At 39.6% G+C, this 282,370-nt stretch overlaps 25 protein-coding genes and 1 long non-coding RNA gene across 45 annotated transcripts in view; 14 read left to right on the plus strand and 12 right to left on the minus strand.

Annotated features, from left to right (window-relative positions):
* The first annotated feature begins 7,621 nt into the window (after positions 1–7,621).
* atp2a1 (ATPase sarcoplasmic/endoplasmic reticulum Ca2+ transporting 1) lies at positions 7,622–34,369 on the plus strand. 2 transcript variants are annotated; one of them, XM_042392661.1, is made up of 27 exons: positions 7,622–7,638; positions 11,945–12,072; positions 12,153–12,279; positions 12,388–12,524; positions 13,946–13,963; positions 14,591–14,673; positions 17,937–18,041; positions 19,767–19,905; positions 21,404–21,484; positions 21,569–21,654; positions 22,705–22,860; positions 22,998–23,139; positions 24,857–25,023; positions 25,125–25,213; positions 25,293–25,395; positions 25,522–25,653; positions 25,861–25,986; positions 26,127–26,345; positions 26,483–26,594; positions 26,682–26,905; positions 27,065–27,285; positions 28,063–28,265; positions 28,790–28,875; positions 29,039–29,172; positions 30,496–30,613; positions 31,180–31,297; positions 33,371–34,369. In XM_042392661.1, the coding sequence occupies exons 4-27, from the start codon at positions 12,407–12,409 to the stop codon at positions 33,379–33,381; spliced, it is 2,991 nt and encodes a 996-aa protein (XP_042248595.1). In that variant the 5' UTR covers positions 7,622–7,638; positions 11,945–12,072; positions 12,153–12,279; positions 12,388–12,406; the 3' UTR covers positions 33,382–34,369. The 2 variants fall into 2 exon arrangements, with proteins under 2 accessions (XP_042248595.1, XP_042248596.1); XM_042392662.1 differs by lacking the exons at positions 7,622–7,638; positions 11,945–12,072; positions 30,496–30,613; positions 33,371–34,369 and having other exon boundaries at positions 12,114–12,279; positions 31,180–31,231.
* A 205-nt stretch (positions 34,370–34,574) lies between these two features.
* On the minus strand, positions 34,575–42,569 carry rabep2 (rabaptin, RAB GTPase binding effector protein 2). The gene is made up of 12 exons (XM_042392663.1): positions 42,223–42,569; positions 40,008–40,163; positions 39,246–39,328; positions 38,775–39,152; positions 38,513–38,608; positions 38,289–38,387; positions 37,868–37,981; positions 37,363–37,441; positions 37,226–37,237; positions 36,458–36,612; positions 35,496–35,612; positions 34,575–35,328 (listed from the first exon to the last, which is right to left on the minus strand). Exons 1-12 carry the CDS (start codon positions 42,266–42,268, stop codon positions 35,224–35,226), a joined length of 1,440 nt encoding a protein of 479 aa, XP_042248597.1. The 5' UTR covers positions 42,269–42,569; the 3' UTR covers positions 34,575–35,223.
* A 2,541-nt stretch (positions 42,570–45,110) lies between these two features.
* Positions 45,111–52,127, minus strand: si:ch211-11k18.4. The gene is made up of 12 exons (XM_042391934.1): positions 51,831–52,127; positions 50,068–50,179; positions 49,553–49,646; positions 49,383–49,437; positions 48,765–48,905; positions 48,032–48,192; positions 47,509–47,607; positions 47,215–47,360; positions 46,681–46,852; positions 46,448–46,560; positions 45,941–46,025; positions 45,111–45,842 (listed from the first exon to the last, which is right to left on the minus strand). Exons 1-12 carry the CDS (start codon positions 51,946–51,948, stop codon positions 45,783–45,785), a joined length of 1,356 nt encoding a protein of 451 aa, XP_042247868.1. The 5' UTR covers positions 51,949–52,127; the 3' UTR covers positions 45,111–45,782.
* Positions 52,128–53,449: 1,322 nt separating this feature from the next.
* Positions 53,450–58,382, minus strand: nudt9 (nudix (nucleoside diphosphate linked moiety X)-type motif 9). Its single transcript, XM_042391936.1, has 8 exons — positions 58,160–58,382; positions 57,268–57,555; positions 56,961–57,050; positions 56,372–56,458; positions 56,078–56,189; positions 55,758–55,904; positions 55,554–55,638; positions 53,450–55,346 (listed from the first exon to the last, which is right to left on the minus strand). The coding sequence occupies exons 1-8, from the start codon at positions 58,255–58,257 to the stop codon at positions 55,201–55,203; spliced, it is 1,053 nt and encodes a 350-aa protein (XP_042247870.1). The 5' UTR covers positions 58,258–58,382; the 3' UTR covers positions 53,450–55,200.
* A 384-nt stretch (positions 58,383–58,766) lies between these two features.
* mapk3 (mitogen-activated protein kinase 3) lies at positions 58,767–73,389 on the plus strand. Its single transcript, XM_042391935.1, has 9 exons — positions 58,767–59,669; positions 61,106–61,288; positions 62,791–62,980; positions 65,086–65,202; positions 65,294–65,408; positions 65,498–65,629; positions 67,273–67,382; positions 68,387–68,515; positions 70,320–73,389. The coding sequence occupies exons 1-8, from the start codon at positions 59,458–59,460 to the stop codon at positions 68,504–68,506; spliced, it is 1,179 nt and encodes a 392-aa protein (XP_042247869.1). The 5' UTR covers positions 58,767–59,457; the 3' UTR covers positions 68,507–68,515; positions 70,320–73,389.
* A 2,315-nt stretch (positions 73,390–75,704) lies between these two features.
* gdpd3a (glycerophosphodiester phosphodiesterase domain containing 3a) lies at positions 75,705–82,465 on the plus strand. The gene is made up of 10 exons (XM_042393180.1): positions 75,705–75,843; positions 76,540–76,582; positions 76,894–77,029; positions 77,735–77,780; positions 77,934–78,052; positions 79,032–79,121; positions 79,359–79,492; positions 79,672–79,731; positions 80,576–80,627; positions 81,780–82,465. The coding sequence occupies exons 1-10, from the start codon at positions 75,705–75,707 to the stop codon at positions 81,906–81,908; spliced, it is 948 nt and encodes a 315-aa protein (XP_042249114.1). The 3' UTR covers positions 81,909–82,465.
* A 1,292-nt stretch (positions 82,466–83,757) lies between these two features.
* ypel3 (yippee-like 3) lies at positions 83,758–91,240 on the plus strand. The gene is made up of 5 exons (XM_042392788.1): positions 83,758–84,113; positions 85,448–85,566; positions 87,517–87,560; positions 88,267–88,375; positions 90,082–91,240. Exons 2-5 carry the CDS (start codon positions 85,450–85,452, stop codon positions 90,169–90,171), a joined length of 360 nt encoding a protein of 119 aa, XP_042248722.1. The 5' UTR covers positions 83,758–84,113; positions 85,448–85,449; the 3' UTR covers positions 90,172–91,240.
* A 2,978-nt stretch (positions 91,241–94,218) lies between these two features.
* atp6v0ca (ATPase H+ transporting V0 subunit ca) lies at positions 94,219–100,204 on the plus strand. The gene is made up of 3 exons (XM_042394122.1): positions 94,219–94,505; positions 97,831–98,014; positions 98,976–100,204. The coding sequence occupies exons 1-3, from the start codon at positions 94,427–94,429 to the stop codon at positions 99,178–99,180; spliced, it is 468 nt and encodes a 155-aa protein (XP_042250056.1). The 5' UTR covers positions 94,219–94,426; the 3' UTR covers positions 99,181–100,204.
* A 4,523-nt stretch (positions 100,205–104,727) lies between these two features.
* spsb3a (splA/ryanodine receptor domain and SOCS box containing 3a) lies at positions 104,728–111,315 on the plus strand. Of its 4 annotated transcripts, none has more exons than XM_042394115.1 (7): positions 104,728–105,054; positions 105,872–106,085; positions 106,534–106,711; positions 106,950–107,137; positions 107,302–107,404; positions 107,815–107,940; positions 108,579–111,315. In XM_042394115.1, the coding sequence occupies exons 2-7, from the start codon at positions 105,966–105,968 to the stop codon at positions 108,968–108,970; spliced, it is 1,107 nt and encodes a 368-aa protein (XP_042250049.1). In that variant the 5' UTR covers positions 104,728–105,054; positions 105,872–105,965; the 3' UTR covers positions 108,971–111,315. The 4 variants fall into 4 exon arrangements, with proteins under 4 accessions (XP_042250049.1, XP_042250050.1, XP_042250051.1 ...); XM_042394116.1 differs by having other exon boundaries at positions 105,875–106,085; XM_042394117.1 differs by lacking the exon at positions 104,728–105,054 and adding an exon at positions 105,081–105,311.
* Positions 111,316–112,279: 964 nt separating this feature from the next.
* On the plus strand, positions 112,280–116,010 carry mrps34 (mitochondrial ribosomal protein S34). The gene is made up of 4 exons (XM_042392889.1): positions 112,280–112,382; positions 113,243–113,611; positions 114,508–114,550; positions 115,491–116,010. Exons 2-4 carry the CDS (start codon positions 113,294–113,296, stop codon positions 115,787–115,789), a joined length of 660 nt encoding a protein of 219 aa, XP_042248823.1. The 5' UTR covers positions 112,280–112,382; positions 113,243–113,293; the 3' UTR covers positions 115,790–116,010.
* A 3,126-nt stretch (positions 116,011–119,136) lies between these two features.
* Positions 119,137–124,104, plus strand: nme3 (NME/NM23 nucleoside diphosphate kinase 3). Of its 3 annotated transcripts, none has more exons than XM_042394169.1 (5): positions 119,137–119,251; positions 121,317–121,447; positions 121,612–121,713; positions 122,121–122,233; positions 123,064–124,104. In XM_042394169.1, exons 1-5 carry the CDS (start codon positions 119,206–119,208, stop codon positions 123,176–123,178), a joined length of 507 nt encoding a protein of 168 aa, XP_042250103.1. In that variant the 5' UTR covers positions 119,137–119,205; the 3' UTR covers positions 123,179–124,104. The 3 variants fall into 3 exon arrangements, with proteins under 3 accessions (XP_042250103.1, XP_042250104.1, XP_042250102.1); XM_042394170.1 differs by lacking the exon at positions 119,137–119,251 and adding an exon at positions 119,276–119,423; XM_042394168.1 differs by lacking the exon at positions 119,137–119,251 and adding an exon at positions 119,492–119,788.
* Positions 124,105–124,173: 69 nt separating this feature from the next.
* On the minus strand, positions 124,174–156,479 carry mapk8ip3 (mitogen-activated protein kinase 8 interacting protein 3). 7 transcript variants are annotated; one of them, XM_042393034.1, is made up of 33 exons: positions 155,878–156,479; positions 155,360–155,743; positions 150,808–150,928; positions 149,847–149,917; positions 148,951–149,042; positions 145,479–145,629; positions 144,249–144,480; positions 143,706–143,808; positions 142,070–142,188; positions 141,180–141,191; positions 139,084–139,141; positions 138,766–138,918; positions 137,314–137,371; positions 136,845–136,996; positions 136,512–136,568; positions 136,210–136,380; positions 135,269–135,428; positions 133,458–133,508; positions 132,215–132,253; positions 131,462–131,551; positions 131,214–131,369; positions 130,861–131,026; positions 130,486–130,683; positions 130,196–130,379; positions 129,934–130,053; positions 129,587–129,667; positions 129,372–129,439; positions 128,984–129,132; positions 128,701–128,872; positions 128,462–128,575; positions 126,558–126,722; positions 126,108–126,254; positions 124,174–125,412 (listed from the first exon to the last, which is right to left on the minus strand). In XM_042393034.1, the coding sequence occupies exons 1-33, from the start codon at positions 155,896–155,898 to the stop codon at positions 125,288–125,290; spliced, it is 4,140 nt and encodes a 1,379-aa protein (XP_042248968.1). In that variant the 5' UTR covers positions 155,899–156,479; the 3' UTR covers positions 124,174–125,287. The 7 variants fall into 7 exon arrangements, with proteins under 7 accessions (XP_042248968.1, XP_042248974.1, XP_042248971.1 ...); XM_042393040.1 differs by lacking the exons at positions 155,360–155,743; positions 155,878–156,479 and adding an exon at positions 151,131–151,210; XM_042393037.1 differs by lacking the exons at positions 132,215–132,253; positions 155,878–156,479 and having other exon boundaries at positions 135,269–135,395.
* A 5,527-nt stretch (positions 156,480–162,006) lies between these two features.
* Positions 162,007–167,778, minus strand: jpt2 (Jupiter microtubule associated homolog 2). The gene is made up of 5 exons (XM_042394195.1): positions 167,555–167,778; positions 166,445–166,593; positions 165,793–165,944; positions 164,759–164,795; positions 162,007–163,692 (listed from the first exon to the last, which is right to left on the minus strand). Exons 1-5 carry the CDS (start codon positions 167,608–167,610, stop codon positions 163,370–163,372), a joined length of 717 nt encoding a protein of 238 aa, XP_042250129.1. The 5' UTR covers positions 167,611–167,778; the 3' UTR covers positions 162,007–163,369.
* Positions 167,244–186,422, plus strand: cramp1 (cramped chromatin regulator homolog 1). 3 transcript variants are annotated; one of them, XM_042394193.1, is made up of 21 exons: positions 167,244–167,471; positions 168,632–168,782; positions 170,584–170,960; positions 172,861–173,063; positions 173,232–173,385; positions 173,790–173,873; positions 174,070–174,118; positions 175,175–175,260; positions 175,765–175,888; positions 176,458–176,539; positions 176,826–177,773; positions 178,213–178,390; positions 178,804–178,976; positions 179,080–179,154; positions 179,291–179,369; positions 179,571–179,681; positions 180,449–180,606; positions 181,443–181,629; positions 182,919–183,086; positions 183,654–183,799; positions 184,048–186,422. In XM_042394193.1, the coding sequence occupies exons 3-21, from the start codon at positions 170,585–170,587 to the stop codon at positions 184,159–184,161; spliced, it is 3,495 nt and encodes a 1,164-aa protein (XP_042250127.1). In that variant the 5' UTR covers positions 167,244–167,471; positions 168,632–168,782; position 170,584; the 3' UTR covers positions 184,162–186,422. The 3 variants fall into 3 exon arrangements, with proteins under 3 accessions (XP_042250127.1, XP_042250128.1, XP_042250126.1); XM_042394194.1 differs by lacking the exon at positions 167,244–167,471 and having other exon boundaries at positions 168,378–168,782; XM_042394192.1 differs by lacking the exons at positions 167,244–167,471; positions 168,632–168,782 and adding an exon at positions 170,030–170,200.
* Positions 186,423–188,215: 1,793 nt separating this feature from the next.
* Positions 188,216–193,571, minus strand: dhrs7b (dehydrogenase/reductase (SDR family) member 7B). Of its 4 annotated transcripts, none has more exons than XM_042394198.1 (8): positions 192,283–192,429; positions 191,834–191,896; positions 190,692–190,881; positions 190,480–190,598; positions 189,485–189,695; positions 189,206–189,298; positions 188,969–189,121; positions 188,216–188,614 (listed from the first exon to the last, which is right to left on the minus strand). In XM_042394198.1, exons 3-8 carry the CDS (start codon positions 190,843–190,845, stop codon positions 188,409–188,411), a joined length of 936 nt encoding a protein of 311 aa, XP_042250132.1. In that variant the 5' UTR covers positions 190,846–190,881; positions 191,834–191,896; positions 192,283–192,429; the 3' UTR covers positions 188,216–188,408. The 4 variants fall into 4 exon arrangements, with proteins under 4 accessions (XP_042250132.1, XP_042250133.1, XP_042250134.1 ...); XM_042394199.1 differs by having other exon boundaries at positions 191,834–191,918; XM_042394200.1 differs by lacking the exons at positions 191,834–191,896; positions 192,283–192,429 and adding an exon at positions 193,167–193,571.
* A 1,028-nt stretch (positions 193,572–194,599) lies between these two features.
* On the minus strand, positions 194,600–198,265 carry tmem11 (transmembrane protein 11). Of its 2 annotated transcripts, none has more exons than XM_042394202.1 (2): positions 198,158–198,265; positions 194,600–195,604 (listed from the first exon to the last, which is right to left on the minus strand). In XM_042394202.1, exon 2 carries the CDS (start codon positions 195,595–195,597, stop codon positions 195,088–195,090), a length of 510 nt encoding a protein of 169 aa, XP_042250136.1. In that variant the 5' UTR covers positions 195,598–195,604; positions 198,158–198,265; the 3' UTR covers positions 194,600–195,087. The 2 variants fall into 2 exon arrangements, with proteins under 2 accessions (XP_042250136.1, XP_042250135.1); XM_042394201.1 differs by lacking the exon at positions 198,158–198,265 and adding an exon at positions 197,696–197,844.
* Positions 198,266–199,993: 1,728 nt separating this feature from the next.
* Positions 199,994–205,016, minus strand: natd1. The gene is made up of 3 exons (XM_042392608.1): positions 204,827–205,016; positions 202,707–202,825; positions 199,994–201,856 (listed from the first exon to the last, which is right to left on the minus strand). The coding sequence occupies exons 1-3, from the start codon at positions 204,915–204,917 to the stop codon at positions 201,740–201,742; spliced, it is 327 nt and encodes a 108-aa protein (XP_042248542.1). The 5' UTR covers positions 204,918–205,016; the 3' UTR covers positions 199,994–201,739.
* A 1,987-nt stretch (positions 205,017–207,003) lies between these two features.
* Positions 207,004–226,117, plus strand: LOC121884614 (trichohyalin). Its single transcript, XM_042393506.1, has 21 exons — positions 207,004–207,035; positions 208,376–208,436; positions 209,895–210,225; positions 210,420–210,522; positions 210,709–210,829; positions 213,250–213,306; positions 213,423–213,491; positions 213,697–213,786; positions 215,412–215,521; positions 215,671–215,939; positions 216,347–216,591; positions 216,714–216,824; positions 217,836–220,730; positions 221,113–221,260; positions 221,709–221,814; positions 223,241–223,397; positions 223,716–223,808; positions 224,268–224,354; positions 224,813–224,915; positions 225,110–225,201; positions 225,639–226,117. The coding sequence occupies exons 1-21, from the start codon at positions 207,019–207,021 to the stop codon at positions 225,693–225,695; spliced, it is 5,322 nt and encodes a 1,773-aa protein (XP_042249440.1). The 5' UTR covers positions 207,004–207,018; the 3' UTR covers positions 225,696–226,117.
* On the minus strand, positions 215,882–240,158 carry LOC121884616. The gene is made up of 5 exons (XR_006092387.1): positions 240,076–240,158; positions 236,505–236,579; positions 227,502–227,640; positions 227,164–227,267; positions 215,882–215,956 (listed from the first exon to the last, which is right to left on the minus strand). It is a non-coding gene; the product is annotated as an uncharacterized LOC121884616 (long non-coding RNA).
* A 22-nt stretch (positions 240,159–240,180) lies between these two features.
* kcnj12b (potassium inwardly rectifying channel subfamily J member 12b) lies at positions 240,181–244,041 on the plus strand. Its single transcript, XM_042393507.1, has one exon. It carries the CDS (start codon positions 240,197–240,199, stop codon positions 241,463–241,465), a length of 1,269 nt encoding a protein of 422 aa, XP_042249441.1. The 5' UTR covers positions 240,181–240,196; the 3' UTR covers positions 241,466–244,041.
* Positions 244,042–252,080: 8,039 nt separating this feature from the next.
* On the minus strand, positions 252,081–256,699 carry tufm (Tu translation elongation factor, mitochondrial). The gene is made up of 10 exons (XM_042393590.1): positions 256,602–256,699; positions 255,083–255,129; positions 254,856–254,994; positions 254,495–254,661; positions 254,105–254,374; positions 253,817–253,949; positions 253,583–253,687; positions 253,026–253,177; positions 252,667–252,786; positions 252,081–252,285 (listed from the first exon to the last, which is right to left on the minus strand). The coding sequence occupies exons 1-10, from the start codon at positions 256,636–256,638 to the stop codon at positions 252,115–252,117; spliced, it is 1,341 nt and encodes a 446-aa protein (XP_042249524.1). The 5' UTR covers positions 256,639–256,699; the 3' UTR covers positions 252,081–252,114.
* Positions 256,700–257,426: 727 nt separating this feature from the next.
* On the plus strand, positions 257,427–261,375 carry hspbp1 (HSPA (heat shock 70kDa) binding protein, cytoplasmic cochaperone 1). Of its 2 annotated transcripts, none has more exons than XM_042393592.1 (8): positions 257,427–257,529; positions 258,002–258,150; positions 259,121–259,337; positions 259,519–259,743; positions 259,856–260,011; positions 260,533–260,629; positions 260,737–260,848; positions 261,125–261,375. In XM_042393592.1, exons 2-8 carry the CDS (start codon positions 258,019–258,021, stop codon positions 261,203–261,205), a joined length of 1,020 nt encoding a protein of 339 aa, XP_042249526.1. In that variant the 5' UTR covers positions 257,427–257,529; positions 258,002–258,018; the 3' UTR covers positions 261,206–261,375. The 2 variants fall into 2 exon arrangements, with proteins under 2 accessions (XP_042249526.1, XP_042249525.1); XM_042393591.1 differs by lacking the exon at positions 257,427–257,529 and adding an exon at positions 257,595–257,749.
* Positions 261,376–262,024: 649 nt separating this feature from the next.
* On the minus strand, positions 262,025–263,229 carry tmem86b (transmembrane protein 86B). Its single transcript, XM_042394047.1, has 3 exons — positions 263,179–263,229; positions 262,760–263,003; positions 262,025–262,476 (listed from the first exon to the last, which is right to left on the minus strand). The coding sequence occupies exons 1-3, from the start codon at positions 263,227–263,229 to the stop codon at positions 262,025–262,027; spliced, it is 747 nt and encodes a 248-aa protein (XP_042249981.1).
* A 1,099-nt stretch (positions 263,230–264,328) lies between these two features.
* On the plus strand, positions 264,329–268,211 carry aspdh (aspartate dehydrogenase domain containing). Its single transcript, XM_042393675.1, has 8 exons — positions 264,329–264,414; positions 264,612–264,669; positions 264,837–264,981; positions 265,116–265,200; positions 265,849–265,998; positions 266,525–266,748; positions 266,835–266,974; positions 268,034–268,211. Exons 2-8 carry the CDS (start codon positions 264,615–264,617, stop codon positions 268,069–268,071), a joined length of 837 nt encoding a protein of 278 aa, XP_042249609.1. The 5' UTR covers positions 264,329–264,414; positions 264,612–264,614; the 3' UTR covers positions 268,072–268,211.
* A 52-nt stretch (positions 268,212–268,263) lies between these two features.
* Positions 268,264–277,372, minus strand: gys1 (glycogen synthase 1 (muscle)). Its single transcript, XM_042393895.1, has 16 exons — positions 277,213–277,372; positions 274,905–275,023; positions 274,473–274,654; positions 273,491–273,682; positions 273,050–273,235; positions 272,704–272,848; positions 272,306–272,423; positions 271,778–271,898; positions 271,571–271,677; positions 271,352–271,411; positions 270,890–271,082; positions 270,484–270,610; positions 270,293–270,388; positions 270,036–270,199; positions 269,868–269,948; positions 268,264–269,737 (listed from the first exon to the last, which is right to left on the minus strand). Exons 2-16 carry the CDS (start codon positions 275,020–275,022, stop codon positions 269,489–269,491), a joined length of 2,139 nt encoding a protein of 712 aa, XP_042249829.1. The 5' UTR covers position 275,023; positions 277,213–277,372; the 3' UTR covers positions 268,264–269,488.
* Positions 277,373–279,636: 2,264 nt separating this feature from the next.
* Positions 279,637–282,370, plus strand: part of pold1 (polymerase (DNA directed), delta 1, catalytic subunit) — a 12,160-nt gene continuing 9,426 nt past the window's right edge. The window contains exons 1-5 of the mRNA XM_042391923.1: positions 279,637–279,794; positions 280,796–280,984; positions 281,591–281,704; positions 281,898–282,038; positions 282,267–282,370. The exon at positions 282,267–282,370 is cut by the window's right edge and continues 22 nt beyond it. Of these exons, the coding sequence (XP_042247857.1) occupies positions 280,798–280,984; positions 281,591–281,704; positions 281,898–282,038; positions 282,267–282,370 (546 nt within the window). The 5' untranslated portion in view covers positions 279,637–279,794; positions 280,796–280,797. The remainder of the gene's footprint in view (positions 279,795–280,795; positions 280,985–281,590; positions 281,705–281,897; positions 282,039–282,266) is intronic.

Genomic DNA, 282,370 nt, shown 5'->3' on the forward strand with positions numbered 1-282,370 from the left:
ACTGTTTACCCTCAGTCTGTGTTGATATTTGTTTCGATGCAGGAGGACTTTGCTTGCAGTCGAGTGGTGCGCTGCGCTCCTCTCATGTCCTCCAACATGTCACTCTGTCTCCAGCAGCTGCCTCATACTAATGGCCTCGACCTTTCTGCCCCTCCACTCTCCTTCAAGCCCTGCCGTCATTATCACAGCTCGCTGTCACACTGCTGTCATACTGCTCATAATTGACATAATTGGACTTTATGACATTGACGGACATCGGGGTGAAATGAGGTGAATGGTGACTCGGCAAAGAAAGATAATAATAATAACAACACTGATGATGGTTATTGTGAGAGGGCAGGTAAGGATGCTTCAGCAGTGTGATTATGATAATAACTGATGATTGTAGAGATAATAATGATGAAACCTTTGAGTACATTACACACTATTATGAAATAAAGACTGATTCTGATATTTGGATTAAAGGTAATGATAAAGACTTTATGCAGATTGTCTGATGTTAATGTTCATCACAGTTTGAGTTTTCAATTTTATTTTACTTAATATAAACATCTTAATATTGTGTTACTGTAATACACAATGACAACTCACTACACTGAAGGCATTGAAGCCATAGTGGCACTGCATTTCAACTTATAATTATCATTATTAACATTGCCTTAAAGGACAGGTTCACAGTTTTTAAAGTCTGTCTTAAAACAACAGTCAGGTGTCCAGATGAATACTGAAACAGGTTTTTCTTGCTGTAATCATTCCTCCTGTTCATACTGGACATTAAAAGATTCCCTACAAATGTGATGGGGGACAAAATCCACAGTCCTCGTTTTGTGCAAGAATGTATTAAAATTATGAACCTGTCCTTTAATTGTAATATCCAAATGAAATGTTGTTATGTACCTTCTGTAATACATTAAAGGGGAACTTATTCCTGCACTTCTATAAAGTTGGGGAACAGAATCAGTTCTGTAGATGCTTTGATAAACTTTAGTTTCATCTTTCCACAGCTTGTAAATGTTGACACTGCGGTACCTTTTGCTATTTGGATTCAGCTTGTATTGTTTTCATGCTGACGGTACACGTGGTGTTTTGTTTGACAGTTTGATATGTCGCAGTGAGAAAATCACAGGTGTAAACGATCAACTGAGTCCTCGTTAGTGTGATTACCAACACCTGTGCTTTTCACACTATGACAAGACTAAATGTCTGCTGTGAAAAAGTCTTTTTCTAATTAGCAAATGAACTCATTACACACCTTACACATTGTATAATTTGAGTTCACATTACATTTTTAATTTTGCAGCTGGCATGTCAATTTTTTTGTCATCTCACCTAAAGCAGCAGTGGTGGGATGTAACTAAGTACATTTAGTCAAGTACTGTACTTAAGTACAATTGTGAGGTACTTGCACTTTACGTGAGTGTTTCCATTTAATGCAACCTTATACTTCTAGTCCACTTTTCACTTTTACATATATGGGTATTTTTTCTGTTGATCAATGTAAAAAAAGCCACAGTAAATGTCCTTCGATTGCATGTTGAGAGATAATTATTTTTTTATAAAAACATGAAAAATTCCAAGAGGAGTGAATTCTTTTCACAGATATTGTATATGTGTATATGTATAATCAATATACCAATGAGTGAGGACATTTTGCATTATGAGTTACTTTTGATACTTCATGTAAATTTTGCAACTAATACTTCTGTACTTTTATTTAAGTAAGATTGTGATTGCAAGACTTTTTACTTGTAAAGGAGTATTTTTATACTGCAGTATTGCTACTTTTACTTCAGTAAAAAAAAAACAACTCAGTACTTCTTTCACCACATCTTTCTTCTTTGCTACATTAAACCCACGATGATGATGATGATATGAAGAAGGATGAAGCGGGGGAGGGATGGTGACGTTGATAATTAAGATGATGAAGGGCAGGTGTGGGTCGAGCGCTGGACCTTCACAGCTTTAGGTGCAAACACGGCTGGTTGCCTGGCAACCGTGCCCACCGGGGGGTCCTTGTAAGGGCTGGAGCTGGGGTGAGACGAGGGGTCACCCGAACTCTACCTTCAAACCCCACAGCACACTAAAAATAGACCAGCGCTCTGTGTGTGTGTGTGTGTGTGTGTGTGTGTGTATGTGTGTGGAGATACATGGAATAAGTGACATCGAGTGTACGCAGAAGGATGGAGGATGAGATTTGGGGGAAAGTGATACAGGCCAATGAGTGGTGAAGGCAAAGTGTGACGCACTAGCCAAGCTGCTGTAAGGCTGCTGTAATATGAGCTTTTTTTTTTCTATCTGTCTTCTCTGAGAAAGCTTCATCCCCTTCTGCCTTACAGTACTTTCCTCGTGCACACACACTCTCACACACGCACACACACACCCATCTCCTTTTGTAAAAATACCCAAGGACAATCCTCACTATTAATAGGAAGTGTTGTCAACTGGCTCAGGAGAAATGGGACCTTCCTTTCAGCTAACTATTTTTGCAGCCCTTTGTAGCCGTGACCCTTTCCACTGTCAATTACAGTCATTTTCCACACTATCACAGCCAATAAAAACAGATTTTACATGCAAAAAACTCTTTTCAATAAAGTTATAACTAAATGTTGAGTAAAGAAACTAATCTCCACACATGTAGTCTGTTTTATTTTCCTGAAAGGCCATGGCCATTGTTTTCTGTCCATCATAAGCTCCCACAGAGAATTGTTCCCGAGCAGCAGTGATGGACTCAGTGTTATATTATTTACTTGGCTCCTCTTTCAGCACCGGGCTCTTTTGGCTCCAGCTCTGGAGCGGTAATCGAGCTCCACGCATACTGCAGGTGATTTATAGCCCCGGGCTCACCCCGACCACTACGGTCTGACTGCGTGTACAATAAAATAAACAGCAATCCACTGATTTTTGACTGAATGCATGTGCACTATGACACAAGTGAGAAACTTTTGGTTTGATGTTGGCTGATAGCTACTTATGTATCCATCTTGAGCCGTTCATCAGTGTTCGTAAGATCTATGGAATCTGCTTTTCCATGGCAGACTTTTTATATTTTAATCTACAAATATGTACAATCAGATTTGCAGTGTTAGTATCATAATATGAAGACAAACCAAGACTACAAGACTCATTTCAGAAACCAGGATATAATAAAAAAAGATTGTTTTTAACTTGTTTGTGCATGCAAATAAAATTGTAATCAGATGGCATATATAGTACCTGTCAAAGTTTGTTCCCTTGAATGAGAAGATGTGTCCAAACTTTTGGCTGGTAGTGTAGTATGAGGAACAAAATCATAAATCAGATGAAAGATTATACTTGCATTTAAACTCATATAATTGTTTATTTGTATTTAACAGCACATGATGCCTTCTTTAACACTGTATTTAGTTAATTAGTTAGTTAGTTGGACTTAAAGGACACCAGAAACAGCTGCAGTGGTGAAACATCTGTCAAACAAGAACAAAACGTCTTACATTACATTACAAACAATGAACGTTGTCTTCTGTAACTTCTGTACAAAGTTTTATAAATAAAATCAGCCACACAAAAGGTTTCCTTCCCGAAACACAGCTCAAGTTATTTTTATAATCGGTCATCCAGAAAAATTCATCAGACATTAAGGACATTTTATAGTAGTGTCACCCTTAAATCATCATATAATGATCAATAAAACATAAATGGACTTACATACTAGCTTATTGCTTACATTGTACACACTATCATTACTCTACATCCATCCTAATACTGTAAATATACAGTTCCAGTCAAAAGTTTGGACACACTTTCTCATTCAAGTGAATGGGAAGATGTGTCCGAACTGTTGACTGGAGCTGTAGATAAATTCCTTTCTTTATGTATATTGGGCTGTTCATAACTTATAGACTCCTCACTAGTTTATTGCTAATTTGTACATTTATTCATCTTCATAATTTATCTATATGGACTTTGCTACTGTTTGCACCTCCAGGTTAGATGTTTAACTGCATTTCGTTGATTAAGATTAATCTAAATATGGCTTTTTTTCCAGAAATGTTTCACGACAGCTTGCAGTAAAATGATGATTAAATTAATTCAGTATCAATTAATATCAAATGGCCCTCGGGGAAACAAATCTAAAAGTGTTTACTCCTCTCTGTGTGTGTGTGTGTGTATATGTGTGTGTGTATGTGTGTGTGTGTGTGTGTGTGTATGTGTGTGTGTGTGTGTGTACCCCAGGAATAGGGCTTGGGTTGGGACAGCACTTAAAGCTTAGCACCATTCCAGCTAAACACCTGTCACGCACACACACACACACACACAAAGACACACACACACACACACACACACACACACACACACACACACTTGCATACCATACACTCTGTCTGTCTGTTTGTCTGTCTCGCTGTCTGTCCGTCTGTCTGTCTCTCACTCACACTTGAACATACTGTGACAAGCTCAGAAATGTTGACGCTTGTGTCTGCAAGGTCACATTTCTATATTCTCTCACATGGCTGCTGGTCTCCACTACTTGTTTTTCTCATTACAGCCCGCAGGACTTGTGCATGTGTCTCAAAGCTTTTGTCTGCACTACTAACAGCTTCTGTCAGACATTTTCGGGGTGTGTGTATGTGTGTGTGTGTATTTCTTTTGTTATAGTAGATTGCCTGCCTGCCTGTGTGTGACAATGTGCGCTTTTGATTGATTGCAGTCAATTAGACCTGCAGCGAGAGCATCTTTCAGTATTCGTCATCACTTTTGAGTCTGTGTTGTCATCCTATAAACTGCTTAAAGACGTGAGGAGGCCAAACAAAGAGTCTGCCACAGCCAGTCGATGAAAAAAAAGCGAGAAGGTGATAAACACTGTTAGTTACTGAGCTCTTTTGTCCTCCACAGCCTCCATGTTTCTCTCTCTCTCACTAACTTCTTCATAGTGGACTCCCTCTCCCATCTTGCTCAACACTCATCCATCATCCTGTCATCGCTGCTGCTTCTCCAACCCTGTGCATCCAGTCATTCCCAGCCTGCCCGCGCTCAGGCCCGTATATGGCGGGGCCATCCGGCAGGGGAGCCACAGGGTTAAATATACTCTGAAGCTCCAAGAATGCCAAACTCTTCCAACTAACCTGCCTGGCGGAGCAGAGGGGGTCCAACACACACAGTGTCCTCATTGTCTAATTAGCATAAGTATTTTCCGCAGTAATTCTAATGAACTGGAGTCACATCTATGAGGTGCAGTTAGAAATATTTAAAATCTTCTTCATCCACTGTGGCAGAGAAATGTTGATGTGTTTTGTAGCTTCAAGTTAGACAACATTTTTCTACACTTTTTGATTCTGTATCTGCTTGTCCCAGCAGTTTTTTCACACTTATACTAAGTGAAATAGTCCATATGTCTAATACACTATGCAACACATAGTAGTCTAATAGTCTAATGCAACTCATGTATATGCATCAATGCATCAAAAAGAAAAATTCTGGAGGTTTTGTGCATTTTATGTACATTTCCTTGTAATTCACCACAACATATTTGCTTTCATTGCATGACTGTAGCTAGGATTTTAGAAACACTTCATCATCATGAGACGCCCTTAACATCTTTTTATATATTTTATTTATTCAGTTTTCTGTTCAGTTATTTTCTTAAAATGTTATTTTCTAACATTAAGCTCTAAATGCTGTTTTAAAGCCCTGTCTGGGGGAGAAATATCTGTAATTTTGATCTTGTTGATCTAAAAATTGTGAAATTTAAACATACCGAGTCTTAAAAGAACAAAGAACTTTGTTCTATTATTGTCAGCCGATGGACTTTTCCGAGGCACCTGTCGATTTGCAAGTGTGCAGAGGTTCTGCTCCCCAACATACTGAGTCTTAAAATACTGGAATAAGCTCATTATCATTATCCAAGATGTGTAAGTTCTTAAATGTAGAATGTAAACTCCCTCTGAAACCTTCAAATCTCCAAAACAACACAACCTCACTGTCCTGAATAGTAGCTACAGCCCTGTTTCTTTGGAAATATTGTCTTTTTGAAAATATGATGCAATCTGTAAGTGTGAACAGCGCTGTCTGTACACCAACAGTTCAAATTGAAGGTCCCCAAAGAATCTGTGGGACTGACGAGGTTAAGGACTGTTTTATATGATATACTACTTTATTACTACTTTCTACTTTATATGATATAATGTATTTATCTGAGAGGATTATTGGCTGATTGTGTCCGTAGGTAGATCTAATTTGTATTGGCTATAATTTAAAATTAAAGCCAACACAGACTATAGTCCACATTTCTTAAGGAGATAAAAACAAAATATAAATCAAATAGATTTAAATACAAGCTGACTGGAAGCAGGCTTCAGTAAACAAAACCACAACACAAATCTTGGAGACAAGGTGCTGAGTGTGTGTTTATGTGTGTGCGTGTGTGTGTGTGTGTGTGTGATTTCTTGGATCTTGTTGGCTCTGCTTCACTGTAAAGCCCAAATAGATCTTCTAAGGAGGAAGTAGCTCTTTATCAGTCTCCGATCTCTTCTTGGACGACAGAGTAGAAAGGAGGGAGGAGGGGGAGTGCCGTCGGAGATTTGGTGACATAACACAGCAACACGAGAGCCTTGAGTGTATCCTTGCTTCATGTTCTCAGGGACGCACTCACTTAAGAGAGCACCCAGCCCTGGTTAACTTCCAGGGACAATTTTCTTGGGGCACGTGGCGGCCAAGTGATGAAGGGGGTGCAGGAGAGGACAGGAATCATGGGCTGGTGAAACAGAGAACAGGGAGATTTCAGGCGAGACATTACTGGGATGGCAGGAGACGGGAGAATATTCACACATACGTATGAACTAAGATTCAGAAGTCACTGTCATAAAAGCTACTGTCACTGCAATTGCTGCAGCACTAGTGTTTTGCCTAAAATAATATTTTTCAAAGAATTCCTCATCTTGTATTTAATAAATAATATCAGCATCAGTAGGTTATGCCGGACTATAAAAAATACCACTGACTGTATTTATATGCACCTAAAAACTAACGACTGCTTGTCATCAAGTTAGAGACAAAAGATGTTTACATGTGTTGCATTTAATTACTCTAAAATGCCAGAGTGCAGATGTTTTGGTCAGTAATTCTATATATAATAACTGTCATAACAAAGGTAGACTTTGCAGAACACATATTGAAGTTGTTCTTCCTGTGATTGTTTCACTTGCTAATTCCAAACTTTTGCTAGCAACAGACCATCACTTTCTGACATGTTGTTACTTCCCCCCTTCGTTGTCTCTTCCATATCTGAACAAATGTACACTCAAATCTTTAAAGCAGCTAGCTAGCAAGGGCTTAGATGACTAAGTTACTGGGTAGTGGTAATAGCTGTGTTAAATGAGTAGCTCAACATTTTTGCTGAGAGTTAGATTAGATGAGTGAGATAAATATGAAGCTGGAGCCAGCAGCTGGTTAGCTTAGCTTAGCATAAAGACTTGAAACAGGGGGAAACAGCTAGCCTGGCTCTGTCCAAAGATAACAAAATCCTCCTACCAACACCTGCAGAACTCACTTATTTACATACTATGCCTCCAAAAAGACGGAGGGGGTTTTAGGAGGGATTTATTTGCCTGACTGATTCTTACCTGGGAGCAGTTGCCAGGCAACCAGCGGAGACTCCAAGAGGTAACTGCTTCCACCCAAAAAATAGTTCGACTCATACCAACTCTCATGAAATGGTGAACTGTCTTTTTTCACTTTGATTTTTGTTGAAACAAACGTGATATATTGTGTACCTTTATCAAGAAAAAATAAAGTTTTCTGTTTACTTTCTCAAATTTAGATTAATAGTGAAATGTGAGAATAATTACTACAGTGCATGTTAACGCACTGTGCACACATTCCAACCTTGATGTAACCTTCAAGCCTCAGTGTAGCATCTAGGGGGGTCCTCGCCTGCATGGTGTCACATTCTCAAACCTCCCTGAAAGAACACCGAAATTCTGCCATTGTGTCATAGCTGCCTGCCCACATGCCCGCTGCACTATTTATACCAGAGGAGCACAACTGCTGCTATAGGTACAGTTACAGTGGGGCACTTCAAACCCCAGCTGCCCTGCCTCAGCTAATAATACAATGCAGAATACACATTGCCCACACACCCACACACACACACACACACACACACACACACACACACACACACACACACTACTGCTTGCTCTGCTGCTACTTTTGGCCTTCACCATCCTCCCTCAAAGTGCTTCCTGTATCTATCACAGTGATGAGCAGCCACAGACAGCCAGCCATGACGTGCCCACCTCCCACACCGAACCGCCTGCCAACAAGCCCTCACACACACACACACACACACACACACACGCTGGTTACGTCACGACTGAACCTGTCTCCATCCCAGCTCCAAATCATTACGCACATAATCGTTTTATGGGGAAGTACAATGTGGAATATAACTGCAGTGTGTTTGTGAATGCATTTAAAAAAGTCCAAGAGTACAAAAAAAGAGAAAACAATTCACAAAGAAGAAGTGTCTGGAGTTTTTATTTGACTTTTTACACTTTAATGAGCCTCCCAAGACACAATTTTGAAAACATATTTTATATCTTGAAATGGTAATGCAATGTGTGTATAGTCAGACACAATTTTTTTGTATTTGTATTTGTTGTCTGTTAGTATTTTCTGTCTGTTTAAAACATTTTTCATCTGTAGGTACATGTGTCTGTCAGGTGCATTTTAAAGTCAATATATGATATGTTTATGTTGACATTAATACTGTTAAGGAGACCATGAAATGTTTCTAAAATGTAAAGGAGCATTTCATTTCTTTGTAAATGGGCACACCGTAGTCCACTGAAAATAAATGTACGTTTATATTCCATATTTTATAGTGTAGTGAATATATATATATGTTTATATATACGGATCATACTGTATATAAGAACTAAAAGTTATAGTTTTTCCAAGTTTTTGAGAAGACAAAACAATTCAGTCACAATGTTTATTCAGAAAACATATTTGCATTTTACATCTGATTTGTGAACTAAATGCTGTAATAATCATTTCATTTTGGGGCTGATTGTAAACAGAACAGTGAGGGGTCAACAGTCAAGGACGTCCTGTTGTAAGAATACACTATCCTCTCTCTTGTCCATCTTATCCCTGGACACTAATATGTGCTTAAGACAACAACCACAACAGAAAACCTGACATGTCAACCCTCTTATTAACAACAGACAGCACCTTCAAAACATAAACCTCTGACTCTTGCCAGCTGGTGTGACACAAGCAGTTAATCAAAGTCACAATAAGGTTTGCTGAGTGAATCATTCACTGATGGAGGGATAATGTCAGTCTAATAAAACACTTGGAAAATCTATGATACAGTTATGGAAATTTTACTTCTTTGTCCTTTAAGCAGATTAATCATGTTATTATGTGACAGATTTGACAAGTATCAGATCATTGACTAGAATTGCCTTTACAATTGCTTTTATTTCAGGAAATTGTTCATTTTGCAATCAAATCCTGTAAATCTATTAAAAGTTTAAACATTTATTTCCTGCAAAATTAGAAAACTGTATTTAAAACATTGAGGAAGTGTCCTTTTGAATTAAAATCTCACCTCAAACACTTCCACCTCAAATCAAAATGACTTTACAAGCATAACACACACCTAATCATTCTTTCCAAGTAATGATTCCAAACGAGTGTTTCAAGAATCGCCTTCTCATTGTGTGTGTGTGTGTGTGTGTGTGTGTGTGTGTGTGTGTGTGTGTGTGTGTGTGTGTGCCTCTGCTCGGGCGGTGCAGCATTATCACTGCTGTGTTTTATTAGCATTAGAGCACAGTGCTTAGAATGAGCCGCAGTAACCTGATCCCAAAGGGAGATTGAGCTAAATGTCAGTGAGCCACCTTGAGCTTTGCACCACTACGGCCGGCCCACAACGGCACCGCAGGTCAGAGGGGAGACACACACGGCGGAGCAGCTTAAACACAAACTGTAGCCTGGAGGGAGAGAGGAAGACAGATAGAGAGAAGTAAAAACAGAGAGAGAGATATAGTGAGACTGCAGAGAGATGAAATGAGGAATGACGGATGTCACTTGTTTTACTTTATGGTTCTGACAAATTTTACCAGTTGGTTCAGAGAAAAGCAATATGTGCAAGAAGATGGATATCAATATACACATATCAGCTGTGATTTTCTCTTCATTTATTGAAGAAAAAGTATTATACATTGGTTGTTTAAAAAGTATTACATATTTGCAATACATCTGCTAAAATATGAAGCATTAAAGGCCCAATTGGTCATTGCTTGACCATATAAATCAATTCTCTACTTTGAGAATGCACCGAGAGGTGCGGACCAGTGTGAGCTTCAATGTAAGTCTATCAAAATGAAAAGACATTGCACTGCTCTGTCTGTTTCCCGTATATGAAATCAATTGATTCATCATGTGACTGATAAATCGCTTTAAGTAACATGTATACAAAACATTAGAATCAAGCACTTCTTCAGAAAGATCGTGTATCACATCAGATATCACATATCAGATGGATATTCAACTTTTTCACTCACTGGTGGCTTGAGATGTTGTGAAAAGATGACTGTAAGATTACATGTTCTGGATTCATGGTCATCAATATTTCTCTTTTGATTATTGTATCGATTAAGAGTAGTGATATTTTGTATAGTCATTTGGAATTATGATGTTTTGTGTGTGTTTTATACTAAAGTGTCGGTCACATTATGAATCATTTAAATGTGTATAATTATTATAAGTTCAGCACATTACACTTATAACTAAAACTTACAGATAAAAACTTTCATTTTGTGTTTTGCTTTGCCAATTTTAATTGAAGATATAAGAAGTTACTGATGTAAACAAACCTTTAGCATCACAAAAACATTCATAACTTAGATTTATGTGTTGCTTTAAAGACTTGCCAGTCAGTTTGGTGATAAAACACCTTTGCACCTTTTCTTTATACCTTTAACAAAAACACAAACATGCATTATAATAACTTCTGGTCCTGTCATATGATGTAAAACAATGGGACAAAACGTGACGTGACAGGAGAGTACAGGATGTTAGAGTACATGCTAGAATATCACATCAGATTTAGTGGTGTAAGGCCTTGACACGACTTACTGAAGTACAATATCACATCACACGTCAAGTCGTATAAAAAAACCATAAAACTAAATGGTGTTGCACGTCATGTCATCCAACAATATCAGCATCACGGTCACAGTCTGCGTGTTTACACAAGAACAGCTGTTTAAAGTTTCTAAACCGATAATTAGCAGCTACTAATAGTTGCTTCTTTTTTCATACATTATCAACAGCCTGCCTCTCCCAAACTATGGAGCTAACATGCTTTCCGCAGCAATAAATGGGGCTTAAGTGAACTGAACTCACATGCTGTTCATAGATCCTAAAAGCCTCCCTCTCCCTCTCCCTCCCTATGGTTCTCTCCTTCACCCAAGCTCCTCTCTCCTCTTCTCTTTCCTCCTGCTTCGTGTCTGCACGCGTGTGATTATGACGACATAACTCTAACCATATCACCATCAGGGCACTGGAGAGGAGAAAGAGTAGAGTTGGAGAGTTCCTTCTGTCCCATCACTACTTCATCTTAACATCACTGCTTTTGTTTTTCCTCTGATAGCACACATGGACATTTATGGCATTAAAAGAGTTACAAACTGCACCAGAAAAACCAGAAGTGAAGGGTTTTATTCCCAAAAGACATCTTCTTTTGCTCTTAACACCCCAACACATGGACACCTTTCAAAACCTTGCATGTTTTTTTGTTTTATGTCCCCAAACATGTGCACACACATGCACAAAATAATACTCTGTCATGTGTCCATCAATGTCCCCTACCTCTCATTCAGAAAGTGTCACTGTTACGTTGCCCCAGCTCACTGTCCTGACCATGCATGTTCTCTTATGCACATCTTATTTCCAGCTTGCCAGGCAGTGGACCTCCTCTGCAGTTGTTGCCCTCTCCCACCTCCCCTCAGCCTATTCTTTACCACAGGGCCATCCCTGCCCACCTATTTGTGAGGCTCTCGGCCAATGAGGAGCGAGTGCATGGTGAGCAAGCACCAATGAGGCCGCTTTTTCATCTGTATAAAACTTTTCAGGAAAGTTTGCCGGGTTGCACTTTCTGTCAGTCCAGGGCTCCGAGAGGAGAGCAACAGCCCAGAGAGAGAGAGAGAGAGAGAGAGGGGCTAGAGAGAGAGCAAGTGTGAACGCAGGGGGTTGCCAGTTCTTAATCCCGGTCCACACTTCAAGAAAGTGGTGGGTGATAATTCAGCTTTCAGTTGTCCAATTGTTTTAACTTTCAGTGTGAGGCCAGCTCAGACTAATGTGTTTCTGTGTTTTTGCTTTATCCCCTTTGTCCTGAAGCCTCTCCGTTTCAGCGAGGATGGAGAACGCACACATCAAAGAGTCAGAGGAGGTTCTGTCCTACTTCGGCGTCACTGAAGAGACGGGCCTCTCACCTGAGCAGGTCAAGAAGAACCTGGACAAGTACGGCTACAACGGTGAGGAGAGATAGAGAGAGAGAGAGACAGAGAGAGAGAGAGAGAAAGAGGTGGATGGATGGATGATCACAAAGGAGCATTTTGGATGGAGCATTAAAGAGTGGAAGTAAAGAGTGATGATGGTGAAAGTGGCTGAGGGATTGCAGGATGGGAAGGTCCTGGAGGAGGAAGACACGTGGATGAGTTAAATTGATTTAGGTTGGAGGAGAAATGGGATACAGAGAGACAGAGACACAGAGCACCTGAGAGGTTTAGTGAGATAGAATGACACAAACAGACTCTGAGGGAAGAAGGATGAGAAGGTGAAGGAGGAGGCGTAGTGGGAGTTGCTGGCTGACAGATGAACTGGCACTGAGTGTGACTTTGTGATGGTCTAATTAAGGGAAGCTATCTGAATGACACAATGGGGGAGTGATGTTTCTGCAGCAGGTGCATCAGAGTTTCAGGTTTCTGAGGATAGCTACAGTAAAGATTATTTATTTTAATTGTGAGTGATTTAAAGAGTGAAAGTTCATTCTTTATTTTAAGGCTGTGATATGTGGTTGAAAGCTCTTGAAAAAGCCAGGAAGTGGACTTTGATCCTGGTACTTGTGCTAATTACAGTAATACAGACAACACATTAAATCCCTGCATCCTTTACTGTAGGCCCTTTTTCCAACAGCAGAGAGTTGAACCTGTCATGGCAGGAAAAGCACAGGTGTAACTAACAACATTAATGATACCTCTGTTTCATTGAAGTGAGTAAGTCGCGACCCTGGAGCCGGGACACCTAGATGGAACAGAGCCATGGTTAATGTTATTAATGACACCTGTGCTTTTCCCTCTGTGACACGACTAAACGTCTACTGTGAAAAGGTCAATATGGGGAAACAAAAGCTTGCTTGACATGAGCATCTTACACAGTGAACATTAAAAATGGCCTTTATGAGCTTTTTTTTTCTTTTAAGCTGCAGTATTGATTCAGTAATTCATGCTCAACCAGGGCACAGTGACTCTGTATTTGGTGTATCACAGCTGACAAATGGATGGTGACAGAGAAACAACAAACAAGAGTAACAGAGTAATTAAGGTCACTGTAAAGGTCAGTTACTAAAGCCACTATATTTATGTCAAACCAGGACGAGAAGGCCCTGAAACTAAGTGTTTATTCACTTGACATGAATTAATCACTTATTCTAGGATGGATGTTGCAGGATAGATAAGATTTAAAAAATTAAAATTCATATATAGAAAGTATTGTCAACAGGTTGTTATAGCCTTGGGAGCTGAATAGATTATTGTTCTGTAATGCAAAATTCAGTTAACTGTGTGTTTTGATTCATAAAAAGTGTAAAAACTGTGTTAGCCTTACTGAACACAATGCATTAAATGTGGCGTGTAGTTAAGCTGTGCTAATAACTTCTGTCTCTCCTCACCCACAGAGCTGCCAGCGGAGGAGGGTGAGTCCACTTTAAATACCTGCTTTTCAATCATTCATGTTTAAATCACACATCCCGTTGATCAAAGTGCATCTTTTAACTTTGCACCGCACGGACGCACCTGTTCCTCTCACTTCCTGTGATGACAAGTCACACAGTCGTTTGTTTTCCACCAGTGTACCACTGGCTCGGAGATAGATAGTGACCCAAACAACTGATGATATGTTCACACCACACACCCAAGTCCATTCATATTCTGTGGGATGTGATGGAGATAATATGATAATATCTCGATTAAATCTCCTTCCTGCCTTGATTCATACATTTGTTCTTTTAAAACCTTCAGCAGCAGCCATCCAAAGGCTACCAGCAGCTAAACCAAAACTAGCATTTGTTTTTGATCTGCTTATATACAGAATAATGCACCAATGCTTTTACAGCTGGCAGTCAATATGACAACTAGTGGTAAGAGAGCTTGAACATCATATTATATCATTTAGTGGAGCGATATATAAATAAACTCTAAGTGATGTTGTGGAAACACTCATGCTCAGCTTTATCACAATCAATGCTTAACTCATATGATCACACGTTCTTCAATACTGTATGTGATTTAGTTTGGTTTTTTGTTGTTGTTCTTTTTATCAGGAAAGACTATCTGGGAGCTGGTTGTAGAGCAGTTTGAGGACCTGTTGGTCAGAATCTTACTGCTGGCCGCCTGCATCTCTTTTGTGAGTTTTACTTTCCCTTCACATAATACGGTGCATTTGTGTTTGTAATACTCAGTGAGTACTGTTTTTTCACATAGTATCATAAAGATAAGAGTTTGTAAAGTGATGGAGATTTTAGAGATTTTAAGGAGCATAATGATGGAGAGACAGATCAAGTGTTTGCTCCACTTTGGATAAAGGTGTTGCATCTTTGATATTTGGTCCATTTTCAACTACAACTTACACATGTAAATACATGTACTCATGTACATGTATGACAACAATCTGACATCTTTATCTCGAGGAGTGCAAGAGTCCAAGTCACTGACAAACATCTTTCAGTTGGTGTGACGTGCTTGGCAACGGTGAAAAAAAAGCCAAGAGAAGAAGTAGAGAAGACATTTTCTGAAATCTCTTAAGTTAATGTTCATATATATCTCATTATTTTCTCCTCCAGATTGTTGTCTAATTTCCTAATCTGCAACAAATAAATGAGAGATAACTGACAGAGATTCAAGCCCTCAATCGGAGCCATAAACATTACTTTTGCCAGGGTTATAGATTTGATCACTTCATCAGAGAAATTCATACCCAGCAAACTTTGCATATAGCAAGAAACTGACCAATGAGAGGGTGGCATCAAGAATTACTCCCACGTGCTACAAGTTTCACCAAATAGTTATGTTTAGATGTAAGGGAATGTTTGACTCAGGACAGAAGAAAAAAAGTCATATATCAAAGTCATCACAAATAAGGACATTTCTTGTCCCTGCAAATAAAACTGAGACAAATTAATAGGAATAAAAAGTACAAAATTGGCGATTACAGAAATGCACATTTGTAAATAAAATATATGACAATAAATAAACTGGCAGTGAAGTAAGAATGTGCTGCAGTCCTCAGCGATGAGCTCTGAGCTGCATCTTTTCTAACCCCTTGCTTGTTTGCTTTGTGATCACACTTGAACAAACACAGCATGTACATCACTGAGTTATTAAATTACATTTGGACCCATGTCCTCACTCTCATTTACACAAGGAATCCCTCTCTTGCCCTCCTCCCCTCCCTGGTGCTCTCTCCAAAACTGTTTTGTGGAGAGTAGGCTGGACACATTGTCTTAATCCTCCATCTCTGCCCTCTGGCCTCCCTGTACAGCTGTCACTATGGCCTTAGAAGGCCTGACGGCTCTGTGAGAGAGAGTGTGTGTGTGTTTGTGTGAAATAGAGAGAGAGCAAGAAAAAAGGGAAAGGCAGAAAGAGAATGGCTTTGTGTGTGTGCGGTTGTGTGTGCACATATGCATGGCAGGAGATTTATTTTAAGAAAGTCTCAAGCCAGGACAAGAAACTGTATCCTTGGACAAAGGTCAGGGATGGAAGGAACGAGGGATGGCTTGCGGCAGCAGGGGAGAATGAGAGACAGAGGGACGGGTGGGGGGCTGCGGGGGGAGTTGGGGATTGGGTTGCACAATGGCATTGTTTGTTACAATGACAAACGAGAGCAATAGATTCAGAGACGTATATGGTTTCTAAAAGAGAGAACACTAAATACTGCAAATACACGGCCATCCTATTCATACACACAGGAATGTCCTGCCACTGCAACGTGCTGACAGGCTCTGACTCTCATTTAGGAGATCGATTGTGTCTTTGAAGAGAGGCAGGGTGAAGACAGATCGGAGAGAGTGAGCAATAGAGCCTATTTTTGGAAAAGCGTGAGAAAAGATGCGAGCTGAAGAGCAGGCAAATGAAAAACAACAGATTACAATGATGAGTAAAAAGATGTGAGGAGCGACTCTTTTCTTCTCTCTCTCTCTTTGGTTGGCTCTTTGCTTTGCTGGCCTGTAACTAATCTGTGTCAATGTCAACACGAAGCCTTTCCGAAACAGACCTGTGTGTAGTAACATGGGACTCACACCTCACAGGGGCACACACGTGTTAGACTATATAGGTTCTGGAAAAGAGTCACATGTAGAGACGTGGAGGAGAGAATTCAAACACAGGATGGCATGAGGTACAACAATGGCAAAGTTTGATCCAGTGATGTTTCATAGCAGGCATACCGTGATTTTTATGTTTGATGCTGTCCAGCAGTAAAAGGTAATACTGTCAGTCTGAGCAACAGGTGCACATCAAACATAAAGACACTTATAGCAGCAAGCAGAACATCAACAAGTAATAATGCTTTATTTTAACTCAAAATGAAAAAAGTCTGAATCATCTACTAATTAACCTCTTCAACCCTGCATGATCCACTAATGGATCCATCATTATAAATGAAGCAGTGTTGAAACCTACAGTACTTTAAAGATAACAAATACTGTACATGTATATCAAAGGATGCATAAAGCACGTATAATATTTCAGTGTTATAAAATGGTGCCACTATTTTAAAAAAACATGGGATTCTTAGGACTGAATATTTTACCAAGTGTAAACATATTACAGCTGCAACTAATGATTATTTCCTTTACAGTATATTCATTTTTTGAATAAGAGGATAATTGTTGAGTCTATAAAATGTCAGAAAACAGTGAAAAATGCTCATCACAAGTTCCTTGAGGCCTAAATTGCTTGTTTTATAACAGTGCAAAACATTATTCAACTTACAATTATAAAAAAAAAAACTAGAAAAGCTGCAAATCCTCACATTGAGAAACTGTGTAATCTAATCTATTAATTGGCTAAATAATTAATTGACTAATCATTTCAGGAGTACATCATAAAGCATCAAAGAAGTGTTGGGACTTACAGGTAAACATGTGATGTTGTCCCAGAGTGTGTAAAAGTTGTTTTTTTTTTCTAACTTAATTGGTAATTAAGGGGAAAATCAGAGTTTAAGGGGTTTAAGTGGCTCTCTGTCATCATACCTCAGCATAATACATTACATAAAGTGAAGCTAGGCAAACAACTAATTTAGTGCTAAATCAATTAACTGATTAACAGAAATTCAACCACCAACAGTTTTAATAATTGATTATTAATTGTAGTATATATTGTTTATCAAGATCAAATATTGTCTAGTTCCAGCTTCTCAGATGTGAAGTTTTGCTGTTTTTCTCTGTTTTATATCATTGTAAATTAATTATCTTTGAGTTTTGAACTGCTGATTGAACAAAACCAAGGCGTCACTTTTGGGAAAATTGTAACTTTTTCACTTTTTTTTGATATTTTATAGACCTAACAGTATAATGAGTAACATAATGATTCATCGATCAGTTGGGAACAAATAATTAACACTTTAAGCTCCAAACTAATACTGTCTCTAACTCTCTCTCTCTCTCTCAGGTGCTGGCTTGGTTCGAGGAAGGCGAGGAAACTGTCACCGCCTTTGTAGAGCCCTTCGTCATCCTCCTCATCCTCATTGCAAATGCTATCGTTGGAGTGTGGCAGGTCAGTGAGTACGCACATACACACATACACACACACACACACACACACACACGCACAGGAACAATTGCAATCACAAGGACACATACCTGCCACTGAATGCAGTCTTTTACACACACCCAAATAGACTCTTATACTTAGTAACAGTCACACACAATAAATCACAGACAGCAGGGGCCTGTTCAGGTCGCAATCCTTTGTCCTTTACGGCGAGCACACGCTCCTTCCAGAGCCGTGGCTGAGAGCTGAAAGTTCAAGGGAAGCCAGAATGAGTGGCATGACGTCAGCAGGAGGTGAAAAGGTGAAAGGTTAAGCCAACAGAGCGAGCAGAGGGGAGAGGAGGGGAGAGGCGGACTGGGAGCCGTGCTGCCTTGAAAGCTCAGAATGCACTCTGCTTCGTTACAGTCCACACTGTGCAATCCACAGTAAAAATACAGTGGGACGATCACGTTACCGCAGGCCTGTGTCTGTGTGTGTGCATGCATGGTAGAAGGGTTCATATCAACCCCGTGGCAGTCATTTGGAAACTATGCACAAGGATTCACACATGGGGGGTATGAGGGAGAACGGAGAGAGCGAGGGCGGCTGGCTAGGCTTTACACTTTGAGGCGGTCGGGGGGTAGCCTTAGAAGAAACCACAGACCGAGCTGAACGTCAGCTTGTTTTACTTCTCTGATCAACCTGTTGTTCAGCTGCAAACACACACATGGTGGCCACTAAAGATTTGTTAAATGTTAAACAAATATAACTTTAACATCCTATTACATGAGTGATGAATAGCTCTTGTATTCTTTGAGATGTTTGAACATCTGATCGAGTCTTTATTTGAATAACACTCATACAGTGTAAAAAACATTTGGTGTATAAATGGTTATGGTAACCATTTTTAAACATTTTGACCTGCACAGATTCATCTGGCATTTAGTTTTTTAATGTAATTTGTGTTTTTGAGCAAGTGTGCAGGCATCAATCTTTCTATGAATATCTTTAATGCTAAATATTAGATAGATTATAGTAAAATAAAAGTTGCAATGATCGCGCTCTCTCTCCGAAAATACAGTGCAATCAAATGCAACAATATAATAAAAATGGCATCAAATTTTACCAACTGAGGTCATTTCTGATACCAGTTGATTCAACACTGTTGGTAGTCTTGAGAAAAATGAAAATGAAAGCTTTATCAAGTTTTCTTTGTCTTCGTTTTCTTCTGTTTTTTTAAATGTGTGAACAATCTTGCCTCAGCTGTACTTTGACAAAATCAAACACAATAGAATTGCCATCGTCAACAAATGGCAACTGCAGGGTGGCACAGAGCAGAACTACTTTCGGGCAGTCAACCTTTTCAGTAAAAGGGAAACATTTTTGGAATGCCCTACAAACAGAAATAAAAACTCAAACTGATCTGAAAATGTTTAAAAGGGTGAAACACTGGCTGAAACAAACACACAGATAGAGGAACAGACATACATAGACAAACATACATATTCATAAAGACTACATGTTGAAGAGTTTTTCCAAATCAAGGGTCTAAAGATAGACGGTGTCAAATCCTCTGAGACAAACTTGTCATTTTGGGACTCACAAATAAACTGACTCGACATGGTTGAATGTGTCATAACGGTGACATGTGAAATAGTGTCATATTTATATTGAACAAGTGAACACTGACACAGTTTATCTAGAGGTGGCATGACCGTATGTTTTGTTTTGTGTGTGTTTTTGCAATAGGAGCGCAACGCAGAGAGCGCCATTGAGGCTCTGAAGGAGTACGAGCCTGAGATGGGAAAGGTTTACCGGTCGGACAGGAAGAGTGTGCAGAGAATCAAGGCCAGGGAGATTGTTCCTGGTGATGTGGTGGAGGTTTCCGGTACGATTCCCTATCATGGAGAGCTTCCTTTAACAGCTTTACTTGCTGCATTTACTCAAAGTCCATTTAACCATTGAAAACCCTTAAAAACAGTTATGAAAAACCATTATATGATTTAGCTGCAACAGTTATAGAGTATATTTTGGCATCTGATTGGTTTACCCAATAAAGCAAATACAGATACTTGGAGACTCCTGAAGAACGTAATAGTCTCAGCTCACAATTAAGAACATTATAGCAAATAAGAATATATTGAAATAAGGAAGGCACTCAGGAAATCTTATAACTTTAGCGTAAGACTGCTGATGTCTGATTATTTCCACATCTGTGTAGACTGGACTCATGTTGTGTCTTCACATGAGCGGTGTAATATGGGACAGGAAAAAGTATTTGTCTAGTTCTTCAAACTACACAATATGACCGTATGAATCCTAGTGCATGTGCAACTTTAAAATGCATGTAATACGATTTTGCATGCAACACAGCTGAACAGAAACATTAAAAATGGAGCCACCAGTCTGCGTCAACTGTTGCCTCCAGTCAGGCAAAGAGACGAGTAAGCAAAAGAAGCAGCTGTCATTGGGATATTTTAATTCAAATATATATATTTGTAACAACTGTGATACTCATGTGTGTGAATGCCAAATCATGAGCCGTATGCGCTGCACAATGGATACTACATGCTGAATAGTACAGTATGCACTAAGAATATAAAAATATTCATGACATACATTAAGGAGGTTAGCTGTGGCTCATCCAAGATTACTCAACCTTTCTGAACAGCAAGTGTTAAAGAATTCAAATCAGTTAAAAATACAGTAAAAAAGTCTGAGGGATAGTTTCAATTGAAAAAAACATCCTCTAGTAAACTAAAAAATTGTTACAGTTTGCTTGTTCACGTGTGTGAGTGACCAGCAGCCTGATATCTTTGTTTGACTCCTGATTTAACATAAATAAGATGTCTTATAGTGACTGGATCAGTGTCCGTTCATATGCTTCAAAAGACTCGCATGCATGTGTGTGTGCATGTACAGGGATACTGATGTCCTTGAGAATGAACATGAGCCCTTTTAAGGCAGTCACAGAAAAAGGGGGTGGAGGGAAACTGAAGGAACTTGCTGTGGGAAGAAAAAAAAACCAAGCTTGAGTATAAATACACTTAATATCGAAGGCCGGGCTCGCTCCTCGCTCTCTCCCTCTCCCTCTCTTTGCTGTACACCTGTTCTTTTCATTTCATGATCTCCCCAAGGTCTTCTCTCTCCCTCTGACTGTGGTATCAGTTTTCAATAACAACACTATCCATCCAGAGTGTTAAAACCAGTCAATCAACCCTGTTCCCCTCCCCACCCTCCATCCTGTTTTAATGCTGCAGTCAGATTGATATGAACCCGTTTGTCATGTAAAACCTTAAAGAATATATAAGGACAAAAGACTCTGAAAGTTAATAAAGTATCTCTTTTTGTGCATTTCATTCTTTGTGTGTTTGTGTGGACACTAGTTGGTGACAAAGTGCCATCTGACATCAGGCTCATCTCCATCAAGTCAACAACCCTGCGTGTAGACCAGTCCATTCTTACTGGTAGGTCTTTAAAAAATTATGTCTTTTTTTATGTCTGCTTTCTACCCTGACCACCCCACCTGACACATCACTTGTGTCTCCTAGGTGAGTCCGTCAGTGTGATCAAACACACTGATCCCGTCCCAGACCCCCGAGCTGTCAACCAGGACAAGAAGAACATGCTGTTCTCTGTGAGTCTCTCCGTCACTCCCTGCTTCTTTTTCAGAGGATGTTAAGTGCTGGCAAATCTATGTGACCCTCTCTGTTTCCTGAATCCTGCGCTTTATCGTTGCCCGACTCTTTTTTTTCCACCTGGTTGTCTTCATCAAACCTGATAAACTCAAACTTTTTCTTCTCAACCCTACAACTGCTGCCCCTTTCCCTTTCCTCCATCGAATAAACCTTTTTCATAGCAGACATTTTTTACTCATCATAGTAGAAAAAGCACAGGTGTATATTCAATTTAGGTGAGCCAGTAAGCCATGACAGTAAGGCATACACAATACCAGGGCCACGCTGACACACAGAAATGAAATGATGTTATTAATTAAACCTGTGCTCTCCCCATAGACATTTCTCAATTTTTTATTCTAATATAATTCATTTTAACCATTAACCATCAGTCCAGATGGCACTTCTTCATCCTCATCATGTTGCTAGTTCTGTGCTGCCCAAAGATATTGAAAATCTGCCGTTAATTGCACACCTGTAACTAATTAACTGAAACCACTCGAACTACTAAAACAGCTAAGTTGATAAATGTCACATTATGAAAAGCACAGCTGTAAATAATAACATTAATGATGGCTGAATTTTGTTTAGCTGCTTCAGTTTCAAGGTCCTGGTATACTGTCATGACTTACTGGGACAATTGAATATAAGTCAATGTTTTTAATGTTGTTAGTAACATCTGTGCTTTTCCTCCTACAACAAGTCTAAATATGAAAAAATCCTAGTTAGAATAATGACAGTAAGTGAACAATGACAGTATTTCACTGTTAAATACTGAAGATACACTTTTTTTGTTGCATTGGTGTGTTACTGTCATTTCATCCATGTAAATGACATCATCATTTATAGTGATTTTTGAAGAAGTACAGAGTTTCTACATAATAAATACCTGCAAATCTTTTGTTCTATAATATCCACTTTTTGTGTCTCTAAGATTTTTCCACCTGAGTTTTATGCATCATGCTAAAACAAACCTGTAACTTCTTCCTCTCTTAAAAATTTCTGCTCAGGGCACCAATATCGCTGCTGGAAAAGCCGTTGGTATTGTTGTTGCAACCGGCGTCTCCACTGAGATTGGAAAGATTCGTGACCAGATGGCTGCCACAGAGCAGGAGAAGACCCCTCTGCAGCAGAAACTGGATGAGTTTGGAGAGCAGCTCTCCAAGGTGGGAGAGGCAGATAGACAAAAAGGCTTTCTGAAACATTGCCAGTTTTTATTCATTTAATCATGTTGTAAAAATTTCAAGACCTCGAACTGTTTTAAATGACGTCTCACACATCCCTCTGACTGCCCGGCCTCCAGGTCATCTCCCTTATTTGTGTGGCTGTGTGGATAATCAACATTGGCCATTTCAATGACCCCGTCCACGGAGGCTCCTGGTTCCGCGGTGCTATCTACTATTTCAAGATTGCTGTGGCTCTGGCTGTGGCTGCCATCCCTGAAGGTAAGCCCCTGGGATTAACTTCCATTTGGTTGCCCAAGAAGATTATCATATCTAAGATTCATCTCGTGTAGCTCGCCCATGTGACGCTGCAGCTAGCAGTCCATTGAAAATGAAATGAGGGCCATTGTCTCATGATTGATCTTTACAGTATTACACAGTATTATACTGTTTAAAAACATCATTGTGGATTTCCTAAAGGTCTGATCTGTCCAGTTTTGTTGGATCTTGTTGGATCTTGTAGGCTTAGATTTTCAAGGCAAAATTACAACAAGGACAAATAAATAAAGACACCTTCTTTGCACCACTTATCCTGGAGAGAGATTTAATGGTTTTATTGGCAGGTAAGAGAAAGCTGAACAGCCCAGACATGTATTCTTGAGGATTTCCTTCCAGCTCCTCCAGAGTGTTCTCAGGCCAGCTGGCATGTATTCTCCCTCACTGGGTCTGATCTAGCCTGGGATCTCTGCCCAGTCTGCTTTTTCTGACGTACCCCTAAGGAGGAGCATCCTCAGCAGGTGCCTGAAGCACCATATCACTCTGATCTCAACTTGTAGAAGCAGCTGCTTGTCACAGACAGGACGCTTAACAATCTTTTTTTTACTGATCTGTTTTTCTTGGTCACTACCCAACTCCAAGAATAGATAAGAGTTGGAAAGACGTTCGGCCAATAAATCAAGAGCTTGCATAGTCACTTGGCTCTGTTTTCATACTTTAATAGGAGCCTAAAATTGTCAAACTCTTCCACTTGGAAAAGCAAATCTGAACCAGGGGGACCGATTACATTTTCTGGGACAGAGCTGGAGGTGCTCAAACTCATCCCATTACACCATAGTCAGCTGCAAGCTGTGCCAATTCGCATCAGAGACCACAGTTTGATGATGCCAAAAGGACAACATCATCTGCAAACACAAATGCCACCATAATGTCACTAAACTGGACTGTCTCCAGACCTCCTACACACCTTCGTCACAGTCCAATGGCCACATCGATTGCACTTGATATTTGCCAAGAATCTGAACATAGATCTCAGAAGGACTGACTGGCTTGCAGCAGCCTCTCCCACAGGAATACCATGGACAACACAGTAGTTTGGGTGTGCTCCAATTGGCAACACTACTGGGTATCGTTTAAAAAATTACAATACCAGTACCAATACCAGTACCCTTAAAGTGATACCAATACCAATAGAGTACTTCATTCGATACCTTTTTTTTTCTACTTCATTTGATACCCATCATGTGAATGGAAGCATTCAGTTGCGTAAAATGCCACCACTTCCCCCCATCCAAATGATTTTTACACGAATACATTTTGAAAGTGATTGAATTATTAAATTATTTATTTTTGTGGCATCTCAGCACGCTGAACTGCCAACTCTGTCAAATACACCACACTTGACACTTGACACACTTGCTGCAAGCAAAACCATACAAATGTTCATTTTTTTCTAGATCTGGGTACAAAAAGGATTAAATGCAGGTATCTTTTGACTGGAGAAGTTTCGATACTACTTGGTACTGGGTTATTTCAGTACCGATACCCAGCCCTAGCTCCAACTGATGTGTTAAAGGCCCTAAAATCCAGGTGGTGTCGAACAGACATGTCATTCTTGTCACCTGGTCCATTGCCTTTAGAGGGTCCTCTTAATGTTTTGTCCACATTCCAATCTGTCCTTTCTGTAATCAGCATGATTATGTTTTTCCTCTGTGAATCATAGGCCTGCCCGCTGTCATCACCACCTGCCTGGCTCTGGGAACACGTCGTATGGCCAAGAAGAACGCCATTGTCAGAAGCCTACCCTCTGTGGAGACCCTGGGCTGCACCTCAGTCATCTGCTCTGACAAGACCGGTACCCTGACCACCAACCAGATGTGTGTAACCAAGGTGGGTTCATACACTCAGAACAACATTCATTTTTTAGTTAAGATAGTCTGCTGGCGAATGGAAACAGAACTGATGTGTTTTTTCATCATGTTTCCACACAGATGTTCATCATCGATAAAGTGGATGGTGACAGTGTTTCCCTTGGTCAGTTTGAAATCTCTGGCTCAAAGTATACCCCTGAAGGAGACGTGTAAGTGTCAAAAAAGTTCACACATAAACACAGTTACCCATTCCTGAACAACAATACTGACTAAATATTTTTCTACCAGAACAAGGAACGGCTCGCTTGTGAAGTGTGGCCAGTATGACGGACTGGTTGAGCTGGCTACCATCTGTGCTCTGTGCAATGACTCCTCACTGGACTACAATGAGGTCTGCAGATCATTAAAGATATTTTATGTTATTAATAATTATGTCTACATGTAACACACTGCTATGTTAACCCAAAATGTACTCACTTTCTTTTGTCCTTTCTTTCTTTCTCTCTCTATGATGCAGTCAAAGGGTATTTATGAGAAAGTGGGTGAGGCCACTGAAACAGCTCTGAGCTGTTTGGTGGAGAAGATGAACGTGTTCAATACTGAAGTGCGTGGCCTGTCCAGGGTGGAGAGGGCAAACGCTTGCTGTGTTGTAAGTTCACAAAAGATCCCTCACAGTCTGTAGTGAGACATCTCACTGAAACATGGAGGACAGATCCATTTGCCTTTAAATTAAAGTGTAATCTAAGCTTTTACACTTTTAAATTCATATTTAGAGGCTTTGTTCATCTTGGCCCAATAGTGGTGCAAGACTCCAGGCTTTTCTGTCTAGTTAACCTTTTCCTGCATCTTCTGACAGGTGATTAAGCAGCTGATGAAGAAAGACTTCACACTGGAGTTCTCCAGAGACAGGAAGTCCATGTCAGTCTACTGCTCTCCTGCCAAGTCCGCCAAAGCCCCAGTTGGAAACAAGATGTTTGTCAAAGTGAGCTTGTAACACACGAAATATACAAAAAGATCTATGACAAGTCAGATTGCAGTTTGCACCCCCTCTTTAGACAATATGGAATCAATTATTTGTTATGTACAAAAGCAAATGATAATATGTCTTAAATATGTCACCAGGGTGCTCCAGAAGGTGTGATTGACCGCTGTGCATACGTCCGTGTGGGCACCACCCGTATACCCCTGACTGGCCCAGTCAAAGACCACATAATGTCAGTCATCAAGGAGTGGGGCACTGGGCGCGACACCCTCCGTTGTTTGGCGCTGGCCACCCGCGACTCACCTCTGAGGAAGGAGGAGATGAACCTGGAGGACTCTACCAAGTTCGCAGACTATGAGGTGGGTGACTGAGGACGGATAAAGACACATTGAGTCAGAAATTAGGGACACTACTATGATGACATTACACACATTTTTAAATTCTTGCATGCAAGTAGCTCCAAAGAACGCTAAACTTTTCTTCTTTTTGTCTCCAGACTGACTTGACCTTTGTGGGCTGCGTTGGCATGCTTGACCCTCCTCGTAAGGAAGTTATGAGCTCCATCGAGCTGTGCAGGGCTGCTGGCATCCGTGTCATCATGATCACTGGTCAGTATTCCTCTATTGCACTCTCTTTGTACAAGAACTCAGTCAAAGACTTATCAGAAGAAAAAAAATCTTCCTTTCTTTCTCCAGGTGACAACAAGGGCACAGCAGTGGCCATCTGCCGTCGTATCGGCATCTTCAGTGAAGATGAGGATGTCACTAACAAAGCCTTCACTGGTCGTGAGTTTGATGACCTCGCTCCATATGAGCAGAAGAATGCCGTCCGAAGGGCTTGCTGCTTTGCCAGAGTGGAGCCATCCCACAAGTCAAAGATCGTTGAGTTCCTGCAAGGTTTTGATGAGATTACTGCCATGGTAAGAAGAGGAAGAGAAGAGTTTAAGATTTTGTTGAGTTTATTGTGCTCAAAATGGAATGACATAGTTTTACTTGAAAGATAGATAGCATTTGGAGAACTTTTCTGACACTTATCTCAGGCTAATACATTATTCCTCTCTATTTTACCATTTAAAAAGACTGGTGACGGAGTGAACGATGCCCCTGCCTTGAAGAAGGCGGAGATTGGCATCGCCATGGGCTCTGGCACTGCCGTTGCCAAGTCTGCCTCTGAGATGGTCCTGGCTGACGACAACTTCTCTTCCATTGTGTCTGCTGTTGAGGAGGGCAGAGCCATTTACAACAACATGAAGCAGTTCATCCGCTACCTCATCTCCTCCAACGTAGGCGAGGTCGTCTGGTGAGTAATTGATAATTGTGTTGAAGGGGATGAGGTGTGACAACAAGTGCTTCTTATGTGAGATTTAAAGACAACATAAGACAATGTGGCAAGAAGAGGAGTCTCAAAAATGATGATAAATCATTATCAAAGAATAACGGTGGTCACAAGTGGATCCTTAAGTTGAATTAATATTTGCTTAACAACACTTTCAACAGCCTTGAAGATCAAAAATGACCAGTGAGTTTATCAGTACCTCTGACCACCACAAGGGGTCACAAGACAAAACTACAGGGTCATGAGATGATAATGGGACAGGAAAGCAGAAAAAAAAACATATTTCAGATGCACCAAATTATGTTTATTTTTTTTCCATCTTTTACTATCTTACTTTGCTTATATCTATCCTTTCTATTCAGGTGTCCCAGTAAACCATGACAGAGAACACCTGGACCCTGAAACTGAAGCAGCTAAATGGAATTCAGCCATTGTTAATTTTATTATTTACACCTGTGCTTTTACTACTGTGACATGAGAAACATCTTCTGTGAAAAGGGGCCTAATGCTATAGGTATAATTTTGCCCTCCCCCTTTCAACAAGACCAGTGCCAATTGATCTTTACTAAATTTGAAAACTAATAGATAAAAGGAAAATGAGACGTGAACACTGTAATCACCAATAATCTCATGTGATCATATTTGAACAGAAATACAAGCTCAAGACAAGAAGGACAAGACGAGGGATTGTGCCAAGACTAAGCAAATAATTAAATAATTATCTTTCTCATACATCTTCAGTATCTTCCTGACTGCTGCTCTGGGTCTGCCTGAGGCTCTCATCCCCGTCCAGCTGCTGTGGGTCAACCTTGTAACTGATGGGCTTCCTGCCACTGCGCTGGGCTTCAACCCCCCTGACCTGGACATCATGGGCAAAGCCCCACGATCCCCCAAAGAGCCCCTCATCTCTGGCTGGCTCTTCTTTAGATACCTGGCCATTGGAGGTACAACATATTTTGTTCTTTTCATCTGTTTTTATACGCTGAGTGCACATGAAGTCAGCATTGTGCTATCATTGGCATTGCTCTATTGGTAATCTTTCTTCATACAGAACATGAAATTTATTAACCTTTATCAACATATGGAGTACTTTCTTAAGTACTTTGATACTTTGACACTGCAGACAAATCCCTCAGGTATTTCAACATTTTCCTTTGGCATTTCTAAAATTTGATAATGTCTGCATTTAAAAGACAAGCCACATGAGACTCTGAGTTTTCATCACAACAGCATCTGTAATTTTCATCTAAATTATGTTGTTACCATGGTAACACACCAGCCTCATGCACCAAATCAACACTGACAACAATATTATCAAAACTTCTTGGGCAGCCATTGGAGGTTTAACAGCCACATGTACATTTAAGTGGATTTGAACTTTGTCAAATGGACAAATATAAGCACTGGTGGTTTTTTTTAGATGAAAGCCTCCAGACTTCCTTATTTAGTGTGATAATATCTCTTCCAGGTTATGTTGGTGCTGCAACTGTTGCAGCAGCTGCCTGGTGGTTCCTGTACTGTGACGAAGGCCCAAGTGTCTCTTTCCACCAGCTGGTTAGTATTTAATACTCTGTTATTTGTGAACCTTTTCTGTATCCATCTATAGCACCATATCACACAATGGACTCCTTCCAACTGCTGTAACTTGAAACCTTTCAGCTTCTAAAAGACTAAGCCAGACTTGAGTTAATAAGGATCTATGTATCTTCCCTGTCAGACCCACTTCATGCAGTGCAGCGAGGACAACGAGGACTTTGATGGGGTCCACTGTGAGGTGTTTGAGTCCTCTCCTCCAATGACCATGGCTTTGTCTGTGTTGGTCACCATTGAGATGTGCAACGCTCTGAACAGGTTTGACTACTGTGTGAACTCACTGGGCACTGTGGACACTAAACCTCAAGACTGTGAATGAAAAACAAGTACAGTACTTAAAAGCCCCCCTCCAGTCAAAAATGTGTTTTTCTTCTTCTTCCTTCAGTTGGATGTTTGTGCTTCACTGTGCACAATGATGCACACACATGACATAGAGTTTGGCACTAGAAGACTGATTTCACATTCATCTGCTGAAGGGGGAAAGATTCTCTGTGTTTACTGAAAAATCTCAAGCATGATTTGTGACATCACAAGTTTGGAGCCAATTGAGGGCCAGTAAACAACAACTTACACAAATGTAATGTGGAAACTTGAAGTCTCCAGTGCACATGTATAATGAAGTAGGAGACATCTTGTATCCAGCAATTAAACTTTTGAAATGAGCAATGCTTGCATATTCATAGATTCTGGACTTTTGAGGGAGAGGGAGTAGATGTAATATTGATGTTTTAAGGATTTTTAACATGGTAACTGAACATTATTTATGGAAAAAAACATGTCAGACACAATTTATTATTCCAAGCTGAGGATTTTTACATGTCTGGAGGGGATCTTTAAGTACTTGTATGGCCACTTTATACTTCTAGACCAACAATTAAACAGGAAATATTTCTGCGTACTAAATGTGTTGCATTGTTATAGCATAAACACAGCAGTATATTAAAATTAGCTCCACTTTGAACAACTACAACAGTAAAATTCTGCTTACACATTAATTAATCAGTAATAATAACTCAGTAATAGAATATATAATACTATAACACGAACAGGGGTCATTTGTCTGCATAGAGTACTTTTTCGTATTTTAAGTACATCTAGCTAATAATACTTAGGTACTGTTACTTATTTAACATTTTTAATGCTGGACTTGTAATGGAGTATTTTTACACTGGTATTGCTACTTTTAGTCATCTTCAGTGATTCTACCTCAACAATATGCATTCAAAACAACAGGAGTTTGGTATTTCGATTAGCATGATTATACACAATTCATAACATGTGAGAAGCACATTGCTATGCAGATGAGTGCACATTATGTTGACATGAAGCAGAAGCTGAACACTTTCATGATATATTAATGTGTATGTTATAAAGTTCCCTCAGTGCTGAACTGTTTTAGGAAACCGAGTCCTTCAGTATTCAGCATCTAGTTGTCATGCTTATTCTTCACACCCTTTTGTACACATTTATTTACATGCATTCACCTCAACATACAGACACTCTTTCATGTACACTCACACATTTTCAGTCTGCATTAACATAACCCTCCGCCTCCCCATCCAACCCCAACCCTCCCCCCAGCTTGTCTGAGAACCAGTCCCTGGTGCGCATGCCCCCCTGGAGCAACGGCTGGCTGGTGGCTGCCATGACCCTCTCCATGTCCCTTCACTTCATGATCATCTACGTCGACCCCCTGCCCGTGAGTCTGGCCTCCCGCACTACAGCCCTCTTCTCCAAATCAAACATCCATCCACTCCTCCCCGCACCGGCACACTCACACACCGCCTCACCAGCCTCCATGTTCTCGCTCACATTGTTGCCCAAATTACTAACAGAGGTGGCACACAATCAAACCAGCCGCTCGGCTCTGTGAGGCCTTTATGAACTCATCAAATGGTGTGAAATAATAGCTTTTCTTCATTCTTTCAGATATATTTTTTAATGTCTTGACACAATTCAAGGTGAACACGTACGGAGAATACTTTCAATGAATATTTAAAGTGACCAAACTGAAGCAATCAGATACAAATTCACAGAAGGGATTATTAATTGATCTGATTGGTCACTGTTAAAACACATTCTTCCATGGAAGAAACAGACATTTATACTGATTATAATTCTTTAGAGGTATCAAATAAGGTATTCACAGCCATGTTACCATTCATGATAGTAGTGTCTATATAATTAATACGCAGCTGTTTCTTACTGGAGGTTGTACATCCAATTTGACAGTTGTAAGACAGTGCTGTTCTCTCTTCTCCACAGATGATCTTCAAGCTCACTCACTTGACTGTGGAGCAGTGGGTTGTGGTGGCGAAGCTCTCCTTCCCCGTCATCCTGATTGATGAGCTTCTCAAGTTTGTGGCTCGCACATATCTGGAGGGTAAGCTAAACATCTGAACATTATAACATGTATTATTAACATGTATTTCCTTTATTCTACATAATTTGAGGATAATAGTTTAAACAGTAAATACAATATAGGTCAACTTGTAAGGTAAACAGATGATAATTTTGTAATATGACATATGAACTGCACACATATGCAATTATATTTCATTTAAAAAGCTTGTTCTAGTCCTCCTACTGCATAAAGAGCACCTTTAATTTAATAATGGAAACATTTTACAAAACTGTTGAAAGTGGGAGAAACTGGGAGAGTGTGGTCCTTACAGTACATGTTGGTGTGTAATGATGAGTGATGAAGGCTCTGCTAATATCAAAGGACAAAGTTTCAGGATTTGATAATGATGTGCATCAAAACCTTGTTCTTATTGTACTTGAAATTAATATTATAAAAAATCTCCCACCATTTATAATCACATGAAATAGCAATTTCTAAGTTTCTTCTATACAGCACTAAAATATTCAATATTATGCAGCAGTATTTTGTAGTAACAGTAGTTAGGGACAGCTGCTTGTGCTATAAACAAAAAAAAATGTAAAAGTGTGTAAATATCCTTCTATTCATCTTCCATCTTTGACATTTCAACCTGAACTTGTGCAATCCTGGTCTCCTTTTCATTTATTTTTAAGTAAAATGTGCTCAATTAATAATTTACCTCCCACTTAAATGCCTTTTAATGTATTCTTTAACTGTTAACCTCTCTTCCCTCTTTTCTTATTCCTCACAAAAGTTTTAACTGTCTTCCACCCTCCTTTCTCTAATCTGTGTTGACTCTGATGACATTTATCTAATTTTCCTCTCCTTCCTCCCTCTGACAATCCAGTCTAAACCTGTTTCCCCCTCCTCCGTATCCCTGTAACAAAACAAGGTATTCCCCAGATTCAAGCTAAAGGTTGAAGCTCTCTGCATTGTGCATGTCTTAAAAGTTTCATGTTTGGTTTTATACAGTGTGTGTATACTGTATGTTTTTCCCGTCATTCTGTCTTGCTAATCTTTCTGGACTAATGAACTTGGATCCTGGTCAGTTTTACTGACTGTCAGGAAATGCCAGTGGAAATCTAATAATTAATGTCAGCATCATGCATAGTATTACGTAGTTGGTATTTATTGTTTGTTATTGGAATCTTGAAAAGTCACTTTGGGTTATTGCTTGAAGTAGCTTGTTGCTCCTCTTAAAGTAGAAATGGTAAATTGCTTGTTGGCACATTCGGTGTGTGCTTGCTGTTTGACTGCAATCAAACTAATATTTTGAATTCTGTTAACGAAGTTATCCAGCAATCAAAATGTTGCTGGATTGTGTTGGATTATTTCTCTCAAAGAAAATGTGATTATGAAAGATCTACCAAGTTCTAGAAATATGTTAGCCAGGTCTGTTTGTTAGGTTTTTCCACAACTTCGATCCAGACTGAATTATCTCAACAACTATTGGATGGATTGATAGATATTAAAATTTTGTACAGATATTCACGGTCCTTTGATGACAAATCCTTATGACTTTGGTGAGCCCCAGACTTTTCCTCTAGTGCTACCATGAAGTTCACATTTATGATTTTGAGTAAAGTTTCTGGACAACTATTGGATGGATTGCCATGAAATTTCAGTTGATGTCCCTTCGCTTTTCATGTAGCGCCACCATCAGATCAAAATTTTAATCTGTCCAATACTTTGGTTTATGACCAAATACCTGCAAAACTAATAACATTCCCATCAGTCTCAGCTGTACTTTGTGTTTTGTGCTAATTAAGTAAATATTAGCATGCTAAACTAAGATGAGAACATAGTAAACATTATCTGCCTAGCATAAGCATGTTAGCATAGTCAACAGCATTTAGCTTTGCACAGAGCTGCTAACATAACCGTAGACTTCTTTGACATTCTCACACAGAAAACCTTTTAAAAATGCTTCAAACAATTTGAAGTTTCTCACTTGGCTCAGTCACAAAGTGAGAAAAAAGTTTCTATTGGGTTTGATTGGAACGTATGCAGCAAATGGTTCCCCCGTTAGCTTAATGACGTACAACTGACAAGCTTCTGTTTTTGTCCATCCAGGGAAAGTCTAGAGGCGAAGTGCAACAGAGAGTGGCCGAGGCAGAGAGAGCGCTCAGACACAGAGGATGGAGAGAAAAGGCTGAGCGCTCCAACTGAGAGTGTGCCAACAGTCACTTGATATGATTAAAGCATCAAGTGGCATAAATACAAAAGCAAACGCATACGCCATCTGAAAACACACCAAAAAAAAAGCTGCAAAATATTTTTTTTCTGTGTATGTACTGAAATTAATATACAGTATAGGTAAGAGTTATTAAAGCTATTCTATGTTGATTCTATTCTTAAAGAATAAAGATATGTAATAAAGAAATTGTCAAACTTGGATGTCAGTGTTCAGTTTTTGTGTGTATAATTTGCTGTTAATGTTAAGCACCTCTCATGACCTTAATGCGGTCATGCAGCAGAGCATAACAGGATTATCATGTAGTGAATAACAGTCAGTAAATACCTGGTTTTTAACTGAGACCAAAGTCAATATAGGTTCAATAGTGTTTATAATAAAACCTCTACAGCTGTTATATTAACATTCAATCCATTATGAGTATTAATTTATGATCAGTTTTCTGCTTTTTTAAATTGGTTTCTGACTATTGTTGTTAATGAGAAGGCTACAGCCATGGTAAAAATTCAGTAGCTATAACAGGTTATGTATAAATCTCAACAACATTAGACTAAATTTTATTGCTCTAAAGTTGTTATATTGAAACTTTGTTACAGTAATCAGGGGTTTTCAACCTTTTATAGTAATGCTTTTATATATCTTGTGTCATATTTCAAGTTGTAAAGTTCAACTTGTTGCATCTGCACTTTTTAAAAACGGTTCAAAAGCATCCAAGTAAATTCAAATAGGTTAAATGGAAAGTATTACAATATTTATCCTATTTTATTATTTAATTATATTATGCTGTCTATTAAATACATTATTACACAAATAAGTCAGAGGTTTCTGGTGACCCTTCTGCATATTAAGAGTCCAGGATTAATAAACTATCATATCTGTATTTGATTATAAACTCAAAAGTTGAAGGAACCTACCAGTGTGTAATTTTTCAGTGTGTATTAAGACAAAACAAATTGGCGAGATGTTATTCACACATTCACATTTCTTGATTTTTACTTAGCTTCCTTTTCCACAATCATATATTTTCTGGAAATCTAAAAGCTAGTATGGTTGGAATAAGAACGGAAAGAGTTAATACTAGGCTAAAACAAAAAGACAACAAATTAATATATTTAATAAAATCACATCTGAATTGCAGTTAATTTAGGAGAGTCTCTCTGTTTTGTATCACTTCGTTATTCATTATTGCACTGTGATCCGTTGCTTCCAGAGGTCCTCATAACTCTTCACAAAGAAGATGCATAAAAGTCTGCATGGAAAAATCATCATGTAGTTTGCATATTAATTACTAAGAGTGCAAAAAAGTGTTGGACTGTTGAGTGTTTTTGCTGGAGTTGTGTCAGTATTATAAACAGAATACATTTACATGTGTATTACTACAGGAATAGATGCGTTACTGAATGTATGAAAAACGGAGTGTGAGACAATTTTAAGTGTCACCAAAGTATTCACGGTTCATCAAAAATCACTTTGGTCACTAAGCAACCGTTTCAGTCATTAACACCAAACCATCATCTCTGAAACAAACAAATAATGTCTCCATTTAGGAGTATGTACACCTTCTTCAGTGTCACTATGCAAGTGTTAGCAGCACCAGCTGTGATGATTCCAGTGGTCACTCTACCACAGCATCAATATTTCATGCGGCTGTGGTCGCTTGAGCTTTCTCGGTCACTCTTGGGAGGTTTCATCTTGGTCTGTGCTCTTTGGTTCCAATGTGACTCTCTGAAACTCATGAGGCGTCTGCAGGCGGGGCACCGGCTTCACTGACTCCCTCCTCCAGGATTTCTCTGACTTGTTCAAGACTCTCAGCCTGGCGAACTAACTCCAGCTTCACCTGAAGGGGGGAGAGAGGAGGTGAGTCAAATACTGTACGTCTATTGATATAATCCTTGTGGATGAGTTTTAATCATTTGGGATTATTTTGGGATTCGTGTTTCTGCAAGTCATAATAATTTTACTCATTTTCTCAAGCTAACTTCTACCATCCAGACCACTTCTTACCTGCAGCGACTGGGAGAGCTGCACAAAGTCCCTTTGAACAGTCTGGCTGGTGTCGACCTGGGAGCGCAGGCTGATCACTTGGCTGCGCAGCTCCAGACACTGCTGCTGCAGGCCCGCCTGACAGCCAGAGAGAAGAGTAAGAATAAAGCCCCTGTGTGTCAGTAACCTGACGCACCAGATGGTTTGTTACTCAGAACCATCTGAGAAGTCGTCCCTGGAAACTGTTTGGAAAAGGGCAGGCATTTCCAAAAAATACTTGGCAGGTGATTGGATGAACCACCTGTCTATCATCATCTTACCTTGCAAGGCAGTTGGTTCGTGACATCACGAAATCGTGCGAGAATCCTTATAGGATGCCAATTGGACCGAACCACCGGTGGTTCGGACACAAGCACATAACTTGAAGCCTGACAAGATGGATTATCATGTGATCTTGTGAATCCAGCTGCCTTGCTAGGTAAGTGTGTTATACCCCTAATGGTTATATCAAAAACATATATAGTGTAGCACACATGCTACTGTTTAAAGTATTCACAGTGTAAAGATAAATAAAATTCTACACATCAAGTCTCATTTCAGTCAATCAATTATCAATATATAGCCCACCGCCAATACTCACAAGTATTCACTTTTCTCATTATATAATGATAATAATAATAATAATAATAACAATAATATGACACATAATGTTATAAATCAAGCTCACAGTCAGAGACTTAAAACAATATTTTCTCACTGCAGTAACTGCGAGAGATTGGGGAAAAGTCAGATGTAAGGTGTGTACGTACAATTAATTACTTTTTACATTAATTTCCTGAAACTAAGATGAATAATCATGATAAATAATTGTTACAAATGATCAGAATTAATATTTCTGCTCAGCAATGCCACCAGAGTGACAGCCCACCACACACAGGATATTCCACCAGTGCAAATAGCAACAAAAAACAGGTTGGATTTACTTTATCATTACTGAGGGTCTTGTTGTTGCTCTGCACATGAGAGAGCGCCACCCGCAGGGCTTCGAGTTCAGTGCGGCAGGCCAGCAGCTCAGCCTGCAACTGGTCCTTCTGGGCCTGGATCCTCTCCGTCTCTGTCTTCAGACTGGAAAGCTGCACTGCAGACACAATCACAAACAAAGGTCCATCACCTTAACTTCATTCTATATAATGTCTATTTATTATCTGAATTTGTATCAACATATAATATCTGGAGAGATTTCATGGATTCACAAGTCTAGTAGACATTTTTTTTAAGGGTGAACTAATTTAAACCACCTTCCTTATTCCAATGCTGATTGGATGGTATGTAAATGCATGATTGCCTTGCTAGGTGCAATGCTATTTACCTAGAGGGGAATCACCTGTGTTTTCGCTATTTCAGAGGCATCTGTACTGCATAGTTGTGACAATGATGAAGGCTGGATGGCCAAATAAATTTTGTCTTCTAGTCTTCTTTAAATTATTATGATTTCTCTGTCATTATTAATAAGGAAAATAACAATTTATTTCAAGTTGGGTTTAATTTTCCTAGTTTTGGCCATCAATTCTATCAGTAATAATAATAATAATAATAATAATAATAATAATAATAATAATAATAAGATTATACTCACAAAAGGGGATAAAATGTTAACGGTGAAATAAATCTGAATATAAATGTAACCCTACGCCAGTCACTAGATTTACTAATTGGCTTACCAGACTAATAAGAATGATTTGTTCACTCACCTTCTAAAACTTCTGATGATCGTGGTTGCAAGTGAGAGCAGGCAGGGAGAGAGAGAGTGCAAAATTAAAAATGTGTCACAGTCAAGACAGTGTACAAAAAAAGCCTTAATAATAATAAAAAAATATAAAGCACAGACCATTCTCCTCTGCCCGGGTGTCCAGCTGCTCCCTCAAGTTGACTATCTCGATGCGAAGACGCTCCTCACAGTGCGCCCCCTGCAGGTTAGAGCTCAACAGTGAACACACACTGATACCTCCTATAAAGCTGTCATCAGCTTTTCATTTACCAATTAAAAAGGTTGAAACACAAATCAAAGCACAAACACTATCTGACCAGCTGCACTGCAGGACTTATTAAATTAAAGAAACCAAATAACATCTTAAAACTAGCACGTTACTAAGAGGAACTCTCCTCTCAGACAGACAGGCGTCAAACTGGTTTCTGTTCCCTTTTCATTTACAATGCTATGTAAAACTATTCTTCTAAAAATACTGGATGTGACTCATTTATGTGAAAATATCTGACTAATTATGATACAATGTTTATATGACTTGTTACTAAATGGATTCTAAGTGGCTTTTCATCACCAGCACTTACAGGGCAGATAAACTATTAACAAAAACCTGAAACAGTAATCATACCTGCAGTGTTGCTGGGAATGATGAGCTTGACTCTGGTCCCTCATCCTCAACCTCCTCTCCTTTCAGTCTGGACAGCTCACTGCACATCTTCCTCTGGGAGAGGGACAGCTCTGCCTGGACTCACACAAAAGCCATCACACATGCAGGTTTGAACACCTACTGAATAAATATCTTTTTGGCTGACACACAAATACCTAGTGTGCATAGTATTTACAGACTCGCCTCAGGAATCAATTCACTACTGTTGACTTGTTCAGTGTGTGATGGATGAGTGAGTCATCATGCACACGAGTTACAAATTTGCGGCAAGAAAACAATTAAAGAGATGTCACTTCATTTATATTCTTGGCAAGTTTACATGTTAAACAGGCTAGTTTAAATTAAACTTGACACAGTAACGTTTGACATTATTATCACTCACCAGCCGACCCTGGACTGCGTTCTGTGATAGGCTAAAAGATTTCTGTAAATCCTGGAGGAGGGCCTCTGAAGTCTGAACCTGAGACTGGAGCACGGACACCTGAACACACACAAATTAACATGCGTATAAGTCTGCACATCAGGTTCACTGTGCGTGTGTGTGTCACTGACTCACACTCTACACACTCACAGGTGTAAACTCATATTCAGAGGAGCGTCGCCCACCTGTTTGTGTGTGTGGTTGGTCTGTGTATCCAGTTCTTTCTCCAGCTCCTCCTTCTCAGCCTGCAGTCGACTCACCTCCCCACGCAGCTCTGACACCTGCCCGACACAGCACACATGACATTTTCTATTGTCAAATGTAAACAATACATTAATCCTCCCAGAAAAAAAAGATCAATGTTGCTTTTTCAAAGACAAATCTATCTTAAAATCAAATTCCTGCAACCAGACTTTTGAAGCAGATATTACAGCGTCAAATCCGAACCTGAGCATTAAGTGTATCCCAGTCACTGTGCGTGACCAGCCGATGTCCAGCGGGCGGCAGGTAGATAGCTTCAGGCACCAAAGTTCCTGTGGAGACCAGTGAGTCGGTATCTTCCTGAGCGTGGGGTTTTCTGGGTAGAGAGGGCGTGTCTAAGGAGAAGGAGGACAAGGAGGCCGAGTCGCAGTGCCGCAGTGAAAAATACCCCTCTGTCGTAAGCGCGGCCCCTTCTCCTTCTGCCGCCGCCTCGAGCTCTGCTGGTTGGCTGTGCGTCCTGTCCGTCGGAGCCGTGGCCTCGGCGTGTGTCAGGCTGTTTGCGATCGATGGCGGTGATTCATTACTGGCGGCTTCTGCTTCCATCCTGCCTTTCCTTCCGCCGATCTAACAGGTGGAGAGAAACAAAAAGGTGGGCATGAGTCCAAAACATTTGTAAACAATTTTGGGAAAAAGACACACACACTGTTGCACACTGACCAGGCTCTGTCCGCTGGCTCTCCTCCACTCCACTGGCTGAGACTGCAGAACAGCGATCCTGGCCTCATACTGCGCTGCTGTCTCTGAAAACACAACAGGATAATGAAATAATGATGAAACCATTTTATCGTTGCATTTGTGCAGCTTAAAAAGGAGCATAACTTGGTAAAACACTTAGTAATACCTTGATTGTCTGCTGTCTGAAAGACTGAAAGTTTGCCTTAATTTGAAACTACATAATAAGGAACTGAAAACAAGGCGTATGGCTGTTTAGTTCTCATTAAACATTAGTACAACTTTTTTTTAAATCCCCAACACTGCAATAAATGAGAGGTTTCCAAGTCATAGTTAGAAAACTTCTGCATTCATTTACTGTAAGTTTAGGTTCAATCATACTTTCTTTTCCACTCTTCCAAAAATCAATAACATGCTGTAAGCGCTAAGAGTTGAGATGCAGATTCTAGTTCTTGGTTAGCTCTTTCAAAGGCCAGGCATCTCTGTACATACCTGACATGATTAAAAAGATAAAAGCCAAGGTCTGTCCAGTGTTCTGAGGAGAGGCTCTTAAGTTGTTGAATGAAAACAAAACTGTCAAAGTTTGCATTTTCCTTGGGGACATTTACTGAACAATGCTCCAAACACAACTTATGTTTGTCTTTGTAATGCTGTCTTATTATGTGACATTATCATACCATGTGCACACAAGGACTGTCACAAACACACCGTAAACACACACTTTGAGCCAAACACACACACACTGACCTCTGAGAGCCTCCTGCAGAGACTGAATCTCTTGATCACATTGTTTTTGCAGCTCTGCCAGTTCCTCCTGTTTGCTCAGCTCACAGATCGTCGCCACACCCTGCCAGTGTTCGACCTGAGCTCTGCAATCGGCTAGTTGGGCCTGCAGGCTCACCTCTGTAAAATGACAAACAGGTTGAGGTGCGTTACCCTTCACTATGCTGTTTTGAGGGCGTTTGCATCAGTCGCACAAATATGGGATACAGGGAGGTGACAGGAATCTACATTACAAAAATATCAGACAAGACTTGGAAATACTTAACGATACGAGAAAAGCTTATCTAATGTCTTTGATTTATATGCTGAGAAATTCCTTGCTTCCTTCATTCAGTTTTATGAAGCTATGAAACATGTTTGTGGCATCCGACTTGTTGCTCTCATAGTGAAACTGCCTGACAGTTGCATAAATACTATGCATGAGTCAGCCATGTAGTAATCTGTGTATTCACAACATTTTGTGATGGGGGACAAAATTTATGGTCCGTGTTCTATGCAAAAATATATTTCTAAGTTTATCTGAAGTTATAATGAGGCTCTCAGCCATCTGCATTAATCAAATCAAGTATAAATCTTCCAAAGTTATGTCTTTTTAATACCAAATTCCCTTTTTTTTGTTTCTCTGGACAGTGTTTCCTTGCTGAGCTGTGGCAGAGGAACAGTACAGAAAGTGTGAGTTTGGTACTAAAGTGAACATAACTTATGAAGATACCAAGCTGACTGTTAAAGCCTCATATTAGCTTTAGATAAACATTGGACTGTGGATTTTGTCCCCCATCACTTACATTGTCATCACTCAAGAAACTGATCTCTTAATGGTCAGTACGAACAGGAGGAATGATTACAGCAAGAAAAAACTGTTTCAAAGTACAGTTGAACACCTGGTTATTGTTTAAAGACAGACTTGAAAAAATAAGTCATCTCCTTAAATTTACTGTACTTTGACATGTCAAATACACATGAGGGGTACAACTATCATGGAAATAAAGTACTTTGAAGCTTCAGAGTTGCTACCATTATTTTGTACAGTATCAAGTAAGCAAACACACACCTCTTTATCTTTCTTTTACTGCTACTGTTTGTAAGTATTCTCATGTCAAGGGCAGTAGTGCAAGAAGTACTCAGATCCTTTACTTAAGTAAAAGTACAACTAACCCTCCAAAGGCTCCCCAGATAAATGAGTGAATGGGTGAAAAAAGAAGAAAAAACTAAGTTCTGATACACAAAGCTGCTTTGGTGAAATATTGGATCATTTGAACATTTAATGAAATGAAATCAGAGAAGTTTAGAGGGAAAAATCACTATTTGGTGGAGCTGTTAACAATTCATAGACATCTGAAATGTGACCCCAGCTACACACTGCTTTTTGTAAGACTCAAAAGCCAAATAGGTTGGAAACCACTGGTTTCATCTTTAACAATGTGTTGTATTTAAAAAGCTTGTTATATTATCCATTGTGTCAAATCGTCATCTGACAAGTTACTAAAGCTGTCAAATAAACATAGTGGAGCAGAAATTACAATATTTCCCTCTGAAATGTAGTGGAGTGAAGTATAAAGTATCATCAAATGGAAATACTCAAGTAAAGTAGAAGTACCTCGAAATTGTACTGAAGTGCAGCACTTGAGTAAATGTACTTAGTTACTTTCCAACACTGGCTAAAGGACCTAAATTTGCTACACTAGGTTACTAGTAACTACGATTTTGTCAAAGGGATATCTAAATATGTACTGCTAGCTAGCTAATTTGTTATTATGACTAACTTTAGTAAAGTATAGGCTAGGATAATAGCTATGAACGAAGTTAAACAGCTCTCAAGTTATGTTAATGTCTTCAGAGTGAAATGACAACTGAACTGGATTTAAACTCACTTTAGTCAGGACCAGTGGACCCCCCTCGGTGGTTTATAAAGGTCACTATACCCCAGTTTGACCACAAATAAAGTGTTAGCTCGCGGCTAGCTGCGCCCGTTCGTTTCTATGGTCGGCGATGCTAACTGCTAACACACAGGCCGTTTATTGGCTACCTGACTCACCATCAACAGGTTTCACTGAAGATCAGCAACAAGTTAAGAGTTAATATTTACTGAAATTCAAGGTGTGCAGCAGTCAGCGTCAACTCACAGCCAATCCCGTCACATATGAAGCAGATTAATATTTAACGCTGTGGTTTTTATTACCTGAGTCTTCACTCTTTGAGGTCATCGTCTCGTCAGACAGCTCCATCACCAGCGGGGCGTCCGACGAGAGAAAAGACAAATACAAACGTCTATGAAAAGTGCGAGAAACCCGCCGCAGTCATTTTGAACAAGCACCAGGGCTTTTGGTGTCAACTTCAGGAAACAACTTTCCCCGGTCTAAGCCTGCGGAAACACGTCAACCTCCTTCCTGTTCACAAATGCCTTTCTTTCTTCACTGGAATTTAGTTCTGCGTTTAATTTGAGTGTTTCTCTGTTTGTTCAGTGCCAAGAGAAGTGGTCACACTTCTGTTTTTTTATCATTGTTACACCCAGATAGCCTCTCTGGAGAGTCATGGCCAGTGATTGGTGACCCCTGGAGGTCACTGAGCCAAAATTACACTAAAAACTGACATTTTTATCTTTTGCTATATTTTTTCTTTTTTTGTTTTGTTTCGTTTATTTGTTTTGTGTCTTTACAGATGGGGTATTGACATAACACAAATTACTAATTTAAATATGTACTTTTTTCCACTTCTTATAATCCTGTCATGACCAACAACACTCAAATTTCCCATTTGATGTCATAAATTAAGAAAAACAATATTCTAATGATACACATAATTAAATGCTTTCAATTATCTTTAGCATATCATAATGAGAGTAATATTGAGGTGTCAAAGACATTTTTTCCCTAAATAAGGATACCCTCTGGTGGATGAATATTGCTACTGGGGAGGTTTATATGTTTATTTTAACAGTTAAGAGTAACCAGGGGCAAGACAAGGGGTTTTCAAAGTCTGAGACTGCGGGCTTCCCCTCAGACAAAGCCTGGAAAAAGGGCATCCCCTCACCCCCCCTTAGTTTACTTGCTTAGTTTCGCTCAATTCCTGGATGCCTATGGGATCATAATTATGTTATTTGATCCCATACACACTCAACAATTGAGCCAACATAGCCTAACATTGCTGTTTGACATAACTTCAGACTACACTAAATACATTAAAAAAATGTCCTAAAGCACTTATTAGTTTCTAACTCTGGGAAAGTGGGAAAAACAGTAAAATTCCCCAAAACTACTGTATCTCTGAACTATCTCTTTTTATTCTATGTGATCTCCTTTTCATAACTAATGTAATAAATGATGTAATATTTTTTCACTTCCATTCGCTGAGCGTCCCCTGAAACTGTTTGGAGGCCCCCCTGTTGAGGTCCGCTTCCTACTTTGAAAACCTCTGACTTAGACACAATATGAAGTTGTGTTGTCCCTGAATCTGTCTTTTCATTTTAATGCACCGTGTGTCATGATTGCTCACAACATTGGCAATATTACTCTTCATCACTCTTCCCAATCTGAAGTATAAATACAGCCTGAAAACTCCTTAGGGGACATTTATCACCCCCCACTCAAAAAATCATAAAAAAATACTGCAAATCACATCTGCTTTAATCAGATCCACCTACATTTCATTTATTGCCTTCTTTGCCTATTTGGCCAGTTTGTCTCTAAAAGTGAAAAGGATGTTAGAAATGGTGTTACTGTGTCATGCTGATTTGTGCTACAGAGTTGCTCTGTCATGGCTTCATTCACGCCCTGCCATTAACTTAAGGAACTGGCCAATCCTATCTTATCAACAACAATGACAAAGAAAAATGTGTACAGACATCTGTTTGCTTTAAAGTTTGTCCTTTAACAAAGGACAGAATGAGCTTTGTCTGTATTGGCCCTCATGTTCTGCAGTATAATGTCCTCTGTGTGGTAAGTAGGTTATTTTCATACTGCATGCTGATATGATATGAGGTCCTCTGTTGTCCCTCACAGAGAAAAGGTCATGTAATTATGCAGTGTCATGTGCATGATACACATCAAAGTAAACGGTAAAAAAATGGTAAAAAAAAACGGTAACTCGAGAGAGACTTGATCATACCCTACATATTATGCTTAATTACCCTTCTGAGTAAAATAGCAAGGCTCTATTCTAAGTAACCAACAAAATTAAATTGTTTTACATTGTGACACAAGTGGAATAATTCACACAGATGTTTAAAACCAAGCTTAATATTTACCTTGAAACTAGGAAACTGTATTTTGTCAGCAGCAGCTTGGGTGTTTAAGTCTTTTTGCACCTGCTTCCTTTGCTTGACAAAGGCATTTATATACAGGCTTTGATAGTTTCCTGTGTTTGCTTTTCAATAAAAACTACACAGAACCTGAAATAACTGTGTTCTCCCTCAAGTGGCAGCCACTGATTTATGATTTATGGATTTCAGCTTTCAAACGGTTAAAAATCTGTGACTACAGCAGAATCCTTATGTCCAGATACTGTGGCCAAAAGAGTGGGTGTATTCACTGAGCTGATTAGACTCAACTTTCCAGTCCTCATCTCTCCTACACGCCTCTTTGATTTTCATTTGCTTATCTTGAAATCTGATATTTATGAGGGCATGCATCCTGCCTCTACATCATCCAGGTGTGGCAGAGCAACTGTGGAGCAGAGAACACATGTAGAAGAGGAATATGGGTACACATGTCTATGCTTGTTATACATTTTGTTTTACACATGAAAACTTGAGAATTATATTGTTCCCAATCTACACACGCTTCTATAGTTGCAATTAATTCTGTAGTTGCAGTAGAGGCAGAGCAATATTTGATAACTTAGTCTAAAATGTGGCCCTCCTTTTGTCAACCCACCAATCCAACAGATGACATTTTTGAGATCTTGAGGCCTGTGACTGAGCAAAGTTAATCCAACTTCAGAGTCAAAGAATTTAAAAGTACAAAGAAATGACTAACTGCACAATTTGAAATGTGAAAATCAGTGTTCTGAAGATTTGTTTGAAATTTATGCTCCAAAAAGCAGAATCTCAATAAAAAGCCTCATCCCTCATTATATTGAACAATGCTTTTTATTTAAATCAGTTGTCATTAAAACATGGTCACAATGTAGGAAAGAGAAATACAAAACGTTGATCTGGTAACCGATAAAATGTTTGATTGCTGGCTTAAAATCTTCATTTCCAACAATAGCAAAAGTTATGTCAATATTGATGGATTGATACCAAAACCGCAAATTCATGATACAAAGCAGCCAAAGTACTGTATAAAATGCTGGTCAAAGTCTCAAAAAACGATAACTCATACAAAGTGACTCACGTAAACCAGTGCTATTTGTTGTTTAACCAAAATACAATTTCTCTGATAAAGCAATATCATAAATAGTTTGAACATTTTTAAATATCTTAAGTGGTATAAGCCTGGATTAATGGTTGAGTGGAGCAGAGGCACAGAATACATGTATAAATGTTCACAACAAATAAGCGATCAGTAACAAAAGCTCATATTGCCTTGAGGCCAAACCTGCAGGTAGTGTGGTTTAACAGTTTGTACCGAGGTAACATTATCTAATCGTTAAATGGTATTACAGTATGAACAGCACCAGAGCTCTTAATGGGTTTTTATGAGTGTACAAAGATACAGCATCGGGTGGTCGAGTGAAATTTCATTTGGTCCCGTGTCACTGTGGAGATGCTGAGTCTTTAGTGTACATCTCAGTCTTTCTTTACAAGTCCATGTCATGATCGCTGACACTCTGGCGTAGATAGTCTTCATACAGCTTCTTCTGCAGGGAGAGAAAATAGACAGTTAAACATACTTCAATACTGCCTTTTTTTTTATTGCCAGTACCATTTCAGTACAAGTTACACACACACACTCTACCTTTTTGGTCTTGACCACCTCCTGAACGTACTCCAGCTTCTCCTGCAGTTGCCTTTTCTGTTTGCCTGACAAAGTTGGTCGAGTCCTGCGTAGAATTAAAAAAGGGAAAACACGTCAAAGTCCGAGAATCTGATCAGATTTATTATTAAGTAAATGTCATGAGTAGTGTTGCAAATCCACAGAGTCCTAATCACATTCAGCTGCCTAACAGGAATCTACTACCAGTGTCTGAAAAACTATAGTTGAAGAACACAGACTTTTTATGCTTCCTTTTCAAAACTAAGGTGAGATCACCTACTTAATCTTACAAGAAGAAATAAAAGTGAAATAAAAAAGTGTCACAGCTGGAGGAGAGTGTAAAAAAGTTTTTTAAAAAGTTGCATTTCCACTGGAGATAAATAAAAAGAAAAAAAAAGTATTAAAGTGTAAAATAAATTAAAAAAGGATAAAAATAAAACAGGATTAAGTACGACATTAACGTTACATTACAATAAATTAGAGCCCTACTTGAAGGAGAAGCGTGCGATGATGAGTAGGAGGAAGGAGAGGAGGACCAGTCCACCACAGCTGTAAAGCTGCTGCTCCACAGAGAGTGACTCAAACATTCTCACGATGGGAGTCTGTGAATTACAAGAGGAGCTATAATTAGATTTGACTGCTTTGAACATTAACTGTGTGTGCAGCTGCTGATTGTTTGTCTCACACACACAGTGTCACACACCACCCCAGTGAGCTCTCACCAGATAGAGCCCAAGTGCTTCTTTGCCTTCGCGGCCCAAAGCCATCTCCAGCAGCTCCTTGGACAGAGCGCCCAGCACCAGTAAGGCCATCAGAGCCAGTGGGAAACTGAAGCCCAGCAGAGTCAGGAAGCAGCTCTTGCAGCGCGCGCGTCGGTTCTCAACACTGGTCTGCCTGTGAGAGCAGAGGGTCGAGATTATTCTGTGAAGGCATCACTGACTGACGCTGCTGTGTGTATCCCGATAATCTTTTGTTTTTGATAAAATAATTCTCTGCATGGGATCACACTCACAGCTGGATTATTCACAATTCCTATGAAAGACTTCATATGATTTCTAAATATAACAGGATAATAATCTCTTTAAGATTATTAGCAGAATAAAAGGCCCCATGTCAAATCAGCTACTGTCAACCTGCATGCCCCTAATGGCATTACAGGGAATAACATCTAGAACTACCAGGATCTCCTGGAAGGGAGTGTCATACAAATAAAACGTGTGTGTGTGTGTGTGTGTGTGTGTGTGTGTGTGTGTTACCTGTCATTAATGAGCGTATCAGTTATGGCCTCGCTGATGACCTCACAGTCCTTCTCAAGGGAGTTGAGTGTATTCTGGACTGTTTGGTTAATAGTTTTCTCGACGGTGCGACACACCTCCTCAATTTGGTTGACGCAGCGACTCGGCTAGGAACAGGAACACAGACAAAAGTAAATGTATACCTATCAGGTAGTTTATATTAAAAGGACTTTATTTGGAATGACATGCAAAGAGCGAGTTAAGGGAGCGGAGGTACGAGCCTAAAAAGTTAACGGATCACCTCGTTACCCTTACCTTGTTTGGACTAGGAATGTAGATGGTGGGCATGTCAAAACCACATTTGTTGAGTCCCGGTCGCTTGCAGAGCTCCTGGACAATCTGCATCATTACTCTCTGTGTCAGCCAGGCAAAAGAAATAATCAAGTCATTCAGAGGAAGACAGAGTCAAGACATCATTTCCTGTTTTTTTAGTATCATTGTGGCAATATCTAGTAATTCTCTTAGAAAGGACTATATTTGATGAGGTGAGTGTCCATTTACTGGTGTGTTCTGTTCTCCTAGATACTTGAAACAGACCAGAACTGATAAAAACACTTGGCAGCAGCTTTAAGCTACCCACACACTTGCACATGAAGAGGGCATATTCTATTCTTGGTTATCAGTCCTCTTAGAGGGGCCGAGGTCTAACCATATAAAGCAGTGCATGTGATTTTTTTTCTTGTAGATGTAAATGGAAACTCCTTCTTTAACTTCTACAAAGGTGTCTGAATATTGTGTTTTTGTTCAGATGAACGTAGAAGGGCGTTGCTGTATATACCTGTCTGTCAGACTCTCCCCCGGCCTCGTCAGCCTTGCTCAGGTAAAAATGCAGCCGATCCCCGTGTTTCTCATTCAGGCTTTCCACAATGTTGAGGGTGCGCTTGCACAAAGCCTGACCCATTGGGTCGAAAAAGACCAAAATCAGGTCACAGAGATCACCTGAGTGTGACAGTGAGAAGGACAATTATTTAACTATGTTATTAAACTGCATGGTAATTCAAGCATGATGTTTAAACTGAAGTTTCTGAGTGATATTCATTAAACTGTTGTCTTTATGATTTTTTGCGGTTGTTAAAATGGTTTATTTTTTAAAAATTTAAACAGAGGATTTAGCATCATGTCATCACATTTTCATTGTGTTGTGACAATATGGTTCTACTAAAAGATGATCTCAAAATCTTAGCTGTCAACATTGACATTATCTCTCGGTTTCTTTTAGAGACCTATTTCAGTTTAGACATAAAAAGCACTAATAAACAGAACACTGCATTTAAGATTTGAATCAACCATGAACTAGCACCTTTTTGAAAGCAGGATTTCATTTTACCATCACACAGACTTGAACATAGTCAGTAGAGCTGCCTGCCTCATTTTGTACTATTCAAAGAAAACCATTTAAAATAACTCAGTTGCTCATCACCAGCTGTCACAATGCCATTAGGAGAACCTCGATAACTACAGTTACACAATAACTGAAGGTCAAGAACAATAGAAGAAGGTCAGAAACCCACCCAGCCACAGGATAACCTCGTCCACATCAAAGGGATACTTCATATCACCATCCACCAACCCTGGCGAATCCACAAAAGTCACCAGGCTGAACCGTTTCTGACGCGACGTGCAGATCTCTGTGCTCAAGTACTCTGAAACACCTAGAAATCAATTGAGGAAGATCAGAGAATTGTGGTAAAAATTAATAAGCACCATAGTGGATGTTGATAATTTAACTATGAATGTTTGATACTGATCACCTTACATTCAAATAAAACATGATGAAGCCACATGGCTGTTGCACTAAAAGCAAAGTTCCTGTTTAAAGTGCAGCACAATAACCTGAATAAATAACATCTGTTTGTCTTCAGTGTTTTAATAGAAGAATTGTGTGGGTGTTGCCACACCGATCCCTTGTCTCTCTTCATCTGTGTTGTTTTTTGTTGCTGCATCCTCAACAGTAATATAAAAGCGAAGGAAGTGTAAAAAAGGACCAACAACAAAATATACAGCGAATCTCTTGGCACTTTGGGAATGCATCAGTGTGACAGCAGCCTGAGGGGGAAACAGAGTGTGCCACTGTGATGAGTCTCCTGAATAGCACAGGAAGGGATCGTGATTCAAGCTGCAAATCTCACCTTTGAACTGTTGCAGAGGCTTGAAGTGTGGATACAGATGAAGGGTGGCATTTCCCTAAAGACAAAACAGAACCAGATCAGTCGGAAATAGTTTGTGAACCAGGTGTCACACTCTCCACAAGTACTGAAATCAATATTAAAAGTAAGTGTTTTTGTAAGAATGCACTCACTGTGAGAGATTCTCTCTTGCGCCCACTCGTCACAAAGCTGAAGCCTTGGGTCTCAATCGCCACTCCAGTGCGCTGGATGTGCTCTTCGACATACCTGACCAAAAAAAACAAAGCAGAACAAAAAGGACCTGGTATCAGACAACTTTGTGATGCATTGATGGAGCAGTCAGTTTTGTCCAGTGTCCAAAACAAATCAATTAAAACTATATTATTATTGATGTGTATTGGCTGACTCGAGTATTAACAGCATGATCTTTACTGCACTCCTGCATTTGTCAGGTAATGTTTCTATAAATTGCATACAAAACCTGTGCAAGGAGGGATGTAGCTGAATGCTACAAATTATACTAGACAGACAATATAACATGCTATTTTCTGTTGTGTGCAGTTTGTATTTCCTTGTGTTTTGTTCTGTTACATATATGGCATCATATCATTTAGTAGTTGGATCTTGGCTAGATGGACTTGCTCTGTATAAAGTCCTCTGAGACATACTTTTGTCAAATATATATTACCAGTTGATGAAGGAGCTTTTCCCAGCAGAATGGTTGCCCATCAGCAATACAGTGATCTTTTTCCTGGGCGGCAGCAACTTCACACCAACAGTTTCGGCCACTGTGATCAACCCTGAACAAACCAGAGAACACGGTTTTAATAATCACTTATAGCCAGTAGGCGATTTGAGGGGGGATGCCATCCCCCTTATTAGTAAAATGACCAAAATACATCCCCCTTTTTAACCAGCCATCCCCCCTCTCCATCCCCTAGTAGCAGAAAGAGGGCAGGGGCAGAGAGGTGGTTTAGTTGAATATGTTAGTGTGGTCTGCCTGTCTCATTGATCCTTTATCTGACTGAGGTTTGTGCAAGTTAGAATCTATGCCCCGAGCATGGCTCTGAAATATCAGTAGCCTAACTGTGCTGTGTATTGATAAATCCATGGAACTTTCTGTGGTGCTGAGGTAGCAGACGGATTTGTGATTGTGTCTTTATCTCTCAGTCCTGTCCTTTTGTCAGTTTCATCTTGGATCTATAATATTCTCTAAACTATATACTATAAATACTCAATTCTATACCATAGTGTAGCCTAAATACTAAATAGAGTAGTGTAACCTTCATGATCAAAGTCACAAATAGTGAGAGGATCATAGAGACACACTGCTGCTTGTAGTATTCCTATAATATTTCTATGATCATTCAGTAGCGTCTGTGCAAAAACAAAATATTTTAAAATATTTTAGGGGAGACATGACTACAGATATAGTTTTTACTATAGATGTTTGATGTAACCTGGGTCTAGAGCAGGTAATGTGACTGATGAAATTAACTTGCACTGACCACACTGCACTCAACTGCCACAGCTACACAATTTGAGGTCAAGTTTATACCATCAAAACTACAGTGTGTTTTGAAAAATAAGCATTATTAAAATGCATAAAAGTCCAAATCCAGTAAAAGAACAGGCCTACAAAAATCACCTACTGCTTCTAGCTATCTTACACCTGGTGCACTGTTTTTTGAAAAAACAAAGATGTTAATATAAATTAAGCAAAACTGGAGTCATCATGCTGTTGTGGAGGCACCTGCAGGACTCAGGTAAGTCAGTCAAGAGCAAGACGAACTAGAAATATCAAATGTATTGAGTGAAGAAAGTGATTGCAGAGGGCTCACATATATTTCAATAAGAAGTTTGGGAAGGCATAGATGGTAGACAATGGATGTAGGTAACTACACTACATCTCATTAATTTCATGACAAATCTCTGACACAAACTATCACAAAACTCTTATATATTATGAACTAACCTAGGTTACATTACAAAAATGCGAATGACTTTGAGTTTATTAGTATTCATGCTCACAGTGAACAGTTATATATATACACATGACTGTACATCATAAAAATATAAAACTATAAGTAACATTTCTATATATACACATATACTCATACATTCATACTCATACAAACGCATTTACAAATACAACCAAGACTTCAGATATCTATCTATTGTAACGTGAGTTGTAGCTGGCTCAACAGTTTAATTAGTTAACTAGTATCAGCGTTAATGAGCAACGTCAGCTAAATCTGAATCTAAATTGCTGCTTATTAGCTTTGCTAACAGTTAGCCTCGGGCACCAGGGATACCGTTAGATTAATTACTAAGTTAGCTGGCTAACATCCAGTGAACAAGCGGTTTCCTGGCTTAGCTTTTTTATTAAATAGGAACACTATCGAAGTCAAAGGACGGTTGGAGCAGCAAGTTATGTGTCAGCCAACTCACCACTGTCGGGATCCGTGTACAGCTGATGACAATCCCGCAAGATGCGCTCATCACAGGACACGCCGCCAGATATCGACTCTGCGTTTGCAGCAGTTCGGTTTTTGATTTTTCCAGACATCGTCAGACAATAATAATACCAAAGTTTCAGATGGATTCGTCAGAGCATCTACAGTGCACGACGCGCCCGGCAAGCAATGAACAAAGCCGGTATTTCTTGTTTGAATCACCCCGGTCCGCTGAAACCAAACACTGGCAGAAACGTACCTCGGCCACGTCGTCAGATTGAGTGGCTTATGTCGCACAGGCCTCTGGGTAATGTAGTTTGTCTTTTGAATCAACGCAAACTAACCAATCAATAGCCACTCAATGGGGACGCTATAAAATAAATGATGTAATAAAATGCTTTTTAATTTTTTATATAGATACACAGCCGTCCCTGACGCTGTGACGCTAAACAGCAGCATCTGGATCAAATGTCTTTTTTAATTTATTTTATTTAGTGCAAGATAAGTGATTGGCACAGATTGAGTGCAAGATAAGTAACAAAATAATAAAAATAAAATATTAGAAAAATAAAAATGTGGCTTAGTACTAGATGCTCGTGTGTATGTGTGTGTGTGTGTGTGTGTGTGTGTGTGTGTAAGGATATAGAGGGGAGGGAGAGCAGAAGGGACAAAAAGAAGAAAAAAAAAAAAGATAAAAATGCTACAGTGCTGTTAGGAGGCATCTCTGGTTGCGTCCCAAGGACGAAGAGGCAGAGAAAAAACAGAACCAGATCAGTCAGGGATAGTTTGTGAACCAGGTATCACGCTCTCCAGAAGTACTGAAATCAACACTGAACTTATTTGGTTGGGTTGGGTCCCAGGGACGAAGAGGCGCCAGAGTGAAACCCAGGTGGATCAGGACAACTGGGCCAAGCCAGGTTTTTATTTTTAGATAAAAACTTGGATCAAATGTCAAATGTGTTGGTAAAATGTCGGAGGCAAATAAGAAGTGACACTGAATTTCTTAAAGGAGACATTACAAATTTACAAATGGAAGGAGGTTTTTCATGTCTGCAGTACATTTTGCAGGCAGCCATATACACACAGAAAGGGCTGTGTCTGGTAATCAAACCCATTACAGTTAGGCTCTGTGCTTACCACTGAGCCTGGCCGGAATAAACAACCATTTATGAGTGACAATACCCTGGCATCTGTCTTTTGCATTTACTGGCTTTTGAACCTTTCTGATGAGCAACACACTCAGTAACATGACTGTCTACAAATTATTTCATGTATGCAAAGTACAGAATATAGTATAAATGTTCTCAACCTTAAAATACTCTTCTGCACCTCCTTGTCTTACTGATATACGGAAATCTATGACTGCAGTACAGCAGTATAGCTTGCTGCTTTGAACAGACTATAGTTCAAGGCCACTCAGAAAAACATACTCAATTTAGTAAATGATTACAGATGAAAACATCCTTTATACAGTAGTCTGTGGAAATGTTTGGGCCTGCATCAAGGTGGTGAAAAGAGTGCACACAGCATAGACGCCACACAACTTTCCAGTGTAAAACAAACAAAATAAACAAATATTTGTGTTCGATGCAGTTTAGTCCAAATGAAACATAGTTCAATTTCAATCCTTTAATTTGTCCATGAAAAAAAAACAAGAAAAATTTCTAGAATTTTCATTGGTTTAGTGGCACCTCATAGCATCTCAAGTGTTACACAAACATTTGATGATTCTGGAGACATAAAGACGGCTACTATTACACATACTGTAAGACAGTAAATCCAGTGTACGACGTATAATGATCAATTTAAAGACACAGATTTTAAGAGGAGAAATGCACAAATTAACTCAAGAGTTAAAAATGATTTGCAATTTCAAGTAAAAAGGAAAACACAGTATCAGCCACTTTCAAAGAAACTCAGTGCAAATTTAGAGAGTAGACACCTTCTGGTTCATATAAGCTAATTGTCTGTATATAAGCTGATATAGCCACCAGAGCTGAAAGTATATCTGTATGGGTGTGAATTTTCAGATTACGCCACAAAATGTTCTTGTTAAAAGATTGAACTGTAGAAATAGATGGAAAAAACTCTGCACACATACCTGCCAAAGAGCAAATAAAAATACCTCATAGGGCTTATAAGATTAGTGGTACTTCATAGAACTGCTGTGGAGCTAATTCAATGAACTGTTTCTTGTACAAGGTTTCAACTTTATAAACCCAAGTACAGCCACATTCTCCCTCCTTTCCCATAAGTGCCTAGTAGACGTCCCCTCTAGCTTTATAGCATAAACAACACTTCACATCTTGTGAATCTCTTACTTTTAATTCAGTGCAAAGACAAACATGATTTAATGCAAAGTAAGAAACATGGGATTATGCAGCTTTCTCTCAATACTATAACTAAATTAAGCTAATTATGCAGCTTGGTTGTCTGTTGTTGATTGCCTTTTGATGACGGAAACGTCTGTGTGTTACTGTTTGTATCAGGAATCTTAACAGATACAAGCCATTTAAGGCGTAATTCTGCATCCCTGTTTCATCGCAAAGTATGGCCGGCCAGTGAGATGACACGTAACAATGTGAACATTTGGACAGGCAGGCTGTTGAGTGTGAGATGGCCTTTGCTTCCACCATCTGTTACCACTTCAAAACATGTTTGTCCTCTAGCTTCAGCCCGTTTATGCTCAGTGTCACTGCATGGCTGGCCTGTGAGGGGATCTTCATATTCTATTCACATGTAAAGATCAAAGTCAGTCTGCGCTATTTCATTCTGATTACCCCCCTTATCACACTTAAATTAATGTGGTATGTGTTATGTTCAGCAGCTCATTGTGTTTGTTCTTAACACGATCACACTGAGTTAATGGGATCCTTGTTAACACTGAATACATTAGCATAATTTGATCCAATAGAAATAATGTGGTTAGCTTCGTCTTTTAATGAAGTGCTCCATTGAGCAGCATTGGTCTCAGGTTAAGCTTCTTCCAAGTAGTGAGTCAAAAGTTTTTGTTTTTTAATGGAAATGAATATTTTTTTTCTCTTCTTCAACATAAGTCAAACAGTAGTTCTAAAATAGTTGGAAAAACTTTGATTTCACACCTTTTTTCTTCTTGCAACAGCTCAACATGCTAGTTTCATTCATTTCACAAGATCAACTATATCTATCTTAAACTTCAAAGCCATAATGTTGCTGTACAGTGTATAATGGACATACATAACCATGTCAAAGTAATGAGATGCATATTAGCATCACTGTGATTATTATGTTGAAATTAGTGAGGGAGGATTCATGTAAGACATCAGAGCAACAGCACTCTAATGTTTCCTTCATCGTTATGCCAGAATAAAGTCTTTCGCCTTTGGTTACCAGTGAGCTTTCCTCTCTTTGGCAACCAGCTCCAGGAAATGGGAATGATTCGCATAGAGGGGGAAGGACGAGTCAACATCAACCCACTGGACTTGTCCTGCGTCATCGCCAGCTTGCAACGGCAGCTCACTCACGCTGTCGCCTGCAGTAACAACAAAGATCTCTCATTACCAAAAACTTGCATCTTCATTTTTGATTTGTAACCATAATAATTTATTTAAAAACAGTCTGCAAGTTGCTGGAGATGTTGTGGAATTAGTAATTTTTTTAAGTATAAGAATACATTTGAATAGTGACAATTAGAAAAAAAAAAGAGGAAAAATAAAACATTCTTCCCAGTTATTGATACCTGTGTCATCATGGAAGTTGACAGCGATTGTCTCCATCCAAGCATTGTCAGTGTTTCTAGGATCATCCACGTAGCCTTTATAGACCTGAAGGAGAAAAAAACACAGACACTCATTTCACCTCACGTACAAGCTCACTGTATATTCTATTAGTTTTCCTCATTCCTCACTCATTGACTAAAATGTCACAGTTTGCAGTTGCAGACCTGAAACCCTGATGATTGGAAGAGTTTGGTGATGCGTTCATGGATTTTTGCTCTCTCTGATGGCGAGACTGCCAGCGAGTTCAAGGCTTCTTCCGAAAACTCCCGCTGCAGTGTGAGAGAAACCTGCTCTCCTGGATCCACCATCCCCTACAAAACAGGCATATACGCTTGCATGTGAATTTACTTTTGTTGAATAGCTGTGAGGATATCTTGATAGGCACAATGAAAAGCAAAGGAGCAAATGACACAATGTAAAAGTGAGTGCAAAACAACAGAACACATGCATAAAAATTTGAACAACAAATGTAAAAGCCACCAACCCCAGGAATGGCCCACTCCCCGCAGTCTTTCCTCTTGATGGACACAAACTGCAGGATAGGCTGTTTGGAGACTGAGTGATTTATCTTTGCTCCTTTAGCATCTATTTTCCATCTGGCAGACAACAACGTACATCAGGCCATCAGGCATTTATAAAAAATTAAAGCTCCAAAGTGCCCTAAGTGTTAATGTTTTTCCTCTTTTGAATGAGTCTTCAGTTAATAACTCAGCCGAGAAATTAACTGTGGTTAGCAAATATCTGGATAAAACCCATATGTAAAGTAAAGGAAAGTTACCTGCTGACAATGGGATCTGCTGCATGATTGGGTCCCCATCGTCCCAGCAAACCTCTACCAGTCAGCCCCGTGCGTCCATGAGGATTTCTGGATGAGTAAAAGATGAATTGGCTAATCATGTCAAATTCATTTATAAGCTGTTTTGAGAGCATCTGTATACAAAAACTTGAAAACTCTAAATGAACATAAGAAATACTGTTACAAACACAAGTTCTTCGGTAAAGGGCACATAGAGCACTTGTTTTTTACTCTAGCCAGCCATCTTGACATCATGTGTATCAGTATTAAAGCCTCAGTAAGAAATGTGTTCGAAATTAACATTTAATGAAATGTTCCAGTAATGTGAGAGAGTTGCTAATGATACAGACCTCATTGGGAATCAACATCCCAGAAAGCACTTACTGCTGGTCGTAAAAGTAAGGTGGGGTTTGCAAACAAATTAGTCGAGTTGATACCACGTGTTACTGTCTAGTTTCTATCTATCTTTGAGTAAAACCAATCCAAATGACAGTGACTGAATGACTAACTAATATCCCCCAAGGGAAACACCTTGTGAGAGAACCATTTCTCTTGGTATTCAATAACTTACAGCGGCTTTCCATTTTCCACTTTGTAACTGCCCTCAAAGCTTGTTCTGTCTACAGAACCATCCACAGTGTTGAACTTTGGAGAGAAAGAGCTGCAAAACAAGGAAAAGTCTTTAAACTGACATGAATAACCTCCAGCTGATTTGTGAAAACATACAGTACACACAACATAACATTTGACACAGCTATACAAGGTTAAATCTGAAAATGTCTCACAACAGCCAAGAAAATAACAAATATTTTGGACTCGATAATAGTTGACTGACCTTTAACTGGCTCAACATACAACGTACAGTATGTGTTACTCACCCAATATCAGGATCTGCCCATTCTGGCTTCTTTGCCACTGAGGGGCTGGTGTAGCTGACTGGATCGTAGTCCGGCCAGTCCTGACTCCAGTCCACCTTTTCATCAGGCACAGGGAAGCGTTTGATTTCGGACCCTGGATACTGGGCACATCTTGACTTCACATGAGGCGCTGCTGAGAATGGCATTGCACTGACACTGGTCATGTAGAGTTTACAGCAACTGGTACTGACGGGTCTAATGGTTTGACTGGTTCTGAATGGATGACCAGATGGGCAGGAGATGGCAGGCCTGCAGTGAGAGAAAAACAACAAATTATGGTAAAACCATCACCCTCAAGTGAAGTGTGAAGTGTTCGTGCCTAAATCTATAAAATATAAATATATATATATATATATATATATATATATATATATATATATATATATATATATATATATTAATTAATTAATTTATTATACGATAAACTGACAACATATATATTCATAAGGAAACCCAGCACTTTACTGTTTGCCATTAGAGCAGTAGAATCATGTCATGACAACAGAATAACTGTTATATTAGCTAACCCTGAATGATTATTTATGTTTGACATCACATCTCATATTAACATGACTGATGAATGGAAATAAAGTATATGATTCTTCATAATAAGCCACGTCAATGTACTGTCCTGACATCAAAAACAGTTAGCTGATGGTAATAACTACTGTAATACCGACTTAAATCATATCGCCTGGCTCTGCCCATAACATCTGTGATTTAGGACATTGACAGAAGTAGCTGCTCCAGCTCTTAACCATCTCTACTGTCGATTAAATGTTAGCTCAAAGCGGAAACTGTCCAAATATCAGTAGCTTTTAGTTAAATCTGCATGAATATTATACTTCCATACCTAACTCCGGAGCTGCAGACGGTGTACGGAAGTCCGAAGAGGGTGAGCGCTAGACGAAACCCGCCTATCCAGTGTTGTCTTGGCATGAAATGTACCATTGAGTCAAATAATCAATATTGCGGCATGCACAACATGCAACACACAGTAACCAGGAAGTGAGTGCACCACCCGACGTGGTGACGTTGTTGTTGTTTTTTTAAAAATGCTACTACCAATGAAGAGTCATATGTAATCAATAAGTGCATACTGCATATCACAGAAACAACTTTATTTCAGTGCTAATTTTTTAAAAAAAATTTATTTTCTGAAAATGAGAACTAAAATTTTCAACAATGAAACTGAGGATGCTATGAAATTGCTCAGGGTTACTGTCTTTCATTGGTAGCTCACAGGGTCTTCCAGTTAGGTATGGCCTATTCACATTTTTAATAAATTGTTTAATAAATAAATTTGATTTGAACATTACATAAAACATTTACAAGAACTGGCTACTTTTCAAAGACTTGTTGAATAAACTTTACATTGGCTCATTTTTAAAAAATCTGTACTAATTTAAAATATTGTACAAAATTAAAATAAAGTATAAATATTGTATATTTCTAATGAATAAAATTTGTATATTTTTTAAAATCCATGTGATACTTCACTAAAAGAAGACCAACTACCGCTACTAAGGTCACATGATTTCCTGTCAACCGAGGAGGCGGAGGTCCAAGATGTCTGCGTTCATGGCCGCCATTTTGTCTGCAGCTAGATACTCTTGACTGAATGCGCTGTGATGACATAAGTTATCACAACGTGAAATGCCACAATTGGTCCAAATCGCAAGCAGTCTGTTGATTTGGCCATTTCATACGAAAAAGTTGCAGTAATTTAGCGAAATTGCAAACTCTCGCAAATATTGCGGAGATTTCTTGAATTTTCGTTGATTATTGCGACCGCAAAAAAATCACAATTTCCTGGGGGGAAATGGTACACAACGAAAAAGCCTCTTAGTTGAACTGTAGCCAATAGATTTGACCCCGCCCACACAAGCCACCCTAGTAAGCATTTCTAACGCACCTGTATTACCGTAGTTTGGCACGCGCATTTACGCTCGGTGCTGAGACCAAATCCGCGCTCGTGCACGAAATCCATTTACACTCGGGCAGCAGAGAGGGCCGTGATCGAGTCGCTCTGCTCCGGCAATCAAACAATCCGCTCGGTTAAAGCCTCGGACGGACGTGAGACGGCGCAGCGAGCAGCGGCGGAGCTCCGGTTAAACACTCTGACAGACCGGGACGGTTCGGAGAGGAAGGATGGCGGATTCGAGCAGCACCGCGGCGGTCGGGGCCGCAGGCTCCAACAGCGCTGCTGCTGCCGGGCCGACGGGCACCGCTGCGCACGAAGGAGCGCCCGGGGCTGCGGGAACCAAGACCGCGTCCGAGTCCGTGAAGGGCCAGATCTTTGACGTGGGCCCCCGCTACACGAATCTGTCCTACATCGGGGAGGGGGCGTACGGGATGGTGTGGTGAGTTGTCGTCGCTGTTGGGCTGCTGTAGCCTAACGTTAAATCAAAGTGCTAGCTAACAAAAAGCTGTTTTTATTATTAAATAACGTTACTCCCAGCCAGCTAACTGTAGCTGCTGTATTCAACAAACCAGTAAACGTGAGTTCAGTCATGATGTGTGTTTTTTACAACAAATGTCCAACATTCAGACATTAAAGCAGACCATCCTGTTGTTAGCAGGTTAGCAGACTTAACTTAGCTACAGGCGTGGCTATGAGCTTTACAGGAAACAAGATCGGGAGTGATTGCGCAGGACGTAGTTTGCTATCCGATGAGAAATCTTTTGCAAACTGCATTTGACCGCAAATGTAACTTAGTTACCGATACAGCAGTTTTATACGTCCGGGCATCGGTCTACCAATCACATTAATCTCTCCTACAAGTCTGACTGTTAAATATTCAGCCTGCAGCAAAAAAGGCTGCTGCTGCAGAGGATGCAAGTGGGACTTATCAATCGCAGTGAGGCCTTTCCTCGTGTTATCGCTGTATGTGATCTACAGCCTTGCGTGGACATGTTGAGCAGCCCTGTTGCACTTGATATCGATACCAAGTCATTGCTTTCCAGGCTGAACCGTGAATGAGATCAGATGTGACAGTGCAAAGTGGATGTTAGCAGTAGAGCTGGGCCCACTCCGGCAGCGTAAACCACAGTGTAGATAACTGTCATCCCCCAAAACAGGAGTGTGACAGCATAGTGCTGTTTTGTTTGTGTCATCATGGTCATGTGATTCACCGTTGCAGCATTTGGTGTTTGTAAACATTGTCTACACCTAGCTGTTGGTACAGTAAAAGAAAACCAATTAATGGTACGATCTGCACTGTATGTTCATCATAATTCAGGTGTGCAGATGTTTTGTTGCAGTTTTAACTAACGTATCCAACCAAAACTGATCATTCACGTCACAGTATTCAGCCATTAGAGAAAATACATGTGAACTGTGTTGTGCAATCAGACAATATGCTTTTACCAATAGGAAAGATGTGATGTAACTGTTGTTCCTGTTGAGGGTGAGTGTCTTGTGTTTGTTTTATCTTTGAAAAATAGTATTTGGATGATGTGTTTCCATAAAATTTTGGCCTCAAAACTTACAGGAGGATTAACAGTAAGCTCAGAGTCACAGAAACACAGCATCCACATCTTTTCTCAGCACTGCCTGGTCTCCACCTACACCACACTGATGCTGCACCTACACTCAGGCCTACACCTACAGCACTTCACAATGTACCACAGCAGAAAGACATGTGTCACATGTGCGGCATGGCAGCGCAGGCCGTCTGCAACGCCCTTTTTCAAAGCACATTATCAGCCCAGTTTCTGATATCGTCATTGTGTGTGAGCTGTGCAGTGTGTAATATGAGACCTGTTTTCTGCTTCTTTCCACATCCTCCCTATCCAGCTCTGCCCTGGACAACTTGACAAGCCAGCGCGTAGCCATCAAGAAAATCAGCCCGTTTGAGCATCAGACGTACTGCCAGCGCACGCTGAGGGAAATCAAGATCCTGCTGCGTTTCCACCATGAGAATATCATCGGCATCAACGACATTCTCAGGGCACGGCACATTGACAACATGAGGGATGTGTATCCTTTCACGCTTTACAGGAAGCGGCTCACTGCATTCGTTCATGTTAATGCATGTGACACTTGGTTTGAAAGAATTTTATTTAACAATTGTGTTCTGTGTTTAGTGTTTGACAGTTGAAAGCATTTCACTCCTCCGTCAGGTCGTGTCACTACTTCTGACAGACACAACTGTAGTGCTGCTTCGAATTCTGTAGTTTTCATGAAACTGTAATTTTCCCACAAATTCTCTCGTGTCTTTTGAAAAAAAAATATCAACAAGCTGCTTTTTTTAGTGCTGTACTTACTGTAAGTGTAGCACTCAAAGTGTCAATTTAAACTTCTGTTCATATTACATTCAGTAATCAGTAACACATCGGTGTGCAGTGACTTCGATTGTCCTTAACTTGATTATGAGGGCTTTGTTTTTTTCATTTTAATTGTGTAGCTTTGAGAATTCTGCACTGAAAACACTTTAAAATATTATTGTGGCGCATGATGAGGCTAAAACAACTAAACAGCTTCAAGATAGACAAAGAGTTCATTGGTGCAGTTGACATTTGTGGTTGGACAAGTTCTTGCAAACTAAATTTAGGCGACATATGAAGTATAAAGTTCAATTGTTTTGAGCCGCTTGTTTTGCTGGTCATTGTTTTGAATTGCGGTTTGTTCATACATCACAACGTTGTCATAGATATTTGCATATGTTACAATATTCCAGAGTGTAAAATGTCAAAAATACTCAGTGATGTGAACGTGCAAATGTTTTAACCCTCTGAAATGTGTCTATACAATTTCAGCTTTATTCTGCTAATTATGTTTATCCAGCACCCTCTAAAATAGATCATTTGATTCGGTTTTAACAGCGTGTTTGCTGTTATCATTCATGTCAGTCTTTCCAGACAGCGTCAGTGACAGTAGTGACCATTCGCAGAGCAGCTAGCGGTTGACTGTAGGCACGGCCGGTCAGCGAGTTGCTGCTACCCTGACAGTTCTTCTGTGAAAAGCTGCTTTGTCTACTGAAAAAAGGGAAAGCAAAATCTAAGATGTCCTTGTACTTTTTGTGTCTGTTTTGTTTGATCTGCTTCATTGCACCACTTTGTGTGTTGTTACTGACTTGTGACGTCTCGGCACCGACGTTAGTTAGTGGTTCCATTGTGTATGTAGCTCAGCAGGTAGGAGCATTGCTCTCCCTGATGTTTTATTGTCTGTGGGACATTTCATATTTCAGTAAGAAGTTGCTTCGGTCACACTAGTTTAAGGTTGTTCGTTTATTATTTGAGGAACAAATTTATTGCACCACAGTTGTTGCACCTATTTGACCAACCAGACTAGTTTTAAGTCTTGTAGTCTCAGTTTCTCCTACAAGATGTAAGTCTAGACAACCAGCTATTTTAATATGAAGTATGATTCAAAACTCTTAAATCTGTCGCTGGTTAATTTAGGAGAAAATCTTCAGTCTTATGCTTCAGTGGATACTATCGGCCCTGCTGTTGTCCTCCTTAACCCGTACGTGCTCCCAGCTACATCGTGCAGACTCTGATGGAGACAGACCTGTACAAGCTGCTGAAGAGCCAGAGGCTGAGCAACGACCACGTCTGCTACTTCCTCTACCAGATCCTGAGAGGCCTCAAGTACATTCACTCGGCCAACGTGTTGCACCGTGACCTCAAGCCCTCCAACCTGCTCATCAACACCACCTGCGACCTCAAGGTCAGCTGTGCCTCCAGACACACACACACACATGATATCCATTTTGTCAGCAGCCTTTTCCCCACTTCAGAAATAAAGAGGATTTTTGGCCATAATGTGGAAATCAAACATTAATATACGGTACATTTAGTATAGTTATTAAACATTCCCCTCAGAGTTAACACAAGTTAAAAGTCTCACACAGTGCATTGAAGGCAAATGCTTATTTTCAGTTAACTACACAAGAACCATAAATTTATTTAAAAGTGGCACCAGTAGCAAGTTACACCAGCAATCCCAGGAATGTTGGATGTGGGTGATGGATCGACCCAAGTCCTTCCTTTCTTGGCCCTGCCAATGAAGCCAAGTTGTTACTATTTAAAGGTGACATATAGTGCACATTTCCAGGTCTATATTTTTATTCTAGGACTCTACTGGAATATCTTTGCATGACTTACAGTTAAATAACAAAAAAACTCCTTATTTATCTTACACTGGCCTTTTATAAGTTCAGCCTCTGACAGGAGCTAAAACAGCCTGTTTTAGCTCCTGTCTCCTTAAGGCCCCCCCGCCAATGAGTCCACTCTTTTCTGATTGGTTAGCTCCTGCAAATAATCAGACACCATCACGAAGAGGAAGTAGAGGTAACATTATAAACAGAACTTTCCGAGCAGACTGAAGTCCTAGCTTTTAATTTGAAGGTGGCATTTTTGCATCAATAACCACAAATTTTGTAACTTTGACCTTGTTTAACATAGACATCCAACATTATAACAGCATACTAATGACAGAAATTCACAAAAGGCATGATATGTCCCCTTTTGAAGATCTATTATATAGATAAATATTAGATAGAGATTTAAATATCTTGTCAGTGGTGATATATTTTTAAAATATAAATACTGAGTCAAACCCTGTGTTGGGGATACTCCATAGTAAAGGACTCACGACTAAAAGACTAAAAATCATCAGGACTGTAAAGGATATACTGATGTATGTGTCTTATTTTAGCAGATAACTGGCCAAATGTAAAGTGGCCATTAGTTAAATATTCCTGGAACATTTACAATAGAACTTTTTAATAAGGATCTAAATTAATCACATTTCTTGTCCTTGTAGGTACTTATGGTAAGGTTAGGTACCTACCATTATCTAAGAATCGAACAGCGAGGGCTTTTTTTTAATGGCGTTTTCCATAACACAATACAGCAGCAGGAAGTTAAGTGTTTTCCTATGTGAGGGTTGTGACTCTGGCTGCTTCTCAGCTGGCAACATGCTGATTTCTCCGCCTCCACAGTAATGGATATTCAAATTCCCAACCTGAACAAGCTTATAGCTGATTGGTAATAACTGGAAGATGAAGAAGAATAATTTACTTCGACAGCTTTCCTATATTTGAAAAATGTTAGAAAGGAAATATTTAGCTAAATGGAAGTGGTTTATGCCCAATCAGATCACTGGGGGTTGGTCAAAGGTATGATGGGTGAATTAAGCATCACAGATTTGTGATGTACAGTCATGAAAAAGGATCTAAGAACTGACAATATATTTAGAAAAGTAATAATAAACTGAGAGGTGATCCATCGCTAATTACACTTCTGTTTAGTTTGTTCCATTAAAGACTAATTTGTCATTAGTAGTGTAATTTAAAAAAATAACAAATGTAAACATACGTATGCCATTGTTTCCAGTGGATTTTTGAGTGAAAAGGGGCTCTCTTTGCTCTTTGCCGCGTTGTACAGCTTCAGAGCACACTTGTGAACTCTCAGCAGCCAAACATCAATCCCTGGATTAGTTGATCATGTGGGAGTGAGTGAAGAACAAAGGCAGCACATGTTGCAGTGGCTCTCTGATACATTCCACTCTCGGACAAAAACATATGAAGTCCTTTAAGCATAAAACCCTATAATCACAGCTACACTTTTTAAAACAATGTTCTTTACTTCTAATGTTACTTAATGTGTGCATTCATTTAGTATATGCAATGTAGTACAGTACAATTGATTTACACATTTTCTTTCAAATTCATTTGAAAGAAAATGCTCTTTGAATTGTAAATATGACCCAAAGTGGGACCAGCTGGCAGACTGATGTTTCTGACCTCTCACCATTTGTGTCGTCCTCAGATCTGTGACTTTGGTCTGGCACGGATAGCCGACCCCGAGCACGACCACACAGGTTTCTTGACCGAGTATGTGGCTACACGTTGGTACAGGGCTCCAGAAATCATGCTCAACTCAAAGGTAGGCGTGAGTTTGTTTAACTGATGTGGGTTTTGTATCTGACTGGAGAGTCTCTCAGTTTGTTGACTGTCCGTATGTCTTTGTGCTTCAGGGCTACTCTAAGTCCATCGACATCTGGTCAGTGGGCTGTATCCTGGCTGAGATGTTGTCCAACAAGCCCATCTTCCCTGGGAAACACTACTTGGATCAGCTCAACCACATACTGGGTGAGACGATGTTTTCACTCATTTTTACAAAATGTTAACAACATGAGAAGCCATATTTGAAAGTGTCCCTCATTCTCTCCTCTGTGCAGGCGTCCTCGGCTCTCCATCTCAAGAGGATCTGAACTGCATTATCAACATGAAGGCGAGGAACTACCTGCAGTCCCTGCCCGAAAAACCCAAGATCCCCTGGGAGAAGCTCTTCTACAAGGCGGATTCAAAAGGTTATTCATTTATAGATATAGAACGTCAAGGGCTCAAGCAAGAAATATTTAATGGAAGTAACACAACCTGTAGACTAGCAGATTCGAGCAACAAAGGGTTTTCTTATCAGTGATAAAGAAAAAGTAGCACCAATGGTCCCTGGTACAAAATATGGTCGCCCGTAACTGCCTTTTAAAAGTCAAATTCTACATTTTTATTAACCTAAAAATGTTTTTGTATAACAGGCTTTTAATGGATGACTATGTTGGGTAACGAAGCTCGCTAATATTAGAGCTTTAAACGCACAATATGTAATTTTCTGCTACTAGGCGTCTCTCATTCAAAACAATAACAAAAGATGGAGTTTGATGATGTCGCGAAGTAGCGTGGGATCATGGGAGTTGTTGTCTTCGTCATTGCAGTCAGCTTCTCCTGGTTAGGATTCCTTCAGTTTTCATTGTTCAGGCGGTTTTTACTGGGAGCTGAATTACCCGCAGACGTCTCCTCCTCTCCAAACAAACAGGGTCTGTGATTAAAACCAGCAAAACACTGAATAAAGCAGTTTCACATTAAAAAGTAGTGTTTCTCCGACGCTATTTGGCAGAAACAGGATGTCCAGAGGGGCTGAGAGACGAGCTGCTGTTAACGTTTGCTCAGCTTGTTTTTCTCATAACTTCAGATCCAGATGTCCGATGGCTAAAATCCTTCATCCAGCTAACATATATATATAGTCAAAAATGACCAAGATCAGAAAATAAGGCATTAAATGTGGTGTAAAATTGAATGAGAAGTCAATTTATGACGCCAGAAGCAACAACCACAATGACCAAATGAAACGGACCGTTACCTTTTTATTAGAGTTACGGATTTCTCTGGGTTTGAAACACATTGGAAACATTTGGGATAATGTTAGTATACAACTCAACAAAATATATAACATTCTAGTTGTTTTTAGACATTTTAATGCGGAAAAGTGACATATTATAGCTGTAATAAGAACATTCTCTGGAGTGGTAATATATCACATTGCAAAATTAGCCTGACAGTAATATCTACTTAAAATTAGGGCTGCAACTAATTTTAACTAATTATTCGATTAGTTGTTTGGTCTATAAAATGTAAATTGTCCTGACCATCAGTCACAATTTAAAGATATTCAGTTTGCTATCATAGAAACCAGAAAATATTCACATTTTAGGAGCTGGAACCAGATCATTTGGACTTTTTTTTTTCTTGAGGAATGAAAAGATTAATAGAATATCAAAATAGTTGATGAATAATTTAATAGTCGGCAACTACTGAATTAATCAAATAATCTTTGCAGCTCTATTTTAAAATATACAGTATATGGGACTATAAAATAAAAAAAAGTTATTGTAGCTTTAACTTAAATAACTGCTATTAAATGTATTGATTTTTAAATAGATGTTAACACAGAATGTAAAAAAGAAAGAAAAATAACAACCATAATTTATATAGAAATATTATAAAAAAATGAATTTTAATAACTGTCTAAAATGTCTTAGTTAAATGTGTGCCTTGTTCAGTAATAAACTGATAAATAAACAATACAATAGAACAATAAATAAAATGAAGCTTGATGTTATATTCCTGCACAACCTGCTGACTGAACTAACTAAAGCTTTTCATTTATCTAACGCAGCTCTGGACCTGCTTGGCCGCATGTTGACCTTTAACCCCATCAAGCGCATCAGTGTTGAGGAGGCCCTGGCTCATCCTTACCTGGAGCAGTATTACGATCCCACGGATGAGGTACGCACAAACACGGGTGGAGCCATCAGTTCAAGATGGTTTGAGTTATTCCTGCCAAAACTGCAAACTGCAAAAAAGCAGCAGAGAATATTCTGCAAAGCCCAGAGAAAGAGCAGGTTTAAAGAATAATTCAATTTTTCTAAAGGGTAAAGATAAAAGTTTTAAGAACAACACCTTTTTTTGAATGCTCCGTCTATCAATATTAAAACCGTGCTGCTGCACTGGAGAGATTTGCAGAAAGTGAAGAAACACAACACATAAAAACCACCTCCTTCATGTTAACCACATATTGAGATTTGCACAAATGTTGGATGCAGAGAAGCTTAGTTATTCAAACATACAGTGGGCATGTTCGTCATTGTTTTCAACCATAAGCCAGCAATTTAATAGTGAGCCACTCTGCTTTGTGCTGGGAAGCCTCTTAGCTGTGCTTGGAATGCAATTAGTGTTAAGTTTTTCTCCACGGTTAAGCTTGAGAGAGGTTCAAGAATGTAATCACGAATCACATCTCGGTTTATGTAAATGTTGACAGTAGAAATGAAAGTTCCCTTGTTTTTACTTTCTGACTACACACCCATCAACATTGAATTTTTGTAGCTTCACAGCAGTTATTTGGACACAAAGCTCACATTAAATTGTACTTTGTTTTCTGCTTTTCTCTTTCTTTCTTTCATCCGGATCACTTTTTGTACTTCACCATTTGGGCCACATAGCAGCAGCAGCAGTAGCAGTAGCCTTAGCTTTTTTTTTTTTTTTTTTTCTTCCTAAACCACCACTGCTGCTGTTTTTATTTTGAGACTGCTGGTTCTCATAACTTTGATAATTGTGTGCAGGATGCTGCAACAGTGTAATAGAAATAAACAGTTGGCAAACAGCACTTCTCAATTTTACCACCACCAAGACTTTGCAAGACTTATTTTTTTAAAGCTATATTTTAAGGAAATTGCTCTTCTTCAAAATGTGTGTGCGTGTGCGCATGTGTGTGTGCGTGTGTGTGTGTGTAGCCGGTAGCAGAGGAGCCCTTCACTTTCTCCATGGAACTGGACGACCTCCCCAAGGAGAAGCTGAAGGAACTGATCTTTGAGGAAACGGCTCGTTTCGTGGAAAACTACCAAGGCTCCTGAGACACACAGGTACATGAAAAAGCCATTTTTGGTTTTTTTTGTTGTTGTTTTTTTACACCCAAACGCACACAGCAGGTAGCAGAAAAGAAAAGAAATATTAAATAGTAAGCAATTGTTACCCAATTGCAATGTCAGTCCAAAGCAAAACAACAGTGTGTGACAGAAAGCCACATGTTTTATTTCATTTGATGTCTGATTTTTCTTCAAACTTTAAGAGCTTTGAGTAGAGACGGTTGTGATTTGAGGCCACTAGGTGTCAGTGGAGAACACGCCATTCGTGCATGAATTCAAACACACCCAAACCTCTTCAACAGCAGCTTTCACAGATAGTGAACGTGTTAACCGCCACACAGCTACAAGAGCACAGTAAACATGTAAAAACCAGAAGCTGTTTTCCAAAAATGGTGACTGCTGAGTGTTATAATGAGACAAAAGGCAGACAGTGACTCTGAAGACGAATCCTCACCTGCAGACTAATACTGTCCAGCGACCAGTCTGAATGCATTTGCTGCTATCAGCATATTACTCAACCAAAGCTTTATATGTGGTGAGGAAATTAATCTGAAAAATGGACTCATGTCCTGTTGAGTTAGTCAACAGGATGTGGGATGCCACTAAATGTATTTCCACAGATGAGGTTGGGTTTTTTTGTTGTTGTTGTTTTTTTTTCAATTCAACTCAATTTTTATTTATATAGCGCCAAATCACAACAAAAGTCATCTCAGGGCACTTTTCACATAGAGCAGGTCAAGACCGTACTCTTTAATTTACAGAGACCCAATAATTTCCCCATGAGCAGCACTTGGTGACAGCGGTAAGGAAAAACTCCCCTTTAACGGGTAGAAACCTCAAGCAGAACCTGGCTCTTGGTGGGCGGCCATCTGCTTTGACCGGTTGGGTTGAGAGAGAGAAAGAAAGAGGGAAAGGGGAGGAGGGGGGGACAGAATAACAACAATCATCATAACAACAACAACAACAACAACAGCAGCAACAGCCAGGGAAGGATGCCAACAGGACTGTGAAGGCTCGGCCCGGAACCCAGGGTTCACTGCAATATGAGAAAGCACAAAAAAAAAACTCCGGGGAAGAAGCAAACTTAGTGACATGCATTGATGTTAAATGAATGCATACAGATGGAGAGGAGGAAGAGGAGGAGAGAGGAGCTCAGTGCATCATGGGAAGTCCCCCGGCAGTCTAGGCCTATAGCAGCATAACTAAGGGCTGATCCAAGGTGAGCCTGGTCGGCCCTAACTATAAGCTTTATCAAAAAGAAAAGTTTTAAGCCTACTCTTAAACATAGAGAGGGTGTCTGCACCCCGGACTGAATCTGGTAGATGGTTCCACAGGAGAGGAGCCTGATAGCTGAAGGCTCTGCCTCATCTAAAAAACTAACATGAAATTGAGAGAAAAAGACATTTTTTTGGTTCATTTTCCAGCTTGCGGTCTTGTTTTCTTAGTTTTGACCGTCATTCATTTGAACTTTAATAACCTCCAACTCGCCATCTTACTGTAGGATGTAGCAACATTGCTGTAGTGGAGTCCTTCAGACCAAGCGACAAGAGTGTTTAAATTTAACTTAATTCTTACATATTATTTACACGGCGGGGGAAAGTTGAAGTTCTGCTACCATCCTTCGATTTTAACAATTACTGCAAAGTAAAACAAGTCAAATCTTATCACAAATGTTTGGAATGAAGACAAAAATGCTTTATTTGAAAGGATTATGTCTTTAGGAAGTAATGGAAGTTAAAACGTATTACTTTTTGATTTTCTAAATGCATTTCTTCTTTTTTTTCTCTTTCTTTTTTTTAAGCCCTAAAGAGTGACAAAGCCACCCAGAGGCTTGGAAGCAGAAGAACCCAAACGACATGCTAAAACAAAAGAAAAATGCATCTTCAACAAACAAACCAACAAAAAGAGAAAAACAACACAAGAAATATGAACATTTAACTGCTTATCTTTCCATTTCTACTGCAAGAGAGCTAAGTTTAACTTTGATTTCTGTGGTTGGGTGGGGTGGTAGTGTCCGTCGTACTCATACTGTTTCAGTTTTGTCCATGTTGGACTCTTCACTCCTCTCATTACACGTTTTGTTTTTCCTGTTTAATGTTCCTCCTGCAGTAGCTCTCCTTCTCTCTCCTCTCCTGATCAAACTCTTTTTTTCACCTCTCCTCCACCTGTTTGTCTCTCTTCTCTCAGTCGCTCCCTCATATAACTCATACTACTGTATTAACCAACACCATAACTCTCCTGTCTTGCTCCATGTAAATTAGAACCTGAAAAATCGAGGGCTAAAAGAACGGGGATGCTAATCAGGTGTGTGTATGTACATACAAAAATATAAAAGCTTTTTTTTTTTTCTTTTTTTTTTTCTTTTTACGTGTGCTTGTCGCAGTTTTCGTTTGTACACCGTTGTTTGAGTGTTTTTCGGATCAGTTCAGAGTCGTATTTGTATGTTTTGGGGTTTATATTTGCAAGTCATTTTTGAACACTTGATTTTGAAACAAACATTTAATGTTTTTACTGGCATGTTGGCAGGTTTATAGATTTCTTTGTTGTCGCTCTTTTTTTTTTTTTTTCTTTTCTAAAAAAAAAAAAAACAACTGTATGATGTTCATATGAATGCATGCATTCCTGAAATTAACCAAAGTGGCAGAGAGATGCAAGGAACTTATCTGGGAAGCAGCTATGAAATATCTGTTTTTTTTGAATTCTACGGTTTTTAAACACATTTTTCTTGCTCTGCCTACAACTCGCAGACAAACTGTCGGTTATATTCAGGAGGCGCTACATAATTGGGACAAATCAGATCGAAACAAACACCTTTTAAAATATAGTTTCCCTGATTCAAATATTACAACAGTGATTCCTACATAAGCCCCATTTTCCAGAATATTCAAGTTGTGTTTTCTTACTACAGTCCTTCCTAACATAACCCAGATTTGCAGTAAATTAGGAGACTTTAAATATCAAAGATCAATGATTTATATTCAAGATTGGAAGTTGAAGCATCAGTAGAAACAGCACAAATATCATGAGTATAAAAATATGAGACACTGGTTCAAAAAACAACTGCACATGTTTTGGCTCCTTTCCACAAAATATTAAGGTCAAATAGCTGATCCAGTGTCAGAATGACATTCCTGTCGTAAATTACATTCCTGTGTGTCTCCTAACATCACCCTGAAGCCCCTTGAATCCTAAATTTCTCTCAATCCTGCATCTTCAGATACATTTCTAAGGAGCACATCATCTGGAAAATGGGGCCTGGTTGACAGCATCAACCTTGTCATCCCACCACGCTGTTTTTGACAGCGTTCCTATCTTCTACTGTTTTGCCCCAGTACGACTGCATAAAGTCTAAAGTGTACACACGCTGGTGCTTAACTGGCAGCGAAAACTTAAATCTAAAGAAACTTTTAATATTCATGAATTTGTAGTGGCCACTCTCGAAAGAAGAGCAAGTGCAATTTTCCAACAAGTATTTTCAGAGCATGATCTCTCAGTGATCCTTTACAAGAACAGCGTCTCTTTTACAACTACTGAGAAAACCGTACATGTTACAAACTCATCAACAAAGAAATAGTCCAACCACGGCCAAACAACCATCATCACTTCACGCTTGTGTATATATCCGTTCGCCCCTCTCTGCTCGTTTTTCTTTTTTTTTTTGTGCCCCCTCGCCTCTGTGTTTTCCCGGCTACCTGTTAACATGCTGGATGTTAATTCTTCAATGTGGGTGATAAAGTGCCGGGGTGATGTGTTCACTGTAAGGATAAGGATCTTGTGAGGACGCCTGCCTGGCTAGCTGTGCTAATAGTGGCATGTGTATTGTTCCTGTCTGTCTCTGTTCTCCTCTTCTCTTTTGCTCTGGATGTGACTGTACTTAACTGCTGCTTGGTGGAGCGCCACCTGTGTGGGTCCAGCTCAGTCTGCACTAATATTTGCCTGTTACACTGGGACCAGTATAAATAATGGACCAACACATGCACTGGATCCTCTCTCAGGGCAGGCCCGTGATGCTGAATAGACCCAGATCTGGAGCGTTCATTGGCTTCGCCCTCTCGCAGCAAAATTTTTTTTTTTTTTTTTATTTTTTTTAAACGTCACAGGCTGTTTTTCTCAGAAGCCATATAGCCAGCACTCGGCGTGTGAGGCTTTTTGGTGCATGTGGTGAAATTCACTGTTTTGTTCACCTTCCCAACACTCACCACGCTTTACTCAAAGGGCTGTCTCCTCACCCTCTTCCTCCTCCCTCTTTCTGTTCTTCGACGAAGCAGACTTTCTAACCCATCATCACTGACTTTTTGCTGCCGCTTTCCTCCGCCCTCCTCAGAAAAATCTACGTCGCAGGTGGCCGTACGAGCAGGAAAACTCGCTCCAATCACATGTCTCAATCAGCACGCCTGCACTTTGTCTTTCCAGCCACGCTCGCTCCCCGTCGAGGTTGTTTTTGTTTGTTTGTCGGTTGGGTCGGTCTTTCCCTCCCTGTCTCTGCTCGCTCAGCTTTAAGTTTCACCTGCTGCGTGTGTGCTTTTTGTTTGTTTGTTTGTTTTTTTTGATTGTCTGCAGTAATTTATGTCTGTGTACAAGTGTTTGTGTATCAGTAACATAAAGCCAAGACTCTTTTTCTCCTGTATGTGTGTGTGTGTGTGTATTTTGGAAGTGTGTACTGTTTCTTCACAGCTTGGGCACTCTCCCTACAGTTACCTGCGCTTTTACACCTGTGGGACTGTGTTTTTGTTTTTGTTTGTTTTTTTTCTTTCTTTTTGACCAACACAAAAACAGTCAGACAGATATTTTGTATGCATTTCATATGTATATTTGGCCACCTGTCAGCCGGGCCCTGCTTGTTTTTTTTGTTGTTGTTCCCCCCCCTGCCACCAGACCAAACATCTCATTGGGTAACCATGGGAACGAATCAAGAGGACCACAATACTCCTAACACACACACACACACACACACACACACACACACACACGCACACACACACACACACACACACACGCACACACACACACACACACGCCGACTGTGTTGGTTTTGCTAGGAGGGTCCTCACAACATGCTATGGGGTTATGGTCCTCACATGTATAGCAAAACAGGTATGTGTGAGTGTATCTGTGTGTTTGTGGAAAGTTGCACTTAAACGCACCGTATACATTCACACAGTATCCACGAGTCTAACGGCCTGTCTGTCACGAGGCCGGTTTCCAGATATTGTTGTTTTTAAATGGCTGTTCTTATTATTGCTATTGTTGTTATATTGGTGAGTTGTTGTATTTTCTTTTCTTTTTTTTTCTTTTTTTTTTTACATAAAAGGGAGTTAAAGTTGTGTCTTTTTTTTATTATTAGGATGTTTTTATTTGTATTTTTTTTCTTCCTTATTTCTCTTATGGGCGTGATAATTATTATTGGCAGTGTTTTCAATCTTTCTGAAACTTTTTTTTTTTTTTGATTTCCCCTCCAAGATCTTATAAGGAATTATTTTAAAAGAAGATATAAGTAGATTGTCAAAGAGATATGAGTTATTGAGGGTTATAGTCTGTATATTCTATGGGTATTATGAATTAAACGATTAACAAAGAAGCAGAATTATATACATATAATTAAATAAAATTTCCTGATACTGTTCTGATTGTTTGTGAGTGTCATTTCTTTTTTCTCCCCCCTCTTGTGGTCTTTTGTTTTTTTTCCCCAAGATGACGCTATCACTGAAACTGAGTAAACATAGTAAAGTAAGCCTGAGAGTCGTGTGAATAACTGTTCGGCAACTTGCTTTTCCGGCTGTGCAGCTTTTCCCATCTTCCTTGATAACATGTCTCAGCAAGGCTTCCACCTCCGTCCCTGACATTCCCAGAGGCTTTGGCCATGAACAGAATGACAGCGCACGCGCGTGTGCGCTTAATGTTGGCTGGATATGCACGACAGCCGGACAACAAAAAAAAGTAGGCAAGCAAGATCCATCTTTTAAAATGACCAGGACACACACATCCTTTGTGTGTCAAAAAGCTGCAAATGAGAGAAAACGCTGGAAAGTTTTGCATTGCGCTGCAGTGAAAACCAGGCTTGTTGTAATGTTTCAGAGCCGGCTCGGCCAGTCGCACCATTGTTTGTCACATTCCAGCTTTGTCATTGAATGCAAACAATACAGTACTTCACACTGCTGACTTTGTACTGTATATATAGTGGGTGTGCATGCCGGACTTAATTGTTTTCATATTTCTGGCCTCATGGGACAATGTTGAGTTTACATATCTTCACACACACACCACATCCTTTGTCAAATACACTCAGGCGAAGACACCTGCCTTCCTGCCTTTGTCTTTCCCAGTTATCAGCCCAACCATCAGCTACAAACTATGTCTGTTCTTCAACTCACCTGCAATCTGAACATTAACATTAAATCTGGAAAGCACAATCAATACGAACAACTCTATTTTCCTGATTTTGTACCACCTGGAGGTCTATCAAGAGGATCATTTAGAGCACTACCTCTTCCTCCCAACAATGAAGCAGAATAAAAGAAATCCTAGAAAAGTGTTGGCAAACATACAGTGTTCTTTATCCTACAAGTGTTGTTGGAGTTTTGACCTCTTTAGACTTATTTCCCTTCTCCATGCACCTTGGAAGTAGATGAAGTTGTGTCAGAAACCCCTACTGTTGCAAACATGCCCTGTCCAGACACATGCACACAAGCCATTGGTATTCCAGCTGTACAAAAGAGGTGAACTAGTAGGACTATTGCCACAGGCGAGGGAGAGGCCAGTGAGAGAGAGAGAGAGAGAGGTGAGGTGAGCTGGTGCTTCATTAACTGACCTTTACCACTCTGAAGGTTTCAGATGTCTTTGCTAAGAGTGAGTGAGACACACATTGATTTGGGAGGGGAGAAAAGGTGAGGTATTTCTGCGCAATGAAACATTCATGGAACACATTTCTGTCTTACCAGTCTGTCGAGTTTGTTTTTTTTATTATTTTCCAAGGAAGACCGAGAGCAAGGAGGTAACTGGAACAGGTTGACGTCAGTCAAGCTTTTGGATCTGCTCATTTATCTTTAGAAGAGCAAAGGGCGTTGTTCCTCATTCAAGAGCTTAATCATCTTTTGCTGGACAAAGACACACTTTTCTGCCAGTTTTGTTTGCTGGTGACTCTGTCTTAATACACTCAGTGAGGTCTTGCAGAGACTCAGTGAGGAGAATGAGCAGTTTTTTGTACTTCGTCCTCCCGGCGCTGGGAGGATACACGCTCAGCTCGGTGTACCTGCTGAAGAACCCCCATATTCTCCACAGGAAGAAACGCACAGCCTTCTACTGCACACACATCTCGCACAGAGGAGGTAAGCGGACGTCTGCCAGGAGAAGAGACCCCTGACGAAGCTGTGTGGCTCAAAATCGAAACACCTGTAATCCAGCTGTGAACAGTCAGGATGTCAGGAATGCTTACAAGGAGATAAGGAGACTATTTAAGCATTTCTGTTTTACTTATCCACATCTTCACTTTCACCAGTAGCACACTGATGCCCTGTGGGTTATAGAATGCATTAAAAGCTTTCCTGTAGTGTCTCTGATGATATTATGTTATTTCAACTAAAACAACCTTTTATTTTGCAGCTTAAAAAGTTTTTTTTTTATTTTTATCAGCAGTAAATAAAGGAATGAAAATGTTAAAAGTCAACAAATACTACAAGGTGAAATCAGAATGATAACTTCCTATTTATAGTGTTGCAGTGAGAAGGACGGTGATATCAGTGGCTCATTGTAGCTATCTGGAAAATATGACTAATATTTTTATACCAGATGTTTGAATACTGAGCAAATAAGACAGTGGAGAAAGTTGTGCAACCTAGAAGTTGTTGCACAACAAGTTGTCATTGTACTAAATGACATCTAACGACATGAATATTCTCAGAAAGGAGCTAACAGTAACACAAGTTTGACAAAAAGAGGCTTGGTTTAGATATTTTCTGTATTTTGGGACTGATCGGGGCTCTCCTGCTACCATCATGAACCCTGACTCCTCTGTTTGTTGCCAGGATGTGGAGAGAGGATAGAAAGCACCATGGAGGCGTTCACACAGTGAGTACTAAACTCAAGCAGTGACATGCAGCTCCCAGAAAAGCTGTAAAAGAGTCAGATTACATTCAGGAATTACAGGAAAACAGACTCTTTAGAAAGTATGACCAACTGTGCACCGTCCAACTTTGTCTGATTTTATCTTTTAGGTAGAAATTGAGTCATTACCACTTGCAAACTGTCTCATATGAGAGATCCTGGGGTTAGTAAGGTTTCACAGTTCTGTAGGGAATCAAAGTTTTCTCGGTCTACAGGTAATAAATGCATGTATTTTCATGTTTGATCCTTTCCTGCATCTTGTTCTTTGTCTTCAGTGCGGTGGAGAAGGGCACAGAGATGCTGGAGCTGGACTGTCACTTGACGCACGACGGACATGTGATTGTGTCACATGATGAGAATCTGCTGAGGCAAACCGGCCACGACGTCACCGTCTCCTCCCTCAATCTACAGGTGGGAGGACAGATCCTGCAGGACCGTTGGTTAGGACAAAGGTCGTGCTGAGACAGCAGCTCTGGCCTGGACCAAACAGAGTCCAAGTGGTGGTTTGTTGCCCACCATGTTGGCATGGATACGGTTTCTTCCCACACAAAACAATGAGATTCTCAAACATTTATAATACTGTAATTACATTTACATTTCGGATAAGTCTTCTGCTCTAGTTTAATTGCAATGTGCAAAAATAGCTGCATGCAAACCCAAATATTCTGTTTAAACTTACCCATGATGCCTTGGAGCAGGAGTGTTAGGTTAGCTGGTTACTACAACGGGTGCAACTGCTTCTTTTACTTTACTGGGTGTTTTTAGTGTAGTTTGCCAACTAAGCTCATTAATGTTACTGTGAGCTGGTGTGTTATACTATATTAAAACATACAAACGTTGTCATTGTCACAGTGAAAGGACACTTTTTTTATTATTTTTTTTCATTCACAGTAATCAGTGTAAATGTTCTGCTGTTTGTGTGCATCTAAATTATTCCTCAGAGGCAATTTCTGAGTGAATGAGTGTTTAAGTATTGGAACAGCTATGATGCATGTAGCAATTCAGTTCAAACAGATGATTATCCTAAAATATATTTTAATTCTTTTCATGGTGACTGTTATAACCATTATCACAATGTTTATGTTATAATTATGCTTCTCTTGTTAACTCTTTTAGGATTTGCCTTTGTATAAGAACAAACTGGAGGTGACATTTTATGCAGGTGAGTTTCTCCTTCTATACTCTAATTCTCAATCATTAACAAAAAGCCATATAATGAAGAAGTAGGTCAGTGGGAGTGTGTATGTGTGTGTGTGTGTGTGTGTGTGTATGTGTGTGTGTAATGTGTCACTGTCCTTTTCACTCCTCCCCTCAGGTCGCTATAGCAGCGGTACAGACAGGAAGTTTGCTCTGCTTGAGGACGTGTTCAGGAAGTTCCCCGAGATTCCTGTTAGCATTGAGATCAAGGAGAACAACAGCCAGCTGATAAAAAAGGTGCAGTACACCCAAAAAAACAACAATAACAACACACAACTCTGACCACAGCACAATCTCAGCATCTTCACTAGAAAATGAAAGAATCCCCCAAAGTCAAAGGAGAAAATGTTGATTTTCATCTGTAATATTCAACATCAGTGCTGGACACAAACCTCAACAAACATTTAAACTGTGATACAATATTTGATATGAAAAGTGTTCCTCAAAAGCCAGAGACATCTTGAAAGATGTAAGAAAATCAAGAAAATATGTAGCATTGCTAAAATTAAACAGACAAAAATGAAGTAAGCAATAGAGCTAGCAATACTCAAAATTATTCCATAAAATGAGTAACATGGCTTTAGATTTTTTTCCCAAAAGGGCAACAGATATTAGGAAAGCACCTCATCAAACCATATAAAGGTTTCACAGGGTTTAGGGCTGCAGTTTGTGTGCAGGTTTTAAGTGTGAGGGCCTTGGATACAAGCAGTCTCTCACTGGCACTTTGTGAGGCTGAAGATGAATAGTTTTTTATTTCAGTGTGTCACAGATGTGTTTAGTGGACACACTGATAGTTCTGAGGCTGTTCGTTTGTGGTGCTTAGCAACTATGTAAATGTCAGTCCGTCGCATCCGCTGTTTGTCTATTCTCATGAGCAAAGCGCTTGAAATCTGGACTTCACGTTGCTTTAAAAACATGTAGCTCCGTTTGAAGTTGATATGCTTGTGGACATAAAGCCTGATATGACTCTCAAACTTGACTTTCTTACTTAATAAAGGTTCTTTTTCCTGAAGTGTTCTCAGTATTTTGTCCACCATAGTTATACCTGATGTCTCCTGCTCACAATTTGCCCTGAAAAAAAAACAGAAATACCTGAGATGTTTGTGTTTTCATCAATATTTTCTGTGCAACTGTGTGTCCGTCTTGTTTTACACTTTCTTAATCAATTTGACTCACATTCACATCTCATCTGTGACCCTCCCTCGTCCGTCTGCAGGTATCCGAGCTGGTTAAACGCTACCAAAGGGAGGATCTCACTGTCTGGGCCTCTGTGAGCTCCAGCATCATGAATGAATGCCACAAAGCGGTACATGAACCACCTGGGGGAGACAAAGTTACTTGTGCAGCATCATTCTACCAAATCACAAACATTACATTCTCTTCACACTGTTATATTTCAAATTAAACTGTTTGCTTCGTAACAACATATTCACATAAATATCTGATGGTATTACAAGCTTCTGGTGGTCCGTCACTCCCCACATTCAGAAAAACTGTAGCAGTGTCGGCACCCATCTGTCTCTGTCTCTCCTTCTCTTTGTAGAACGGCTCCATGCCGTACAGTTTCACTATGAACCGAGGCGTTCTGCTTCTTCTTCTCTTCTACAGCGGCCTGCTACCCTTCGTACCGCTGGGAGAGAGTTTACTGCAGTTCTACCTGCCGCGCATCATCAACAGGTGTGGCTGCGGGCATGTGTGTGTTCATGCATGTGTCATTACACAGTGAAATCCCAAATCTGTTCATAAAGAGAGAGCACATTTCTCTGCTCGGACTATACCACTCTTATGTTATGTCAGGTGTGAGACAAATGTGTGAATGTGTCTATTGTTTCTCTCTCTTTCTCTGAGCGCGGCAGGACGTTCATTCCTGAGAAACCCATCCTGAGGAACAAACTGGTCATCTTTTTGTTAGAAAAGTGAGTGAAGTTTCCAAGAATAACATTTCTTACTAGTCATTTCAGAGAAATTTTTTTTAAAGCATATGGTAGTACATATGCTGATGATGTACAGTACTGTGCAAAGGTTTTAGGCACTAAAAGTAAAGTGATGATGCTGTCAAAAATGATGCCATGAATAGTTTTTACATATCAATTAACTTCATACAAAGTTCAGTAAACAGAAAAAACCTATAACAAATCAGTATTTGGTGTGACAACGCTTTAAAACAGCAGCAGTTCTCCTCAGTACACCTGCACACAGTTCAAGGTATTTGGCAGGACGGTTGTTCCTGCATCTTGGAGAAGTTGTCACAGTTCTTCTGTGGATTTAGGCGTCTCAGCTGCCTCTGTCTCTTCATGTAATCACAGACTGACTCAATGATGATGAGATCTGGGCTCTGTGGGGGCCGTACCATCTGTTGCAGGACTCCTTGTTCTTCTTGTTGATGAAGATAGTTCTTTATGACTCTGGCTGTATGTTTGGGGTCGTTGTTATGTTGCAGAATAAATTTGGGACTGATCAGACGCCTCCCTGATGGTGTTGCATTATGGATAAGAATGTAAACATCTTAAGTGCCTAAAACTTTTGCACAGTACTGTAAATCACGTAAAAGTCAATATATGAATATAAAAATGAGCCTTTATCTTATTCAAACTAAATATACAGAGGTTGATCTATGCAGAGTTACAACCTTTTGGGGTGTAGCAAAGCAGCTTATGAAGCTTAAATACACCCCAGGACATAATACTGATTTTTTTTTTTTTTGCTGCTGTTTATGTAAAGCACTACATTTTTCATATATTTTTTATGCTGTCATTCCAGAGTAACTATGAGAAAGAGTCTCTTCAAACACCTTGCAGCTCGTGGAATTCAGGTATGACGTCATTATCATAAATGTATATAGTATATACCTAAAGGCAGTAGGCAGGAGTTTTTAAAGTGAATTACAGGAATGCGTAGGATTGTGAAACAAGGATTGTGAAATATGAAAAGGTTAGATAAAAGGAAACACAATTATTAGAAAACAAATCAGATTTGTGCAGCTCAGTGTTGATCCAGAGCTTCAGTGTCCATCCAGTTTTCAGCCAAGCGTTGGAATGCATTATCCTGTGCCGCATTTGGCAGAAATGTACATCATATCACCCCACTGCTCATGGATCACGCATACAGCTGTGTGCTTGTCAAAAAAAAAAACAATACATCAACCTGCTTATCAAAACACTGCTCTACAGTCCCTCTGGTGGTCAAAACCTCAACAGGGGAACTTAAAGTTGTATTTATCTTCATAAATCCTTCATCTGATGATGTAGTCATGGATTAGTATAAGTAGAAGGACAAACCTCAAATTGTTTTAATCTCCAAATACAACAAAGACACTTTCAAACCCGAAAAACCTGTTTTTTTTTTCATGCTACTGCTGAGCCCATGACTGCATTATCAACTGTAGGATTTAATTCAACCCAAAAACATCATGGTTTAACTGAGGAAATACTTCAGCCAAGACAAACAGTCCTGATGTGACTAATCTCTGCCGGGATGAGATCACCCCCATCGCCAGGCCATGAGTGGTCACTGAATAGTTTGAGCATGAAAACAATTGAAGTCATATGCTGTTGCCTTATCAGCTGCCGAGGGCCTCACCGCATCTGAACACTTGAATGAGTGATTATGAAGTAGTGCTTCCAAGAAAAGGTCTTCTCTGCATCATCCATATAAAAACAGAGGGGTGAGATTTCCTCCAGAAGAGCTCCACACTCCATGATATACTGCAATAATATCATCTATTATACATCATGACAGACAGTAGCTATACAAGGGTGCATTAACATAAAAAAGAAATTTTTTTTCCCCAAAAAGAAAGAATCCATCATATGTTTAATGGTTAATGTGCATAAATTCATTGCATATGTTAGTATAAGTACAGTATTGTGTATATGTCAATAATGCAATGCTCAAAATTGCAGGAAGTTATGAACGTTAAACAGTGAAATGCATGATTTAAACTTTATCATATCTGTAATTGCAGGTACATTTGTTTGTGTGCAACAAAGATGAGGACATAAAGGCAGCATTTGAAGTCGGGGCCACGGGGGTGATGAGTGACTACCCATCTCTTCTGACCAGCTACCTCAGCAGACACGGAAGTCAGGAGTGACTTCCACACATATCTGCTCATGATATCTCAGAAATGGTCCCTTTCTGATAAATGAGGATTGTGTAAAAATAAAAAAGAAAGCATGACTGTAAGAGAAAAGTAAATATAAGAGGAGTGTGAGGCATTTCCTCAGCTATGCCAAGATGAGTCAGAGACTTGTTGGTCTTAACTATGAGTAAACTCATTAATCTTAAACCTTAATCAATATTGATTGAATCACTTGTTTGTGGTTCATTTGTATGGCCTCCACCCACAATCTTTCAGACACCTCCCAGTGTTTAAAGAGAGTCATTGATTTTTTCCCCAGCAACAAATCTGACTATTGCTATGGTGAATATTTAACCAGCTGAACCATGTGACCTGATAAACTATTTCTGATGATAAGAGAGTAAACGTGACATTGTTTTGACTGTGTCCGATGTTATTTTCTGCCATTATTTGATTGGTTTCAGTACGTGTAGCACTTAATAAATAAAGTATCTGATACAATTGATTCTCATGTGTGCTTTATTTGCATGAGGTATTGAGATAAACAGAACACAAATGTGCGGTTGAAAAAGTAAAGATAAGAATAATAGTTCTATGAATACCGTTACTGATGTAGCAAAGTAGTAGACTTTGTTGTGCATTCGACATTTCATCTACTATATATGCACATATACACGGAAGGTTTAAATGTGCAGTAGACCTCACCTGTGTCCTTGTTTCCCCAGGCCACGGTCAAAGTCCAGCTACACTGCTGTGATAATAATCAACCAGTCTGTTGGTGAAACAAAGGCTGTATTTTTCTGACCTGGTTGGCTGTGCCTTGCAATGTGACAAGTGAGTTAATGGAATATAAGTGGATCAGTGGAGTCTTTAATACAGTACAAGGAGCAAAGGTCTGCTTCTAGTGACCCAGCAGAGAAAGGAGGCTCTTGTGATCACAGCGATCGGACACTGAAGTCATGTCCGCACTGATATTATGTTGGTGTAAATACTATACTGTACTATACTATACTATGTTTGATTTCTTACCTGGAGGGAAGACTTTTCAAACATTTAGATCATAATGTTGGCCTAGATAGAAAATACACTACAGCAGTTAAATGTAGGGCTGCAACTAACGATTATTTTCATTATCAATTACTTGATTAGTTGTTTCCCGAAGCCTAAAATGTCTTGTTTTGTCCTGACCAACAGTCCACAGCTGAAAGATGTTTAGTTTACAGTCACAGAAGACTAAAGAAAACAGAAAATATTCACATTTGAGAAGCTGGAAGAATCACTCAAAATGATGAATCTGTTATCAAAATAGTTGGCAACTAATCGATTAATCAACTAATCGTTGCAGCTCTGGTTAAAAGAGTCTAAAAAATGTGACATTTTGTGATTGTTAAAACACTGAGACAACTTTACAGATAGTTTATGGGTTAGTAGAAGTGTCTTCGGGGAATTTGCCCCTCAGTGTTTCTGAGATCCTGGCTACAGGCCTCCACATGCACTGATGAGGAAAGCAAACACGCAACGTCAAGTCAGACATGCGAATAAATCAAGAAACCACAGCAACAAAACTCTCCCCATCCCTCCTGTACTGTCCAAGGATAATAAAACATTTCCTGAATTCTCTCACATAACCGCAAAAACTTGTTCAGTCAGTCAGTCACGGTCTACAGCGAGTCTACTGTGAGAAATTTATCCCAAAACCACAGGCAGGAAATGATAACCTATTAACTGCATTTATGAAGCTGTACCAGCAACCGAGCTGATAGCCACAAAGAGCTCATGTGAAGTCGAATCTGATTGGTTGACCCACATTCTAGACGTCACTGCGGGGCTCTGATTGGTCGATGGGGATTTGTTTTGCACTCACTGACGCGTTTCAGACTTCCTCCTCTGCGTGTTTTCATAAACAAACCACATTTTCGTCCCGCCGGGGCCGCCGCACACAACCCTGTCAGCCTGCCAGCATTGTCAGATTCCTGCTCCCGTTTCAACGAAGTGCCGCGGAGGAACTTTGAGAGCTGGTTTTACGTTAGAAAAAAGACAGAAACGCGGGTAAAGACTGAGTCCACTGCACAAACCGGAGGCTGTCTGTGTTCGTCTTTATTGTCCGAGCCGTCAGCGCGGCGTGGTCGACTGCTGCACCGAGCCTAAAACTGACCACATACCTGCTTTCATCGGATGCTTAGTAGACCGTCTGTGAAGAGCCACGGTTATTATCAGGTGAGTCCAGGGAATATCCTGCATTGCGCATCTGAGCTGCTGTTAGCTGCGGCATGTTGTGACAGTGCTGTAATAACACGCAAAGCTAGGTCAGAGCTAGTGGGGCCGAGTCCTCCTGCAGCTGACAGATGTGTTCAGGCCGTTTGTGTGTCGTTATGTAGCGACTGATGGACGGTGACCGGTGCTGGAAAGTACAGAAACGGTGCAGCACACGTTGCCAGGGGCCTGAATTTGGGTTACTGGTTTCATTTAATGAAGCGAGGAGAGGAGAGGATTGTTTGTGCAAACTGTAATGAACTAGGAAGCAAGCTACGTGATAAAAAAATGTGTCCTAACCAATCTATCACTCAACCTATTTAGTCAATTTGTGAGCATACATGCTTTGTCAAATGTTACTGTTATTATGTGCCGCCTCTGTTTCTGAATAGTGACAGAAAGATGTGAATAGATTAGATACATGAGCACAGCACAATTAGGCTGTTTGTTTAGAAGGGCTGCAATTCAGTCACTGTCAATATACATTCACGTCTACTTTTATGGAAGTCCAGTTCTGCCCAGAAAAGAAAAAAAATGGATGAATTGTGAAAATAGCTAAAACAAAAATACTTGTAGTAAATCATAATTCAGTGAAATGTAGGCAGAATTATAAAAACAGAAGTCTAAATTAATTAACTTTTTTTGTTTAAACTATGACTATACATTTCTACTTTTAAGTCAAAGTTATGTGGTAGTAAATCAAACCTTATAAATTTGAATTATTAGGAAGTTAACTTTGACCTTTGACTTTGACCTAAAACTGTTGTAATCTTGACATACTGTATGATGTTGATTACTTACCATGAGTACTTTTTATCTAATTAATATTTAACTTTTCATCCTTTTTTCTTTTCCAGGTTGAAATGGGCGTTTTATTCCTTATATACTGTATATATAATGTTTTGCCTCATTTATTCCTTTAATCAACTTGGTCTATAAAATGCTGTGACAAGCAGATAATTTGCTTGACAAAAGCAAAAGTTCCTTGTCTGATCAGTTAATGGCCTGATTTTTACACCACTATAGTTTATAGTTTTAAGACATAGGTCAGCTCAGGTTACATTCGGATGAAGTTTTGCAGTGTCATATTGCTATAATTAAAGGTGTTAAAAGTTGTAAACCCTCTCTGTGACTCATGTTCTTGACTTGCTTGCTGATAAAGTTAATCAAAATAATAAAGGAGAGCAACCAGCCCAGCACCTGATTGATCTGTATGTATCAGGAAGCACAGCCTATGTCCCTGCATCCCTAACACCATGCACAACAATAAAGAAGCATCCTGCTGTCTTCCTTCTCAGACATGGTGAAGCTGACAAAAGCCAAGACATTCCAGGCTTACCTGGACTCCTGCCACCGTCGTTACAGCTGTGTGCATTGCCGCGCCCATCTGGCCAACCATGACGATCTTATCTCCAAGGTCAGTATATATTGCCGCCCTTTTGTTGTAGATAATCATTTCAGTTGGCTCTTTTGTTCTCACATTGATTAGAAAATAGGAGGGACTGAGAAAACTGGACTGACATGAAACACCTGAGATCTTTAACACTAAAAGCTCCTGAGGTCGCTGTTAAATTTACCTGTGCACCTGGCTATCGCATTTCTAATACTAAAAGATATACTCTGTCATTGTATTTAGGCATTGTCTTCACAAAGGAATGTCTAAAGTCACAAAATAAGTTTTGTTTAATCGTCACCTGTGTTTTTGTCTTGTTGTATAATCTAAGTATCTTTAAGAACACTAATCTCTTTGCATAGCTGTCAGTATAATTCAGTCTAAAATGACACTGAAAATGGATATTAGAAGAAAATATTTGCATATTTGGGTGGTGTGATATTATTATAAAACAACATTCATCACATAATATGATAACCCATGCTATTTATATTACCAAAGTAGCCTAAATACCCCAAACTGACAATAATGAGCCATAATAATAACAATTAGCAACCACTGCACTTATGGATGATTTAATGTCACAATATAATTGACAAATGACAAAATCAAGCGCACAATTTCACCTAATCAATTATTAATTTAGGCATTTCAACAAAGTTTGAATAAAAGAACATCACCAAGAAACTTGAGGTAGCTTTTTTAAATTTATAACATATATTTCTCTTTTGATGTTTCATTCATGAAAACAGAGTAAGGCAACGGGCAAATTAGGCTAAAAAGCTTAAAAACAACAAACAGTAACATGGCAAAACAAAAATGAATGAATAATCAATGAACTAAAAATAAGTTTTACAGACAATTAACATTTGTGTGTAGGCTAAACCATCTTAATTTGAACACATCTGATTATATGTGTCCCTCAAACACACTTCTAGCAGACATTCAGCACCTCGACTGTGAATTTTCCACAGACAGCTTTCCTGCACTTCAGGCACTTGTCGAAGGTTTTTTGCAGGTCATTCTCCTCTGCTCATTTTATCATTTAATTATGACTTGACGTAGTTGTCAGATCACACACTCTAATGAATGCCGTTGCCTAGCAACTCAGAATGTTTAAACATGAACAGAGTGGAAATAAATACATTTCATATAGGGGTAAATTTTAATCGGTGGCGGTAATAGGTATAAATACCCATGTTTTTTAATCCAGATTCATCTTCACTACTTTTAACGATAGGGCTGCTACATAACATTATTTTAGGAAAAGTATTTTATTAAGACACATTGACATTTTGTGATTGTTAAAACACTGACATACACTTTACCTGTGGCGGTTCTAGTGTTAAGTACCTGGGCACTGAGATCACCACCTGTCCCTCACACAACATGCAGATGTGGCCTACAAAAAAGGCCCAACAGTGCACGTTTCTTCTGAGGAGGCTGAAAGCTTTTAATGTCTGACAGGACATTTTAACAGCAGTATATTGGTCACTCATCGAATCAGTCCTCACATTCAACATTGCATCCTGGTACAACTTCCTCACAGAGAAAAACAAGAAAAAACTCACAAGAATCATCAAGTGTGCAACCAAAATTACCGTCACCACTCAAACCAAACTCTCAGACCTTAAGAGTCACTCAGTAAAAAGAAGGGCAGACTTAATCACTGACGACCCTTCACACCTCCTTCACCGCTCCTTTCAGCTACTCTCATCAGACAGCCGCTTCAGAGCATCTCTGGCCAAAAAGAGAACTTAACACAACTCTTTCATTCCCACTGAAATATCCATTTTAAACAAGGCCAAATAGAATGTCACTACTTTTTAATGCAGCTTTGCACACCTGCTCTTATTTATTTATGGGATTGTTTGTGTTTTAATGTAATTTTATGTAAGTCTTGGAAAAATCGCAGTAAATATCATGTTGTGTTTGTGATCTGTATATCAAGTCTTCTTCTCTTCTGTCTCCTAGTCTTTCCAAGGCAGTCAGGGACGAGCTTACCTCTTCAACTCCGTGTGAGTATTTTGTTTTAAAATTTGACCACACAACTACGTGACTATTCTTATCTCTGGTTTCCAGTCGTGTTGTTGATCATGATTCATGCATCCTAAAGCAATTTTCAGGCAGTTAGTGTTAGAATTACCATCACCTCTTTCCAAAGACATTACTGAAATATGAATCACTAATAGCAAGTCTTTTCAGATTAGAATAAGTATCTTTATACGTTGTAGATACAGAAATAAGTGAATTTATTGTTTTGCCAGCATATTATCACTGAAATAGCTCTCCCTGACATCAAATTCCTAGAATTAGACATGTTTACACAAACCTCATTGTCAACAGATGATTTGATTTGCTATAGAGTGGACCTTGAAGTTGGTGAGTTCATGTTAGTCATGCTCCTCCTGGGTTAGTAGGTCAGGCTCTAACTGTAAGATCTGAGGCCATTGAGGGCCCCCAGTCATGGTTAGTTCAGCACTTAATCTTAAATTCATCAGCATCTATTAAATTTAAACCTTGATCTGTTTAGGTGGAACTCTGAAACACTGTATTGTTGGAAAAGGGCCTTTCCCATGACTGTTTCATGAACTCAAGTCCTTTTTTTTATCTCCCTTAAAAGAACTTGTAGTGTTTGTAAAAGTGGCGTCAGTCCTGTCATCACGAAGCCCCCCATAAATCAAAGAGGAGCTGCTGTTTGACGACTGGGTTGTCTGGTTTCAGGGTGAACGTTGGCTGTGGTCCTGCGGAGGAGAGGCTGCTGCTCACAGGACTTCACGCAGTTGCCGACATCTACTGTGAAAACTGCCACACCACACTGGGCTGGAAATATGTAAGTATACCTGCACATAAGATGCTGCTTTGTTTACCATTACGCTTATTTTGATATTGTTGCAGATTACAGGAATAAAGACAATAGTTTCAAATGTTAGAGGACACGTGAAGCACAGTGCCACATACAGTTGTATGCAAAAGTTTGGGCACCCTTGACAAATAACATATTTTGGTGATTTCTTAATGGAAAAGATGTAAATGCAGCTTCTCTAAGATATGGAACATAAAACACACAAAATATTGTCAGCAAACATCAATGCATAGTTACATTTATGTCATATATTGAACAAAAATTTTTAAAGAACCCCATCATTGTGGCATGTCCAAAAGTTGGGGCACCCTACATAATCAGTACTTAGTAACACCCCCTCTGGCAGATATCACAGCTTGCAAACACTTGTAGCCAGTTAAAAGTCTTTCAGTTAAAGTATTTGGGATTTTCTCCCATTCTCCCTTGCAAAACTCTTCTAGTTCCGCAATATCCTTGGGCTGTCTTGCATGTACAGCAGTGTGTCCTGTGCCACTGGCTGCAACACAACCCCTAAAGCATGATAGATCCACCTCCATGCTTAATTTAGTTGGAAAGGGATTCTTTTCACAAAATGCTGCACCTTTTTTTTCTCCAATCACACCTTTGCTAATTGTGGCCAAAGAGTTCTATTTTAACTTCATCAGTCCACAGTACGTCTGTTGCATACCTCTGATGCTGGAATTTTAATGAGGATACAGGAAAGGTTTTCTGACTCTTCCATGGAGGTCTTGTTTGTGTGAGCGTCGCTGCACGGTGGAACGGTGCACCACCACTCCTGAGTCTGCTGAATCTTCCTGCAGGTTTTTTGGCAGTCAAATGGAGGCTTTTGATTTGCTTTTCTCATCAGCATACGAGCAGTTCCCTCTGAGAGTTTTCTTGGTCTTCCAGATCTCATCTTGACCTCCACAATTCCCCTAAACGGCCATCTCTTAATTACATTTCACACTATGGAAACTGACCCACTTGTGTAGCACCGCCTACTGGCAACAGGAAGTCAGCCTAATGTGATAAACATCATCCTATTTACTTTAAATGTACATGGTGTGGTCTATACATGATATACAGCAACATGACGTATTAATTACTGGGTGTTCTCTAGCGCCACATGGTGGACACAGGAAGAGAGTTATCGCCTACATATTCATGAAAATGTATATACATGTTAGTTGTATTCTAGTAAATGTATCGCTGCATTAATATTCCACTTATGTAGTATTTCCTATAAGCAAAGGGAAGTGAAGCCTAAACACATAGTTCATCAAATGTATACACAATTTCTAATATGTCATCTCCAGCGCCACGCACTGCACACAGGAAATAATATTTTACCCATTCACACAATGTCTGATAATCCTGACAATTCAGAGCTGTGTTAACAGTCCTCCAGTTGTGATACCACGGCTGCCGCTGCCTCCTAATTTTTTTTAAATGACATAAAAAGTAACTATTCATTAATGTTTGCTGTTTAATGTTCCATATCCTAGGGAGACTGTGTTTACATCTTTTCAATTAAATGAAATGAAAATGAAGGAAGCATCAAGTGTAAAGACCACCCTGAAATTCAAACCTATTCTGCTAGTTCAAAGAAAGATGAGAAAATTAAATAACTGTGGTATAAGTCTGACTTTTTTTTTTTTGACTTTTAACAACTCAAATGCACCTCCCCTCTGCAGGAACAGGCCTTTGAACTGAGTCAGAAGTACAAGGAAGGGAAGTACATCATCGAGCTGTCCCACATGATAAAGGACAACGGCTGGGACTGAGAGGGGAAAATCTCCATCTTTCATCATGACTTTTTCAAAGTTGCATCCCCTTCGACTTTACAAGGGTTCCAAGTGTAGCTTCCTCATCCCGCGTACGAGCCATCGCTGTGCCACACTTTCACTTCGTACGGCTTTGCCAAGAATAGCATGTGATGCCTTATCTTTTTCTGTTCTTCATGTGTCTCCGGCAGCCACGACAACACATTTGCTGATACTGCTATCCCAATTGCTAGTTGTGCTGGGACATGGAGTGAATGAGTGCAGGGTTTGTGTGTGAAAGACTGGGAGATGTAGTCACAAAGGCACGTGTGGGTGCACGTCGGATTTTTAAGCGTGTGTTTGAGTGATATCAGCGACCACTTAAAACAGTCTCGCTCTGTGGCGGTGAGGCCGGTGCAAGTCAAATAATATGACATTCTTCAACAAGTATTTGGGTTTTCCTTTAGAGTTTAAGGTGCACACTTAGACGTATCTGGCCCAAACTGAGTAAAGTAGTTTACCCCATAGATTATTTCCAGTGATCCAAGGGTATGGGAACGCTTAGAGCAGTGGGAGGGCTTGTTCTTTTTAATTATCTATCAATGAAATTGATGTTTTTATTGTCAGATCTGTAACACTTGTTCATATTTTGCCAAAAGCAATCAGGGTGTTGAATTAGTAATGTTAAAGCCCCCGAAAGTATCCTGCAAGAATTCATACAGCTGGACTATGAGTGTGTTCTGCTTGTAGGTATACATTTTAGTGTGAGAGAGGGTGTGCGTGCGTGTGTGTGGGTGTGCGTGCGTGTGTGTGTGTGTGTGTGTGAGAGAGAGAGAGGTGTCGTAAGCTGGACGGTGTTTAGTCTGGGGTTCACATCTAGAGTTTCCACTGCACAGTTTTACTTCATGCTGATGGGATCTATCCTCCATGTGTTTGTGTATAACCTAACACTGAGCTGCCCTTACAGATACATTTACTCAGTTGTGATTAGGATTATGTAGCATATTTATGGTGATTTTTAATGTCTGCTTCTTTCATTAAAGTGTATAATTTTAACCTGATCTTTCATTAAAATACAGTGTGTCTGTAACATGTATAGCGCAGTTTTCTTTTGCTTGTGATATATATGTAATTTGACTAACTTGGCTCTATTTCCCACATACAACGTACTTTTCTTTAGTTACTCAAATAGTTTTTAAAGAATAGAGATGTTTGAGTAAAGGGGAGTTTTTCCAAATGACAGTCTGATTACCAAAACTTTCAGTATGATTTTTGACTTCCTTTTTAATGAGAAATTTGCTGATGGATATGAGGAAACTGTGTTGAAAGCAACTTTTGATGTTCACAGTTTGTTTCAACTGTAATTTCTGATGAAATCATCCTTCATTTATGTTAGCAGAGCTCTCATTTACAGGCAGGAAGAAATCCAACACAGAGCTCTGACTAGTCTGTAACTCAGCCAGCAGATGGTGATGTAGGTGCTCTTACATTGTAGAAATATTTGTACTTTAAAATATATTAGAACTTAATATGTTCATATTATTTATCAATGTGCTAGATACCGTGCTAGTTATTAGGCTACTGCAAATAATACAAGCAGGGCTTGAAATAAACTAAAACATTATATAAACAATCTATAGATTTATTATTCAAACATTGTTAGAATGTTAGAATATGTAATTATATGTAAAATATTTCCAGGTTGTTTTTGGTATTTTCTCAAATCCATTCTGTCTGTTAGAAAATGAATTTACTGAGAAAATCCCTAATTTGTGGATTATAAAAATGTTAATTCTGTGTCTTGCACAAACAACAAAAGTAGACAAAAACAAAATATTATTCTGTAATCTCTCCATTTACTGAGTTTATTTGCTGCAATATTAATTTTATTCAACTTGTTTAATGTTCGCAAAGCACAGACAGCACAACAAAAGAAAGTCCTTTTATGTATCTTAAAATTCAAGTTTAGGATTTGCGGTGCATTAAACACGTTTCACAACAGGCCATTATACTCAGACAACAAAGCAGTAATTATGAGGATTACATAAATGTGACAGCTCATATAGAAAATAATACGTATTCTTCTCTTACAGTAAGGAAATGGGGATTACTTGGAGCTGGAACAAGTCACATGAATGAACTCTGACCAGAACTAATAGCTCTTTTTAATCACACGGGTAACGAGGCTGCTGACAGTCATGTGTGTGCAGAACATTTTCAGCTGTCTGCTCTGCTTTCATTTTTCACTCCACAAAAATCTACTTTTGCATGAGACAGTTAAGCTAGTTTGCTAAAGAGGAAACCAGAGGACTTAGTTAATGAGAGAAACTTTAAAACAAGAAGAATAATGATTTCCAACGTTTTCTTGTTTGATCCTCAGTAATATGTCGCAGCATGCAGAGGGTCTACTATGCTGCATGGTACATGTCCTTTGTACCCCAGTATACTGAATTTATAGATGTTTGGGGAAATGCAAGAGTGTTTTCCTGTTTTGGGGCTTGAGTTAAAGACATATCCAAGACACCAACTGGGGGAAACTAATGAACAAAAAAGAAATTGAAAACTTGAATTTAACATTTTAGACTTTTTTTTTTTTAAAAACCCTGATAAGCCTCATATAAGTGTTGGAGCTGGAAGGTAGTTGGAATGACATGTGACATGAGTATAATTAGTATTGTGGACAATACTGCTGGAGTCTGGGAATAAAAAACTCAAACTTGCAAAACAAATGAATGTAAATAAAGATTATAAAATTGGCAGAGTATCAATGATATGCATATATATTTTCTATTTCCAGTATACAGACTTATTGATTATCTCAGTCTATTATCCTCAAAGCTTTCCTTTAATCCATCATAACGCTTGTGGAATAACGATTTCCTTTACAACGTTCCCATCTGCATTTCATTTAGTCCTATATTCATCTGTTATGTTTGGTTAATTATTAATAAGCAGGTGAGGATTTAGTGCCTTGCCAAACAACAAAAAAACAAAACAGTAAACAATTTTCTAGTGTAATACACTGGAATATAGTGATGCATCTTTATATAAAAAGCCTTTTGCCGGAGCTCTTATCTCTCAGTTGGATGATACTGAATCTTTTTTGACTATATGGAAAACTTTAACAAAAAAAAAGTGTTTTGAAAGATGCAAACTGGACAAGATAAATTTCCAGGAGACAGGTAGAGACATAAACTATGGCATGTTGTTCTTACACAAAATACCTCCCTCCTCTCAGGATAATGATGTAGACAGCCAACTGCGATAACCATCAAGACTCCCTTAGGGATGCTGTTGAGAAAATAGACATTTTAGGACACTAAATTGTGTTAAGAAAATAGGATCTGGTAAAAATGTAAATAAACTAAAAAAAGCACAAGACTACATCCGGGCAATGCTCTAAAATCTTTCCAGAAGAAGGGGAAAAATGTTCTGAGGTGAATTTTGAGGTGAAATGTCCCTTTAGCTGACATCAAAAACACCCATTTCTATTTCAGTGTCACCTTGACAAAGGTTGCCGGAGGATGTGCGTCCAGGTTAAACAGTCAGGCCAGTTTTAGTTTGTTTGACACCTGGACGCTGTCTAATGTTGATTTAAATGATGTTTCCATTGAGAGAACAACATACATCAAGCACATACTGTCTTATTCAGCCAGGAGGATGGAGACATGTATGCTGGGTGTTGACACGACTCTGTTATTTTGTGGCCTCTAAATTATAATATTAATTTGTTGTTGTATTTTTTTATGTATCGAGAAAACTCAAGTGTTTGTGGTTTATTGTTCTAATATCTATTTGACACCTAATATTTAATACGCCAGCGTGTAATGACTACTAGCGTTTCAACTGCAGGCTGTGCACTTGCAGCAGAACATACCACAATACGAATATTGTATAAACTACTCACATTATATATAGTGGTGTTACAAACTCCTGTCATATGTAACCGTTGTGAAAACCAATGTCAAACCAGAATAATTTCTACAATTATTTTACGGTGCGATAAACAACAAGGGTTAGATATTTTAAGCCCTGTTTGTGTCGAGCACCCCCGAGTCCGCACAGATGGATCCTTCCGAGATGGTTGGTCATGTGACTTTTTCCGTTTCGCCATTTTCCCCCCTTCTCCACCGGTGCTCTTTGCTGACAGAGACGTTGTTGCTCCCCCTCTCTCGGTGTTTTAATCTGTCCAAAGCTGACGGTGGGAAAAGGGCAAACTCAAAATAAAATAAGACAGCCTGCTTCGTAGCTGTATCTCCCCGTGAAAAGTGCGAGAATGTCTTCTGCTGAGGAGAGCCCCGAGTACTCGCCTTTCTTCGCCGTGATGGGAGCCTCTGCGGCCATGGTCTTCAGCGGTAACTACAGCAGCTTCTTCATCTCACATCCCCGGGTTACGGCTATAACGATGAATTATTATTATTATATATATGTCTCTATATATTTAGACATATATATGACAGCAGTGAGCTCTCGTTGGTTAAACGTTGTTGCTTGTAGCTGAGGCGGTCACGGCTCACGCACCTGCCAGGGATGCGAGTCAGAGGCGTGGGGAAGGTCTCCACCGACATCACGCTGCTGACCATTTTTAGCTCCTCACCAGCTTGTTGTTTTTTTTGTTTTTTTTTTCATCATATCCAGCTCTAATGCTGTTGTCTGGTGGTTGCATGTCGGTGACGCAGACCCTCACCGAGGTAACAACAAGGCAGAGGCCAGTCTCTAATCTGTCATCATGGGGGTTTATTTTGCAGCACAGGAGAGGCCAGATCCACATTATTATAAGAGAAATACGATTTTTTTTGTTGCTGAGAATGAACCAGCATCGTGGCCTAAACATCACTGTGGGAAAATAGATAATCCCATCCGTCCATCCATCCATCCATCCATTCATTCATTCATAACCGTCTGTGTTTAGCGTGCAGGATACACCCAGTCTGTCACAGAGGGAACATAAACCAGGGGCGGATTTAGTGATTTTGGGGCCCCAGACAAATCTAGTCTTGCTTTACTTCTTACCCTTTATCTAACTGGGAAATGTTTCGTATTGGCAGTATTAGAAGATGTACTTTTTCTGAAGTAATTAATAGTAAAACTATTAATATCACACAGTAAAAGTCCTGCATTCAGATTTTTATTTAAAGGACCAGTTTGTAGAATTAAGTGGCATCTAGCAGAACGGACTTGGCAGAAATGGAATATAACATTCATTAGTATGTTTTAATTAGTGTATAATCACCTGAAAATAAGAATCGTGTTTTTGTTACCTTAGAATGAGCCCTTTATATCTACATAGGGGGCGGGTTCTCTTCCACGGAGCCCGCCATGTTGCACTGCCATGTTTCTACAGTAGCCCAGAACCAACAAACCAAACACTGGCTGTAGAGAGGACCTTTTTTTTTTCGCAAGTTCACAGCCACTGTAGGTTCTCCTACATGCTTATAATAGGAGGGGGGTGTTAAGTTGGTTGCAACCTGCAGCCTCACCACTAGATGCCACTAAATCCTACAGACTGCACCTTTAAAGTGAAGAGTGAACGAGAGGAATTATCAGCAAAATGTGCGTTAATTTACTTAACATCTATTCAAGTTGGAGCTTTTAATTCTAACAATTTTATATTATGCTGGACAATTTAATGAATAATAATGCATCATATTATAATTGTTATATTTTCTGAGTAAAATCTGTTTGAATGTTTTCCTCTGAAGTACAAGTACACAGTAAGTAAGTAATATACAGTTACATATTTTTAAGTGCTTTGTGGGCCTTTTGTAAGTTATTTTAGGGTGCAATGAGTTAGAATATTAACATAAATCAATATTTTTCATATCTAAGCATCATAATAAAACTATAGCTGTTTGGGGCCCTTTTAGTTGAGGGGCCCAGGCAGTTGCCCACCTTGCCTAAAGGTAAAATCAGCCCCTGCCCAAAACTGAATTTACAGTATAATCTTACAGAGATTTTAAGGCAGCTAAGTCATGTGATGTCAGTTGTGTGTAGATAAAGACGACTATCTCCATAATGAGGAAATCAGAGTTGACTTGAATTGATGATGACGTCAGGTGACACCTTTTTTGGAGTTTGTCCATCTTGCTGTGACAAACTGGACTCGTACAATTTTAATTTAAAATATGAAATGTAATTTAGTTTTAATTTACTGCAGGGCTAAAAACTGACTTAGGCTTTTTTTGTTGAAGCGTCTTACTGCTTGTGCCAGAACTGTGTGTTTTGCAGCTTATGTATTACCTGTTCAGCGTCGACTACATGTTAGGACTATCCTGCACGCATTTTGTTCTGCTCGAACTGTCATGTTTCTCATTTAGGTAGTGTAATAACCAAATGGAGCAGGCTGGTACAGCGACATCTTGATCCAGGAGTATAATTTGGGCTGTACAGCTTTGAATCAGAAAAAAGTTACATCCATATATCGGTAAAATCTCTGTGGGTGCTGTTGTACTGTCATGGCAGCAGTTTGATGGAGTCATTCCGGGATTTTTTGGGGTGACGGTTGCCTGGAGTGGAAACGCTTTTAATGTTTAGGAGAGAGGATAAGAAAGCTGACACTTCAGAAAACACTCGAAGCAACTCGATCAAGCATCTAATAGCTGACAGCTGTGTAAGGCTGAAGACCCGTCGGACAGAAACGTGATGTGATGTCCACCTCTTTTCATTATATAAAGGATACCTCTATTCATTTATTTATACAGCCTCTCAAGGCACTGTGGGTAACCAGACAGGATGGAATTGATCCGTGATGCAATTAAACATTATGTGAATAAGAACTGCAGAAAATATAAGGAAACCATTATTGAAATTGATTCTGAAGATTCTGATTGTTAAGAGAAGCGTCGGTCAGTGCAAAGCCGTGAAAATTGTAGGAGAAAGTGTTTTGTTGCTTTTTTTACACAATGCTCAGTAACAATTGCTTATAAGCTAAGTGTCAACACACCCACCGTAGCAAGTGAGAAGAGATGTAAGCAGTGTTTTGTGATTTATTTATTAATTCACTCTCAGCGGGTCTTCATGTTTAGCAGGTAACATCCCACATTTAGAGCAGCTCAGTGCATGTGACTAGCAGAGTCATGTCAGATTTCTGCTCTCCACGTGTCAAAGAAAGGCGCTGAACACTATGGATTGTCTAAATTTCTTTTTATATTGAAGCATAGATACTGGTCAATCATTGATTATCCTGTGTTGAGTGATGTGTGTGTGGATTAATAACTGCAGGAGTTGAATCCTCCCCACATGTAATGCAGGTTGTGTAGCCAGATAAGGTTCAGTCAATACGTCTGCAACACGGTGTCAACACAAACTGATCGTATTAAGCCTCACAAGATGAGATTATTGCAGGGCTACAGTATTATTATATATTATTTCAGATTGCAAAGGTAATACAATAAACTGTAACAGTGATGTGCAGCATTAATGAAGCAGACCAGACATCAGTGAAACCTGAGGTGACAGAAGAGCAGAGAGGGAGACATCTGGAGAAGCGAACATTTGTGGCACAAGTCACGAGAATAGTCACATAACTGACTATTCTCACTCAGCACAATTTGAAGCCATAACGTGTCCGGTTTGAGTTAAACATTAAACCTCTCTGCCTTCAGGAATCATTCTTACGTGAAGATTTAACACAGACTGAACTGCTGAATTAACAGGATCTCTCCTCTCTCTCTTACTCAGCATTAGGAGCAGCGTATGGAACGGCGAAGAGCGGCACAGGCATTGCTGCCATGTCTGTGATGCGGCCAGAGCTCATCATGAAGTCCATCATCCCCGTGGTCATGGCCGGTATCATCGCCATCTACGGGCTGGTGGTGGCTGTGCTGATAGCAAACAACATCTCTGAGAGAGTCTCCCTTTACAAGTAAGATTAAACATTTCTAACAAACATGTCACAGTAGTTGATCAGAACAATTTCAATCATTTTTACACTTGCATATTATTTCTGCTGATGTTATTTGAGTAAATTGAGAGACACATTATTTCATATGTTGTACACAGTTTGTATGCTTTTTGAGTTGAATTACACTCATAAACACACAAAAAACAATAAAGCTGTGTCAAGCTAAATCATAAAAGCAACCCAAAGAGATTCAACAAAAAGTCAAATCATCCTCATTTATATATGAATATATGTCCAATATTCACAGGCCTCTGACAAAAAAATCTGTGTCCCCATAAACTTCCTTCTTCTCTGTACATTTTCTATGTCTTGTTCTTCTCTGTGTTTTGCTGGGCAGATAGTTTGCTTTAGACGGTGTTTGGTGGGAACAGTGAGTCTGAACCTCACAGTCTCTGTGGGCTACAGAGCCAAAATGAATCTCAGAGGGTTTGACACTATTAGTGATCTTTTCACATTACTTATGTCCCAGGCAGCCTTGATGAACCAAATTTTCTTCTGGGAGACCATTAGAGTAAATCTTAAATTACACATTTGATTCATCACTCATATTTAATTAAGATTTTTTTGTTTTTTTGCCTTTATTTGAATGTAACAATAAAGATACAAACAGGAAATTAGGGGAGAGAAATAGGAGCAGATTTGGGAAGGCTACACAATCAAATCGGGGACTTTGTGGTTGAACCATTAGGCCCCTCACTGTTAACATCAAAACTTTGTTTAATGCAATGGAGTCTGGAGTATCTGCTAGCTTCCTGGCAATGTCACAGTGATTTCGGAGAAGTGACTTTGCCTGGCTTGATTCTAATTCTTGTACTGTAAATGATCACAAAAATCAAAAGTATTGAATCAGAATTTAATGCAGCACTTTCCCAGATAACTTACACCTTTCTCTTGTTTTGTTTTTTTTTCTTTTCTCCAACAGGAGTTTCCTGCATCTCGGTGCTGGTCTGAGCGTGGGCCTGAGTGGTCTGGCAGCTGGGTTCGCCATCGGCATCGTGGGCGACGCAGGCGTGAGAGGCACCGCCCAGCAGCCCCGGCTTTTCGTGGGCATGATCCTGATCCTGATCTTCGCCGAGGTCCTGGGGCTTTACGGCCTCATCGTGGCCCTCATCCTATCTACAAAATAAGTGTGTGCATCAACATCATCTCATTCATTCCACATCAAAGCAGCAAGAACAAATAGGAGATTTTCACCTACTTCCATTACACCCCCGAGGGTCTGGCAGGATGGGATGGCAACAGAAACATGTTGGCGGTCAACTTGACAGCTCTGTCCTCAATAGATGTGATCTATCCATATTGTTTAAAGCCATCCAGTTGTGTCAGGTCCTATGTGTACAGAACGGGCATGAAGATGTTTTTGGTTGTTGTGGGATGATGTGTGGACAGTCTGCCTGATGTTGTTGTCTGATCTTAACCTGTACAGTGGTCCAGAGTCACTCCACCCCTTGTAAATGTAGTAACCAGTCTGTGCTGTGAGTGTGAGTATCAACGTTTATCCCCCTGCCCATCCCCCTCCTTTTGAGTTTTTGTTTTTCCGTTTGTGGTTTTTGTCATTTCTCGTTTGAGACCGCCGAAGAATCGTGCACATTAGTATTTATTTTTTCATGTTCTTTTTGGGGACCATTTTTGAATCACCGTGGTGAGGAGCTGTCAAGACTTTTTTTCTTTTTTTTTTTTCTTTTTTTTCACTATTTATGGAAAGCTATGAAGATTTTGACTTGATGAAACTGTCTAAATGGAATACTATTTATTGAATACCCTATATACATAAAAATATATAAATTATCTGTGTATAGTTAGATTAATTGCACTGTGGGTCATTGTTCAAAGTGCTTGGAATTCCTCTGGATGTAGTGTGATTATTAATGGAGGATGTCCACATGTTGACATGGAGTTGACAGTGTGCGTGTGTGTGTGTGTGTGTGTGTGTGTGAGTGCGCGTGTGTGTGAATGACCTGAGTGCATAATGCGTGCAAGTGTATTTATGTATTTATGTTTAATATGAAGTTCTCAAACACTAGTATTGTTAACCAGTAGTGCTGCTGTCTTGGTTTTTTTTGTTTTTGTTTGGTTTTTTTGTTTAAGATGAGAGCTCACTGTTCAGCCATGCCTGTCAGATTTCCAAATAAAACTCAACCTCCTCCAGAACATCAGTGTCAAGCTTTTTATGTCTGAAAGAAAGAAGTCAAGAGAAACTTCAAGTTCTTTATATATTAATAGGATGAACAACATTCGGTTATTCAAACGTATAATTTAAGTGCAACATTTGACAGCTTGTTCACACTAACTGGCCAATATATTGATCACTGACACTGGTCAGACAAAAGAAAACATTTTCTTTATGACAAAAATGGATAAGAATAAATTATAAGTGTGTTGCCTTTAAACCTATTTTTTTTATCTGATTTTCAAATAAATTTGCAGTCACTCTTGTAAAACATAACATAAAAATCAGCAGCCTGCATCTCACACCAGTGGTGTTCTTGACAACCGTTTCTCTAAATTCAAACATTCTCTACGAAACTGAATCATTTCTTGTAGGGTCACTGCAGTCTTTCAACTGCAGTGGTGAGAAACTTACATTTGTAGTTTATCATTCATCAGCTTATTTTTCAGGTATTGTTTTCTACTCTTGCTAACTTCTTGCATCAAGCTTACTAGTTGACTTAATTGTATCTCATCTAAAATGTGAATCATTACCTGATGACGACAAATATCTGACAGAAACTAAACTTTCTGTTTCATAAGACTTGCAAAAAATTTTGATTATCCCTCTCCACAAAAGGTAAATAGCCTGAATAAATCAGCTGTCAGTGAGCACTAAGAAGTCACTGGTGACCTTTTTGATGTCAATTCGTAAGAGGTCAAGTTGTTACTTTCTTAGTGCCACAAAAGTTCTTCTTTATTCTCCACAGATAATTGTTTTGCCCCTTGAACTGAAGTATTAACACATCCTCTTTCACTCCTGAGATTTTTTAAATATATATTTTTTTAATTCAAACATCTACATATGTTGATATGCTACACATACAGTCAGAGCGATAATCTAATTCCATCACCCTCATCAGAGGGTAGATTGTATCAGTCACAGACCTTTGAGAAACAATGTTCAAAAGGTGAAATAAAAAATACACAAACACACATAATTAATTGTTCCGTGGTGTATGACTGTATAAGATACCTTTTTTCCATGCCTAATAGCGTGCAACTCTTTAACATGGATACATATAATATTTAGTCAACTCTTTACATCTCAATGTGCAATAGTGACCCAGACATAATATATTTCCATAAATGCAACTTTATTTATTTTTTAAAGCCTGAACCTTCATGTGTAACAAAATAATAATTGTTAACATTGATATGTTAATTTATATATATATATATATATATATATATATATATATATATATATATATATATATATATATATAATTGTTAATTGATATGTCTCTGGATACACCATCAGTGTGAATCACACAGATAATCTGCGCCTGAAAAAATAATGGCTCATGACACATACTGTTGTTATGAATCCTTGAGGAGTAAATTGTGACAAAGGTTGACTGACTGCTGATTGAAATGTTCTTGTTATTCTGAACTCACACAAAGCAGTGTCAACATTTTGGAAGAAGTCCAGTTCACGAGAGCAACACTGACCCTAGTAATTTACCCAAAAATAACATAAAAGATAAAAAATAACACGTATGGAAGCACTGTAAAAATAAAACCTCTTTAAGAAACAAAAACAGCAAAACAAGATGCTGAAATATATTCACACTGCCTGTATCAAGCTTTACATGCAGTCAACAGATCCTCTGAGCTACATATCTGCTGATGATGCAAACTGGGCAATTTCAACTGGGAGAATGTTAAATGTTAACTTTGAGCTAGTTTGGTGTTCAGTGTTAGGACACAAGTTACAGGGAAGGCCAAAGGGTTTCATGCTGTGCTTTCTTAAAAACCAAGATAAGATAATAAATAAATAAAGATAAGATAATAAAATAAATCTGGGAGTTTAGTGTGGATTCATCTCATCTTCACATTATACAAAAGCAGCTGTCAGTAGACGGTGCTAACATCCATTAATTTTGTAACATTTCTGTCATTAAAAGTCATAAATTCAGTTGTACAAATATAAGCACCTTAGATTTTACATTTGAATTAATAGGTCATTAATTTCAGCATATTTTATGTTTTCTTCTGAATCTGTTGATTTCTTCAGCACCGATACATTTTGATGGCCTATAATGAATGTAACAGCCCTTATTACAATGTGTTAATAACTCATAATTAGTGGAAAAGGACTGTGCTTAAGTAAAATGTTCAGGTATTTGTTTTACATGGTACCTCACTGCATTAATTTAACAGATATAATCACTAGTTACTTCTCAGATCAGGATTTTAGAAACAAAACACATGAACAGTTTATAAAATATGATGCATTTTTATAGATAAAGACTACCCAAATGTATACAAGGCATCCCTCAAACTACAACAATATCATTAATAATTTTTAATAATAATCATCAATAATAAGCATCAATAATCATTCACAAATATAATAATACAAAGCTGACAGGGGCCATGAAGCATGATGAGGACTTTTAATTTTGACACTTAGTACACTCAGTATATTTTGTTGCTTTTGCTTGAGTAAAATGTTGAATGCAGGACTTTTACATGTAATGGAGTTTGTGTTTGTTTGTTTCTTGTTTGTTTACAGTGTATTGCTTCTTTCTGTCACACCCCGTCTGGATAGTTAAGTTACCTTTTTGTTTCTCCTAGTGGTCTGTCTTGTTCTTCCTGTTTTATTTCGATACTAACCTCTTGTCTCGTTTCAGGTCCTTCGCTTTCTGCCCTCATGTGCTTCCCTGTGTACCGACCCTGCTCTGATTAAAAGGACTGATTTTGAACTTGCTACTGAGTCTGTGTCTGCATTTGAGTCCAAGCCTTTGGTTCAGTATTGATACTTTCACTAAAGTGAATGATCTGAATACTTCTTCCACCACTGAATATATTATATAATAAGCTCAGTACCTTTACTTTAGATACATTGTGCATATTTTGCTCATAATATTTTTGTTCTCATATTTTGAATGCAGAACTTTTACTGCTAATTGAGTTCTTTTTAATGTTGTATTGGTACTTTTACTTAGCATCTAAATACTTCTTCCACCACTGAATATAATAACCTTTTTTAGAAAATCAATCAGTTGAATGTAAAGACCCTAAAATTGATTTTATTGTTTATGTAATTACCTCATTGTTTAGATTAGGTTTTTTTTTTTTTTTTTTTTACCTCATTGTTGGCTGCTGTAACATTTTAATTTCCCTTTGGGCAGTAGGTGATTTGAGGGGGGATGAGGGCGGATGCTCTCCCCCTTGTTAGCAAAGTGACCAAAATGCATCATATGCTCCTTGTGAATCTGCCACCCCCCCTCTCTATTCCCTAGTAACAGAGAGAGTGCAAGGGTGGAGGGGTTGTTTAGTTGAATATGTTGGTCTAGTCTGCCTGACTCACTGATCCTTGATCTGACTGAGGTTTGTACAAGTTAGAATCTGTGACCCCAACCATGGCTCTGAAATATCAGTAGCCAAACTGTGCTGTGTATTGATCAATCCATGGTGCTGTCCGTGGTGCTGAAGTAGCAGACTGATTTGTAATTACGCTTTTTTCTCTCAGTCCCACCCTTCTGTCAGTTTCATCTTGGATCTGTAATATTCTCTAAACTATATACTATAAATACCAATTCTACACTAAATTGTAGCCCATAAACTCTCACACAAAGTGACAGGTAGCAACGTGCAGTCGCAGAAGAGCGACAGAGACACACTGCTGCCTGTAGTATTCCTATAAGATTCCTATAATATTTCTATGATCATTCAATAGTGTCTGTGCTGCTGAAAATACACCCCCAGACCAAGTCACTTCTGTAACTAAATATTGTGGTAGAAACATGACTACAGATATAGTTTTTACTATAGATGTTTGGAGCAGGTAATGTGACTAAGGAAATTAACCTGCACTGACGGCACAACGCTCATCTGCAACAGTTACATAATTCAAGGTGAAGTTTATACCATCAAAACTACAGTGTGTTTTGAAAATAAGCATTATTAAAATGCTTAATGTCCACATCCAGTAAAAGAATAAGCCTACACAAAATATGCATTTAGCCTAATAACAGTTCTATAAAATCAAAATTATAATTGCAACTATACTATCAAGGATTAAGCTAGTAATCCTGTAGTCCACCCCTGTGTTATTTTTTAACAAAGGGGGGATGGAGTAGGGTAACTCTAACCCTCCCATTGGTCCATCCCCCTTGTTAAAAATTAACAAATCAACCACTGCCTTTGGGATTAATAAAGTATCTATCTATCTGTCTATAAAGTTTCACAGGCAGTTTAGATGGAGAAAAGTCACATGACAAAAGAAAACTGAATCCACCCAATTGTTAAAATAGTGTGAAGGTATGAAACATTGAATAAAATAACCGTTTTTATGTTAATATGCTTTGCTGATGTAGATGCTAACTGTACTTTTTGGAGATGAAAATCAATCACTCACTCGTCACTCTTTTGTTCATTTGTAACTTTGTTGTCAAATTTCATTGTTGGCTGCTGTAACATTTTAATTAATTTCCCTTTTGGGATTAATAAAGTATCTACCTGTCTAGAAAGTTTCACAGGCAGTTAAAATCACAAAATAAAAGAAAACTGTAAAACTAGTGTGGGGGTGTAACATACTGGATATAATAACCCCACTCATGCCCTGTAGTTGAAATGACTTGAGTGTTTGTTTGATCTGCAGCTGAGAGCTCCCGCAGAGAGCCTGGCTGTTATTGTTTACGGTCAGACCAAATGTGAAGTAGGTCACAGAAAAAGGAAGCCAGCCCTTCAATCAGCTGTCTGGGGAGAAGAGTCTTCAGGAGCAGCCTGTCTTCGCTGTTGTCGGTGATTTAACGTGAATGCTGGTTGTGAACAACAGGCAGGTAAACGTTAAAGCTACATTTTAATCCACCGCTGATAGCAGAGCGCAGCTAAGCGAAAGCTAACCAGCTAGTCTACGCTAGCATTGTCTCAGTTATTCACCCTGCTCGTATTATTAGAGTAATAAACGGTGAATGCACGGTAGACAGCGTATCTACCAGTGTATTAAGCTATCTCTACACATATATCCAGCAGTCTGAGTTGAATTGTGTTGACTCTGACCTTGTTATAGCCAGCTAACATGTTAACTAATTGCATGGTAGGTAGCTAGCGATAGCTGCTAGGTGGCTAATTAAAGCTAGTAAGGAAAACGGCATCATACGCCAAAAAGAGGAATATTATAATAATATATAATAGCAAAGATATGAGGACTGAGATCAGACAAACAATGTTTATAATGTGTGTGTGCTGTTACAGAGAGTAAGTGTTTTTGTGAGGTTTTGCGGTTATTGTGGTCCTACAAAGTGTCTCAGTGGGCGAAAATTATCTTTGATAAGATTAAACTCTTTATGAGTGTCGTGCATAAACTTATTTCATTGCAGGATTCAAGTGTAATACATTGTCAAAAAGATGCAGCAGATTTTACTGGTGTAAGAAGCACTAATATTCAGTATTTTTTCTGAAAGTAAACAGTGAAGAAACCAGTAAGTTATGTCATGCAGGGTTTGCAAATAACTGAGTCTTAGTCATTTAAACAGCTCCAGGGGACCTTCAGTGCACAAAGATATTAGCAGCAATATTGAAAACAACCCAGATTATCTGTCTTCAGGCTTTAGAGTCTATTCCTCTTCAGATAACTGTGTGCATTTTGTCTTTCAGCAGCTGGACGGATGCTGTTCTTCCAGCATCTGGACTAAACCTGACTAAAAAAAACTGACTGTCAGGATCCTCTACTGGTGAGACCCTTGCTGCCATGTCCAGGCGAAGCAGGAACAGTCGTGCATGGCGATATGTTTGGGGTGGAATACGGCGTGATGCTGATGCCCGGGAACTTGTGTTGGCGTCTGAGAGTGAAGATTGGAACCGCCTAGAGGTAAACACACAGGTGCTCTGGATATATATGAAGTGTTAGTGGATATGCATGTATGTGTGTGTGTGTCATATGATGCCACTAGTTAAACACTGCAGGCAGGAGACCGGATGTGTCAACATGAGAGAGCTGTCAAAATCCCCCTCAGGGATCACTGTCAAACTTGAGTTCGCTGTGGCCATTGTAAGCAATATTCGTTTGTTGATGCTAATGTCTGATGCTAATTGTTCAGTTGTTCACATGCAGTGTATCAGAACATTGTTTTTCCACAGATGGGACTATAATGCAATGTCTGTCTATTACTATCAAATCTCAGAGTTGCACATATTTTTCAAAGCAGCGCTCAATTCTGGCTTTGTAGCAGACTGACATCAACCAGTACTGTGTTGTTACATAAGCAATGCTGCTGACATTTGAATTTGCTCTGTCTCTCTGCATTGATGCTCTCAAGTACAGTGATTCGGACTCAGACGCCGAGTTTTCAATGATGATCCCTCCAGTGCCCAGCGCAGTGCCTGTCACCGGAGAGTCCTACTGTGGCTGCGACTCCCGGGCTGAGACTAGCTACAACCCTCGTCTGCGAGGTTTTCACCAAGTTAAAGACTGCCACTGTGGAGAAGATGACCAAGGTAAAGTACAGATGCTGCATTTCAAGGGCTAATAATAATAATAATAGAATAGGACATACCAAGTTTATGATTTATAGGTTGATTAATGTCACCTGAGTTACACTACTGCATTCAGTTATGTTATTTTATATTGTTTGCACAGCGATTTAAACAAATGCCAGTGCCAGTTAACTAAAAATATTGAATTTCTTATATCATTGGCCCTGAATGAATGACTAAATGGCTTTTGATGTTTTAGAGTTTGACTGGGTTTGGGATGCCAACAGCCGATCGACAGCAACGTTATTGAGCTGCGACAATCGCAAAGTCAACTTCCACTCTGAATACAGCTGTGGTACAGCTGCAATCCGTGGCTCTAAGGAGCTGGCTGAAGGGCAGCACTTCTGGGAAATCAAGATGACTTCCCCGGTGTACGGAACAGACATGGTAAATCTCTACTCTTCCTTACATTAACCAGGTCTTATTATGTAAACTAATTTTCCAAAAGGAATATCAAAGTAGAGCAAATGTTTTGTCTAAGACGAGGCTGTAATCAATGCTATGATGTTTATGTGGAAGCTCAAGTTTATTTGTTTTTTATTTCTGTGCAGATGGTTGGTATTGGTACATCTGATGTCAACCTAGACAAATACAGACATTCGTTCTGCAGCCTGCTGGGAAAAGATTCGGACAGCTGGGGTCTTTCTTACACTGGTAAGACTAACACAATATCTACATGGGCTGCGTAGCAAAAGTAGCAAGTTAGCAGAGCAGCAGCAGTTTCAGTACTCTGTCTAGATGCGTTCAGGCACAGTAGTGAGTGTAGGTCTCCTGTGGTTTGGTATCACTCAGAGCCCAATACACAACCACTGTAGTTGTGGCTGTTAAACCAAGAAAATACACATTATGTGTAGAAATACGCTTTGGGTCACAGTTACTTGCGTATAGTGCAGAGGAAACGCAATTATCTGTTCCATCAAGTGTGTGTGAGATGGACGACAGAAAAATGTGGCTGAAATGCTGCCTGTGTAGACAAGCTTTTACACAAGAAGCTTTGATTAATGTAACATTCACTGGTTATTATATAAATTGGACATCATCATTGGTTGCCTTCCTTTTGTCAGGCTTGTTGCATCATAAAGGAGACAAGATGAACTACTCTTCCCGGTTTGGACAGGGGTCCATCATTGGAGTCCATCTGGACACATGGCATGGCACGCTTACTTTCTTCAAGAATCGCAAGTGTATAGGTTAGTACTGATGAGCAAAGTCCAATACTGATCAGATTGCTGGTGCATTTGAAGCCTTTTTTTAATTACATGATTTGACTGACTCGTACACACTCTGTGCAAGTTTACAAACCTTAACAACTGAACTATTTCTCAAAAAAATTGATGCTGAGTATGTGGACAGTGTAGTCTGTACTGTACTTTTACTGCAGACTGATAACTTGCTGCTAACTTTTTCCTCTGCTCCACTCGCACTCGCTAAACCACACGCTCAGTCAACTACTCACCCGCTACACAAACACATCACGCACTGCCCTATTCCTTATAAGGAAGGCAACGACACAGAGGTTGACTCAAGTTTGAGAACAGCGCTGCACAGGAGAGGCTCCCAAACGCTATTGATTTCTGCACAAATGGATATTTGTTGTTTTTGGCATTAAAGAAAGATTTTTTTGGCCTGGCGGGGGTTCTCATTGTACAATTATAGGGGAAACAATGAAGTGTATCCAAACTTTTGACTGGTACTGTATAAAAAAACACACAGATGTGTACATGTTTTTAGTGGGGATTCTGTGCAATTTTCAGTACATATGGTCAACGGCATGGAACAAAAACATTACACAAGAACATTAAAAGTGTTGTCGCCATTCTCAATCTAGGTGTTGCTGCCACAGAGCTACAAAATAAGAGGTTTTATCCGATGGCGTGCTCCACAGCAGCGAAGAGCAGCATGAAGGTGATCAGGTCCTGCTCTGCACCCACCTCCCTGCTCTATCTTTGCTGTGCTCGCCTTCGCCAGCTGCTGCCGGACTGTATAGACACCCTGGACGTGTTACCACTGCCACCGGGCCTTCGTCACTTGCTCCACAACAAACTGGGTTGGGTGCTCAGTCTCAACAGCGGCACCACAGAGGATGCACCAGACGGGCCTGAGCGCCCGTCATGCTTGCCTGTCCCACCGTTGGCTGGACCGTCCTCCTCTGAGAGCGACTCAGAGGGTTGTACGTCTGACCCTGAAGCCTGCCAGAGGAAGAGATGCCGCTGGACATGACTGACGATTCCTACCTCCCCTCAAACACTGGCAGACGTTACTGTCCGATGGCATCTACTCTAGTGTTACCTACCTGCCTCAAGCTTTCCTCGACATAAGCGTTACCCAGTAGTGAAGAAAAAAAAAACGGGATTGGTTGAGCAGAGGGAGTGGTACGTGCTGTAGGTGGAAAACTGTCGGCAGTATGTCTGCCTGCACGTTTTTACTGTGATCTTCTCTCATGCCATTCACATGTCTTCATGCTCATCACACACTTGGCATCCAAACCAGCTTCAGTGATAAGTGAAAAGATGTGGTGTTATTTTGTTAGTCAGCATAGTTTGTTGCAGATCTGTTGCCATTCATGAACGAGGGATCAGTGACATGTGAGAATGGACTGTACAGTGTAACACTGAAGTATGTAAGTATGGCCATATTTTGCTGGTCATCATGGTATATTTGCAAAAAAGGGGTTTAAGAATTTAGACACTATATAACTATTTTCTGTGTTTTCATCCTGTATGCAAATAACGTATGTTGTTCTCAGCCTAAATGCTATTAATGCACTATCAAATCTGTTATCTGTTTTACTGGCATCTGCAATTTTCTGTTAGGTTGCCAAAGTGAGAGTCAGCTGTGTCCCATGAGTGGAACAGACAGGAAGTGACACGCCATGGGAGACAGAGTTCTTTATTTCTTCCCCACTGGTCACAGCTCTAAAAATAAAAACTAAACAGTCAACATGTTTAGATGTATCTGCAACATGCACTTTGCAGCTTTTAGTCCTTAGCCCTAGTCCTTTTTGACTTTCAAGGATCATCTCCAAACAACTCATACACCTCTGATTGTGCTTTTTTTTTTCCTTGAAAAACTTATAGGAAAAAAAGTTTCAAGTCAAATATTTGTTACTTTCATGGCAACGTCCATCCATCTGTTACCAGCTTTTTAAAAGTCTCCTGTCAAAACGTCATGCTACTTGTTAGTAGAAGCTATGGATATCCTCTTTTCTAACAGATTTAAGCAGCATACGTTGTTGTTAGTGTAGCTCTTTTAAGTCCGTAAGAGACAAGTATGTCATTTAAAATTAGACTGCCGCAAAACTCACCTGTCATCGCTGTTACACCTCATCATTTTTAAAAAATTTTAAAAAGTTTCTTTCATTGTCAAAAAATTAAAATTGAAAGGTTAAACTTTTTTGTACTAATGTATTTACGTTTTGTTTTTTTTCCCCAAGGCCTTGTTCCATCACTTCCTTTACCATCTCCTTTGGACCCTTAATTCATTAAGGTTGTGCTCTATTCTAAATCCTTTTAGTGTCAAACACTCAGCACCTGTAGTCCAAAGATGAGGCTGTGTATCAGTTCCTAGTTCTCCCCGTTAAAGGAGAACACAGGCTGTGGTCAGCTTGAATTTGATTACAATGGTGACAGTTTTTCACAGCAGAAAACGGTTTTAGAAACTTGTTTGTATGCTTAGTATGTTTCTTACAGTAATCACTTTGTCAAAATATGGATAAAAACACTGTTTCCATGTTGTACTACTGTCTGACGACAATCACAAATCTGACTGAAACTGGATATTTAGCCATATTTTGACATAACTGACTAAAAATGACTGACTATTTGAACACGCTGAGCCATTGGACTCACAGTAGAAAGGTGGATTAATGCTGCAGTAATGGTCTGCAAGGTTTTTTTGATACTTTTTTTTTTTTTTTCTGTGAAAACTTGTCACCTTTTGTAACTGACTGAATTCAAGGTCATCACAGCCACCATTGAACAGGCTTACAAGCCTACAGGGGCTTTAAGTACTCAAAGAAATTTAAAGATTAACTTAATGAATTAATGATTGTGGACAGGAATGGTTCCCTTGGGTCAGATATGTAAATAATTCTCATTTTTAGCTTGTTTGGAGTACTAAACTGTAACGATATAAGTATTGTAATAGTGTTTGACCCAGTCCTCGGACTGGTGCCTCAGTCACAAATCTGATCATGTTCACTCCTCAAGATTGTGTTTAGGAAGACATACTTAAAGACTTAAGGTACTATGCAATCCAAGCATCTTCTGTGATAACAGTTTCAGAAGGAACTGTAGGATGGCCCAACACCAGTAATGTAACCGCCAAGAGGTTAGTTGTAGTCCAACAGATGTATTGTCGTCTTTCACAGTATTAATCTTCACATTGATGCATCCAAGCACTTTCTCTTACTGTTTTACTGTAAATAGGACAATTCTAAGTGTTTCTTCTATACCATGTCATATAAATAATACTGTATGTGAAGGCCTTTACTTGCCTTTTTCTGTATAACTTATCAGCATGATTTTCAGCTGAAAATAAAATGAATATTAAATATGCACAAATGACTTGTTTTGTTTCTTATTTACCAAGGAAATGTATTAGATTTTGCTCAACTTTTTGTTGGAAAAAACAGATTATGTGCTGGGGACAAATGGTTCATGGTGGTGGCAGACTACGAGAGCAGTTTTTAATGCTGACTGACTCTTGCTGTGTGTTTCTGTGCAGCTGCCGATGCGTCAAAGTCATCTTCCCTGCACTATGCACATTAGCTAGAAAAGATTTAGTTTTTCCAGTAGTGAAGGTGTAACCTTGTTTGATAACGCCTACATTACCCGATATTGGTTTTAGTTTAGTATTGTACAGTGTATGTAGAAACATAACTCACAAACTCAGCTCTTTGCAAAGATTTTACCTGCTGACAGGGCAATGTTAGCGGGGAAGCTGTGGAAAATGCTCAGTTTTTTTCTCAACAACCAGGGTTAAATTATTACCCATCAACTTCATTATGAATTAAAAAAAATATAATTTGGATATTTTTTGTCAATTTAAAATGTATACTATGAAGAGAAATCTCATTATTCAACAACAGTCAAAAGTCCACAAAAACCACACCTGTAGTCCATATCAGTTTTAAATCTTTGAAGCACATTTTTCACAATATAAATTTATCTTGTTTGCAGCACAGTTTTAATAACAGTTTTTTAAGCTTTATCCAATTAAGAAGAGCAGACCAAATTTACCTTTTGAGTTTTTATCTTTCTTACATTTTTCTTTTACAGTGTTAACCTCTCCCAAAGATACATTTTTTAAAAATTGTATTTAAATCAGTACAAAGGTCTACATCAATTCATAAAGTAATAAACAGCATCAATCTCACTAGCAGGTATTTAGAAAAATGTGTCAAAACATTTATTGGTTGTTGAATATCCATTTTTTTCCTAATAACTTCCATTATTCATCCAATGAAACATATAAACTCAACTTGAAATCTTCTACTAAATGTACCTCATGCGGAACAAAAGCACACCGGCAGTTGACACGGAACACTTTGCGGTGGGACCGAGGGAGCGGAAGTTGTGTGCCTTGCTTGCTTGCGGAGGTCAAGTCGATTCTTGTCATCAGGGACATTCAGGTACTTTTAACTGCAGATATTTTTTGCGTTTAAACAGTATCGATAGTTGGGTATCAGTTATTATTAATAATCAGTTGACGTCAGTGAGCGAAATTATTTAATACGCTGTTTTTTACAATGAAGCTAGCTAACAGGTTAGCCTAGTTACATCAGGACTATAATGTGTTTACAGTGGTGGAAGAATTAGTAGGTCCTTTACTTAAGTAAAAGTGTCAATACAGCAATGCAATCCAGGGGTCGGGCCCCCCCAAAGGGTCACCAGATAAATCTGAGGGTCGTGAGATGATTAATGGGAGAAGAAAGAAGAAAAAACAAAGTTCTGATACACAAATCTGTTTTCAGTTTTTGGACTTTTTCTCTAATCTTTGGTATTTGGTGAAATATTGGATCATTTGAAAATTTATTGAAATGAAACCATGTGAGAAGTTTAGGGGGGGAAACCACTATTTAATGGAGCTGTTAACAACTCATAGACATCTGAAATGTGAACCCAACTACACACTGCTTTTTTTAAGACGTCAAAAGCCAAAAAGGTTGGAAACCACTGGTTTAATATTTAACAATGTGTTGTATTTTAAAGGCTTGTTATATTTTCCATTGTGTCAAATCTTCAACTGAAAAGTAACTTAGGCTGTCAAATAAACATAGTGGAGCAGAAAGTACAATATTTCCCCTTGAAATGTAGTGGAGTGGAAGTATAAAGTAGCATCAAATGGAAATACTCAAGTAAAGTACAAGTACCTCGAAATTGTACTTGAGTTACTTTCCACAACTGTTAGTTCATCAATTTCTTTTGTACCCAACAGGCCTAAGAGCTCCTTTAGGTTCACATGTAACTAAATCACGTTTCTCTCTTGCAGGATAAGTGTTGACTGGTGTGTTGACTGGTGTGTGTCAGTGATCACAGAATCATGGCAAAGAAAAAGAGACTTCGCCTCATAGCAGAAATGGCTCGGAAGATCCGGGCGTACCGAGAGCTGAAGTCCCGGCCGCGGGAGTCCCAGAAGTATGCCATGGACTATGAGACGATGAGGCGGCCTCATACAGGGAAGATGCTGCCTGTACTGGCCTGGCAGGATGTCCGCAGGGAGAGCCGCCTCTTCTCCCTGCTGGCAGGCATGAGGATGTTCGGGGTGGGACGCCTCTTTACCCGCAAGTCCTGGCTGGAGGACCATACAGAGCCCAGCTACTGGCAGATCACCAAGGTCAAGGTGGACTACACATCTGAGGTGAGAGCGGGCCACATCCATTAACTGCCACTGAGTATTAGACCAGTCCCTCCAGGATTATTGCAGCCAAAAATGCTTGATTTTGCAGCAGCTTTTCTCAAAAATTGGGATAGAATTTGCAATGTTTTATGTGCTCTTTTTGCAGTACAATATGGGAATTGGGAAAAATTGCAATCAATGAAGAGTCATACTATGTAATCACTTACTTCGATAAAAAGCATACTACATATCACAGAAACAACTGTATTTCAGTGCTATTTTTTATTCTGAATCGTCGGCTCAAAGTAATATAAAAAAAGAAAATACTGTGCTTGAGTTTCATTCATAAACCTTTATTAAATACATTTTCACTTCAACATTAGCACCAAATAAACTCAGTCAATAATGCAATGAAAATAAATCAATAACATGAAAATATAGTTTCATTTTCAAAGTACTTGTTTTTATGCTTGAGGTACATTATGTCCATCTTTTCTGTCTGAACAACATCATCTTGTATTCTTCTGACTAACTGAATGCAAACCTCATTTGGGAACATTTGGGAATTGTTTTGCTCGATCTATGGCAGTTAGTTTTGTTGGCATTTTGTCCATCCATCTGAATCCTTTCTGAATACGCGCTACGATGACATGTTACCAGGACCTGAAATGCAACAGTTGGCCAAAATCACAAGCGGATTGTTGATTTGGACATTTTATTAGGAAAAGTTGTGGTAATTTAGTGAAATTGCACATCTCTTGCAAATATTGCAGAGATTTCTTAAATTTGCGTTAATTGTAGCAAATGCAAAATAATAGTTTACTGGAGGGACTGATTGTCATGCTTAATAAGTGAAGAATTAAGTTTAAAAACTGTTTGGGGGGAAGTTCTGACCTGCTTCTTCTTGTGTCTGTCAGAACATGGATCATGGCAAAGCATGGGGAGTCCTCACCTATAAAGGTAAGACTGCACTCTGAGCATTTGACTTGAAACCAGGGAGATTTATTTGTCACACATTAGTCGTTACATTCTAAGATAAAATAAAAAAAATCTATCTAAATTTCTCTAGGCTGATTCCAGCAAAATAATTTAGACAAGACTACTTTGGGGTCAACAGTTTTAAAACCGTGACCTTCATGTAAAGAAATAAAATTTACAGAAAGTATCATTTATATAATTCAAAAGTTAACTTGAAGAATTAAATCTGAAACATCAAATTAGAGCTGTAGCTAACAATTATTTTCAGTATTGATTAGTCTGCCAGGTATTTTCTTGATTAGTTTGTGTGCTGCATAAAATGTCGGAAATAGTTTCCAAAATCCCAAGGTGATGTCTTCAGATGTCTTGTTTTGTCTGACCAACAGTATAAAACTCAAAGATATTTAATTTACAATGATCACACATAGAAAAACTGAAAATGCTCAAAATTGAGAAGCTGGAATCAGAGACTGTTTTTGGCATTTTTGCCAGAGAAAATGGCTTAAATTATATCTAATTGTATTTATTTATTCAAATGTTTTCCTATTTTGTCATTTATTTATTTGTGTATAGATGTATTTCCACTTATTTATCAGTATTTTATTTCCCCTTAGTATTTCTAAAAATGTGCCATTTCCTAAATGTTTGGGAATTGTGAATCAAATTAATTGTCTAAATTTTATGAATGTTAATAATTATTTCTGAAAAATGTAAACGGACAGTTCCAGTTTGACTTCACGTTTCCATCATACAGTCCACTTTGATGGACATTAGCTCAACCAATCGACTTGTGATTTTCAAGACCTGTTCAGATATTGTATAAATAAAAATCATATACAGTATAATGGTCGACAGTAAGTGACAAAAAGGTTTGTGTAATAAAACTGCATTCAGTAACTTTGTTGCATTTTGTGCTCGGCAGGGAAACAGGAGAGCGAAGTCAAGGAGCTGGACAAGGTGATGTACCACGACTGGCGCCTGGTTCCCAAACACATGGAGCAGCAGTTCAAGGATGCTCAGCCTCTCCCGGAGCCACCTGTGCGTTACGTCGCGTACCCTCCGCTGCTGCGCGCCATGCTGCTCGCCCAACACAAGAAAACATCCGGCAGTGTAATGGCAGACGAGCCGGCTATGCCTTTGCAGAGGGACGTCCTTCTCAACAAAGACTATTTTCGCAGGCAAGAACAAGAGAAGCAGAGGACAGAGGGGACGCCGGTGTGATACCAGGGTTGTGAAGCTGAAGGACATTTTGGACTCAATCAGTGTTGACAGAAGAAGAAATAACGTCTTCTGTCAAAGCACTTTGGAAGCACTCGCCTCACCTGCTAAATCCTGGACTCAGATCAATTCTCTGCTATTGTCATCTGGAGTCAATCCTCTCTGTGTGTAAGATATATCTGTGTAATGTGCTAAATATTAAATTGCTAAAATATGGCAACTAATGGTGAGTTTTTTGTTAATGCTTTTATACAGCCATGTAGCACTGAGAGTCTGCAGTAAACATCCAGACTGGGCAAACAATGAGGACATGACTTGTGTATAAGTTCTTTTCATGATGTAGTGATACTAAAACACCTTAAAATCTCATGTTTTATGTACCAGCAGAGAGAATGAAGTAGCAGCAGATATTGCCACAGACTATATAAAATAAATTAACATAAAAAAAGGATTAATTTGATGTGAAAAGCTTATTTTTGTTGATTAGACTTGTTGACTTGAGGCCTGTGTGGATGTTTCATCACTCTTCTATTAGTTTTGTTGCACCTGCTCAGGTGTGAAGAATTCAATCTCTGTCTTGGTTAGTAGTACATGGAATTTTGTGGTCTTATGATTATTGGGTAAATTAACAATATTACTTTGTGTGTAGTGTTTCTAGAGAAAATGGATCCCAGCTATAATGTGCAAAAAGAAACTGGGGAGTTTTAATCATCTGCAGTAGCCAATATGTGTTGATTTCTGTAATACAGCCATTAAGATTACTGTAGAATCCTACATATGGTTTTACATTGTAATTCTTACAGTGTTCCTGGTGTTCTTCAATGAATTACTATAATATTTGTATAGCTATGTTTAAGATAGAACAATTATGAAGGTGCATCTGTGATACAGGGTAACTTATTTTTGACAGTAATCACTTCGTCAAACATACAGTGATACAGCAGGTCCTTGTACTTAATTCCCATCATTTAATGCATCTTGTCTATTAGTTCAACAATTTTAATGTACAAAAGCTTGTAATAATTTCACAACAAATTAAGTGCAGCATGTTTCCATTGCTTATTGGCATCGTGTTTGCACAAGTAGATGCACAACAAAACATTAACAGCAGCTATCATGTCACAGTGCTAAAGACGAGCCACCACAGGAAGCGGCTGCAATTTGAATTGTGGGGGACAGGACACCTGTATCCTACACTATATGTCAAGACCTTGGCTATTAGGTCATACCACTAGTATCATTACTTCATGCATTAGATGTTGAGATTGTATAGAAGTCTGCTACTGCTAAGAAAAGAAAAAAAAGATGAAATGTTACATGACAAAAATAAATACTCATGGTTACCACCCTGGTTCTTGAGGCACTCAATGATTCTGAGCTGAATGTCACTGTTGGTTTTTGGTATCATTGCGGTTCCATTTGCTTATGGCACTTATAAATAGTATGTCGCTCATGTCCCACTATCATATGTGACTTCCATAAAAACATGCCTTTTTTATGTGGCACACAGAGATGCTGAAATTAGTAAGAAGCAACATGAGCTATTGCAGAGTGCCGTACATCAGTTGGGAAGCGTACGTAATTTTGACTCGGTAATTTGTCAATAATTTTTTTGGAACTTATTTTTATTTCAGCATCTTGGCACAGTACAGACAATAAAGATATAATTAAATAATATTAGTAATAGTAAGAATGTTTACCTAGGATGCTCTATGTATTCCAAATGTTTCCTATTAAGATCCCAAGAACTACATTTATCTACTTGATATCAAGTTTCATCTGGCAGGGAAAGAGACAGCGCATTAGATTTAAAATAGATCCCAGACTGGGCTTGCCAAATGTAAGGTCAATTAAAACCAATGACAGCATGGATTAGTGAACGTACAGAGACGCGATGGCTCAACATTGAGAAATATCTATGCCAAGAAACAATCTGAAAATTACCATTCCTAGATGTTTCAGCAAAAGAAATTAGAATGAGTGAGTGGACTAGAGTTACCTTGAATATATGTTATGAGATACAGACATCATTTAACTTGCCCAAGTCAGTCTCATCTCCTTCAAGCACAGGTCTGATAGGAATTTTACTCCCAACCTCCTAGACACTGGGTTTAAAATGTGGTCAGATTATGTACTTTTTCGAACATACAACATCTATTTCGTGAAGGCAACCTGAAATCATTTGAACAAATAAGGGCAGAATTTGGTCAAAACCAGACTTTTTCAGATTTTTACAGCTGAGAACTTTTCTAACCAAACATAAAGATTTGGACAAAATACTGAAATGGACAAATTCTGGATAAATGTGTAGATAGAGAACATGTTGGGCAAAGTCATCTAGGTTGTATCTGGCATATCTGTGTATGGACCCAAATAATTTGTATAAACAAAGGGTGGGAGACTGAATTGGAGCAGGAAATGCCAACAGACAAATGGGAGGAAGTATGCTCAGAGGCACAGCTAGTTACATGCTCAAATACATGGAGAAAATTTAAGTGGAAGACCATAACCAGGTTTTTTAGAACACCACATATAACCGCTAAGATAAACCCTTTGAATTGTGGGGCACAAGTGGGCAACTATATGCACACATTCTGGTCACTAGTGCCCAAAACTGAAAAATTACTGGAATCATGTATTTCGAGCTATGAGGGAAATAATGCATACTGACATCCTACAAGACCCAAGATTCTCCCTGCTGGGAATGACACCTGAGGGGATACAGCAAAGGAGTTAAAAATATTAAATGTGAAATGTATTGCGCTGAATTGATTAAAGCCCAGGCTAAAGGCTAAATTATATACAATGTTGATGTGGAAACTTGAAGCCTCCAGTATACACACACTGAGAATGGACTTTACAGTGAAGTAGGACATCTTGTGTCCAGCAGTTAAACTTTAGAAATGAAAAATATTTACATATTCACTTAGATACTAAGTCATCATTATGAGATACTACGTCATTATTATGAGATACTAAGTCATTATTATAAGATACTAAGTCATTATTACGAAATATTTAGTCATTATTTTGAGATAGTTTCTCATTATAATGACTTACAGGATATTTTTTTCATCACAGTGGCGGAAATGGGCTTCCATATTAACATGATAATTATTTTGTGGGAAAACCATATCAGACACCAATTATTATTCAAGGTAGAGTGTGGAGGGGGTCTTTAATTTTGACTATCTCTTAATTTCGATTTACCATCAGTATTTTTACTTTATCATTCTTGCTTTTTTTGTTTTTTTGGTAGAACTCGGCCTGTATATTGATTATATGGGCTCAGTCATTCTCCTCGTGGTGAGCCTCGGAATACCACGTGACCCCGCCCTATTCCTTAGCAACGAGCGTGCGCGCGTCTGTTACGTACGTCCCTTATAGCGCCTTCCACGCTGCCCTGTCAACCGGCTACAATGATCTGCGTGTTCCTGACTATATTTTCCTACATCTTTCGGCCAGGTTGGTGATATACCTGTTTATACCCGTCATGTATCATCTCCCGGCCCTTCACTTTCGTTTTTACCCGGATAACATGCTCTCAGAGCCCGCTGTGTGTGAGCATGACAGCCCGGCCGGGACAGATCCACGGAGGGAGACGTTGGCTAGCTGCAGAGGGGAGCGGAGTCAACCGGTGAAACTGTTGATAGAGCTTTTCAAATAATGCAATGTCTAACAGAAGTAATGTAGAGTGGCTTTAAAGTGTGTATAATAATACCCAGTCTGTGCGTTTTAACCTTAAAATAACCTTAGAAGATGTGTTAGCATGTTGCATGTCTTCTGCCTGTGTGGGTGAATCTACAATCAGCTAGTTAATCAGCGTCCATGTGTCCTCACTGTATCATACAGAGAGTTGATTCATTATCCTATTAATAGCTCGTGTGTTAGTGCGCTTATGAGGCTGCTGCTGCTGCAATATGGGGCCGAAAAAAAGGTCACAGGGAGATCTGCATGGACTTGAAGATTTGGTGGTTAAACGTGCACGGATTGAGGAGCCTGGTGAGACATACCACAGCCAAAAAAATAATGTAATAATAGGGTTCAGGCGTTTTCCTCAGAGGAGTAAGTTTTTCCATCCATAGCTCTGCTGGTTTTCTGAGTTGGACGTAGTGTATGGGAGTCCAACAGTGTCTGCTAACTTAGTAACAAATTGCAGACTACATTTCTGACGATGCATGTAGTTTTTTTTTGGCTGGACTGCAGGGACCAGCCCTATAAACGTCACTGACTGACTGACTCACTGACTGAATGATGAAGTTATACCATTGGTTGGCCGAAGGACACCAAAGCTTGGGACAGCCAAGTATCCCAGAAAGCCTTTCACACCAACTGGCAGCGATGGTGGAGATTAAGCTGTTGTAATTTTTGCTGTAGGACTGTTAATATTTCACTTTATTAAGTTTTAATATTTTTTCAGGTGAGAAAGTGATCATTTAGATTCCCAATATGTGGTCAGTTTATCCATATAACGCCTTTTTGGAAATGCCTATGTTTTCGGAGATATGAGGAGCCGCTGGCCGGGTAAGACCAGCCGGTCATCAGTCATTGTCCATCATCATCCTTGAGGAGAACATGATCCGATGAACTGATCAGTGCAGCTCTTTGGTGATTTACTGCTGGCTTTAATGTCTGCATAGCATTTTGATATATGATACAATTCCTTTTGGAAGATAGATGTTGGTTTCACAGAAGAAATCTAACAATTGTAGCTGCCACATTAGTTTGTCTGAATGTACTGGACAGAACAACAGTGCTGCCTCTGGGGCTCTATATGTACAGATATCATATATAAGCTCCGAACTTGGTGTACTTGGTATTTAGAAAGGTCATATGTCAAATTGGCTTCAGTCAAAGCCTGGCACACCTCCTGGGGGCTTGGTTGCTACGGTCCAGCCATATACTTATTTGATCTAGTCTTGTTGAAGTTCAAACCTGTGCACTGCTACATGGGAGGTTTTTTTTTATATGTGTGTATCCACAAAGGCAAAATAAGCAACATTTTTTTCCAATTCAATTCAAAAATACTTTATTTGTCCCTCAAGGGGCAATTTGAGGCAAACAAGAACGCATATACAATTCATTCACACATATTTAAAAAAATCTTAAAAAGTACAAATATGACAGTGCCAGAAAGAGTTTAAACTCACAAGGATTAATGTCTACAACTATAGTCTATAGTCTACAACTATACAACAATATCCAAAAGGCTCATATTGCATCATAAGTGTCTAAAGTGTCAAAGTGCGAGCACATGAATTTATCAGTCTTTACACAAGATAAACTGACCATTTCTTGTACTTTGACTGTTCACAAGTCTAACGGCTGGAAGGACGCACACTGGATGATCTGATTGGACACTTGCGTATAAATAAATCCACTCTGCAAAAGAAAACACACGTCGGTTCACTGGAACACTTACTTTTCTCAACCACTGCTTCCTCTGCTGAGATGCATGCAAGCCGCTCAAGGCTGTGTGGTGGCCCGTCGTCTGTTTTCATTTTGGTGCTGTGTTATCTTTTTGCTCTAGTCTGGTCTGGTGTGAATGAGCGCACCTTCATTGCCGTGAAACCAGATGGCGTGCAGCGGAGACTGGTGGGAGAAATCGTGCGGCGCTTTGAGAAAAAAGGCTTCCAACTGGTTGGCCTCAAACTAGTGCAAGTATGTTTTATTTCCTCTAAAAACATTTTCTCTGGAGACCAATGTTTGTAAAATAGTTTTATATGAATATGTCTTGTGTCTTGTATTGTGTGTGTGTGTGTGTGTGTGTGTGTGTGTGTGTGTGTGTGTGTGTGTGTGTGTGTGTGTGTGTGTGTGTGTGTCAGGCGAATGAGGACCTCCTTAAGGAACACTATTGGGACCTGAGGAGCAAGCCGTTCTTCAGTGAACTCATTCGCTACATGAAATCTGGACCAGTCGTTGCCATGGTGAGATTCCTCGTCATTCTTTATTGTACACGTGTCCTCATTTGGTTTTTGGTTTGCCAACTATTTAACTTGGTTAATATAGATTATATATAGTTTTCAATTATTAAAAACTAATGTAAAACAGCAAATCTTGAGCCATTTGTATTTGTTAAATCAGCAGTTTTCAGTTTTGTCTCCACTCAGTCTCCATACATGAATGTGAAATGTTTGAGAAATGTGAAAGATGCGCTGCCAGCAAACCTTTGACTTAAATATGCTCCTCTGCACTTTCTTACCTCTGTTATCTTTTGATTTGATAAGGCCTAATGAGGCAGAACTGTTTGTAAATGTTTGATTAAACATAAAGGAGTAACACTTTGTACTATTGTGGTCATTCTGCATTCATGTGTGTTTCTGTGTTTGTTCAGGTGTGGCAGGGTTTGGATGTGGTCAAGACCGCACGTAAGATGTTAGGAGAGACCAACCCTGCAGACTCGATGCCTGGAACCATCCGGGGAGACTACTGTGTGGAAGTGGGCAGGTAAGATCACCTGATGACTCAGCTCCTCTGACAAACGTACTGTACGTGAGAGAGAAGTGTATTTTGATGATATATGCAGCCTCAGTGAGAGCTGATTTCCTTTCTTGTCCATATAAACAAATAAATCACTGTGAAAAATAACTTACAGTCTGAATACCATTTAAGACTTAAGTATTTTTTTGCACAGACAAGGACAAAAAGTACAATCAAAATAAATACGAAGGGCTTTTTTAAGGAGTTTATCCTTATTAGAATTGAGAGTCCGATGTATTGTTGAACACATTATAAAGCCTTCTTAGGCAAATTTGTGATTTGTGATATTGGGCTATAAAAATAAAATTGACATGACTTACAATCTTGTTCTAGACATAGTTGCCAGAAGAAAGTGTTCTGCTCAGTTTGTTCTGAGTCTGATCTCCTAAAGGATCTGCAGGTCTGCTCAGGTTAAAGAGTTGGTCATTTGAGGATTAATATTGTTTACATTGACAATATAACACCAAATCCATTGCATTTGGGTTTAAGACATTTTGACATTTTAAGCAGGGAAAGCACAGGTGTAAATAATGAAATGAATTAGCTGCTTCAGTTTCAGGATCCTGGTATTGCGCATACTGGCTCACTGTCACACTGTCATGACTTATACTCGTTCATGTGACTAGTAACAACTTTGACAAGTCAAACTGTTGTTATCCCGCTTCTGGCAGTCGTGAAAGACTCTTTGTCCCCAGAATGACAAAAGAGAGGAAAAAAATTAATTGTGTTCCTTAGAAAATGTTAAAGATCCTCATTTTGTCTGAGTGTCCTGAACGTTTGTCGGCTGTGCGTTGCAGGAACGTGATCCACGGCAGCGACTCTGTGGAGAGCGCCTATAAGGAAATCTCTCTGTGGTTCCGGCTGCACGAGCTGCAGAGCTGGAACGACAGCAGCATCAAGTGGATCTACTGATGCTATACATGTACTGTCTGCACACCGTCCTGTAGCTAAAGCAATGTTGTTGTTTTTTTTTTTTTTGTTTTTTTTTATAAGTGTGATAACATATCATACCTCAGATGAATATTGTTTTGCTTTAGTAGCTTGTAGCCACATGGGAGATGAGGTCACACTGCTGCCTTGCTGGATCTCTCGCTGCTGCTGCTTTTTTATTATTTTTTTTCTAATTGAAGCACAATTCTGAGGTGAACTGACGTTACCAAGCAAAAATGCACTAAGTGAGCAATAACTTGATCTGTATGGTCATGTCTGCTTCTGTTAGAGTTTTTGTTTTCATCCAGAACACTCTCATACCTACAGTTTTTAAGCAATAAGCTTGGATTTGGAGCAATAAAAGGTCATGATTAATAATAATCTATTTAAAGTGCAGTACAGGAAACTGTAAGCATATGTGTATGTAAGTATACAGTCAATGTGTAAGTTACGCTTAATAAATAACAACAGCTAAATTATTCGCCAGCTCAGTTTGTTTTATATTCAGTTTTGGCTGAAAATTGAACGGAGCAAAAAAAAAAAAATTTCCTTGTCACTTGGAAGAAGCTCCTTTCAGTTTTTACAGTAAAAAAAAAATCAGCCACATGTACAAAGTCTCCGACAACAGATGATTGCACACACTGAGACTACTTGAATGTAATGGTTAGAAGTCTTAACAGCGTTCCCAGAGCATTTCGCTCTGATTTTGGTTTTGTAATTTCATCATCTCAGGCTCAGAGTCAAAATTGAAATGAAACTGCACTGATTTAAATGTGCTTTTGTGTGCTGTTGTAATTTTTTTTTTTCCAGCAACTAGCCAGTTCTGTCACATTCATGCTTTTATAAAACACTATGATGCTGTACGGATGATCAAAAAACATTAAATCATCTTGAAACCCTTTTTAAAATGTTGTTTGCTCAGTTTCTGTGTTTTGTGAAGCGAGACGTACACACACACACACACACAAACACACTTTACTGTTTTTCAGCACACAAATATGTTTAATATTTAATCCACACAGATAGAGATCAATGCATGAATTTCCATACTGAACAAAGAGGATGGGCTTCAGCGTGTCTGGAGATTTACAATCATCCCTGTACACTTAATGACAACACACCACCGTGCACCTGCTTTACACCGAACCGTCCGATCAACAGCCAGTCAGATGAGGGAAATGAGTCGAAACCCTCGACACGTTAAGAGCGACACCTTTTTGACTGCGTTTCCCGCAAACCCTGTTCACACGACTCCAGCATGTAGACGTGACATCACCAGATATTTCCTGTCACTTGAGGTCTGTTACCACACACTGACGGCTTTCATCAGGGGTAGAAAGTGAGCAAACGTGTCTTTAATGGAGACACTTCAAACAGAGGTGACTGCAAGATGCAAAATATTTCAGGTAACAGCCAAAAAAAGCCCAGACGCCTGTGCTGAATTTGAGTGATTCTGACTTTTCGTTTGTTACGTGTCGGCTTATCTTCATTTTCCCTCAAAGTTTAAACAAACCCAAACACCTTTACTATCTCATTGCTGCACCTGCTTTTTGTTTTTGTTGTTTTGTTTTTTTTTTGGTACAACTGATGCATGTTGGGGCTCTGGTCTTTGCTTTAACACAAAGTGGAGGCTTCACAGATGACAAACTAAATGGAGGAAGAAGAGGAGTAACTGTGGGGCAGATGCAGGACAATTAAGGTAAATATAGAAGGAGATACAGTGTGCTTACAGGGTGAATATAAGATCGATACAGAGGTGGGAGGTAGTTATGAGGCTGGGTTACAAGGCTCATGAAGATAGTTACAATGCCCTGGGTGGGACAGAAACAGGATGGCAGGCAGATTACTAGGTCAGAGGAGGTACTTACAAGGCATTAAAGTTACAAGGTGACGGGGCAGGAGGGGGTATAATAGTTACAAGGGACGATACACAGCTTGGAGGGTCGTTTTAGAGCTGAGGGTGAACTTTTACATGACCGGGGATAATTACAAGGTTTGGGTGGCTGGAAGCTTTCGGGGAGAGGAGGAGATGTTTGTGGGGTTTTTTTTTTAAGGAGATGGGTGGGAGAGGCATTAAAGCAAATCCAGGTGTCACTCAGGTACGTAAGACACCTGCCAGACGATGATGTGGCTCCGCTCAGCTTTGCACAAAGCAGGTTTCATCTGCGAGGCCCCGCCACTCTCTCCTTCCTCCGTCTCATCGTCCTCTCCATCGCCTGAGGAAAACAGATAAACTGAGAATTTAGTATTTCCATAATAATGAACATTTATTGTGCTGGAAACATGTTAAAGAGTATGAGGGCAAAAAAGAGATTAACTATTTCCTCATTTATTCCTGTAATTAACCAACATTTCTACATTCAGGCATCAAAAGATAAAAAAACATTATTAAACATGAAATAATATAATTTATACATATTTAAAGAAAGGCGTCATATCACTTTCAAAAGCTAAAATGTTTGGAGAAACCTTTAAAATGTATTATCACATCACATATTAAATATTAACACAATGTTGCTGCAACAATGGTGTTAAGTTAAATTCATGGAGAATTACGTAGTGCAAATGTTCAACTCATGAACGGCAACATTGTTATTGGTAATAATATTGAGAACACCAGTTACTTTTGATTTTCTGTGGAGTGAAGTGTTAGCTTCTATACAAAGTATTCACTGCCCTCCAGTGGTAACCCCAAAAAGTTTTTGGTTTTTTTGTTATTATTATTTATTCATTTACTTATATTATGTATCCTTTATGCCCCCTAAAAGAGACAACAGTATATTGGTAAAATATCAACATGCAGCAACATAACTGAAGTACTTTTTTCCATTTTCTCACAGCCTTGCTGTTTTCTGCGTCACTAATGTATTGTCAGGTGTGTGTGCCGTTGGGTGCATGTGTGATTGCTCACCTATACGGAAGTCAATGTAGCCCTCTCCTCCACTCAGCACCAACACGTTTTGAACACTCTGGGCCTCCGTCTCTGGGGGCGCTGTGGAGCCCTGCCCCTCTGATGGACTGTCCAGCACACTGCCGTTCAGGGTGGCCAGAACATTACCTGTCACAAAAACAATAAGAAGATAAAGAATATGCAGTTATAGACATGCAGGACAAAATGTAAGTGCTCGATTAAAGAAAAAAGAATAATGAAGAACATCTAATTGAGTTTATGCACTGTATAATTGTTCTTCACAGGACACCAAGAACAGAATAACTGTTATAATATCGTCTGTTAATCTCATGATCTCAAACTGAGCTCCTAGTTGTTAGTCTCATCCATAGGTAACTCCTCACTATAATCTGATACACTGACGATGGTGTCAGTGAACATTGCCATCTGTTGGATCAGCTTTGTGCCTACCGGGTACGGAGACGAAGAACTTGACGGCATCGCGGTGTCCATGGAAACAGAGCTGGGCCTGTGCCATGGAGCAGTAGGGGATGAAACTGCCGCTACTTTTCTCAGAGCCCTCGTCACTGTACACATGGATCACTCCTCCAGAAGATGTAGGAGAAACCTTATTGGCTGAGGGAGGAAGAACCAATGAGTGAGAAACTAACCAAACAGGAATGATTAGTTTAGAGACACACTAACAGATCACATTTGGTAGGTGGAAATATTACCAAAAAAAAAACACAGGACACTAACACCCACAATATTCACATGAACCCACAGATCAACAGACAATGAGAAATTTTAAGAGTAATTTCAAAATGTTTAAGGCAGATAAAACACATCCTCTGCATGCAATGAGTCTGGTACACACAAACATACTGTATTTTTGATGCAGTATGACAAAGATAAATAGCATGCAAAGCAACCAGTGAACAAAAGTGCTGTTCTGATAAAAAAAAAAAATGAAATAAACAAGACGTCTACAGCCATGCTAGCAGCTCTGTGAGGCTGAACTGAGCTAAACGCTAACATCAGCATGCTAATATGCACTGAATGACATTAACATGCTGATGTTTAGTAATGTTAACCATTAATACCATCTTAGCATAGCAAGTTAGCATGCTAACATTTGTGAATTAGCACAAAACACAAAGTACAGCTGAGGCTGATGGAAATGTCGTTAATTTTGCAGGAATTTGGTCCTAAATTTTTATTTTGAACCTCATGGTGGCGCAAGACGAAACAGTATCACCAAAGTGATTAAACCTACATCTTTAAGGGAACATGAATGTGTGTATAAAATTTTATGGAAATCCATTGAATAGTTGTCAAGATATTTCAGTAAAAAACAAAAATGTCGCTGGAAGAAATCAGTAAAAAGTCATCCTCTGGGGAACATGAATGGACAAAATTTCATGGCAATCCATCCAGTCGTTGTTGAGATATTTCAGTTGGACCAAAGTGGCGGACCAGTGACAAACAGACAGACATTGCCATCGCTAGAGGCCTGACTGAGTGTTACATATGTCTCCTTGTAGCATAAAGAAACAAGCAGCTTTAATGACACTGCAGAGGAGGTCTGCAGAAATTCATAGTTTCAGGGGGACATGAGGGTTTGCCTGGGTGAGGGCGGGTAAGAAGAGGGAGATCACAACAGCAGGAGGAAGGGAGCGCTCCCACTTACCCCTCAAACCCAGGAGCTGTCCCCGGTGAAGGACCACCGCTACAGGAGGCGGAGGAGGAGCAGGGTGAGAGGAGAGCAGAGGAGAGAGAGTAACAGTAACAGTAATAGTTACGACAAAGACTGTCGGGAAGGAAAACAGAAAGTGGAAAAAGAAGACGGGCAGTTTTGTGGGGAGAGGTGGGATTAAGCTGAAGAGGAGCACAGATAAAAAGCGCTACAGTGTGTGTTTTATGTGAGTCTGTGTGGGTGAAAAAACGCCAGGAAAAATGATGTTTTGTTTTTTGATAGAAAACTGCAGACTCCTGACTCTCATTTTAGGCGACATAGTGATATTAATTTATATTTGATACAATTTGATTATGAAGTTATTAAAGTCATGTGCACCCCATTAGCTGAATTTCAGATAATCAAAAAAATCAACATGAATGGCTTATTTGCGATGGGCTAAAGGACTCCACGACAAAATGTGCTTCTACACCTCCTCATAGTTTAGGAGTCATGAGTCATGAATGACCATATGGTGCTGCTGGATTCAGATCTACTGGACTATTTAAATATTCAGCTAACTAACGTCCAAACAGACGAGCAAATGGAACCACAAATAACCTTCATGGCAGAGATACTAACACAGCCTTGGGATGATGAAGCACTTATGGTAAGCTGATTGAATGAAAGTCAGACTCACTCTCTGTCAGTGGGATGGAGATGATCACACCGTTTCCGGTCCCTACCCACAGACGATTTCCACCTATCAGAAGAGCTGTGATTCGCACAAAAGAGAAGCCCAGCTTGCCAGTACCTGTGAATCACAACCAGTGTCAGTGGAGTGTAGCAAAAAACTGAACAGGCTGCTGATGACGTAAACTGCGGTCGACTTTGTCACTGAGAATGAGATCCCTCCCCTAAAACGAGACATAATCTCACCCAGCATCTTGCTGACGTATGGCTCAATGTCCACATCCTGGAGGTGCTGGTGTGTGTGCGCGTGGTAGAGTCGCAGGGTCGAGTCTAGCCGGATCGACACCCACACACCGTCACCGATCCACGCCAGCTGCCGCACCTGGCTCTCCCTGCGAGGGTGGGCGTCGAAGGACTTCTACAGAGAGGTGAAGTAAATCAACACAATATTATGATAACATTACACTAAATCAAAATTGCTGCACCATAAAAGACAAGAAGTTTGTGATGATGATGTGACATAACTCACTTCAATTTGCATGCTCTTGGGCTGAATGACGTGGATTTTGTTCTTGTAGCCGCACCACACCTTATCGTGGACCACAGCCATGCAGCGGATGGAGTGATGAGGCCGGCCGAGGTCCATGAGGTGGTAGTTGGACAGATCCCATTGGCCATCTGCATAAAAACACACACACAATGCAAAGCTGTAACTAATCTAAAGAAAAATTTAGGTGATTTCATTGCTCCAGTCACATAAAACAAGGCTTCTGCAGGGTTGCGACAAGTTTCCATCCCTTTGATTAACTCAAGAATGAAGAGCAGTAGAGCTAAAAAATAAAGGCAGCTTTTCTTGGTTCCTGAAACCCCTAAATATCAGGTGGAGCTCTGTTTAAAATATTTAAAATGCCAAATACCCTCTGATCTGTGGAATATGGCGAGGGTCCCGTCAGCGAGGGCAACCAGCACACGACCCTTCACATGCCTGCAATTAGAAAACAGAAAACAGAGACTTTTGGAGAAACAGAAATGTATAGAAATCGTCTCTGATATCCTGACTACACATGAGTTTCCTACAGACACCCAGAATTGAATTGTCACAGAGAAGGAATTGCAGTAATGGGTTTCTTACACCAGACTGAGCACTGAGTCTTTGAGTTTGATGGAGTGGAGACACTTCTTCCAGTTTCCGACAGCTGAGTGGACATAAAGCCTTGAGGGGAAACAGAGGCAAGTTAGTCCATTCTTCAGTTCATTACAGAAATATGATCATTTGTAGGTGCATCTTGTGCTGCCTCTGTGCTGCTGTTATGAAGCTTTTACATATATCAAAAATACTCTGCTAGTCTACTATGACTTGAAATTGCCAGCACTGATTTAATGTGTTACTCAATGTTACACCAGGGTAAAGAAATAACTGCAATAATGTTTCTTGTAGATACTGTGGGGCTTCAGCAGAAGTTCAGCTGATTGACTCACCAGCCGTTCTGGGCCCCGAGCCACATGGTGGGGGCCACGCTGGTGTAGTTCTTGGCCTCTTCACCTCCATCCTCTGTCTCTATAGGCACAGACATTTCCTCTTTGGACTGACCTGTTCCCCTGTGAGGACAGACGGCATTTGCATTTATCTTATCTAGTCTCAAAATGCACACCTGTTTCAAGTTTTATGCCTTATAAAATGGACATTTTACAATATTTCCTGATGATTGTCTTTACATGGAAAGAGTTTTTGACCTCCTACCTGTCAGAGGCGTCTACCGGACGAGGCGGGGGATCGGTGAAGACGTGCTCAGTAAACGGTCCTGGAGGTCCAGATCCCAGTCCTGCGTGATTGGCCGTTGACTCTGGAACCTCAGTGGCCTCGGTGGCTTCCTCAGCTGACTGAGCCGGGTGAATCTTCCCATTCATGGGGGGCGCAGCAGGGGCTAAAGCACAACATCATTGAAATAAATGCACAAACTGACAGCCTCCTAACCTTTCTCACCTTTCGATGATAACACAAAGATGCAGGAGCACTTAAGATGTGCCCACCTTGTCCTTTGTCCATTATGGGAGTGTCAGTGCGTGAGGAGCAATTGCTACGAGCAACGCTGCAGTTAGTGGCGCAGCCCACAAGCGTGATACCAGCCAACATGCCCTCTACGCTGCCGGTGTCCTCACCTCCCCCCGCACCTCCATCACCTGGATCCAACACGATCTCCCCTGCTGGGTAGTCGCTCTCACTGGCAGCTGGATACCCACACACAAATATGGACACATGTCAACACACTGTAGCTAAATCTCTCCAGGAAACCAGCATTTGTGCAACAACACAGTCAAATGTGCAAAAAAAGTCACTCCCATCACGATAACAGACGTCTAAAAATACAACTCAAAAGGCTTTAAAACAAGCACTTCCTGTCTGACCTGGCACACTGGAGATGCAGAGTACATGGGCATTGCAGACATTAAACTGGTCGACCAGTGAGCCTGGCTGGTTAGCGTCGATGATGACCACCTTGCTGGCAGAGTGGGTGCTGGTGAGGATCCACACTCGACTGCTCATGGTGTCTGTTTCCTGGAGCTCCTTCGACTGGGTGAGTAGAGGAGGGAGAGAAGAGTCAGCAGGGTTTTGCCAAAATGATATAAAAAGGACAGTCATGATTAATTTGTGGGTAAAACTATGTGCTTCATATTTCACACTTGGCTAGAAATAAAATGAGTAATTGTCCTAAAATGGGTGTCAGGCACTTTGTATCAGTCAGTGATTGCTGGTCTACCTTCCTCTTCTCTGGGGAGGTGTGGCTGTTCTTCTTTTCAGCTCCGTCCTCCTCAGCGTGCAGGGGGTCGCTGCTGCCTGACGCTGCCTTGGCTGGTACCGACTCCTGGCTGCTGGCCCTCCATCCTGTTAGGTCCACTCCTGCTGCACACCACAGCTAAAGCATGTGCAAACACACACAAACAAGATGTCAGAGATTTAAGTTCTACCTGTATGTAATGGTCGTCCTTTCTTCCCTGAATTCCTCACCTTTCTGTTGGGGTCCTTCTCCACCAGAGGGCGACAATACACCGGGACGGGAACATTCTTCATGCGGTTGTCCTCTTTTTCGTTGGTGGTCTAAAAGCAGAGGTTATAAGAGGTTAGGAGACAAGGTGTGTCACAAATTATTGTCTGGTTCTCTCAACACATATCCAACGTTACTGGCCACTGATGAAAAATGTTTGTGTATGTACTGTTTTCATGTACAGTACATATACAGCAGGCACTAAAGGAAAACTCCACTGATGTTGCCAATTTGTGACATTAATTGCATTTCAGAGGTCATTTTGTATTAACTGCTGTAGTCACTTTCTCTCAGTCTGTTTTCTTCTTCAGTTCAGTGTCCTAAATTATTCCAGGATGCCACTGGACCATCCCCAGAGAAAGTGTTTGAACTTATACATCATACATGAGGATGGATAGAATAATGTTACCAGGAATAGCGAGAGCTTTTCCAGTTGAGAAAAATAGAGTCGCACCACTTACTCAAAGCCTAACACGTCTGTAGAAAGCTGTGTCAGAGATTAAATGGATATCTTTGCCTCTTCTATGATGGATTTATCTCTGTTGATTATTAAATATCAGCGCAAAATGATGCATTTATAAAGAATCATCCACCAAAATATGATCTTTATGTCTATTTTTATACTAATATCCTGATGTCATGCTGTTGCCAAAAATAACAAAAATACACCAACAAAAATGGCTCCATATGACTTGACATATCTTAAAATTCCTTACTTTGGTGCCATCTTGTGGTAGCTGCATGGGCTGAAACATCTACACAAACAAAAACTTGTGCTGTCAGAATAATTTCAAAGATTCTATAATCACATACAAATTTTACACTCAGTAACTTCAAAGTATTTTAGAGTGGATTTTTCCTTTAAAAGAACACTAAGATCAAAGCAGGAGTTAAGTGATGAAGACATCGGTGTGTTAAAGGGAAACTACGGTGTTTTTCAACCTATTTTCCCATCATTTTGTGTCTATGTGACTAATCGGGACAACAGTTTTTGAAATTAGTCCAGTAATGAGTAAGAGTGCTTCAACTCAACAGCCAAATATTCAGCCATGACTTTGATTTTAGATTACACTAAAATACAACACAACAAACTCCTCCCAGCACTCTTTTCTGCAACTGTGTCATGGCTGAATATTTAGCTGATTTCGAAAACAATTGAACTCTCATGAGATTTCAGAATGAGACTTCTCATCAAAAGGTTTTATTGCTCTGTGTGGTCATTTCCATAATGTTGTCAGACACTTCTGAGACAGACAATCTGAGCCTGTCAGTGGCAAAAAGAAGCACTTTTAGTGGACATACATTGACAGGGAGCAATTGCCCTAAAGGATTACATTGCAGCCTGTTTCGCGGCTGCCGGCTGCAGCGCTATCATTCAATACTAGATCAATTTCAAAAATGATTGTACCCATTAGTCACTTATACACAAAAAGATGGAAAAATAGGGTCCAGTTTGAAAAATACAGAAATTTCCCTTTAAGTCGGGCAGGTTGAGACAGACAGAGGTTAATGGTGAAAAGGTTGCAATAATATTGGCCGAGGGAGAGAAAATCAGCTGAAGTCAACTCCATTAAGACAGGAGTTTGGTAAAGAGCAATCTAAAAGTGTGTGTGTATATGTGTGTGATTAGTTTGAGTTGTATGAAACACAGTCACATCATGCCTCAGAATAAAAAGATCCCCTTGATTTTCATGCATTTCTAGAGTGTCATTTCATGGCAAAGTTGTACTTGGATCATACAGTGTTGGGATCTTTTTAAAAACATTCACATGGACCTGTCACTGCCTCAGTTTGCAGTACAGACAAATCATTATCTGGATATGTATTCTGTGGTTTGTCTGTCTGTATTTTCTGGTTATTAGCCATCTGCTGCTATCTAGGGGTCAAAACTTTAAGGTGGAAGGTTAAAAGGAGGTGAACTGTAAAGGTGCATGCTGGGACTCTGTCGGTCTCACTTGCCTGTGTTCTCTTCAGCGGGCTGTCCTGAGCGCTGTCCGTCTGACCACCAGTCTGTGGGAGACCAAAGTTAGAGCCACCTGCCTACCAACACACTCTGCCCTCTGGCCTTTGAGCTGCATATGGTCAAATATTTAGTCTGCCAGCCAAAGTTGAAGGTTCACTTTGATGCTATGTAATCATGTTTATGCTTGAAACCAAAGTGGAAGCAGCTGAAAGTTTCCTACTATTCTTACAGGTATTATTTTAATTTAAAGAATAAGGCTGGTGATATTTACCTTATTGTCAACAAATCTCATGAAAAAACCAAAACCAACAATAAGTGAATCCCTCTAACATGTGTTGTCAGTGTATTTAGCCTGATACAGGTTATTTCTCTGTGCCACAGCCCTCCACTGTTGTCCAAAACCTATTAAAAACAAAACAGCTGCTGTAGTTTATTTTAAATCAATCACACATACACTGTAGTGCTGCCTGTTGTATAATAGTAGATGACCAAATGTGTATAAATCAGCATCTGAAAATAGTCCCTGACAAATGCAGTATTTCCCCCTGTTTGTGTAACGTGCTAAAATCTACAATGCCCAGCTGGTTTGGGAAATTACCAAGCTTTGATAATAAATGGGCCAATGGCCAACAGCTAAGTTCCAGGTAGGGAAGTCAGGAAGTACTGAGAGATGAACTAAAACATTTTCTGGTTTTGGTCTTTTCATAAGATTTGTTGACAATAAGAAAAAAACTGAATAACTGCAGTTATTCAGTTTTTTTTCCTTTCATTTCCTTTCTTTTGGATGTTTTAGCCGATTAAGTAGTTGTAGTTATGTTTATGTTGCATTACTGACCATCTTCTGAAGAATACCATAGATTTTAACTAATTTCCTACCTTCCGGGCAGCTGCTCAGATCTGTTAATATCATGACGGTATGAAAATCAACTTGCAAAGAAGTTTCACAACTCTTCTTGAATGAATGGAGGCTAATTTCTGCCTGTAAAGTAAGAAATCCTTTTACAAACATGTTGTTATTATGCTGTAACTTAGAAGATGGGCTAAAAATGATCAGCATGGGCCTTTATATGAATTATGACATGTTCTTTTAATCCGGACCTTGCATAGGATAAATGACCCGGCAGATACAGTCAAAACAGTCTTATTGATCAGTCTAACTCTGTTTGCCTACCACACAGCAGCAGCTGATAGAAGTGCTGACCCTGATCAGTTTCAGCTGTCATATCAATCAATTAATAGTTACCTAAATAGTATACTTAAAAGCTCAATGAATAAAATGTAATAAATATAAACGGCAGAAGAAAAGAAAAGGTCACAATCATCGTACGTCTTAGAAGAAGTAGCTCACAGGAACGATGGCTTGTTACTAGTTAGAATAATGCTTAATCCTCTTCACTTCCACGTGTAAGAATTAAAACTAAAAATAGGTTTTTTTGAGCTCAGATAAGAGACAAGATTTTGAGCTTACTAAATAATTTCAAAGCCTCTGTTCATACATCACTCGTTGTAAGTCTGAGAAACAACTCTGCACGAGAATTTCAAGTTTGTAAATGTGTAGAGAGGATTTTGGGTCCTGCTTTTGGGTTTTAAAGCAGGGTCAAAATTTGTACATGTAACATAAATGAGTGGATGCATGTGTAACTTCAGTGTCACACAGTTTTCAGCATTGAATCTGTTTGAATTTGAATAGGTTTGCACCTCTCGGGCTGTCAGTAACCTACATAAATCATCAAACAACTAGGAGGTTGTTTTTGATGTACATGTGGAGGCCCACAGGGGTCTCTGACCATGGAGGTCGCATCTGTACCTGTTTAAAGCGAGACGGCACGCTCCAACCACAGGCCTGCATGATGCCGTCATCACGGCGCATGTGCTCTCGGACCTGCCGGTACTGTTCACGCCGCTGCTCTCGGCGGGCCAACAGTGCCGAGTCACTGAGGAGAGACGCAACACCATTACTCGCCAGTCTGGAAGCAACGGGAGGGAGGGAGTGAAGAGAAAAAAAAAAGCGAAGCGTTAGCAGCCTGGCCAGCCAGCAGCAAGAGACAGAGAGAGATGAAAAGATGGAGAGGAGAGGAAGAAAAGAAAGCAATAGCAGTGGAGTTACTAGCACTTGTTAAACTAAGCTTTATTCTAGCTCAAGCCAAGCTATTTTTTCGTCTCAATAAAGTGAAAATCGTATAAAAGAGATATAAAAGAGAAGAAAAATGGAAGAAAATGTGATATTTCTGTGGCCTGTTTGTTGTTTTTATGTGTGTGTTTGTGACAGAGCGCTTATAAGCAAAGACAAATTGAGACAATATGCAAATTCAAACTCACATTCACTCTTATGACCTAAAACTAAACTTTTCAATGTGAAACAATCTTTTAGTACAAGTTTTACCATTAAACAGGACCTTTTTGAATCATTTATCACAAAAATCAGAAAAAATGCCAAAAAAGGTTGTACTGTAACTCCAGATTTATGTGCACTTTTCTCTTTTGTTTCTACAATACTGTTAAGAATACTCTCCTTATTTATGCATGAAAATATTTGTCTTAATTGGATATAAAGGCACTGACAACCAATCCCAAGTGAGAACAGTGTGAACATCTCTACTGTATGTTGATTACTCTGCTGGAAGCTTTCTACTCTCCAAGCTGGCACAAGCAAGCAAGCAACCAGATGTTGAGACCAAAGCAGAGTGGGAAGCAGATCAGGTAAGAGGGTTAGTGTGAAGTGAAACTATGTTGCTGGTAGCTGCTCACTCTTCCGGGAAGAACTCCAGTGTACGGTTGGAGGTGGAGATCTGACACATGGTGTGGCTGCGTCGCTGAGAGAAACCAGCCGGCGACGGAGACTTGTAGTGGATGTTGACACTGTAGTACGGCCGCTTGACAGGCGGAGGGCTGGACGATGAGCTGAAGAGACGTGCAAAGCTGGTGGAAGGAGAGAGAGAGAGAGAGGAGGATAGGTTTTATATTTGAATGCTGTGTTTTTGCCATTTCATTTATTCAGGGTGTTTCTGGTTGTACTGAAATAAATAAGTTTATTAAAAGCCGAATCTCACAACTGCCAGATGGTGGACTTCTTCTTCTCTTGGATTGGAGGACTCTCCCGGGACGCCCTGAGAGGAGAGAGAGGAGTGAGTCAAAGGAAAAGTGATGCTAAACCACAGAGAAGAGCTTTACTTCTGTGGTTCAGTACATTTTCATTAATTATGTTGTTGAATGTGAAATTTACATTGCAAACCAAATTTCAAATTCTGCTGTGGTACAGACAAATTATTAAGAAAACTGACTACTTGATTCAGACCTTTATCACAAATTATTTTAGTATGCTGAGTTTAAACACTGAAGCCCTCCCTTCCTGTGGTCATCCAGGTTCTTCATCTCTAGTCTACCTGATCATCTCTGTCCACCGTACGGCCTCCTGCAGCTCCATCAGCCTCTCTTTGTACTGGTTCCTCTCCATCAGCACACGGGCCATCTCCACCCGAGTGAACCGTCGCCGCTGGGTCATCGTCATATCACCGTCCTGCATGGGTGATGAAAACTGGACACAGAGCCATTTTTTTAATTACAAGGTCTGAAAACAGACATTCACAGACAAACATTTGCAGTATACCTACAGTACAGTAATGTTTTATTGTGTTAAAAGTGGTAGTACTGCTCAAAAAAGCAGGAAACTCATTTTATCAGTTCATACATGGTTTGTTTGTCGTTTTACTGGAATGTGAGATTCTCATTACACTAATATTTCTGAAGAAAATACATGAATCTGCAAAAAAAAGGCATATCTTCAACATCCATGCACACTGATTCCAAGTAAAGATCAGTAATGTAGACGGGTAAAGCAGCAGTTTCACTCACATCATCGCCTCCTTCATCCTTGGAGTCCCGAGACGATCCGAGAGCCTCTGCTCTTAACCTGCAGCCCAAAAACAAAAACACACTTACACATCTTCATTTCTACTTGTGATAACTGCTACACAGGCAGGATAGAAAGAGAAGTCCCAAGTCCACCGATACTGAGACTGGAAGTCATTTTGTAGGAAGTATCTGGGATTTCAGTACTTGTTGATGCAGCTTCTAGAGCTGCTGTGGGCTAAGTTTGAAGGTGGTAGGTCTGAAAATGTAAAAAGTGAGTCTTGCTATGTGCTCTTGAGCTGAAAGAGGTAAAAGTGTTAGGAAGTCACTGTGTTTTATTGTTTTTATTGTTACATAGGAACAAGGTTTTTTATTACGCTCCAGCCGGGATTCAAAAAGAATATGACAAGAAACAAGTATAACATCCTAAGTTATCCTTGGTAAGTCTTTGAACAGCCTCACAGTGTCTGGTTTTAAAGTAAAATATAAACTTTGTTGAGTCGTGTGATGCTCTCCATTTGCTGTCCACCCCAAACAAATTTACTATCATCCATTTCTCCCTGAGAGTCTCGCTTTATAGCCTCCAGAGTGTGTCTATAACACTTTGAGATTTATTGGAAGTAAAAATGTTTTTATGCCTTTGGAATTATGTTCTGCTGAGATTTCCAGCTTAGTACTTTATGGCAGTAGATGTTGTACCAAATCAGCTGTAACTGTAGGTAAAAGCCATCCTTATTTTTGTTCAAATATAACACTCATGCAGAGATATACTGACACACACTGGTTTTCAAGAGTTTAAGAAGCACATTTGAACTGCAGAGTAGGTAAACATGGCTGGATTAAATGGCTGGTGAACAGCTAGATGCACAGATACTAATGAAACTGAGGAAACAAGTAAAAGAACGTTATTACAGTGAGCTCCTTTAAGATATATTCTTCTTTTAAGAAAAGTTTCAGTGATGTACACCCAACAGGACACAGAGCTTCTCCTGCCACTGAGTTGATACTCTGCTAAGATTAGAGAAGGATTTTAGAAGCAAGATACTGTCCACAGAAAAACTGAGATCAGATATTTTGTCCTCTGGTTCTCATACTTTGACACCACTGACAGTTATCCAAGACTCTCATGTTACTCCTCTTCTGTGTCTGTTGCTAGGATGTATTCATTAGTTTAGTCACATAGGGTCACTAAGGTTTGGATTACAGGTCAACAGTTATTTGACTTATTGTTTGACTGCTGTGCTGCTTATTTAACTTTTAACTAACTTATTTAATTTTGTCTGTCTATTGTTTGTAGAATCCTCCAAAATGAGCTTCTCATTACATTTGCATCATACATATAAATATGATGCATGGTCAGCCACTCATACTCGGCAGAAATTCTTTCATATTGGACCTAAACATATTAAAGGAGCATATTTTCTTCCTAAAAAAAAAAAAAGTTGTTATTTTCACCTCTTCAGTTCTTCTTCCAGCTCCTTGACTCTGGCGTCCACCTTGTTCTTGGACTGTCTCACCGCCTCCAGCTCCTCTTTCAGCACCTCCTGCTCCCCCGACAGCTCGTCCACTTTGGCAATAAGGTCGTTTTTCACAATGTTGAGAGCATTTCTGTCAAGCAAAGAGCATAAAGAAGAGGAAGTAAGAGATGGATGGAAAGATTTTAGAGCACAGACACATCTTTCAGTTGGTATTGGACCCACTAGAATATTTTTTTGCCTTTGGATGAAAATCAACATCACACACACACACACTCATCTTCTCTGTGTCTCTTACTTGGTCTCTAGGAGCTGTTTGTTCTCTGTCAGCAGGTTCTCCACCTCTTTGCCCATCCCTGAAACAGTCACAGTCACGTCTCTGTTACTCATCACACACAACAGACATCATCCATAAATCAATCTACTGATCTGCAAGCAAAATGCATTTCCCAATGTGTTTGTGATGATGCTGCCTTTCAGACCCGATGTGAGACAAACCTCTACAAAAAGCAAAAAGTTTAAAAATCCAATAAAATTTAAATTAATGGACAGGTTATTGATTTAAGCTCTTGTGTTAACAAGGAGATAAAATCAGGTTGAAAAGGAAGATTCCTTGTTAAATGAGTATGTTATTTTTCTTTTTAATGGCAGAGACGGATGGACAGCTGAGAGATGACTTAGAGGATTTTAAATTTTTACAGCATTACTGAGCAGAAACTGTAATTTTTAGTGGGTTACTGACTGCTGGTGAGAACACTTTTGATGGATACTTTTCACTCAGCGAGGACACACAAATTCAGGAATTCAGTGTTAATGTCAAGGTCAACCTGTTCATTTTGTTACTACATCTTCTATTATTCAGTATTTTCACGTGCAAGCAGCAAGCACTGAGCAACATAAGCCAAGCACGCACAAAATTTAAAGCAGAAATTTCAACACCGACAGAAAATTCAGGACATGAGAACAAAAAACAAGCGAAACAAAAACATAAAAAAAAAAAAAAAGAGGTTCTTAGATTATAAAAGGCTGGTGGGTATTGTATGTATTGGTATTGTATACACAGGACACACAATTCTGCAAAGTTTAGGTGGTAGTTTGTATTCTGGCTGCGGAGGCAGAGAAATAAAAGGCTAATTTTTTGGGTTCAACTGGCAGTTTTAACCGCACTGGTCTAGATAACAAACCATTAACACCTGACACCTAACATCAATTTATTAGTGGTGATTTAGGCAGCCTGAAGCCATATTTTTCGATTTATTGATGACATGTTCTTATGCTTTCACACTCTGCTGATTATCATTTAAAAAAGAGGAGCAACACAACATCTGACTGGAATCATCTGACTGGCACAAATTCATTATCAAAGCCAGCTGAGCTTGTTGTCCAGACTTGTTTTCTTGATTCAGGGTTCAACACTGCCTCTGTACCATTAGACTCATGCTGATGTTTTATTCATGGTCACCACCACTGGCCGAATGTTTTCTACACAGCCCTTTGCAGGAGCTCGTTATTGAAAGAAAAGAAAAACTTGGTATGTGAGATGCAAAAGGTGGCAAAAAATATGAATATAAATATAAAGCCACACAAAAAAAGGAACCTGAAGGAAAAGCTAAAAGGCCAGGGAATGATATAACAAGCAAATGTGAGCAGAAGGATGAGCATAGTAATTCTGAAGGCAAGGGTGCCTTACCGAAGAAATCATCACGGACTGGAGGCAAAAGAAGAAGAAGATGGGAGAGGAGAGAGGGAGGAGATGGAAAGAGGAAGCGGAGAAGAGGAAAAAGAGGAGAGAGAGGATGCTAATAAGCATTTATTAAATTTGGACTGAAGAAGCGCAGCAGGGCGAAAGGACACAAAATGTGCTATCTGGCCCTCACACTGAAATAGGGTCAAGCAAGTGAATATTTATGTTATCCAACGCATTAGATGACTTATTCAAATATCAGCAAATTCATTTTAAAGTCCCAGTGAAACAGCATTTTTAAGAGCAGTTTGTGCATCTGTGAATTCTTGTCTTTCCTGTTTAAACATGAGGCTGGTGGGACATAATGCAGGTCATTTGAAGGCGATTGGATATCCGCCTGGGAGAGGAGTGCAGGTTTATTTAATAGGGGGGTAGGATTTTCAAAAATCCTTTATAATATACTTGATAGAAAACGAAAGATGTGGCAATAACTAAAGACTCATATAATTTCACTGTGACTTTAAAAGAATAAGAAACAACTGTTTTTCATAGATACTGGGCATCTATGGCACTGGCATCACCAAGTGGAAAATTAAATCTGAAGAAATGTGCTGATTAATATCTACTCTCCGAAGTGGAGTTTGGAGCAGAGAGGAGTCGAGAGAGAAAAAAGAAAAAAGATACCAACCAATGCATGTTCAGATACACACCTGAGAACTCGCCTATGGGTGTCACCAGCAGAAGCACATAAAGGGGAAAAAAAGGAAACGGGTGAGAGGTTAACAGATGGACAAAAAGACGGGTCAAACCTCCCTTCCTGTTTCTGCGACATAAAACTGACATCTTAGTTAAATAAATGAGTATAAACATTAAATAAACTGCTTTGGGAATCTGAAAAATATGATTTAACTTTTGAAATAGGCTGCATTATCGTGACTCTGCGTCTTAATAAAAAAAAAGGGGGGAGAAAAACAAACTAGAAAGAAAAATAAATAATAAAAGTAACACTGCATGAATGGGCAGCTGGGATTTGAGATGCAGCCAGTGTTGGATTGTATGGTTTTTCAGGATGACTGTGCAGTGACTGTGCAAGGATGAGCTGTTGTATTCCAGTCTTGGCCATGCAAGGTAAAAAAGTAATACTCAGTGCAGTGGCACATTCACACAGCCTCACATGGAGCTCCTGCCCTGCAGTAACGCAAAGCAAAAACAAACGCTGGCTTTGTGTAACGCGCACATTCATCCGCCCTTATTTCCTTTTCGTCTGGGTTTTCACTTATTCTGATATTACTGTGTAATATCACATGTTAGCATACAGGGGAAACTTTTACAGGCTTCACTTTCACAACTTGGAGGTAAGCAGTGATCACCTCAGGAGGAGGAGAAGGAGGCAGCGTTTTCCTTTATTTTTAAGAATTTCCTTTGGAGTGAAATACTCACCACCGACAAAAAGAGAGGAGACCACTAAGCTGTAACCAGCGACTTTGTTAAGTGATTCCATTGTACAGTTTGTTTGACCTGCCGATCTTTAAGGTTTTCTGATAAATATATTAACTAATGAATCCAGAAAAAGTTATGACAACCAAGGTCCTGTTCGTACCTAGCAGCTCAGCGCCTGCATCTACATCTCCAATGATGTCCGACTTGGCGTCTTTGATCTCGTGGTAGAGAGAGTCCGTGTTGATGCCGAAGGCCTCGTTCACTATGCCCTGAGAGGGGCTGAAACACACAAATATTAGATATTTTAACTTCAGCTGTACGATTCAAGGATCTTCTATGAGCAACAGGCTTTTTAATGTGACATTTTGACTAGTTATAGTAAAAAAAGCAAACATGTTACTAATAACATTAACGAGGGCTGTGTTATGTTCAAGTGTCCCAGGAAGTCATGACAGTGTGACAATGAGGCAGCACGCACGGTACCAGGACCCTGAAACTGATGCAGTTAAATGGATTTCAGCTATCATTCACTGTATTATATACACCTGTGATTTTTCCATTGGCCTTGTTTTGATGAAAAACTTTAAAGGATAAAATTTTTTACATGTTTTAGCTTTTTAGCTACAAATCTGCACTTGACTCTTAACTTGAAAAAGGACAAATGCAGACATGATGTTCACTGTGGTGCATTACGTAATTCAAGAAAGCAAGTATCTGCAAGCTGATTGTCATTTCATGGTTTAATGAATGGAAACCTGCCTTGAGGAAGAAAAAACACTGTTGTGTGCCTGTGACATCATGTGAAGTGTTTTGTGAAGTGTTTTAGTGAATGGGCTCAAATGTGCAAAAACACAGGTGTGGTCCTTTGTCTACTTTAACATAACTAGGTCAAATCGTACTCACAGCAGCAGCTCAGCTTCAACACAACTACCTGACTGTACTGTGACAAAATAATCTCGACTCAAAGCTTAATAAAATAAAACAAAATGTAATATATGCTGATCTGTTCATTTTAATACATTTATATTTATGTAAATGTGGTGATATATGTACATATAGAGCCCCAGAGGCAGTGCTGCTGTTCTGTCCAGTAAAAACATGAAGCACCACTTTACATTCAGACAAACTAACGTGGCAGCTACAAATGTTAAAATTCATCTATGAGATCAACATTTATCTTACAAAAGGAATAATATCATCAAAATGCTACGGAGACATTAGAGCCAGCAGTAAATCTCCAAAGACAGATCACTTCATCGAATCACGTTCTCCCTGGGACGACGACTGATGTTGACCAACCGATCATCTCAGCCACTAGCAGCCCGACTCCTGAGATGATCGGTTGGTCAATATCTGTAGTCTCACCCGTCCAACAGCTCCTAACATCTCCAAAAACGTCAGAGCAAATTTCCAAATATGCATTATTTGGATAAACAGACCACATATTGTTATTAACAGTCCTACAGCGAAAATTACAACAGCTTAATCTCCGCCATTGCTGCCGATTTGTGCGAAATGCATTCTGGGATACTTAGCTTCGGCGGCCTTCAGCCACCTTCGACTGACCAATGGTGTGACTTCATCACTCAGACACTTAGTAAGTCAGTCAGTCAGTGAGTCATGGACAGACATTCACGTTTACAGCGGTGGCCCAGCTGTTGCAGTCCAGCCAAAATTACATGCTGATCATGCTGAAGGCAGTTTTTATTAGTTCCAATAAAGCATGACATTTTGGAGCTTTTCAGGATTTTCACTGTATGTGCTGTGCGTGTAATGCAGCCACAGTGTAGTTGTACCTGTTTCCTCCTCCATACATACGGGGGTCCACACACATGTCCAGCTCAGGAGTAGAATCAATGATCTCCTGAAACTCAGACCACTCATCACTGCTTCCCATACCTGGAAAAAAAAGACATACTGTAAATACACCAGAATTACATTTTCAGTTCAGATTCAGTTGCACTTCAGAAAACAACAAACATTTTGGTGATAATTTTGTTGCAGCACTTACATGGAGGGTTTTTCAGACCGAAACTAAATATATAAATACATAAATAATAATATAATTAAGTACTTAAATAAATAAGTAAATCATTATGTGCTCTACTGATTAATTGTCACCATATATAAATCACAAATTAAATGAGACTTTAAACATAAAAATGTTAAATTTATTTGTGTATTTATTTATTTATTTAAGCATTTAATTATATAATTAATTATTTATTTATATCTGTTGTTTCGGCCCTTAAAAACCTCCATATACTCAAAACCTGGAGAGGGAGTAAAGCTTGACAGTTAGCTTTGAACTGAGGACGTATTTGGCGACTTGCTCTTACCGATGCTGACATTCCTGGTTTCCTGGGAAACTTGCACCTCCATGTTCCGGCTAAGCCGCTTGGCACTTTTCCTGCGGTTCCCAGTCCGTACGACATCAAACTCAGATTGGGGGGGGAAGCCCTCGTTGATGGGGGTGACGGTGGCGGAGGGGACGGAGGAGGTGGGTGTGTTGGACTTGCTTCCCGTGCTGCTGGGTGTGGCTGCCACTGAGTCGGACTCTGATCCATCCTCCTTGTTGTGGAGCAGCAGTGGTGTGAGACAGTGACAGAGGAACGAGAGACAAACAGCATTATATGAGCATCATATAGTGAAGGCAGGGTCAGGCATTAACTTTTAGCTTGAACACCTGAACACCTGTACAACTCATTTTATTTAGATTTATTGAAGAAGTTACTGTTGGTAAAATGATACCAGACACAGTCAATAACGACTACCTTTCTTGTAAGTAGCTCCATGTTTTGTGGAACATTTCCTTTCAGCGTTTCTCTGCTTCAAATTGTCATTATGAATGAAACGAGTGAGTTTAAGCATATATTTTCCATTTTGCATTCCTAATTGTAAACGTGTGAAGCCTGATTTTAGTCAGTTCTGATGTGATGTTGAAAAATGTTGACTGTACAGTGACTTCCTGTTGCATGAAACCCATTCATGTTAACCTGCATTTATACTCTCGGGATAATTTAAATAACTAAACACTAGGAGGAGCCACAACAAGAAAGCAACACTTTCCCATGTATTTATAAAACTCACCACTCACAAAGAGTTCAGCTGTGAATAGTTTTCTATCTTTTCTTACCTTGGCTGCTTCTCTCACTATATCTGCCATCAAATTGTATGAGAAGCTTAGTTTAAATAAAAGGAGGAACACTTGGAAACACAAGCTTCAACTTAAAGTGTAAACTAAAACATGAGGACACATGGAAGAAGCTCCACGATCACACAAAAAATAATCACAGTTATAAAGAAAAGTCCATGGAAAAGCAATGTAGACCCCTGCTTGCTTGAGTCAACATATATATACCTAACAAATCTGACTTTAAAGGGCAGATTTCCAAGTGATGGGAATAAAATAGTTTTCCTCTAAAGTGACACAAGCAGGCTTGAGGGGGAGGTGGTCCTTTTGGGTGTGGCTAGCAGGACGGGTAGCGGTAAAGCTGGCCCCTCCCCCTTCCACTCCCCAGGCTGCAGGTGTGGTCGTGGAGGAAAGACAGGGCCGCTGTTGGTCCCACCTGATAGGCGGAGCTGAAGGTAGACTGGCTGAGCTCGCTGACCTGCCAGATGTCTTTCCCAGGCATCATCCTAGCCACCCCCAGACCCCCACGTACCATGCCCTCGCCACTGGGGTACAGGCTCAATGACGGCGGCCGCTCCGCTTTGCTGCTGGCAGAGGAGACACAGAGAGGAGACTGTTAGTTATTCATTTATTAATTTACTTCCCTTTTCCTCTCCAGGGCTGCAGCCTATCCTGGCATGCATTAAAACAACCTGGACAATTTGCTAGTGCGTCACAGGGTTAAAAACAATCACTCACATTCATAACTATGGTAAACTTGCAGGAGTAATTTGGCGTCTTGGGAAATGCACTTAGTCGCTTTCTTGCAGAGGGTTAAATGAGACGATCAATACCACTTTCATGTCTCATGTACACTAAATATGAAGCTAACAGTTACAGCCAGCAGCCAGTTAGCTCAGCTTAGCATTAAGACTGGAAACAGGGGGAAACAGGTAGCCTAGCTCTGTCCAAAGGTAGCAAAATTAAATGAGCAGCACTTCCAAAACTCTTTAATTAACATGATATATTTCATTTGTTTAATCTGGTCCAAGACAAGAAATAGCCTGGAACATGACCCTCATTTCTACACTTCAGCTGAACTGATTAAACAAACAAGACACAGCGTGTTAATTAGAAAGCTTTAGAGGCGCTGCTGTTGTTACCTTTGGACAGAGCCAGGCTAACTGTTTGCCTCTGTCTCCAGTGTTTGTACTAAGCTACGCTAACCAGCTGCTGGCTGTAGTTTCATATTTACTGTGCAGACACAAGAGTGGTGTCAATCCTCTCGGCAAGAAAGCTAGTAAGTGCATTTCACAAGATGTCAAACTATTCCTTTAAAGAACAAGACAATAAAGTCTGTCTTAAAACAACAGTCAAGAGAACAAATGACATTGAAATAGGTTTTTCTTGCTGTAATCAATCTGCCTGTTAATACTGGCCATTAGAGGATCCCTTCATAATGTACTTACAATGTAAGTGATGGGGGCCAAAATCCACAAAAAGTGCAAAAATGTATTAAAAGTTTATATGAAGCGAATATGAAGCTTCAGCCATCCAAATGAGTCAAATCAAGTAGATACATTTCAACGTCTTTTTAGTGCCAAAGTCCCCATTTTTGTTATTATACTTCCACCGCAGCTCAACAGGGAAACACTGTCCGAGGAAACACTAAGAGGGAATTTGATACTAAAAAGACTGTAAATGTGACAGATATCCACTTGATATGACTAACTCAGACCGCTGAAGCCTCATATAAGCCTCAGATCAACTTTTAAATGCATTTTTGCACAAAATGACTGTGTGGACACACTGTAGATTTTGGCCTCCATCACTTACATTGAAAGCACATTTGTGAGGGGGATATTTTAACAGCCAGTATGAACAAGAGGAATGATTACAGCGAGGAAAACCTCTTTCAGTGTTCATATGGGCACCTGACAGAAAAATTGTGAACTTATCCTTTAGGGTCTCTAGTTCACCCAAACTGCATGTTTTTTTTGGGGGGGGGGGGGGGGAAACCAGAGCACCCAGAGGAAAAACACATTAACACAGGGAGGACACAGCAAAGGCTGCAATCAAACTCATGTCCTGATACATTAAAAAACAAGTAATATGTAAATAGAGCAAGACAGGGATTTTAGGGGAACGTCAAATGGCCCACAAGCCCAACAAGGAGAAGAAATAAGGGCTCTGATGGCATGCAGTCCAGTTCACCAAGCCTAACATTGTCTTAATGTCTCATTAGCTTTCTTTATTTACTAGAGAGACACAGATTGGAGCAAATGCAAGTCATTTAAACAGGCAGAGCCGGCACTACGGGCACATACATACATTATATAGAATACCACAACTATAACATCAAACAAAAGTTTAAAGGTATTCCTACAAAAGTACCGTACAAGTATCGGTTGATTGAATAGATGATTAACTACATGCAGTTTTTGGTTGAATGATGCCTGAACAAAACTGACTGAAACAAAACTTACAAAACTTTTTATGTAAAGTTAAATAAAATCTTGTTTTTTCTTCCACATCAGACAACGATACAAATTAAAAAAGTTCAAGCAACTCTTAGAAGATAAAATACTATACGGCCTACAGCAAGCACAGATTACTTCTTCACTCAAAATGAATGCATATCCTTATAATTGCATCCTCTTTGCACACAATACATGAATGTTTTGCTTTTGGAAGAGAGACAGACAAACAGACAAGCAGAGCAGACAGGAAACATACAAACACATGAGGGAGAAAGTGGACAGAGAAAACTGGACAACATGACCTTCGTATCATTCCTTATTTCATTATTTGTCGTTCAAATGCAACATTATTGATACATTCGGGAAAATAAACAGTGAATGAACATTTCTTTGTACAAGACGCTGAGGCACGGCAAAGGTATGAGAAGGGGCATCAGCAAAGTCCAAGCAGGCCGGTTTAGATGGCAGAGCTGAGGGAAAAGGTGTGAGGGCAGTTTTTGGGACCATGTTGGATTTACCTTTTCCTCCATGTGTGGCGTTGACTGTGCAAACAGCAGCACAGAGAGCAAGCCAGCAAGACAGACAAGACAGACAGACACTGATTAGAGAGAGAAAGCAGACAGGAACATGCCATGACACATGAACGCACACAAACACACACACACACTTTTTCACCTTCATAAGTCACGCTACAAATATTTTTACAAGTCTGAAAAGTCTTAAAAGATGTTCTATTCTTATTCTTCTTATTAAATCTGCCTCTGATAATCAGATGTTAACTAGATTTCAAAGCAGTCCCTATTGTATCAAAAAGTACTGAATCTCGTAAGCCTCACTGGTGTTTTACATGCAACCATCCCGACGACTATCCCAAAAAAATCATGAGCAAAGATCAGCCCTGTTCAGTGCTCTATTTTTAACAGTCACTGAAGATTTGTAGGATTAGTGTGCTTTTGATAAGACACTGTGGCTGAATAGATTTTTAGGATACTATAGTGAACATGTTGCAGGAGGCGACTAATCTGCGGTTCAGCTACAGAGGCTTCACCAGATGTCCCACTCCTCGTCTTGTTTTGTGCTCATAAATATTCAGGACTCATGAGCGACGGACAACTGCTGAAAACTGCAAGCTGGCGAATGAACTCCAAACTTTCTTTTTTTTTCTAATTATTTCCCACAAGGCACGTAATGGCTGCTGTTCTCTGTACGTCGCCTCTCCTCTTTGTCAGCAGGCAGCACCAGCTGTTTATCGTGGCTCCTGACAAACATAAATGCCAGCATCGACGCAGTGAGCATGTAGAAGCATGAACAGCCTGATACATTCAGGACAAAACACGAAACATCAGCAACAAGACGACGGGTGACAGTTACAGTTCAAATCAACACAAAAAAATATAGATACACATGACCTTTACACTCCCACATCAACACGCACAAACATCAACTCACGTTCGTCCACAGCCGGGGCCGTCTGATTGGCTGTTGCTCCCTGCCTGCTGTATTTTGGACCGCTCTATGTGCTCCACGTACGTCTGAATCATCTGTGATCCATGATGGCAAGAAAATGAAGAGATGTGAGAAGAGAGGGAGAGGAAGATGACATGGACTGTTGAGTAAAGGTGTTGCAGTGATTTAATTACAACAATCTGTAAACTACTCCACCTTAGTATCACAATAACTAAATTGTGAGACTGTAGAGCTCAAAGTAACTTTATCGTGGCTTTGCATATTGCTTTTTATTCACTACAAATCGCTTAGAACTTATGTTAATGCCAACTGTTTTTCTTTCCACACAAAGTCTTGTTTTTGATGTTTTGTCTTCTTTCTACTCTCCAGGCAGCCATTGTTTTCCACTCACTTCAGGATCAATTTGCAGAGATTTGTGTGAGATAATCCATCAAAGCAACAAACATGTCTGATTTTACTTTTGTTACATTATCAGTGCGTGGTAATACAATTTATACTTTTCAAATTCATTTGCACTTACAAGTGCATTTTCATCTGAAACCAATGGCTGTCTGGAATGTAGGAGAAAAAAGCCATTGAGAATGTGAATTAATGTATCATGGTTTTGAAGTAAAAAGCATCTGTTTTGGCCTAAAACATGCAAAAACATTGGTATGCTCCTTTACTGCAATATTTTGTCTCATTGAGTAAATGGTTATAACATTTTAGTGTGATAATATTGACAGTATTCAAATGTTGTGGTGGATTTTGGAGCAATAGTAATGTAATAAATCGTGTTAGAAATATGAGATGAATGTAAGAGTCCAGTTAAAAAAGTAGATTTTCTAACTTTTGACAAATGTGGCGAAAGAGGCATCAGGTTGTACGTTTGCTCTCACCTCAGTGTGGCGCTGGTGCAGAGCGTTGTACTCTTTCTTCATGTCTGATTCTCTCTCTTCCAACCGAGTGACTGAAAGACAGACAGACAACTGTTCAACAGCGAGAAACCAGGAGGGACTCTTAAAATGATAACAAAGTGAAAAGGTAATGAGTTCAAATAGCTCTGAATCTAATCCTCACCAATTGGCAACATCATGTGATATTTTGTCACCAATTAAACATGAAGGCTTGGCTTTCATGACAATGGACAGAGTGTAGAATACGACTAACCTAAGGGAAGTTTTTCAACTAGTGTTTAATCTTATTATTTGCCGTTTGCTATGTATTTAAAATGCTGAACTAGTATGTAGGTATAAACTCTAATAGAAAAACATCAAGAAAAACCCACACATTAAGGGTAGATAGTGAAATAAAAATAAAACTTAACAGCCAATTAAATATGTGTGCCATTACTCATACGGTTCTGACATGTGAAAAAAAAGTAAATCGGGTGTTAGTTCAAAAGCACCAACAATCTAAAAATATAATGTCCTCCAGCTGCAGTGTGTCTACTTCCCTTTCCATCTTCCTCATAGAACTAAAATGGAAATGTATTCTTCAGCTTGAGTGTTACTTTTTCTTTTCTTTGTGTATCTGTAGAAAAACAGCTTGAAGGACTCAAATTTGGTCTCAGCACCAATTTTTCATGTTTTCCATTTCATTCATCTTCTTTTCTTGGTCAAACTGGACGTTGATTCAACCCTTCTCCTGCATAAATAAAAGTATCCTTTTTAAATGTGTCCTGTCTCGCTTCTATTTTCCCTGGTCTTGACTTAAAATCTAAACATAGTATTGGAATTAACTTTCACTGATTTCAGCTCTGCCCAGGACATTCATCAATAGGAGCTACATGTGCTGCACGTACAGTATATTATGGGAACATACAGTAAATGTTTGTGGTAAAGACGTGTTTCCACTCACTCTGATCAGAATAGTTCTTTGTCTTGAGCTCCAGCTGTTTCCCCTGCAGCTCCAGAAACTCCACCTGTATCTGCAGGTCCTTCTTCTCAGCCTCCAACGCATCCTCGAATTCAATGAATTTCTGATAGAGGACACATGAAATCAATTCACAAACTGTACTTCAAGTGACAATTATATAATATTTCAACTATTGGATACACATTTTATTTGTGTAATTAATAGGGAAAGAGACACAACATGCTATGATCACTATGCTTGTGGCCAGTACATCAAATTGTATTGTAATTATGAAGTTGTTTGCAGCAGATATGTTGAATAATCACCTTTCAGGACAAGGCACAGGTTCAAAAACTAAAAAAAGAATAAGGTAATTATCAAAGCCTCCAGAAAGGTTGGAGTTGGTCAGCAGCTCTGTAAGAAATCTCCATTTGTCCCACAGTGTTCACATAAACTCTGCAACTGAGCAGCCAGAAGAGGTAAACACAGAGTTGCCTACTTCCTTTTCACACTGCCTGTGTTTTTTTTATAAAGCTGTTCACAATGACGTCCTTTTTTCAGTGCAGCAAGTCCATGAAGTCTTAATACTGTAATCCTCTGACTGCAGGGAGACCATGGAACCAGGAATATGCAGCAGATATGCAGCACACAGAAAGCCAACGGCTGAATTATGATCACCCTTTGAAAATACAACTAGCATTGATATATTAAGACACAGGAGAACAACAATCCTTGTTGTGTGTAGAGTTGATTTTAGCAGGTAAATAAACAAACACGTCAGTCCCTTCAGCTGCTGACTGTCTCCACCTCTGAAGGTGAGAGTTAGCTGCAATATCACAGAGATGTGACTCTACCTACATACTAGCCAATTTAACGAGACGGGTTTCTGTAGCAAAACACCTTAATTAATCACAAAAATGTGACTCAATTAAAGGTGAATTTGTATCTTACTATTCATTACCAAAGTGTTTAAACAGGCTTCATCCTGTGTTGTTTTTGTACCCTTTACTACCAATGAAATACTTGAAAATCTGACTATACACACACAATCTTTTCCATCTCTCATAACATTTGATATTCATATCTGAGGGACAGCATGGTCTGTTTTCTAAACTGTTTGCTAAAAATGTAATTGTTCACCTGATGACAAAACAAAAAGAATAAATCTCATCTAAACAGACAAAAGCAGAAATGTCTTCTGCTCCTAATGGGTGTCTTTTTTTGACTGAAATTATAATATGGAATAAAACCTGTAGTATTCAGGTAATAATATCCTCATGCCCTTGGGCTGTGAACATGTCTTTCAGTAACGCCCTTCAAATGCACTCTGCTGTTAACTGCTTTTACCTTAATCAAACACATAACCTCTCTAGTACTTCTCTAGTGGTAGTGCTTTTGTGACATAGGATTGTCAAAATTACATTTCATTAATGTAAACAATAATTACACAGGTTAATTGACAAAATGTATGTATTTATGGGCTGGAATATTGTGTTATTCTGTCCTGTATGAATTATTCATGAAGTAGCCTTGTGATGAGTGCAGCTTATGTGCTTCACTGACAAACCAGAGCTCCGTTAAGTGCATTTGATTGCAGTGTGGTCACACTTTCTACTACGCCCCCCTGCAGAGAGAGTGAACTGACAACACCATGAAAATAATGACATGCGGTAACTGTCCATTCAAATACGTTTCATTGGTTGTGTCTTCTTTTTCTTTTGTCTCAATTATTGATCAGAGCTGACAAGTTCAATCAGTCGTTGGTGTATATTTGACTACAGTAAATCACATCAAGAGAGAAGGTGATGAGAACATGATCAGATAGAGCTGAGTGATGGCTAATCTATTTCTGTCATCATGCTGTGAGAAGTGTCAGAATGAGACAGAAAACTGCGCAGCAACAAAGATGCGACAAAATTAGTTAACGCCACTTGAATAACTGTGATCCTGGATATCGTAGTGAAGGCCTCACGAGGAGACAGGGAGTTGTTTGCTTTGTTTACCATCAGCTAGAGCTTAATAACCTTGTAATCTGAGCCGCTTTTTGCTCGTTGCTACCAGTGTCTTGCTCCCAGTGTGCACTATTGTTTTCCTCAGGCTCTGAGATTCTCTCTCACTCTGCTCTTTTTTTCTCATCAGCCTTCATGTCTCTCTCTCTCTCGCTATCTCTCTCTCTCTCTCTCTCTCTCTCTCTCTCTGTCCGACCGGGCCTGTGAGTTCACTCGCTCATCCTGCAGCTCTCTAAACCTCCGTCTATTTCCTTTTTTTTGCTGCTATTGTTGCTCTGCCTCTGCCGCTCCTCATAAGCACAAATCAGGTTACAGTGCCAGGCTCCCTCAGTGTGCTCTGTGTACTATTGATTTCCTATAATTCCCCACCCCTCGCACGTCGTCCCATCCCCCTTTGTGCCCCTCTAACAGTCACACAAAACTGTCTCTCTGTTTATTTGTTGCATTCAAATTTGTCACCTAATTTGAGCAGAGATGTAAATCCGCTTCGGTCAACAGCTGCAAGCACAACCTTGCATTGAAAAGAAACCTGAATGCCAAAAACATCAAGAAAAAGATCATTGAATGATATTAAAATCTAAATTAATTATCAATTACAAAGTTAATTTCAAGATTTTGTGGAAAGACAGTCTGCTCTTAAAGCATGTTTTGGTATATCAAGCTGGCCAATAGTCTTTTTTCTTATTGCACAAAAACATATTACAGGCCTTGATATCTGATTTCCACTAAATCCAGACACATCTCTGCAATATGTTTTCACTTAATTGAGACACAGAACAGTGTATGTTAGGGGATATGATATCATTATTTCTATTTTCTCTTCACCAGCAGTTATCATATGAACACTCTCAGTTTCAGTATTGGCACAACTGTTGAGAAAAAAATGAAAAAACCCATCAGGACCCGTCATTAAAAACAAGAGCTCCAGCTGGCTCAGCACCAACTGTTACCTGCAGGAGTTATTTCCAGCTAATACTTAAAATGCGAGCATGTTTTTAAGGTAAATGAGCTTTTTCTGTCATGAAATGAAAATAAGCTTAAATATGCTTACACTGAAATATTAACATCAACCAACAAGCCTTTTCTAAATTAACAGCTTAAAGTGAAAACAAACTAGATAAAGTGACATAGGGAGAAAACACAGAGGGGAGAACAGATGATGAAACAGACTAAAAGCTGAGCTAAGCTGATACTAGCAGAGCTGCCAGTGATATGCTGAGGCCTCTTTGGATGGGAGGAGGATTAAAGTTGCTTTATGATGCCTGCTGGATCCCACTGCTGCTGTGACACCGGTCACAGAAAGACAGTGGTGGGGGAAAAAGATTTGCTGGAGGTGGAGTTTAACCGGTAATGTAATAGCTCCATATTGATGTCCGCTTTTATTGTTTGTGTCCCTGTTCTTGCAGTGTTTTCGGTTGTGAACGCCCACTCGGGAGTCGTGCTTACATCCATCGTCTGTTTCAGCTGACTGTCCCTTTATCATCAGATACTGTACGTACTGCTATCGAGTCCTTACTTTCTGTTTGCATATTGGGTGATTTTGCATTTGCATATGAGACTCAGCTCAAGTATAAATTGGAAAAGAGAGCTAGAAATAAAGTCAATTTCTGTTTTATAGGTGTGTTACTGTTGTTAGAAGAAGGGTTAGTATTTGCAGTGGTGGAGGCACTGTTAGTGGTAGAAGTTGCTCTGACAGTAACATCTGTAATAGTACACATTGGGAAAGATCCAGTGGTAGTACAGAAGTATTAACAGACATAGTAGTAGAAGTGGAAGCAGCACCTATTCAGGCTGGAATACAAATGCTTCATTCTGCGATCAATAACAATGTGTTTGGACTGAACCTCTGAGTACTGTTTACTTGCATGTAAGGTGGTCTACATGCATATTAACTCTGCTACAACCGTATCCTAAAGAAACATTCCTCCACTAATATGCAGACAGTGTATCTGTGACTGACCACAACATCTCAGCTTACATGGTATTATATCAGTTAAATGTCCCTGGAAATCAGCTAAACAGATTTAAATTAAGTAGTTTACTTTTCCTTGAATTGTGAAGTATCCTATATAGCATTTTTGCAGGATTTTATACTTTTGCTTCACTAAATTTCAGACTTTGCATTACATTTCTCACCAAGTTACTTATTGAGTAAAAACAAAGTCTTTGATATTTTTACATGAGTATAGTTTTGGTACAACTTTCATTTGAGGAAGGTGAAGTATTTTTTACACAGTAAGAAACAGTTTTAGTACATCGTCAACAAATGGAGTATTATAGGTAGTTGTGCTAAAATACACTATCACGTGCTTCTAAATTTTATCACAACAGATGTTCTTTTAACAGCTTTAAGAGACACAATAATGGTCGGCGATGAATTGAAACTAAAAATAAACTGAACACTCTCATGTCACAGGCCTAAACATGAGTCACATGTCCGGTGAAGCCTCTCCGCTCAGACAGGAGCACCGTGACTACGGAGAAGCAGCAGGAAGTTGGATGTGATGATGCGGCTGGAGGCCCAGCCAGTGCCGGGGGTTACTCACCTCCTCTGCCTGCTTGCGCAGCGCTTTCTCCCTTTCATACTGGGTGATGAGCTGCTCGTTGTCCTCCTTCAGCAGCTCAAGCTCCACTTCGTGCTCCTGGTTCTCGGTCAGCACCGCGTCCAGGTTCTCCAGGACGTTCACGACCAGCGGCATCAGCTCCTTCACCACCTCCTCGTCATAGCTGCGGATCAGCCGCTCGAACTCCCGGTAGATGCTGTTGGCCAGGCCCGACACCCGCTCCGACATCACGGAGCCGGAGCCGTAGTCGTCCTGATAGACCACCTCGTCTATCTGCAGCTCCATCATCTTGGCAGCTGGAGCCGGCTTCTGTTTTCCAGATGAGGAGGCTGCGCTCAAACAGTTTTTCAGGCCTGTAAGGCGAGACTGTTACAGGTTTTGGATCCGGTCAGCACAGGAGAAGGGGGACATGCAATCACAGTCTTTCCTCAAATAAAAATAATAATAATAAAAAAAACACTTATGCCATCTTGCAGCAGCACATATTTACTTCAACTGACTGTTGTTGTGTGACGGCGCATAACCTTGAGCTCGGTACTGAAAATATATTTATATTTTGATGTAAAGAGGGCCCCCTCCTCCTCCACCGCCAGCCCGTTGTATCGCCTCCAGACGCGGCCCTGCTATCGCTCTCCTCCCGAAGAGAGCATCTGATCTCAGCGGGCGTGGGGTGGGCCAGCCTGTGGATCGGCCCTCGCTGAGTCCATGCCGAGGAACGAAATACCCCCGTCGATAATATTGCACCTGCCTCTCAGCAGCCGCAGCCATGGACCCCAGCCATTACTGGCAGGGGAAATAAATAAATAAATAGTTAAATAAATAATCTAACGCTCCCGATCCCCGCCGACGCCCGATCCGCCTCTATAATATCGTTTCTTCCATGTTTTGTCCCCCCGTTGCAGCGGGCTGCCGATGCTGCTGGCCAGGCTCGGGCGTTGATGGTGATGTCTCCCTATGGGAGAGGCTCTCCCTGCTGTTCAGATGGAGGAGCCAGCTGACCGACTCTGGATGACGTCACACCGTCTGCATTGAACGAGCGGACTGACTGCGTCAAGTCAGACACGCGACACCGGAAGTCACTTTCGAGGATTCAAAGTAGAGCTGCAGAGAGCAGATTAAAGGTGAAATTCATGCTCATATGGTTGTTGGATATGATAACGATATATTCTCAGCTTTTCAATGATACCAAGATGATTTATCTTTTTTACTTCTGGATATATTTTTTTACAACCGAATTATTTAAATGTTTGAATGTAATTTAGATAGTAAGTGCTATATCCTTAAAGATCCCCTCCACACATGTATTAAGACATATAAACATACATAAATATATAAATATATTCCCATAAAAATGTATAATTGCCTCTTTAAAATCCTTAAGATTACATCTGCTCCTCCCTCATTAAAGAGTCCAGAATCTGTGAATATGTAATATTTTCCATTTCAAAAGATTAACTGCTGGACACAAGATATCTCCTACTTCACTGTAAAGTAAGTTCTCAGTGTTTGTGCACTGGAGGCATCAAGTTTCCACATCACACCTGTGTAAATTGAATACTGGACCATGTTTGACTTCCAGACTAGTTGTGATGTCACAAAACCTGCTTGTAGGCCACAAAAAAATCTGATTTTCAGTGAGCTCAGAGAAACTTCCCATTTTCAGCATGAATGTGAAAACAGCCTCCTAGTGTCAAACTCTGCACATTCATCATTCTGCACAGTGAAGCTCAAACATTAAACTGTAGCAACAAGAAGAAAAACATATTTTTGAGTGGAAGTCAAACATAAATCTTCATTTACAGCTCATATAGGGTCAGATTACCATTTTAAGTATACACAGCTTGTTATTCTTCTCCCCATATGTTTTTTATTGGGTTAGTTTATTCTTTTCTGCAGCTATTGTCAGAAGATTACGGTAATATTCTGAAGCTTTACTAGTCTGTCGCCGGGATTGTAGAAACACTGAGGTCATGAGTCTAAATTCCTCTGGCAAAACCCACAAAATGTTTGACTGGACACCAGTCTTTTTGTTTGATTTTCCCTTCTTTGCCAACAGTCACATATCAACAGCTTTAAAACTCCACCTGGCTGTAATCCATCACTGTAGAGCTTGAAGTCCTGCTTGGATCATTAAAACCCACAGATCCTAAGATTAATGTCTTCAGTGGTAGCTACAGCCCTGTCTTTTGCAAGCAAGGAGTTAGGTTATAGAGTCACATGCATGTCAATCATTTTATTCTGGAGGTTGAAACCGGAAGTTGTATCTCTTCCTTTACTATCTTACCCCACTTAACACAAGTCTGCAGCCGTACTTGGTGCTAGAATTAATAATAATGACAATGCACTCTCCAAACAGGATATAAAATGCTTCGCAATCTACACAAACAACAGCAACTGTACATGACTAATTAAAATCTTATTATTACATTATTTTTAAAGTTAAAGGTAAACAGTTGTGATTATAATACATATTTCCCATCTGACAAAAGAACATCTGAGTTAAAGAACCTTACTTTAAAGCAGCTTATCCACAGAGAACAGCTCAAATTGTCTGAACATTGGCGACTAAAATGTGTCTTCTTATCAATTAAAAAGTTGTGTTTTCAAAAGGTTTTGTGTCCAGGTGTTGCCAGCAACAGACTAGTCGACTTTACATGTACATTAAAGCTTAGTGTAACAGGGTCTGCATATGAGAACAAGTCATGAACACGTGTAGGTTTGTACAAAGGAGGAAACTGAGTCAACAGTTCTGTTCCTGAAAAAAAAACTCAGTTAAACTCAATTACTCAGTTTGATTATACAGTGAAAACTGATAAAAATGCAGCTCAAAGGCGAGAATCATTCATCATATCATGAGTTTAAGAGGCTGCAGAAAGAGAATATGTTCCTTAGAATAATTATTTCACCTTCTGAAATTATACTTTGCAAACTACAGTCACTACGACAAACAATTTTCAAACTGCAGTCAGTGTAAAAATAGTAAAAATCTTGCAATCAAATCCTGGTTAAGAATGTATAATTAAGTATAAAAAGTAAAAATACACAATGCAGAAACATAAACACTGTGAGTGTTATATTATTATGTGAATCATTGGAATATTATAATTGATGTATCAGTGTGTAAGTAACATTTTACTATTGTAGCTGCTCAACTGTTTCATATACTTTTGGGCAGTTGAATCTATAACAATGCAGCACATTTTATAAGATCATCATATGTTTTGTATTAAAAATGTAATTTATACAGTAACCAGTTGTCAATATATGTCCAGTAGTTGTGTAAAAAGTGGAAAATCTGAATTAGAATATAAATTGGCATAAAATGTTCATCGACCATTACTCAACTACAGTATCTCAAATGTGTAGTGAATTACAGCACTTGAGTAAATGCACTTAGTTATGTTCCACTACTATCAACAGTGAACTCAGCAGGAATATTAAGAGTCTTCAGAGGAGCATTTATACATCTATTTTTGATAGGTGGGGTTTGCTCCTCCAAATCCTTGCCTTGAAATCCAAAAGTCAGCATTCAGCATGTTGATGACTTGCTATTTGCTTCAAAAGATGGCGCTGAAGTGCCACACAGTGAATGCTGCTCAATTAAAATAAATGATACAATGGATCAATACACCAGCAGCTTCAGGTTGAAATGAATACATAATGAGACAACATTACAGCTAAAATCAATTAAGATCAGAATTTTTCACACCTGAATGCTAACATGGTCTGAAGAGGGTCCTCACCTCCTCAGGTTTTTTCCATGACAGATTTGATTGAGGTGGAGCCGATGTTATCTTTCTACAGTCAAGTCTATTCAGGTACTTGGAGAAAATGCATTTCACTCTGCAAAAGAGGTGAACAAAGATGAAAAATCTTCCTGCATAAAAAGGGAGGAATATCTCCCAATATGTATATTTTATACACATTAAAACTAATTGGATGTTAAAATAAACCAAGTAACATTACTGCATGCATTAGATGGAAAATATAACAAAGCTTATCACAGAAGGCCTGATGAGCATCAACCTTTGAAGATGGTCTTGAGTCATATTCAGTCTTTGCCTATAAATGTAGACTCACATTTCCAGTACAACATTAATAATATCATCAACAAGTAATAAAAAAAAACCCCTAAAAAGACCAATGACTTTAAATAAAAAGAAGGGATGGTTACAGCAACAAGACCCCACATACTGGACAGCGTGCCCCGTATGAAAATCACCTCCAGGCAGTAACATTTAAAAAAGGAAAGGAGTCCAGTAGAGAGCAGACATCTTTCACTTAAACTGTCGTTCAGTGAGTGCAGCTTGGGCTATTGTTCATTGCGGAGGGGATTGACAATGGAGACAAAAACTGGTCAATGAAGCAGAAGAAAACAAAACCAAGTGGGTAGATAAGGGGCCCACTAAGACAAATTAACCTTAACTCTTTTCAAGTTCAACATTTATTTCCAACCAAACAGCACAACAAAATGTAGAAATACTAAATACTTTAGAAAGTTTCACCTTACATACATCATGTGTAGCAGATTGCAGGCGGGAGGTTAGCAAGGTAAACTTCAGCCTCACTCTGTATGTTTTCAGACTTGCCTTGTAGTGTTGGCACAACTCAACGCAGGGCGTCTCTGGGTTCACATGTACCTGTGATGAGGTTTAAATGATCAAACCACATATGGTTCGCTTCAAGTAGCTGCTCTGAAAGAGACACAGCAGTGTTAATATACTACTTGCATATCAAGCAAATGTTTTGAGATAATCAAAACAGTTGTTCAAAAATCAAGATAATTCAAGTCAGAAAAACAAGAAAAAAGCTAAACCACAGGAAGAAAATAAACTCTTAAATTGATGAATATGACTCCATGTCTTTTTGTCAGTTGGGATTTTTTTTCATCAGCACAGAGCTTCAGTTGTCCTTCTTGTTTCCCTCGGTAGGTGGCAGTGAAATACTGTCAATATTTACATTTCACACTATTCATCAGTTTTCTTCAGAGGTTTACAGCAGAAGGTGGGTGGTCCTTCGCAACCAGCAAGCAGTTTGAGGTTTAGGCCTACTCATTGCTGTTGCACCAAAATGAAGAAAACAGACTCATAGTTACATAAACTTAAACAAACCTGGTTTGGTTTGTGAAAAAATTAAATAAAGCAGAATGTGTTTGTGCACAAAATGTTCTCTTAGATCACATAATTTGCTTGGCCAATTAAGATCTTTGTATTTAATTTGTTTTTTTTGTTGTTTAACTTATTACCCATGTGGTTACAATAAGCACCATAAAACATCACATTTCTAAAGTGATGGTTCAAAAAATGAACAATTAATATCGTATAGAGAAGAAAAAGGATTCATGCTGAAATTTCTCATCTCTGGTTGTTTTTGTCAATAAATCACAAATTTCTTTACATTAAGGTGGTGCGAAGGTCATATAAACTTCTTAAGCAGTAAATATATGCAGCTTGTTAAAACGCAGCAAATCAGAATAATGAAAACACCTGTACAGCTGTGGCGCTGATCTGATCGCTTGTCCATGTTGTCACTGCATGCACACTGCTGTTTACTACTCAGTACCATCATTTGAAGTCAACTGAGTCATGAGTAGCTTGTCTGTTTGCTCTTTTATCACACACCACTGCACAGTAATTATGGTTACACTGCTGCCCACAGTCTTCCTCAAACTCCATTCATTGATCCTCAGGAAACATTAGCTGAAAGCTCTCTTACAGACAACCTGCATGTGAAAGGCGCTCTGGTTATTCAAGACTCTCAAGATAATCGTCCAAGTAATACTTCACCAGTGCCAACTCCACATTGGCCTGTTATTTTTACCCACAATTGTAAGAATATGATGCCAAGTGTAAAATTCTATGGCTGACATAATTTACACCTACAAGCTCTCATCTAGATTAGTTGGCTATAGCTGCATAGCTCCTAAATGATGATTAATATTTATATTTAAAATGAAAGGAGCCCCATTTTTATTGTGGGCAGCCTGATGTCCTACAAATTGGACTCCTATCCATCTTGGTATTTGTTTATCTTCACATCACAAACTAGTCTAGTCTATAGTCTGCTCTTTAAAATGTTGTCTAATTGGACAGAAATCAGGACTGAGAGTTAGTAGCCATGCTAGCAGCTCTGTGAGGTTGTACTTAGGCACAGCCATGATGTTTACCATGTCCACCATCTTAATTTAGCTTTCCAACATTCGCTAATTAGCATTAAACACAGAATAAGAACGTCAATTGCTTTGCAGGTATGTATTCATAAACCAAATTACTGGGCAAGTTAAGGGATCGCCAAAGTTATTAATTCATTCTGATGGGGACAATGTGTACACCAGAACCTGTCCAATAGTTGTTGAGACACTTCACACCACAAACATCAAAGTCATGGTGGCACTAGAGTTTAAGTCAGAATCAGTAAAGTCAGTAGGATTCATCCTCTGGGGAACATGGATCTCAGTACTAATTTTCATGAAATTTCAGACTGGACCCAAGTAGCGGAAAGTATGTTTTCCTCCAAGTAAGAATGGTCATTTTGTCAGGGAACAAGCAGCTTACAAAGAATGCTGCCAAAAAGCAAATCAATTAACTAATTCAAGAATTAACAATAAATTGGTATAAATATTCTGAAAGTGAATGTTCATTTTGTTTATTTTCCAAAAAACATTGAAATAACAAACTCCAAATGCAAAACAACAGTTTTTATTGCAATACACAGGATTTCTTTCTTCTGCTGCGCTCATTGCCTGCCAGGCACATCAACACACAGGGGACAGGCTGGCACCAGAATACCATGAATGTACGTCATGAAGTGGGTGGAGAGGTGATTATTAATGAGCCCACCTGGACTCAGGTAGGCCACGTGCTTGTCCAGAGGTCACTTGTCATCAGCCGTTTTAATTTAAAACATAAACAGAGGCCTACCCCAGGCAAATTAAAGGCATGTTCTTAGATAAAGCAAGCAATGAGGACAAAGCAGAAAAGTACCTGCACAATACATTCGCATAAAATCAAAATGGAATCAATATCTTTGAGGAAGCAGAAACATTTGGGAGTAAACACTTGCATTCATCTTTGTTTCAATTTCAATTTTTGGCGTCTCTCTTTGAACAGAGTTTGCGCTCTGACATCAGATTATTTGAGACACATGTTGAGATGAGAGGGAACAAAATTAAGTGACAATTGATGGGAAGGCAAGAGAGAATGCTCAGCTGATAAGGCTTCTGATTGTACAGTCATTCGTTGTTGTCTAATGCGTTGTAACTTTGAAAAATCGCCAAACAAAAGGTTTTATGTAGTCATCACATAAGGATCTGGTAGCGTTTTAAAAAAAAAGAAAAAAGAAAAAAAAAAAAAAAAAAGGTGGCACTAGTGGAACTCCCTGAAACATTTTACATTGGTGAGAACATCTGTTCACCCCCTCCTGACTGAAAGCCCACACATCAAGGTTTAAAATAGGCATCTGGAAATTTAAGCAATTGTCTGCAAAGAATTTACCTTTGATAATGGTTACATGATATCATTTGAATCCAGGACCGTTTAAAGCTAAAAACACCACAAGCAGTCTTCTTCTGATATCTAAACAACTCTTGAGATGCAAAAATGTTGTCAGAATGAAAAATAATTGTGCCTTCAACTACATTTACACATGCAAAAACACAGAAACAGTGAAAACAGTAACTGCACTATTGAGATTGAACAAGAAGTGAGTGAATAATAGTTAACCTGTTGATTGAACGGTTTGTGATTGTATGATTGCAGGTTTCAAGGTATAGGAAGAATGAGGCAGAGAGCAGAATCAGAAACGGGCTGAAAGTGCAAGAAGTTGAGGACAACATATTAGACCAGAAAACTGGTGTCAAGAACAAAAATTCCTAATCTTTGTTTAGTTGTACATGTGAAGTAACCGTGGGGGGAGGGAGGGAGGGGTGTTGGAATGAGAGAAGATTAACAGGAGAGCAGACAAAGAACAGGGAGGAGTGGTGTGTTCAGCTGATCAGTAGAATACCACGCTAGACTTTCCTCCAGGGGGGTTGAGGACCTTGTTGTGAGAGCGATGCCTGGGTCCCAGGTGAGGCTCATGGTTCTTCAGCAAAGTCTCATCAGGAAGTGAGGAAGAAGAGGGCTCAGGCTCTGGAGAGGCAGGGACAGCTGCAGCAGCAGCAGGAGGAGCAGAAGCAGGAGCAGGAGCAGGAGCAGGAGCAGCAGGAGCAGGAGCAGCAGGAGCAGCAGGAGCAGCAGGCTCCTCCTTGGCTGGCACAACAGCTGGGGAGACTGTTTCCTCCTTCACCTCAGGCTGGCTGACCTTGGCCTCAGGTGCTTGAAGAGAGAGAGAGAGAAAAAAAAAAAGTGCACTACAGAAACTGCCAGAGCAGAATTACAAAACTAAGTCTACAGCCAAGCTCGCAGCTCTGTGAGGCTGTACTTTGTGCTTTCAGCTTAATGCTAATGTCAGCATGCTCACAATGACACTGTTATTTCCTTGATGTAGGCACCATTTCCAAGGTTCACCATCTTAGTTTAGTATGTTAGCATGCTAACACTTGCTAATTAGCACTAAACACAAAGTGTCTTTAAATTTACATGTGTTTGGTAATAAACCAAAGTATTGGACAAATTGAAATTGTGATGCAATAATGGAGCTTATTAGTTACAATTCATCCTGACGGGACCATTAATACCTGCACCAAATTTCATGGCAAACACCCTCTGGTTGTAGAGACATTTCACTCAGAACCACAAATGTGAACCTCGTGATAGTACTAGAGGAAAAATCAGGGGACAATGAATGCCTGTACAAATTTTGTCAAAATCAGTCCTGTAGATATCTTTCACTGGATAAGTGAAGTTTTTGACCTGTTTATGTAGCTAGAGGAAAAAAATTAGGGATCACCAGTCAGTAGGATTCATCCTCTGGGGGACCATGAAGACCCAAACAAAATTTCACAGCAGTCTGTCAGCATATTTCAGTCTGGACCAAAGTGGTGGACTGACTGACACTGCCGATACCTAGAGTCACACTGCTAGCATGGCTGAAAATCAATCACCTGTTTTCCTTGTAAAACATAATGAAAATGACATCTTTCACGAGTCATGCACAGCAATTATATACATTCATTCTAAAAGTCTTCATTTTCTCCAATCCAACTAAAGACACAGCTTGGTATTTCATAAAACCCATGAATGCAAAACTCAAAAACAAAACACAAATTTCATTAACCATGATGTCAACTGGGCTGACCAAGAAGAAAGGCCATTTTAAAAAGATCTAACTACAGTGTAATCCCTGTGATCTGCATATTGAGCTTTGCTACAGTGGGTAGGATGACTCAACATAAATCAAGTCTGCCAAAAATCTTCCATTATGAAACAAAGTGAAACTCACCTGGTGATTCAGGTTCAGGTCCCACACTTAGATTGTCCTGTAAAAAAACAAAGATGAGAAATTTCTCACTCGGTAATCAATGAAAGAACTTAACACAGGCTCTCTTCTTCATGATCGAACAAAGCTAAAGCAGCTAATAAAGTACTGTACAACAGTGCAATTTCCATGACTAAGGACTCTCTCTAAGGCTTCTTGAAGAGAAAGTATTTGTCTCATTTACTGTCAGCAAGCTACTAAAGCTACATATTTATAGTAAATACATCCAATAAGCTAACATGCATTCTCTTACTGTATATGTGAACATGGACTTGAATGCAAATATGAATGTCAGTTGTTCTGCAGTGCCATTTAGCAGAGGCCAACCAGGATAACATGCCATAGGATGGGCACATTTTTTAAGTTGTACTACAAGCCAGAAAACAGTGTAGGACAGGGATTCCCAACCCACAGGCCATGGACCGGTACCAGGCCTCAGAAAATTTGCTACCGGGCCGCAAGGAAACCATGGGATTTGGGAAAAAGCTGAATAATAATTATATAACGTCATAGGCTATTATGGGGGTAAATACCTTGAACTTGGTGCAGTCTGTGCTGCATTATCCCCCTCCTCTCTCATGCCTGCTCTCTCTCTTATTACCAACCTCAACACAGTCACATAAAACTGATAAATTAACAGATTTCTTGAAAAGTTGGCTTAGAATTTACTTTTGTCACTGCTGAGATTGTTGCAATGGACTCAGCGGTCTAAGCCGACAATACTCTGGTTGCATAAACTCTATTGACCCGAGGGGAACGCTGCTTGGTATAGTAGAGTATGTGGCACACGTCTGGTTAAAAAAGAAAATACAGAATAAAATGAAACAACAAGAGGACTTTTGAGCCGTATTTGCACTGTGAGCAGCAGATAATGACTAAATCAGTTTGTGACAAACTTACTGGCTGTGTGTTCATTAAGTTTCCAGGAGTCAGCGGAAGAATAGGAAAGGAAAAAAAAAACAAGTCTAAGTGGACTGAATATTTCGTGTGTGGCCTACCTTTGGCTTATTTGGGTGGCTTCGGTTTTGGCTTTGGACAGGCGCACTTTCTCCAGCCCCAAATATGTTGCTGGTATGTCCACCTGGAGGTATGGGTCTCTGTGGTTGAGCTGCAGGTTCAGGTTCCCCAAATATTCCGCTACTCTTCCCACCTACATGAAATATTACCAAGATGTGTACAGTGTTACAGCAGTAACCATGACAAAAATCCCACACTCAACTTTTGTTTTTGATGACTAGTGAAATGCACTGCCCTTTTCTTGCCCTGCAGATTCATGACACTGTGGCAAGATGTCATTACTTATGTGGGAATTGAGCTTCTTCATGACTGGTCACCCTTCAGCATCACACCATGTACATAAGCAAATTAACTTGTCATTCCAGGGACGCTATTGGCACAGTGAAGACTTGATAGATACAGGAGCCAGGGTGACCCAGCAGTCCCTGCTTGGAAATTCATTTTCCAACAAACCTGATTATACCAGAAACTTAACAGAATCTGGATGTGGGTTAAGTCAAGGCACAGAAAACAGTGAGAGTGCCTACGCTGGAACTATCACATTATAGTAACAGTTTTCACACCCTTAACATTGATAGATGCTTTGAATGGCCTGCTTCTGCACATCTGTTAGCCCAGACAGGCTGGTCTGACCTGGAGGATTAGAGCGTCTTGGTACACTCTGGGGTTCCTCTGGTGGAGCAAAAACTTTAGAGGCCATCTTATTGGGTCTTCTTGATGCTGCATCATCTTCGTAGCCACCAAACAGGTTACTGGAGCCACCTCCAGGAGGCTGCAACACCCTGCAGAAGACAAAAGACTATAAGTACAACCTTCATAGGAACCAACCTATTTATCTCTAAAGATGGACTACCTAATACAAGTGTGAAAAGGCAAAGACAAATAGACCATAAATAATGTCAGGTATTTTTATTGGTTTATTTGGAATTGTCTTAGTAAATTAAGACTGTATATAGTGTGTCATTTCATTAACATTTATCTGAGGATCTGTCAGTCCTTAACAAATATAATGTTTCTAAAACGTCTTTGATTCATAATTTCATGATATTCATGTTTAGTTATACATGATGTCATACTTTTGCTCACGCACAAGAAAAAAGGGTCGAGTAGAAAACAGTATGTAACATGGCTATAAATGTTATCTACCATACAGCGACAACATAAGCAAACGCTGCCAAATAACAGGTCATTTGATAACACTGCTAACTATTCGGGAAGGGCGCCACACGCCTTAACACTCTTCGATAGACTTGGCGTTGCGCTTTCTCAAGTAATCAGAGGCCATAACATACTTGAACTCGACTATTACACGTAATTGAAAAAAAAGCTGACGCTTTACGGGTCAGTCGGGGGAAACTGGACCTCCTCTAACTAGAACAATGCGGCCGCTACGCCGTAGTTGGCGAGTACAAAGAAGAGCAGTCTCAAGTGGCTTCACACTTCCGCAGGCGCAGCAGACAACGCCTGGTCGGTTAGCTTGAAAAAGCTAATCCTTGACTCTGACAAGTCACACCACGCCGACTCGAGTTGAGCGACTACACAAGAGACTAACTTCAGCTGTAACAGGGCTGAATGCAAGCATTATGTTTTAAAACATTAGCAGGAAAAAAGGCAAAAGCTATGAAGAGCTCCTGTCAAAAATATCGTTAACCTACATTGAGTGAGTAGCTGACCGAGCGGCCAAATAAACCGTTGGCCATTTCTTTCAGAGATAACCGTCCTACATTAATACATATTATTCACCTTGAGCTTGGTTTTGACCCAGCCTCCAACCCTTGGTACATGTTCGTCGAAGTCATAGTGGTTTTGTTTTGAGCCTTCAAGTTTCCGAAGACAACTTCGTCAGTTTGCCAACTGGACGAACAGCAAGTTCCTCCTGCCTGCGCGTGCCCAACCAAACTCCTTAGCGACGAAATGCAGCCTACCCAGCTGTGACGCAGAGGAATATAAGCGGTCTGCTGAGAGCTGTGGTGCGCTCGTTTCAAGGCAGAGGGCGTCCCCTCATTTAAACTCGACTGTGATGTTGTAATCCAGTGAGTCTTTTGATATAACACTTTGGTCACGGCGGCACTGACAGTACTGTCGTTTTTTACGTCTGATTTGTGCATTTATCGAAGACATATCTGTTGTAGTAACTGTAGTAGCTCATATAAAAATCGCAAAACTCCGCCCTGCTGGTCCGTCAAAGAGCCATTAAACAACCGCAACCGTGCACTAACCTCGATGTATCACGCTTGTTTTGCTCACCGGGGCGCTTGGCCTGGACAAAGACAACGTAGGCTGAGAAAGCAACTAAAGTGAAGTGCAAATGCCATTGAATCAAAAGCCCTTTGTGGTATATTTAGTGTGTTTTATTGTTGTCGAGCTGTATCCTTGGTTGTAGACCATGTTTTGTTGCCTGCAAGCAATATGATATTCTGAATCCGCTTATCCAAGTGGAATTCGGCGTATACTGGTATTAAATACAAGTATATCCTATGGATTGCGCCTGCTGATTTGATCTTCAAAATGTCAATCACTTTGTGGGCGGAACCTATTTTTAGAGCGCCAAAAAACTCTATTGCAGTGACGCCAGTCTCGTTGAAATAATATTAAAACTAATGAACAAACATGTTAGATTATTGAATCGTCAAACCGACTTTGAACTTTAAAAAATACATATCATATGTATACATTTTTTTCTTATCGGGAAACTTAAAAGGCATGACAGGAAGAGCATGACGATTGGTCCTTCGCAGGGCCTTTTTCAATAACGATTGGCGAAGCCTTCTGTCAATCAAATTTTAACCGTCGTCCTCGTGTTCTTCTAACCAATCACAGGGTTTGTTTTCGAGTTGTAGTGGGCGTGCCAAAGCGCGTGGAGGCTCGCTCTGTGGGAGCTGTCATCGGTAACAAGCTGGAGTGCTGCCGTTAGCTAGGGATGCTAACCAGTGTCTCGATTGGGAATACCACCAACAGGCTTCCACTTCAGGTAATTGAACATTGATAGTGCTATCGGAAGCGGGTTTGAGGCTCTGCTTGAAATAATAGTTTTGTTACAAGCAGGTTTTGCAACGTTATGGGTTGTTTTACTGCCGTAACGTTAACGCTAAGTTAGCTAGCCAACGGCAGCAGCCATGCTAGGTAGCACGTTATGTATGGATATGACCAGTATTCATTTCATACAATTAATTGCAACTAAGTTAACGACAACTGTTAGTATAAATAACTTTAACTCTTGTCACATTGCACTACTAAAGTTACGATAACCCTCTTGAACCGTGGTTACACGACTACAGTCACTGGGTTGTTAGGACTAAAACGCTGCAGTTGAATGTATAAAGTATAGATATTAGTTTATTACTGGAAGATTTTAATTTACCTTAAGTTACACTGAAACGATGTTTTGACGCTGAGTAACAGTTAAATTATCATTACATCCACCTATTGACGTTACAGTGATCTGAAGCTGTGAGATTATAAGGAGTACAAGTAAACAATCATTAACTTAACTAGTAGTTTCGGGCTCTTACTGTTATATATCAGACATATTTTGTGGTCGATTGAGTTGTAGGAGTATGTGAGAGTTGGCGTTCAGATGACACAAAACAGGCTGTGTCGGAATGTAGAAAAGAAGATTTTTATCATCACTTTCCGACTTCAAGCTACTTATGTCCAATTAATCTTTCTTTGTTATAGCTTTCTCTTGCTGTCACCTCTCTGCGCTGCCCTCCTCCTGATTGTATTCAGAAATAAATAAAGAAACTAGAGGGTAACAATCAGGAAAACACAATACTCTACATTTTGTATTGTGCACTCAATATAACACTATTTTACAAATGTAATACACCAGATCTTGGTGCGCATCGGGCACATAAAACCTGCTCTCTGTACTGATTTTGACATGTGATTATTTATACAGGGTGATAGCACTGTTAGAAAAAACTGTGTATTGTCACAGAAGGCTAACAATTACTGGATGCATATTAAATAAATCGTTTTGCAGATATCATTTCTGCAAGGCGACGGTGACGTAGTGACAAGCAAAGTCCACTTGCACTCAGGTTAATAAAACTATCTGTGCGTATCAATTCAAACGAGCTCAGCTGACATGTGCTAACAGGAAATTCTCCTTCATTGTATGCAGTAAATATCACATATTAGTGTGTAGTTATAAAGTTTTATTTCTTCTTTCAAAGAATCATTGAGTAATGTTGTTGCTGATAGAAAACAGTTGAACTGCGCAGAGAGTTCAGTTCAGTCGAGGCAGGAGCAAGGAGAGGGCAGAAAGCGGAGAGATCGGTCTAGGATTTATTATGCCCAATTTGACTAGTAATTGCCAATATAACCGGTCGGACCCATGGTGAAGAGAAAGAAGACGTCACCTACTACCGAAGATCATGAAAATGGGTAAAATTATGTTTGAAATAAACACTTTATTTAGAGGGCGAATGCACCGAGGGGTTTTCGTTGTCGTTTCTGCAGGGCGCTAAACTGAAAAGCGCTCGCATTTGAATTTAGTTGAAATTCAACCTTAAATATTGCCCTTTAGAGCCGAAAGACAGCTGGTAAAACACCGCAGTCAGTTACTAAACTATTTTGGTTGCTGGATATAATTTATCTGGAGACGTTAAATGCATATATTTGGTGTTGTTTTGTCGGGACTGGTGAGGGGATTTGAAACAAACAGCGGCGGCCATGTTGAGAGACAGTGAACGTCGTCTTTAGAAGTTAATTTTGCACACCGCTTTGCTCCTAATGTGACAATTTCCCCCCTGAATGTGTTTTGGCAGCATGACACCGGGCTCCAGGGAGGGGATCGGTGTCGATGGGAGGAGGAATCCGTCCAGAAAGCCCGAAGGTTGCGACGAAGAGGAGAGCGGAGAGCAGGCGACCGAGGAGCGCAGTACAAAGGGAGACGACGGAGTGGAGAGTCTTAATCCATCAGCTGCGGGTCTCAGCCCCGGTTCAGCCCCGGTCCTCCCAGCCTCTCCGCCGAACCGAACCGGACTTGGCTCGACCCAGCAGCCCCAACCCTCCGCGGAGCCCGCCCCTCCGTGTCACGATCAACATCATTTTCTCCGATCAAGTGTCCGACCTCCAAGCAAACGGATCCGGAAGGATTCAATCGGCTCAACCATCAATGGACATGGCGGGGCAAAATCGAAAGGTACTGTAGGTGACCAGCTCAGAGAGGAGGTTGGATTAGCGAGGGGGTCTGCTCTCAGGTTTAACGGTGTCACTATATTTACAGTTTGTTTATCAGTGATGGGGAAAGTGACGCAGCTTTTGTGCTGTGTAGTCCCCCTGGGCCACCGGCTGGCATGTACTCTGGGTAGATTTCTGGCTGCTCCAACACAAGTTGCAACATCCATCCTGTGAACCATTTCTATGAAAAGGAGTAAAGTCACAGGCCACATGTTACGTTTCAGTTAGAATGTCACTTGACTATTTTCAGTTGCATTTTCTCAGAAACTTGACATTATGACTTTAAAAACACAGGGCTGTTAATGGCTGTTGTTATTAGCAGAGTGTTGGGAAAATAAATCACCGATTTATAATAAAAAAAAAAATTGTATTGATCCACTGATCCAACCAGTTGGTGAATTACAGTTTATATTTTTGCCTTTGAGAACTTTTTAAAAATGTAAAATTATAATAATGCACAATCTAGCCACGTGTCACAACAGACAATAGTGATGCAGCAAACAACCAAAGATGTGTGTGTGGTGCATTCTCATTTTAGCAAATATGAGATACAAATTTTGATTATAATCCATCAGAGATAAACTGGCTGACACTTTGTCTCTTACAGTGTGAGAAATATATATATATATGCTAAAGCCTGCAGGAGCAGTCCTCTGTGAATTGACAGTAATATTTGAATGTCTGAGTTAAGAACTAAAACTCTCAGGCTGACTAACGGACTCTAAAACGCATCAATGTATTGCCTCATTGATTACTGATCAGAAATAGTGATCCCTAATATTAATAGAAAACTGGCTTGAATAAATGTATCCTTTAAAACTGGACGTCTCTGTCCTGGTCTCCATACCACCAGTCTCACAAGAAAGGTGGGGCAGAAGCATTAATATCCAGTATGTGTGAAACATACAGTATCTGAGGTGGCCTCTGCTCATTTGACAGCCTGTTATTGATGTGCTACCAGCCAGAAACCTGAATCTTTCTTACTGAAGAATTTGTCATTGCTCACTGATTTACTGAGAAATTAGTACTGATCTGTTTCGGCTGTTTTATTTTTGTTTTTGCATGTGTGTAATTATGTTGCTCGGCATGGACAATATGTCAGTTTTTTCTTTCTTTAAAAATGGCTTTATAAATGAATTGGACTCGGATCAGACTGAAGTGAACTTTTACCGTATGCAGATGAATTAGGTTGCTCTGACAGATACGACTGGTAGATTTCTTTTGTTGTCGGAAAAGAGAAAGTGACTGTGATTGTATCATCAAATACATTTAGATTGCCCAAGTGTCAACCAAGGACCAAGGAAGCCCTGTTTATTTTGATATGATGCTATATTGGTGCACATCTATTTTGAAAGAGGCACATCTAGGTTAGTGCCTATGAGCCACACACTGATTTGCATTTGTAAATGAACACCCATTTTGGCTTAAAATCTACTGTTGCTTTAACGTAGTGCAGTGCTGCAACAGCCTCTGTGTTTGTGCTAATGCCTCCTGGCATTGTGCTCTGTGCTCGGCTAAACTTGGCCATTCAAGCCCACCACGAGTTGATTTTGGACCCGTGTACTGTAGACCTGGCCATAGGGACTGATTGCTTTTCCTGCCTCCTTGCCAGAGCTGAACCACAGAAAGGGAAGCTCTGCAGGTTGTGCGCTGTAATGGCAGTGGGTGGCTTTGCGTGCATGTATTTTACCATCTCCTAAACCACACACCTCAGAAGTACAATTGTATTTTTTTTCCCCATTCTATACAAAACAACTAGGGTGGTAAACCAAAACATTTTTCCTCTGATTTTAAATTGTGTTTTTCCTCTGAATGTTTCATGACTGATGGATTTGTGGGCTCCCGCTTTTTGTGTAATACAGGGGCAGAGAATGGCTCTTCCTCTCAGGGGGCAGTGGGACAGTCGGGGCCTGTGGCTGGCTCTACGGGGGGAGTGTCCAAGGCATCTAAGGGCCAAGGGTCTACTGAGAAGGAGGAGCAAGCCGGTAACCAGAAGAGGGCCCGTCGGCAGTGGGAGTCTTGGAGCGCTGAGGACAAAAACAGCTTTTTTGAGGGGCTCTATGAGGTACAGGATGGAACCAAATGGACTGTGATTACCGTATAATTTTACAGTAAATGGGCAGCTTTGATGGCATTTATGTTTACATTATTTATTCTAGGACACCAAGCTAAAATATCTCTTCATAATCTTCTTATCTTTTGACATCTTCTGCTCATCTCTTCTGCTGTCCAGCATGGGAAGGATTTTGAGGCTATCCAGAACAACATTGCAATGAAGTACAAGAAGCGAGGGAAGCCGGCCAACATGGTGAAGAACAAGGAGCAGGTCCGCCACTTCTACTACCGGACGTGGCACAAGATCTCCAAACACATCGACTTTGCCAATGGTGAGCTGCCATTTATCTTTGACTCCATAACAATAAAAACGTGTGACTTTTGGCATCTCATCTTGTCTCACCTACCCTGTTATGTTCATTTAAGGTGTTCACTAGAGCTGTCAGAAATGTTAGTGTGGCAGTCATTTGTGTCCTTGGGTTAAATGGGGCTTTAGTTTCTATATAGTCCAGGTCCACTTTTCAATACTTCTCACACTGATGTTTATAGCTCCTTGTTCAGCAGGTTGGCTCAAAGTCACAAAACATACTGTATGTAAAGGAATCTCACCTGATAAGCACAAGCCCCTTTCCCCTACAAAAAGCCTTCAATGTCACTGTCGTGTTATCTTTATGTAGCATGCACATGCCTCCTAGTTACAGCAGTGTTGTGACTTGTGCTGCCTTTCCTCCTTCAGTGTATTCCCGAGTGCTGAAGAAATCCTCTCAAGAGCTTTACGGTCTCATCTGCTACGCTGAGCTCCGCAAAAAAGTTGGAGGATGTAAGTGAGGGTTACACATGTGTTTGAATGTACTGTATGCCTTTTTAAAGTTGTTTGTGTGTTTGAGTGTTTTGCTGCTGGTAGTTTGGGACACAAGGGATGTGATTAAACACTGCATGCTCCCAGTCATGGGGGACAGCTGCTCCTGAGGGACGATGTTGTGAGCTGATTTCTCCTTGTGTTTTGTCTCTGACAGTAATGGATGATAAGAATGTAGCAAAGCTGAACGAACTCATCCAGCAAGGGTAAGTCGGTACTACAACTGGGGGGAGAAAGCATAAACCAGTCACATTGTTTTTTTATGTTAAATAACACAAAGAGTGCATTTACATGCATATGTCTGGGATTGACAAATATGCTGTTTTTGATTTGATGTACTTTATCACATCTACAAAAACAAAGATAATCTTTCATCCTGAGTGATGATAGACTAAACCATAGTATCTGTGGAGAATGTAAGCCTGGAAACTGAGACATCTAAACATATTCTGTTTACTGACAAGTTTAATTTCTATATTAATATTTTGTTTGTTCTGATTCATGTGTCCAGGGAAATTTGAGATCTATAGGTAGTGGACAAAATATTACAAAAACACATTACAATTAAGTAGCTTAGAGAAGCTTGTAATGTTTGATGTTTGTAGAGGTTGTCAAAGGTGTTGATTAAACTCAGTGGTCATTTTTGTGCTTGAGACTTACCAGGATAGTTTTTAAGTAACTATCCTGGTAAGTCTCAAGCATGTTTGTCTGTGAGAACAGCTGGCGTGCACAGTCTGTGTGGTTGTAAATTCTGGGCTGCATACAGATGATGATAAAATTTAACAGTCACCATTGTGGCGCACATAAGTGAGTTTCACACGTACAAATAAGCTAAGTAGTCGCTGACTGTCACACACAAATATGTACCATGTGGACAGTCTGAGATCATGATGACATATGCCAAATGCAAGAAAAATCCATTTGCAGCAGGAACACTAATCACAACTTATATCCCTGACTAACACTTAAAGGGAATTTAAAAATTTTTTAATCAGGTCAATCATCACCTCTTTCAGTCTAACAAAACTGACAACACAGTATTACATACTGCACGGCCACTGTATTGTAACAAGTTTATGTTATTTTGTCTAGTTCAATTTTTGAGGTTATTCTGAACAAGCTGTGTTAATGTGAATTATTAGCACACTTCCTCTGTGAAAAATGCAGAGTGACAATGAGCACTTCACTGACTGGTGTATTGTGACCCAGAAAATTTGCTAAAAATAATCAAGATTTCACTGCTGTTCTGTCTGTTTGACCAGGGCCACCACTGTGCGCTCCAAAGGGAGGAACCTTCGAATCAAAGCACCCATGTGCCGTGCACTGAAGAAACTCTGTGACCCAGATGGTGAGCATGTTCATGCATGGACACCCAACACACACTGAACATACGTACCACATGCAAGGTAAACAAACACCAGTTCTTAAAATATAAACAACATCAATGGTGAGGCGCAGGGTTTGTGGGGGCGGGGTTTTGGCAATAACAATGGCAGCGTGTGGGCTACTGGCGTCTCCATGGTAACTCTGGGAGCAGAGTGAGGAGGAGCAGGAGGGAGATGGTGGAGGTGACTGGTTGGACCAACTGCCATCTACCAAAAACATTCACTCACCAAAGTTAGAGAAAAAAATTGCTTTAATCATGGGTGAAAAATCTGAATCCAACCTGTCTTGCATCTGCCATCTTTTTCCTGTAGTCAGTCTTTGTTTTGAGTGCAAGAAAACAGCTAGTGCCAATCCATTAAGCATGGACACCTTCTCTTGCTCTTGAAAAACACCTAATTGTGGTCTCACAGTGAACCCTAGCAAAACCTTTTCTCTGAGTTCTGTTGGTGTCTTCATGTCCCTGCAGGAGTAAGTGACGAGGAGGACCAGAAGCCGGTGCGTCTTCCCCTGAAGGTGGCAGTGGAGCTCCAACCACGCAGCAACCACTCCTGGGCCCGTGTTCAGAGTCTAGCTCACAACCCTCGCCTCAGGTCAGGCATGCCGGTTAACTAATCTCTGAGAGGAGTCAGTTACCAAAAAACATTGTCAAAAGTTGTTTTCAGGCTGCTATTTGCATTTATTTCAGTACTGTATGAGAATAAAGTTGCAGAGGTATCATATGTCCAAGCTTATTGTCATATCGTAACGCTGCCGCTGGCAACAACTGTTTTGACAAGTCCCCGTCAGTGCGTTCAGAATACTTAGACATCTGACATTTGTAATGCAAGAAAAGTCAAACTCACTTGGTTCTTTACACCACACCCATGTTTGCCATTGTTTTCCAACAGCATAGCTCATAATGCAATGCTTTTTGGCTAATGACTCCCAGTTTTCAGATGTTGGAGTTTGCATGTATACATCATCTAGGTGTTTTGAAAATAGTCTGTGTTCACACTCACAGCACCACAAGACTACAACATAACTTTGACCCAAAAAATATGTTTAATATGTTGGAGCATGAAAACTAAATCTCTCAGCCCAATTCCATTCGGCATTATCTACAGCAACTTGTAAATAAAAACTATGTATTTTTTTTGTTTGTTTGTTTTTTCCAACCCAGGATGGTGGTGGAGCTCCACAGGAAAGTCTCCAGCCTCATTGAGTATCTGAAACAGAAGTGGGCATACCACGACCAGCGGATTGTATCCTTTAACACATCATTTGATTAGAAGTTGGGTAGAGCAATATTTGGACCAATTTACACATCCAATTTCATTAAGAAAAATGGTGTTGAGTGTGCTGAGGCACTAACAAACAAACTTACATAAAAATCACTCTTTTATATTGTATCTATTGCACAGTACAACATTTGTAATCATACGTCAAGTGTGAGCAGAGCAGTGGTTCTGCACTTCAGCTGTGAACATTTGGGGGGGACATGCCTGTATCTATCAGTTATATCGGGGTCCTTGACACTGGTGCTTTCAGCTCAAGAGTCTGATGGAGAGGGAGGCTCTGAAGGGTAGCCAATCCAGCACAGCCTCTCCCAGCAAATCCCAGCCGGAGGAACTCTTTCTTTTCCCGGCCGAGAGCAGCACCTTGACCATGCTGCCTGGCGTGGCACGTGTGGTTCACTCCAAGGCCTCCTGCACTGTTCACTGGCTAGAAAGTGGAAAGAACCGGCCTAACGCGAAGGAACTGCCCGCTGCCCAGATCCTGGGAATTCACACCGCTCCACCACTTCGGACTGGCGCCAAATCTGGACGAGGAAGCGCTGCCGCTGCTGGTGGTGGTGTTTCAGTAACTGTATTGAGTGACACTCGTCGAACTGAGCCCATAAACCCTGAGCCCTCATCAGACAGTTCTGCAAAGCTAGAGGAGAAGAGACCAATATCTGTTTCTGTCCCTGCTTCCTCTCAGCAGGCTCCCAGAGAAGAGGGAGCTGTGATGGGCCCCTCTGAAGGGGGCAAGACGTTCATTGGAGCGGAGGCCAGTGGTGGCTTATCAATGACCAAAAGCAATGATAAGTTGTGTAGTGGTGCAGAGAGCTCATCGGAGCAGTGCAGAGAAGAGCAGAACACCAGCACCTCTTCCCCAGAGGCCAATCAGACACCTCCAGCCAAGCCTCTCGTGGCTGGCTCAGAGGAGGGCGTGCCGCAGGGCTCTGCCCCAGCAGCCAAAGAGCGGACTGTTGAGCAGATCAGAGAGGAGGGCTGGAGTGCCCGTGACGCAGAGAACGTCACCCTGGCTGAGTTATACTTGATGTTAGGAAAGCCTGGCAAGCTGCAGCTGGAATATGAGTGGCAACCTATTGCAGTTACTCACAACAACCAACAAAACGGACAAGCCTTGACACAACCCAAGCCCAACAGGACACACCGTGTGCTGCGCTGCCTGCTCAGGCTGGTTGCAACTGAGGTCAATCCAAAACCGTTGGTAGGGATTAACTGTTACTTCTCACAATGTTGATGCTGGTTGCCAGACAACCATTTTAAATGTTTTGTGGACAGAATATCATGTTACTGTGTTTGGTTTGTTTAAACCGAAATTAAATTTGAAACATACATACATCCCAGTGGCATGAATGAAGACTGCACCTTAAAATAGATATTGTTATTAAGTGGTCTTAAATCATGGGCCGCAGGGGGACAGCAGTATGCATGGTGCATATTCCGTGGATTCACAAAATTGCATTGCTTGCAAGTGTGGTCATCCACAATAAATCCTGCATGGATAGATACATTTAATACTGGTACAATGTCTGCTGATTTCAGCACTGGTAGAGGGCTTAAACTGCTCTCTGTGCCACCTTTAACCTCTTGTAGAAGCGTACATGTAGAGCCAGATGGTGTCATTAATGTGTCCTCTCCTACAGGCTCCAGAGCTGTGTTCCACAGCCACATCACCACTCAAGACCCATCAGGAGGAGCAAAATCAGGCCCTCACACCTCCAGGAAAGGGTCCATTAGCAGGCGTTCGTAGCCCCAGCTGTGGCCGACAGCAGGCCTCTATGCGAGGGGCCAGGTTACACCTGCCAAACATCGGAGGCTCAGGTATCAATGGGCCCTTCTCACTTGCTCTAGATCCACTGCTACATGCATTAAAAGTGTGTTTACCTTCAGTGGAGCTGATTCCTTGTAAAGAGTGTAGTCTTCAGTATAGGTATTTAATAACAATATTCTGTTTGGGTTTGAAGGGATAGGAAATCAGTACATGGTTAGGATGGTTATAATATATCTCAGCTTTGTTACTTGATGAAGTCCCACGTACACCTTCTAATTTTACTGCTTATGTGTGTATGTGCTGATGGTGCTTTAGTTCTTTACTTGACCTTGGTAAATAATTAGGCAGTGCAACTCTTTCATTTGCCACATTTTCCAGTATTGTCAGAAAAGCACAGCACAAATAAACTGTAGTTGTTGTTGCGTGTGTTTTTATGGCATTTTAATGTTCCTTTCCTCTTTAGGTGGTCGCAACCTTCCCCGCTCCCTGCTGGGGTCGACAGCAGGCAGCGATACAGAAGGCGGTGTGTTCGCAGTACCCACCACGCTCCCCCCCAACAGTTCACGCCACAACAGAATGTTCTCCCCCAACAAGGAGGCTGAGTTGGCCTTAAGGCAACAGCTCGACTCTATCAGTGTAAGACAGAGCAATGTGTTATTTTTTCACACCAGAAGTATCAAGTCCACATTACTATGAAGTTGTTTGTATTGATTATTATTGTTTTTTTTTTCCCTTGTAGATGCAGTCAGATCTTTTCCTTTCTAGACCACGAAAACCTCGTAACAGACAACTTCGGAAACCACTTGTAGTTCAGGTAAGAAGGAACAAAAAGGGTGTTGGTTTATCGATTCAGTTGCTTTGTATTTTTAATGTCTTTATTATGGGTCTCTGACATGTTGCGGGTCACGTTGACCCTTCATCTAGTTAAATTTGTGCTTGCTTATCCACAGCGAACTCTTTTACCCCGAACTACTGGAGACACTCCGCAGCATGTTTGCTCCTTCTCCATCCTCTCCAACTCTGCCACAGGTACACTTCTAACATCAGGCTCCTACTATACAATATTGTATGTTTAGTGCTGTAGGGCAATGATTTTGAATACATGTGGTGATGTATGCATTGATATTAATAATCTACTCGTCTATTGTGCTCATTACACATTGCCAATGTAATTTCCCTCTCTGCACTCTGCTTATCTCTCACTCTCTCACTTCCTGTTTCTTCCCTCAGGAACTGGATCTTTCCGGCCAATCCAGACTCGTCTGACTCCTTCCTCCCGCCCCCTCCTGTCCAAAACTTCCCCTGTCGCCTCTAGCTCAGCAGCGGCCAGCCAGCTCGCCAGTATGTACCGCATCCATTAATTAATCCATTTTTCTTTTGTCTTTCGGGGGGGGGGGGTTGTAAATTCCTGATAGAGCACAATTATGTTGTACTGTTGAAGTTTACAGTTTAATTGAGTATCAGTTTTACCTCTTATTATGTCACTGTATTAAACAATATGGTTTTTACTTATTTCAGAATTATCCTTTAATTGGGTTTTTAACAGACATTTTATAACATGGCTCAATTACCAAATGGCCTCAACAAAATAAGACTACAACAAAATTAAACCAGAGTTGTACATTTTTTACCTGTTCTGCATGTTGTCTGTTTGTACGCCACCAACAATTTTTTTTATCATATATTCTTCCTTATGTTCCCATTCACTTTTTGTAAAATTAAGTTGTTTTTGTTTGAGAAACAGTTCCCAGTTTCAAATGATAGAAAATGATTGGCTTCTTGACTCCCACATGATCTCCAACAAGGTTTTGAACAAGCACTCTTTTGTGCAGGGCTAAAAAGACAAAAAGAACATTCTTCCAGCTAAACTCCTAGAGGAAGAACTTGAGTCCTCCATTTAAGTCTTTATATCCTCTCTGACCCCTCAGATTGTCTCCTGCTTCCTATTTTTATATTCAAATTGTTGTTGAGTTTAATTGCTGAATGTAAACATGTAGTTTTCAATTTATTTTCTGGTAAAATCCATTTCACATGCTAGTCTCAAGCATTGTCAACACTTATCAGGTCTTTGCAGATGTAACAAATCCCTTGTGTTTCTCTCCTCTCAGGTGCCATCGACCTGGCAGCGAAGTCTGCGGGCATCATCCCTGGCAGTCCCTGTCGGGAGCTGGATTCTCCCACTGTTGATAACAGCTCCCTGCTTGGCACCACGCCCATTGTAGATGCTGAACCAAACTCTCAACTGCTGCAGCACAATGTCCCAGAGGTCAGGAGCACACAAAATAACACACACACACACTTACAAACAAGGGACACGTTTTTAAAAATGGGTTACATTTTTCTTTGATGTAACTGTCTCCTCCTCCTCATCTTCTCAATTATGCTAAATTGTCTTGCTCTGGTTAAACTCTTTTTAACCAGAGCAAAGCTATATTCCAGTTATCGATACTTTCATGAAAACTATTTAATTGATTTATCTTACTGATGTAATTGTGATTTAGAGCAGCTTGGCTAGCAGTGGTAGAAAAATTAACCCTGCTTTTTGGGTCAACAGCTAATGTAACAACAAATACCGCAAATAATGAAGTGTTAAGTTAAAAGCAAGGCCCCTTCATTCCTGCTATATTTCTGTTTCTTTTTATCCTGCAAGATACCACAAATTCTTCAATTATTAACCAAATTTGGATTTTATGTGAAGTTTGGTTACAACAAACCATTTAAACATCAACCTATTGCCTTCATCTGGAGATTCTCAATAGGTCTTTGTGTGAATGTAAACATACTCAAAATTATTTACCATACCACTCGATCAGACATGTGGTGGTGATAATGTATTCATTCTCAACGCGCAGTCACTGAACACCAGATCCATGCCGGTCGGCCTTGGATCACTGCTTTACTATGAAGATAAAGTTTTCCTATTGTCCATGGAGGGTCGGGTTTCATGGTGTGAAATAGAAGACTGTGTTCTGGCCATCTGTGAAGAAATAGAAAAAACACATGCATGTTGATCTGAAAACTCATCTAATAATATAAGAAATAAAAGCAGAGAAAATCTAATAAAGCAGTCCCAGTTAAGTGTTTGTCTTGTTCTTTCCACAGAACGGTCTGCCTCCACCGTCTCCCGGAGTGACCGGTGGTGGAGACTCGCTCCTCTCTCCGCCCAGCGTAGCCTCACTCCTGGACATCTCTCTCCCCGGCCCCCCTGAAGAGGCTCTCGCCCCCGGAGAACCTCAAACACACATCAGTGACTCCATCATCGAGCTCGCCATCAACTCTGCCCACTATGGTGCGTGTATGTGTTTCTATCCCACATGCTGACATTTATTCTTGGAAACTGGCAAAAAAAACCAAAAAACTTGAGAGACAAGACAGGAGATGTGTGTTGTGAGACTGGAGGGTGACAACAGGTCGGTTGTGTATTCTCATGAGAGGTTGTGTTATGTGAAGGATCGTTTGAAAGTATGTAAAGTATTCTGCTGAAGAAACATGTTGACGTGCAACCAGAGGAGTTCAACATACCCAGGCTTTCTTTGTGTGAGCTGGCTCAACAAACCCTAAATTCGTGATCAGAGATAAGTGGTATCACGACGGTGGTTATGAACTTTCTTTGTTAACCTAGGCTTTCATTTGACTCTTTTTCCGCACAAAATGGACCGATCGTGTGCTGCTTACTTCAGTCAGGAGGAACAGATCATTATAATGGAGAGCTATGAATAATACAGATACATTATCACAGCAAAAAGCAACACTGTTGCTGCAAATAAGGCAAGAGAGGAATGCTGGCAGAAAATTGCTGCTGTAAATTCATTCATTAAAAAACCAAATTCATTAATTTATGAATTACGTAAATAGTTTGTATACTTATTTTACCACTCAATGCACTCTCTGTACCTCCCACATCCAAAGCTCTTAAACTTTAAACTTGATGCAGCAGATTTAAACATTATTCTCAAGAAGTGCATTCAGGTCTGACTCTGTCCCATAATGAAGGACAAGTGGAAATCACTTATCACAGATTCTGGCCAAATCAAAGTGAAATTAATATTATAGATTGAATATTATCGGTGATAAATACCAATAGATTAATCTTTTTTTTTTTGTTCAAAGTATTTCTTCATTAGTTTTTTTTTGTTTGTTTGAAATACAATTTGATATATTATAACAAAATCCCATCCTGCAAGTAACCCTAACCTCTTGCACCATTACAAATTTAAATATGACATATCAAATCAATGATAAGTATGATAAAAGACAAATCAATTTTCTAATTGGTGTTCTAATAGCTGCAGTACCAGCCGTGTTGAACGGGCAGCAAATCAGTTAGTTAGTGAAAGGACTGCTCCTTTTATTGCCGATTTTAAGCCGAAACTTGGAACATAACCTGCCCCGGACCAGGTGAAGTTTGCGGTATAAGTTACCATGGTGATGTAGCCAGGTTAAAAGAGAGCCACCTTCGTGACATTGAAAACCCTGACTTTATGCTCAACGTACCTTGCTAACCCACTAATCTCGCTTCGACCGGCGTCTTGAATGTTGCGTATGTAATCTGATGGCTGTTTTCCTGTTCTGCTGCAGGTGAGGAGGCGGCTCTCTCTCCAGCCAAGCTGAGCAACAGCGACAGCTCCAAACTGTTGGCCTCGTCTCCCTCAGTCAGCCCGTCCCGAGGCTGGATCCCATCACCCAGCCACGATCCCCAGTGGTACCCCAGCGACTCCTCTGACTCCACACTGGGATGCCTCCTCTGTAAGTCTTTTTGTCTCTTAAACACACATTAACAGATACTATTACAGATCTATTTTATTTATTGTAGGTTCACTGAACTGCTTACCTTCCAAAGTTTTGAGACAGACTATATAAGACAAACTATAAGACAAACTATAATTTAAAAATAGATAAAAATACTGACTGCTGCTCTCTTTGTGTCTGACCAAAATCAGCTTATTTATATATGATTGGTTTTGCCCAATATTCAAAATGTCTAATGGTGATTACTGAACACACAGAGAGTCTACTTCTACTTGTGTTTGTGTTGGAATATGGAGAAATAATCAAAGCTTTGTCAAAGTGACTGACACAGTAGGTAGCCTTGAATACATGTCAAATTAATAAAGGCATAAATAACATAAACTTTCACAAAGGACTCTTTGTTCATTCAGATATTTATTCTCTTATTAATTCACAATAACACTGACACAGCTGCAGATTTCCTCTCGCAGTGATGTCCCACGAACACGCCTTTGTTTCTACTCTGTTTGTGTGCTGTCCCTTCTATTCACTGTCTCTCTGTTTGTCTCTCTATTTTCCTTTCAGCCAGCATGGTCTCTCCTGATAAGGGCAGGCGGACCACCCTAACCCCCTCTGGCCCCTCCAGTGGCACGGCTTTGCTTGGTCCTAGCCTCCTGGACTGCAACTCCCATGATTCCTTTCAGTCCCGTGGCCTTCCAGATGTGGCAGAAGTAAGTTGAGCCCTTTGAGATAGCAAATTTTGGATTTTTATTTCTTTTTTTTTTGTTGTTTTTTTTAATCTCTCCGATTTTATAAAACAGTTTGACGAATATTGGCTTTTTGTTCTTTAAGGTGATGCAAAACATTTGACTTGACATGTCACTTCAAACAAACAGCACATAGCAAACTGACCTGTTTCTAGAGATCACTGGTAAAAAGGAGTTTTGTTTCTTCTTTGTCTCTTTTGTCGTGCCTGCAGATGGACTCTCAGCTTGCTTGTATGATGAGCGAGAGCAGCGTGGACTACATCGCTCGCTTCAATGACCTGGCTCAGGAGCTGGCTGTGACCGAGCCCTCCATCCCACCGCCCTGAGGAGGTAGAGGAACTGGCTCCACCGACCCACAGCCATCTGGAGACATCTCGGTGTCTAAACTGTCGCCACGCTTATCCCTTCTACTTTGGAGGAAAAACAACAGCGGAGATTGACCAATCCCCAAAGCCATCCCTGCCCTGTTTGTAAAAGTGCAATAATTAACGGTGAACCTTGACCATTGTTCAAAGCGAGTTAGAAACATGTTGGTTTCACTGAACTGTTCTTTAAGGTGAAATGCCCTTTAAAAACAAACACTTTAGAAAAACAGATGCGTTTACAAAACACAACCTCATGTACAGGAAAATACTATGCCATATCTGAACAAAAAAATATTTTCACTGATCTTTTATGTCTCTTCCTGCTCTTTGTGTGTGTGTGTGTGTGTGTGTGTGTGTGTGTGTGTGTGTGTATGTGTGGGTCTGTCTGTCTTCTTCTCTCTCAGATTTACCCCCCAAAAATGTGTAAATCCGCCAAAATGTGCAGTTCAGATCCCAGCCGGTGGCAAACCGCTGCTGGAAAGGGAATGTTGAAAATAATGGCAGCAAGAAGGGGGTTGCATAGTTGTTTCTTTGTGGCCTCGGTTGCAAAAATAGAGCACAACACAGTAGGGAAGGTAGAAGTAAAATCTTTTGCTGTTGCCCTCCATTTCATGTGCTCTTCATATCCGATCAGTTCAGGTTTTATTGGTTGCATTTTTAGGAAGAAAGCCTGCCCCGCACATGTGTGTTTGGAATCAGGTTCTTCATTTTGTTATACAGTCAGATGTCACATGCAAAACGGCAGCTTTCGTTGGTTGACTACATTTTGGTAGTAGCTCTACAGATGTGATCATCAGTGACTCCCCTTGAATTTTGTGCTGAAATCATATTGGAGTTCAGTGTCAATCACTTATAATGTCTGATGAAGATAAGACCCATTGACTGGCCTTCAGGTCGGTTTGTTGTTGCATAAACGGGTTAAGAAGAAATAACATACTTCTGCTTTCTTTTTCCACACACTTGGATTTATCTTTCCTTCAAGTTCTAATTAGTTCAGACAAAATATGACCAACCACATTTATTTTCATTCAGACTAAAATTCAAAATGTTTTGGGTACCTCCAAAAGTTCCTGGTAGTGTTACACTCCGTTTAAACTCCACAGGAGCTAGCAGTACGTATGTAATCAAACACTAAAGCCATAGTTGACACTCCACTTTTTGTACTTTTAAGTCTTGTAGTCTTCTTTAAACTCTAGTAAAACCCTCTGATTGGTTGTGCTCAATACATAATTCCCCATTGATACTGGATGCAATTAAAACACTAGGGCTAAGGTCAACATGATTGGCTTCTAAACATCATCCCTTTAGCCTCAGCCCAGTCTCTATGTGATGACGTTAAGAGGTTAAAACATGCTTTTAAATACTTTCTGTTACAGTGGATCCACCGTTCCCCATGTTAGTTTCTCACCTGAGATGCACTGTTGTTTACAGCGAATACACACATACCATGTGACGATGGTCACATCCAGACGTTCTCTGAATTTCAATTTACCAGCATCATCAATATGCAGTATTGTAAACATTTTTGCCTCATCAGCGTGTTTAACTTCATCTCCGTGAGTGTAAATTGTAGGAGAGCTTTTGTCGTCATTCCACAAATGGGATTTAAAACGTGGGTCTCCTTCGAGCACCTTTGGGGGGCTTTGACGCTAAAATGTAAAAGCTCTTGTGATTATTAATTTGGGAAAGGCTTTATCTCACACTAGATGAAAAAACAATGAAGATGGTTCTTAATAAGGAATAAACAGCAGGTTTTATCTTTGAATCTGGCATGTTTTCTTTTTTTTTTTTTTGTTTTTCTGTTGAAGGATTTATTTGTACAAATGGCAATTCCAGTATTCACTGCGCTTTTGTAACATAATGTAAATTGTTATTTGGACTATTTATTGTTAACATTTCAGAAAAATGTTTCTGTTTAACTTAATATTAAGATCTAAAAAGGAAAAACCTGTTGTTTAAAGTTTTCAGTTTGTAAAAGGTGTTTTTATTCTGTGTATAAAGATAGTTATAAAAAAAAAAGTTTTGTGTGTGCTTTTGTGTTAAAACCTGTTAAAATTCAAACTTTTAAAATAATAGTTGGTGACCTTTTAGATTATTATCTAAGGTTTTGCTGAGTGGTTTCTCTTCAGACCCAGTACTGAGAGTTGAGTTAGCAGCTCAATCTAGTTTAAAAGAAAATGCATTTCAACCCAGCTGAAACATTTATTAAACAATTAATTAAATCAGCAGGAATGATGTTTCTCATCTGCTGATTATTACATAGAACTGATTGAAAAAGGAAGTGGACTGAAATAAAGAGCAATTAAAAGCAAACGTAACAAAATATGGTTGAAAACTGCTGGACTCAAACAGGAAATCAAACTGAACACTATAAAAGCTTTTTAGATTAAGTGTTTCCTTCCTCTACATGAATGTAAAGCTCTTTGTTCTGAGAATCATTTTCAGTAGTTTGATCGGTAAAGATGACCCAGAAGCAAGAAGTCAGGTGTTCTACCACATCTCCAAGAATGATAGTGACATTTTCACTGCGTGTGTTACTATTGTATTTGTTTTACAGTCTTCAGTGCAACTGTTGCGGAAAGCCAAACAGGATACGAGATACTATCATCAAATCCTGTATTTTAGTACTTTAAATTGTACCTTTGTGCAGACTGCAAGGCATCAGAAAGCCAGTAGTACAGTAATACATGAAATCTCATCTGCTCTTTTTTTTAAGGTAAGAGCTGTTGTTACAGCTAGTGATGCACTGATCTGACTTTTTCAGTCCTGATGCTGATAACTGGGCGTTGGGTATCGGCTGATACGGAGTGCCAATCTCATACCATTGTTTAATCAATAAGCTGAATGCTTCACTGTGTTTTATGTGTAAGACAACATCAGGCTTGACTTAAACATTGCTTTCCTAACTTTGTAAAACAAAATGTTACAAATAAATACATAGATATAAGTTAACTGAATTGTTATTTATTAAGATAACGGTAGCTGATGCTTGATCCAGCTATTTGAATCTGTATCGGACTGATATCTGATATCACTATCGGGATAATAGCATCTCTGGTTACAGCAAGCGACAGTAAAACAGGCATCAGTCACTGACCTGGAAGATAATATTTCTCAGACCTGATGGATAATATCAAACATGATGTTACAGCATGAATCACAGTTTGAGTGTTTAATCCATACACCAAATACCTGGTCATGTAAAGCCAACATCAAGGAGTCAGTGTGACATTTAAAAACAACCCATTTTTAAAAAGTGACTGTGAGGACAAACAGCTGAGCGGTTCGTCTTTGCTCACCTGGGACCTGTTTCACAAAGCGAGATTAGTTGGGCTTAACTCAGGTTTTCCGGTATCATGAAGCTGGCTCACTTACATCCATGCTTTTAACTGGGATAAATCACCATGGCAACTTATGCTGCAGAGGATCAGATCACAACAGCACTGTCAACACCCTGACCACTGACCAATCAGATCACTGGAAAAATAGTCATCAACAAGTAAAAAAGAGCAATATGTAGCAATTGGAAAACATTGTACTACTACAATCACCTGACAGATAAATGTTACTGGTTTCTGTGTTGCAGATTCAGATTTTACTCACAAAATATAACAATTAAAATATGATGCATTATTATTCATTAAACAGCATCATATAAAATAGTTAGAATTAAAAGCTCCACCTTGAACAGATGTTTAGTAAATTAAAGTACATTGCGCTAAGTCCTCTCTTTCACTCTTCACTTTAAACAAAAATTTGAATGTAGGACTTCTGCTTTTATTGTGCAGTATTAATAGTTTTACTATTAATAGCTCATAGTTTTACTTCAGAAAAAAAGCACTACCCCAAATCACTAAATCTGATAACCAGCTTCGTGATACCAGATATCAAGGACGGCCAATGTTAGGATCAGTGAAGCCAGCTCACCCGAAGAGAGCCAGACTGAGTTGAACTTGCTTCGTGATACAGGCCTCTGATCAATAATGAAAATAAACACCATCAGAACCTGTTACAATGTATTTACAAGTTTCTGGTTTATTTCACACAAGCTAGACTAGCAGCACAACAAAAAAAGCCAGTAAGCCAGTAAAAAGTGTTACTGAAGCGCTGCATGTATTCACATCTCGTGTCCATTCAGCCTCCGTGTGAAGCAGTCAGTTTCATGTTTTGATCTGTTTGCCAATGACACCCCCGTGAGCTGCCGGTCCTCACTCGTCTTTAGGTTTCCGCTCCTTGCGGGCGCGAGAGGCCATGAGCTTGAAAAAGAGTGCGGGCCACAGTGTGCGGAGGTAGATGGCCAGAGTGGGTAGAGGTCCTGCCAGAACGACATCTTTGCTCTTCTTACGGACTGCCCTCAGAATGGCCTGAGCCACATCAGTGGGGTCCCGGCCCATTGCTGTGGTCTTGTCCAAAACTGAAAGCAGCATTGCACAGACAAGAAACAATTAGCATCACTGATTTATTCCATTTGATCTCATTTCATCTTCTATTTAACTCAGTCTTTAAATCCTATTTATATGCCTTGTGTTTCCTTTATATCTTGTCTTAATGCCTTTTTATGTCTGATGTAAAGCACTTGGCATTACATTGTTGTTGAAAGGTACTTGCTAATGCTTTTTGTACACATCCATTGTTGTACAGTACAGTAAAAAAGCATTTGCCCCCTTCCTCACTTCCTCTACAGTTGCACATTCATCACACTTATTGATATTCTTGTCTTTCCTGTAAACACATTTACACACTTTTTTTTTTTTTTTTACAGCCTCACCTCCATACTTGGAGCCGTCACCTGTGACAGCGTTGACCGACAGGTTGGTTCGGATGTACCCAGGACTGATCACGGACACTGGAATCCCATAACAATCCGCCTCTGCCCGTAAGCAGTCGAAGTAGGCCTGGGTGGCGTGCTTAGAGGCTGCGTCTGTGTGCACAAACCAGAGTCCTGCTTCATTTCCAGTCAACATTTTTTTTCTTTGCTTTAATTAAATGAGTAAAGATAACTCACAAGCTGATCTGTAAGGAATGGCTATCTTGCCCTGGACACTGCTAATGACGACGATGTGGCCGCTGCGTCGGCGAACCATGGAGGGCAAGAGAGCTGCAAAGGGAGGAAAGAAAAATGTAAAATGTAAAATATTGTGCTTTCCTAGAAAAATCTGAAAATGTTGTTATTAGTTTATGTATTTCTGACTTTTTAACCCCTTACACTTCATCAACTACTCAGGTTCAGGTAATAAAAAAAGCTATTACACATTCAACAGTCCAGGCTGTGCTCTTCACTGACCTTGAGTGAGAGCAACAGGCCCAAAGTAATTTGTTTCCATAACGTCCCTCTGGACCGAAATGTGGGTATCCAGTATGTTGCCGCGGTAACTGATTCCTGCATTATTGATGAGGACGTCCACTTGTCCATAACACCTCAGGATCTCCTCTGAAGCTCTTTCCACTGAGTCTGTGTCTGCCAGGTCGAAGGTAACGGTGCTGGGAGTGTGAGTCTGGTGGTTGAACAGAGTGGAACAGTTATCTCACCTCTCGCTGCCTTTATGCGATACAATCATTGATCTACATCTGCTTTGAATATAACGCCAGCTGCCTTCAGGCTCCTCTGTGTCAGGAGAGGGGACTCCTCTGACATTGAAGTCACCTGGACCTTTATTTTAGTTTATTATATTGTTGTATTTCAGATTCATATTTTGATCATCTTTGGGGTACTGTACAGTATAAGCTGTTATCATATACATTGTGTAGATTATTCAGGTATCAATATTTAGTACACTCAATTCTGACATCCATGGACACAGAAATAGTCTATCTAGTTATTTTATATAATTAAGACTTGAATAGCATTTGTGTCTTTAATATTTTTACATTATTATTGGCTGCTGTAACATTAAAATTCCCTTTAGGGTTAATATCTATCTATCTATCTATCTATCTATCTATCTATCTATCTATCTATCTATCTATCTATCTATCTATCATTTTTGGAGCTTAAAAGTAATTGAAATAGTTAATGTGCAGTGTTGAGAGAGAAAATGTGTTTTCTCATGGTAAAAGGTGGCACTTCTCAGACACAAAAACTTTTTTGAATTTCCAAGTAGGAGTTATGATTAGTAATAAAACTACCTTGAGAAAATTTGATACTTGTTTTACTTCAAAAATTTGTTTTAAATTCAAAATTATATACAATAGTTGTTTTACAGTTGTAAAGTATATGGAAGACCATCAGCAGCCTAACTGGTCTATTCGGTCTGATACTGTATGAGTGTGTGCACACACCTGCCGCTGTGTGTCTGTTGAACTTGCTGTAAGCTCCTGAACAACCTGCTGCAGGCGGGTTGCATCTCGTCCACACAGCACGAGCCGTGCCCCTGCAGCGTGGAAGACCCGTGCACACTCTATAACACACAAAAAACACATAAAGCACAATGTCTTAGCACACAAACTGACACAGGTTACTATAAGGGTCTCCATGTAAGCTAGACACCGACCTTTCCCGAGTCCAGAGCTGGCTCCAGTGATGACAACCACGGTGTCCTGCAGACTGGTTCCCGCTCTGAGTCGGGCAAGTATCCGGTACAGCAGCAAGACCCCTACACTTGCTAAAGCCAGTGGCAGCAATCCTCCTCCCATGACACGCTCCATGGCTGACAGTCCCTCTCCCTGCTCCACACCAGCTACCTGCAGACACAAACTCACTGTTACAGAAGTCACTGTTAATCGCAGAAGACAGTATTCAAATCCATTGCTTTTGTATGGAGATGTCACTCAGCAAAGGTCTGCCTTTAACTGTTTAAAAGAACATTTACACCCAAAAGATAACTGTCCAATGAATTATGAGAACAGCCATCTCTGTTATCATACTTTGTCTGGGAATCAAACCATAAAAATTATGTTAAATTAGTCATTTATTAAGGAAATATAAACATTTGCTGGTTACAGCTATAAAAATGTCAAGTTCAGCGTTGTTTTATCAGCTTTGTATGATCATTAGGACGAATACATGAAGGTTTTTTATTACCTGAACATCACATTAAGGAGGCAATTTAAGTCATGATGACTCTGGTAACTTGTAATAAGCATTTCTCGTATTTTTTTTTGACATTTTAAATATATGATGATTAAAATATGTTAGTTGTAGTGCTACTCTTTTGTTGATAAAATGGCTTTGTGAGTTTTAAAAAAAAACCCATAAATGTGGCTTTCAACAAGTGTGACCTTGACTTGTGTGCTCTGAAAGCTTTCATGCTCTCATGCCAAGGGGATTGAGGATGTTTTAATGTCCCTGTTTAGTTAAGCCTCTTCCACTTGTTTCCAAATCACAAAACAAACAACAAGCATGGCAACAGTGACAAGTGCTACCATATGATGAACACCCCCCCCCCCCCCCACACACACACACACAGTCAGATGAGATGACAACATTTAAGAAGTATCAGGAATTTATCTTAAAGGAAACAGAATAAAGAATGCTCAGCAAATAATATGGCATTTAGTCAGTAACAAGTCTCTTGTACTATACTACTAATGGTGAGATTTTCATACCTTCTAGTTGTGTATTAAGGATCTAAGAGGTACATCGCAGCATAGAGAATTAATCAATTATAACAGTCTCCATTTCCTCTGTACTCACTTTTGATTTGTCCTTTAACAGGTGATTTTACCAGGTGGATACCCAACACCTGAGTAAACTGGACTGTATGAAAAAACAGAGGACACTGTGGGAAAAGACACAGCATCTTGCTGCATAAATGTGTGATTTATGAGAAAAAGTAATATTTATACTGAGCTGTGTGTTGTTTGAAACCATAAATATACACGTTTGCGTGCACCAGTTAGCACGTTTAGTGACGCATACCTGGCTTATGTTAATGACAGTGATAATATACATTCAATATAAAATATGTTAGATGTTAAAACCTTACTTACAACAAAACATGGTGTGCTTGACATGAGCTGTACAGGCAGGCTAGTAGAGAACTTACAACTCAGAAATGAATGGGGACGCTACTGCTAACGTTAGCTTCCACACAGTAACTAACTCATACACTAATGTTAGTTTATACAGTAGTTACAGCTCACCTGAGTAGTTATCTTGCCCTTCAACACAACAGCGTGGGTCGGTGTTTGTGGACAGTACCGTGCGGGTCTAACAAAACAGTACCCAACGACTGGAGTGGACTACCGGGGTCAGTCGTGTCTAGATGGTAACCCTGTATTTGCGAAACTCTCGCGAGATTTGTACGCGTTGTTCCTTCATTGTGCGCGTTGTTTGTCATTGTACAAATTAATTATATTTTATGATGTGACAACGCTGTGGTTAAGGTCTGGTTATGTTTAGACATAAAAAACACTTGGTTAGGGTTAGAGAAATGGTTTGAGTTAAAATGATAACTCTCGCGATATCTTTCGCAAATCTAGGGTTACTATCGAGATCTTTTTGTTCTCCGCAAGGACTTATGGGGGTTGAAGTTTTAATAAGCCTATGTGCTGAGTGGCACGTATGGGCTGGCAAGGACTGTTTAGCACGGTGCTTTGCTGCAAATTATCCGTAAATATTTGTCTAGGGTGTTTTTTTTTCCTGCAGAGGAAAATAAGCAGCAAAACCAGCTTAATTTTGAGCTTAAAACAATATTTTTCTTGAAACAGCTGAACTGTTACAAGGACAGACTGTTCTGAAAAAGCTACTGAAATATTCAGATCTAAATAAGACATGGGTGTGTCACAAGTGTTATTCCTTCTCTCATGGAAAAAGATGCATATGTCAATAGTCTGATTATTGATCATCACTGCAAATAGTTTTACACAGTTCTGTGGGCAAATCTTTGGATCACATTTCTCTCCAGGAGATGGTCTCATGTAGCCTATATCTGACTTTTATTCCAGGAAGCCTGAAAAGGACAACAGGAACATGAAAACAAAGATCTGGGAACAACTGGGGAAAAGAGGCTACACTGAATACTGACCTGTCATCCAGCCATCCTTGTGAATAATCTTTTTATGATGACTGGGCTATTCCTATGCCACCAGACCCAGCAGTGCTACTCTAAAATGGTGGATAAACAGCCAGTCCATCAATCAGTCCAACTCCTGTGTATCAGCACTGTTGTCAGAAGCTGTTCAGCTGACAGATAATTAGCCTGCTCTGGTCACAAATCAGCAATCTGATGAGGTTGTCTCAGGCTGTCCCTCTGAGCACTCATTCATCTGCTTCAGCATTTCTGTCTCCCCGTGTCAGGTCTGTTCATCCCATAAAGTAAATGTAAGGTGAGAGGCAATAGCAGCGGAAGGGTTTGCATACTCTGTGTGCAGGAATGCATTTAATTTTATAGTTTATCCTGTGGTTTTCCAGCACAGACACAAAAGCCATGTTAGAGGCAGCAGCCTAGGTCTCAGTTGTCTGAGGAGCTGCTGCTTTTTAACAGCACACAGCTGTTATGTAACAATACAGATTACTGCTGAGAGCACCATTTATGGAGGTAATTTATGGATCCTACAGTCAGGTGGGTGACATTTATCAATGTCAACAGTTGAACATTTCATAATAAATCAGTGTAAAACTTGTCATAAATCCTCCGTTTATGTCAGAAACTGCAGACAAAATATTGTGATGAAGTGAAGGCAAAACTTTAATGTTTGTGTGATTCATTCCTACCTATCAGAGCGGTCTGATGGCATAATGTGTGATGACACCATTTACTGAAACACCTCCAGAATTTTCAAACCTTTAAACTTACAGACTGATTTAATTTCTGACACTTTGAAGAACCTGTTGAGGGATTTACACCAAACTCATCTCTAGGGAACTCTTTATGAACAAACATACCTTAAAAAGATTTTAATTTGCTCATTTCCTGCTGTCACAGAAAAATGGGCATTGCAATGCATTTATTTTTCATATCTGAAATATTCAACTGAATACTGTTACACATCTCTTGTTCTGGCACAACTCATCCTTCACTTCATCTCATGACCAGTATTACCTCATCCTGGGACCCAAAATTTTAAAACTGCTGAACAGCACAAGCACCACTGGATAAACATAACATGTATGAATTTAGAATTTGCTGTGTGATTACTATTTGTAGTGTCAAAACGTGTCTATATTTAAATTTCTATTATCAGGGTATGACTCTATGTTAATGTAATATACATTTTGAGAAGCGTTTTACCTCTACATGTGTGAAAAGGGACTTTTGAAAAGTTAGTCTTTTTAGTGTGTCAACACAGGACATTGAGCCACAATCGCTGTCACACAAGATCTTACTTCCATTCTCTTGAACAAGAAAATCTACACGAACAGGACACAATCTCAAATAAGTTGCAGCTATTTGCTCTTTTCTGGACATCATGTAGAATCCATTTAATGAAAAAAAAAGTAAAATAAAATACAGAAAAGTGAGTTTAAAATATCCTAATGTTTAATGAAAGGGTGATGTACTGATCAGCAAGAAAGGGGTACAGTAAAACTACGAGGGAACGGGTAAAGAGCTTGGTACTCAAAAACATGTCTGTCCGTCTCAACCGCAACACGATTCAGTCCAGAGGAACTTCTGCCATACCCTTGTGCACGAGCTTCTTGTGTGTCAAGGATGCAGGTGGAGGGCACAGGGGAGGAGGCGCAAGGGTACTACAGAGACAAGTGTGCTGTTGTTGTCACATAGAGGTAAAGGAAATGTAAGGGAAAAAACAATTCCTTCTAGTTTTAACTATATCCCTCTGATCAAAGTTCAAAATAGAAGCACCCACCACGTGTGTGTGGAGCTAACTGCTGGGCCTGATCATGACTTCCCCTTCTCTTACATCTGGGGGTGGATAGGTTCTGTTTTTTTTTTCTTTGTTTTTTCCTTTTTCTCCGTGGGTTCTTAAATCCTCTTCAGAGCGCACTCATACCGCATAGAGTTCGTAGATCTTCTTGGCGCAATACGCCAGGGCAGCCAGTGCTATCGTATTATGGAGTCTCTTTCTGTGGATGTCATCCCTGCGTACCAATACCACGGGCGTGGAGGAGGTCAGCGTATGCAGGGGCAGCCGCGAGAGTTTTTGGCTGTCATATTCCACCTGGTACTTGCAGCAGGGGTCAAACTGCCATGAAATCCCGTAGAGGGCAGCACAGGCAACACTGAGGGCGCCAGCAGGCAACGCCACGTAGCGCGAGTATTCAGCGGGCAGTGAAAGTGGCGTCAGGAGGCAAGCGGCACCTGACAACACAGCCGTCTTGTGCAGGCAGTTGCCCACTGTAATCCAACGGGCCGTCTCATCTCCGATCCGTGTGGGCTCAATAACAATGTATTTATACTGGGCCTCCAGTGCCTGCTCCAGCTCATACTCAAACTGGTCCTGCGCATTCTCGCCGTTGTAGATCTCGTGTACAATGTAGCAGTCTGTCGCCGCCATCACTCCCCTGTGCAGAGACAGAAAAACAGGCATGGAAACTGTGAGAGAAAGGATAGGGAGTAGACTCAATACGTCTACGACCTTCAACACCAACCTACCCACTTTTTGTAGATACATCACTTTTGTCTGAAATAGGCAAGAAGACAAACATTCCCAGCTGGTTATTATATCTAAATAATTTCCTAATCAATTCTCCAAGTGGTTAACAATATCACAACACATCATCTGTAACATAAATGATATATTTGGTTTTAGTAAATACAACAACAAAACAACATAACGTGTGTTATCTGCTTCTATGAACACAATGCAAGATTTAAAATTAAATTGTTTATATCCATATCAACTACAGGAATACATGACTATAATTGTAATGTGTATATTGTGTATATTGCATGGAGATTTTACAGCAGTATGATTTCAATTTATATGTATTCCAACAACAGCTTTGGGAATTCCCAATTGTTATGATTTAACCTCATTTTACATGAATGTGTCCTACATCATGTGTATGCATATTAATTGTTTGATGTGTATACTGGGGCTGACATTTCAACTGTGAAATGTCAAAATTACCAAATGGCAATCACAAGTTTTCTGGGCTAAAAAGGGAAGTCTGAAAAATTTTTTGACCAGTAGCTCTAAAACCTCCACATGAAACACAGCATGAACTTTTTGAAACATTCCTCTCTGGCAAGAGGCTGAGGTCTGTCAAGACCAAAACCTCACGCCACAAGAACAGTTTCTTCCTGCCTGTGGCTGGCCTGATAAACAAGGCCTCAAACTCCACTGACACAGACTCTATCCCTCCCATGGACATTACACATTATATTAACGTAAAACCCCATAATATCATATTTGCACATCTGTGATCTTTTCTTCTGACACGGTGCATTACATTAACGCAACTTGTATTATTATTATTTACATGTAATAATATACTGTTTACTCCTGGTCAATATTTTGTACTTTTAATTTCATGCTCTTCCATTTAAAATTTAAACCTGTAGCAGCTCTCCTCGGAATATATTTGACACATTTTCATTGTATTTTTTCTTTTTTTTGGATTATTTAGATTTACTTAAATTTGTGTATATTTTTGACTTTTATACATCACAACACCAAAGCAAATTCCTTGTATGTGCAAACCTACTTGGCAATAAACCTGATTCTGATATGTAAAGCTGAGACAAACAACCATTTGATATTTCAGTTTGACAAATAAATTACAATAATTAGTTGATGATTGAAATAATTCTGTCAGTATTTTTTGTCTGTAAATGGATTTTTCTTCATCTTAATTGTATATTTTCTCTAAAGGAGACAAACAAATGCATTTGTGTGTGTGTGTGTATCAATGTCAACACTATGAGGCCTTCCAGTGCAGCTTGACAAGTAAATTACAATAATTAACTGATAATTGAAATAATTTTCTGTCTTAACACATCTGTAAGTGGGTTTTTCTTCTTCTGAAATGTATATTTTCTCTGAAGGAGACAAATGTCAACACTCTGAGGCCTTCCAGTGCAGGTTGACAAGCAAACACAAAGCTCCACTCGGCTTCAAAGACAGCGTGTTATTGGCTGAAGGAATAAAGGATTTTAAGGCGTTTTGGACACTCAATAAAAGGTTTGTAGGGTGACCGAGCAAAGGGACATGATGTGTCGGTTAGATAAGGCTCGCTCACTCGCTTGCATGGCAGAAAGTTGGAGGACTGGCCGGGTAACTTGAGGAGCGTTTTACTTTCAGAGCAGGTCGACAAACACTCAGCGTAGCTAGTAAAGTGAAGCAAGTGAGTCGTCTGCAACAATGCACGATTAAAAGCAACTTTACGCACAAGTTGTCGGCTGGTGTGAAACAACCAAAACATCACATGAGCTGCTCGTTTGATTCCTGGCTAATAACGTCAGCTAGCTGTGCACGTTAGCCAGCTAATGTTAGCTAACCATGGGATAAAATTCACCCTTGTCGTGCTCGCCATTTAACTTTAAGGCCGACACCATATGCATGTTTGGGATCTAGCGAGCGGTGACATCGACCAAACGATGTATCACATTAAAACATTGTCGTTTAACGGACAAGATGTACAGTAACTGACCTCTCCCTGCTTACTGGGACACCGCGCCTCCTTCCCAGCGACGCCATGTTGGAGATACAAACTGTGATTGCAGCTGACGTATGACAGCGCACAGCCTTGCGGGTAATGTAGTAGTTCCAGCGGCGTCGACGCATCGCTTGGACGCGATCACGCACTACATTTCCCAAGATGCTATGCAGTCAGGGTACCTGCCTTCACGTATTTTATAATAGCGCAGTGAAGTTTGAGAGGTCAGACCGTACAGATGTAAATAATGAAATGAATGAACGCAAGTATGTAAGAAAAAACAGTTAAACAAGTAATTATATAGGAACTGGTCAAATAAATTCAGGAGACATTTATATATTTAAATAATTAACTGTGCAAGTAGACACAGCTAAGTCAGTTACACAATATTGTATACAGTATATAATAAAGTGTCATAATATGTCGTTTTGTGACAAGACAGGTGTTTTTAGTTACCCATAATGTGCCGTCGCGTGCTCTGTCCCTGTGTCCTCGTGCGGCTGCCTGTCCGCGTGCTGTAACCTGAAGCCCTTTGGATGTTACAACTATATAATGGCCACGTTCAGGAGTGTGAGATCAGCTGAAACCAAATGCGACGCCAGTGACAGCAATTGTAACAGCTTTACGATACAGGGAGTTAAATGACGCATCCGTGACGTATCAATACAGAGACGATCAATAAAGAATATTGGCGATGCTGTCTTTGAAACTGTGTATTTTGAATGGTGTTTAAACCGGGTCGCTCGACTTGTGTAGCAACTTCAGAAGAGCATATTCAAAGATCCCCTCCAGACATGTTTTAAGATGTTTATAATATACTTTAAATAATAATGTGTGTCTGATATGGTTTATCCACAGAAAAGTTCAATTATCTTGTTAAAATCCTTAAAATTACATCTACTCCTTCTCCCTCATTAAAAAAAATCCAGTATCTATAAATGTGCAAATATTGTTTATTTCTGAAGTTTTCCTGCTGGACACAAGATGTCTCCTACTTCAATGTAAAGTCACTTCTCAGTGTTTGTGCACTGTAGGCTTCAAGTTTCCACATCACCTGTGTGTAAATTGAACATCGGATCAGATGGCTCCAAACTATTTGTGATGTCATAAATCATGCTTGTAGGCCCACTCGTTAAAATTTGATTTTCAATGAGCACAGAGAAACTTTCCACATTAGCAGATGAATGTGAAAACAGCCTTCTAGTGTCAAACTCTGCACATACATCATTCTGCACAGTGAAGCTCAAACATCCAAGTGAAGTAACAATATACGAAACAAATTTTTGAGTGGAGGTTGACTTTAATGTCCCATAAAGAATCTTTTAAACTGATGTAGGACATTTGGAGAAACAGGTCTAACTACTATTGCAGTGTTATGTCACTGTCCACACAGCCAGCAATGAAACTGTGGCGGACAGACACCAAATTGACTATTGTGGTTCCTAACCTTTTTTTTTTTTTTTCATATTACCACTTGAAGTGGCAGAAGCTGGATGTTTCAACCATTTATTCATAACTTTTAGCTATTTCAACTTATCTGTTTGCTTTCTAACTGGTTTTAATGCACTCTTAATCGCAGTATGTGGTGACTTAGGTTGGTGGGAGGTGTGTCCCGTGAAGTCGGCTTCAACACAGATATGTGGATATAGTTATTTATGTACCAAATCATAGTTTCCATTTTTTCAAATTAGTTGAGCTATTCCACGATCTTCACAAGTAGCCTAACCCTAGTCAGGAAACACTGCTCCATATCAAACCTTAACCTTAACTGGATAGATTTCTACCAGAGAAGATATGACTGTTTATATGGTGAGGTCAAGTTAACAGAGTGAAGCATATGAGTAAAATAATCATTAGATAAACTCTCATTGTGTTAATTTACATTGATCAAAATGGCACTAAAATCAAACTACTGCTCATTTTTTGGCCTTTTCAGGACAATATCTGCCAGTGTAATTCTTGAATTTACCACCGGATGGTGCCAAAGCACATCTTTTTCAAATCCTACACCTAGTGGCTTTTATTGTTCCCCTCCTGCATCAACAGATCAGAAACATACGTTAACGGAGTTGGCAAAGGCTTCAATAGATTTGCTGAGGGAGTGTCTCTGCAGACAGAAACAACAATAGCTGGCAAAACAAAGTGTAACTCTAAATACATATAACTTGCATATTATCAGGATATATCCATTCAGACAGTGATATTTGCACTCTGGATAGAACATTAATGTTATCAAATCTCTTTAAACTCAGCTGTACATGCATCTTACTCTGTTTAACCATAAACACATACTTTGACGTGAATAATGTGGTTTATTTATTTGTAGACAACAAGAATTGACCAAAAAAAAAGTTTCAAGCACAAAACAATATAACAAGAATTGGTACATTTTGACGCATGTGGTAGAGCAGCAGCCCAAAACTGTTAAATCAGGCAGTTGTGATGAAACTTACACACAAATACATAAACACAAAAATGAAACAATACCTTGAATACCTTGGCCTATCAATAGGTGAGTGTCACCTAACGAAAAGTGTTACAAAGGGAAAGTTGTTTCCTGCAGTTACCTCAAAGTGATTCTTACAGCAGACAGGTTCTGCCTTGCATGTTGTCTGTCCTGCCAGTGTTTGAGTTACCTGAGGTATTTTTCTCTTCAACACTTGAGATTGTCAACAGCAAAGGCTCCTGAAGAGCCAAAACAGAGAAACCACAGTAAAACATGTTTTCAGTTATTTTTTTCTCATATAATGATATTTATCATTTTGACATCAGCGGGCTTAAGAAGCCTTGTGGGCAGATGAAAAAAAACACAAAAAAACCCAGACCCAACAACAAGGAAACCTGGTGTGTAAGCCTCGACCACCCAGTGTCATTTTCCTGAATGACAGAACAAAGGATGTAAATGCCCTGAATATAGATAGCAGTGCTGTTTTTGAAATGCTGGTTTGAGCAGAGATGTTTATCCATATCCACACTGAAGTATTGCACCGCACAGTGACAGGCTTCAGACCCACTTTTTCACATGTGTGTCTATCATATTCAACACATATGATAGAGAAAATAATGAGTTAAGTCTTGAAGCTTGGTCAGAATTACCCTTGCAGAGAGTAAAAATCCTCAATTTGTGTTCTTTGGTTCTGAATCAGGATCTGTTTATAAAACCCTCTACCATTGACTAATCAATTTATGGCTCCAAACAAGTTTATAGAGTAACACTGGAACCAAATTAAGAGTTTGGGGAAATAAATGTCTTCAAAATACAGATTATATATTTTTTAAGTACCCATTACCCACCAAAGTTATGCATATACCTCTTTGCAGTTACTTAGAAAAGAAACGCATCTTTTGAGTCGCTTGACGTTTCAAAGATACTTTTAGCATTCACAGCCTACTAAACAAGCATTTCAGCCCTAATTTCAGCAATTTCTAAGATTGAAGTTGAAAGTAAATTGGAAATTTTTTTAAAAAAGACAAAATAAAATATCAAAAAGGGGTTGAAATATAAAAGTCATCAGCATTTGAGTGTCAGTGAAGCAATAATTGGTTCCATTAAAATCACCACGGAGAAAGACACCTGGGTCGGTCATCTTGTAGCACCGCTCACAACCAGTGAGTCCGAAGGAGGACAGAAATTTGCGGCATAACACGTGACTCCCATGTTCTCTCAATACATGACGAATCCTGTCTTCCAGCCGGTGATGTGTTTACACCCTGAAGGTTTCTGTCTGAGGTAACAGGCTCCTGCTTTGGTTAGTTTGTTTACTCATGTTTTTACAAGTCGTGACCAGGTGATTCCCTTCCTGTTTCTGGTGAGCACGTGTCCCCATGTTATGGACAGAACTGACCAGTCGACCCAACATTCAGCTTGCACAAAAGTCTTCCTGTGAGATCAGTTGCCTCTAGATTCACTCAGTGTCATGTGTAACAATGCCTGGAAGGTCCTTTGTTGTTTATCAGCCTTTAACTCCAAAGCATGATGCCATATTTCTCTCCTGGGAGTCTCTTCCTCCTTCTCTTGTCTTTTGGTGCCATGTCGGGTCATTGATAAATATGTTCGAAGTACTGAGGCTGAGGATTTTCTTTGACGTATTTCTGAATGTACCAACAGGTCAAGTGGGCCTTCAGATCCTCTTCCACCACAAAATCCATGGCTGCCTGCCATCACAGAAGCATAAAATCACAATCTGACAAGAATTATATGGAAATTGTGGTCATAGATTTAAATTTTTTAGTACTCATTGTAGCGCTGTAACAATTAATCGATTAGTTGATCGACAGAAAATGAATCGCCAACTATTTTGATTATTTATTAATCGTATATTTTGTCATTTTTTAATAAAAGAAAATGTCCAAATTCTCTGATTCCAACTTCTCAAATGTGAATATTTTCTAGTTTACTTACTCTTCAGAGACAGTTAACTAAATATCTTTGGGTTGCGGAGTGTTAGTCAGCACAATAGACATTTGAAGACATCATCTTGAGCTTTGGGAAACATTAATCGACATTTTTCACCATTTTGGATATTTTATAGAGCAAACCATTAACTGTGAAAGTAATGGACAGATTCATCAATAATGAAAATAATCATCAGTTGCAGCCCTATCTCATAGTACATCTTGTATTGCACACTTAAAATTCCAACTACAGGACGTGTGCTGGACTACAGTAGCCAGATAGAACTGGTAAAACTTTCATAATGAACCAGGTTGGCTTATTAGATGATTTATTCATGAGCACATAATCCCACTCACTTTAAACTGTGAATGAGGTTTAACGGTTCATGTGTCAGAAATGTTTAATTTACAGTTAATGATCCAAATGTTAACAAAAGGTAGCCCAATCCAAACAATTCAAAACAGGATTATTATTTTAAATTATGATAAATTGAGATACATGCAACATACTGGTTTTACATCTATAACTCAAACCATTAAACAATGCATGTGAGCATACTTAAAATTAATATAGTTGATTATGAGAATAATCCGTTTTTATGGGCTGTACCTTGGCCAGGTGTTTGGCAATTCCTCTCCCCCTGTAAGCATCTGGAACTTCAGTGTGTTGCAAGTCCACCGTCTTCTTCCCAACATATTCATACAAAAGAACTGCTCGATCGTGAGATCCTGAGGGGAGACAGAAGTCAACTCTCTTGTTTGTTTGACAAATTTGTCTCCACTTAGTTTCCTACAGCTACTTCACCCCATCTTGCTTGGGGATATTAATGATACTTTAAAATGTAATTATCAATGTTCAAGGGCAAAGTTTATATAGCAGATTTTCAAAAATTGCTCACTTACATTTGACAATGACACAGAGAAACTAGTAACATGACATCTACAGTATCTTATGCATGCTGCACAATTTTAAGCTGTGCTAACTATAAAATCTGGGCACTAAGAGTTGAGTATAAGAAGCCCATTGGCTAAGTTATTGATCCAGTTGGCAACTGCTGCTTACGATCTACAGTACCAGTTGAGAGTCATGAATGGGAAAGTGTGTCCAAACTTTTGACTGGTACTGTACATATAATACAAAATGGCTGCTCAATAAGACAACACAGAAGTGACTTAGTAGTGATTACTCAGTCGCCTGATTTCATGTAATGTGGTGCCACAGTCAGTAGCCTACGTATATCCTTAAATAACACATTACCTAGTTTTGTCTCGTGATACCAGACAATTGGAGATCTCCACCTGCTGAAGTCTGGGGATTTACCTACCTTACATGCAAGGTAGTTGCTTGAATGGTGGTGAGAACGGCCGCTAACAAACCTACACCTATACAACCTACATTTTGTCAAGGACACGCCTTATCAGAAATGATGCTCTCCCCCCATTCTCCTCCATAGTGAAATGCATGTCACTACCCCAATATGAAGGGCTGCCCTAAAGACTTTGGATTGGTTCTGCAATGCAGGTTTGTTTTTTTTTAAATCTCTAATTGTTCCCACCCAATTTTAACAACAAAACCTGGGAGATTATCCATATGAGCGAAGCATTTAGAGATTGACCTATGAGTCTAAACTGAGCCAGGTAGACACAAGAGCTTGTGGAAAAGAAAGGTGTTGCTGGGTGGAGAGAGACAGGTTGATAAAGACCATTCAGGGAAGAATAGCTTCCACACAACTGTAATGGACTACATCATATAAACTCTTTAATGCCTAAAAGTTATTTCCTTAACATTAAATGAAACTGACCTGGAAATATACGCACATTAACACACCTGTATATAGGGCTGGGCAATATATGGTGATAAGTGTTGTCTTTTCCTTGTTTTAAAGGCTGCATCATAGTACAGTAATGTAATTTTATGAACTTACCAGACTGTTCTAGCTGTTCCATTGTTTACCTTTACCCACTTAGTCATTATATCCACATTAATGATGATTATTTCTTGTTTAATTAATTTGTGAAAGCATCATTAGTCATCCCTACAATATTGTCACAATATCGATAGAGATATTTGGTCAAAAATATTGTGATATTTGATTCTGCCCAGCCCTTCCTGTATATTAGTATGTCCTCATAAACTGAAAGATCAAATGCCAAAACATGAGGCGATTAGTTTTAAACTAAACCAAAACTGTATAAATCCCTGCTTTGATATTGTTATTTTGGTACAATATCAAAGCAGGGATTTATACAGTTTTGGTTGTCACAACCCATTTATGGGTCTGACTGATACACTGACAGATATATAAACAAAGTATTAGCAGTGATTGGTCTTTTAAGCGTGACATTTGGGGTTTGGGGAGAAGAACTACCAGTTGTTCTCAGGGAAACTTCTCAGAAGAATTGCTGATGTGCAGAGAAGCTAAATAATCTTCTTCTTTTGTCTTTTGTGGCTGGATGCTATTGAAGGTTGCATATTTGCTGTCAGGAATGGCACGAAGAAAAATGTTTTCTCGTCGTGACAAACAGACTTCGACCAAACCCTGCTGTCTGTTCAGCTCCTGACACGAAATACAGTCGGAATAAAGCCCTGACAACCTCTATGTCTGAAATGGCAGCTGGAGTAATCAGTGAGGGCTCGACGAAGATGTTAGCAGCAAGGAAAGCTACACCAACCTCAGAGCTAGCACTAGCCAGCTGCCGTGCTAACGTTTGTTTACACGTTGAACGTACCATTGAGTCTTATGACAAACTGCCGACGCTTTCTATCGTGCTCCACCTGGATCTGAGAGTTTGCGTCGAAGGCTTGGGCTGCCTGTGCCATAGTAGCTGGCTAAAGTTGACGGTTTTTGCGATGCTACTCTGCGGCGTTGTTAACCAGAAATGGCTACATGGAATGATGAAGGCAAAACATCCAACCAAATCAGCTGTGAGGTCACGTGACATCCAGCCAATCAACGACGGGCTTGTCAGAGAGGAAGAAAACAGTGCAGACAGCTGTATGTAAATAATAAGGCTAATATTTCAAATCCTACATAACACTCTATACCCCACTAATGTGTTTGTTTCACGGTCCTTTTAGTACCAAAGTCCTTATTGTTGTTACTGTACTATCACCGCAGCTCAACTGTGAAACACAAAGAGGGAACTTGATGCTTAAAGACTGTAAATGTGGCAGATATCCTTTTGATATGACTAACTCAGACTGCTGAAGCCTCATATAAGCTTCAGATACATTTAAAAAAAAAATTTTTGAACAAATTGACTGTGTGGGCACACTGTGGATTTTGGCCCCCATCACCTACATTGAAAGCACATTTGAAGGGGATCTTTAAAAATTATAAACCTATCCTTTAACTCAGAGAAAACTATCTTGAACAAGTTTCATTGATAACTTATAATTAATAAATAGTTATTAACATTTAGTAGTTTAGTTTAGTTTAGTTTAGTTTAGTTTTGTTGATTCGTTCAAATGAGAATTTTATGGGTTGAGATTTGGAGAAAGGGGACAATTTTTGGTGAGAATTAATTGCTATATATAGTAAAAATATATGAAAGCCCATGAAATATAGGCAGTATTATTATTATTTGAGATATTATATTGATGGCAAATCTCTGCTGTTTGCAGGTAGTACATTTTGGCATTGGCAGTTTATTATATGATTAACTAGTACAGGAGTGTAATGTGCCAATACTGTTAAAATAGCATGGTTTTAAATGTAGAGGACATGGTTGCAACACTTTTCACATTTGTCTCCAAATGCCATTACATACATACACACACACACACACACACACACACACACACACACACACACACACACACACACACACACACACACACACGGTGGTGGTAGTTTTAATCTCTATAAAGAAAATAGAAAAACCAAAAATCAATTTTTCACTTACCTCAGAATGGGAAATCAGGCTGTAAACTGTAAGTTGTAAGGCCGCTTGCATGTGTGAGCCTTGGACCAAAGGTTGGTCTTCACATCTGATCACCACTTTTCTGTGTAGTAATCCTGTTAAGCTGTTGGATTGAAGGAGTTCTAAATGTTGAACTAACCTATCTTATGATCATACCCATTCATAATTTAATAATTACGTTCTATTGTTAAACTATGAATAATTTCAGTTATTTCAATTTTACTTGTGTTTGCTTTTTCTCTTGATGTATTGTTTTTTCTTATTAATTTTCATGTCACAATTATGTCTACTACTTTACACTCTTTGGCACTTTATCGCTCACTGCATGATGTGGTGCTGAAGACATATTGCTAGATATAGAATCTTATATAAAGTATCTTTGTGTGTGTGTGTGTGTGTGTGTGTGTGTGTGTGTGTGTGTGTGTACATCAAGTGAATTTATTCAGACATGTAGTTCAGGTCAGGTCACAGCTCAGATCCTCAGTGACAGATGTCCTGCTGTGTGTCTTCAGCAGAGCTAATGCACAGTCAGCAGAATCCTTCTCAACTGGACTCATTGTAAATTACGTCATGTGTTTCTGTTGTGGACTGTGTTGATGTAAAATAAATACTGTGTCTTCATAAAAACTTAATAGACATTTGGGGTATTTCGTGACATTATAAGCAGGTATGTCAAGTTCACTAAAATGACTGTGTAGTAATCCTGTTAAGCTGTTGACCTAATCCTGTGAAACTCTAATGGAGTTTGTCAACTTTGCAAGGGATTACTTTGAGTGTGTGTGTGTGTGTGTGTGTGTGTGTGTGTGTGTGTGTATGTGTATGTGTATGTGTATGTGTGTGAGTGTTAGACCTGTTTGGGATTTGTTCTCTTTGGTTTTTGCCAGGGTAAGAGGGAGCACGCGTCTTTTTGCGTATGGATAATAATATCAGCCCGAAGTTCTCACATTTGGATTAATATTCTGATTCTCATTCAGTATATTTTCACTGAATTGCTGAAAATGCCCATGAAGCAAAGGTAAGACTTATCAAACTATTTCATATATAAGATAGAAAAATAATTTACCTTAAATTATGTACTTCCAGATAAATGACACATTGAGTAGAGCATCATTGCTTCTGTTTTTTCTGAAATGAGATGTATTAGTTTAAATAAAAACTGAATCACATTAATAACGAACATTACTTTGACTATAAAAACAACAACCTACAAAGAGTATCTTTACCTGACAGCTGAAATATTGAGTACAGGATTAACATCATAATGAAGGAGTCAAGTTAAACTTTTATTTATCCCACCAGGGGAAATTTGGTTAAAGCCATATATATAAAGACAGTGCAAAAAGCAGCTAAATGCTGAATACATAAAGTGCTTAAGTGCAGAGATCAGCTGACTCACCCCAATAACTTTGCTGACTAGCTGGCCAAGACTATTCTTACTGGCCTAATTCAGGTTCCCAAACCAGGCCACAATACAGAAGGACAGAACAGACTCAATGAAACTTCTATAAAACAGAGTCATCGTTGAAGTACACACATTAAATGAGTTCACTTTTCTCAAGAAGCACAGACATTGTTGGACCGTTTTTTTTTGTTTTGTTTTTTTTAGAAATTGCATCTATTTACCTGCTACTTTCTATTTATCTGCCATGTAATCAATTCACTGGCAGCAAGAGGCATGGCCGACTCTTTATGTGGAAGAGATGTCATTTAAAATGTCATGTTTTAAAATCTTAGCATTGTAGACTCTGTTGGCAGCCACTACATTACACTCACGTGGCTGCCTTCCTGTTAACTCTGGGTGCTATGATCACTGTTAATCAGAGCTTCCACAGTATCATAACTAGCTAATGGTAGAGAGAGACTTTTTGGTTGCAGCTATTATTCAACCACCTTTAAACAGCTCCTTAGGCTAGTTTGGGGGAGATGACTATTGTCAGGCAGATGGGAGGCCCATAGAATTCATGATCAATAACATTAATTTAACACCTTGTCTTTGTAACACTCAGCGTAATGAGTAATAATTGCCTCTGTCTTGAACTGCACTTTTTTAATTGTGTGCATATAGCTTCAGTGTCTATTACAAAAGAGAAAACAGAGCAGTGTATTATGTGTTTATGAAAAAAATAACTGTACAGATTCTCATTGACACAAATATTCAGTAAATATATATTCCCATTAACTTAATCAAGAAAAATGTTGTGACACCGTCAAATGAAATTATGGACACAGATGTTATATACAGGCAGATAAAACATGATCATCTTTGACTATCACTGAATATTGAGAGTATTTTGTTTAAATGCTGGACGTCTGCACTGACTTGTCACTTTACCCAGTTTGTTTTGTTTCAATCAGGTGGCATGAGACCCTGGTAAACACTAAAACCAACAAACCAACACAGAAGAAAGTGGGAAAGGTGGGTACCACTTTCATTTAGAAATTCAAAACTGCTGGTCAGGTCATTTAGTGATGCTTATGACCTTAAATAATACATTTTGTCTGTATAAGAAGCTTTTCAGAGACACCGCTGTCTGTTTTATTACATTGATTTGAAAACACTGTTGTTCATCAATTAATCTTACTAAGATATTAAGGGCATGAAGATGAGGTAACACATGACTATTTTAATTGTACTTATATAGCATATTTTTTAATGTGTATTTAATCTCCATATACCAGGGTTGTTGCTCAGCTTTACTGGAAAATATGGTTTGGATACAGGGTACCTTATATCATGATAAACAAAGGATTTGAACAACATTTTAAATCATGCATGGCTGTAGTCAGTATATGTTAAGAAGGAACATCATGCCAATAAAATTAAAATCCAAACTTTTGAAAAATAAACCTGATACATTCAAACAGGGACTAAAAGACTTTGGTCCTATCAGTCCCAATTTATGATTTTCTGCAGTATTTTTATATGAAGTACATTTATATTTTTAAAAAGTGGGTCATCAATCACTGGATCATATGGGGCCAATAAGACCCCAAAAATATCATTCAGTGCTCAAACTCTGGATTATAATCATCAACAATGCCACGTTATGACAGCAAATAAACTCAGAGACAGAGAAAATGTACATGTTGCAGGGTTTTTTGTCTTTGTAACAAAAAAAGGCCAAAGTGTGCTGAATTTAACACATCTGTTCAACCTCTATTTAACTGTCTCTGTATCAGCAATGACCAAAAAAGGAATTAATTTGTTCCTTTTTTTGAAGCTGGGTGGGAAATATCTTTGCTGATCTGGTTTTTCATGGTTTAAAGTATCTTATAACATCTTCCTCCAGCAGAGTAGCTGGTGTCAACTCTCAATTATTGTATTGACAATGTTCTGTGTTGTTCATTTAACATGGAGAATTTCCTCAGAGTTGGTGCATGTTTTTACATCTGGTTTGATTTATGTAGCCATTAATGAATATCAAGTCAGTTCAGTTAAAACCTGCACAAGTCGCAAAGTCAGGACTCTTTGAGCCTCTTCTAATTGATTTTTCTGTTGTGTGGTCCAGCCACAGATTGATTGCCTCTGCAGTTGGTGAGGTTGCATCCACTGTGACTGGAATAGACCGCCTGTGTCTGATGGCTTTCCAGTGCTCAAGTGTGATTAAGTTTCTGCTTCTGTGTGTGTGTGCGTGTGTGTATGTCCACGATCACAGTGTTGGTCAGATGGTACTTAAGCAAATTAAGAGATCTTGTGAGGATTAAAAGGTTGTCTCCAGTGGTGATTGGATTGTATATGTCAAAGACTCCAGGTTGGGATGGGAGCGAGCAGGAGGTGTGATGTTTGACATGTAAATGCTGTCTTCCTCAAAACTAGAACTGGAACTGAACACAATCTCTGCTCTGTTTCTCTCCTTCTCTCTCTCTCCCAAAGGACCTGGCAGCATTAACGGCTCCTGCTTCAAGTGGAGGTAAACAGGCTGGCAGCAGTATGTCTAAACCCGGTATTAGTTGTGGAGGGAGCAACAGCCTCAGCAGCAGAGATGGTGACTTGGTTGCCACCGGCAGTAAGACTGGTGGCAGTTTGAAAAGAGGCACCACTGGCCACCAGAGTACCAGACAAGCATCTCACCCAACCAGACCAGCTTTCCGTCTCTGCAGCAGTCGCAGCTTTTCATCCCTCAACACCTCCTCCTTCACTGCTGCTCCGTTCATGAGAAGCAGTCGCTCTCTCAGCAGACTCGACCGAAGATCCGTCGGAGATGGTAATTTCACTCTTATTTATTTTTATTTCATGTTTGTTTGTTTGTTTGTTTTTGTTCTTAGTTTGACCCTCCACTACAAAATGATTACATTCAAAAAGCTCTTGAGATTTTGTAAGAAAATTATGATAAATGTGACGAAAGAAAGTTTGTTGAATTCTTTTATATACAGCTGTTGTTTGCTGTTTCTGAAACAGATTCAGACTATGCAGGTACAAGTTCACAAGTAAAGAGAAGACAATCCTCAGAAAAGACAGTCCTGGATTGTGGCCAGCTGTCCTCCTCTGAGGATCAAATCAGGTTTGTTGTTGTCTATAAAGCTTTTTTAACGAATTGCGTAGGCTCCTGTATTTTTCTTTTTGTGGTTTTTCTGTGAAATTATTGACAACATTATTGTGCTATATTTTAAATGAATCATTCAGATGTTATTGATTTGTGCTATAATAACAGATTTTGTCAATACATTCATGTTTTTGTCATTAAAAGGGATAACAAAGACCAGTGTCATGAGGATAATGCTGAAAAAATGGAAATAAGAACTACATCTGAGCCATTGGAGAGTTCTTCCTCTGCCTGTCATCATCACTACAACAAAGTAAAGAAAGAGGTACTTTTAGCTTTAATACTTAAAGCTCTACAGGTCGTAGATACCAGGAAGTAAATGTGTAAGGGCACCCCTCATGTTTTTGTGTTACTGTACCACTTAACATATTATATATATAGCATTTTTTTTCCTATATCTATATAGTAATTTGAAATGGAGTCATGAAGTCTCTCTGCATAAATGTCAATGCTGCAGTGACCTTAGGTATCCAGTTTCTTAATTGTCCTTCTCATTAAAAATATTATATTAATTAACAAGCCAATTGAAGGCCTTTCTTTGGTATCACTCCAGTCTAAATCCACAACAGTTTGGGTTTAGAACCAATCATAGTGCAGCATGAGATGTTGCCTTACTGATGATTTAATGATTTAATTACTGATCTACCACACGAAATACCATACCATATAAATACAAATACCACCACATGTGTGTGTGTAGGGATAGCCCAGTCTGGATGGCCCTGCTGGTTACTGAAGGTGTGCCACAGGGATCCGTCTTGGGCCCTCTGTGTTACTCACTTTTTATTTAAGTGAGTTAAACAGACACTGCAGTGCAGTGCAGTGTCTGTTATTATTATTAATTACCTTATATTCATGTAAATAAAACCAAATCCATGCTGTACAGAGAGCCAGAGGCATTCAGTAATGTTTATGTCTCCATTGGTCTTTGCTATAAACCAATAAAAAGACCTCATAGATAAAGTGAAAAGTGACAAAGGAGGATCCAAAGACCACAGAGTGCAGCAAATGTCTCTAAATTGAAATTGATTGGAGCAAAAATTATATTGTGACTTTACAAATTAATGTAGGCTATTGCAAATCAAAGAGCCAACAAAGTGAACAGACTCGAGAGTAGATGGGTTAGCGGGCATTACAAGGCAAACAAAGAGTAAATCCACTGATTGTGAAATCAAGACAATTTTAGAGATTTGTTTGTAATAAATAGAAGAGAAAGAGCAATAAATTATTTTGTCAACTCATCAGACAGAAATCATGTTTGATGAAATTAAGGAAGACGTGGAGCTCAGGACCAGAAAATACAGAAAAAAATACATTTTCCTCATTGTACAATGAAGTATTTCATTAACTGGTGCCAATAATATATAATATTTTTTTGTATCTGTGTGCGTGTGGGCCAGTAGGCTTGAGGATGGGACTTTGTTGTTTTATGTGTTTGTAATGTATCTTTCTTTTTCATACCATGGCATTTTGCATGTCTTGTCATGCCACAAATAATTAGATATTCAAAAGTTATTCAGGATTTTCTACTAAACTAAACATATGAACCAAAGCATTTTATGAACTGGAGGTCAGCAGGGTAATTAGAGAACAAATGCGGACTGAGTTGCTCTAAATAGACAGTATTTAAAAATAGTACAAATTAATTTTTTCCATGATATTTAGTAATTCTAAATACTTGGATGCAATTGTAGACTGGACTTATATACAATGATTGAACTTTTAGTAATAATGTTCAGACTGTGACCTTGAGTAAAAGTCATTCACCATTAGCAAATAACACGTGTATAAAACATTCAAACTATAATGGTTTTAGCTATCTGAACTTTCTGTGTTCATATTGCCATTCAAATATTAAGGTTCCTGCTTCCAAAATGATCGTACATTGTAGGATTTCAAATGACTCTGAAACAGATTCTGTAAATGCAGATGATACTGTATTCTTTGTCCTTTCTGGCTGCCTTTTAATCAAATTCATAGTTTTATTTTCTGCATTTCTTTCAACTTTGAGAAGTGCACCATCAAGAGAGAGCAGGTAATCTCTAATCTGATAAAATGGCCTATTATCACAACACTTTCACTTGTTCTGAAGTGCTTCTGAGGGTACATACAAGCACAATCCTATCATCGTATTTTTGGCTGTAAAACACCAACAAATCCCATATATTTTTAACTTTATGATAACTCACATAATCAACAAGGATGATTTGGAAACTGAGTCAAAAAATGTTGATTTGCTGCAGTTATGCCCTCTGCTCTGTGCCAGGAACTGAAACACTTTGTTCCTGATGTCTCTCGCTCGTCAATCCTTCGCTATCGCCGGTTCAAATCGCTTAAGTGCAGAGATCTTGAGCGCTCTGCATTTGTGAGTCTGAGCATGACACATTTTCCCCAAAATCTGAGATTTTACTTATCTATATCTAGCACAACTAAGAATTTTATCTCTTTTACAAGTAAATACCTGCATGTTGTGGAGTTGCATGTTTGAGCCTGGTGACCATTTGGTGGTTAAGGTGTCCAAACCAAAAAGAGTGACTTTTGTTTAAAAATTGTTGGTACTTCTCATTAAAGTAGTAGATATAATGTAGGATTATACAACATTTTTATTAAACACCAGCTACCCATGATTATGATGAACAGCATTTCTTGTGTGGTAGAGCATAAAAAACTTTGCTTCTTCCTAAGCCTGACCTTCTCGACTTTAAGAAAGGATGGATGATGCAGCAGGATACATATGGACAGGTAAATAGTTCAATTCACTTTAAGTTTTAGGGAGCAGTTGCATGATGATTTCAGGTCTGACAGGCTATTCATTTTATGCATTGTCTTCTTCTGCTCTGACTTTGTGTCTCCTATAGTGGCAGAAATACTGGTTTGTCCTGACCGACCAAATCCTGAGATTCTACAAAGATTCAGTTGCTGAGGAGGTGCGCTGGTGTCTTGTTTTGTTAAATGAAACAAAATGATCAATTTAATTGAACAGTCAAAAAAGAAGCTTGTGTGTCTGTCAGTATTGAGTTTGATCCAAGCAAACGTGAATAGGTATAAAATACATCATGAGGACTTAAAACGAGACATGAGGACTTAATGAATTTTACCTAAGCTTTCTTGTTCCCTGGTTGTTTATTTCAGGCAGCTGAGGTGGATGGTGAGATAAACTTGTCCACATGTTTTGACATCACAGACTACCCGGCTCAGAAGAACTGTGGTTTTCAAATTCATGTGAGTTCAATAGTTGCTGCAATTACAGTTAATATCTATAAATTAATGCACATAGTTTATTGAGCCTAATATACACTTACTGAGCACTTTATTAGGGACACCTGTGCAATCTAATGCAATCTAATAACAGCTTTTCTACTTTTACGAAGCTTTTACATTTTCAGTTTTTGCTGACATCGTCAGAAAGGTGATAATTCTACTTTATGTTTATTATTGAGGTTGCAGTGGGTGGTGGTGCACGGGAGTGCATTATATTGAAAAGTGTTCCTAATATTTTGCCCCCCTCATGTATGTTAATTGGGTGGACAAAATATTAGGAACACTTTTCAATATAATGCTATATAATCTTAATGATGTCAGCTCTATGTAGCAAATACACTATATGATTGCAACCTTAACAGAAATGAAAGGATGTTCAGAATGATGCACAGTAAAGTAATCAGCCACATGGGCAGGAAGGCCAAATATATGGAGGTGTCTAAGTATTTAAGCATTGCTTTCAGTGGAAGCTGCTGATGCTGGAAAGGAGTGGAGCAGCAGCTCATTCAGCCTTTTCTACCAGGACTGTCTTGGTCTGCATGACTGTTTGGTTTGACATTTCCTCTAAAGCTTGTGTAGATGGATGAAATAAACAAATTGGGGTTTATTGCTTTGCACTGGGACCATAACAATCTGGAAAAGGTTGATGTTGAGTTGGGCTCCTGAGAATTTTGTTTTGTTAAAGTCTTAAATATCTGAAGTGGGTTATCCACATGAACAAATCTCCATCTTCCCAGGATCATGTTCCATAACTTACTCTTTAGCCTCTTTGGAGTTGTGACTTTTTGTTTTTTTCCTCTGTGTCGGAGGAGACTCTTTGATGTAGCAACATTTGATTTTTGATTGTACCTTGCCTTCTATGTTTCATCTGTGTTTTGTGAGTAATATTTTTCTTGGCATATTTGAAATCTTAGCTGTATTTCACTTGATCTGCAGGTAAAGATGCTTGCTTACTAAAATACAGTTTCATAAAGGGTTGTGCCACTGTTCTTTTTCTGGTGTTGTCAGAGACTTGTAATCTGCAACACCATACAATTCTCCACATGGAAGTCGATGTTGTTGTTTGCCTTCTCACAGCTCAGAGTTTTCATGGAAAAATTGAAGGAACACCCGATGAGCAGTCTGAAAAGTTAAAAGTAAATATCTCTTGCACATTTGCCAGGAATAAGTTGAACCAAAGCAATTCTTAAAGTGAAAACAGTCACTTTGTGAGCATGTCATAATTACAGGATTGTGATAAATGACCAAATGTAGCTGTACAGTAGCATCTATCTATCTAAAGATTGCTTACTGCGTATTGCTTATTGCATATTTTTAAATGGTTTCATAACACCCTTTTCTAATCACAATCTATAAAATATATAACAATTTAAAAAATCTTTTTGTACCCTCTGTTATGTTTGAGGAAAGAGAGATGTGGATGGGTAGCAGGAGTTTATATTACTCATTGTTGGGAGTAAATCAAAGTAACCCAACAGTTTAAATAAACTGTGACAATATGTTAACTGTAAACGGGCCTTTAAAGCCAATAGATTCTCTACCATTAACTATAAGATGTTTAATGAATAATATTTCTCTTTCCACAGACCAGAGATGGAGTGCACACACTTTGTGCCGTGACTACTGACATGAGATGCAACTGGGTCCAGGCAGTGTTGAAGAGTGTGAAGCCCACACTTACACCTGACGTCACAAAGTAAATAGATTTGTTTGAGTTTATCTCTAAGCATGATGCACAATTGGTGTCAAACATGAGAGACTGAAGAACTGATTTCACCGGGGGTTTACGTCATGTAATATTTTTATACACAAAGAATTTCTCCATTGTGTACTGTTTCCTCACAGCTCCCTTTTGGAGCATAACGCTCATCAGAAATCACAGCAACCAGACTCACAGGCAGCTGAGGTTTTCTGGAAAGAGAAGGAGACTCAACTGCAGCCAGAGAGAGAGCAAAGCTCTGCTGATGGAAGCTCTGCATCATCCACAGTCTCCTTTTCTCATCCGTCTTCACTCTCCGCCACCACGACTCCATCTCCCATCAGTCCTACACACCAGGAGGGTGAAGGCGTTTCTTGTCATCAGTGTCCACTTCTTGTTGGAACCACACAGACCGGTGAGTCACTGAACGAACTGAGACAAAATAAAAAATATCCTCTTTTTTTCAGTGTTTGATTTTGAAATTGAAGGTCTAAACTGAAATTCAATGTAGATGCTCTGTGTGTTGGGCCTCTATATTTTAATTTGTTGAGGGTGGCTATACTCTGCAATTAATTATTATTTATTACATTACATTCAGTCAGTGAGTTTTGGATACACTACTAATTAATTGGAATAACAAAAAATGTATATGAATGTAAAACGTTACTAATTTCAAGAACTGCAACCTTTCTTCATTTTGCAGTCATGTATCATAAACACTAATTGCTCCACACACATAAAGGGAGAGATATCTCAACATATTGTTACATTACATATATCACATTGTTCTGTATCTATTTCTGTGTATGGTCCTCTGTGCAGCAGGTGTGACATCACGTCTTGAAGGAGGCGGAAGCGACAGCTCTACATCAACAGTGGCACTGTCAAATGATGAGTGTCTTGATGAACATTCAAACATGCAGAGTGAAATTGAGCAGTACAGCCAGCAAGTTAAAACCACCACCCAAAAGGAGGAGAAACGGGTAACAATAAACACCAGCTGCGAGTGCACGGAAGAGAAGGAAAAACTGCCCTGTGAGCAGCAAACTGGGCAACTTGTCAAAGAGGTGAGACTGTGAACAATTGTAAAGTTCACAAATATGTTTAAAAGTTTGATCAAAGCATTTTCACTTGAACTCTTTAAAACATGAATACATGTTTAGAGTTTTTCACCATGTACTACCTACAGCTGGAGCAAACGCAGAGGGAATTGTCTCGTCTCCAGCAGTTAAACAGGAATCTGCAAGATGAGCTACAACAAGAAAAAAAGATTAATTCAAGGGAAAGGATTCGTCCACAGGTATAATGCAGAAGAAATATAGATATTCACTGTTTTTAGTAGCACTACTCAGTTTCAAGGTGATGCACACATCCCTGCCTTTAGGTGACTCAGAAAAGATGTCTGTGACGATTCTCAGTCATCCAGGTCATGGTTATCCAATGAGGGTTGAATTGAGGGCAACCAATCTTCGTTGAAGATACTTGAATACGTTTCGCCTCTCATCCAAGGGGCTTCTTCAGTTCTAACTGACTGGTGAGGAGTCCCAGATATTTAACCTCTGTGGGGTCGTTAGAGGACTTAACAACCATTCACATTTGGCCTCATGTGAGGATTCCAACAATTGTTGTTTACACTCGGCCTCAGGTGACTCCAACGACTCTTAACAACTGTTGTTACAACAGCCAGGAGCACTAATGAACCAAGTGCTATCAATGACCTTTATACGACCCCACAGAGGTTAAATACCTGGGATTCCCTAACCTGACGTGCCAGACCATTAAGGTTCATCAAGGATTGTCAACAGTTGCCAAGTTGTCCTTGGCAACTGTTTGGAAAAGGGCAGACTTTCAAAAAATACTTGGCAGGTGATTGGATGAACCATCTGTCTATCACCGTCTTACCTTGCGAGGCAGCTGTATTTGCAAGATCACACGAGAATCCTCATAGGACGCTGATAGGTCTGAACCACTGTTTGGAGCCTGACAAGATGGATTCTTGCGTGATCTCATGATGTCTCACAAGGTAGGGGACTCCCCACCAGTTAGAACTGAAGAAGCCTCTTGGATTAGAGACAAGATGTCTTCAGATATCTTCAACAAAGCCCAGTTGCCCTTGATTCAACCCTCCTTGGGTGACTGAGAAAAAACATTTTGGCATCCACGATTCTACAGGCTACATGTACTCTATAATTAATGTAGTTAAACATATAAAAAATAAAATTTATTCTGTTTTACAGCAAGTATGTTGTACCATGCAAAGCACAATTTTGTCCTAATTATTGTTCATATTAATCTTTGTTGTCATCTGTAGAATGAGCTACTTAAAAACTCCAACTTGTCATCGGAACAAGCACTGGCTTTACAGCAACTGCATAAGATAAACCGTGACCTCCGCTTTGAGCTGGAAGCACAAAAGAGGAGTCAGGAGGAAGCCAGGGAAACTGAACTACAGCGAAGAGCAGATCTCTTAGCTCAACAAGCACAGTTACTGGTCACAGGTGACGCCACAGCACTTGCACAAGTCCATCTGGAGCAAGATCGCCGACGGTTTCATGAGCAGCAGGTGGAATGGGAGCATTGCATGGCCTCCTTGAAGTCCCAGCTGAATGTCAGTGAGGAACAGAGGAGGGAGGCTGAGGCCCGCTTGATGCAGCTGCAGCAGGAGTTGCAGAGTTACCACGATCTACAACAGGAGGCAGATCAGCTGCAAAAACGTCTCCAAGACATGGCAACTCAGCTTCGTGACAATGAGGAAGCACAGACTCAAAAAGAGGCTCGCCTGCAGAAGCACCTCATGCTCCTTCAAGCGAGTCAGGACAGAGAACGGAGGAGCTTGGCTGCAAGCCTGGCACAGACTGAGGAACGCTCGCAAGACCTTCAGGAGAGACTGGACAGGGCTGAGCAGCAGGTGGAGAGCCTGAATAAGAGTCAGACATTGACAAGGGAAATTGAAGAGGCTCAGCAACAGCTACAAGAGGAGATGGCATGCACGGTATCTGCTGTGCAGAGGCTCCAAGAGGAGAGAGAGCAGCTGGACCGTCGCTGTCAAGAGCTGCACAACCAGCTGTCTGAGGCAGATGGGGAAGTAGGCAGGCTGCAGAGCCGCTTGAAAACCGAAGAGACACACTACTACAATCTTGAACACTCATATGAGAGTGTTTCTGAGGAGCTGCAGCTGGCCTTGGGAAAGGTGCAGCAAAGGGAGTCTGAAACACAGGACATGCGAGAAGGCTACGAAAGACTCCTTGACACGAAGGAGCAAGAGCTGAATGAAGTTTTGTTGAAGATGGAGGTCTTAGGTAACAGCCTGGAGGAGACAGAGGTGAAGCTGAACGAAGTGTTGAAAGTTTGTATCTGTGGCTCTTCTCAGCTGAAGGATGAGTCTTCAGATCCTGCTCAGCATAATGAGAGACAACAGCAGACAACTGAGGCTCTTGCCGTAAACAACAGCAGGCCAAAGGCAATGGACGATGGTCAGTTTTCTAACAGTTCAACTGACATAAATGTTCAGATAAACGGCAACCACTCTCATGCAGACCACGCAAGAGCCCGGTCTCGCTCCATTGACGCATCATACCAGTACATTGTCACAGCAGGAGATGACCCAGAGAGGTTTATGTCTGTAATCCAGTTACTTGAAACCAAGCTTTATGTGACAGAGGAGAAGCTACGGGATATCACGCACAGACTGGAAGAACACCAGAATCACAACAGCTGCCAGGACCCCCACCTTTGCTCCCAGCTCACTCAGAGCCGAGCCACTGCTCAGCACCTCAGTCTGGTGCTTCACAGTCAGGCCAAGCAGAGCCAGCGCTTTGCCCAGGAGACAGAGAACCGTTGCAGGATGTTGGTTGACCGGTTTCAGGTTGCACTGAACATCATACTAGCCTGCAGGGAGAGGCTTCAAACCAGACAAACCGGCACCACAGTTGATATGACTGACTTTGAGAGGCAACTAGCTGCTGTTGCTGCCTGCCTTCAGCAAGGAGAGAGAGAGGCAGGGAAACAGCAGCGTGAGTCACATAATGCCAGCAAAGTGGAGGACAAAATCCTCAGTGATAAGACATTAGTTGGAGCTGAGAGCAATGTTAGTGCTAACACGCTACCCTCAGAGAATGACATGGAAACTGTTGCAAAGTGTTTAACAAGAGAACTAGTTGTAGTAGGAAAAATGGTGTCTGTCCTTCAGAGTCGAAGTGGCTTTGGCCAGCTATCTTCAGTGCCAAGAGAAGGTGAAGGGGATGTTGCACACAGGTACAAAAGCATAATCTCCCAAATAATAGCCTTAAAAACTGAAAAAAAGACTCAGTCAGGAAGAGAAGAATGTGACAGCCATGAATCGTTAGAAAGTGCCATTGGCAGAGCCTGTGCTGAAGCAGAGCTCATTTATGCTGCCTTCAGATTTCAGCAGCAATATGAGAGCAAGACTCAAGTAAATAATCAAGAAGTGGAGCTTCTAAGGGAGGGACTGGCAGACATCAGTCCTCCAGAGTTGGCTTCTTATGAAGAGCAAGTGAAGGGAGAAAGCAGAGGTTTAGAAGGAGCTGCAAAGCCACTTGACAAGGACGAATTTGTTGACAAAAAGGTAAAGGCAGAGAAAGAGCCAGACTGGTTAGAGAGACTTATATCCCGGCTGCAAAAAAGGTCAAAATTCTTATGCCAACTCTGCCAGGAGATCTCTGATAGCAACGGACTAGCATATAGTAAGGATGACAACTGGGGAAATTATACTGCTGTAGACCTGAATTGGATGCAGGAGCAGGCAAAGTTGATTTATCTGTCAGACAGGCTGCACTTAGATTTAGAGCAGGAGTTGCAGCAAAGTGAGGCATTACAGGGCAAAGTGCAAGCTTTGAGCCAACAGCAGGATATCTCATTAATGGATGAGCAGGAGGCTTTTAATCACACCTTATATCAGCTTCAGGAGGACAACAGTGTCCTAAGAGAAGAACTAGAGCGTGCTGAGCAAAGGATAATATCTGTGGAGACCGGGAACCAGAGACTCCTACAAGACATACAGAAAATTGAGGATTACCACGAGGAGCGGATGCAAAAACTGGAAACTGAGTTTCGAGAGAAAATAAGGGAACTGCAGCAGATTCATGAAGAGGAGATGAGACACTTGCATTGTTACTACTCCAAGTCTTGTTTTTCTAAAGAGAAACTGACTGAAAGAGCCTCCTCCCCACCAGACCAGACCATAAAGGTACCTTCTACTCATTAGGAGCTTGTTTTACAGATAAATCTTAACCAAAATGTTTACCTCCTTCACTTCAATTTGAAATCTTAAATGCCATTTGATTCCTTCCATTTTAGTGTTCCTGAAGAGAAAAACTGAAACATAGTGCAGCACTTAGGTGTTAGGTGCTCATGTAGTTTGATCATCTTTGCTAATGCACATATTGTATGCATATTTTATTTTCTCTTTAGTATATTTAATAAAATATCAACTTCAATCTGAAAAACAGATGTATGTGTGTGACTTAAAAAAAGCATTAACTAGCACACACAGTCACTATATAACACTGTATATTATCGCTATACATATGTATATATCAATTGAAAACTATTTCTACATTTCAATCTAGGCATCTTGTGATCAAGGTTTCCCTGCTATGGAGGAAACGCACAGGAAGCTGATAGGTGATCTGCAGCAACAGCATCAGAGGGAAGTTGCAGCACTTCAGAAGGAGAAAGACCAGCTGCTGCAGGAAGAGACATCTGCCACAATGGCAGGTAAAGGTCTTTCAGCAAAGAAACAAACACTAATAAAAGCACTGTAGGCCTATTGAGTCAGTAGAAACTGGATTTCACTCTTTTAAATACTGTTTTTGTGATGCTGACGTTTTAATTGAACTTGTTTGTGTGTAAATTGATCTTAATGACCAATCTTGACAAACACTAGACCCCAGCTTAGCGAGGGTGAGGAAAGGAACCCCCTCTAAAACACGGTGACTGGATGGTTGAACTGGAATAGTTGTATGAATGTTACAAATACATTTTACTAACTTGAGATGAATCTGCTTGTTCTGATTTGATCAGCAAACGGAGGACTTTAACATTTATTTACAAGAAAAGTTAGTTGAATGTAGGTTTTACTAAGATTAACGGAAATTAAGTTACTTGGGGTAACAATGGTTAACAATTATGCAGTTTATAAGTTGTCGTATCTTGCTTTTTGCAGCCATTGTAGCAATGAGAAGAGCCCATAAAGAGGAACTGGAGAAAAGCCGACGGTCTCAACACATCAAGGAGAGTGCTGACATAACACAACTACACTCCGAATATGAGTGAGTGACCACTGATTCTTTCACATTGTTTGTTTTTAGCCATGCTGGCAGCATGGCAATGTCAGTCTGTCTGTTGGTCACAACACCATCACACCACCACCATCACAATCCAGACTGAAATATCTCAACAACAATTAGATCGATTGCTGTGACATTTTGTACAGACTTCACAGTCCCCAGAGGATGAATCCTACTGACTTTGGTCATCCCTCGACTTAACCTGTAGCACAACCAGCAAATTCTTAATTTATCTCTTGATATATCTTAACATCTACACCATAGATTGGCACAAAACTTGGTACAGACCTTCATGGTCCCCAGAGGATAAATCCTTACCTAAGTGATCCTCTGACTAGTGATTTTTGCTCTTGCAACATTTGAGTGAAATGTCTCAACATGGTTTGCTGTCACATTTAGTACACACATTCATGTACCCCTCAGGATGAAATCTAATTTACTGATCCTAACTTTTCATCTAGTGCCATATTCAGGTCAAAATTTTAATTTGTCCAGTACTTTGGTTTTTGACCAAATACCTGCAAAAACTAATGACTTCGTCTTGTTTCTCCTACACAGAAACTACTAACAGACAACTCCTTGCTCTTTAACGGCAGCATTTATTGCAGAGATATTGTATTGAATGGAAATATATTATGATGTTATAGTTTACGCTATACAGTAAACTGGTAACTCATTGTATATGGAATATGGTGGCTGCAGAAACACTTCCAGGGGTTACAGTAGGATTTGGGGTTTTCCTGGGACAGAAGAGGTCAAAACTTCAGCAACACTTGTAGAAGAAAGAACAACGTTATTGTGAGACTACAACATTTTTCCTGGGGTTGTCACAGCTCATGTGTCAGTCTACAGTTGGGGTTTTAGTCACAAACAAAACAGAAGTTAATGGTGTTTAGTGCTTACTGGATTGCACTGTTGTGGCTCTCTGTCTAATGAGCCCTGAATTGGCTGCAGGTGCAGGTCATGCCCTCATGAGTCACTGATTCCTGTTCATGCTGCTGAGAGATTGACTTGGACACAAGTGTTGTTGTGGTGTCTCGTCATAATAGCAAATTCTGGATGAGAATGATCTCTTGTTTAATTTGTGAAATAAACAGAGTGGTTGGATACATATAAATACCATGTACAACTTATTAGTATAGGCCTACCTCTTCTAACATGATAACTCTGTTCACTTTTATTTGTTCACTCAAGATTTGCATTATTAAATAGTAAGTTAAGAAGAATTGACCAACAATTACTAGCCATTGGTGCTGTGCTGCTGCAACAGTTATATAGTAATAGTGTTTTCATTTGCTATTCATACTATTTTAACAAAATATCTATTGCTTCCTAGCACATTTTCTTCAGAACCTCTGCTCACATTTCAGCAAAACATCAATCTCTGCTTCTGCTTTGCCCTTTGCAGGAAGGGGATCCAGTTATTGCGCAAGGAGCTCGAGATGTTGTCGCTTCAGCACACTCAGAAATGCCTGGAAAACTCTCAGCTGAGTCAAGAGCTGCAAGATGAGAGAAAATCCTTGATGCAATACCAGAAAGAAAACCAAGAGCTCAAAAAGAAGCAGGTATTTTACAGATTGCACTTGACGTGAACATGGATATTGACTTGAATATGGATAAGATGTATGTTTACAAATGCCTGTATCAGTGATAATAATCAGCAAACCCATAATTCATCATAAAACAAATTAAACTGACTGAAATTGACAGCAACTACCTATCAACATTTTTCTTTCCAAATATAGCTGAATCTAATCTTCATTTGAATTCAGTTAGCAAGTCCACATCTTTGATAAGATAACAATTTGAATGAATAACAATTTCCAAAGCCATCTATCAAATTATCAACATGTCTTCTCCCTCTACCCCTGTTGACCTTAAAGAGAGAGACAGAAGACGTGTCTCGCCTTCATTTCTCGCTAAATAGGAAACAGTCCCATGCAGCTTCACAAGCAAAAGACTTCTATGAGATGGAGGTACGTGTCTGCAAAACAGCCAAACATGTCTCATGTAATCCAGTTTCCTTAAAGTCTTTGCTTTAGTTTAAGAACTTTCAGCAGGTAAAGTAGTGATGATGTTAATAATACTGTAGAAGCAGTGTATGGAAGCACCTTCATGTCAGTGCTGAGTTTTCATTTGTTTGTGATGCTATAAGTGATTTATTTATATTTGCATCTTTAGTTACAGTGTTGTCTTAAGTTTTCAGACTATTTACTTTTGATGAATCCTATTTGGAGTTATACTGTATAGTGTATACATGTAAATATACAGTATGCTAAGAAGAAGGTGGAAAATTATACATTTCTGTTTGTATTTACTATAGTAATGTTAGCACTTATAATCTTCTCTCCTTTACTTTAACACAAAACATACATCAATGAAGAGCTGTAATCTGTAATCTGTACTGTACTATACTGTATTTGATGTTGTTACAGGTGATTCTGCGGGCAAGGGAAGCAGAGATGCACTTTCTCAGACAGGAAGCTTGTTCTCTCAGGGAAGAGTTAAAGATTGCTCGAATGGTACTGAAATCTCTTTAAATCTCTTGCCGTTAGAGGAAGTAAGAAGAAGTTGAAGTCAAGTGTTTGACAAAAGTCCTCGTTAGTGAAAAGAAAGGATTTATTTTATATTTACTAAAGTTAATGGAGAATTGTAAAAGAAACAAAACAAATATGTGTCAGCAAATCTCTCCTCCAATTTAACGTTTAACTAAAGGCTGCGGCATACTGAAATAATTAATTTAACTTGACAAAGGCAGCTGCATAAAATTACACTTTTTCAGCTTGTCAAATACAAATAATAAAAATGAGTCATTGTGGGAAAATCACTTCGATGCTCAATAAAAAAAGACAAAAATGCTTTATATTTTGTTGCATTGTCTCAGGCTTAATGAATAAAAAACATGCTGTAATAAACTTTTTTCTCTGTAGTTGTTTAAAAATGTACAGACTTTCCAACTTATGTGAATGTTGTGTAACAGGACAAAATATATGCCCAAAACAAGCTCAAGGCCCTCTATACAACCAGCCAGGATGATGATGTTACTTGGCCTCCCAGTAGAAACGTCTCAGCACAGAACCTCGGTGAGACTCTTTCAGTGTGATAATTTACAGTATGAAATGTATAAACTCTATTCTTCCATTTCTACTCACACATATATTCAACTGTGCAGCATTTTGTTAGTGAATAGCGATGCCTATTCAGATGAGAACTTGATGTCTTTTATCAGCACATGTTGTTCACATTGCCCTTAATTCCCATCCTTTCATTTTCTCAGATGACACTGTGACAAACTCAAGTAATGCTGCTTTTCTGAAGAAAACAGACAAATCATCCCTCACACGTCAAATCAGAGGAGTGAGATCAAAGGTAAAATGTGTTGCTGCATCAAAAACAAAGGTTTCTGGACACACTCAAGTTTAGATTTCTAAGGAATTTCTACAGACTCGCATGACAAATGTAGTCATGTAACACACAATGAACGTTACTGCATCAGAAAGTAAAGATGTCTGCACTGACAATAGTCTGAACTTCATAGGTAAAGTAGATAAAATCTGTGTTTTAGTTGTAGGAAGTTTTTGGGCTCTGCATGAATACTTACTTTAGATCGTGGCTTTAAGGACTCCAACATCAAATCGTGTGTGTTGCAAACATCACTTTTCCCTTCATAAGAACTATTTGAAACCCTTACTTTACAGTGAAAAATTTCAGTCATACAAACTACAGATTAAGAACTTTCACTCTTTTTCTCACTCTTCTCTTTTGTCACTTATTTTTCATTTTTTGTGTGTGTGTTTGGTCTCCAGAGTTTGAAAGAGGGCCTCTCTGCCCAAGAGAGAATGAAGCTGTTTGATTCATTCTGATCCAAAGAAGATGAGACGATGGAATCTGCATCTCAGAGTAAAGCTGCTGTTTGGCCGATGAAGAAGATGTATTTTTATCTATTATGTTTAACTTCTGTTGTTACACAACATGTGTTATATTATGTCTCATTGTTTTCTGTGTAAAAGGTTGATTTGTTGTTGTCTGATTTGATACTGATGTGCTATGTGCTTTGGAAAAGAGCAGATTTTGTATTTATGTACAGTAAATGTGCTGGATCAGAGCGCCACTAGAGGGAGCAACAAATATTTATAGATAAAAATTTATTAAAGTTAATTATAAAATATAACAGTAATCATAGTGAATTGATATTTGTATTTTCATTCACAGCCCAGTACATTGCACAGTGATTTTGTACCTTATAGACACACGGCCTGTGTTTCATTAAAAGTAGTAATCATAACTCAGTGTGTTGCATCACTTGTATAAAAACTGTGATTAACATATTTTACCACTAGATGTAGTATAATACAACATTTACACACACTGCAGAGGCAAGAGAGGCCAGTTGTGAGACAGAGCTGATGTCACTATTTTCATAAATATATATAAGTATTAGTAATGATGTAGATTACACATGATGATAATAATAATAATAATAATAATAATAATAATAATAATAATAATAATAATAATAATAATAATAATAATAATAATACAGGGTCACCATAGTTTTACACTTTTAATCATATTACAGGGGCTTTTAAATCACAAATCCACTCCCCTCTGATAAACAGTGAAAATATTTTTTTTAAAAACAAGGTTGAATGAATTTACCATGTAAATCCTCCTGGAAAACAACTTATTTGTCTCTTTTTAAGTACCAAAGCACATTGTTTATGTCTTCCTTGTCTCTCTCTGACAATATCTGCTTAAGGGAGCCTTACTAAATAACAACTGGGACACTGAAAATTAACGTAATGTAAAATAGACTCTGATTAAATGGATACAATTGAAACAAGTAGTTCTCAGAGTGAAAATTAAAAACTAATGCAAGTCTAAAGTATGTTTTCAGGATATAAATATGATCAAAACTCTTCTGATATGTTGGGCTGAGAAATTATACTAAAAGTAAAGAACTGTGTCAAGATTTGCCTATATGGAGGTTGGGGTCACACAATTCATGTAATGTGTTAATAGCAGCCTGAATTATGGAACATGATAAACACTTCACACAATAAAATGAAGTAATCCGAGATTTTAATTTTGAGTAAAAAAGTGCTGTAGATTCTCACAGGGAGTCTCGTGTTGATCTTGCTGAATTAATTAATTAATTAATAGCGACATAAGAACTGCTCAGAGAGTCCTGATGTGTAACTCTGCTTATGTCAACATGCAGTGACAGTTTGTGACACAGAATCCAGCAGAAAATTAGGAGGCTCGTGCGGGAAGAACACTGATGTCCGCTCTCACATGGGGACACATTTACTGTATAATGTAGTACTGTACCTCATTAGTGGAGCATCAAGTCTGCACAGAGCCTGGAAGTGATAACACATTTCTGCACCAGTCTCCAACACCCGACCAGCTGTCACACAGAAGGAGAAGAATCCCTGTTTCCAAAGCAGACAGACCCAAACATTTTACTCAACACATCTGACTGACTGTCTTATGAACTACTATTGCATCACGCTGTCTTTTCTGAACATGCTGTTGACATTTAAGTAACGTGCCTTACATAACAGAGAGATGTGTTGCAGTTTGCCTCAGATAACCTTTAATGTTTCATATGTGTAAACTGAGAATTATCTAGAATGTTAAGAGAGCTTTTATGAGTGTTTTCTTACCTTACTGTAATTTAGTCTGTACAACTTCATTCTATGGAACCACAGATCCATAATAATCAGTAATCACATCTCCAGAGATCTGATTTCTTTGTAAAGATGACTTAATCTCAGTGTTGCTCTGCTACTTGGAGTCACATTCCTAAAGAGGAACATCACACCTCATTAAACACCAACACCCATCTTTCCTTCCCTGTGACTCCTGCGTGAGAACCTCCAGTCATGTGAGCTGACACTTTGCAAGAGCAAAGCTGATTCTTAATGTTATCCATCATGGATAAATCTGCACCTGTGAGATTTTCTGGATCGCTGTGACAGTTGAAACAACACGCAGCCTGAATAGTAGAACTGCACAACACATCAAGAACATAAACCTGGACTGAACAGTTGAGTAACCAACTGATTCAAAGTTTACCATTGATTAAATTACATATGAAAAGTAATAATTTGCATGACGGTTCATTCTTGACCTTGGATATAACAGAGATAATGATACAATAATATTATTTACTACGCTTACTAGCTTTTTCTGGAACTTTCATCCACTGATAAAAAGAATGAGATGTGTTTGAAAGTTAGGAAGTGGACCTTGAGTTAAAGGGAGACTTCAGGTTTTTCAACCTGGACCCTATTTGCCCATCTTTTTGTGTCTAAGTGACTAATGGGGACAACCATTTTTGAAACTGGTCCAGTATTGAGCGAGAGTGCTGCAGCCGTCAGCCGTGAAACGGACTGTAATGTAATCCTTCGGGGCAATAGCACCCCGTTGATGAACGTCCACTAAAGGTTCTTGTTTTCACCACTGACAGGCTCAGATTGTTATTATAGCATTATGGAAAGGACCCTACAGAGAAATAAAAGATTTTTCTTCACCTTTTGCTTGATCCGGTCTTTGTTTTTGTGTCTAACCAAGTCTCGTTCAAGGAGAAGTCTTGCTTTATGGTTTTAAAATTAAGCAAATTGATTGGCTGTATAGAAACAAGTCATCTACGTAGATGAAGAACTGATGATATTCTGATAAATTAATGTATATAGCAGGCGTCAAAATTAAACAAAAACATTTTAAATATAAATTTCTCCATTTTAATTTCTGATTTGTTTTTTCTCAAAGGAAAACACAGAACAAGATTTACAGATTAGATGCTGTAATGGACAAAAAGCTTGCAATTTAATTTCAGTTGTTTGTAAGTTTAGTTTGACTTTTTGTCAAATCATATGTTGTGTTATGGTTTTTCAGACTAGATTTTAATTTGTTGAATTCTAAATTATCATTAAAGATCTTATCTTATATTTCAATAATACAATCACTTGCATTTCAAATATTTGGTAGTGTAACAAGATGTATAATAAGTCAACCAATAGAGAAATTTTGAGCACTATTGGAATTGTTATGTGTTATGTGAGGTCCAGCATGATCTCAGATTAGACAGTCAGGTTATTTTGAGGTTCTGTTTCCCATTGCTACTATTAGTCTGCTGTATAATAATGCATAAAAAAACTGTATCTGTGATGAAGTTTGGGTTCTTGGTGTTGCATGAATTCTGTCCCGTAAACCACATAATTTCCTTCCTAATACATTTTTTCCTAGTTTTCTTAATATTAATACGGAAATATGATCTAAATGAAACTTGAGTCACCATGTTGTTTAGGGTAGCTGTGTTCAGGGTTGTTAATTCTCATGTGCTGAGAGTAATTTCACACTAACATGACATTCACTAGATTTCAATATGTTAAACAGAATAAAGAAAGTGAAGCTCATCAGGAAAATATAAACTCCTCTCAGTTTCTACATTCTTTTGTGTGTGAAGTATGTGTGTACGTGTGTGCATCTGCAGGGTTTGTTCTGAGCCGAGCTGCCCCACAAACGCTCCCGGTTCTTATGACTGATCAGCGGCTGATGTAGAAACACCAGCACACAGGTGCACCTGCTCAGGCTGTAAAAATAAGTGGCCCATTTAGTCATGCAAAGATCAGTTACTGCGACCAGCACAGAGGCTGCTCCGATCAGTGAACATAACCTTCTTCCCCAATGATACACTTCAGTCCTGTTTACACTGCAGCTGATGATTTTTTTTAAATCTCAGATGTGACACAAGTCTGTGTTTGTGTTTTCAAATCAGCAAAGAATTGCAGGAACTATTTTTCATCCTAATTTGGATCACAGTGTTACAAAATCAGGTCCAGAGGCGTGTGACCTACATGCAACTTTTTTGCTCAAACTAAAATTTGTCAGCGTTTCCATGACAATGGATATATCCTACATTGCTCACTTGATACAAATATAAATTGGCACCAACATCAGTTTGGCAACACCAACCTCTTCATGGAGGACGATGAGGCTGATTGGTATTTGGGGAAGTACTGTAAGAGTCAACTTTTGTATGATCTGTAAGTGAAACAAATAAGAAAAGTTTGGTTGGTGCAAAATCATGGACATCTTAAAAATTGTATAGAATGATCCAATAAAAATCGGTTCAAGGATTTACTGTAGGTTAGCTGCAGATCTGACTAACTATTCCATAGGATCAGACCATGATGTTTAAATTACATTACTTGATTACATTATGACCAAAAATTGTCCATTCACTTATTTATTGGAAAATTACCTTTACGTATAATATTCTGTGAGGAAAAATAACTGATATCCACTTGTATGAAGTTGAATGATAAAATGGTTTAATTGATATTTTTGCAGATGTTGCCTGGATCCAAGAGGCACCTGGGTCCAACCTCCAGTCCTCTCTATGTGGAGCTTACCTGGTCTCCCTGTGTTCACTTCACAGGGTGAGAGCACTTAATTACTACAAGGCAGGATGTTGATTAGGCTGATCTGGAGCATATTTCCTAACTGGAGCAGGGAGATAAGTAATCAGCTCCCTAAAAAAAGTCCTGTGTCTTGTCTATGTGTAGTGTTTCTTTCTGTTCGGTGGGTGCACAACGCCTCTCTACCCCACTCACAGGTTGTTTTTGTCGGTGCTGGCTGCCAACAGAGACTCTCTCTACAGTATTTCTAGCTTTTGTGTTTGTTCTCTCTCTTTCTTGTGATCATCGCTGTTTTACAGGCCCTGTAGCTATTTAGTTTGAAGTTTTTGCAGCAATGTTAAGATGGAAGATGGAAATGATTTTTTGCTGCTGTTATTTTTAACAGTTTTTTATCCATCACAAGCCCAAATGTAACCTGGAAATATCCTGATAAATAATAATGAAACTAGTAGTAATATTGGCATTTTATTTCTGTAACAGGGTTTTAATGGGACAGTAAATAATATGGTAAACAGGCTAATTTGCTCATAATAATCGGGTTATATCAAGTTTAATACTTTCTCAGTAATATCCATGTAAATACTAGAAGTATATCTAGTACTAGATGTAATAATAGGTGGATAATGCTTTGATGAAGACAAGGGAACTCAAGAGGTAATAATGGGGCAATGTGTTAATAACAATACAGTAAAACTAGTTTCATGTTTTTTCAATACTTGCAGGGTGACATCAGTGTAATTCTTCCACCTTCACATTAAAATTATTGTTAAAATTCTTCTTCTTATGCAGAGACCAGGAAACATAGATAATAGTTTTATGGTAACAGCAACATTCATGGTTATGAATATTATAGGTTGTTCCTAAGGTATTAATCCTTTGATACCTTGTTATTACTCTGATGTAATATAAAGTGTTTTCACTAATGATTGCTGAAAATGATGTATTGATATCATCAGTATAAATGCAGTCATGGACTCACTTTCAGTGGTGTGATAAGATATATTTTGTTATGTTTCACACATTTTTAGTTGGGTTGGCACAGACATCTTATTCATGTTGTTCTGCATGTTATGTTGTTAATACATGTGATACTTCAGGTTAAATATGAAAAGCACCTTCTTATCTTTTGCTTGTGCCCCTCTGCTGTTGCATCCGCCAGTAAAGCTCACAAAGATGTGGACACTAAATAAAAACTCCTAGTTTTGACAGAGCCCAACTTTTGGAACGAGTAGTTAATCTAGAGGCAATTTAAAAAAAAAAAAAAAATCAATTTTCAATATTCTTTTCTTTGAAACATCAGTAGGTCAGTATGTAAAGAATACTGTAATATAAAAGACATAATAAACTAGACAATTTTTGAATGAAAGTGACACACACAGAGTTAAACGCTGCCTCATCGGACAGGTTACTTTAGCTGTGATCGTAGTCATTATGATTATGTGACAAGTGTTGTACTTTTTCCAGTGATAAATATGTTTCCTCCAACTGAAAGGGATCAAATCAAAGATTTAAAAATGTGTGTACTATTAGGATGAAACCAAAAACCCAAGAATTAATTTAAAAACACAAAACTGATTAAATAGGTCGACTAACTGTGCAGTTAATTAATTAAATTCTCACCAGCGTTTACAAGCCACCACTTACAGCTACAGATAATAGAACAATGAACAGGAAGTCCAGAAACACAGCAAGTGAGCACAAACAGCAGGAATGCTGCTAATACTGAACTAAACAGACGGTTACACAGTTGTATAATTAGAGTACCTGCCATGCTCCTGATCCTGAGTGTCCTGCCAGAACCAGAAACACTCATGTCTGACTGAGCTTTGAGTAAACATCCTGTGCTCTGCCTGGTGTCTTCTCCACCACACAGGCATAACCACAACGTGACATAACACTCTAAAATGATTCAGGAGAGTTTGAGTTTGCTGATAATCTGAAAGTTGATCAAATATGATCAAGCCTGTGTCCCGAGTGTGGTCAAGCCTGGCCCACTTTGTCCTGCCGCAGTGAGGCAGCCTTTAAATAACTCACTGGGTACGAGGTATCGGCTGTGGGCTCTCTCCGTCCCAATAGCACACTTCACATCCCCATCTGGTCTGCCATCTCCTAACTGAACCCATAACCTATTTACAGCCCTGACATCAAAGGAACAGTACAGTAGCGGTAACATAGAGTGAATATAAAGCTAGATCTGCTGGATTTTTGAAATGCGCTGTAGAAAAAAGTTCTGCATTTAATCACAATTATACCCTACTTTAAGTTGCATTCAATATATTTTCTGATAAAGATTTTACTCCATGAATATCTGCTTTGTCTTTTAAAGAGTTACTCATGTAATGGAAAAAAACAGCAGTTCAAGGTGCAGTGTGTAGAATTTAGTGTCATCTAGCGGAAGAGACTTGGCAGAAATGCAATAATCATGAGTATGTTTTAATTAGTGTATAATCACCTGAAACTAATTATTGTTTTTTGTTACCTTAGAATGAGCCCTTTATATCTACAGAGGGAGCAGGTCCTCTTCCACGGAGGCCACCATGTTGTACTGCCATGTTTCTACAGAAGTCCAGAGCAAACCAAACACTGTTTCTAGAGAGGGCCTTTCGCATTTTTAGCGAGTTTCATGGCCACTGTAGGTTCTCCTACATACTTGAAAGGGGAGGGGGAGGCGGAGGATTATTCAGTTGGTTGCAACCTGCAACCTCACCACTAGATGCCACTAAATCTTACACACTGGTCCTTTAAAAAGTAACAAATAAATAAATATGATAAACGCGGGGTGAAAAATCTGTAGTGTGTTGTCTTATTTTTAAATTTTTATCATACACAATTTTTATCATACATCATAAATTTTTATCATACACTAAACACACTGTACATTAACATTACTTACATGCAGTATCTTATGTTGCGTGCGAGATGTGAAGATACAGACATTTTACTGCTTTAATGAACATAATTCCAACAACATACTCTTAAAGGTCAAATATTCCTGTTACAATCAGAAAACTGATACCCTGACTACCTTGGCTTATTTTCCTTGGAGGCCGTCATATCGCAGTGTCACACGTACCTTCCACCCAGGTCTCTGCTCTGTAATGGCCTCTCGTGAATCTGAGTCAGGCCAGGACTGGAACAGATCCTGTTTCTGTCCTGTAAAACTAACAAAGGAATTACAAACTCCTGGGCAGAGCAGTGTGGTGGAAGGTTTTTCAAAAACAAGGATGGCGTACGTTGTTGATCGCACACTGCGCACAGCAGTGGTATTTCAGTCAGGGGTGTTTGGGAATGAATTGTTGCACAGAAGTAGCATCCGCGTGTCTGTCTTGAGCCTTGGTCCAGAGTCAAATATCTGGAGTAGTTTTGGATGGTTTGCCATGAAATGTTGTAAAGACATTCATGGACCCTGGAGGATGAATCTTGATTGATGTCCTGACATTTCAAGTGCCAAAAGCAGATCAAAGTTTCCACTCGCCTGACACCTCAATTATTGACAGCATACCTTTAAAAATAACAACCAAAATCCCATCAGCTTCAACTGTAATTCAATATTACAGTAATTTTAGATTTGCATCAGTCCTTATTGCACCTATCACAAGGGTCCTGCTCAACTTTTTTTTTCGCCCTGTAATACATGAGAAATACACTGATTTCCTGCTTTGTCCACACATGCACACATAAAACAGAAAAGAAACTGCCTACATGTGCTTTTGAAAGTGCAATATGTTCAACAGGAGCTGCTTTGCTTTCTGAATGAGTCAAAATGGAGACCACACCACCCACTCTGTGATCTGTTTTGTGTTAGTTAAGAAACATTGCAGAGTAGGACAGTTAATTAGATGTGTGAAAAATGTCTCTATTTTCACAGATTCCTTAAGAGTGTGTAGATTTTACTTCTGAACCAATAATACACTCAATGTGCCAGTCATGTGTCTATTGTTCTGACTTTTCTGAAAAAAAGTGAAGATGAAAAGAAATATTCGTCTACATATTGGTGGTTCATCCATTGTTTGAAACGACACCGTTTTGCAATAAAAACACTCTGTACAAAATAAATAATTAAACCTAATCAAATCCCAAATAAATTAGCTTAAAAATGTAAATGTTCAGTTAGTTTCTGGGCTCTGCAGTACATGTCAATTTTAATATAATAAGCCAGTTGATTCTTTCAACTCCGATCGTTGCTGACCAGCACTGGTGCAACACACACGTTGTCTCCAAATGCCAAGTATCTACAGTGACACCGTGAAAGGGAGGGGGAGGACGAGAGCTGAGCAGTGAGCAATAGTTCACTGGATGTGGGATACAGAGTGGGATCTGCGGCAGAACAAGATCAGATAGCAGATATACTAAGAAAGTGTGAGACACTGTGGAAGAAGAGAGACTGTCGACTGCTTATAACTCCAGAATAAGCTGTGAGGAATTAATTTTTGATTGGATTGGACCCTACAGGCCATGTGAGCCCTATATACATTTAATTTGGGATATCAGAGTAGCTGTGATCAACTCCTTGTGCTATTTTGAGGGGGCAAAATTATGCCTTCAGTGCTTCACTAAAGTCACTTTCTGATTTCTGGTCTGTTTCTGATCGACCGGATATCAACCGAGCAGTAACTTTGGAGGACTTGACAGTAGGAGTGATTGTAATGCCCTCCTCATTCAATGGAAAAACAGATGCGTTTAAACTAGAAGGGGAAGACATGAAGGTACTCTGTGGCCATTTACTTTTCTGCCTCACAAGGTTAGAGTGGTTCTACCCTTAACAGAAGAGAGGAGTTAAAGAAACCTGCTGAGAAACATGCAGCAGTTTGGCTAGAAGACCTGGAAGTAAAGGAAAGTTGGAAATCAACAATCAACAGGAAGACTTACACACAAGGTAAGCTGCTTGTTCTTGTACCATAGACAGAAAAGCTAAATATATTACTGTGGCTGACACCTTTCCTTAGATTCACTGACTCTGTCTTATGTCTCTAATTGTTCAATTCAAATGTGAGCTGTATGATGTAAGATCACAGCCGAGCCAGGACAAATGTGGCTCCTGAGAGAGCTGAGGAGCAGTCGCCCAGAATATTAGATATTAATATCCCTTGGACACTCAACATCCTGCTTCCTAGCAACTACAGCATTGAGAAATGGCAACTGCTGCGTAATACGCACACACATACACACACTGACACAGACACACACCCATGCCCATGCACAAACAATCACAGGCTAAAAAAATCTTGAATTTGTTGTTATCAGTTTTCATCCTGGACTCTGTAATTAAGGTTACAGAGTAATTAAGAGAGTTTTAAACATGGCACCAGCTACGGAACTGGTGTAATAATTTACTGACTGTTGACATGTAATAGTAGTCTAGGGCTGTTGGTCCAGATTGGTTTTCCGTGCCGATAGTAGTTTCCTCTATTTGATATTATACAGAATGGGTTTCAGGAATTTATTGCCGGACCTCTTGTGACCAGACATTTTTTACTGTCACGTTGGGCATTTCAGTGCCGTTAAACGAGACATTTTTACTGTATTGTACTGTTTTAACCCAAACCATGATCTTTCCCTAACTGAGTGGTTTTTATGCTTAAACCTAACCATTTTTACCTAAATGATGGGAAGGTTTGGCATATCACCTGCAAACAAAAATGTTCCTCCATTTTGAAACAACCTGAATTTGATCACGTGATCTTGCGCAATCAGTACCAATACGCATGCATAATAATTTCCGTACCAACAATAAATGGACTATTGACACAGTGGAACCCATACCAATAGCCACTTCCTTTAAACATACCTCGACTTGAATCTGCACAGATAGTGTATTTTAAATTCACCACCTACTTTTTTAATGTCCTGCCATTATTTTTGTACAATCTGTTTGGTTACTGCTCTGTTTTCTCTATGGGGTATCAATGTCCATCTCTTCATAACCATGCTGGGGAGACCTACGCAGCTGCTGTTCTGACCCCATTTTTAAACTTAATTAAAGATAAAATCCCAGTTGCTTTATAACTGTATCTTCCTTAAGTGCTGGGGTACATTAATTGTGTTTCACTGCATCTTGTTTTAGGAAGAAACACCACAGAAACCATTTTTTCTGACTGCCCCCAATCAATCTTGGAATATTTTAGTGTGTCAGATGTTATAAAAGATTAACAATATAATCAAAATCAATAATTATCTAAAAAGGTAACAGTAAACATTTCACGTCACAGCCAGTTGCTGACCAACATATCACCTTGTGCTGACCTGTAGTTGAAGTGCTTTCCTCTGGGTCCCCTGGGGTCTGCATCGTGATGGTGTGGCAGCGTCTTATTTTAAGACCTGAAATGAGTGAAGTTCCATCAGAGCCAGAGTCAGCCAGAGTTCAGCTACAGTCAGTGTATTAAACCTATGATAGTATAAAAGCACCAAAACAGTTGAACCTCAGTAAAGCAACATTTCTCAGAACAAACTAAATTTCTTGCAGCATAATGCAGGTACATAAAACTTGATGTTTAGCCATGCTCAGAGCATGTTTTATGTCCTATCCATCAGTCAACCAGTCAACCAGTCTGGTCCAGACTGAATTATTTCAACAATTATTGTATGAATTGCCATGAAACTTGGTACAGACATTAATGGTCCCCAGAATATGAATCCTAATGTTGTTGATTATTCCTTGACTTTTGCTCTAGTGCCACCATGAAGCTGACATTTGTGTTTTTTTAGTGAAAATGTGAAAAACTATTTTTGATGATTGTCATGATTGTCATGAAATTTGGAACATTCATGTCCCTTTAAGGATGAATTGTAATCACTTTGGTGATTCCCTGACTTTTCATCTAGCACCATCATCAGGTTAAAAATTCTAGTTGTCCAATTCTGACCAACTTCAAATCTAATGACATTCCCATCAGCCTCAGCTTTACTTTGTGTTTAGTGCTAATTAGCCAGCGTTAGCATGCTAACTAGTGATGGGCAAAGCAGTTCTTTTCAGTGTACTGAATCATTTGAATCAGTTCATTAAATCATTAAAGATTTGTTCAAAAGACTTGTTCACTGAATCGTTCAGGGCTTGACCAGACCTAGTACCATTCACTCTAACTCGCTAACTAATGAATGGAGAGCGTTTGTTCGTGAAGAATAGCCAGTGAGCTGAGAGTTTAATTTTATAAAGATACAGTTTGAAAACTGAAAGCTGCTATAACAAAGTCCTAAAATCATTGCAGCTAAATGTTAGCAGCTGTCAGCTGTGTATTTGCTGTCTTGAACACACCCCATTCCTCCTGCAAACAAATGACTTGAATCACTTGCTCATTGAGTGAGTGATTGTATTCCTGTGAATAAATTATGTTTGCTTGCAACTGGCTGAGAGCTCAACTGAACTGACTGAGAAATTAACAGAAATTAACAGATCAAGTGATTCAGTCCATTTTGTTCACCCATTCTTTTGAACGAATAATTTGCAAACAACACAACACTAAAGCTAAGCCACTAAAACTAAGACAGTGAATATCCATGCTAACCATTATCATGTCAGCATGGTAGTAAGCTGATGTTAAAGGATAGGTTCACAATTTTTCAAGTCTGTCTAAAAACAACAGTCAGGTGCCCATCTGAACATTGAAACAGGTTTTATTCACTTTAATCATTCCTCCTGTTCATACTGACCATTAGAAGATCCCCTTCAAATGTTTTACAATATAATATAAGGATTCAGCTATTTGAGTTAGTCAAATAAAGTGGATATCTTCCACATTTAATCTTTTTAGTTTAAAATTCTCTCTCTGTGTCTCGAGGGACAATGTTTTCCCGTTCAGCTGCTGTGGAAGTATAGTAACAAAAAGAGGGAATTTTGGACTTAAAATATAGTAACTTTGATTTGACTAATTTGGACAACTGAAACCTCATACTGCCTTCAGATAAACTTCTAAATACATTTTTGCACCGAACAAGGGCTGTGGATTTTGTCACCCATCACTTACATTGAAAGTGCATTATGAAGAGATCTCTTAATGTCCAGTATGAACAGGAGCAATAATTACAGCAAGACAATGTCAGTGTTTATTTGGTCACTAGACTACTGTTTTAGGACAGACTTGAAAATTTGAGAACATAACATCCTGTAACATTTACCACAAAGCACATCTGTGTGCAGCCTCACAGAGCCGCAAGCTGGGCTGTAGACTAGTGTAGTGATGTTTATTACAAAGCTGAATTATCATTAATGAACTGTTTAAATCAAATGTATTTCAAGCAGAAGCCTATGAACCAAAATGTCCTGAGGATCACAATCGTCTTCCTCTGTGTGATGTGTTTCTGTGTGAAACTGCTGGATTATCCCAAAATAGCAGATCAGTGTTCATACATTTTATGGGACCCATCATTCACAAAGTTCACAAATAACTTAGCAAAGCGTTATAAATCTCTCCTTGTTAGCATTTTTAAGGTCCTTGCCAGAGGCGTACTGTATACTGTAGTACCACCACTTGCATTATCAATAAAATCTCAAAAAACTTAATTAGTAATTTAAAATACAGTAGATAAATAAATCATGTTTATAGAGTGAAAACATTTTGCCACACACACTAGCAATTATATTAAAGACGTTTTTTTTTATTTGGTCATCAATGCACAAGTTGGATGTGCTGAATGATGTAGTTGGGACAAATCAGGATAAAATTCATCCTTTTTAGAAATATTCCCTCCATTTGCGTGTCTGAAGTGATTCCATTGATTCCTACCATCAAACTATTTGTATCTGAGGCTGCCTCTTCTATGATACCCAATGTTCTGCCCCATCTTTTTCAGCCCATATTATTTTCCGGCACAATCTCACAGGGGAATCACACAGCCTCATCACAGTACTCCAGTGACTCTAATAGCTGTGCCAGCTGGAAGAAACAGAAGATACGTCATATAAAATGGCAGGGCATTGGATTAGCTGGCTATTTCTGTACCTTGTTGATCAGAGAAACATGTATTGTATATACCAGAGTATTTCCAAGAGAGAGGGGGAGAAAGAGAGGTAAGACAGAAAATCAAATGTATGCTATGAAAGTATATATTGAAAATTAAATGTATAAGATTAACTAGTATCTTCTAAAGCAAAATTAAATATCTTACCCATACACCAAATTTTCAACAGAGGGCAGTTTGAAACACCACATAATCACCACATTATCATTTTCATGTTTGTCATAAATTGTGCAGCATAAATTTATCAAGATACCTAGAAAGCTTCAAACACATATTATAGTGAATTACATTCATCAATGACACTTTAACTGAGAAGAAAAATGGTCAAAAAAGTTGTTACTAAATCAACAGGCCAAAATATTTAAGTGAACATTTGCTTTTACATCATAAAACCTTTAGAGAAGATAGTAAGTCTAGGTCATTTCAATTACATAATTAATATTAGAAATGTGCATATAATGCATCAAAACATTTGGAAACTGGAATCCTGAGCTGTTACATAAGACCAACCTTCTGGAACAAATACATAAAGAGCATTTGGTACAGAAAAAAGGGTTTAATCTCACATTGAAGATATATAAGGAGAAGTGTACATCATGTTCATTGGCTGCCTGAAGAACGCATGATGCTGACGACAATATGATCATACCATCTACTGAGGCCAGAAGCAGCTAAACACGGTTAATGTATAAATGTATAAGATAAATGCGTGACATTTCTGTGTGATTATCTTTATACTCTATTTAAACAACCACTTTTCAGGTGACATCCATGATCTTTACATAAATTTAAGTGTGGACAGATAATAATAATCATATTTTCTGTCCTTCCTTCACAGGAAACTGCAGTTGTGCCTCACCTCTCAATTCCAGTTGACGCTGAGTCTGTGTTGGACGGGGCTCTGCACTTCCCGTGAGCCTGGTCAGTTTTGTATGAGCAAGGCTGATAGTGTGAAGCTACGTGGCTGTCCCCACTGAGGCATGAGTGTGGGAAGGGCCCACCACCACAGCTTCATTTCCTGTGAAGAAGAAGGCCTGAGACTAAGTAACATGCCTGCTGTGGGCAGCTTCGGCAATGGCAAGATCCACACGAGACGCAAATACCACACTCGGTTTGTCAGCAAGGCTGGACAATGCAACATCCATTTCTCAAACATGGATGAGAAGTCACAGCGGTACATTTCTGATATTTTCACAACTTGTGTGGACATTCGCTGGCGATACATGTTCCTGCTGTTTAGCCTGGTGTTTGTGGTGTCCTGGCTAACGTTCGGCTTGGGATTCTGGCTCATCGGCCACCTACATGGTGACATGGACCATCCTGGAGGGGACGACAGTTTTGTTCCCTGTGTCATGCAGGTCAACACCTTTGTGGCAGCTTTCCTGTTCTCCATTGAGACCCAAACAACCATCGGATATGGATCTCGCTGTGTGACCGAGGAATGCCCTGCTGCTGTCTTCATGGTGGTCTTTCAGTCCATCATGGGCTGCATCATCGATGCCTTCATGATTGGTGCAATCATGGCCAAGATGGCAAGGCCCAAAAAGCGTGCAGAGACTCTACTGTTCAGCCACAATGCCGTCATCGCCATGCGTGATGGGAAGTTGTGCTTCATGTTTAGGGTTGCAAATCTAAGGAAAAGCCACATAGTGGAGGCTCACGTCAGAGCCCAGCTGGTGAAGCCTCGTTACACAGAGGAAGGAGAGTATATCCCTCTGGATCAGATTGACATGAATGTAGGCTATGACAAAGGCACAGACCGCCTGTTTCTGGTTGCACCCCTCACTGTCATTCACGAGATTGATGAGGAAAGTCCACTATTTGGCATCAGCAAGCAAGATCTGGAAACATCGGACTTTGAGATAGTAATCATACTTGAAGGTTTGGTTGAGGCCACAGCCATGACGACGCAGGCACGCAGCTCTTACCTGCCCTCAGAGATCCTTTGGGGTCATCGCTTTGAGCCCCTCATCTTCGAGGAGAAGAACCAGTACAGGATAGATTACGCCTACTTTCACAAAACATTCGAAGTACCATCCACCCCAAGATGCAGTGCCAAGGACATAGAGGAGAGAAAGTTCCCAACGTCTGGTGCCAACTCCTTCTGCTATGAGAACGAGCTGGCCTTCATCAGCAGGGATGAGGAGGAGGAGGGAGACATGGAGAAAGAGGAAGGCAGGATGTGTTCATCAGTGCATACCACACCTAGACATGATCAAACGTCCTCCCGCAGAGAATCTGAGATTTAACCTTTGGCTATTGCTTACCAGAACATCAACATTTTGTTCTTTTTGGATGCAAGCATCACGTGATGTATGAAGAGACCAATGACTGTCAAACTACTGACATGAGGACACCACTGAAGACTGCTCTGCTGCAGCTGGAGGAAAAGCAGAACCGATCTCTGACATACAAGCAACAATGAAACTCATCAGATTTCTCATTGGAAAAACTCCTTGCTTTTTGCTTCCCTGGGATGGTTATTGAGCTTTATCAAATGCAAACAAAAACTGTCATGTTTCAATTTGCAGATGATCCTAATAATAATGTGCATGACAATAGCATAGTTTTGTATGAATATTTTGGAAAATGTTGGATAACTTTGATGGGACTGTCTGTATAGGTGCTGTTCACAGTCCTCAAATATACAGTTTATAACGGAGTGTGGAGTGAAATTGACACTTTGCAATCGTTTAGAAAAGCAAACCTCGGGAATATTTCTCCGGAATAATTCTCCTTTTTCCATCTGGAAAAAGTGTAGATCAGCAGTGGATTTTCATCTTAATGATATAACTTATGTGAACAGTAAAACTCTAAATGTTCTACATTATACAGTATCAGTGGATGACTTGGTTAGTCGGTAACCGATATACATACAGGATTGATTGAGGTAGACTCATAAACATTTCGATTATATAAAGGGAAAACAAACTTGATGGTGCACGGTATGCCATTTAGGCATACTAACAGGGAAAACTATTCATCTCTGTCTTAATGTGTTAGCTAATGGGAAACACTGGCAATGTGGCTTTGAGAGAATGTTAATCAAATAAGTATTGAATAAATGCTCGTTAAGCCCCTTAGTTACTGTTGCTACCCCTGTCAAGCTTAATGTTCTTGGACAGCATATGCACTTTATAATGATAATGGAAGCTGACCACTGAAAATTTGGCTTTCAACTTGGTCGGCTGAAATAACACAAGATAGTCTCTCCTGGAAGGCATTCACAAAAAGTGACAGAAATACCAGTGTAACGAATGAAAAGAGAGAGAAGTTTAAATCCTGATTACCTTACAACTTCAACACACATGGCCAATCACTGCATGAGGTGATGAAGACTTTCGGTTTCATAAAGTTACACAAATTATTGGACACAGTTGACCCATGTAAAAGACATGGACATAAAGATATAGCATGTTATTGTAGACCCACTATTACAACTATTAAATGCTTTAGGATAAGGACTATCCAGGACCAGCTTCCACACACTGTAGAAATACTTCATGATTAATACACTGGTCTGAATGAGGGTTTTGTTAAAAGTAATCTGTAACCCCACACAAAATGATGTAGCTTGAAATGTCACTGGCCTTGGAAGTAATGCTGGGTTAGGTTAATACTGTGGGTAGTAAGCTAGTCAGCCAGGCATGCTAACACTTGCAGTTTACATTAGAATAAACACACTGTTTAATCCATTCCTTACACCTTTTCTTTTGTATATTTGGTTTTGGTGAGGGTTAGCTAGGCAACTGTAATATTTCTCTGACATGTGGAGAAATATTATAGTTGCCTAGCTATGTTTGGACAATCACTGTTTGGGCAAAGTGATATCATGGGATGACATAAATAGCATGCCATTTTAAGGAAATTTTGCATCATGTCTACGCATTTTAAGCTTTTCGCATGTCATTTAATGCTGTTGGTTAGTTTTAGGCACAATCAAATGCGGAAAAATGTCCTGACATGGCGGTAAAAGTGTCCAGTTAAAATGTCCCAATGTGACGGTAAAAATGTCCGGTTAGTGGTCTCGAGCAGTACTCTCCTGCTGCTTTTACAACTTTTTGCCTTTTTGCCTAACTATCTAGCCATCCACCCAACATCCACCCATCCCACCTCCTCCCCAAAAGCCAAAATCACCTTATAAAAGAAAAGAAAGAGACATTATATTGACGTCATCTGAAATGTGTCACTTCCCCTGTCACTCAAACGTAACTATAGGTCATTTTTGGCAACTCTAAATGGCGTGAAATGACATGCAAAAAGCAAAAAAATGTGTAATCATAACAGGGGCTGGTCAGGGGCAGGTCTGGTGAACAGTCAACTGACTTTAGTTTGTCAATTCTTCTCAGATGTGGTCTGTATTTCCCTTTATAGGGAAATAAAAACACAATTGTACATAAAGTCCGTATTTCACAGTTGAGCCATTTTCTCCTCATAAATGTGATGCTGCAGGTCAAAATGCAGTCATGATGGCCTGTGTATATATATATACAAAATGAGAAATAACCAAAGACAAATAAGAAGCATTCAAAGTTAAACCCCCTCTGTGACCTCAGGACATAAAAATACAGCAACAACAGGAGAATTTAAGTGAAACTCCTCACATATTGGTAATCAAAGACTTATTTTGGAAGGCCCCCACAGGCAGCAGAGGAGTCTAATTAAAGTCATCTGAAATGAAACTGTCACATCAATGACCTGTGGGAGACTGAGTGGACTGTGTCACATCTGTGCTCCATATTGAGTTTAAAGGCCAAATTAAAAAAACAAAAAACAAATATTGACCAAAGAGAAGTCCTGACACACATATTTTCTACAGATTTGACTACATGAGCTCTGGAAGGTCACAAGATCAGAAGCTTGTAACAAGCTCTAAACCAGATGTAGATGCATTATATGTGTGGGTCACTATGGGATAAGATGAGATGATAAATTCTAGTTCAAGATCTTAAATAAATGTGAGTCACACAACAAACCACAATGAAGAAGTAAGAAATAAGCAGTCAAATCAGAGTTTAAACAAATCAAACTTTAACCTGAGAAAACTTTAAGTATATTAAGTTTAAGCTCTTAGTATATAAAGTAAAATAATATAAAAACAAAACAATTCAATTCAAGAATAATTTAAATTAATCATGATCATCTTCATACAGAGCTTTGACCTGATCTGTTCATGTTGTGATAAATCACACGCACGGCTACATATGATTTAATTAGCTGTTTGGTTCATTTGTCCATGTTCTCTGCCAGTGACATTTAATTATCATCTCTCTCTCTTTCTTTCTTTCTTTCTTTCTTTCTTCTTATGTTAATAGGACAGGTAATGAAATATTAGGTCATATTGTATACCACACTATCACTGATGACTGGTGAGATGAATTAGTTTTCCATGTGGGTCCATAAGGGTTATCTTTTACACCTGACTGCCATTTCAGCAAATTTCAACACATTTGTATTTATATCTTGCTGACTTGTGCTGAAATAAACAGAAAAGGCATGCTCCAGAAAACAAATGGTGTTTCTATTGCCATTTGCACCAAAAGCGGAGCACAGGATAAGAGGAAATTATTAGAACCTGTAAATTTGTTAGGCCTGTATTGTAAATAAAATGTTGTTTTTTTGTCATATGATCTTTGTGCTTGAATAGAGGCTAAGTGTTAATATATTATTTAATATCATAAGTTGCTTGAGCAAAGCAAGAAACTGAAAATACTCTCTTTGCTTGATGGACTGAAATAACATCTACACATTTGAACTTTGACCTCTTCTTGTCTTCCACAAAATGCATTTGAAGCCATCTTGACTCTGAGTTGCACCTTGTTTTCTTTTTGCAGGGTTTAGTTTCATGTGTGAGACAACAATTTATAAATTGACAGACAAATTTAAAAAATCTCTTGATTATTACAATAAAATATATCAGACAAAGCCAACAGTTCTCTGTTTCCTTCATGGTAGACAAACAGTAAGTACAAGGATAATTTAACAATAAGCATTTGCTGAATGCATTTGTTGTTGCGTTATAACAAATAAGAGCAGCGGGGAGGGAACGTGTGAGCCAGCTGTTTGATAAACAGAGAGGAATGGAGTATGATTTATGACTGTGATTTGGTGGGGGACGGTATCTGGTTGGGGTCAGAGGTTTCTTCTTTCACTCTTATGCAACCAAACAGGCACGTCTTTGCATATGTACAGAGAAGGCTTGGCGGTCCTGCTTGATTTCACTGCCCTGTAACCTTGAACACCGGAAAAGAGCTCCAATGCGCACACACACAACCACAGAAACCATCACCATATCAAAGTTTCAAAATAGGACAGTCGTTGTAATATTATGACCAGTGTAACAGGTTGTTTTCTCTCTTTACTTATCTTTTAAATACACAAAGACACAATCAAAGTTTCTGCTGATGTGTTTTACCAAAAGTTCCTGTAGAATTTAGAAATATAAAGGACAAGGCTGGAGATTTTCTATATTTGTTGTCAACAAATCTCTTGTACAAACAAACCAACAATGAACTGATCCTACTTACAAGTACTGTGTGTGTATCCAAAGCCTGATAAATCATATTCCTCTGTGTCGTAGACCTTCGGTGTTGTCCAAAAGCTATTAAAAACACATCAGTGAGTCACACTATTGCCTTGAGTGACATGCTCTTTCATCACGAAGAGTTTGGGCATGTTAGTTTGTTTAGAAACAGCTCCAAAGACTAATAACAGCGATCACATTTTCAGTCTCTGAAGAGTAGTTCCGTGTGCAGCAGACACAGCTTGTTGTGTTACATATCACAACCTCTTGACTTTGTGTCAAGGCTCTTTGAGAAATTTACAATGAAGCTCTGTAAAGGGAACTGCGTTCCTACGCATGCGCAGTGGTGTCTGCTGTACACAAAACTACTCTCCAGAGACTGAAAATGTGATCACTGTCATTAGTCTTTGGAGCCATTTCTAAACAAACTAATGTGCCTGTAAGGAACATATCACCCAGTGGACAACAGTGGAGGTCTACAGCACAGAGAAATAAGATATATCATGGGTACACACAGAATACTTGTAAGTAGGATCAGTTCATTATTGGAAATCTCCAGCCATAACCTTTAAGTAGAATATAATTGTATCTGCTTCTTGGTAGGTGGTGGGTACTTCTATCCAAGAATAATGTTATCCAGATCTGGTTTTATTCAATTACCATTTATTATGACTAGTCAGCTAAAGAGTGGGTGTGTGAAATATTAAACTGTTTTCCTGGCAACAACAAGTCCCATCACAGTGACATTTAACAGAATAAACTGTTCTATCCTTTCATGCATTTGACTTTCATGGAGTTATTTTACTGCCAAATGAATGTATAATTTATTACTTTAGAAGACTGTATCCTCTGAGAACTGCTGTATGACGGAAGGAACATCGAGAATAAAACGGGATGCTTCCCACCCACTCTGCGGTGTTGGAGGATGAGAAGCCGTGGAGGGTCAGTCTTCAAACACGCAGAGTGGGTTGTTGAAAGAAACATTCAGCCTTAATTGCAGCAGCCCTACTCTTCACTGGTTTCCCTCAGCTGCCAGGAAGAGGTGGAGGGTAGAAAAAAGTAACACGATGCAACACTAACAGCTGTGCTTCCCTTCCTGAAAACCATAACTCCAGACATTTTAGACATGGATCATTAACAATCGGCTCTCATCAATAACATATCAACTGGGGTATTTTTAGGAACTGACAAAAAAAAGATACTTTGGCTTGTTTCATTTTCTACAGGATCATATCCAACAGGCTCTAATGTGGAAAAACTGACAAGACGGTCAAAATCAGTCATTATGTTTTATGAAATGAGGGTCCTTGTTGAAAATGGAAGGAAAAAAAAGCATAACTCTCTTCGCCCTTTCTCTGGGGATGTGACATCTCATTGTGAGAGGACAAGTCAAGGAAACCAATCTTAGCATCTTTTCCCCCATGTGTACCTACGTTTTGATATTACATTGCAGTTATCCTTTCCATTCACAGTAAAACCAGATTGCTAAGACTCGTCTCATGTTATTCTTTTGAGGGTGGGACAGCTTAAAGGTTAGAAAAATGAACTTGTGAACGGAAGATGGCTGGTTGGAATAACTCGCCCTGACTGGGAAAAGCTGAGAGAGGAAACTGAGCAACTGGTTTTACAAATCAGGTTGGAGAAAAGAAAAAAAATAGTGCAAATGCGCCAATATTGTCTCTGCACAGATAACTTTCACTCATCCTCTTTGGTAACACTTTACTTAAACCCCCTTATTTTACATTCATAAACTGTTAACACACTATAATGTATTTGTAAGCAGATGTAGGGACATTTTAAAGTGTTTATAAATGTCAACAATTATAACTTCTCGTATGAAATATGCATTACTGGTGTATAAACAGTTAATAAAGCAACAATAATATAGTATAACTTAGCTGTAATCATATTACAGATATGTAATAACATATGATTATATACATGAACAAATCCCTAAAACATTTATTAACTGTTTATACACATTTACCAATCATTCATAGGTCGGTCTACAGTTCATTTTTGACCTTGGAAACTGTCAAAAAACTTGTAACTTAAGGTCCTCTTACTAGATTTCTCACGGGGCATTCAGCTGCATCTCATAACCTTCATTACCTTATGGAGTCTGCTGAGTTGTCATGAGGAGTGATGAAGTATTTATAAATATATACATATCTCATTGATAGATATAATGAATCAATACATCATATTTAGTATCCATAGGACAGCTGTGTTACATTATGTTGTCATTATCTGTTACAGATGTTTCTCAGTCTTGTTGACCAATGAACTGACCAAACATTAATGTAGTTAATGTCCTCACATCTGGTTACAACTACATTACAAACCCTTTATACTGCTTATAAATGTTAAATGGCAGGCAAACTAGTATTCAGATCCTTGACTTAAGAAAAAGTACCAATACAAGAATGCAAACTACATTACAAGTAAGACTCCTGCATCCAAAATCCTACTCAAGTAAAAGTACAAGTATTATCAGCAAAATAAACGCAAAGTATCAAAAGTAAAAGTATTCACTCCACAGAGAAATGGTCCCTGTGACTGTTGCACATGTAGCATTTAACTGTTGTACCTGTTGGAGCTTGTTTTAACCATTTAATACACTGTTAGTTTCATCCTGTGGTTCCCAAATGTGGGGTCAGTCCCCCTCAACTTTTTATATATAAAAGTTCTGTTTATATATTATATATTGGATAGTATTACCCATTTAGGTCTTATTTAAATGACACCATCTGAGATTTTTTGAGGGGAAATCTCTTATGATATACAGTATAACGTACGTAATCTTAATCTGAAATGTAACAGTAAGTGCAGCTGTTGAATAAATGTACAATAAAAAAGCAAATATTAAAAAGTAATAAATAAGAACAGTAAATCTCTCTGAAATGTAGTGAGGTAAAAGAATAAAGTGAAGTACCTCAAAATTCTACCTGAGTAAATGTACTTAGTTACTTTCCACAGCAAACTAATGTTATTGAAAACTAACAGTAATGCTCCTCATCCGTCTGATGTGTCTACTCATCGTGAGGTCGTCAACGTGAGAAACATGAACGGAGCAGTTTGACGGTGGTTTGAATCACATTCAGTGTATCAGCAACTCGTACAGGACAGTTAAAGCCAGTATCACTGAAACATACTAGTGTTTACCGTCTGATCATATCTCCTTAAGTTATTTTGCTTATGGAGACATTTGTCCTCCAGCTGAGCACATCACTCAGTGGTACTCGCTGCTTCAGCCTCAACTCCTGCAGACGTACAGTATTTGATTACAGCAACAGGCTGATTGGATTACAAGAGGCACAGACTCAAATACCTACAGCAAACAGAGCAACTGGAGAACTTCCTGTTGGGAATGAGCATGCAGAGAGGACACCAACTACTCTGTGCACACCAAGAGCAACAGGGTCAACCTGGATTAACACACCTAAGTTATCTACTAAAACAACTATTGCTATAAGACTTATCAAAAACCCTCCAGCGGTGTCTCATTCCCAATCTCCCATGTCAACTACTCACTGGAAGAATATCATCTTAGACTGATGATGTTTTTCCATATCTATTCTCAGATCATCATCTTTCACTGATGAATTTAGTGGACTGAATTGTTTTAACAGAATATTAATTTCTTAATTTAATCATTCAATTTCACAGTGTTCACTGAAAAGACTGTTAAAGGAACAAAGGAGGAACTATATGTCATTTTTACTGTAAAGATACTGACAGATAGTATTTGTGGGTGCCCACCTTTAACATAATGATAACATATTATGGTGGAGACAGTTAATATGTGAAATCACGGTAAAATCAGTTCAGATGATTCCCGTTTTTAACCAGACCACAACCAGACCTTTTTCTTTATTATTTACTTTATCTTGTAAGTTGAATATTTTGCGTCTCAGTTAAATGCTCGTGTTTTGGTCAGGTGAGTTTCCAGTATTTTGGCTTTTCTCCAGCAATGTCTTTAAAAGCCCACTCTACAATTAACACATTTGTGTAAGTTGAATTCTGGACCACCATTGAGTCCAAACTAGTTGTGATGTCACAAATCCTGCTCGTAGGTAGACATATTAAACTCAGTGTTTTTGTGAGCAAAGAGAAACTTCAGCAAATGAAAGTTAAAAAAAAAACCTTCTACTGTCAAACTCTTGAGTGGAGGAGGACTTAAAATTAGATTTAGACAAGATTTAGTTCTTGGCTGATGTTACTCAGACACCTCTGTGTTCAGGGATGATAGCTGGTTTCCAATCAGGTGTGCTGATTTTTGGTTGTTACATATTGTAACCATTTGCTGTTTCCTATTTATGCAGTTAATTGTATAAACCATTATCAATAGTTTAATCAGTTCTGTTATTGTGCAGAACTTGATACACTGTTTAAGTATTATACAAAACATTTTTTGTAAACCTCACTTTCACAGCTAACAAAAGACATAACGTTGAGCACACAGTAAACTTGACTTCCTAATGCTGTTGGTTGTAATTAAAATAATTTTTCCATCAGAACTGTGACTACAGGCCTGGAAAGCTCTTGAAGTACATCTTTGCTGCCATCCTGTGGCAGATAAAGCTTGTAACATGCAGTACCATGTACTCTTTGTCAGACCAGATTTACAGTGGTGCTTGAAAATTTGTGCATCCTTTAGAATTTGCTCTATTTCTGGATAAATATGCCCTAAAACACAGTCAGATTTTCATACAAGTCCTAAATAGTCCTAGATAAAGAGACATCAATTAAAAAAATGAGACAAAAAACCTTACACTTGTTCATATATATAACAAATGTTATATATTTGTGTGGCAAAAGTATGTGAACCTCTAGGATTATCAATTAATTTGAAGGGGAAATTAGAGTTGGGTGTCAATCAATCCCTTATTTAAAGAGAAATCTGGGTCTTCACTATCAAAGTCTGAGCTTCACAACACAGGTTTGTGGAAGTGTGTCATGGCTCGAACAAAAGAGATTTCTGAGGACCTTAGAAGAAGAGTTGCTGATACTCACCAGACTGGAAAGGACTACAAAACCATTTCTAGTTTGGACTCCACCAGTCGACTGTCAGGCAGATCGTGTACAAATGGAAGACATCCAACACCATTATTACCTTCCCCGGGACTGGTCGAACAACAAAGATCACACAATGAGCAAAGGGTTTAATGATCTGACAGGTCACAAGGGACCCCAGGGTAATGTCTAGGAAACTAAAGACCTTTCTTGCAGTGGCTACAGTCAATGTTAATGAGTCCACCATCAGGAGAACATCAATGGTGAGCATGGCAGAGTAGCAAGGAGAAAGCCATTTCTCTTCTAAAGAACATTGCTGCCTGTCTACAGTGTAATGGTTTGGGCCTGTTTTTCTGCCTCTGGACAAGGACAACTTTCATCATTGATGGAGCTATGAATTCAGCACATTCTGCAGGAAAATGTCATGGTATTGTCCATGAACTGAGGCTCAACAGAAAGTGGGTCATGCAAGATAAGGACCCTAAACACACATCTTTCTACAAAAGATGGTTAAAGCAGAAGAAAGTTAATGTTTTGGAACAGCAGAGTACAAATCCTGACCTTAATCCTATAGAAATGCTGTGGAAGAACCTGATGCTGGCAGTTCATGCAAGGAAGCCCACCAACTTCTGAGTTGAGACTGTTCTGTAAGGAGGATTGGGCTAAAATACCTCCAAGCTGAAGTGCAGGGCTGATAAACAGTTACCAGAAACATTTAATTGAAGTTATTGCTGCAAAAAGGGGGGGGGGGGGGGGGGTCACACCAGTTACTGAATGCAAGGGTTCACATACTTACCCTCCCACAAATATGTAAGATTTGATCATTTTCCTCAAATAAATAAGTTTAATGTTCTTGTCTCATTTGTTTAATTGGGTTTCCTTTATCTAGTTTTAGGACTTGTGTGAAAATGTGATCACATTTTAGGTCATTTATGCCGACATAGAAAATTCATAACAAAACAAAGTAATAGTGTTTTAGATTTCTTGTTCATTTATAATATTTAGTCCTTTCATTTTTCGAAATGGCCTGGCCAGCAATACCTAATACTATAAAGCGGAGGAGGCATTTTTATTATTAAATACATTTATTACATAAATGACATGACAGTATGGCCTTTAAACACATAGACAGTGCTAAATATTTCATGTATTCTGGTTGGGTGGAGCTTATAAACAAAGCCATGCGATCCTTTGAGTCCTCTCCTGTTCCTGTGAATGGGTTTTTTTGTATTTGTATTCATTGATAATTATTTGATTTGACCAGAAATAGACACCCACCCACCCTGATCCCGCCCCCCCCCCACACCCACCCACACCCACCCTCACCCCCAGTCAAGCCCCCTCTGCAGAGTTTCCCCTTCAGCCCCAGTTGCACTGGTCTTCATCTGTTGCGGTCTCGATGTCTGTGACCAGGCCGGTGCCGATGGTTCTGTTCCCGTCTCTCAGAGTGAACCTCTGACCTTTCTCCAAAACCATCGGCTGACGGAGCGTGAGCGTCAGGGAGGTGTCCTCCCCTGGCATCACCATTTCCTGGAAGAGACGAGAATAACGCACAGGAACATGGTTACTAATAATTACTAATATTCAAAATGCAGCTGCTAGACTGCATTGTTTATATATAACAGAAAATACACTGTTTGTAAAAAAGCTAGTAAAATACATGTACTGGTGGTCAGCCATCAGTCAAACAACTGTACAGCTGGTTTTCAAATCATTGTGTAAACGAAGACGATGCTGATGTGACAACATTTCTGATCTGAAACATCATGAAGTTACATCATGTTCTAACACATGCATGAGGCGTGGGAACTGTTATGTTTGTTTAAAGTACTTAAATGCAGCTTGACACTATTTGACAAACATCCATGTATTGACAGACCAAAAGACACACAAAGAAATACACACACACACCTTGTCAGCGGGCAGAGTGACTCTGCAGGCCATGTCCCAGGTTAGCGAGAACATGACAGGCATGAAGTTGGAGACAAATGGTTTGTGTCTGCCTCCCTCCTCCTTACTCAGAACATACACCTGTAACACAGGGAGCACAAACATGATACAGTTCAAACGTGTTTTCACTTACAAACTCAGCATCATTACTGTGACATTTGTCTGGTCTCCCAGTTTGCCTTTAAAACCACTTTGTGGCCATTACAAGTGTATTAAAATTATTGGATGTGTCTATAAAAAGACATGTAATAGATGTATGACAAATGAATCAATAAAAAAGTGTGTATATGATAGTTAAGTGCAACTTAATGCTCCCACACCTGAGCCTTGACTTTCTGGTGAGGCATGATGGATCCTGGTTTGCACATCACCATCCCTCTCCTCACATCCTCCCTCTTCAGGCCTCGGACCAGAGCGCCCAGGTTGTCCCCTGCCTCTGCCCGGTCCAGAGACTTGTGGAACATCTCAATACCTGAGCCCAACAGGATGGACATGAAGGTCAAATTCTTGTGTGTACACCTTTGCTCATTCAGTATAACACATGCTTAGACACACCAGTACAGCAGACACATAGCCTGACTTACAAGATTATACATTAGACGTGCAGAAAGGTGACAAATTAAAGGAAAAACCAACAAAGTATCTGAGTAAGGTATTGGGCCAAGGAGCCACAAAAACAGCTGTAATGCTCCTTGACTGTGAAGGTCATCGCATCTGATTCCCATCATTTTTATACACTTCAAGCCATGAAGTCACTCCTAACGCTCTGACTTCATAATATCTCTCCCCTCTTTGTTTTGGTTAATTTCCTGTGCAACCAACACAGGAGTTCCTCTTCTGAGTTTCTATTCCTTTTTTTTTTTTGTTTTCCACTCACCAGTAACCACAGATTTGAAGCTGCGATTGTGGCCCACAAACTCGCAGTCGTCTCCTTTCTTGATGATACCTCTCTCCATAGTGCCAGTCACTACTGTACCCCTGCCTGAAAGACACAAATGTTCGCAAGTAATCATCATTTGTTGATTTTTTTACAACCTTGAGTGAAATATCTGCAGTGTAGTCTTAAGCGGTTGTGTTTGTGCAGCCTGCGTTTCTTGTTTTTTTTTCATACCTGGGATGGAATAAACTCCTTCAATGGGCAGAAGGAAAGGTTTCTCTAGTTCTCTTTTGGGCAAAGGAACATAATTATCCACAATCTCCAGCAGTTTCATCACCGCATTCACGCCCAGGTCCGGCTGTTTGTTCTGAGATGGAGCAAGACAATCGTTCAGTCAGACTCGCATTAAAGACTTCAATTGTCCTGCATTTGGTCGCTTTCCTTAAATGAAGGCTGAAATCTGTTTGTTGATAGATTTTTTCTTTTACAATAGCTAATCGATCAATCACTTTTTCCCCTCACCTCCAGAGCGCAGAGGGCGGAGCCTATTACAACAGGCGTGTTCTCGCCGTCGTAGCCGAACTCCGTGAGCAGCTCGCGGATCTCGATCTCCACCAGCTCCAGCATCTCCTTGTCCTCCACGGCATCCGCCTTGTTGATGAAAACCACCACGTGCTCAACACCGATCTGCCTGGCCAGCAGCAGGTGCTCACGTGTCTGGGGCATCTGGCCGTCGGTGGCCGCCACCACCAGGATGCAACCGTCCATCTGAGCCGTGCCTGTGATCATGTTCTGAAAAAGAAAAGGAGGTGGACGGAGATTAAATGGGATTCATCATTAAGAATCATTAAGAAAGACGAGGCTGCGTCATGTTTAGCGGTTTCTTGGTCAGGCAGCAGAAAAGTAGATTACCTTGACGTAGTCAGCGTGACCAGGGCAGTCTGTATGAGCGTAATGTCTGTTGGCTGTGGTGTATTCTACATGAGAGGCGTTGATGGTGATTCCTCTGGCCTTCTCCTCAGGGGCATTGTCAATTTCCTCATACTTTTTAAAGTTAGCACCACCAGCATCAGCGAGCACTGAGGACCCAAAAAAAAAACCAACAAGACGGTCACATTTCTGACTTCTAGTTTCATGAAACTAGAAAAATGTGGGCCGTGACTTTTTCTTCGTAGGTCGTTGGAGCTAATTAGACAGAATTTAATTAAATATTTTGGACATGCAGTCATCCGAGCCTGTGTGTGAGTAAAAGCTAAGACATCAGTGATTCTACCTTTTGTGATGGCTGCAGTTAGGGTGGTCTTGCCGTGATCCACATGACCGATTGTTCCGATGTTCACGTGGGGCTTGTCTCGGCTGTACGTCTTCTTAGCATCTGCAGCAAAGGTCCGCCGACTCAGAGGCACAGCGCACTAGAAAACAAACTCAAGAATTATACAGCAAGAAACTCTCTGTTAAGCTGGCAAAGTACTTCAGACTGCAGTTTGTGTGCACACTCACCAGTTTGTAGGAGCTGTGCAGGAGGCTTGGCGAAGAAAGCTGAAGGGCTGAGCAGAAAAGATCAAATAATAGCTGATTATTTGACTGGATATTTCAGCGTAGTTTCTCCTATATTTCCACTACTAGTGTTCCAGTACAAGTTCTTATCACAATACGTATCTTTCCTTATTCAGCCTCACATAGACTGTTCCCCTGCAAAAAAATCACACCTGCTCAACTCAGCCAGCAGGCTGTCAGTGCCTGAACCTTTTAAGTCAGTTTCAATCAGTGCAGGCATCTGTAAACAGAGAGAACACGTCTCCTCTGCCTCAATAGTACTGAGTGTCTCACACAATGTTGCCGACTGTTTGATCCAAATCTCTCCCAGAGTCAGAAACCACAAAGACACAACACAACCCAGGTGTCACCAGGATGCAAACTCTGGTGTTCTGCAGATTCATTAGAAAACTATTTTGTGGACCCCTGAAATGGACTTTTGCCTCCATCAGAGTTTATTTAGCTATTTTTTATTTAATGTTTGTTAGTATAGGGACAAGTATATAACATGAACTTATGCCACATACCACATGATTTATTCTAGCCTAAGCTAGTCTGCAATGCCTATCCCTAGATAAGCTTTTTAAAATACATATAACTCAACAATACATATATTATGACACAAAATTCAACAACAAAGTACCTACAAGCAGCATAAAACACAACATAAAAGTTTCATAAAACAAAAGGAACAAGATCATTCATGACTACATGATTGATCCCTCTTTAAAAAGCCATCTGTCCAAGTGAGGATTTACTAAAGGGCTCTTTATTATTCCCTCGTGTTAATGAAGCCCTGAGAGGAACCAGCAGGTCACTGAGCACCTGAGCAACCTGCTTATTTAAGCTTTTATAGACCAGTTTAAAATTAGCAAATTTAATAAAATGATCAAAACATTTCTTAAGAACATGACAGTGGTGTGATCTTATTGCTTTCCCATCCAGAATTGCTCGATTATAACTGATCTTAAAAGGCTTGATTATTATAGGTGCTGCTTGTGACCATGAAATGTTACAGAATGCCACATTTTTACTTCTGTTTGCACCAGATTACATTATTAGTGCCATATTAGTATCAGTTTGACACACAGAGCATCACTGACATTTAGTTCAGACATACAAAGACAATGCTCAGAGAGCTGCATTAATTCATATCTATCAGTATTTATTGATGATAGGAGCCTTTGAACCAGAAAGGAAGAGTCTCCTTCACATGCTGTCAGCTATCTAACCAGCAGTATCTATCTGTGATGTTTGAGCCTGTTTCACTCATCATTCACTGTTAGCTGCATCGTTAGCTAACACTCACAGTAACGTGACCTTGCTCTGCTGTTGGAAGAGACAACATCATCTCTTTCTCATTATCGGTTAAGTTTAAATAGACGCAAAGAACCAATTCTAATATGTGCACAACAAATTAGAGTATGCAGAAATCAGACATGCATAAAGCGTCGGATACTGATAAAGATTTTAACTATTTTACCGGAGAAACACGCACGCAGCCCCACGAGCGCCGCCATCTTGGATGGTTAGACAAACCAAAGACGATCGGTCAGTCAAGAGAAGTCACTGCCTGCTTCCTCTTCTTCTTTTGGCGGTTGGCAAACCAGCTTAAAGGCGTATTACCGCCACCTACTGGACTGGGGGTATGTTGTAGTAGTAGCGATAGTACTTGTAGTAGTAGTCGTAGTAGTAGTAATAGTAGTAGTAATAGTAGTAGTAGTCTCTCTCGGGTGATATGTCACTTGTATTTCACCGACACGTACCAGGAACCAGGGGAGGCATATCATCAGACACTTTTCTTTTCAATCGGATGGTGATGGTAGTAATACACAGCAAACCATTAATTACAATCTGATGAGAGAAAGTGCCAAAGTGCAGTTTTAAGGACACTACTTTCATTATCAGACAAGAGTAGCTAGTTTTGTTGGAAAAACTGCATAGTTTTCATTTCTCCTCTTCGCTTATCTGCGATATTGCAGGAATTATTGTTTTGCCCTGGACAAGTACCTGCCATGCTCCACAATTGTGTTGATATCTAAGTTGTAAATGTTGTATATTTTACATTATATACAAACCATGTATCATATATATTATAACATATAAGATATCGCAGACATTATAACATTAGATATTATAATATATGACTGTAATTTTTAATATTTCACACTGTTTCTCTGGATGCTTCGAGGCGATTCTTATGAGAGACGTATTCCTCTCACTTCCACTAACACTCTCTGAACGTCGTGCGTACATACGTCACTGATTTACCGTAACTACGTTAGTAGAGAGTTTACCGTTTTGCCTTTTGTATACTGAGGTCGTATTCCTGTTCAGTTAAAGGTCTACCACATTATAACTTGAGAGGACTGAGTTGAAGCTGAAATTCTGGAGATTGATGAGACTCTGAGGTGAGACAGGAACACAGCCCAAAAATGTCACTGACCGATTTAGTTCAATCTTTACGGTAAAGCATGGCAGCTTGGTTGCAACTCGTGAAGCTAGCTAGAATATTCTAGCTCATTCATGTGTTTGTGTTCGAGAGGGTTTTTAGTGGGTGTTCACTTTTTTGGAAGTCAAAAAGGAGCCGTTTGTCCATTTATTCAACACGCTTTTTAGGACTCTTGAAAGGTAGGTTGGGAATTAGTGGATTTTGCCAAAGATATTCAGTGTTAATCGTAGCTACATGAAGATCTGTAGCTAGTTATGTCAAAGTTTAACATGCTTCTGATGTTGTAAACTAATAATCTTTACAGTAAAGTCAGGTGAACTCCAAGGTTTAAAAGCTGATTTCTGGGTTTGCTTTTTGTGTATTTTATTGATATCCTCACCTCAGTATCACTGCAATTTGATGTGGATCATTTATGAAGTTTTTCTCTTCAGCTCTTTCAGTAAACATCATGGCAGAAGACAGACAGAACAACAGCAACAGCAGAAGATATCCCCAGAACCTTCAGGGGGTCCTGCAGCTGGCAGTAGAGGCTGGCTCCGCTGCAGAGGGACCTGCTCCTGTTCAGCCAATGTCAGAGGAGGTATGTGCCTATTAATTATAGGGTTCAATCCTTACAAGGCCATTTTCAAGTCAGGTCAGTATAGCTCAATATAACAAACCACAAATTTGTCTCAGGGGCCTTTACAGTCTGTACAGCAATACAAAATCCTCTGTCCTTAGACCCTCGATTTGAATAAAGAAAAACTCCCTAAAAGAACCCTTCAATAGGGAAAAAATGGAGAAACCTCAGAAACATAAACAGATGAGGGATCCCTCTCCCAGGACAGACATGCAATAGATGTTGTGTGTACAGGATAGAACAAGAAATACAGCATGGAAAACAGGATGACAAATTTATAATGGACTTATAATATATATGAATAATGTGATCAAGAGCAGGCCAAGCAACTTCCAAGTGCCACCAAAACAGATCAGACCTGAGCCATGCAACCTCCGTCACCATAGAGACCTGGGAAGAGGACAGACTACACATGAGAGAGAGAGAGAGAGAGAGAGAGATAGAGAGAGAGAGAGAGAGAGAGAGAGAGAGAGCCATGCAACCTCCATCACCATAGAGACCTGGGAAGAGGACAGACTACACTTTGGGCATTGGACCCCTACAAGCACACATCTTATCGGGACCAGACTGCACACATGTAAATTTTGATTATACCTCACAGAACCGGGGAACAGTCTGACAATGAGACATGTGACACATTGTCAAATGTGTTTTTAAATATTATGTGGCTGTATGTGGCTTTGTCACAAGTAAAGCTGATATGATTACACATTTTTGATAATTAATTTAAACTACTTAATTTTTAAGCAAAAAGTGATTTTTTTTTTTCTGACCTTAAATTGATGAGATCAGATCACTTCAAGTCCAATTTTGCTCAGTCCAGGTGCACATGCGTCCATTTATGTTTGGATAAGATTGTGATGACTGCACGTTGCCTCAGAGGTTGTTGATTCAGAATGACAAACATTTTCATGGTCTTTCTTCGTTCCAGAGGAAAGCATGGCTGAGAGAAGCTCTCGCAGAGGTCTGCAAAGGGCAGATGGATGAAGTAGCACAGATGAAGCAGTGCTTGGAAGTCCTATGCAAAGACGGAACGGGAGAGAGGGAGAGAGATGGAGAGGAGGAGAGGGATGACGAGGATGAAGATGAGCGGGAATCAGCCTTTGAGATACTGTCAGAGTTGTGTGAGAACCTGGACAATGCAAGAGGTTCGTAATAAACTACATGACACCAGAAGAATACACAAATTATTAGGTATTAGAGTTGTTATAGTCAGTTATGTATAGATAAGAAATTATCTTGGAGCAGCTAGAAAGAGGTTTTGAGTAGAAATGATCTCCGTTTACTGTAATATATCCTGACTCTGTCCCCTCATTCTCTGCTTCACAGACTTGATGATTCTGGGTGGACTGGAGTTGTGCGTCTCCCAGTATCTGTGTCATGCCCAGAGTGGGTTGAGGTGGCGTGCTGCTGAGCTTATTGCCTCCTGTGCCCAGAACATGCCGCAGGTGCAGGTCCACTTGCTAAGCATTGGGACGTTGCCAAAACTGCTGCAGCTGACAGACTCAGACCCCCACCCCACCGTGAGAGTAAAAGCCCTATATGCAGTCTCATGTGAGTACCTGAGAGCTCTGTTGCACGCAGGTAACATTCACTGTGAAACATTTAGACGAGATTGTCTGCATCAAGTGGCATGAGCTGTAACAGCGTCCTGTTGTGACTCCAGGTCTGATCCGAGAGCAGGAGGAAGGACTCCAAGCGTTCCTGTCCCACGATGGCTTCTCAGTGCTGATGCGAGGCATGCAGTCGGACATCGAGAAGCTCAGGACCAAGTCGGCATTCCTTCTGCTCAACCTGTTGACGTCACATCCTGAACAGAAAGGTACGATTGACAGAGGCGTTTAATCAGGACGGTGTTGTTAAACTAAGACGATGTTGGGATTACTAACTTTATAACAATGCTGTAATGATCTCTTTCTTCAGAGATGGCACTCAGACCATCATATGACACCAAACTTCTCCAATTTGTTTTAGGTTTAGCAGTTAACAGTGGAGGAGGAGCCTCCGGGATACTGTCTTTGAATTAATTATTTGCAATCTGTAGTATAAAGCTATTAGATATGAACTAAAATAAGCAAAGAAAATAAAATTCATTGCACATTTTATTTCCTGTAGCCTTAGTCAGGGAGAGATCTCCATTAAATTGCAAGGTACTCTTTTTATTGTGACAGAGAGACTAAATGAGCCTAATCATCTCTGTCCAGCTCTGCTCTGTTAAGAGTGTTAGTATTGACAATGTAAAGCTGGTTCTTCCCTGTGTAACAATACTGGGACTTTAATTCATTCTGGCTCTGATATTTCTAAAACTTCAGCATTTCCTTTCTTGTTTTCTCCTCCCTACAGACACAGTTGTCTCCATGGGTATGGCACAGCAGCTGGTTTCCGTGCTCCGTACACCACACTCACCTTTCCACGAACATGTGCTTGGCGCCCTTTGTTGGTAAGAAACATTCTCTACCTTACTCTGTCTTCAACATCTACAGGTTGACATTAATTCATGGTTCACATTAGTAACTCTGCCCGTCCTTGTTTCTGATGTTTGTCTAGTTTGGTGGAAGACTGTCCGCAGGGGCTCAAAGACTGCAGGGAACCGTCTCTGGGTCTGGAGGAGTTACTCAGACAGAGAGCCAGAGAGCTCCAAGGAAAAGAAGAAAGTCAGGTAATTCATATGTCATAAATGGCAAATTACAAAATCAAGGTGGTAAAAATGGGTTCAAGTAATTCAGACCTAATTTTTTTGTTTATGAAAGCAAAAGAAATGGCCACAAGGAAATTCGTCTTTTTTTTTTTTTAAATTATTTTCATTTTCAAGTGCTTAAATAAATGAATTAAAATTCAGAGAGTAGTAAACTAATACTGAACATCCATAATTTAGTACTAGGCTTAATTGATGTCCTGGAAATGGCTGTTAAAGTCACTTTTTTGTTTCCAACAGGAAGAACTGGACTTCTGTGAGCGTCTGAGAGTTACGTGTTTCCGTGGGCAGCAGTCAGAGGACAATGGGATGGATCGCTGAACTTTACCTCGCTTGTTTTGGTGTCAGTGTGTTGAGATGTAACAGAACATTCACGATCCGGATCGTGAATCTTAAGCAACGTTTTTGTCTGTTACAACAGTCGCATGTTATCCAGGTGCTGGAATTTTACTGTGTAAATAACTAATGTATAAAATACTTTTTTCAAGTCAGCTCTTATTTCAGTCCACTGTTTTCAGCTCTTCATGTCTTAAATGTACCAAATATCTCCATTGCAGATAATATGTGTATTATTTTCTATTTTAATTGTTAATATTTACAGATAATTCAGTTACATGTACATCTATTATTTAATTATAAGCTTTGGTTTGTGAAGCCTTTTCATTTCAGTTAGTTGTTTCATAAAACATGACTCAGAATTATGGACATCATAGATTTTTTTTTTCCACCATATTTATTTATTAACAAAACAAATGGGAGTATTTATATACATATAATGATCAGCTCACAAGTGGAAAACATCGCCACCACATGTACAGCCTACACATAAACATGGATGTTCTCAAAAATCATTGATTAAAATATTTTTTGGCACAAATAACATATCTTTTAAAAATGTTATGACTATTGGTATGAAGCAAGCTTCTCTTTTGCTTCATCTGACATCAAAATCATTCTCAAGTGCTGACCGGTAGGAGACATGTCCTTTTTCTTTCGTTCTTCATCTTTTTCTTAATGTGCTGGGGTTTTAAATAAAATCCAAAACTTAAAGGGGGTATTTATAGGCAGTTTGGGGATTTTACCAGAGAAATAAATGTAAGGGAGTTACATTAAACTTAAGGGATGCCACAGAGATGCTGGTTAGGACCTCTTCCATTTTGAAAAGTCATCCGTGTCATCCACCGCCTTTACATCGCCCACAGCGATTAGAAGCTGTGCCAAATAATATGTCACCATGATAACAGAGTTACCATGCTGCAGAGGTGCTATTGCCTTGAAAACTTGCAGAGCCAGCATAAGGTCAGACACCATGAAGAACAAACTTCCGAACAGTGTTGCTGGATGACGGGTCCTCACAGCTAATGTCCCCATGAGAGTAATTAAGATTGCATACACCCCCACAGCTGGAACGAGCGCATCTGAGTCTGGTGCCTTCCTCAGAAATGGATATATGTAAACATAGAAACCTCCCCCAATCATGAACAGGATCAGATATAGAAAGCGGATCCAGGAGGAAGAGGAATTTGGTGCATAACGAGCCGAGAGGAAGGCGACTGAGTACAGCAGATGAGCCACAGCAAATGCACCCATTCCTGAAACAGATACGCACTATAAATTAATAAAACATGAATTGTGAATAAATAAATGAATTGCAGTATATACAATGTACATTTCAAGATGCTGAAAATGTATTTTTACCATGACAGTTAATACTGTTCTGTATATGCATGTACTATACATGCTGTAAGTACAAGGCCTACTTTAGCATTTATGTCACTGGTCACTTTGATCATATAAATCCCCAAATTGCAGCTTATTGTGTGTCTGGAAAATACTACAATCTGTGCTTCACTCGTGTACAAACAAGGCTTTTACCATGGATAAACAGCTCAGGCCAAATCAGGCACACGTCACCGACCGCAGAGAAGAGTAGTCCTCCTACCACTCCCAGGACACTCTGACCTCCGTTCCAGTACAGCACCACTACAGCCAACAGGAGTATCGGTGCTGATTTGACACCTGCTGACACGATGGACGCGGGGGAGTTGGGGGTCCACAAGTAGAAGTATGCAGCTGTGGCCAGAAAAAAAGGCAAGAGAGAAAATAGGAGAGCACAGGACTGATGGAGAGGGAGGTACAGAAAGAGCAGGCAGAGAGGGGAACAGGGGAGATGTGTCACAACTTGAATCTGCACAAGAGTAGATGTTTTATACAATTTTACAATTTCCAAATGGAGTCAGTTGTAGTAAGTAACATAAACAATGATTGTCACTAAGTTAATGGTTTTTAGGTACCAGATTTCTCCTCTGCCGCCTGTCATAGGCATGTGTCTCAAGGATGTCCATCTTCTCCAGCACTGACCTGGGCTCTACCTCCTATTTTCTTCTGCTATTGCTGTTACAACAGAGATGGTCACAACACAATATAATCCTCAGATCCTCTCGTCTTGTTCTGCTGTTCTCCGTCTCGGTCCCTCTCGGTCGGTGGAATCTCTGCCGTGTCCTTCAGTCTGTTGGTGATTTAGAGCAGTGAACTTTAGACCAATCCTTGCTGTCTGATTGCACTTCGATAATCAATGTTCTCGCTCTTGCTGTGAGTTCTCATGGACAAACAGCTGACCTTTGACCTCTCCGGCTCAAACAAATTGGTGATGTCAACACAGGAAGGGCAAAGTTGAACTAGGCACAGTCATTTTGAATAATAAAATATCCATTTTTGATGAGGTTGCTTTCTTTCGTTTGTTTGCATTAAGACACACATGCCTGGATTTTGACAGATTGAATATGTGGAGATAACCACATTCTCACCTGGAAAGAACACAATCCTTTTAAATCATGTCTCTAAACATTGCAGGTGCTTAAAAATTAACAAATTATCTCTGCAGCAACTATTACAAGAAAGGGGAATAGATCCACCAGCAGTCACTATGTGAAGGCTGACAACACCAACCAAACAACATCACCCAGTTTTCAATGCTTGACTGATCTGTTAAATATAAAAGAAAAAAAAACATGCTGCTTTACAGGATTATTCAAATAATTTCAAATTGCATTGTTTGTATTCATTAGATGGCCACAAAGCTTCAGATTTCTCCAAAAAGGCAAAAGAACAGAAACAACTGTGCAACATCAACAGCAGATACTGCTGCAGAAAATCAATATATTGTTTGAAAATGAAAAAAATAAAACAACATAGTGCGTGCAGGACAAATGAATGAAATGTAAGTGTATTGATTGCTGTTCAGTACATGTAATGTAAGAATCACTTTCTGTCACATCTGTCTTAAAATTCAGTTTTTCATTGCTCTTCACAACAACTTTTTAATGCATCTGAAGCTGATGTTGTCTAAATGGGTGGAGGCGCAGCAGCGTATAATAATTCCACAGATTGAAGAACTAACAATGATTAACTATGGTCTCTCTGAGTCAAACTTTGTACCGTGCTTGCCCACAACTCCTGGAGTCACGGGCCGCTCGTTGTGCTTCAAGTTGGGAGACGCACAGCTCTAGAGAGGTGTGGGATTATATCAGGTGAGTAAAGCAATAAATAGCAATAAAAAAAAGTGTTTAATACTAGTCACTAGTTACTAGTCAGACGCTAGTCAAGGAGAGCTTGAAGGAGATCAGATGTGAACTAAAAAGCAAACATGTATGTATGTTGGTTTGTGTTGTCAGGTTGCAGGTGAATGTTCTGGTATTTTATTGGCATGTTTGCTTTCTCTGCATAGGACATGGCAACCAGCAATTCTTCCCTAAGGATTGGAGTTGTAGGATATGGACATCTAGGTCTGCAACCCCCCCTCTTACCCACCTCGCACACTTTCTGACATACATCCTTATGAATCTCTATTTTCACATCTACACTTCAAATTATATAATGTCACAAAAGTATGATAATCTATCCATGACTTACTGTAGTTTTTTACTGACTGTTTGTGTGTGTGTGTGTGCAGGACAGTACCTGGTGGAGAGGATCCTTAAAGATGGGGCTGCTGTCGGTTTAACTCTCGCTTTTGTTTGGAACAGAAATTCTGAGAAGTTCAAAGGTTTAATTGCCGATGAACTCATACTTGGTGATCTGTCATCCTTTGCAGACAGGTGCAAACACACACATAAGTGACAGAAATGTGCAAAAAACAGTATGAGCATCTTGTATTATCTTGGTGCTGTCATTGAAAACATGCGCCTAATGTCCCATGAAATCTGATGAATAATCGGTGTGTGATTTACAGGCGGTGTGATGTGATTGTAGAGGTCTGCCATCCTCAGATAGTCAAAGAATTTGGGCTCCACTTCCTGTCTCAGTCTCATTTAATGGTGAGATTCTTCTCTATTTGTATGGGAGTTTTGGTGGTCACATTTACATTACGTGCTTTTTTTTTACTGTCACTGCTTTGATTTTTTAATACAGCATTTGTAGCAGTTGTAGATACTGTATGTCTTCATCTGGAGAGAGCTATTTGATAGTGTGTTAGACTGAGAATGCGAATAGATTTGAGTGTCTGTCACAGAGATTTGCAGATTTATTTTGCTTCATCTCAAACATTTGCATATAAAAAAGCAATTTAGTAAACTTTTATACAGAAAGCGATCAATTGGCCTTGATAAATATTGAAAAGTATCTATTGCTCCTCAACTGTAACAACACTTAACAGAGACAAGAGTAAAACAAGTGGCAGGGTGTTTTCATGTTTGTCAGTAAAGACAAGGTTATGATAGTGTTTTGGGTGCTTTGTTGTCTTCCTTGTCTTCAATACATACAGTATGTATGATCACTGGTCAGAAATGCTATTTACATGTAACATATTTCTACTTTAAACTCTTGTGTGTACATTACTCTGTGCTGAAATAAAACAGATGCAATATGCATCTTAAAAGGTCCTGAAAACACAGCACAAAGCTTGAGTAGTTTTCACTGTTAATCACAGAATCCTGTTTTGTACCTTTACTTCTCCCTCCTCTCAGGTGGGCTCTCCCTCCGCCCTCTCTGATGCTGATCTGAACCAAAAACTCCGTCAAGCGGCTCAGCTGCATGGTAGGACGCTCTACGTCCCCAGTGGTGCATTATGGGGAGGCCAGGACATCCAGAGGCTGAATGATAGTGGGGCCTTGAAGGTAATACTTGGGTAGTGCAGGAGTGGCAAAGGGACAGACAGGTGTGCAGTGCTCACTCTTCACATGGTTTAGACTGAGAATGAAAGTGCATCTGCTTTGTTTTCAACCGGTCAAGTTGTATTTGCTGCACAAAACTCCCAATAAATGAACTCACTGATGCCAAATTAGTTAGTTCAACACAGAAAAATGATCTATGACTTTATTAGGTTAAACCTTTTGTAGTCTTTTACTACATGTTCAATAGATGGTACATGCTCACCTTAATATTTTATCAAAAGCATCCGTTACCCTTCACATCTTCTTGTTGCACAATGGTAAGTTAATGACAGCACTGCTGGATCCTCACAAAACTAAATAATGTATATAAACATATCTATAAATAAGGCAAATGGTTTACGGCCAATTTTAACATCAATATAGAGTTTACTTTGCTTTTACTTGATTTTACATAAGCTTATCATTTGCTGAATATGACTCAGTACTGTTTTATGATTCAACTCTGTTTCTTCTCTTGGCTTGTTTTCAGGCTCTGTTTATAAGAATGTCCAAGCATCCATCCTGCTTCCGGCTGACAGGAGACGTCCTCTCTGATTGGACGGAGGGGGAGGGCAGGCGTGTTTTATTCAGTGGCTCTGTGGCAGAGCTGTGCCCCCTTGCTCCTAACAACGTTAACACCATGGCAGCAGCAGCGGTGGCAGCAGGAACACTTGGCTTTACAGGTGTTCAAGGGGAGATTGTGTCAGACACAGCGTGAGTCCCCCTAAAAACCAGATTGACCTAATGTAGCCTTTCATCTCTGCTTAAATCAGCCAATTTTATACCTCTTCATGCCGCAGGTTAAGTGACTATCATGTGGTGGAGGTGGAGGTGACTGGGCCTACTGGCTTCTCAGTGCACACAGTGAGGAGGAATCCAGCCAAACTTGGTGCTGTAACCGGCAGCGCAACGTACAACTCCTTCTGGAACAGTTTACTTGGTGAGCCCCACATTGTTTTCCAAGATCTTTTTCAAAGATCCTGATGTAAAAACACCATGAGACACCTATTTAATTATTAAAAATATTTTTTTTTTGGAAAACTAGTCCATTTTGCTTTCAGTTACAGTATCTTATAGCAGTGGTGGAAAAAGTACTCAAGTCTTTTGCTTCAGTAAAAGTACCAGTCTAAAAATACTAGCAATACAAGCAAATGTCTTGAATTCAGAATCGTACTTAAGAAAAAGTACAAAAGTATTTATCAGAAAAATGTACTTGAAGTATCAAAACTTGCTCTGCAGAAAAATGGTGACTGATATATTATCACATATTACATGATTACATTGTTAATATGATCCATCAGTGCATAGAGCAAGTATCATTTTACTTGTGTAGCTGGCTGAGGTGTAGCCCGTTGTAACTATTTTATGTACAGTTTGGTAGTTTAGTCCAGTGGCTCCCAATAGGGTTCGGGCCCCTGCTAAGTGTCACAAGATAAATCTGAGGTCATGAGATGATTAATGGGGTTGAGGTGCTTTCATTGTTCAATATTGAATCATTGGATCTGTTTTTTAAATGTTAAACTATCTGAGATGTTTAGAGGGGAAATCTCTCTCTAGTGAAAATGCTACTCAAAACTTATTCATCTGAAACAGGACAAGGGGCCCCAAGTAGATGCAGCTTTTTGTAAAGTAACAAGCCAAAAAAGGGTTTACTCTTTAATAATGTCAAAGCTTAATCTGAAAAGTAACTAGTAACTTGAGCTGTCAAATAAATGTAATAGAGCAAAAAGTTTGCCTCTGAAATGTGGTGGAGTAGAATGATAAAGTAGCATAACATGGAAATACTCAATTAAAATACCTCGAAATTGTACTTAAGTACAATACTTCAGTAAATGCAGTTGCTTTCCACCACTGTCTTCCGGAGAGTCTATTGGAAACAATAATCTGTCTATTATAAAATATCTGCTGAGGTCAGATTAGAAAAAGATCTAAAGTTGATGTGCGAAAATAAGTGAATTGTGATTGAGAGTCTGATTTGTACCTTTCTTATTCTTTTCAGTTTGCAAAGGTCACGGAGGCAGAGTTTACTTGTGCTGAAGCCAACAGAGGGAGAAGATCCACTGCAAAGTTCCAGATATAAACCAGGAGGTGGATAAGTTGTGTGGATGGTGTAACTGGATCAACGTGTTACTGAGCATTTGAAAACCCACAGATCTTTTGATATTTGTGTTCCAATAAACTGCATGCAAACAAAGAAAGAAGAGCCAGTTACAATTTGTAAAACACTAATAGGTCTATGTATTTAAACTTTATTATAAGTTCATCTGGTGCAAGATTGTAACAAATGATAAAAGTCTTACAGGGAGTGTGAGTATATGTCTGGTAAAACCATTTTCCTTCTTCCATGACAGACAAATAGTCAAGACGCACTCTAGCTCTTTCTCTCATATGAAAACATGGTTGCCATCTCAGGACACAGTCCCTTTTTTCCTCTATTTGTCTCATCTCTATTCCTTTTACAAATAAATACTTGCTGAAACAGGCAAACCCAGGAATAAGCATTCCCACACAAGCACACGCACAGATAGATAAACAGGATTACAAGGCTGTTCATCGCTAATCGACACTGAAAGGCTGTGATACAATAAGGCGCAGAAATTAAATGAAAATACACACAAACTATTCTCAAAATGAGAAAGCTAAGAGCCTTTTCAGAATTGTATTCTGATGCTATTTGTTGTTTGTGTGTTTTCTACATTTTATTTCCATTCTGGGAGATTTTGTAGTAAAGAAAGAAAGAAAGAAAGAAAGAAAGAAAGAAAATGCTACAACAATATGGAGAATTGAGTTTGAAACACTGTATCATCATCACACCTATAAGCAAAACATGAAAGTAAAAAGGATAAGTGCTCTTTGTGGCTACTCACAGCAACTGACACTATCATACATGGGCCTTTTTTCCTGCATTGAATGTGACAAAAGATGACAAGCTGGTAAAAAAAGGAGGGTTATGTTGTTTTCCCTGCTAGGACCCACCTTTGAATCAAGTAAAAAAAAAAAAAAAACACCCCCAGGGACTCATAATAATCCTTCTATTTTTTTCATTGCTCTATACCTGTGTTATCCAGTGTTAGCACACTACAAAATCCAGCAATTGTGATTTTTTTCCCCCCACGCTGAGCTGTCATTTAGCCCTATCTACCCGCTGCATTTAATCCACAAAGCAAACCACTTATTGAACTGCTGGTGTAACTGAAACAATACCAAAACATGTCAAACTGGCAGATATTTTAAGAAATTCTGAGGTACACACAGGTCGGGAAGACACTGACAGTGATGCAATTTTCACAACATGCCGATATTAAATTTATCACTCGCGTTCACACAGCCGCACACATGTATTAAGTGTGTGAGTACATGGATGACTTTAATGATTGCCACAGATAAAGTTTCACTAGTGAAGTTTAGTAGTACTCTATGTGTGTGTGTGTTTTTGTGTGTGTGTGTGTGTGTCTCAGTTTTTGTCACTTGTGACACCGTCGCTGTACCCATTGGCCCCATGGATAACAGAAATCTTTGAATTTTTGAACGGCAGGGTGTAGGGCTGGCGGATGTTCATCCGGTCCTTTTCTGCCTCCAGATCCTCGTCATAGCGTTCATCTTCATCATTGTCCTCAGCCTCGCTGTGGTGAGGGGAGGAATGGCGGGACAGAGACGGGGACGGTGGCACAGAGGCCGGTCGGGGGTAACGGAAACCTGCGGTCTGAGGACGAGAACGAGAGCATCAGACTGTCTGTCAGAGGATGGAACTGAAATGATTTCACTTCTATGAATGAAATAAACATTGAAACTCAGTAAATCTCTCACACCGTGACACACAAGTTAAAACTTACCGGGGTGCTGTCATGAGGTTCGTACATAAAGGTGTCAGGGTAGGCTTTAGCCAAGGCCATATGACGGGCAGCTATATAATACTAGTGCAGAACAGAAGAGAAAGAAACATTAATTCATTTCAAAGTTGTCACATGAACAAAACAGATCCTCTGAATTTGAAATCTCACCCTGCCAAGGTATCTCCAGTCCAGGAGATCACTTAGACGTTCAGTCCGGTTCCTCTGGATGATCCGCTGGCGCCGACTCTGCTTGCAGAACTGGAACAGGAAGGAAGTGAGCTGGTTACACGACTCGTCCACCCCTCGATACCGCCGGTCCAGGATGTAAATACCTGCAAAAGGAGACAAGTGTGATATGAGAGGGATCCCTCATTATAGAGAAAACTTTGAGAATGATTTAACAGATAAGTAAAAAAGAAACGCACCGTATGCTGAGGGGTCTGCTATGTGTTCCTCCATGAAACAGCCAAAGCCTGACAGGTTAGTTGAGACGGATGGAATTCCCATAACGGTGCACTCAGCTGACGGTGACAGAAGAAGTCAAATTAACATTTGGATTTAATATATTATACCTTCTTGTGTACAGATACACCTTACCAGCATGCATGAGTCATACCTGGTGTGTAGCCCCAAGGCTCATAATAAGAGGGGAAGACACCGAGATGGCAGCCTCTTACAAACTCCTCATAATCCATGGGAAGCAGAGGAGAGGTGGATGAAAGGAACTCTGGATGGAAAATAATCTGAAGAAGGGAGAAGCCATTCAGTATCAGAGCTGGTTATATGAGAGTCAGCAGCAAACTGTAACTCTTGTCCACATGACGCTCTTCAGAAGTCACAAGGTGGACTGAAAATCACAGCAGAAACTCACAACCACAAACCACAACCTCCACAAACTAAACTGAGTATTCTGTATTCATGTGACCTTGTCTACATCCTGCCTGATCAACAATATAGTACATAAAAAGGTGAGAAGAAATCTACTGGAGTTAAGAGGTGATCATTTTTGAGCTCTGACATACCTTGACACGGTCAGCAGAACTGTTGAAGAGGCCGATACGGCGGACACAGTTTAGGATGGGGTCGGTGCTGTCCTCCAGCATGTTATGGGTACAGATTGGAGGCTGGCACTGTCTCTGAGTGGCAAAGATGGCACGCTTCATCATGGTGAAATCCTCTTTGTCCAGCATCTTTGACACATCTGGCAGCTGCCCACTGAAGAAAACAACAGGGATTAGAATTAATGATGATGCTTGAACAGCTGGGACCATACTTGTAGGACGGTTAATTGGGTTTCTTAGACCCAAAACCAACTACAATGCCATATTTAGTAGCATGAATAAAGTCAACCAGCTTGTTTTGACAATGATGCAACAAAGTCTAAGTATATCCAGAGCTGATGTGAAGAATCTGGATTTTGTTATAAGATAGGTCATCCCACATCTGACAGGTTTCTTGAAGTAAAGTGAAAGTGGTAAACTTACACTAGAAGAGATTCATAAAGTTTCTTTCCGAAACGTTCCTTCACAGTGTGAGCAGTATCCCTGTCATGGACAGAAAAAAGAGACTGTAAGACAATTGCAAACACTTTTTCAGGTTGTCTTCTGGTAAAGATAAAGCAGGATCTGACTGTATATGGATGAATGTTTGGTTGTCTGGCTCACAATGTGCACTTTTAGTTAGTTGCAAAAAAGCCACCTCACCAGAGCTGCTTCCTGACCGCCTGGCCTTTCAGCGTCTCCACATTGAAGTTGTTTGTGCGAGCCGGCATGATGAAGAATGCGATGACGGTCACGTCACTGTGGTTGACCTGTGACAGGCAGACCAAACAGAAATATGGGGTTAAATTTTATACTTAACACTTGAATATGTGTGCACATCTGCTGACACCTCTAGACAAACACACTTACTCTCAGTAGATAGTTCAGTCGGGCTAAAGCCTCCAAGAAGACGTCGGCTCCTTTGTTGGAAAATTCATACCTTCCGGCAATGAAGAGGAACAAACACTTGTCCAGGTTGAAGTCAAGGTTCCTGATGGTCAAGACAAACCAATTTCTGTCACATGATGTGGATGAGTGTTGCACTTTGGCTGTCTGGCTTACAATGTAAAGTTCAGTTACAATTACTTTTAACTATAACAGCAAAATAAGTATTATATGAAAAGCACATCACTAGCAAAATGACTTATTGAAATTACTTATACTGTGTTCATTTTGGTTCTTTTAGTTATTGATAGGCAAACAGGAAGTTAATGTTTCCACCTAAAGTCAACAGAACATACCTTTTAATATAATATGCACATAAAACACACTTATTTCCTTACTCTTCCTTACTGTTATCATACATTCATCAACACTCAATGTTCATCCTCTCTTAACTTGCTGCTAAAGTTTTGACCGTGCTGTGATGTTTATGATGTGTGCTGTGGGATCTCTGACCCGTAGAAGTGTCCCCTGACGAACTCCTGAATCCGAGCCTTGCTCTGAGCGTGGAGGTTTTGAAACTCATGCACAGCTGAGAACTTCTTCACATTGAGCCCATTGGGAGTGACGATGTCTGTGCGTGGTGGGACAGATTAAGTACAATAAATGGGGCGACATAAACAGAGACAAAGAGAAAGAAGGAGAGAAATCAATTCAACTTCAGTAAAGTATCCAATTCTAATCGCTTTGTGAATTACAATGAAGTAACAATGAGACATTCAGTGCAAAAAACAGCCAGAAGACCTTGTATCTCTGTTCGGGGAGACCTACTCCCTCAGTGATAAATGAGAATGGAATGAATAATTGAGGATGTTTCTGAACACAGCACCACACATCAATTCACCTCCACACACCTGGTTTCCTCTTGAGAAGGTGCTCTGCCTCAATGGCTGTGATCTGTGACACTGTGGTGAAGACGTGGGCACAGTGTGCAGCCGCCCGCTCAATACAGTAACGGTGGTAGATCTGTCTATCACCTGCTTCTTTATCCACGTTGAACTAAACCAGAGACAAAGGGGACGGAGAGTATAATGAAGTAATGCAATAAATTTTGAATTTTCCTTTATATGTCAATATGTGAACGATTCAATACATAATCCATTGCATTTCTAATAATAAAAATCACCAATGTGTGTGTGTGTGTGTGTTTTATTACATTCCTATGTAACAAAATATAAATGCACACATTTGCACACACACCTCTGAAAGTTTGTTATAGAAGTCCACATTTCCAGCACACAGGTAGCGTCCCAGGAGTGTGGCATGAGTGGTGAAGATGGTTGCGACGGGCAGCTGTCTCTGTCTACACAACACCAGGCCCAGGCCAGCCAACCACTCATGGAAATGGGCCACGATGTGTGATGGCTCCCCGCACTGGGCTGCGAACTGCGATGTGAGAGAACAAAGGGTCAATGTGGACAACACACTCACACACATATTACACTCAAACACAAGGTTTTCTTCCAACGCTTTCCATGATTTTGATATTTCAATCGATACTCATTAAAACACTTTTTCAGACAAAACACGCAGTATTCAAAACAAACAGCTAAAATGTTAATTTCGTTTTTATATACAGTTCAGTATAAATGTTCATATAAGTTCCTGTCAGTTGTCAGGTACGTAGTGTGAGCTGCTGACCTCTCCCAGAAGCCAGACTGTCAGGAACCCGAACAGCACAGCATCGTTGGCCTCACGGTCAAACCACGGCACACCGATGCCGCAGTGTTCCCACAGCTCACTCTTCCAGGTGTCCAGAGACCAGGCGGTGAACCCAACATCAATCAGAATAACATAGGGACTGCCCTCAATAAGCCAGCGGCCGAAGTAGATCTGGAGGAGGCAGAGGATGGTGAAAGTAAGTAAGATGTCTTTCATTCTATCTTGTGGGTATCATGTGTGATGTGTTATCTTGCAAGAAAATTAGTGTAAACCATCAAATCTTGGGACACGTATTTGTTTAACATTTAGAGTTGCAGCTGCAGCAATTCCTATTTTTTGTTACTTTGACCATCTTTGACACAGAATCACAATCAAAAAAATGTTTATGTGGTATGCATGACATAGTTTAACATACAGAATCTAAATATCTGCACATTTACAGCCCAACTAACTCTGCTCTGACGCTGGCTGTTTCTTGGACTGTCAGAATGGCTGTGTGATTCAAGGTAAACCAAACAGGCCTCATTTGAAAAAACTGCACTATCCCCTTTAAAAAAAAAAAGAAAGAAAGAGAACCACAACCACTCTTAGCCTTGACCCATAATTTCATAGCACTGCTAGAGTGACACAGCACAAAACATTAAAAGTATCACACACACACACGCGCAGACTGACAACCATCTATTTCTGGAATATGTGTGTGAGAGAGAGAGACAGAGAGACATTGATACAACCTCTAACCTTTGTGGGGAAAATGTCACGGGGTTTAGAGACATGTTCGGGGACAGAGGGCTGGGCAGATATGAAAGAGGGGCTGAGGATTTTCAAGTGTAGTGCAAATTCACCGCACAAATCTCACTCTATAATCACTCCAACTATGTGCAGTGAGAAAGACTGCCCTTGAGTGGTACATACAGATATAACTCAGTGTGTGTTTACTGTGTATGTGTGGTAGTAGTACCTTACACCCACTGGAGTTCATCTTGTCAATGGTTCTCTTCAGCTCGGGGTTAGTGGGCTCGATCAGCTCCACCTGAGTGCGCACATTGCTCTCCACGTAGGGACCCACCAGGAAATAGTTCTCCCCCCATTCCTCTGAGGTCAGACGGGCTTTGGTCTGGATGACGGTGTAGATGCCTCCAACTTCACACATGCAGCAAACATGCCACACATACGCACACAATGTCGAGACAGATATACAATGTGATTCAACCTGATATACGGTATATGAGGCAATATGGTGATAAGTTCTACACTTCCCCCTGAAAAGAATAAACTGTGTACATTAAAAAGCTTAAACATGAACTTTTTATATAATGTTTTACATATGCTTACTACTTATTTTCACATGCGAACACATACAGTCTATGGCGAACACACATCAGACACTTGCCTTTGTTAGCGACCTCCCACGCGATTTCAAAAAGAACAGCATCCTCCAAATCAAACTCCTCGTCCCAGTCCTCCATCCCCGACAGGGATGTGACGGACAGGCTGCGAGCCAGCGGCATGCTGGGTAAACACAAAACAAGCCGCATTGAGCTGGATGCACAATTATATACACACAATACATACTGTAATCGAGGATGAAAGGCTCTTACAGTGTCACTTATTTAATTAAATTACTGCAACCCCCCTAAAAGTCCTAAAACTTCACATAAAAATCTGTTTTGCTTTGTCGATACAAAAACATTTATCGCATTTATTACCAGGACTTTAGACCACTTGCCTGTGATGACGAAGAAGGATTTTTAATTTTTAATTCTAATACATCCATGTAAGTTTCTCTGGATAACAGTATCAGGCAAATCCCAAGTCTAACTGACCAACACTTCCTCAACCGCCTGCAAGTGTGTGTCATCAATGAATCACAAAATCCCATTTCATAATATAAAATTCATATTATTATGTAAATCTTTCTCAATTCTTTAACATTGGGACGTGATGATCAGCACGGTAGTCAAAGAGCAGATAAAGACACTTGTTCCTCTCATTTGTTGTCAGCTGTTGGACTATATGTTTTGAACATTTTCATGTTGCTGGTAACTTAATATGTGTAACCTTTAGCTGTTCTCACAAGAAGCCCTGGTCAAACATACAACACTGGTACATTGAGTAACATGGATCCAACATACATTCTGCATATGTATGTGTGTGTGTGTGTATGTGTGTGTGTGTGTGTGTGTGTGTGTGTATGTGTGTGTGTGTGTGTACAGCATTTTTGCTCTGTGTACAACCTGAGATGCTCAAAGGGCTTCTTCTCATGCAGCTACTGTAAATAACACACACACACACACACCTACACATGTACAGTCATGCCTCTCACATACTACAGGACTCCTGTTTTGCAACATCTACAAGTTGACTTTATGAGAGCAACATTTTAATCTTAATTGTGTTGCAGTGTGAGGGCTGTAACTCCCACATCAATGCCATCTACTGCAATTAAAGTTTTATAATCTGTCTTTTTTTCTATCTTGTGAGGTAAAACAAGAGAGTTTAAAAGAGAGTAATTAAGGGAGGACAATCTGAGGGTTTAAGAGTTCAGTGATTGATAGTGCAACTTCTTGTTCAGTTCCTGTTAACAGAAATGGTGCAACATCCTCAGCAAAGGGGGGAGTGGCATGAGCAAGGATGCAGAGGTGGAGGGAGGCACAGATGAGGATATAGATCAGGTACAAACTTGATCCAACCATTCATACTGTGACACTTGTTGATATGCTCCAATGAAATGTTCCGCGGCCAGTGAAGTTGAGACATGTAAAAAGTGACAAAACAAGCATGTCCACAACTTTGTTTTTTTTAAACTGCTCACTTATATTCTACCCATGAGCTGCTCTCAAACCCCTTTGTGCCTAGCTGATAGCAGTTGACAAAAGGGACAACGAGATAATGGCTTGAGTGAGTGGCTAACAGCTCATCACTATCCAAGGCCTAGATAGGAAAGAGCATCATCCTGAGAGGAAGACTTTGTTCACGTTGATGTCAAACATTTTCACAAATAATTTTAGTCTATTTGCATGTCGTATATTTCCATCTAGCTAGACCCACATCAGACCCCTTTAAATAGAAGTTAAAAGCTTGCATTATGGTACCACATGTGAGACCACTTTCATATATAGATATAAGATAGCCTATGTAAACTCTTACTAATATGGACAGTAAATACCACAGGGCTGAAATTAAACTTCTGCCCATTTCTTGGCAACCCCCCGGGGATTCCCTCTGGGTACTCTCACCTGTACTTGAGACACCACTTTGTGGTTGTTCTGTAATGGACTACTGGCACTCATATCAACACAATAATACCCATCATACCCTTGTCTATTTATGAATATTTTTATTGCACCGTCTAATAGGCCTACAGGTCTGAGGGAGGACAAGAACCCCCCCGATGTCCCAGATCAGGCTATGGAGGACGCGCTGCACGCCCACCTCGAGCAGTGACTGCTCCGTCAGAGATTATAGACGACAGCAGCACCACAAAACCATCAGCAAAGTGCCCGGTTGAACATGCATATTGCCTGTCTTTATCGTCAGTGTTTTATCATGAGTTGTAGGGCGAACGTGACAGCACGCACACACTGCAAACCAGCTGCGGAAACGCGCAGAGGACACGGCGTCCTGATGCGCGCCACCGTTCATTGAGGAAGTATTCAACTATTATCATTTTCGACAATTATAAACAGATATATACTCACCCTTCGGTTTTGTCCCAACTTCACGAAGATGAAATACTCATTGGCAGCTGTCGCAGTCAATCCAAAAAAAAGGAAAACAGCGGAGAGTGAGAGAAAAGGGGGCGGCGGCTTTAGTTAAATGCCATCGACTCACATTGGTTCTTAAAATTTACTGTCATAATGAAGGACAGGACGCTTGTGGCCTGCGATGGAGGAAGAAGGCTGGGTTGGTGAATGCGGGGTGTCCGCTGTCACATTATTCATGAGCTTCACTCCTATTGGCCTCAGTCTCCTCTCTGTCTCCGCCTCTGCTCACAATGTGACGGGAACTGGGCGTTTTCCTCAACTGAGAGACTCTATTGGCTGAGCAGAGGTTAAAACGAGCTGCAGTGGTTGGTGAATTATCATTTCATTCCTGCAAAAGAGGGGAGTCACGGGCAACTTTTTCTTTTTTTTCCCCAGAGGAGGGAGAAGAGCAAGTTATTTATAATGCCTTCTCTAAGGGTCACGGAGAACATAGTTTGGAGAATACAACGTGACCAGTGACATTAAGACACCCAATCCCTCTACATATCTTTGTGATCTATCCCACAGTAACCTTAATAGCTATTTTCAACCCACTGCTATCCCCCTAACCACCCCAACCACTATACGCCCTTGATCAGCCTGACCACATGGGCCACATGGTCTGAGTCTATATTGGTAAAGCTGCTGAAAATAAATGAGTGGCCTGTGGTCCCCCTGTTTTCAGCAAAGATCTATGCTTCTGAGGTGTCACTGTGCCTTGCACTGACCTCCTGCCATCTTCAAAATGTGTTGTTCTGCAGCATTGTGTGACCTCTGACCTCCTTGTATGTATGTGTGTTTGTGTTTATGTATGTCAGGAGGGGATGACAGAAAGTACAGACATCTTTAAGGGATGAGTAAAAACAGACACACAGTGGAGTGCACTGATTTACATGAAAAGATTACATGGTCATCACTCACATAAGGCATCAGCATACCTGTGTTTTCCTTTATGATGCCTTGATTTACAGAAATAGTTGAGTTCAAAGTGAAAAAACATGACATCAGATCGTGATAGGTTCGCTTTAACAGTTCACATGCCAACTCTGAGCTGGTTTCCAGTGCTATGCACCACACTACTGGAAGGAACTGCAAAACAAAGTGAAATTGGAGATATGCATTCCTCCTCTGAGGGACTTTAAAGTTTTCCTTGCCAATATTTTGTTTTGAATGAGATCTTGATCTTGATAAGTAAAGCTCAGCTATCTAACATTATGACTTACCTATATAGGCATCAGTATGATGGACATATGCAAATGAGTTCATTATTACCCAAAGCAAACATACATAACGCCTTTTAGTGTTATGTAGTCTGTGCAACATGTGAATCATTGCTGCCCTCCCCACTTCCGTACTTATTGCATTTATACTCCACAGCCTGTTATCAGATAATGATTTCAAATATCAGATTACAAAGCTCAAGTAGATCAAATATCAGATAGCATGTAAATAATGTCTTTTAAAGGGACAGAAAGTATAGCAGGCAGGGATAAACTTTTTAACATTTGAGCACATTTACAGTACAAATAGGGGAACATAATTATGACATTGTCAACAATCATAAGGAGTATTGAAGGCAGACCTGAATCGTATTATTTTATTTTATGTGTTAAGATATTTGCCTCCTTCTTGTTTGTGTGAAGGCTGTCATGTTTATGCCTGTGGTACAATACAAATATAAAAAATGTTTCGTTTGAGCAATTAGAATCAATCATTGTTTACAAAACTTCCGGGTAGAGAACCCCTGCGTCACGTACAAGCAATTTAATGTCGCGGAGCAAAAATAAATGTCAGTTTAAGCAAGTAAACAAGTAAACAAAGAAGGAAGCGTAGTATAAGTAAGTATAAGCAGTAAGTAGTAAAAGTAAATAAGCATAAGTCCGTGTAAAGCAGTGGTAGGGCTGCTTATCACTGCTTTACAAAGTCAGCCACCTGTTAGTCTGACCGGCGGCGAGATGTCGCTGTTGGGTAGATTTGGTTTATCTATTTAACTATATATGTTTACAGTAACGGCTGACAATGGCAACAGAAATGAACAATATCACATATCTCTGCAATTCAAATCAACTGCCTGTTGTCTATCCGGAAGTGACAGTTGTTATTAGCGCGACATCACGGTGATTTGGTCTATTGTTATTATTAAATACAGTTAATAATATGCCTGCTTCTGTTCTTGAGCCCTATTTCCCTCCCTCGCTGCTGCGCTCTTCTGACGTCATTTTGCCGGGTACACACGGTTTTTATTAACGTACAAGGTATAGCCAAGCCGCGTTAAACTTCCTCCTCACGACACACGCTCTTACCACTGAGTCTCCGCCATGTCAGTGACGTCATTGTCCATTCCTTGGCTAACTGGCCTAGTAACAAAACGGAAATTTTTCCGCGGGTTCTGCGGTGAAAGTTCACAAATTGAAGAAGAGTGGCGGGAGCAGTTGTCAACTGGGGTCTGCAGCGAAGAAGTAACGTTGATTTCTAACTTTGTTGGAAAAGCACCAGCCATTCACAGTTGTCCTGACAGGTTTCATACCTACGTTTAGGTAAGATAAGCGTTGGCGCTGACACTTGTTCTGTTGTTTATACTCGCGGATGCTAGCTCGCTGCTTTAGCTTGTTACAAAAGCAAGCAGCTGCGCTAGTTAAAAACAAAAGATAACTCGGCATTAACTGTGCAGTAGGGATACTGGGGTTGATATATATACCACGTTTTAGAGAAAATATGAATGTGAAAGCGCAGCATGAACACGTTATGTTACCTACGTCAATCTGAAATATCATTGAGAATACACAACACAGTTACAGGACTTGGCAGTTGTGATGCTAAAAGTGTGTAGTCTATGTTGAGAGAAGTTAGAAGGGGTGCAGCGACAGCCATACTAGATTCATAAAGAAGCTAATGAAGCAGGATGTGCAGTATTGAAATCAGGTGTCTTGTCTTTATATTCATGCCAGTCTACTTTTGACTTGTGTCCAGGCTACTTTTTTTTTCTCATGCTGTTTTGATACACCTTATCTTTTTATTGCACGTTATTTCCCATCCTCATTGACATAGCAAACACGTCGTGCTTGTCATTTAAAAAGTGCCATACAATACTACAATATTCGTTTTATAAGTAATGACAGCACTGTACGCACTTCACCTAATATTCTACAGTATGCATACCCTATCCTACACATTTCCTGAGCTTATACTCTAGCTGCCACAAATGCAGACAGTGCAAAGAATAGTGGCATAAGTAAAGGCAAATTAAATGTTTATTAATTATTCTGTCTGAGCTTTCATATGTATAATAATATCTTAGTTTTCTGATAAAATGCTGGCTTTCATTGCAGGTGGTATTACGCTCCTAAAGTGGTACTGTAGAAAAATGTTGGTAGTTTCGCCTAAATATGAATATATGTGTTAACTACTATCATTAAGGACTAATTGCTACACTATTGTAAGTGCCTCTTTTCCTGAATTAAACATTGTCTTTCTCTCTAATCTTCTTCTTTAAAGTGCTTTGTTCCACTAAGTTTTCTTTTGATTGACTGAATTGTAGGCATGGATTTTAAAAGACGCAATGGTGGCCCCTTCAATGGTGGTGCGTCCCAGGCCAAACGGGGTAGGACGGCTACTGAATGGGAGGACAGTCCATCGCAGTTTGAAGAGGAATTGCTCATGTTTGACGAAGCAGAGATGGAGGCAGAGGAGATGGAGGGGCAGGCAGGGCATGATGTTATTCCTGTCGGTAAGTTGTTGAGAGAAAAGCGCAGTGCAGTTGCAACCATGAATTTTTGTAGTATCATAGGCTGGTCATTCTTTTATTGGTTTTTCTACAACATTACATTCAATGTTGTCATATATGTCAGTGGCCAAAAAAAGTTTTACACCATCTCCATAACTGGAAAATCACATGATGAGCTGAAATTGTAGACTCTCATAGCAGCCACCCAATATGAAGTCTCTTTATGTCACACGCTTATCATTTTTAGTTGAACAAAGACAGCTACATACACTATTCTGCAGAACCTATCTTTGTGTAGAATAACGGTCATGTTTGTTTTACAGCCTGATTTTCTCTTTTGTTAGGTAAGTAATTTGTATGGCTGCTGGCTCTAACAAATCAGTTTGAATGGTGAAATGGGTAATCTAGTCATGCCATGAGTAAATAAAGCATGCTTTGCTTTGTGATTCATGCAAACGCCTGCAGCTGTGGAACTAGTTAACCTTCATCCCAGGAAGTTACTCTTACTGTGTTGGTTCAACTTCTGACAAACAGTTCTTAGCTGTACCTATTGTCATGATAAATGATGCACTTTCATTTAATTTCTGTCTTACCTCTTTGTTCTGTCAGGGGACCTCTTCTCAGCAGACCTTAACCCTCGATGGCGGCGGCCTCATGCCCCCCCGCTGGAATCATCTTCTGATACTTTGGTGTTTCAGCAGATTGATCTCGACCATTATTTAGGTAACTGCAAAACAGACTAATTTTATTTCCCCTTAAGCCACTTCTCTGGCTTTCTTTAAATGGCCTAATCTCACAGTTATCTTGGGTTCTTTGACTCAAATAAGAGCCTTGGACTTGCCCACCTGCTCAAGTGCTGTTGCTATACATGAAAAGAAATGGCATCTAAGTTAGTTTTCCCCTTTGTGTTCTGCAGGGCTGAGTGTGGCTGGCATGCCTGGCCAGTCACAGGGAAAAGTCCCGATCATTCGGATGTTTGGGGTGACAGACAGTGGCAATAGTGTGTGCTGTCATGTTCACGGTTTCGCACCTTACTTCTATGTGCCTGCACCAAGTGGTGAGTCATTTTTTGGTCACACATGATAGAATATGTGAGTACGCATTGTATTTAGATGACTCATTTACACATTTAGCTTTTATTCAGTTACAATTGAAACATCTTCTTAGTAGAACACATTTCTGTCTATTGAGTGCCACTTTTCTGAATGATTTTACTTTAAAAATCATGTCATTAAATCTTTTTGAATTTAAACAAATTTTCCCTCTTTCTGCTTTCTGTGAAAAGGGTTCAAACCTGATTACCTGGGTGAATTTAAAAGAGAGTTGAACAGTGTTGTGTTGAAGGACATGCGCTCCAATAAAGACAACATCTCTGTCACTGTGTTGGCT

This window comes from Thunnus maccoyii, chromosome 18 (assembly GCF_910596095.1).
Source record: "Thunnus maccoyii chromosome 18, fThuMac1.1, whole genome shotgun sequence".
Lineage (NCBI taxonomy): Eukaryota > Metazoa > Chordata > Actinopteri > Scombriformes > Scombridae > Thunnus > Thunnus maccoyii.

Coding starts and splice junctions, on each gene's coding strand:
- rabep2 (XM_042392663.1), bottom strand. CDS start 42,268: ATGGAGCTGTCTGACGAGACGATGACCTCAAAGAGTGAAGACTCAG. Junction 37,982..38,288: donor ACGCAGTCCAGGGTCGGCTG/GTGAGTGATAAT, acceptor GTGTGAGTCCAG/GCAGAGCTGTCCCTCTCCCA. Junction 35,613..36,457: donor AGACCCTCAGTAATGATAAA/GTAAATCCAACC, acceptor TCTGGCTGTCAG/GCGGGCCTGCAGCAGCAGTG.
- tmem86b (XM_042394047.1), bottom strand. CDS start 263,229: ATGGACATCCTTGAGACACATGCCTATGACAGGCGGCAGAGGAGAAAT. Junction 263,004..263,178: donor GGCGGCAGAGGAGAAATCTG/GTACCTAAAAAC, acceptor CCTCTCCATCAG/TCCTGTGCTCTCCTATTTTC. Junction 262,477..262,759: donor GCCTGAGCTGTTTATCCATG/GTAAAAGCCTTG, acceptor TATCTGTTTCAG/GAATGGGTGCATTTGCTGTG.
- spsb3a (XM_042394115.1), top strand. CDS start 105,966: ATGTCCAGGCGAAGCAGGAACAGTCGTGCATGGCGATATGTTTGGGGT. Junction 107,138..107,301: donor CGGTGTACGGAACAGACATG/GTAAATCTCTAC, acceptor ATTTCTGTGCAG/ATGGTTGGTATTGGTACATC. Junction 107,405..107,814: donor CTGGGGTCTTTCTTACACTG/GTAAGACTAACA, acceptor TCCTTTTGTCAG/GCTTGTTGCATCATAAAGGA.
- gdpd3a (XM_042393180.1), top strand. CDS start 75,705: ATGAGCAGTTTTTTGTACTTCGTCCTCCCGGCGCTGGGAGGATACACG. Junction 76,583..76,893: donor ACCATGGAGGCGTTCACACA/GTGAGTACTAAA, acceptor CTTTGTCTTCAG/TGCGGTGGAGAAGGGCACAG. Junction 79,122..79,358: donor TGAATGAATGCCACAAAGCG/GTACATGAACCA, acceptor TTCTCTTTGTAG/AACGGCTCCATGCCGTACAG.
- si:ch211-11k18.4 (XM_042391934.1), bottom strand. CDS start 51,948: ATGTCTGGAAAAATCAAAAACCGAACTGCTGCAAACGCAGAGTCGATA. Junction 49,438..49,552: donor GCAAGAGAGAATCTCTCACA/GTGAGTGCATTC, acceptor TTTTGTCTTTAG/GGAAATGCCACCCTTCATCT. Junction 45,843..45,940: donor AGGTGGTCAAGACCAAAAAG/GTAGAGTGTGTG, acceptor CTCTCCCTGCAG/AAGAAGCTGTATGAAGACTA.
- mapk8ip3 (XM_042393034.1), bottom strand. CDS start 155,898: ATGCGCCGTCACACAACAACA. Junction 142,189..143,705: donor ATGTATGGAGGAGGAAACAG/GTACAACTACAC, acceptor TGTGTGTTTCAG/CCCCTCTCAGGGCATAGTGA. Junction 129,440..129,586: donor GACTCAGTGCTCAGTCTGGT/GTAAGAAACCCA, acceptor TTCTAATTGCAG/GCATGTGAAGGGTCGTGTGC.
- cramp1 (XM_042394192.1), top strand. CDS start 170,151: ATGGTGAAGAGAAAGAAGACGTCACCTACTACCGAAGATCATGAAAAT. Junction 179,155..179,290: donor GGAAACCACTTGTAGTTCAG/GTAAGAAGGAAC, acceptor GCTTATCCACAG/CGAACTCTTTTACCCCGAAC. Junction 179,682..180,448: donor AGCGGCCAGCCAGCTCGCCA/GTATGTACCGCA, acceptor CTCTCCTCTCAG/GTGCCATCGACCTGGCAGCG.
- natd1 (XM_042392608.1), bottom strand. CDS start 204,917: ATGGCACAGGCAGCCCAAGCCTTCGACGCAAACTCTCAGATCCAGGTG. Junction 202,826..204,826: donor GTTTGTCATAAGACTCAATG/GTACGTTCAACG, acceptor GTCTCCCCTCAG/GATCTCACGATCGAGCAGTT. Junction 201,857..202,706: donor TTGCCAAACACCTGGCCAAG/GTACAGCCCATA, acceptor CTGTGATGGCAG/GCAGCCATGGATTTTGTGGT.
- gys1 (XM_042393895.1), bottom strand. CDS start 275,022: ATGCCGCTGGCTCGCAGCCTGTCCGTCACATCCCTGTCGGGGATGGAG. Junction 271,899..272,305: donor GTCAGGGGACACTTCTACGG/GTCAGAGATCCC, acceptor CTTGACCATCAG/GAACCTTGACTTCAACCTGG. Junction 269,949..270,035: donor ACTGGAGATACCTTGGCAGG/GTGAGATTTCAA, acceptor GTTCTGCACTAG/TATTATATAGCTGCCCGTCA.
- mrps34 (XM_042392889.1), top strand. CDS start 113,294: ATGGCAAAGAAAAAGAGACTTCGCCTCATAGCAGAAATGGCTCGGAAG. Junction 113,612..114,507: donor AGGTGGACTACACATCTGAG/GTGAGAGCGGGC, acceptor TGTGTCTGTCAG/AACATGGATCATGGCAAAGC. Junction 114,551..115,490: donor GGGAGTCCTCACCTATAAAG/GTAAGACTGCAC, acceptor TGTGCTCGGCAG/GGAAACAGGAGAGCGAAGTC.
- tmem11 (XM_042394201.1), bottom strand. CDS start 197,829: ATGCGTCGACGCCGCTGGAACTACTACATTACCCGCAAGGCTGTGCGC. Junction 195,605..197,695: donor GTCCCAGTAAGCAGGGAGAG/GTCAGTTACTGT, acceptor GTCTCTGCACAG/GGGAGTGATGGCGGCGACAG.
- LOC121884614 (XM_042393506.1), top strand. Junction 215,940..216,346: donor TGTTGGAACCACACAGACCG/GTGAGTCACTGA, acceptor TCCTCTGTGCAG/CAGGTGTGACATCACGTCTT. Junction 224,916..225,109: donor CGTCTCAGCACAGAACCTCG/GTGAGACTCTTT, acceptor TCATTTTCTCAG/ATGACACTGTGACAAACTCA.
- tufm (XM_042393590.1), bottom strand. CDS start 256,638: ATGGCGGCGCTCGTGGGGCTGCGTGCGTGTTTCTCCG. Junction 254,662..254,855: donor AACTGCAGCCATCACAAAAG/GTAGAATCACTG, acceptor TTGGGTCCTCAG/TGCTCGCTGATGCTGGTGGT. Junction 253,950..254,104: donor CCGCCCTCTGCGCTCTGGAG/GTGAGGGGAAAA, acceptor GCTCCATCTCAG/AACAAACAGCCGGACCTGGG.
- aspdh (XM_042393675.1), top strand. CDS start 264,615: ATGGCAACCAGCAATTCTTCCCTAAGGATTGGAGTTGTAGGATATGGA. Junction 264,670..264,836: donor TGTAGGATATGGACATCTAG/GTCTGCAACCCC, acceptor GTGTGTGTGCAG/GACAGTACCTGGTGGAGAGG. Junction 265,999..266,524: donor ATGATAGTGGGGCCTTGAAG/GTAATACTTGGG, acceptor GCTTGTTTTCAG/GCTCTGTTTATAAGAATGTC.
- ypel3 (XM_042392788.1), top strand. CDS start 85,450: ATGGTGAAGCTGACAAAAGCCAAGACATTCCAGGCTTACCTGGACTCC. Junction 85,567..87,516: donor ATGACGATCTTATCTCCAAG/GTCAGTATATAT, acceptor TCTGTCTCCTAG/TCTTTCCAAGGCAGTCAGGG. Junction 87,561..88,266: donor GCTTACCTCTTCAACTCCGT/GTGAGTATTTTG, acceptor GTCTGGTTTCAG/GGTGAACGTTGGCTGTGGTC.
- dhrs7b (XM_042394200.1), bottom strand. CDS start 190,845: ATGGAGCGTGTCATGGGAGGAGGATTGCTGCCACTGGCTTTAGCAAGT. Junction 189,696..190,479: donor CAACAGACACACAGCGGCAG/GTGTGTGCACAC, acceptor TTCAACCACCAG/ACTCACACTCCCAGCACCGT. Junction 188,615..188,968: donor TGACGGCTCCAAGTATGGAG/GTGAGGCTGTAA, acceptor TGCTGCTTTCAG/TTTTGGACAAGACCACAGCA.
- mapk3 (XM_042391935.1), top strand. CDS start 59,458: ATGGCGGATTCGAGCAGCACCGCGGCGGTCGGGGCCGCAGGCTCCAAC. Junction 59,670..61,105: donor GGGGCGTACGGGATGGTGTG/GTGAGTTGTCGT, acceptor CTCCCTATCCAG/CTCTGCCCTGGACAACTTGA. Junction 65,630..67,272: donor CTACAAGGCGGATTCAAAAG/GTTATTCATTTA, acceptor TATCTAACGCAG/CTCTGGACCTGCTTGGCCGC.
- kcnj12b (XM_042393507.1), top strand. CDS start 240,197: ATGAGTGTGGGAAGGGCCCACCACCACAGCTTCATTTCCTGTGAAGAA.
- jpt2 (XM_042394195.1), bottom strand. CDS start 167,610: ATGACTTCGACGAACATGTACCAAGGGTTGGAGGCTGGGTCAAAACCA. Junction 165,945..166,444: donor AAGACGCTCTAATCCTCCAG/GTCAGACCAGCC, acceptor TATTTCATGTAG/GTGGGAAGAGTAGCGGAATA. Junction 164,796..165,792: donor GCCACCCAAATAAGCCAAAG/GTAGGCCACACA, acceptor GTTTTTTTACAG/GACAATCTAAGTGTGGGACC.
- nudt9 (XM_042391936.1), bottom strand. CDS start 58,257: ATGGTACATTTCATGCCAAGACAACACTGGATAGGCGGGTTTCGTCTA. Junction 56,459..56,960: donor GTGGAAAATGGAAAGCCGCT/GTAAGTTATTGA, acceptor TTACTCATCCAG/AAATCCTCATGGACGCACGG. Junction 56,190..56,371: donor GCAGATCCCATTGTCAGCAG/GTAACTTTCCTT, acceptor GTTGTCTGCCAG/ATGGAAAATAGATGCTAAAG.
- atp2a1 (XM_042392661.1), top strand. CDS start 12,407: ATGGAGAACGCACACATCAAAGAGTCAGAGGAGGTTCTGTCCTACTTC. Junction 19,906..21,403: donor TGATGTGGTGGAGGTTTCCG/GTACGATTCCCT, acceptor TGTGGACACTAG/TTGGTGACAAAGTGCCATCT. Junction 22,861..22,997: donor TTGGAGAGCAGCTCTCCAAG/GTGGGAGAGGCA, acceptor CCCGGCCTCCAG/GTCATCTCCCTTATTTGTGT.
- atp6v0ca (XM_042394122.1), top strand. CDS start 94,427: ATGTCTTCTGCTGAGGAGAGCCCCGAGTACTCGCCTTTCTTCGCCGTG. Junction 94,506..97,830: donor TGCGGCCATGGTCTTCAGCG/GTAACTACAGCA, acceptor TCTCTTACTCAG/CATTAGGAGCAGCGTATGGA. Junction 98,015..98,975: donor GAGAGAGTCTCCCTTTACAA/GTAAGATTAAAC, acceptor TTTCTCCAACAG/GAGTTTCCTGCATCTCGGTG.
- nme3 (XM_042394168.1), top strand. CDS start 119,707: ATGGGGCCGAAAAAAAGGTCACAGGGAGATCTGCATGGACTTGAAGAT. Junction 121,448..121,611: donor TTGGCCTCAAACTAGTGCAA/GTATGTTTTATT, acceptor TGTGTGTGTCAG/GCGAATGAGGACCTCCTTAA. Junction 121,714..122,120: donor CTGGACCAGTCGTTGCCATG/GTGAGATTCCTC, acceptor GTGTTTGTTCAG/GTGTGGCAGGGTTTGGATGT.
- hspbp1 (XM_042393592.1), top strand. CDS start 258,019: ATGGCAGAAGACAGACAGAACAACAGCAACAGCAGAAGATATCCCCAG. Junction 260,012..260,532: donor GTCACATCCTGAACAGAAAG/GTACGATTGACA, acceptor TCCTCCCTACAG/ACACAGTTGTCTCCATGGGT. Junction 260,849..261,124: donor AAGGAAAAGAAGAAAGTCAG/GTAATTCATATG, acceptor TGTTTCCAACAG/GAAGAACTGGACTTCTGTGA.